This window comes from Epinephelus moara, chromosome 21 (assembly GCF_006386435.1).
Source record: "Epinephelus moara isolate mb chromosome 21, YSFRI_EMoa_1.0, whole genome shotgun sequence".
Lineage (NCBI taxonomy): Eukaryota > Metazoa > Chordata > Actinopteri > Perciformes > Serranidae > Epinephelus > Epinephelus moara.
This window is the reverse complement of record NC_065526.1, coordinates 24,216,740-24,467,050: the sequence shown is the minus strand read 5'-3', so window position 1 is coordinate 24,467,050 and position 250,311 is coordinate 24,216,740. Positions and strand designations below refer to the sequence as shown.

Below are 250,311 nucleotides of genomic sequence, written 5' to 3'. Positions count from 1 at the left end.
AATAAAAGTCATAGTATTGTATGTCGTCCAAAATTATGAAAAAAAGTCATAGTATAGTATGTCATCAAAATTCATGAAAAAACATCATAGTATAGTATGTTGTCAAAAATACAGAAAGTAAGTCATAGTATAGTATGTCTTCCAAAATAATGAAAATAAGTCATAGTATATTATGTCATAAAAAAATCATAGTGTAGAAAGTCATGAGGAAAGTGATGAAAGATATCATAGTATAGTATGTCATAACAAATCATAGCATACTATACTATGATATTTTTATGACATTTTCTGGGCATAATATAGTATGACATTTTTATGACATCAATACTTTTATATTTTAATGGTCTACTACACTATGATATATGTCAGAAAAATATCATACTATGATATGCCCTAAAAAACATCATCAAAGCATCAAAGTATAGTATGCCCTAAAAATGTCACAAAAAATTCTTTAGTACGATATGCCCCAAATAAGTCATCTAAATATCATAATGTAGTATGCCATTCTATACTTTGATATTTACTATATCATGACAATTTTTGGGACATTTTTTCTGGCATACTGTACAGTGAAATTTAATGACATTTTTCTGACTTTTTTTTTTAATGTATGACATTTAACATTTGTATGGCATTACATACTGCAACACTTTTTAAAATTATAGCATAAGGGCCACTCAGTGGAATTGCACATAAAACAAAATATCTTTTCCATATCACCTCCACGTTAAACCGCAGAGTTGTCTACTGAAATCAATAACTTTTGTGATCACGATACTCGTGAGATGCCACTATTGTCGTGCAAACAGTAGCTTTCTTCAAGTTATTAGTCCTACCTGACTGAGGCTTGTTGCAGAGTAGTGTATTAGATGTAGGCTATTGAAAGTATAGTAGAGGGACTGCAGATGAATCAAATATAATGCATGCATTTTATGTGACATTCAGGAGATGCATAAAATGTTTCTGAGGGCCTCTATGGGCCCATGGGACACACTTTGAGAATCTATGATTTTGAAAAACATTTTAAGTTGCACATTGTTGACATCTGGGTTTGCCTGCTAGCAGTACTCTTCTTCTCTACCTTTGTTGGTGCATTACTGCAACTAATGGTCTTGCAACGTACCAAGGTCCTTATTTGTGTGCACGATTCAAACAAAATGGGGACCATCTGACAAATGCATTGGTTCCATACCAACACCATATTAAAGTATGCTATGAAAAGAAAAAGAAAATAATATGGTTTTGATCATGGACTGGTAAAATTGTTCTGTATCTGCACAGAATTAATTTACATACAAATTGTGTTTCTTCCAGTAAATGCAATGACACACAGTAGACATGCATTACCTCAGACCAGGTGGAAGTTGTTGTAAAGTGATCCCTCAGTTACAGCAGCTCCTGAACTTCTGTAGACTTGAACAACTTTCAAGCCTATACATGTCATGATGTCAGAATGAGAAGCACCTAATATGCATTGTTAAAAAAAGTAAAAGCCCAGGAATTAACCTCTTATGTCATTACTCACGCAGCTCCTTTTAAGAATTCCTTTCGCAGAACAAATTACACCTGCTAGCACTAAATCCATGCCACTTTTTCACACAGCCTGCTCTGGTGTCATAACTCAGTGAGCATTAAAAGGGAGTGCAAAATTCGAATTACTGCTTCAGATGCCACATATTTAAGACCTGTTATCACCTGTGAGCTGAAGCATGTTTACAAACGGCAGGTCTGTAAATGAGTCATGCAGCCCTAGTTGATGTGTGAAGTTTTGGCAGCGCTTTAAGGACAATCATGTCAGAGTGGATTAAGTTCAGAGGGGGAAGTTGATAAAAGAACTTGTGGAATGCTCTGATGGAGATGGGGGAGTTGTGTTTTTATATCACTGAACAGAGATATATCTATCAAAGTCACACTATATTCTTCCTTCTGACCAGCTAGGATAAACATCAGGCGTCACATAAAAAAGAATCATCAAAACTAGAGTAACATTTCTATGATCTCCCATAAATACAATTCTTTATTTGTGTCATTTATCTCCTTACAAGGAGTCAAAACTTTTAAAAGAGGGCAGGGGAAATGAGAATCACTGCAACGTGACTATTTCTTCTTTTATACGAAGCATCCTCATCCAGGATGGGGATGTTATATAAATAAAGTAAAGATTACTAACAGGAATGAATGAGTAAGCATGACGTGGATTTTTGTGAAAAGTCCAAACCTCACCCTGTGTATAAATAAATACATTACTCAATAATTGGATAAGGTTTCACACTGTCATTGGAGTCAGGGGACGCTGACTAGAAACAAACGTTTTGTCTTTTTTCCACACTGATGGCCTGGGAAGATTTGTCTGATGGCCAAGACCTCCTAAACCGAGACCAAGTCATAATCCAGACCAAGACTGTGAGGGGTTGAGACCGTCAAGACTAAGACCAGACCAGGGTGAGTCCCACTCTGCGTGACACAATAAAATGTGCAACATGCAAACCACCAGGCACTCCTTAAATTGATCCACAATCCCATAAAAACACCCACAGAGAACAAATGATTCATCTTCATTCGCCTGTTTTGTCGCCATATATATATATATATATATATACATTAAAAAATGTCTACATGAAATAATCACAAGGCATTACAGAGGTTGATTTTATGTGTGGGAATTTCCCTTTGTTTTCAAACACAAACACTACAAAGCTGAAATCAATTTAATATTTTTATTAAACACTTTTGTTGTACAAAACCAAGACCAGTCCCCAACATTGCAACACTGCTGATGACAACACCAAAATACAATGCTAAGACAAACAAAATTGTGAGAAAAGTCTGAAGACATTTAAGTATTTCTTACCATTCTCATTGATCTCAGAATGAACTATAGCTACAGTACTTTCATTCTGTGGCATTACAAATATTCCCTGGCAACTGCCCAGGGCCCCACGCTTTCAGGGGATGCAAAATGGCCCATATTCATTGTGTATAAGCAGTTTTTTTATTTGATTAACTGCAAATTTACTGGAAATATGCACCAATACAGCAGAGTATCATCTAAAACCATCAGGACCTTACTTATGCATCTATTTCACCACATTTAAAAGGCAAATATTGTTTATTTTTCTTTGCCTGAAAGCTATAGTTTAAGTTAATTTAATAATTTACATAAAAACCATATTGTACACTCATAAATTATGAAACACACAACAACCCAACAATATGAAGTAGCACCTGGTTGAGCACATTATTGCATCAGGGAGAATAAACTAATATCCTAATACATTATAACGTGGACACAGCCACTCTGCCAGCACAAGTACAATTAGCTATAGTACAATATATCTGTATTTTTACTTAAGCAACATTTCAAATGTAGGCATTTTACTTGTTTTGGAGTTCTTTTCACATTGTTTTACAACCACTGTAATACAACTTCAGGATCTGGATATAATCATTTCACAGCTCCCAGTCAGTCTGTGATAAAGATATGAAAGATGCTTTTGATTGCATTATTCCTCTACAGTTATTTGTTTGTTGTTTGTTAGTTGTTGTTTTATTCATCTGTTTATTCAGTGTTATGTCATTCAGTTAAATGTATAGTATTTCAAAGAGATTCATTCATCCATCACATTTAAATATGGCCTGCAGTAACCCCAGATATGCTGCAATGTTCTTTCCTTAATCGTCATTCTTCTGTTATTCCACAAGGGGGCGCTGTCATGTGAACAAAATGCAAAGGCTATGTGGATAACTGATATTTCCTAATACTGCAGAGTTAATTTATGAATATCAGAATAATTAAAGGTGTAAATCACAGCTCAGCAGCAGGTCCAACCCTGTTGGTGCGTTATGAACAGGACTGTGGAGCCCTGCAGATAACAGGCAGATAAAGGGAAGTCTGGCTGCAGAGGGTCCAAGTTGATTCTGTTAATTATAATGAGAGTATAAAACTGCAGGTGATATCCCCTGTTCTGGAAATGTGTTACTATGTGAGGACTGTAGAATCAGTATTCTAGCTAAAATATGATAACAGCCTTTAGTGTCCCAACAGGTCCCTGCACAAACCTTCTGTCAGACAGGAGGGGACAATTATATCATCAGTCATCTCTTCTGTTCTTCATATCTCTCTCTGTGATTCCAAAGCTATAATTAAAGCATATTTTTGAGTATTTTGTGTTGAAATCCTGATGTAAAATGTTTTGCTTGTGAGAAAGTATTCTTGTTGTACAGCTGATGGAGTTTAAACACTGGATGCAAGCAAAATAAACAGGGTGTATGCGAATCCTGGATCCAGGTCAACAGCATTAAATATGGAGACAGGAAGGCTCCTGTGCAAGTGTTCAACAATAAAGTGCATGCGGTGGAGAAGGGGCCAGAGGCTGCAGACTGCAGCCAGTGAATTGATCTGCAGGATCATCACTTCCTCCCAGCTCTACACCTTGCCCCACTTCTCCCTCTGCTCGCTCTAATCCTCCTATTCCATCAAATCCTGCCACTCCCAATCATCGCCCCACCCCAAAGCCCCTATAAAACACTCATGTATACTACAAACACTCATACACCCACCCAAAAGGAAAAATAAACATCCTGGCACGCACAGACTTTTTTTTAAAATATCTGACTCAAATCAAAAGCATTTCACCCGAAACTTAAATCGCACCCTTGTGCCTGTACAGTGTTTTCGGACTGTGGAGCCCTAATATAATGACACAAGAAAGCCAATGAGAAGGGAATAAATTAAAAGGTTTTACACTGGAACTAATGACAAATAGACAGTGGCAAGAAACAATGGCAAACAACAGCAGCAGAGCGAGTAGCACGCAGAAAGAAAGGAGTATCCTAAGGCAAAGATAACTGTGTCAACTTTATTACAAAGGCCTGACATATCTCTGCGTACCATCAATAACATTAATGTTGATTGTTGAACAGTGTACCCATCTGCAAAATGTCCAAACAGCTCTCCACAGAGACAGCTATCAGAGGCATCTCCACCACCACATTCACCTCAACAAGAGCCAAGGGAGACTGTTTGCAAAGAGGCAGACTGCAGGACGTCAAAAACCCAGCGAACAGAAGAATCTCTGTTCAGCCAAACTCACGCCAGCCTGCTCGCAGAATGGCCGTCATTCTTTTCAACAGCAGAGATGGTGCCATCCATGATCTATTTAGAGACACTCTGCCAAAATTAAGCAGCCTTTGCTCCTCCAGTACCACCCCTTCAGATTCAAACCAACCAATCAGACAGCTACAGCACTGTGGAAATTGCACCACCAGCAGCCCCTCTGGACCACCTACTCCAGACTATGTGTTTACACTGCTCACATGTCATAGTCATTTATCATGAGTGGAATCAGCCATTGAATAGTTCTTTTGAAGCACAAACTGTAGTCATGCGGTGTCATCCTTTTCAATCAGCAGTTATATAAATTCAGTGAATTATTAATGGTTATTTAGGTTTAAAGCTTTTAAATATTTATGGATTTGAATAGCGAAATGCACATGAATTATGAATGAATAAAAGGAGTCAACAAGCACATCTGTCTCTATTATGAAATGATGCATCCATGACCTCCCACCCCCCCCCCCCCCCCCCCTCGAACCGACCTTGTGTAAATCTTAAAATGCAATTAAAAATGTAACGCCCAATGTCTTTATGTAATCACTTCATTATTTAAGGACAAAAAAAAACAGCCAAAATGGATTGTGTTAATACATCTTTGGAGAGTTTCATAGTTGCTCAGGAAGAGGAGAAACACCTGCTTGCAGCAGTTGTTCAGGCCGTCCGGGTCCTCCAGAGTCACCGCTGCATCTTCCGTCCTGCTATCTTCCTCTAAAGATGTCTGAACTCACCAACACACTGCAGCTGGAGATGGGAGGGGGTTGTAAAACTTTGGCATGTTTATTGTAGATCTTGTCAGCGCTGTTACCAACAACAGATGTCTTGTATACACCAATACTATTATCCTGCAACACACTCCAATGTTGACACGAATATTGAAGGGCTTTTCCTTTAAATCTGCAAACATAACTGTTAATTTGAGCTTTTCACCAACACCCACATGAAGACAGCGTGGTGGCAAATTATACAAGAAACCTTCAGAAAAAACACATAAAGGAGAGTTTAACAGGAGAAGTGAGTTCCTTTAGTCCTGCTAACTACCTCCTCTGTTCAGTATAAATCCCCTGTTGGCAAAGAGTTTCACTTCTTTCAATTTGGAGTTCATTAACTTCCACTGGCCCAAGGTCTAACCCGCCATTATCACCCCATGAAAAATATGTCAGGAAAAACAAATAGCTGTAACGATTAAGTCTTTGAAAATGTCAAACCACAGTCCAAGTGTGGTATGAATTCCTCTCGATTAATCATACTTTGTGATCAAAATGGATGCCATGTGTTATTATGCAGTTTGATTTTCTCTGAGTGTTGCTTTCATTAACTGTCTTTTCTTTCCTTCAGGTCCTGCAGTTCTTTAACGTGGGTGTGCAGACGTTTTGGTTGAAGGCCATTTATTGCAGTGGCAAGTAGCGGAAATATGTGTTTATAAAGGAGGTAAAGTGGTTCCACTTTTATTGCTGCTGTAAACATTTTAAGCATATTCTGGGTGCTAAAAAAAATACCAAGAAATGACGTTAATAAACTAAACAACATGCTTTCCGAATCTTCCTCTTTGCTCCTGTAACTTGAGTCAAAGTTGACACTATTTGGGGAAATTCTTCTCTATATTGGATTTCAGTGTTTGAGGGCTGAACCGTTTGATGTTCAAGTCACGTACATCTCTGCTATTCCCGTAGTTGGCTTTAAAATATGAAATTGCTCAAAATACAAACTGTTGAAGTCATTTCTCCCCCACAGCTGTAGTAAATACAGTAAGTCACAGTCAAACTGAAACATGTGGTCCGCTTGGCCAAATAAAACCCAAGGGGGAAAGATTATTTTTTCACTCACAAAAATACAACAGCCACCCCAGATCATCCGTCAGCCCCATCACTCCGTGTGACCTGCCTCTGATCGACTATAAACTCTGATAACTCAAGCTGACTTCTGTTACCTCTCAGTGCCTGCAGACATGGTGTAAACTCCAAGAGGTGGTGTTGCATCACTGAAACTGTGCAGGAAGTTGTGTAAGTTTTGGACTTTTCTGGGATTTTTTCTTCTGGGGAAAACAAGTCTTCATGCAAACATAATTCAGGAGGACCTTCTCTTGCTGAGTATGACCAACACTCAGGGGGCCAAATATGGTGATAACATAATTTAAGTTGGGATGACTTATATCCAGTGTCCAGGTTTGTAGCACGGGTGAGCTTGGAAAACAGACCCTGCCTCCAACAAACAGCACTGTATCATTATTACTGTTCACTGGACCTGCTGTATATACTCTACTTCATAAAGACTCCAAGTCAGAGCTGGCATCTGCAGGACCGGCATCTACTTCAAACAAATATTGTTCTTGAATTACCTCCACATGAAAAGGTTATTTCCAAAACAACACAGTATGTACTGTATATATCACTGCCATCACGTGAGAACCCTCTGGCCCCACTTTGTTGTGCTGACTTGGATTTGAAGCAAAGCTCCTGCTCAGATACTTAAACACTGTTGTATATTATCAAATGTGATTTTCAATCTACTAAAACGGTTGTCATGAGGTGCTGTTTTTAACTTTTCTGGTTAAACCACATCCTCTAAACCCGCTTCCTCCCAGTTAGTGAAATCCGAGAGTGCATTTTAACCGTAACCGTAACAGTAACAGCAAAGACATTTGGACTTTTCCCAGCAGGAAAATCGAAGGAATGCTTCTCCCACAAAATTAGCATTTGTATATCAATTCCTCACCCTGTGTTGCGTTGAATTTGTGACGAAACCTTTTTCTCACATGCCTCCATGGTGAACAAAGAAGCCAAAATAGAGGAAATTCTTGATGAACTGAAGTCATAGGGGCCTACATTTAACAACAGAAAAACTATATCAAAACATCCACTTACAAACTCACACAACTTGTGCAGCGTAAGTCTCCTTTATCCAGTCGTATGCTCGGCACTTTCCAAACACATGCATGTTCACTAGACTGTAATATTTAAAACACTACAGAGTAAGAGTACCACACATGGGAGAGTACATGTGTTTGAACTGTGCTCCTGCTTTCCAGCGAGCAGGGTTCAAACACACTTGCAAAGACACTCTACTCCGTGTGTGAGACTTGTTTATGTGTAAGTGTTTCAAATAGTCAGGTTTTAGTGAAGATGGCCTGTGTTTTGGGAAGCACCACTAAATGAGACTTTGATTATACTGCACAAGTTGTGTGTAAACAGATGTTTTGATATAGTTTTGCTGTTGTTAAACACAGCCCCCCCCCCTTCTTAAATTCATCAAGAATGGTCTCTGTGTTCTGATTCTTCATTGATGCATGCAGGGAAAACATTTCCCCAGAAATTCAAGGTGACACAGGGTGAGTAACTGATAAACAAACGCTCATCCTGCGGGTGAAGGGTTCCTTTAACTACTTAAATCATTATGGCTGTGCTCAATGTCGGTATCCCACTAAGTCATGTCAGTGAGTCAGCATGAACAATACCACGGCCCTGGATCAGACACATGTGAGAGGAATGCAGTTACAATTAATGATATCAATTACACCTGTGCTTTACCTGCAATGACATGTCCGGAGTTTTCCCTTGAATTGCAAACAAGCTCCCGCACACAGTCTGACTCAACTTAATTCATCTGTCATCTGTATGATGTTTGAACGTCAACACTGAACTATGCATCCTGACAGAACTTTCTTTCTCGGGGTTTATCCATAATTTTTACCTCTAATCCGAGTGAGGTCCTGGAGTTTTTTCAGTGATTCACATCACTGTGTTATTGTGCTCACTGCCGACAGTTTCCTACGTTTGAAAATGCACCGAGCCAATCACGGCTTTTTAGGACTTAGAATGAAGACATCCCCTTCTTGTACCGCAGCCCTGAAAATGGTGACAAAAATTGATGCAAAAATTGAGACACGTGGATGAGATCAACACAGCTGTATGTAGTTTAAGTACGTTCAGAAAAAAACAACTATTAAATCTGCATATTTCTGTCATGGTCATGAAAATATCAACCGCAGCACAGCTTCTATGTGGAGTGAAAATTACTTTGGCAGGACAAATAAGTAAATTGTCACTGAATTGTTATGACAAAACAAACCGAAAACAGCTAACATGGACAGATATCAGACTGAATAATAAAGTGAGAATGAAACAGCTGCTCAGTCTGACATTGTTAACAGACCTCACCATGAACAGTTTTAATCAGAACCTCTTTCTACCAAGGTCTTTATGAAAACAGTTCACAGCTGAAAGCTGAATCTAAAAACCTGTGCAAATCTAACCCAAAACCTTCTGCATAGCTCGATACACTGAGGTTATTATTGTCATCAGTCTGAATATGGATGAAACTACCCCTTAAGATGGAGATTATTTATTTGAGACACAACGTTCTGCTCCAAAAGGGGATTCATTGTACAAAACACATTCCCTGAAGGTCATCTTCTTAATATCTACAAACCACACAATGTGCACACTGCTGAATTATGTAATTTCACTGAAAGGATAAGGTTGGTGTTATTTAATTCTTTTCTTATTCTCAGCAAATCCCAAACCAAATTACTCTCCCTCATTTACCTCCTGACTACCCTGTCTGTGCTACTCACCCCAAGCCCGGCTTCAGTAATTTCCCAAAACAGCTGGGCACTCTTGTTTTCAGTGAAAGTTTCTCAAATAAGAATAAATAGCGTATCTGTTGGGTACTATTTTCAGCTGAGGATTAATACATATTTGAAATAAGTAGGTGTCACAGTTACATCCCTGCTGATTTTTCCTGCCTGCTGGAGGGATCAAACTGCCTGGTCACAAGCCCTGTTGTATAAGCTTATGTCATCACTGCTGCTCAGCACATGGGCTGCGGAGCTGCTGTATAATAGATGGGAACCTCGCTGAGTGAACCAGCATTATCGAGAAACGTTTAGATATTAGCATGACAAAGCTGTTGTGTTTTTATCTGCCATATGGTTTATTCAGTGTCATCTGATCGTTAACTTTCCCCACAGGGATCCCCTTCCTACTGTATTTCATTATCAACAGCATCTCCACTGATAAGAGTTTTATTATTTTATTTATTTATGTATTTATTTTAAATACAATCTGAGTACAGAATATTTGACACCCACAGAGTGACAGTTTGGGCAAAATAATGAACATCCATACCTCTGAAATTATGTTTATTCAGCAGTCAATATAGAATGTTAGATAAAACATTTTTTGGCACAGTTGCTTAATGATAATAAGCTGTCCCGTTTCTGTGTGGTAATCTAAATAAATATGCAAAACCATAATTTACTTCCCAAATAAATACAATATAAACTACAATAAAGATGCACCGCATCCGCACCCCACAACTGCACCTCCTCAGGAAAAAAAACAAAACAAAAACATAATTTACTGTACTTCAGGCAAACAGTTGCAATGGGTTCAAACCAAATAAAGTTTTTAAAAGGTGAAAAAAGATGCTTCATAATTCATTTCAACAGCTTATTTTTCCTCTAAGAGTCTAACAGGCAATACAACAAGGAGGCATTCGACGGGCCAATAGAAGGCTGCACTGTGGGCTTTGGATCATAGCAAGGTACAGGGTCTTATGGATGGGAGCAAACACATTTCCAGATCCTCACTCTACGTCATAGTTTTCCATCAGCAAGAAAAAAAAAGTCATGCCACTACTGATCACTAAAACCATTCTTCTTCTCTTTCACACCTGAGCCTCAGATTAGCTAAAAGTGTAAACATTCACAAATTACATCCAGAGACGATATTAAAGAGGTTATATCACCTGGAACTTGAGACGTGAGATATTTGCGAATCTACGTTTGTGAATTCGTCATGCGTGTTGAATTGACTTGGTGTGTTTTGGCAATTCTTTGTGGAACATAATTCCAGAGGATTATGGGTAATTACAATAATGGGTTATTTGGGGAAAGTATAAAAAGACAGACTCGAAATGACAATTTCTTGTGATGAGTGTGTGTGATGAGTTATTCTACGGAGAGCAGATGGGATCAATTTTCACGTTGTTCCAGTGAGAGAGTATTTATGTGTTTTGAAACCAGTCCTCGTTGTTAATCTACACATCAAAATACACAATAATTAAAGGTGGGTTTCAAACCTGGAGCTATAGGAAAGGAATTTTCTTTCATCGTCAAATTTGTATCAACAAAACTTGTTTCTTTCACCTGTGTAATAACACTGCGATGAATAACAGCAATGCATACAAGCAGGGAAATAGGTCGCAGTCATGATCCCTGATAACAATAACTCAACACACCTTTAGGTCAATACACTTCCTGGAAACAGCTGATCACTAGATTACATTTTAGGTCAATTGTCCAATTGTCTGTGCAGAGTTTAAAGTAAACATTGGTGTCTTATATATTATTTTATTTTATATATGGCTTTGGAATTGATTTTTGAGCACTTTCCTGTCTGAAGGTGATTTTCTGTCACCATTTATCATGTAAACTACAAGATGTGGATTTACTGAAGGGAGTGCCCATGGATATGAAGTGTAGTAACAGCAATAATATAGTCCCTTGTGACTCATAGCTCATCTATCGCATGTACTACGACTCAAATGTAATATCACAGATATAACGTTGCTACATTGTTGTTACACCACAGTTTACAGTGTTACTACACAGATAGAAAAGATATTAAAAACATATTTGGTGTGAGCAGTCATTTTCTGTCTCTTTACATGGAATCCACACAAACACAGCACTTGCTGTAAATGTGACTCGGTTCCAATTTGTGTTGACAGACGCCCAAAAAAGAGTCAAGCCTGCCTGTCATAAAAAGGCTGCCCTCGAGCAGCCATAAACACATTCCCGCCCTTTTGTCTTTTGCTTGAGATTATATTCCATGTTTTGTCTTTTAACAGCATTCACGTGCAACTCTTCCACTGGAGGACGAGAGCAGCATGAAGAGGTCCCATGTCTCTGGGTCATACACACCCACAGTTCTTCGCTGACACGTTCTGTATTGTGTGATAGCGGCTCTTGTTGTCCAGAAAGGAAAAGTCCTTCTCAAAAGCAATGGGCCGGCAGCAGGGCCCGTTGCTGACCTTGTCCTTGCGGCCCTTCTTCCTGAAGCCCGTCCGCATCATGTGCTCCATAGTGATGTCATAGTTGTGCCGGTGGGTCGTGCATTTGCCGCTGCAGTAGCGCAGCAGCACCGTCTCGTCGCTCTCATAGCCGAGACCCAGTTCACTCACGGTGAGCTCCAGCTCCCTCACAGAGCAAGGTTTAGGCCTCCGGGCTCTTTTAGTCCTTCGGGCCTGGTTCTCACCCAGGCGTCTGCTCTTCCTTCGTTTCCTGTCGAGCAAGGTCCCGACCACATGCTGAAGCTCGCCCTCTGTGAAGCTCTGGAACATCATGGAAACTGGCAGAGAGGAGATAAATCACACGTCTGTAAACAGGTTGTAGAAGGATTATCTGATTTCTGTGTACTTTAGTCAAAAGATCTGATTCACAGAGATAGCATACTGTACTTGAAAGGATCATGAAAAGTTGTGTGGAAAAAGAAGAACAGAAGTTTGTTTTAAGTGACAGGATGACAGCTACAAATAAGTCTTATCATTATCAGCATCACAGAAAGAGTCAGACATCCCTGAGGCCTATTTAAAGGAATACTTCACCCACAAAATTACCTTTGGTATGTTAGTGATACCATGTTACCTGAGATTGTGAAGAATACTTTGTTTTTCTTGCAGTCCTCCCATAGACTGTAAAAATAATGAAGGTAGCTACCGTGACATCAGCCATGGTTTGTGGACTCCCATTCTGAAGCCTCAAGTTTGGCATTTTAGCCGCTGCCGTCTCGTTTTTTTGGAGCCATATTTGTACAAGAGGCTGGAGATGTGGAGGAGTGATGCGTGGATCCATGAATGTATAAAGAGACCTGGATTTAGCATTGCAGACAAGGCCCCGTTCATTCCTTTGAGAGTTGCTCAGTCGCGTACGAAGCCAAAATGGTTCAGCTGCCACGTATAAAATTACCCAGATGATCGGCACTGCTTCTGCTATTGCTTCTGCACTGTGCGGCCCATCGAGCCGTCACACAAGAGATCAGCTCAGCCAGCTACTTTTGGTTTGGCGCTTCGTTAACTTGAATGGAGATAAAATGCGGCTCTTCTGGACTCTCCAAATGTTATCGGACTGAAAGGATTGAATCCCGACAGTGTAGCAAGTCATTTCACTGGGGTTGTGATGCTCAAAAGACTTTATCCACTGATTTACAGGTGTCTCTTTTATAATGTAAATCTATGGGAAAAAGTCTTATTGGGCTGCAGGGCATCATGTGACGAGCTCAGAAGGTGTAATTCCACAAAAATTGGATTCAAGCCCGGAGCACTGGGGGCTATGATGGATCTGTCTCACAGACTGTAGCAATGTGTCACAGACTTATCATTTAAGCAGCCCTGTCTTTGAATATGTGTAACTTTAAGCCTAAATAAAATAGAAATAGGTGAGTTATAAAAAAAAAAACAGCCCGTGTACAGTTGTTATGAATGTTGAAATTAGCTATAGAGACCAAAACGTTTCTTTGTACCAGGCTGTAAACATGTTTATTTCTACTGTAAAGTTGGGCATTTTGACATGGTGGTCTTTGGGAATTTGCCCCGTTTTGGAGCCAGTCTCAAATGGCTATTTGATGATCTGCAGTTTTTGGCTTCATTTGTCACACTTGGAGGTTGCTGCTAGATTCCTCCATTTCTAATGACAGCAAAACTATATCAAAACATCCTCACACAACTCGTGCAGTGTAATCCAAGTCTCATTTATCCAGTTGTATGCTCAGTGCTTCCAAATCACATGCATTTTCTCTAAAATACCTTTTGGATTGGAGTCTGGCTAACATATTTGTATGACTGATATACAAATGGTCATTTTGCGGGTGAAGAATTCCTTTAAGTTGATGAATGCCATTCAGTGAGGCTGTGTGAAACCAAAGGAAAGTGTCGTCCTCTCCTGAAGGTTAGAATAGTTCTATGGAGAGCCAGTGAACTATGAGGTGCTAATTGACTGCAGCTTATTAAAACCTGCTCCATAAACAACAGAGTCAGGTACTAAAGTGTCTTGTCTGAACTACAGCCGCCCTTTCACACGACACCTCATCCCAGACCAGACAAGGAGGGAAGACAATAACAGTTTATCTTACACTCTGAGAGGAGAGAGTTCATGTCGTCTGTTGAGCGAGGTCTCCGATGAGGACCACCCGTCTGCCGGGACAACACTGCTGATTCTGCTGCTGCTGCTGCTGATGATGATGATGATGAGGGTGATGGCGGTGAGGTCTTGGTGGTTGATTCTGATGATGAAGACTGTCTTGATGAGGATGAATATTTGTACAGGTATTTTGTCTTAGGTTTGAACTGTCCGATAGTGGCCATGTTTCTAACGAGGAGGATGGACAGGGCTGCGCCACAGAGAATGAAGGCAAAAGTAGCACCTTTCCATAACTTCATCTTAGAACGTGGAGGAGCATTGAAACTCTGTTGAGAGAAGCGAAACGGACAAACGTCAGACATGTTCAAGCAGTTACACCTTCAGTGGTGTAAACAGTCTCCTCAACTTGTCACATTAAAGCACAGAGAACAATGCAAAAATTGTTATCTCCTGTGCCATCACATTTAGTTGACCTTGCCATAAATCCACTTCTCTCACCGGGGCTTTTATTTTACCGTCAGTTTACTTTTTCTGATTCGGCTGTCAGCTCATTTTCACTCTAAGTGGGTTCATGATCTGCGAGCTTGACATCTCTTGCTGACACATGAGAATGCAGTGTGTGTTTAATCGCGGCTGCCTGAAAAAAAAAAAACAACTGCAATTTCTTATTTGAACTGATACAGGCGGGATTAGTTTTGCAACCCCTTGCCCCTTGAAACCTCTTAAAAGTTTGTGTATCATATCAAAAATACCTGATGTGAATGACAATGTGAGCTCTTCATTTCTGGAGAAAAAACACCTTTCTTTGCAGAAGTAAATGTTCCTGAACCATCCTTTTAGAGGGGGGGAAATCCATTCCTTCCTTCCAGGAACCACACCTATTTACAATGCTATGTATGATGAAGCCACAGTGAACATGTGTGTTTGTACATCCCTTTATCTTATACCGCCCCTCCCTTTCAATAGACACTGCACCACAGCAGCCACAAAAACTCCATTTGCAGGAGTTATATGTTGTGTTTTCTCCCTCCTTATTGTCATGGCTCAGGTATTTGAGAAGTTTTACAACCTTACTTCTTTGTATTTTTCATATCATGTCACCAGTGAGCAAAACATTTCCCAAGAGCCGGAAATGGTATACTGGCAGTGACTAACAGCAAATCCAGACCGGCCTCACAAAGTGTTTTGCCAGACTGGATTCTGTAGTGTACATATACAGCCTGCTGGAGTGTTTACAATGGGACAAAATGACACATATCTTTGTCTAGCTTGGTATCGAAACAAAAATCCAAAGTGAATAACTACTGGGAGTTTGAATTTTTCAGCATGTGTCCTGCAGATCACATTAGCCACAAAAAGTTTACATTTTCTGGTGGAATTAACTTTTTGCAGGGAAGTAAAACAAAAGAGAAGTACTATATGCAAATTGAAGTTAGCACTCGACAGTGTCTGACTGTTTTGGGACACCGCAGTGGGGAAAATACAAAGAAGCTGTGCGCATGAGCTGCAGTGGTATAAACAGCGTATAAACAGGTATAACCAGTCCTATCAGTCAAAGCTTGACTCATCACTCATAATTCCATATGGGTTTGACGTGGTAAGCAGCCTTTGCACAATGGAGGGGTAGAATGGTATTCATTTGAAAGTCAAACATTTCAGCTAACAACCTCATTTGACACAGTCTATGTAAATCAAATGTGGAGCTGCGGCTGCTGCAAAATGCTACTCGGTGCCCGGCTATATGTCTGATGTTCGTCTCTCACTGTTGTATTTAATTAGCAGACATGATAAATAGAAGCCTCTGTGGAAAGTCTCATTTTGTTTCTGTTGGTTCAACACCAACTCCTAACACCAGAAATCTTCCTGCCCCTGCTCTAAATATGATAAATCTCTAATTTAAAATGAGCAGGTTTGTTATGATATACGGCAAAGGATGAGATCATTGTTTTGTTATGCTTTTAATAGATCAGTTCAGGAGAATTATTCAGTCTCAGAGTTGGCTGTTTCACACGGCCGTGATACATCAGTGTCTGTGGCCTGTTGGCTCCGTGGCTCATCTTGATAAAACAATTAGCTCGTAAAGAACAGATGAGCCCTCCAATGCCTCAGTCGCTGACACTGGACGAAGCCTGGTCATCAAACACCGATCTCATGTCCCTGAAGACACTTTGATTGTCATAATTACTCCACTCAGAAAGACATTAGTCCCATCTGCAGTCGATTGGCGCCAATAAAAGTGCCAAGGAGCATTGTGTAGCTTGTTCAGATGGTCGTGGATGATTAATCCACGCAGACATTTAATATGTACCACTGGCCTCCCGCTGTCATGGACATAAATATACAGATACTGATAGGGGGAAGGGGCACCGGTGTTTTCTTAGGAGAGCAATGGAAAGCTATGAATGAGCAGTCCACTTCCTGAAAGGACAAATGCTGCTGTTTTCCAGCAAACAGAAAGGAGCAACAACACAGAGGATATAGTGGAACCCCTGAGGACTCTCCAGCAGAAGGAAAAGCCATCCTCAAACTGAGACATAAAAGTGCAGATGAGTTGCAAAGACAACTAAAACAGCTCCCACACGTTTGGCCCTCACAATGCATCAGTGACACACCGATGTGCCCATGCACGCTCCTGTTTGTGCAGATAAGGCCGGTCCAACGTGTGAGGCCCAAAACAAACGCTGGAAAATCATCCATTCACAAGGAGACAAGACAAAGTTTACACGCATGAAAGTTCTCATTAGGGTTTTGTGTTGTTAGTGAGAGTGGGAGTGAGTATGAGGTATGTAAGAAGAGCACACCTGATGTTTGCTGCCAGCCATATGTCACCTGAAGAGCTACCAGCTGAGTGAAAACAGTCCTAGAGGATCATTAAGATGTTTGAGGCAAACCATGAAAGTGAACTGCTTGGCTGCGAATTCCTCCATCTGTCAAAGCCATTCCTGAGACATTATGTATCCTCCAACGCATGCATCGCGCAGTTGGAGCCCCATCCTCAACCCTCAACCGAGCTCTTGTTGTGCCTCAAAGATCGCCATTATTTCAAATGACACAATAAAATTGATGTTTTCAAGGAATAATTGGGTCAGTGGCGATGGCGCTGCTAAGCCGGCGGTAATGTAATTACAGCAGCATGGCACTCGCGTCCTCCCCTCCCTCCCGTGCCAGAAGGAGACACTCAACAGAATGCCACAGCCTATGGAAGATGAACTAGAGATCTGTCAAAATGGGGATAAGGGGCGTCTGTGGTTAACACTTCTGAATGAAGCCGTCAGACAGGGGGTGCCTTCTTGTCAGCTTGCTTGGATCTTGACCAGTGTGACATGATTACAGCGGGAGAAGATCACAGAGAAAGGAAATGAATGAAGAGCGTCTTTGTGCTGGAAAAAAAGCAGATACCAACTTTTATGCCTCACCACTGTGTAGAATCCGCTCCTATATATTCCCTAAATACAGCCTGTTCTGTCTCACTCACCCTCCCTCTGACTCACACATACCATAAACACACACACACACACAAGCAGCACTTGCGTGGTTTCACTTTTCCCAAATCATATGGCACGGGCTTGTGTAGAAATCAAGACAAAGTCTAACCTTCCATTGTTGTCCAGACACCTACTTCACCTCCTGGGCGCACACACACTCCCAACAGCACCATCACACAACACTAGATAATCCATCTTACATAACACTGCTGCTTCTTGATATCTAGAAATGTCCACAGGTCTAAGCATTGTGTATTTGCCACTGCACAACCCGAGGCCTCTACCTACAGAACATTATTACCACGCTGTGTTCCTGCTCAGCTCCACCCATGTGACCGCCTGTCTCTGCGCTACTGTGAACACACCCCATAAATACCTGCACTGAAAAGATAACAGAGGAGCATAACAAACAGCGGGAAAGGCACCTACTGTGTTGTTCCAAGGAAACAACGTGCTTTACTGAGTCCTAGAGAGGCCTTGTCTTGTCTTTTCCCTCTTAAGTGAGCATCAGGAGGCCTGGGGACAGCTAGAGAGTGCTTGGAGAGGTAATAGGGACATATTCCAAAGATCAGGGCGGGATTAGCACTAATGCCTGCCGGCTTTATCTGCAGTCACGTGGGTTAACACCTGGCTGCAGTACTGGATGCGGAGCTCGAGCCTTACTGTATGTGTGTGTGCGTCTGTGTTAATCCATCAGACACCTCTAACTCGAGTTAGACCAGCATGCAGGGCCTAACGAGAGAGAGCACCAGCAGACGCTTCTTCTTCTCCTTCCAAAACCTGTCCTGCTTTCAGTCAGAATAATAGAGAGGAAAAGTGACGAGTTCAGTTAGTTAGATCTGTTGTGTTGGCACCAGGGTGGGCGAAAAGGCTGTAAAATAAAGTGGATGTTCTAACCGAGGATTGGCTGTTCTAAATCCAGCCTTGGTTCTAATGCAACTGAAAAAGGCTTAGGTTAGACTGCGCTGTAATTTTGCTGGGCAACTGCTTCGGTTGGCTCGCGTTCTGTCACTCAGTAACCAAAGCATAATTAAAACAAGCCTGTTCCTTGTTAAAAAGGAAAGCTGCCGTTCATTATTGAGACCGAAGAAAAGGTTGAAAACATCTGTTGGTGATGCCAAAATACAGCGATCATTTTTACACACATTCTGTAAATACTAAACAAGATTCCTGCAACCTTTGTGACGTACTAGATGGAGATGAGTGGTTAAAAAGATTTGATTTTACCGTGGAAGCTTCACTATCACATCTCACGGATTTATACAGATTAATCCAGTGACCCAACAGCCTAGCACGAAATCTCACAACTCAAACCTGTTGCTGTTAAGAGTGGCGTTAATGAGGTGTGAGGGGGAAGATACACTTATAGATGCACATTTGACACCTGTCCCAATATGTCTGCCCTTTGCTATTCTGGGAAGCGTTGAGTCAAGGTGTAGCTCTGACATGCATTTAAATAGCCTTTCTAACAGACAAAGAGCTTACATGAGGCTTTGCAGGAAAACGTCGTCTTGCCTCATCATTTCTGTGCGAGCTGGCTGTAAGATTGATGATTGTTGTCTTGGCTACTTTCTAAAGAAGAGTCCATAAGCTGCTATTCTGGCTGCTAATCTGTCTATGCCAGATCCTCTATTAACACAACAGCATCACCTCTAAACCCATGTTAAACACGCTGATGTTGCTGTTACAAAAGGTTGACTGCCATCTGGCACACGCTGAATACCACTTTCAAATATGACCCAATGCGAGCATGCACATGCAAGTACAAACATCTCAAATATGATGACATTTTACGTGTTTATAAGCCCGTGCTCACCTCAAACTACTAACATACTAATTATTTGCATTCACAATGTATATTTTGCCAAGGATCTGACAAAAAGTGCTGATGATACATTGACAAGCGGTGCAGGAGTTCAGCCTTCCCCTTCAGTTTCCTCCAGTTATGACCAGCTTTGACAGGTTATGACAGTTGAACGGCTCATTTGACTTCAGGCTTAACCTCTATCCGGCCTCTTGGGGCTCCGCTGGATACAGTATAATCTCTAAGTATGATATGGGCTTAGTGAGAAGGGGATCATCACTTCAGAAAAATGCCCACAGAGAGTATCATCAAGTTTGCTTCTCTCAGAGTACCTTCATTATATTTTCAGATGACAAGTTCAGCAATTTGATCCAGCTCCCTTTAATTATTTAAACTATTAAAGGTGCAGCTCTGCAAAAAAAAAAAAAAAAAAAAAAGTCGATCTCTAAAGGGATGACCGCAGAGAATAATAATTATCTGAAATCACTATTTCGTAAGTGTTCAAATAAGTGCTCCAACTTTTGGGAAAGGAAAGCCAGAGAGCATTTGAGGAGCAATTACGCATGATAATGAGGTAAACCACCATGCTGGATAAGTGACAGGAAAAGAAAATATTCCTCCCTGACAAAACAAACTTGTCTCTGCGGTGAGAGGTTCTTCAAATTCTGCAAGAAAATTATAATAATAATTTATTGTTCTTGTTGCTTGTCCAACATAGTGGCATGCCCCTTGTAATCAAATGGTAACCGCTCTGCAAACATTTCGTGACAGGCCGCTCTGCGCTATTGACATGCGGTTCCAGCAAGGGCCGCTTGTTGATACAGATAATCCAACGTGTGTTTTCTGCCACTCAAGCACTTGGTGAGGCTTCCCTGTCAGTGGCACCTAACACCTTCCACATAAGCTGCTGGCTTAAACTAACAAAAGAAGATGTGGTGTCCTTACCGTTCGGCCGGCTAATCCAGACTTAGCTGCGTGGCGTCGTCTTCAGCTGACCTCCACAGGCAAGTGCTGGCTGGGTAAGTCCATCATCATCACAGGCGAGGAGCGAAGGCAGGATTCCTGCTTATTCCTCAGAAAATCATCACAACTCCCTGTGCCTACAAGTAGGGGAGGTGTCCTGACTTGATTCTGGTCCAGACTGTTATTATTCTTTTATCATATTTGCATTTCCATTGAAAGATTTTAGGTTGCAAAGATCAAGATGAGCATTCCTCTGAATGTAAGCGTGCGCTTCATGGCACTCAGGTTGATCCATTCAAAAAGAGGAGAGCTGGGTGTTTAGAGAAGCCACTGAGTTGGCATCTGGTTCACTTCAGAAAACTTCTGTCATCACGGATCTCCATGCAAAACTTCTGGTCCTCCTTTTTGCACAAATCCAAACCTGAAACAGAGGAACAGAGCAAAACATTGCCATGTAGCAAACAGATCTTACAGATGCCTCAACTTTTATTCCATCTGTTGTCAAACTCCACTTTGGATCATTCTATCTGCACACAGCAGCACAATTGGAAAGATAATGCACATCTCCTTACCTCCTTTCCAGCAGCAGGTCTTCTCTTCAGCTCCAGGGAGGGGAACTCTGCGGGTTGAGAAGATGGGTTAGGGTGAGGAGGGAGAGCGTGGTTACCGTAAGTGGAGCAGAGAGCTTCTCTGATGCCTCTGCCTCCTGCCTCCCCCCCTCAACTGTTGCTCCTCCTCCTCCATAGTTGTGCTTGTGGGCCGAGTCGGATTACTCCTGACATGATAATCTCCCTGGCTCTAGCTCCAGGAGCACTAAAGGATGCTTTGGCCTGAGCAAGGGCTTACATTTACCTTCTGCCGCTAGAGAGTCTGCCATCTTAAGTGGGCGATTGGTAATAGCCTCAATTGGGCAGATCAGAAGGGGTCTGCCGAAGCAAGTGTTTTCCAATCTTTTAGGGAGAATTAGGAAAGTTCACAATTGGTTTAAATGGTGCTAAGACAACACTAACCCCAGTTAAATGGAATTATCACAGCGGAGGTATTTCATGATGATTCAATCTACAGTTGGCTTGAGATAAAACCAGGGATGTTGTTGTTGAGAATCTCACGTTCACGTCCCCTCCAATACAAACCAGTATTATAGCCCTTGAGCCTCGAGCGGCAAATGAGGAGCAGATGGTTGTGCTTTTGGAAGGTATCAGGCACTCCAGACTGCAATCTAAATAAATACCCCATCCACGGGGGAAATGCGTCAGGTGTGCGGGGTCAGTCATGTATAAACAAAGGCCAACCAGTTTGGAGACAAGTGAAGCGGTGCGTGAGGGAGGGAGAGACGAGGGAGATACACAAAGTCTTGCATGTGCTGTTTGGGGAGCGTAAACCAGTCAAATAAATCTACAGGTACAATGTTGATCTAAGCAGAAGCGATGGTTTTAGAAATGTGTCCACAGCCAACGATGTTGAAATAAAGCAGCGATCTCTGCTATGAAGTCAGCGCCACAACAGGAAACAAATTATTTGCGAACAAACATCTCATTCTACCGCCATGAGTCATTCTGATATCCTCGGGCCAAATTATACACAAATCACGCTTTGCAAAGTTCCACTAGTGAGGCGGAGATGTGGCCTCGCGTTAACTTTCTAGGACTTAAAATTCCTTCAGTGTTGACTGTGAGAAAGGGGGAAAAACCAAAGGAATCTTTACCTAAGCTTTGTCTCACACCAGAAATGTGTATTGATGGATATTCTAAGGGTGTTATCTCAGTGACCCAGAGTGTAGATTTCATGTTAAGTTTGAAGCGCAGCCAACACAAACTCTCCTTTTCACTGATGGAACACTTCAGCGCTGACCTGAAATGTAACTCTTTGCCACAAATCAGGACATTTGTGCTCAATTTTCACGCTGCAAATACTTCAGTCAGCAGGTGCAAAATTATCCAGATCCCTTCCCCAAAAAACTGAGAAAACATGAGAATTATTACAACTAACTTGTTTGACATACCCCTCAATTACTGGCTAGGGAAACCTATGTAAAAGCATAATGACTTCCAGTTAGCAGGGTATATCGTGCTTTTCTAGCCTTGAAAAGGAACTATCAGCACAGAAACATTTCCTGACATCAGGGAGGAACGATTTCTACTCTATACATATTGTCCGCAGATGTGTAAAGTTTTTGCAGACCAGCCTCTGCTGCAATAAAACTCCAACAGCTGTTAATTGCTACAGCAAGTCAGAGACAATAAGAGTGACACACTTGATCCGTATACAATGTAAAGTCTCACTCAACAGCTAAGATTACATTAGCCATAAAGACAGTCTGACGTTTGGCATATACAAGAGACAAAAAAAACAACAACAGCAGGGTATGTTTCCAATTTGAATATGATAGAATCCCATACACATCGGATTGAATCTTTTCCACTGGGCGTGGATGAGTGAAGAAACACATTTTGTTTAGGTTTGGGCAAGATTTTAAGGAAGCCCTCAATCAGTAACACTATAAACACACCATTCCAGTTGAGGTGTCATTAGAAAGGCTGGAAATAAGGCACAAACCTTACTACTACGCTTGTCTTGCACAAGATGTGGTTTGATGATTGGACAAGTAGCCTTCAGCCAAATGTCATCTCGGAGAATGGAAAACTACTTTTTAGAGAACCAAAATCTAAACAGGCATTCGTGAAAAGATGCAGTGGGACAATGAGGGCTCTTTTTCTGAGCGTTTCATGTTGAAAGACGACACCTCTTTCATGGAGAACGTGGTAACAAGGTAAATCAATCCTGGCCCAAGAACAAATATACATTGCAATTTGCAGTTGTGACCAAACGAGCTGAGGTGGGGCGCAGAGGCCAGTGGTGTTTCATAACAGGGCCTGTGTGGATTCAGAGACATTTTACTTTAGTACTCTAACACCTCAGTTTGTGTAACAATTTGTACCTCTGGCTAATATGTATTGTAGTCTATTTACATGCTTTGCAGAGTATTTACCTCCTACGCAATTACAGCTTGACAAGGACAAAGTGAGTGTTTAAAATCACACAGTAATGAACACAGCTAAATGCTGCCCCCATCTGTCAGTGATTTACAACTACATGTACCCCAGAATAAACACATCTCCCACTAACAGAGATACCAAGACCTGGATAGCGTTTTTTTTTTTGTTTAATGCAAAAAATATTTTATTTCCTAAACAGCTTTTTAATTTGTGTAGTTGCTCCATAAATCTGCGTTATTCAGTTATTCTGCGCAGGTGGTGTTACTACTTCCAAGAGAGAGTTTGAGCTCTTCCTGCTACAGCAGCTTCAGTCTGGCCTGAAAGCCCCTGGTGCCATCAGGGCCGAAGGGCTGACGCAGCACTCTCTGCATCAAGACAGGCGCGTGCATGTGCCCAGCACCGGCTGCATTTCTGCGCCTCAGCACCCATGGGCTCTGAGAATTCTCTTTATCACAGTCTCCAGAGCACCAGCTCTTCTTACTGTACCTCTGATTCAAACTGGAGAAGGGCTGGTTATTACAGCTGGTGGAGATCTGCTCAGAGGTTCTTCGCATGGAATTATCCGAGGGCTTTTGGGGCTGAGATGTGTCTGGAGTCTCGTCAGAAAGTTTAACTGGCGAAGAGGGTTCCTCCTGGAATGAATCCTCTGAGGTTTCCAGTGGATTTTTCTGGGAAGGTGTGTCCCCAGATTGGTCCTCATTGTTTTCCTCTGCTGGTTCGTCTTTGGTGACATGGTGCATTGACTGGAATCCCAAACATACCACACGCATGCCCTCACTGTTAGACTCCTCCTCTTCTGCTTTTAGGGCATTGTAGGCTTTACGAACTTCCTCCAAATGATCAAACTTCACCACTGCACACAAGTGTTGGCTGAGCTCTTTGTGACGCTTGGTGTAGCACTGCAGCTCCATGGGGAGCTCTTTGCCAGGACGCAGGATCCAGAGTGAAGTAACGCTGCCATGAGCACTGAACTTTTGGAGAGCCCTCTCTGCGAGAGAAGGGTGCTCCAGGCCTTGGGCAGCTGCGTCTTCTCCAGCTTCCTCCACAATAAAGTTCCAGGCGAGGAGAAGCTTGCTGGTGGGGGAACACAGCAGCCACTTGGGAAGCGGCTCTCTCCGCCTCACTTTGGTGCATTCATCATTCACCTCCAGAGTTTCTGAGCACAATGCTGCTGCTAGAGTTACGTGCCAGTCTGTGGTCAGGACCTTTATCTGCAACAAACAAAGGCAACCTCAGCTTTATTTGCATTTTACTGTATTCATTTTATTCAAACTGGTGGAATGTAAACACCACAGAAAGTACATCAAATCTTGCTATTGTTAGAGAGTGATATTACCTTACCTTTCTCAAGCAAGTGAGGAGCTTGAGACTGACGTAGCCCTGCTTGTTCTTCAGCACATGCTTCAGCAGGAAGCCGTCCTCTGCCAGGTGGCTGTCGGAGAGCAAATCCTCCAAGTGGGCTTTAATCTTCAAGCAGAGCAACTCACCTTCACGGTCCTTTTCATCTTGAGCAGATTGTGCATCATCTCTACAAGGACACACAACTCAGCATCATGATATACTGCAATGTAGATTAGTCAACCATATGTTTTCTAATTTCCTTACCCAATCGGATTACTCATGGTATCGGTATCTCCAAACGGTAGTGATAACAGGTCACTGAGCTGTTTCTTAGAAAAGTAAAGACGGGTATTAAGGAAAAGTAGCAGGCTAGATACAGTTAATACTCCTGAATGAGGAAAAATGCACCTGGACACAGTTCATACAACCACAATGTCAACTGATTCAGTGGGATACAAAACAAAAATTTGGAAAATGCTACAAGCAAAATTCCAAACTAAATTATAACACCAACAGAAATAGAATTTGTGTGTCATTCTGTTTCTAAGATACCATCTAATCACATAGGTGATTATGCTAATCATGCTAATTATGCTAATTGTGTATATTTCTTGACATATGCTTATTTCTTAGTATCCACCAGTTTCTAAATGCTGGGGACCCATTCTGTACATTTCTTACATAAAACTTTGGGGAACTCAACACTTGCAGGTTCACATTGCTGGCAAGTAGATTCCCTGAATGCTTAAAGACTGAAAATTCCATTTTCTCTGATTTTATAGTGACAAATTTAGGCCAAAACAAGTGTAATTTTCAAGATAGAAATCGACTTGGGCTCAAATTGAAGCTTATCAACTTGGGAAATTTTCTATTTACAAGTGAAGCAGTGATATTAAACACAAAGTGATGAAAGAAAAAATCATTTTCGGTGAGTCATTTTTTTTGTTTATTAGGGATATTGTGTGTGATATTTTGAAATAGAATGGCAGCAAGCCCACAAATCTTTTTTTGCTACTTACCAATTTGAGTCAGGATACTCCTTGCCAAATTTCATACTTGTATAACTATTTATGCTATCGTAGTGCCCTAATAATTGCATTTACATAATTTCACCATAGAAACATGTCCCCAAAAAGGGGTCTGGTGCCCCCTGAGACCAAACGGCCCCAAGTTGGGGGTGCTAGTTATCAAGTTATGATGGCCCAGGGTACATACAGGCTAACAGGAAATAATCATGAAAAAAAGGAAGCAGAAAACATCATGAGGGCTGGACCTGTCTCCCGGCCTAACCTCTACTGCTAATAATGACTCAGACTTATATGTGTGAGATAAAGTTAATTAATTATTTGATGGGTAGCAGAGAAGTTGTGGGAAATAATAAGTGTATACTTCCTCCTACTCTTTTTCAAACATATGAGATGTAATTTGTGTTATGGGTAATAATTTTATATATATACGTGAGTAAATGTTTGATACATGTTAAAAAAAGGGAAACTGTCAACAAACTATTAGCTGTCATAAGCATAAGGATATTATAACTGCTAAAATTAAGGCACACTCTGCACAACAGAAACAACAGCAATGCATCAGTATTAATATTAAAACACAAAAGAGCAACATCATCAAAGGCATGGATTTCTGCAACGTGGCTCAGAGCTAAGTGCACAATCAAATCAAAAGACACTTATGAAATTGTGCATTTCTGAATTCCCAGATGCACAACACACAGCAGCACTTCAGTATAAACCAGCGACTGTATAGTATTTCTTAAATCCAGTTTTATATCCTGTTTGTGTGCTTTTGTCTTGAAATAATTCCTCTTCAGCATATTACTGTGACAACAAATCCATCTGCTGCCCATTTATTTCTGTGTTTTAATTAATATATCCTCCATATGTTATCAGACCTTTGCAGGTTTTCCCAGATACAGTAATCCAACCTTTCCTTTTGCGTGACTGTTATGTGACACGGCAGTGATTTCACTGGTTGTGTGGGCCGCTGTTGAGAAGCAGACTGAGCAAGTTACTGAGGGGACTGGAGATGATGAAGTCTTGCTATGCGCACACACACATCTGCATAAATACACACAGATAGAAAGAGCACAGATGCTGTTGCAGTTTTAAAGGCCCTCCAAAATAACAAGAAATAAAAAAGTCAAGTAAAGCAATAAAATCTAGCTAAAATCATCTTTAGATATTATATGATAAGAGCTTAAAGGGACAGTTCACCTCAATCAAAATACAGATTTTTCCTCTTACCTGTAGCGCTATTTAAAGGGATAGTGCACCCAAAAATAAAAATTCAGCCGTTATCTACTCACCCATATGCCGATGGAGGCTCGGGTGAAGTTTTAGAGTCCTCACAACACTTGCGGAGATCCAAGGGGAGAGGGGGTAGCAACACAACTCCACCTAGGCTTACAGCACCCCACATTCAAACGTCCAAAAACACATAATTGAAACCACAAAATATCTCCATACTGCTCGTCCAAAGTGATCTAAGTGTCCTGAAGCCTGGTTTCAATTATGTGTTTTGGATGTTTGAATCTGGGGCGCTGTCAGCCTGCATTAGGTGGAGTTTTGCTGCTACCCCCTCTCCCCTTGGATCTCCACAAGTGATGTGAGGACTCTAAAACTTCACCTGAGCCTCCCTCGGCATATGGGTGAGTAGATAATGGCTGAATTTTCATTTTTGGGTGCACTATCCCTTTAAGTTCATGACAGCGTGAGATGTAAACATTAAAGGCGTCCTCCATGGCTGACCTGAAACAATAGCTAGCTCAGAGGTGCTAGGTAACCTAGCAGTAGAAGCACACAGTGATACGGTTAGGCATAGCTCATTAGAAAGAAAATAGTTCCTACATGAAACTGCTCACAACAAGGTCTGTGGATTATCTTGCGTAACCAGGTCGTGGTTTCTGGAAAGACACATTGCTGTCGAGTTTTTTCAGATGTATTTTTTGGCGCTTTGAGCACCCTAAGCCAAGTTCCATCTAGTTCCATTATATTAGAGAAAGGGCAGACATCTCTACGGCCGATATCTCCAATACATGGCAACTCACACGAAAAAAATCTAGACTGACAAATAGCACCACAGTTAAGAAGTGATATTTGTATTTTTGATTTGGGGGGTGAACTGTCCCTTTAAGACTCAAAAACCAGACACGTCTGCTTCATCAGGTTTGTGTGGGTGTGGTTTGATCTGATGTGATTGACAATGGCATCTCTGTGGAAACATAAGTAAACAACCCAACAACTGTCTCTGCGCTGTGGGATTGTTAGTAGAACATAATGTACATGCGATAGATGATACTGGTTTTGAGGGCACTGTATAGCAGATACATTTTACACCAAGAATTGGGACATTTGCATAAAATGGCGTCCATTAAATACAGTGCTCTACATAGTAAATAAGAACGGTTTTTGACATAGGCTGAGCTAATCTGCTACATCAAGACTGTATAGGTGTCTTCATGGTAACATTAGCAACATAATTATGATTATTTCAACATCCTAATTATTTTACTGTTAGATTATGATTGGTCCAAGGAAATAAGTGACATCATCTTTCTCCTACAGGGCCTCACCCACATTAAACCTGTCAGAAGCGCACAAACACAAAACAAAATCCTAGCTGAAATTACCTTGATAACTTGATGACAACTAAGCCATCTCCATGACAACCAGGCCAACTCCTTTGAAGTTTGTGAGATGTGGAAGAAAGCCTTCAGAATTCCTAACTACACCCCTGCAAACACACACAAGCACACACACATACACACGTTAAACTTTGTGAACATTAAGTTGCATCGTTGGAACAAGAAAGCTTGTAACAAAGGACATGGTGGTCATACATCAGGAAATATTTTTTGGGCAGTTCAACAGGCAACATTCCTGGAAACAGGAGATAAACTCTTGGCCCTTGGGGATGCCGAGGGGTGAAGGATAGAAGCAAAAGCATACACTATGAAGGATTTATCGGTTAAGAATTTGACCGTTCACATTTTCCAAACAACAGGATAAAGGAACAAAGTGTCACAAGCCAAGATTTGTACAAAAACCCAATTATTTAACTTTATTAACATCAATGTTTTTTTCATCAACAGTTTCTTTTTAAATTCCAGTTCTTTATCAACAAATAGAAAACAGACTGTGTGTACAACAGATCGAACCCCTACAGCACTAAGCATTCACAAGGTAAAAATGAACATTTTTAGTTTTTCGCCAGCGTATTCAAGTCCCCCCTCCCTCCCACCGCCGCCTCCACCACCACCGCCACCACAACGTGTCGCCCTCAGACGCTCCCCTCCTGCGGCTCGTGTGGGAGAAGATGTGTGCTTGAGTGGTGCGATTGAGTGAGGAGTCGTCCATTGTTGATGGGTGGGGTGGGGGGTTGTGCTGTTTTTCCTCATTCAGACGGACAACCAGCTGTCGAAGTTACTATGGTAGTACAGTAGATACAACGGTGTTTCCATTAATACACACTCTAGGACAGCAGGCTCTCTGCAGTGTCTCTAGGGTTGGTAGATCAGCAGAATTAATCCTTTTTAACAATATACCTTTGAAGCTGTGTATATATCTATGTGTAATTGTACATATATATAATCAATCATAATTATATATATATTTATAGTTCTATTTCTGTATAAAATAATATCAGGTTTCAGTCCAAAGGGCCGAGTCTCTTTCCCTCTGGTAGGAATGGTTGATTCTGTACAGGTGCCAGCGTTGATGGCTCTACTCCTCAGCCCATGTGAACCACTTCCGCTCCTTTCGGTCTGTGTGGCTCAACTCCAGCAAACTGACCAGGCTAATGGGCAGCAAGGAGATGGGAGGGACTTGAAGAGCAACTTTATTCAGAGATCAGGGAGTTTATTTTCTGTCAACTACCCTTTGGGTACAAAAGTCTGTTTTCCTCAGGTAAGTTCTCCGCTGTGGAGTATGAAGGCCTCAATGCCATAGGCTTCTGATGAAAAACAAAACAAACAAAATAACACGTAGAAATCATGTGCTTTCCATTTCTGTACACCTCTGATTTAGTCTCTTGTAAGCTAATTCACTTCTTGTTTTATAAGTAGCTACCACTTTCACAGGCCAGACTTTAGCAAGTGTGTGCTCTGAAATCAATTTCCTCAAAGTAGATTTTTTTTTTCTTTAACCAAAACAGCGAGTCAAAAGGCAATTTTTTGAGCTATTGAACTGAATAAGACCAAACAAAATGTTTATGACACATATAGTGAATAAAACAATTATATCATGTGACGAAAAGAAATCTGACAGCAGCTCAGAGAACAGTGGTCCTCCTGTATTAGTATCTAGGAACGTGTTAAAAATACATGTCCCTTGTGCTAAAGTACCCTAAAATAAAAAGTAAAAATAAAAAAAAGTACCGATTATGACAATAATGCACGCCCCAGGCTGGGCAGTTTAAGACAGAAGAAATGTCTGATGTTAAAATGATTATTAAAAACAACAAATATACTAAACAATAACATTTGACATAATGAATCATAATATTGACAATATAATTAAAAAAAAATAAAAACAAAAAAACAGAGAGAGTGCTCTCTTAGTGCTACCAGTAGCCTTTGACAATCAGGGAGGTTTGGCTTCGACAGAGCAGAGAGGCGAGCTGCCAGTCTGCGCTGTCGCATCTGTACAAGAGTTGTCATTTTTGTCATAGTCACTGTAATGTTTCTCTTATTATTTTTAAAGCAAAATCTCATGTGGTTGGTTAAGTCGGCGTGGATCTCTGTGATTGGTTAAACCCGTCGCCGGGTCTGCAAGCGTGTCCCTTTCTTCCCCTCCCCTCCGGTAGCTGCGAGGGGTTGGGTTTTAGGGGGTCAAGTGAGTGGATGGTGGCTGAGATGGGACACTTGGCACACTCCTGAGAGGTTTGACCAGGGAGGCTGCTCGGTGGGAGTGGTTATGTTGCATAGTGGTCAAAGCTCCCCAGGTACTCCAATGCTGCCCTGTAGCACAACTGGTACTGGTCCTGGAGAGAAGGAGAAGAAGAAGAAGCCTCAGTAAGACAGTCTGCATGCATGTCTGGAATATCACATATCAAACCCACAGTTTTATTTTTCTGGTCTGCTCTGTTGACACTACTTATATTGCACATCTGTCTGTCCTGGGAGAGATATTCTTGTCCTTGTGCTTTTCCTAAGGTTTCTTCCAGTTTTTCCGTGTTGAATAGTTTTTTTGGGGGGCATTTTTCCTCATCTGTCTTAGGGGGCCGCATTTTTTGCACCCTCAAATTCATTGTCTTCAATGTGGCCGCGTGGCAGGTACTCTTAAATGCCACAGCAATGCCGTCTCGGCGCGCATGCATTCCTGAGCAGCTATTTTTCAGGGCCCAACGGCTGTGCCCCGAGATAAACCAAGTTCAACTTTTCGGATCGCAGCAGCGTGCACTGCATGTCATGTGACGAGGAACAACCAATCACAGCCGACAGATATCATTCCCTTCTTCCGTAAATATGGAAAAGTTTTTCATTTTGGTGCAGAGCTATAAAAGCTATTCAACTGTCCCACAGACGATATGCCCACACACATACACGGTGCCTCGAAGAAGATCAGCTCTACACTAAGGATTTGAGGTAAACAGGCTATGATACGGTGACTGTTAAGGTTGCTTAGCAACCTCAGACGCAACCTGCTGCTGCGCTTATGAAAGCTGGCTCAAAAAAAAAGGCTCAAAAGTAGCGCCCAGTGTCCGACCTTGCATTTTCCAGGCAGTTAAAGACAAGGCATATGTACAGCCCCTAACAGGGTTCCTACAGGTTATGGCAAGTTAGATTAAAAATTTCTTGAGACTTTTTTAATGCCTTTCATAATAAATTTAAGACCAATTCTACAATAACAAAATTTTTGGAAAAAAAAAAAAAAAAAAAGGACTGACATCAATTATGTAGGGTTAAGGACAACTGTGCCCCAATGGTTATCTTATCACAAAAATGAGTTCATGTTGGCATTTGTTGACAAGTTTTCTTGGTGATTTTGTATTTCTCACTCTGTATTCCACTTCGTTGAGGCTGAGTTAAAAACCTTTTGCGTGAATACACTAAGCCTCCGAGCATAGCCTTGTACCGGTTTTAGCCATGCCACAAAATCTTGGTTAAATGGAATGGAAATGGAAAATATCAGTGTTGTTGGTTCCACTATCCTGATCTGGGGGGTGTTAATATGAGGGGCATTTGGTAAAAAAAAAAAAAAAAAAAAAAAAGACTTACTTTTTGCAACGTCAGAAAAAAGAAATTCATAAAATACTTCTTCCCATGTCTTAGCTTTTTTCAGACATTTTAATACCAATTAAGGCCTTATTTTTAGATTAATGCCCTTTAAGACTTCTTCAGGATCTGTGGGAAGCATGACCAAAGAGAGGAAGATGTTATAGGCTGCACCGATATCATATTGACCTGTATAAATAAAATCTACTTGATGTGACTTCTTGTGATTGTGGCTACATTTTGGATAGCTCGCCAGTACTGTACATACGTTTTTATACTGTGCTGAAAGTTTTTCAGCAAACAGCTGGTCTTGTTCTTTTGTGACTGCAGTCTCAGCAGTGAAGAGATGAATTTAATCTCACTGCTGTTACTTACTTACTGATCTTTTTTTTGGCCATAGATACATATTAAATTTTGCATTTTGGTAATTTAAAAATACGGAATGTAATAATGTGTGGTGAGCTTAACCATCATAATGTTATATTAAGTTTAGAAGTAATAAAGTGACTCTTCTCTGTAACTATAGCTGTAGTATTTGGAGTGTTTGCACTAGGGGCACAAATGAAATGACAATTTTCTGTCTTCTAAACTTGAGAAAATCTAACTTATTTTTACCTTAAAATGTTTATGAACTCATTTAAATTCACACCATGACTGCCTTCATCGATATCCTTATGAAATGTATTTATCAATTCTTGATTTAAGGGAAATTCGACACTGTCCCCCTCTGATAGCACCAGATGAGTTTGCTACGGGACGTCTGAAGCACCTCTAAAACCTGTATCAAGTCAACAAAGGACACTTAACGAGATAACATCAAGTTTGCACCGTAAAAATATTCAGTAGTGACTTTGGAATACCGTCCTGTCAGTGTGGGAGTCTGGACAATCTCTGTTCTTACCTCCGTCTGCACCATGGCAGGCCGCTGGGTGCGAAGTGTCTTGACTGTCTGGAAGAGGTCGACCACTCCCTCGTACCTCATCCTCTCCAGCACGATGCTGAGGGTGATGAAGACTCCAGTCCTGCCCACCCCGGCACTGAGAAACACACACGCACACAAGAGTCTTTATTACAGGCTCCTAAACTCTTTATGTATTTCATGTTAAACATTTAAGAACTAAAGCTCATTTGTACTTTGCCAACTAATTTTTGGTTTCTCGGAATGTGAATACAGACTAATATTTGGTTTCATTAAAAATGTACAGGGAAGAGAATCTGAGCTGTAAACGTGACATGAATTATAATACACATTTTTGTTATGTTAGACCTCATTATGCACTGGATGTGTACAGAACATCTTAATTTATAGGATTCCTGGGTCAACATGCATATGAATATTTTGTCAACCATGACTACATTCTGAAAACCATCAAGGAAAATGTAATACAGTTAACAGCACTACAAACCACAGCCTCCTAAATGACTACAGAGCTCAATAAACTCCTATTCAAAAGAGTTTCGAGAAAATTAAGTCTTGTCACAGACCCTGTTTTTAAAGTTTGAAACATTTAAATGTGATTTTCCACCCAGGATGATCAAAGTGCAGGCAATCATAGGTAATCTGAACTTTGGTATAAACCTCTGTCATTATCTAACGTGTACTTTGTGCATGTTGAACACAGGTTAGATGCTATTTAAAACTGCAGAGACAATTATATCAACCCTGGTGCTACATAATCATTCAAGCATGTACGAAGCTCAGAAGCAGCAGCCGGCCTTTATTACTGCAGATTTGTCCTAATACTATGCAGGATTTTCCAAAACAACAATGTACAGGCTCATACAGAGGTAATCCCTCTCAATCATCACTTAGGAGCCACTTTAAGTTTGTGGTGGTGTATTTTTCTGTTATTTTCTGTGCTTGGGATATTTATGGGCGTGTACCCCCACAGCGCTAAGGTGAGGTCGGGGCTTTATAAAAAGGTAGTCCTAATGTAAGCAGCACTGCAAAAACCCCAAATGTAAGAGGCAAAATGCCAACTGAGATTGAGTCTGGGATTTGTCTTTACTTACTCTGTTTACACACATTAACCGAAGATTCCTGTAGAGTATACCTTTAATTTTCATGATTAATTTGTCTTACCTGCAGTGTACAGTGATTGGTCCGTCCTGTCCAAACTGTTCCTTGGTTTTGTGCACTTGTCCAATGAAATCAATGAAGCCTTCTCCAGTTTTTGGCACTCCTTGCTCGGGCCAGTCAGTGAACTGGAATTGGCGGATTGTTCTGGACTGGCCATCCTGAGGGGCAGCAAATAAGGAGTTTAAGTGTATTTAAGAGGCACAGTGCCTGGTAGAAAACCTGGCATGTACTGTAGGTATACTGTGTGCATAATCCAGCTGACCTTTATGTGTTGCTTTTATCTATCTTTATGAGCAAATAACACTGTGCTGTACTTTTCACTTTGTGCTCCACACATCTCTCTCTGCAGCCTTCACTCTAATATGCACTCAACAGAAAAAAACCCACCACAGCACAGCTTCTCAGTCGATGTCCGCTACAACCATAACCCTGCTGGTTTTCACTGCTGCCATCTAATCATCCAATTTACACCTGGGATGCAATATGAATAAAGCTGACGACCTGGCAGGAGAGGAAACCAGCAGGGCTGTGGCACTTGCAGACCAGGACCGACAGACTTAACTGCAACATGGAGTCCCACACTTGACAGCACTGTGATGCCAGCATGTGTGAATTAAATGTTTTTCTTGCATATTAGGACTATATTTCTGAATCTATTGCTCTTTCAATGCACACACTGGAGGAAGGCGTGGATGTAGGATTAGAGTGCTGTGCTGTGGGCCTTCTGATGACAGTAAAGTATATTTATAGCCCATTGAAACTACTGCATCACAGGGAGTTGCAGTACTGGCCCTCAGGGATTGGAGGCTATGCTTTTCATGTATTTTCACACAGTGCAACACACACACATGCACACACACACACACACACACACACACACACACACACACACACACACAATCCATAGAGCAAGCATACTGTTACTAAATCCGGGTAAACATGTTTGATGGTGCATTCACTTGATGTCAGCCTGTCAGGAGAAATAACACGGGATGCGTTCTGATCATCTCTACCTTGAAATCACAGTCGTTATAATTCTTAACACTTAGCGCGACTGTCGGCATTTGTATGAAAACCTAAAATTAAGATGGATTTGGGTTGGCTGGTTGTATTTGTGTAAAATGCCAATCAATCCTCATTCCCTCCACCACCACTAAGACATGCACACATAGACACATACCAAAACACACACACACACACACGCGGGTAAACCCACAAATATTCACACACAGAGTGAATCCAACATACCCTGGCATCTGTGACTTTGAACTCTCTGAGGATGTACTGGGGCATGTTGTACTCAGCCATTGGATCCACCACAAAGTACTGGTACCTGGCTGAACGCTCTGCTGGCCAGTACTGATGGCACTTCTCCTGCAAAAGAAAAGGGAGGCAAAATTTTTAAGTACCTATATTTAAAGAATCTTTCAGGGAAAAAAAAGGACTTTTACATAATGACTGCCTGGTGCACAAGTGCAGGATATTATTAGCACGGGTTTCTGTAAGTTATTAGTCATTTTGAGTCGTGAGGAGGGCTCTGCTTACAAAGGAAAATCAAGGGGAGACGGATCTGTTTTGAAATATTGTTTGATTCATTTCAGGAGGCAAAATATTTACATCATTTGTTTGTGTTGTTAACCACGGTGATAATGTGCATGAGGGCTTTTGTTCATAAACTGTGATTATGGATAAGAGGGTGATAAAAGCTATGAAACACAGTTCAGTGCTGTTGGAATCACTTGCATCATCACCAAAAATAACTCAGTCAAAGATATTATGGATTTAATCAAACTGGTACCAAGACAAAAACACAATTTTTTTTCCTTAAAGGTCCAGTGTGTAAAATTTAGTAAGATATATTGGCAGAAATTGAATATAATACAATAAGTATAGGTTTTTTTGTGTGTAAATCACCTGGAACAAAGGATCATTGTGATTTTGCCACCTTAAAATGAGCCGTTTATATCTACATACGAAGTGGGTCCTCGTCTTTAGAGTCCACTATGTTGTTCCTACAGTAGCCCAGAAGTAACACTGGTTCTAGATAGGGCCATTGCCACCATAGTTCTCCAGCACACTTGGCAAATAGAGGAGGTTTCTGTTGGTTGCAATCTGCAACCTTAGCTGCTAGATGCCATTAAATCCTTTCAAGTGTTGGATTGGTTAGCTTAGCTTAGCATAAAGGCTGGAAACAGGAGAAAATAGCTACCCTGGCTCTGTCCAAAGGTTAAAAAACCTGCCTATTAGCAACTCTTTGGCATTTTTGTCTTTATTAAATGACATGCAACAATGGTTTTAAGGTGGAAGGCACACAAGAATCCAAAAAATCTCTTTCCAGTCTTTGTGCTAGGCTAAGCTATCCATCTACTTGCTTTGGCCATATATTTATCAGTCAGATGTGAAAGCAGTATTGATTTTCTTATCTAACTCTGGGCAAGAAAGCATATATCTCAAAATGTCAAACCACTATATTTAAGACTAACTTGATTTTGTTGTGCTGCCTTATAACGTCTCCCCAGAATCCCTGAATTCTCTTCAGGGTCAGGTAGGGGTGTTATTACAAAATTAGGAGTGTATATCTATACAAGAACCACGATTCAGTTCCCTTGTTACCAAAATAGATCCCATTTTACACAAAGTGTGATGCAGTCATGCAGTCTGAGAATTATCAGTATGCTTGGAATGCAACTTATTATTGACAAGTCTGACACAGTAGCATGCTAGTTTCAACCCAGTGTCTTTATTCCAGCCATGGCGATAAAGAAGTGAACTTTCAACCAGAGTTACTGTAATGAATTAATATTTGAGCAGTGTGACGCAGTAGCTTAGCTGAACTGACCCAGCATATAGATATTGTATCAATCCCTCACATGGGTGCTGCGTGCAATGATGTACAGTATGTGTTCGTGTATTACCCGTCCCATCTCTCGTAGCTTGGTGAGCATGACGACGATGGTGGAGTTGTGCTCCCACAGCATCCTCCAGAAGTCCTCAGTGGTCTCTGCCAGTGGTCCCTGTGTAGCCAGGTAGGCCTTCTGCTGTCTAAAAACATAACACCACATAGAGGAGGCAGATATTAAACATTACACATGATAATTATGAACTTTATGGTGCTTTTACAGCTGGTATTATAAAGCACATGACAAAGCAATAACCAGAAACGGATTTAACGATAAAGGAGTGCTGTTGTTGTAGAGGCTGTTAATCCAACTCACACCCCAAAATTTAATAACAGACAAGATATAAGACATGCAGCAAAACTGGTGTCTTATAAAGTGCTCAGATACACTCAGGCACAAATTTATTCAAATAAAATGCAAAGGCTCGGGAAGGGCTTTTCGTGTTGATCCATTTTTGTTCTATGAAAGCATCACAAACCATTTAGTGGACGTTTATATACGAAGCACCTGTAGTGGTATGATTTGTAGGAAAGGGAATCAAAACCCATGCGGCCATGCTGCTTAAAAGCATTCAGCTGCAAACAGTAGAGTAAGTAAAGTCCTGTTGTCCTTGTGCTGTTTGTCAAAAATTTCTCTACCCTAGTGCCAACAAGACAAATTCCTACACATTTAATGAACATAGCAAATAATCCTTGGCAACTATCATCATCACTGAGCTGTTTAAGCCTGTATAGATCCTCTACATCTTCCTCCTAACGCTCTGTAAGGCACCACAGAATGAGAGAGAGAGAGAGCACTTGATATGCTCACAAAACCAGAGATGAGCTCATCCACTGAGCCAGAGCTGTGCTGGTGTCCTACGTGACTTTGGCTCAGCTGAGCAGTTTTTCTGTCAAACAGCAGGTGGCAGCAGCGCACTGATCAACAGTGAGAGAGCCAGCTGAGTAATCCAGCACAAAACACACGCATGATCGTGCACACGCACTCTCACATGTTTGCAGCACATTTAAGTTTGCATTCAGGTGTACGCATACATGCGTGCAGTAGTTTCACATGTATTTTCAGATACACTACTACACACACGCACACAGTCACACACTGAGCCATGGCTGAGCAACTAATGAAGGTGCTGCAGGCAAAGCACTAATGTGGAACCGGGAGATTAGAATATGCTCAGGGCCTCGCTCGCACAAATAAAGAAACAACAGATTGGTTGAGAGGAGAGGAGATGGCATACGAGGAGGGGAAGGCAACAGAGTGAGGAGTCAAATTAAAAAGATGAAAACGAGGAAAAGAGAAATGCAAAGTAAAGAGAGGAGATGCACAAAGTGGAAGGAGAAGATGTAGAGGGGAAAATGTGAGATGAAAAGAGTGAGCACTGCTCTCTCCAGCTGGTCATCAGAGTGCAAAGTAAAACTGACTGCTGAGGAGGAGAGCAGAGGAGAGAGAAGGAGAGGAGAGGAGAGGACAGGAGAAAATGTGGTTGTAGGAAAAGGGACTGTGAGAGCAGAGGAGGAAGAAACGGAAGCAAAGCAACGCTAAGCAGGGGATGAATGCTAAATTTCAAATTGATAGGGTGGACCCCTCTAACCTCCCCATAATACAGCCCCTAGCCAAAACAAAAACAATTCTAACCGTATCACACAATACTGACTTCTCTGCACACAGTGTCCTGATGAGCGCGCTGCCAAACAGCACAAAGCACTCTCTGCATCATCCCACATGACTGCAGTGCTTGAGGACATAGTGTTTCATTTCAACCTCATTACAATGCTAAAACTCCAGCCTGCATCGGAGCATATCCAGGGCTCCCGCCCCTGATAGCATAGCTGGAATCAATGGTTCGCCTCTCATTAGCTTAGCATATTATTGGCTTTTCTTGAAGACGCTGGGGTGAAGGGCACTGGAGGCCCCTGTTTAGTTTTTATTTATGCCCAGGCTTTAAAAGTGGCTTAATCACACAGTGCCGCCGGTGCACACAACAGGTCCCCACCCGGATATGTCTGTGTCTGCCATGATGTTTGGATGGAAAATTAAGATGGCGAGTGGGAGAGGAGGGTGGGAGGAGACAGAGAGAAAGAGAGAGGGGAAAGAGGTGCGAAGGAGATTAAGGAGAAGAGAGAGAGACAGAGATAGAAAGGGGTAAAAATGAAGAAAGGAAAATGAAGGAAAAAGAGAGAAAAGCAGAGAACATGGAGGACAGAAAAAATGGAGGGAGGAGTTTGGAAAACACACTTCATTACACTACTCTCTTGCTGCAATTATACTATTTACACAGCGACAATAGAGGGTCTGCCTCTGCGGAGCACCTTCTCATTAACAACAGGGCTGGAGGAAGAGGAGGGAGTTGAGGGGGTGGGGGTGGGGAGGTGTTGTCTCTGTCACGGCCCGGTATGAAGCAGAACCCCATATGGACTGAATGGCATTTCACACTCGCTAAATCCATCCCCTCGCTGTACACTTCAACCACAGACGAGCCAGCTCTGTCTGTCACTTCTGTGGTACTTATATAGATATAAAACAGAGAGCTGCCTTTTCATCTTCCTCCCTCTAGGAAGCAATTTGGACTCACAGAGCACACAAGGACATGCAGTAGCTTCGATATGAAAGCGGTAGTGGCTCAGCAGACGAGAGCCACATTGACAGAGCCGGGAGTAATTCTTGCAACTGGATACTGCCCACTGCGGACTCATCTTCAGTCCCCTCCCATACATTTTCATCTAGTCCACTGTGGATACCTATGGTGTTTTTCACACCTGTAACAATCTCTGATGCCAGAAAACAACTGCAGACACATTCAGTGCAGTCCGGAAGGTATTAGGACAGCGATGCAATTTCAGTTGTGCTGGCTCTGTACTCCAGGACATTGAAAATTGAAGAAAACAATGACTGTGAGGTTAAAGTTCAGACTCTCAGATTGAATATAAGGATGTTTACATCCACATCAGAGGATCCATAATGGATTATAGCCCTATTTTAGGAAGCAGAAAGTAATTGAAAAAGTTGACATAAACCTTTGTATTTGGTTGCGAATCCTGCTCAAAAAAATATCTGCCTTGAGGTCTGTTACTCATTAACATCACCAGGCACTTGGTATTTTCCCCAGGACGGATTGGATTGACCCTCAGTTGGGTTGACAGGTGACTTACTATTTCACTGCGGGGCTTTAAAAAAGATTGCTGGTTGCCTTGTATGCACATTGAGATCACTGTCCTGTGTCCTTGTCTTAAAATTTGGGACAATGTATAAAAAAAGGGCTATTCACGGTTTTGATTAAAAGGATGTGTGCCCTCAAACACCCTGAAAGGATAAGGCTGGTGTTCCATATTTTCTTATTGTGAATGAATACCATAAATTGATGCATAAATTTAAGGACTGCCTGTGCTTTCAAAGCCTGATGCAGCTTATTCCTCTGTGCCATGGACCTCTATTGTTATCCAAAAAGTATTAAAAGCACATCAATGAGCCACACTGTTACACTGGGTCCTGCGGCATTATTTACTCACTAGAGCACCAAATGTGTATTAATCCGTTACTGAAAATAGTCCCCAACAAATGCTCTCCTTAATCCTGTTTGAGTAACATTTGCTAAAATCGACAGTGCCCAGCTCTTTCAGAAAATAACCAAGCTTAAAAAAAACACCTAAACATTTGTGACCTGTTTAAGATTTCCATCTTCAGTGAGAACAAATGAGCTCGGGATGAGAGCCAAGATAGCGTAGTGTGGGTAGTAAAGCTAATGCATGGTTGGTTTCAGTTCTTTTCATGGAATCTGTTGACAATAAGATAAATATAGACCCTTTCAAAACTGACAGCATAAACAAAAAGAAGGAACGGTCACGACTACACTGAGAGCATTCGTCTTCCTTGTTATTGGTCTCCAAACTGATTATAGCTCTGTCCAACAGAGGCTGGACAGCTGCTGGACAGAGACATGATCTGTTTAGAGACCACTAACAAGGAAAACAAACACACACATTAAGATAAAAAAAACACCAGTCAACGTCACACAATGTGTGTTTTTTTTAATCTGGTAGAAGAAATTTTCAGTCAAGGCTGGAACAACAAAGAAATAATGGGTTAAAGCTTTCCATTGACTCCAATAGAGCTTACACCAAGGTCAAGCTCCTTGAACGCTGTCACTGTAGTCATGCCCGTTCCTTCTTTTATATTTTTCTTGGTTGCTCACAGGAAGTAAACAGGTACCAAAGCTGTTCCCTGGCAACAGAATAGCAATAAAACGGCTACAGAATAATGCAGCCTGTCCTTTAAAGCTCAAAGTCAGCACTTTAATCTCAGTAATCGTCATCGTATTCAGCTATTGAAGTTGAGGTCCTTTTGCTAACCTGTAGCCATCAATGCAGCTAGCGTTGATGTAGTCGGAGCCCTCGACGCCACGGATGGGCTGCAGGCAGACGCGGGTGGACTCAAAAGGCATGATGTTGACCAGGCGGTTCTTGAACTTGTTGCAGGGCAAGTTGGCGCTGATGAAGCGTGACGTGTGGGCTTTGGAGTTGGCCAGTCTCTGTTTAATAAAAGGTTGGGAGAAATCAGACAAGGAGAGAGATGGAGAGAAAAAAATTAGTGACCTGTGACCTGCAGTAAACAAACACGCAAGTCTTAAACGCTCGCCTGTCAAGTCTCTATTTAGACTCAGACTTAAGGTTTCCTGTCGAGAGAAATAAAAAGTGCTGCTGGTAGGTGCAGTGGACTTGTCTTCCATAGAGTCCAAGAGCTTGGAGGACTGTGGGCGTGACAAGCTCAGTTCTGGCAGTGGACAGAGCACAGATGGACAGCACAGGAGTGTGTATGGACAGTCATGGTACTCCGGGAGAATGTGTGTGTGTGTGTTGTGGCCAGACTGTGTGGGCATGGAGGCTGTGGCCCCCACATACGCCGCAATCATTCTCTCACTCTTTCATTCTCCGTTGTTGGCAGGAGTGTAGATGCTATTATCACTTCAAACAGAATGGATCATGGTCATAAGAGGGCTAATGGCAGAGCCGCGCTGGGAGGAAAGTGTGTAATAACATCACAGTCGATGGCTATTGACAGAAGGTGTGTGTGTGTGCGTGTGATTGCGAGTCACCTTGAACACCAGCTGTGTGTATGTGCGGGTGTCAGTCATTTTGTAATTCTCCACATGTAGGTGTGTTGATGTGTTTGTGTCTCTATGTGTGTTTGCGCTGGTCCATTTGTCTCTGAAACGTGTGTTCGTGTGTACTGATGCCATCGTGCTACTGTAGCTGCTGGGATGTCTCAGCACCAGTATCACAGACATGCCTGTGCACTGGCTTATTTGCTGAATTAATATTTCAAACTTGCTTAAACCTCTATGTGATCACACTGGCACAATAGCGACACCCTGGATAGAAGATCAGAATTTGCAACTGCAGTCTGATGCCCTTTTCATAACGTCAGACAGTAGAAGAGTGAGCGCAGCCTGGTGCTTCCAGACAGAGTGGATTGAAAATCTTTCTAATTTCTGATGATTATTATTATTATGAAAATCTCACTTCCTGTACGGGGTTACAAACCACCCCTGCAAACTATCCAGAGCACTATAAATCAGAAAAAGCTATTCTGAAATGTCTTTAAGTTAAATGTTTCATGACACCTTGTAGGAGCCAATTACAGCACTGGTAAAAATTAAAAGTACATTTTTTACACAAAAAATTAAATAGAGCCTTAAGTAATACTTGTATGAGGTGTGTGCTTATCAGTCACCTTGAACTCCAACTCCATGGCAGTGACCGTCTCGCCGGGTGGAGGCTGGGTGAGTTTCTGGATGTGGGCATACAGATTGCGTGCCGGCACCTCAGTGTTGCCGCAGGTGGCGGCCTCCAGCAGGGCTTCGTGTATGAAGATGTACTGGTCCTCAGTCTGGACCATGTAGTTCCTCTGGGCGCGCATGCACGTCACATGGCCGTAGATGTCTACAGATTTCTCATGCTTCATGCGTTCCAGCATGGCATCGATCACGATGAAGCAGCCAGTCCTGCCCACGCCCGCACTGATGAAGAGAGACGGAGAGAGAGAGGAGGGGTAAATAACTTTATGCTTCATTGTATAACACATAATTGTCTCAAGTGTGTTTACACTGTATAACAAGATCCACTCATAGTACAAACACATTGGTAAACACCTAAAGACACAAAAACGAGCACTAAAGCACAAGGTTATCAGTGTTCAGATGAAAATCCAAAGCACGCAGAGCAAGAAGAGTTTAAGGCTAACTTTGGTATTTTTCAACCTGCTCCCTATTTTCCCCATGTTTTTGTGTCTAAGTGACTAATGGGAAAAACAATTTTTGAAATTGGTCCGGTATTGAGCGAGACTGCTGCAGCCGGCCGCCACGAAACAGGCGGCAATGTAACCACTCTAGGAATTTGGGCACCATCAATTTACGCCCGCTTAAAGTGCTTGTTTTTGCAGCTGACAGCTCAGATTATTATTGTAAGTGTCTGAAAACATTAGGGAAAGGATCACTGCAGAGATAACCCTTTTTGTTAAAGAGTAAGATCCTTTTTTGTTTAACCAGAAACAGTCTTGAATTTGCAAAACCTACCAGACTCAACAGTAATTTTAGCGTGTATAGAGCCAGCATATTTTGAGATATAACTGGGTGAACTGAGGGTTTCTTTCACATAACCAGAAATGATGATTGTTGGAACAGTAAAAAGGCAAACCAAGACATCATTTGTGCATTTTATTTTGTTTCTCTACACTTTGAATTTACTGTGTTTTACAATGAGAAAAACATTGTTTATTTAACCGGAGTCTGGCAGGTTTGACAATAGCGATTTCAGAGCTGTTTCTGCTTGCACAAAAAGTATCGTACTCTTTAATAAAAACGTCTATCTTTCCTTTTCATAATGTTGTCAAAGACTTAAAATAAGCCTGTCAGTGGCAAAACAAGCACTTTTAGTGGATGTAAATTGACGGTGAATGATTGGCCATTAACGTTACATTGCAGCCTTTTTCACTCAGTGCTTGGCCAATTTCAAAATTGTTGTTTCCATGAGTCACTTAGACACAAACATGTGAGAAAATGGGGCCCAGAGTGAAAATAACAGAAGTTACCCTTTAATACATCATCCAAAAGTATTGATCATCCAAGATACAAATGAGTTCTGTGTTATAAAAGTGTCAGTTTTCACACGAAAATTTAATCTCTCTAATCTTCAGTTTCTTTCGCTGTGTAAACCCTTATTGTAAAATATAGGCACTATATGTTCATCTACATTCAACTTCATGTGTGTACGAATTTTCAAGATCTGTCAAGATCCATTGAGAATATTTAATATATAGGATACGTTTTCCAGTCCTGTTATGTTCTCTCTGCTTCCCAGCTGAAAACTGGACATTTTGCTTCCCAGATAAGTTGATTTACTCCTTCCAGCACAAGAGCTGGACCATAATGAAATTGATGCTGCAGATCGTGCACACCATTTACGATTGTAGGGGCATCCTGAGAGGCTGTTCAACTGGCTGGAACATACAGAAATATTGAGCCAAATTCACAGTGATAAAAAAAGGTATTGACCCCGAAAACAGGATGTGAACATCTCTGCTGTATGTGGTTTCCTTTACAGTGTATTTGCACTAATCTTTGATTAGGGAGCACAACCCTGTCTCTACTTTTCATCAATGAAGAGAACAAGCAGTGCAAAATAAATACATGTGACAGTATCAGATACTGAGCTTGTTCCAGTATAGACCCACCTGCAGTGGACCACCATGGGCCCTGCATCTGGAGGATTGCAGGCCTTTACCCGCCGTAGGAAGGCCAGGATGGGGGTAGGGTACTCTGGCACGCCGTGGTCTGGCCAGGCCATGAACTGGAACTGTCTCACCTCTCTCTTCTCACTGGAGCCATTCTGCAGGAGAGTCAGAGGAGTCAGCAAAGTAGAAAGGTGTATATTTGTGCTTTGCGGGATACCCTGGCTTGGCAGACTGTAATTGGCTGCTTTTTAAAGATAAACTTGTCAGCCGGGAAATCAACATTTTGAACAGGTAAGGGTCATGCTGTTTTGATGAAAGGGTGCTGAATTTCTAAAGTTGAAATCTGAAAAGCACGAGTGATTGAATCAGAAATGTAGCTATTTTAAGCAAAGGTCTGAAATTGACTCATAACTTTGATAGCAGCACATAATGTGTTCTACTTCATGGCTGTGATCATTCGGCAAGTGTTGGTGTAGATAAAGTGTATAATTTTGGAATTGAACTCAGCAGTTTCTCAGAAACGATTTCTTGGCATTGTCACCATTCCTGATGGAAGCCGCTCCAGCTGGAGACTTGCATTTAATTAGGAATTGTAATAATGTTAGAAATTATAAGTAAGAAATGGAAAAAGAATGAGAAGCGGTGAAATAAAGGACACATCAGTCACATCGTCATTGCACTGAAGTATGAATCAAAGTGTAAAACTGAAATATTTTATTGCCTTTCAGAGAACAAGAGACCAATCTTGGATGTTAAAAACCAATTACAGCGGCGAAAAAACGATTCCAGTGGTAATAGCCTTTATCTGTCTTCAAAAAAAACAAGAAATTACATTTTAAAATGTGACCCCTGGTAATGGTGTATGGCAATTACCTGCTGGGAGCATGTCCCTCATGAGCATGCCTCGCTATATGGTTAAGTGCAAATGACAACGGCAGTACTGTACCTTGTAGAGGGCGAAAGTACGGACGCTGTAAGTGGCTAGCTCCACGGTGTCCAGCATGGTGACCTGGATCATTCCATAGGTCTCCGTTCCTCGCGACGGCCAGTACTGGTCACACTTCACCTGGCAGAGCAAGACAGAGGGCACACTGTCAGGAGTGAACTGCTACTAGCATCCACCACGAAGCTGGTGAGAGGCTTGTAGGATCACACTGATTAACAAGGAGAGAACATCAGAGAGGTCAGATCAAAGGCTTTGTCCACTGTCTAATTAAAAACGGAAGACTCAGAGTCAGCTCCTGTATCTGCTAAAAAATGAGCGCGAGTGAATCGAACATGTGCATGTGCACCCATGTGTGTCTACATTTGAAGCGGGCTTCAAAAGGGCATTAAAAAACCCACTTTGTCTTTTACCGACCTGTGATCACTTTCAATTAGCTAATTGTTGGGTAGTTCGCGACCCTTTGTCATGTACGCTTTTGGCACATTTGCGATGATTGGACACTGCATTGTGGAGGGAGATGTGTCTAAAAGCCTGTTCTCGCCTGTCAGAAGGGGACAGCAGGTTCGGCCACCTGGCTCCATATGTGCACACAACTAACTTCACTGTAAATGAGGCTAGAATTCCTCCAAATACTGGCACTGAGTGGCTTTGCAACACTCTGTGTATCTTTGAAAATGACAGACTGGCCTTTGCCATATTTTTTTTTTTACTTTACTCCTTTGGTAAGGATCATTTGGCATTAGACTGGAACAAAAAATGACTTTAAATAGGATTTAGTTCTTCACTCAAACATTTACACGAACCCTTTCTCATCAGACTAATGAAAGTCTGGCTGTCACTGGAGTTTGGCTCTGGTTTTAAAACAGCAATAATAATGTGTCTGTTCAGAAAACATTGGGCAAATATGTCCTAAACTGCTTCAGAATAATTTGGAGTCAAAAAATAGGCCATGCAGTTGCACAATCATGCTTCACTTGATTTTTCTAACACCTAATTTAATAGTTGTTCACGGGGTCTGCAAGTATCTAGAGGCGTTGAGTCACATCATTATCTAAACACTCCGGCATAGTCCACTGATTGGTCTTGCTTCTAGCTTCTCAGCTCAGCCGATTCTCTGTGGATGTTTTCAAGACTAAAATCTTGTTTGGAAAAACAGTTCTTAACAATTTCCTCCACCTACTATATGTCTTAAATGAGACGCTGAACCCATTTTCAATCAGTCACAGGCACTCTGAATAATAGCATGAGCTATAAAACTAAAAAAAACTACAAGTGTGGGGGTAAAGTTTTTCATTTCACAGAATCTCTACAAGTCTGCTCAACTCCCTTTTTACATACAGGAACGGAGCAAATGCAAACTGTCAGGACTGCAGGGACAAGGACTCGCTGCTATTGATTTGGATAACATGCAGAGGAAGAGATGTGGCGCGAGTAAGCTAATCATATTGATACTGCAGTACCGAGATGACATTTGGAAGCACCTCGGCTGTCTTAGCGAGCTGGTACAAATCGACAAAAACGAAATGCGCTAAAATTCACCCCCTCACATTTCACCTCCCCTGGTGACAGCTCCCATTCAGACGCAGAGGTAGACCTTGCAGGAGAAACTCAATTGAGTGATGGGGAACCGCTTGCAGTACAAACATATGGATTAGCAGTCACCACAGTAATGAATATCTTTGTGCTGGCTGAGGTTGGGTGGCATATTCTCCCTCACAAACACACACAGGTAAACAGATGCACACCCACCCACCCACCCCCCCCCCCACACACACACACACACACACACACACACAGGTTTCACTATCATCTGCTTCTGCTTTGAACCTTGCTTCTCACATGTCGTCGCCTGGCCTTTTGCAGAGGACACAGACCTCTTATCTCGACACATACACACACAACCACATGCACACTACTGAGTAATACCTCTGGTCTCACTTCAAGTCCTGACCTTTTAGGGTTCCACTAACTGGTAATGATAGTGCTAGAGGAAGCTGAAATTTTCCTGCTGCTGGAGCCCATCATATTTGTCGAGCTCCTGTTCTGTTTGGCATGAGACATCAGTCCGGGTGGGTAGTGGGAGGTTAACTCACTCACCATATGTGTGTGTGTCTGTATGTGTATGTATGTGAGAAAGAGATAGCGGATGTGTAGTCATGCAAAGGGTATAAGAGAAATTTAAAAAAGAACAAAAATCAAAGTCAGAGGAGCATTTATCTGCTCATCAGGAAAACACTTCTGCACCTGCATCTCTCTTGGCCCACCGTCTCATTCCTCTCATTTGGAAATCAACAAAGCCCCCTTCATTTATACAATAGGTCAGAGAGATGATGACCTCTCTGAAATTAGTCAGGGATTCAGTACGTGAGCCTTGGAAAAAGTTTTATACAACTTAGCCCCCTTTTGTCGAAGACATAGAAACTTTGTCTTTTGCTCAAAATAAGCCTTTTCATACACTAGCACATTGACGCAGTGCCTTTTTTCTACCATAACTTCGCACTAAGACACTAAAGAAGAGGACTTTTATAGTCTGACTCAATCTTTATGCACACATCTTGCACACAGGTTTAAATATATACATATATATATATATATAATCTTCACTATGCATGTCTAGTTTACTCTCACTTCAAAGTGAGTATCACTGTTTTTGCCTCGTGCTTGCTAAATTTATTTGTATCCATGTGTGTTGAACTTAGAGGGGAAAAGCTTGGTAATGGGGGACAGGGTTTCAGAATGCGAGATGTAGGGCTGCAACTGTGTGAGAATTTCACAGTATGATAACCGTCTTATTATTATCAGTCAGAATGACCCTTAAAGGGATGATAATTGTCAACTTTCATATCACAGTATACCTTGAGACCAGTATATTGCTGCATCCATAGCGAGATGTCACCTGTAGCTTTGTACCTATCCCTCTGAATATAAAAATCCAAATAAAGTTTATAAAAAAATAACAGAAATTCCTCAAAATGCAGCATACAATGTGTCTAATAAGGACAAGGAGTACAGCCAGCTTTTTAATGTTTTGCCTTATTAAACGTGTATTCATTATCAACTTGGAAACATTGTTTGTGTGATGCAGTCTGCAGTCTGATAGGATTTTTCAGGACAGTTCCACATATTGGATAATTTTAATTTTCGGGACTGATGCAGAAACAGTTTAATCAATTCAATTCACAGTCAGATGCTTCATATTGAATTGGGGGAAAAGTCATTTAAAAACTGGGATAGACATTAATATCACTGAAATACTGCTAATTGCCATTTGACTAGAAATGTACTTTTCTGTATAGCAGAGGTTGTAATTGTGAATTATAAACACCAGTGTTCAAAGAGTAATTAAACACAAAAAAAAGTTTTTTGAGATGGTGAAACATTAATATTTACTGTGTATGGAAAATTATTTTATTAGTGTAAATGTCAGCAATGCAGATAAAAACTCTTCATGTTCTTTTTGTAGATAACAGTATAATTAAACACCCTCTGCTGGTTTGGAAGTTCCAGCTCCAAAACTATTTGATGAAGCTACACTGAAATTTTCAATGTACCCTGACGTGTTGGCCAAAAACGTTTCCAGCCCCATTGGTGGAAGGCAAGTTTAGTTCTCCACGTCTCTCTCCATAGTGCTGGCAAGCCAATTGATTCTCAACTGTGTGTAGGAGGTGGGGACAGACTGAGAGGCTGTTTGATTTCTCTTTAAGTTCCTTATGTTGTGGTGTGGTGATTTTGTCCCTGAGTACGTATGTGTGGCTGTGAGTCTGAGATCAAAGCAGGGGAGCATGTTCATCTGTCACAGAGCTCTGAAAATTGCCACTCAGACACACTAAATATATATGGAAGGGTATTTACGAGGATGTGCATATCCCCGCTGAGATCGACTGAACGTGTAATAAAAATCATCTTATCAAGCATATCCGCGCTACAGATATTCTCCAAGGTACAAATAAAGGAGCTCAGTTCCAAAAAGACATAGTGTGCCCACAATTTGCCTAAATGATTGATTGCATCGATGGCTTAAAATTAAAACTGATGATAGTACATTTTGAAGGATGGAAAGTAATTTAAGTCTTTACTTGACAAAACGATTGCTTTTTTACAGACTCAATATAGATACTGAATAATGAACTGAGCGCCATGTAATGATTCCCTCCCACCCCACCAACCTCCCCAAAAAAATCAATGTCTAGGATTTTTGGAAATGAACTCTTTCATTTACAATCCCTGTTACTTCCAGTTCTCAGTCTGGGGACTCTCTTTCATTAGGGCACCCAGTGCACACACTAATAAAGCACTACATACTGGCAGGGCTCCACACTGATTTATTTCCTCCAGGGAATTCATGAGTATGATTTTGTGATGGTAATTAAATAACCCCATCCTGAATTTTGAATCTCAAGTTGCCCATGTGCTCCTTTTTTTTCGCTTTTATTAGCCTGAATGTATTTTAAGGAGCACACGGGTGTTGTTGGGTGACAATCCTCTTAACTCCAACTTCAGAGTTTTCATTATAGTGCAGAGGCTTTGGAGAGCCAAATTCAGAGAGTGCAAACAGAAATTAGATACTAGATGAAATCCTGGCATGGTGTTGCAAAAATAAATATGTAGCAATCAAGTATTAAACTCTGAGAAGTTTCTAAGTAACAAATGAAATAGAATTTGCATGATTATGAAAATCTAAATTTGTCTACACTGTACATGTTCAGAATTTTACTGACTTTTTTTTTTGTGCTTATTTTCAGCAGAGGGTATGCAAGTGTTGTCATCATGCGCAAAGTTGCCATGTCCACCATAAATGGCAAGCAAACAGCAGGAGGAGAAATAGGAAATGGTAAAAAACGCTGTTGTACAATTTTACTTCATAAACAGATTTAAAAAGAATTCATGGAGAAGTTTTTAGAGATTGCTGAGGACTCAGGAGAAGAGAAGCAACATGAAGCGATGCTGTCCACAGACAACCAAAATATCCTTTGAAGTGCTTGTGACTTTGATCAGGCAGACAAATCCTACTTTAAAGTAAGACCGGGCGTCTATATGCCTTCAAGCTTTGTTGGGTGTACTTCCCCGGTGCTGAACTAAATAAATATATACATATACTTATGTCAGGAAACTCCATTTATGGCCACATACCAGAATGTCTGGTACGTCATATTACTATTGACTTCAATGGCCTTAAGTTTTACAAGACAGACATTTGGTTTCCTCGTAGAGCAACTCCTAATTCATAGAGGCCACCTGTTGTGACATCATTCATACCTTTTATTCTTCCATAACTTGCTGTATGCAATTGCATTTTGAAAATGTATTTCTGGCTTCTTTATTTACCAGTTTATCACTAATATATCACACTGTAGTCATAATTTACGGCTTATTATTCCCAATTAAATTATTCATAGTAATTGAGCTTATATCTTGTTTATAATTAATAAGAATTTAAGTAAGCTCATGTCAATAAATTAATACATAATAAAGAATTATCTGTTGTAGAATGCAGTCAGTGATTGTCAGCGTTTTCTAGTAAATGACACCATCTGTCCATACCCGTGACTTCTCCTCCAGTCTGGTCATCATCACGATGGTGTTGGATCTTTGCTCCCACACCATCCTCCAGAAGTCGCTCAGCGTCTCTGGCAGTGGCCCCTGTGTGGCGATGTAGGCATTCTGCTTCCTGTAGCCGTCGATGTAGTTGGCATTGATGTAGTCACTGCCTGGAACGGCTGTAACAAAGACAAGTCGTATTGTAAGGATACAGCTGATAGATTACAAACAATGGGTTATTTGATCTAATAAGGTTTCTCAGAAAGAGATCAGATTAAGATTTGAATCATTTTAATGAAAATGCATGATGAATCACTTGAGATGCTTGGTACTGTATTGGAGCAAAAAGGGTACATGTGCTCTGTGGTTAAACTGGGGATTTCTAAAGTAGGAGCAGGTGTACAAAATGTCTGTGGCACTTGTGAACAAAGTCTCAATCGATGGCAGCCTCTCTCAATGGCTATCTGAGGGGTTGAGTGGTTACATGAGGTCTTACCGTCAACAGAGGTGAGCACCACTCTGGAGTGGTCATAGGCAATGACGTTTGCATAGCGATTCTTTGGCTTGTTGACTTCCATGTTGGAGTTCTCCCAGGTAAACTGCTGGCCTGGATCAATGGACTGTGAGAGAGGGCAGGAGAGAAATGACACAGAAAGATGGCGAGAGAGAGAGAGTGAGCAGACAGAGAGACACAGACAAAAAGAAAAGAAAATAGAAGCACAAAAAGAGGCTCTTAAGCGTTACATGGATAAACTGTTACCCATTCATCCGCAGCACACTATGGACAACAAAGCCTTTAAATGGAATGTATACCAACATAATGTCTCTTGAAAAGCCACAGCTGAACGCTGCAGGTAAGTGGTTTGTTTTATACAATGTGGGAGATTGTTAGCAGATAACTTGAGTCTGAACAAAGTGCTGTGTTGTTGACTCTTTTGCAACCACTGCTGCTGCACTAACAGGTTGATTTTTTGCATGACATTTGGTGCCTTGAATGCTAATGAAGCAGAAAAAAAAGGGAACTGTTTTGGTGATTTAAATCAACATAAACCAAACATCATCCTTGGATTGAGCCAACAGAGCCAACATAACCAAATGTTCTTTTTAGCCGGATGGAAAATGAGTAAAGGTTTTGCTGAAGCTTGCAGCCAACGACAAACACTCATCCTCTCCCTTTAGGATAAACCTATTAAATTACCTTATTCTGAGAAGTCACATGCATGACTTCGTGCGGTGACCATGATTATTCTCATCCTCCTTCTTTCTTTCTTTTCTCATCTTCTATTTCTGTTGCCCTTTCCAATCTTGTATTTTTGTTTCACCCTCTCCCTTTCATCCTCTCCATGTTTCGAACCCTCTCCTTCTTACGTCATTTGTCTCTCGGGCTAAGACGACAGTAGACTGCATACATATTGATCCGGGGAGATATGTGACGGCCTCCCATCCCTCGGCTCGATAATGTCACAGAGTCTCTTGTTATTCTGAATCGATCCCCCCTCAGCTCACACCGGAACCATGTCCACTAATTCCCCAGACCTTTCGCCTCGCAAATCCAGCAGCAGTGTCAAAACGACACCTTCAAAATTCCTTCACTTACTTAACGCGGCTGTAGGACTATGTAATTTAATTATTAGAGATTATCTCTTGTCGAATCTTGACAGCTCAAACATTATAATAATTATTGGATAATGGATAAAATATAGGGCACAGGGTTAGGCTTGGAGAGAGTAAGGATTAAAAACAAAGCGATGGGCAAAATAGCATTTTTAAAAGTGTTTTCCTGAGGTCTGGTATCCTGAGCTACACATGAGGCAGGGGTGGTTTGCCTTGGTGTTAAATTGCTCTCCTATGACAAGAGTAATTTTCTTGCTCTCACAATTTTGTCCTATAAAGTGGCACCTACACACAAAAGAACACACATAAAATGTATATATAAGCTATTTTAGACTCTACTATATTCCAGAGAAATCCATGTACATGCTATTTGTTTCTGAGCAAGATATGAAAAATGTGGAGTGCTCATATGCAAGAAATCTTCCACTACAGCTCCAAATTGCTCAGCACTAAGAGTCATGTGGGTATAGGCCTATTGGTGCTGATGAGCTCAGCACTGCCAATTTCTCTGTCCGTGCCCGCCAGTACGAAGAGAAAGATTTCATTTGCAGTCAAAACATGTCATATCCATTTGAGAGCTCAGTGAACACAGCAGGCACACCAGACTGATGACAACTAGCAAACAAGTACGGCCTAGGTAGAGATGGTAGAAAGAGGTGAGAAGCAAACGCCCAAGGTATTCTCGCTGACACACTGGAAATGCTTTCAAATGAACATAATGATGCTATATGACGACTGCAGCGTGATATTGCTTCCTGCGATAAAAAGACTGTCAGGGGGAGCTGCGGCATGTCAAATTCTGCTCATTACCCATAGTGCTCATTGCTCAGTGTGATGTGGACTGGCGTTGGTGGTAGAGGAAGTGTCAGGCCGCCTAAAACATCAGGGAGAGGAAGTGGTGAAGCCTCTACAAATTCTGTGCCTTGGGGTAAGGCGCAACGGGAGCAGCCGGCGAACGTGACTGTGACAAAGCGCCGTGAGCTCTGCCACAGCGGCTTGGCTGGCACAGAGATGGTCTGCCATCTGCCGGGCCATGGAGGGGGTCTTCCCTGGCTTGGAATGACTGGTGTGGAAAGGGAATGGGGCTGGGCTGGTTGCCTGCAGTCATACAAACCACTTCCCTGGCTTGATTCGTTTACACTAACTCAACAGGCCGAAAGGGTGATGTGCTGGAGGGGCACTGAGCAACACAAGAAAGCACTTAATTGAGTGCAGATTTTACCAATGCCTAATTATCTCCCCAGTTAGCTGTTAAGTTTGTGGTGAATCACATAAAAAATCCATTAGAATTATATATTATGTTATAAAATGTGCAACTTGGCGTACATTCATAAATGTATATTCTGTCATACATTAAAATGGCTCCTTCTTACAGACTAAACTTTAGTCTTCCCTCGCTGATATGAGGGAGGTGGACAAAATATTAGAAACACCTCTACGTGTAAAACAAGACAGCTTAGCTTGGGTAGAATAATTATACACACATCACATAGGTCCAACGCTATCAAAAAAACACCTACACACTTATTCTATGCTACAAAAGTTTAATTGAGACAAGTTTGATCGTCCTTGGACCTTCGTCAAGTCAAAATCTGATTAAACTTTCGTAGCAGGAAGTAAGTGTGCAGGCATTACACGTATACAGTTCAGCTACAACACAAACTAGAGCCTCCATATGACCATGAAGTTGAATTAACACCACTATAAAACAGTTTAGACGAAAACTTGGCACTATAACCTTGCTGTAGGTAGGATTTATTGCATAGCCGCTGTATTAGAATGCATTACTTTCAGCTCGGAGTACTAAAACTCATAAAAAGTCATGTATGAAATCTGAATTAATTCAAGGATTCAACTTACTCATGCATGACAAAATACACAAACACTGGATGTTAATGTAAGCACCGTATATGGTTCTAAATTACTTTTTTCATGTGGGCGATGACGATGGGTAGATGGTAGTGCCGAGCAGTTATGTAAGTTTATCAAATAGATGTTATTTTCACAGTAAACACTGGACAGGGCAGATAACAGAACAGTTATAAAAGTTTGGGCTTGCGGTGATGCTCGGGGAAAGGTCACAAGGTCATCAAAATAAATGAGCTGTTTCTCTCGGGAGTGTGAAATTGCACAACAAATTTCAAGCTGTAGCAACACATGCTGGTCACAGACAAACAGACAGAGGCAATCACAACTTTTTAGGTGAAGGTAGAAATAAGTCCCCCCAAAAAAGATCTACAATCACTCCAACAGCCTTGTTGAATCCATCAATGTGAGGAATAGAGCTGATTAGACAAAACAGATCGAACATTCAGAACAAATAAATAAAAGACAGCTCTTGTTTTTCTGTATTCAAGGATGCCTCTCCTCTTGATCTGGCCTCGCTTTGTCCCCAAACCAACTATGTGCCACTTTAAATGCAAATTCGCCCCCCCCCCTCTTCTTTTTTTTTTTTTGAGGAAGAACACTGACAAGAGATAATCCCTCACTGAGTTGCATTGGGGAGACCGCCTGCAAAATAACATTCTTCAGGGAAACATCAAGACGCACACAGATTGCTTAAGCAACTCGCCACCTGCTAGTTTTGTGAAAAAGCATCTCGCAGCATTAAATGTAAGTGTTGGTTTCCTGGTGGGATTGGTAATAGAGTTGTAAAAATGACTGAGGAATGTCTGTGAAAGAAGTCTTCCATAATCCATTAGAATACATGCATATGGGATCAAAGAGGCATAAACACAAAACTTCCTCCCAGACACGATAACAAAGAAATGCATTTACACGCTTTAAAGTGAGTGGGGAACACTGATATGGCATTAGCGCATGGCTCTTACCTCATACTCCTGGGAAAAGCGGAGGCCGTCGTTGGCCTTTAGTCGCTCGATGTGGTCAGCCAGGTCAACGACAGGAATGGGTGGGTGCTCCCTCATTCCTGAGAGAGGAAGAGGAGGAGGAGGGGAGAAAGAAACAAAGAATAGAGTGAGATCTAGCTGTTCATACATTAGACTTACACATCGACTTACACAAACACTGGTTGGACCACAGGGTGAGTGAGGCTGCCAGTGGGACCATGAGGTGGCTGTGTAACGGTGAGGAGAGTGCACTTTGTTCAACAATGCATGAAGAGCGGGAGAGAAGAGAGAAAGGAGAGAGAGCGCACAAGTTGAAACAGGCTGGTGACATTTGGTGACATTTGGTGACATCGTCATGCTAAGTGAGGAGGACAGAGGTGGGGCTGGCACGGCGATGCACATGAGTGACTGGGTGAGCATGCTCCTGGAGGGAAGCAGGAGGCAGACATCGCTCTGACTCCACAACGCTCAATTGGTGGCAGAGGTGGGATCAGAGCAAGAACCCACAAGTCTCTACAAATCAGTCACACTGTCACTTCCCAGAGAAGAAAAAAACTGACTGGTCACCAGCCAAAACTCATTTCTTTGAAAATCTCTTTCCCTACAATAGACTATCTTTCGGCCCAGCCTGGAGCGCTTGGGCTGGATTAATTTCAAACAACCCCCCTGCTGCTCTCTAGATTTCTCATCGCCGAGTTATTGGATGATTTATTGCTAATCTACCGACACAAATTCCCCCTGTGCCTCTGAACTTGGCAAGGCTCTGCGCTTAAACGGATTGCTGGGAACTTGCCTTATGTGTTAAAAGTTAACTGTATGCGACGCATGAAGAGGCTCTAAAGTTATACATGAAGCATCATTAACCTTACAGCCTTTGAGTCACACAGAGATCAGAAAGACACTTTAAAAAGGTATGTATATTAACATTAGTGCCTTTGCCTCTGAGCGCATCTGTAAGGTCATGGGTCACGCTTTCAGATGAGCGACTGCTGCAAGCTCATTATTGCCGTAATGCTAATGGCTAATGGCTGGTAACTATGGCCACTGCACAAGATGAGACCTAACCAATTACACTAATTTAATAGTATCACACTGAGGGACCTATGAGCACATTAACATCAGTGTGTATGTGTTTGTGCATGTTCACCGAGGTCTTTTACAACCATGTTGTTGGGTAAATGGAGAGTGAAGCCATAGATAACAAGGCTAATGCATGGCAAGAGTAACTGTCCGCACTGCTCAACTATCCATGAAACCACCTAGTCCCCTGCTTCCGCACCAAAAAGGTGTTGTGGGAGGTTCACAGCCAAGAGAGGACGTTCCTGCATCCTTGGAGCGCCAGAGGCTACAAGCTTGTGGGCTTGTGATGTCTGTCGGGATTGCGAAGGGGGAATGGGATCACGAGCGAGTGAGAGAGGAGGAGAGACTTCATGTGTGGGAAATACACAGTAGGTGAGAGAGCAGACTAACTTGGAGTGTTGGGGCAGCGATGAGAGCTGGGACCTGTGGAGAGAGGAGAGTGAAGGAGGGAGGAAGAAGAACACTCAATCAATGGGGATGGCTCAGGATCAGACCGGGGCCAAACAGTATCTGCAAATAACCTTTCAAGCTAGTTGGAGTGCGCAGCGGGTGGTGTTTGCCCTCTCAGGACAATTCAAGTAGTGTAGTTCGGGCTGTTAAACAGAAGTGCATACAAAGCCTGACTTTAAAACACTCTGCTGTGACTGCTCAGTGTGAACTGCACTACTGAGTACATGTTCAGTGTTAAATCTTCACTTCACTTTGGTTATGATGACATTATAATCATTAAAGTGTTAACTGTGATCTGGGAACATGACATGTGAGTGGTCAGATGATCAGACAGGTTGTAAACAAGTCACTTTTACCAGATGATCTAAACCACTTTAGGCAGATAAAATAAAACTGAGCTCATCTGAATGTTGGTAATATCTCCTCATTGCACATTAAAATACTCCTCTGTGACTACTTAACTGTAAATTGCGCTACTCCGTAAATGGCACTACATACTTCATCTGAAGTGTCAAACACAAGTGATCTCACTTAAGTATTTGCAAATACTATCTGAACCAGGTCTGCCAAGGATAAACCCGGTCAGTTACTCATAGAACCACACGCCTGCTCCTGAAGTGCCACAAGGTGCAGCTGATGTCTGTTTAACAAACCAACATGCTGGAGACATGAGCTGCAATCGGCTGAACCACTTAACAGCAATCAGAATCAGGGCAGGAATGATCACCTGCTGTGGGTGAATCAAAGAGAAAGAGAGCTGGGGGACAGAGGAACGAACTGTTCAATATTCGCACCGCTCAACCTTGGAATCTCACACGTTTTCGCGAGCTTGACGCAGCCTTGGTGATTTTTGATAATCACAAGTCTTGAAGGAAAACAGCGAGGTGGAAAGGGAGAGAAAGAAGGAGAAAAATGTTGACGTAGAAAGAGAGAGGGGGGGCAGAGTGTGAGCGAAAGAGAGAGAGAGATTACCCTACAGGGGGAAATGGAAGACAAAAGAGGAAAGAGGTGGAGTGGGAGGACGGGAGGACAGGGCTCTTTTAGAGCGGCAGCACTGCTTAATTCCTCTGCAGGGGTTCAAAGGGGCTGTGTGTGTTTCTGCGTGTGTGCCTCTGTGTGTACGGCAAACGGGATCTTTAATAACCCGTGAGAAGGGATGCACACATACACACACGCACAGAAAACACACAGAAACGCACACAAGCGCGCGTGCACCGGGGTTGACATTTTCTCTCAGCTCCATTGTTCCCATCCGCCTGGCTCACCTTGACATCAGAGGTAGCAGGACTCATTACCAGCTAGGGGGAATGAAAGGAGCTCATGGAGGGAGGAGGAGCGAGGAATGGGGGAGGAGGTAGGAGATCAGGAGGGAAAAAGGAAGAAGGCTGATGCTGAGGCGGGCACCCTGACACAACACCCCCCCACCCCCATCCCCACTTCACCACCGTGCGTGGATGGAATCTGAATTCACTCGGCCTGACTCCATTGATACCGTCCAAAGCTGGGCATTATGGCGAGCATGATTTGTTTGTTTTCTCTTATTGACCAATTAGTCTTTTTTTGAGAACTGGTCAGATTTACAGCCTGAGGATAAATAACAAAATAAGCAGGACACATGAATTTCATACAGCAACACCTGCTACAAAGCACTAATAAACAAGAGATCCATCAAAAGAACAGGAAGGCAGGCGTTCGCTGCAGAAGTAGATTGCTTTTGGAAAGGCTGTTTAGAGTTTAGTTGAAGAAAAAAAAAAGAAAAAAAAAAGAAGAAAGAAAAATCATTCCAAAATGCAATATCTACTATTTGAGGAAAAAATAAAAGCTTGAAAATACAAGATGTTACGAAACACTATTAAAGGTATGAGCCACCTTTAGATATTTTCTTTCAGCGTAGAAGATAGGATCATCTGATAAATTTCTGGGGGGATTTTCATTTTGGAATGAAGCCCTTTCAAATCCTCAGTCACAGAGGCAGAATACACTTTTTATTCATTGTTTATGGAAGCAATATTCACTGAATCTGCACACCTGATTAAAATGCACACAATTAGAATATAGTATAGATACTCACACAATATATAACACACTTATGACACAGAAAACTTTCTTTAGTTTACCACTAAGCAGGACTGTGAGGGCAAGTGGAGATGATCACTTGTTGATGTCAATCAGAATTAGGGCTGGGTGATATGGATAATACCTCAAAATCAATACTGCGGCGATATTGTGGGCTTGACTATTGATGCTTTCACAAAATATTTACACAAGGATATTTTTTATAAATAATTATCAGTAATGTGGATGTAAAGTGGATATATAAAGTCTGTAAAAGCAAATAATAGAACAGCTAGGAGAGTCTGGTTCGTAAAGTTCAGAAAATCATTGAACTGTAATGAAACCAACAAAAGAGACTTGCGATATTATGATATCTAAAATCTAAGACGATATCTAGTCTCATATTGCAATATTGATATGATATCCATATATTGCCCTGCCCTCATCAGAGTTATCATGTATCTAAGTTTCCAACTTGTAAACGGTATTCATGTCAACATCCAAATTGCGATTATGACATATTGTGAAGTTATATTGTTCAGTATTTTAATCCTCACAAAACCAGCTCTGCTGTAATGCAATCATCAAGTTGTCAACATGGCAACCTCTCCATCTCTACCACCTGTTCCATATGACATGGACACATTAGTTCATTTAAGGGCAGTTGCTGAGGGAAAGCAGAGCAAATATTACCATATGTTGCTACATGAATGGTAATCGTTTATTACCTGGGGTCTGGTAGTTGAGTCTTCTCATCTCCACAGGGTCGGAGGAGTTGGCCAGCAGGGAGTCTTTCACCCCACCTGAGTGCTCATCCTTTGGTAGGGGTGACGCCCGCTTCCTGAGGTGGCAGAAACAGACAGTAAGGCGTTAACCACATCGTACCAAGACCACCTATGTGCTCAATACAAGAGCACCAACTCAGCCATCAATTCCTTAAGCTAACTGCAAGTGGGAATGACAGGATGATTGAGAGTGACATCAATGTTTCCTCTATAAGTTTGGGAAAAAGCACTGAAGGGAACACACATTTTCACTGTGGCGCACTCTTGATGAGGTTAATGGCATAGTTAAGGGTTCTTGAAACTAGTTCTGAGGACCAGCAATTCAAGAGACACTAGGTACCAGGGCATTACCCCCATTAGTTTGCCAACTGGAGTTTAATGTGTTTGAAGAAACGCCATCATTTTCCTGGAGTGGGCTAGGTTGGGTTTGTTTGCTGCTGGATAGGTGACAGCTGCTGTGTGGGTATGTGTACAAGAGCGTGTGTGTTTGAGTGTAGCAAAGATTTAAATGTGTGATTTTTGCTGCTGTGTGTGTGTGCTAACAACACATTGTGTTTACTGGCTTTCCAGATTGAGAGGAAAACAGGCGGATGCTGTAATTAGCTCATCAGCTGGGTGGCACAACACTGGGTAATTAGACCAGTTCTGCAGCACCTGCGCTGCCAGGCCCGGGCTAGCTGAATCTAGCATAGCACTAAACAGCACAGCACAGCTCGGCCTGGTTCGGCTCAGTCGACCGTAGCTTTGTCCATCAGGCGGAGAGAGGGAACAGAAAACGCAGCCTGCCTGTATTCTAACGTTCAGACAGCCAGCATCTGTTGACATACGCACACAAACAGGCACACAGATGTACGCTTTCCCACCTCACTTTCACAACTACACACACTCACACAGATACAGCTGCAGACTCACAAGCCTTCTGACTGCAAATGGAAATGGGCGGAAGGAAGCATCAGGGCGCCCTGTGGAAATTTCACATCTCATTGCACTCCATTTGCAAGTGGCGAGCGTGGGTTTTAGGCAGGAGCAGGGCCTTCTGTTGAAGCCAGGCGTGGTGAGAATACATAAAGCTGGTGGTGCACACACAGCCTTAACCCGGTCCACCTCGGCCGTTGGGGCTTGGGCCTCACCGCCACCTGTTATCTTATGCTGCAGGGGCTTAAGCTAATGCTAGCAGCGTGACGGCTAATCTATGACAAGCATCTTTTCCTCTCCAGCAGAGAGAGCTGAGCCAGACCGTATCCGGTTTTCCCAGAGATCACTGCTGGTGCTGGGCTGGGCTGGGGGAGGGGGTGGAAGACTCGGGCATCTGCGATCTGTTCTCCACACCCCTCATCTCTCCCTCTGACCCAATCAGATGCCAATCTACATCACACTTTAGTGCCGGGCTAAAGTAAACATGGCAGCAATCTCAATGGGGTTATTCATCTCAGGCTAAAAGTGAGGGTTAAGACGTGTGAGAATGTAAGTACACACACTTACACACATGCACGGTGTGAGTGTACGAGTGTGTGTGCAGTACGGGGCGCACTTAATGAGGGTAGAACAGGGCCCTTTGTTGAGACTCCTGCCACGAGGAAGCAGGGAGAAGGGAAAAAAGGCTAAAAGTGGAGGAATGGGTCTCGGTGGAAAATGTCAGCTTAAAAGATGGGAACATTTCTTTTTCAGCAGTTTCCCCGTCTGGCATTTACTTCACAATGGCCCATTCAGCAGCAGGTGATGCCTTGGCATATTCAGATGGGGCCAATCCTGGAGGGGCGCGCTGACACTGGCTGGATAATGAAACACAGCACGGAGACAAACCATGGCAGACAGGACGATCTGAGGAGGAGCACTGGCACTAGATGTGGAACATGCACTGGTACACGGACGTGACCTGGGGGTTCCTTTGACCCCAGTTATCAAAGGCTGCAGAGTCAGCTGCTTCTCATGTCTTGTAAAATGGAACAAATCAGATTAAAGAGGTTTCCTTTCATTTCTGTCTGAGTGGACTGTTTTTGTATAATGCCAATTGGAGCTGAGAGGAAGCTGACCCTGCAACCCTGAAGAGCTGATGAATACCACCACATTTCACAACACAGATGATAGGGACTTGGGTGGTGGAAGATGAAGTTGTGACTGATGTAACAGTGACAGTACCCACCTTTCCTGTTTGCTGCTTTCACAAGGGGCAAAAAGAGGGGGAGGGGTGTTAATAGGTAATTGTCATCCATGTGGATCTATAACGTCTTTGTTTAAAGTTTGTTCTAACTCTAAAATTTTCAGAAAGCTAGATCCATTTCTTCCAAAAATGTAAGCCACATCTTAATGGCACAGTGTAAAAAGTTATCTTATGAATTACTGGAGACTTTTGAGGATAACCTCATCATTGTTCACTGCTCGTATTGGGCTTGATGAATATGCGGGTAGAAATAACAACCATAGCTGGAGTGTTATTATTCCCTTGCACATTTACTGCTGTCCAAGGTGTAAAGGGCACACAGCCACCTCCCCACTGCCCCTCCTGTCTATGTGCTGCTCAGCAGTGAGCTGTCTCAAGGCCTATTATTAACCAGTCTCATTCTAGGTCTGCTGGAGACGGTAGCATTACAGCAATCTGGTAGGCTGTGGGTGGTTGGAGAGTGAGTATGATGGGAATTGTAAAATTTGTAATGGAGCCATCAGGAGAGGATAGGGAGGCAGAACTTTATCAGTCAATCAATCGATTCCCATCTAAATGGTACCTTTATGGAGTCCAAACCAAATTATTATTATTGTCTTCTTTGTGAACATAAAATAATTGTTTAATGCAAACATGCCTCACAAAAGGCCACGAGTTGCAACTGATGGTTATTAAATATAAAGAACTGCACCATTAAGCTAAGTAACTGAATGAATTAATGAATAAATCAATCAATTTCTTCACTTTTATTCATCAATGCGAAAAAAAATGTATAGTTCCAGGCTCTCAAATGTGAGAGTTTGCTGCTTGTCATTTATTATAGTAAAATTAGTGCTTTTTTGTCAAAATGAGACATTTAATGAAATCACCCTGGGCTCTAGGATATTGTAATGGGCATTTTTTTTTAACAGTTTTCGAATGTTGTTATGAAACAAAACATCATCTGGGAAAGGATTTGTCAGATTAATATAAAACAAAAATAACCATAGGTTGCAGCCTTATTATTTTTGTCATGAACTAATCTGTTAATTATTTGATTGACTGATTAATAGTGAAAAATAGCATCACTGTTTCTAAACCCAAAGATATTCAATTTACTAAGATATATCTAAAAAGAAAAGGAACGTTTAGTCACAGTTTAGTTGTAGTAGCAGCCAGGAAATGTTTGGCTGTTTGTTTTTACTTAATATATAAAACTAATGGACTTGTTGCTGCAGCACTAGCTATCATTATCTATTTGTACGTGCCTCCCCAGCACCTTGTTGGCCTGCTTGTATCCACGGTGTGCTGCACAGTGGCAGCTAAAGTGCTTTTAAGAGATATTGACTGAGCTTTTAGTTAAGCCCTCTGTTGCAGCCTTCTGTTTCTTATTTGAAATGACCAATGGTGTTGGCCAAAACACATTTCTCACTCCTAACTAACGGTTTTTGACAGCCAAGCTGTACTTTTCATTAGGGAGGCGATGTCAGCTGCCGTTTCAACTGACACGTCACATAGTACTGTTAAAAACGACCAACCAGGCCAAAATCTTCTGGGGCGAAATGAGGATTTTCTAAAAGACAAATCAATCCACCGTTGGTTCCTTTCCCGTCACACTGTATATTATGGTAAGGAAATTGGATGTTACAGTTTGGTGTGTGAGCAGCCTGGTGCAAGTGGCAGAGGGGAACATGTCTCATTAACATTCCTGATGCAACCAAAAGAAACCTACAATCACAAGTGTCGATGCAGTTCAACCTCATACAGACATGGAGGAAAATGACTGAGAACAGCCTCTTACTTCTTAAAGAGCAGGATGGCGATGACGATGATGATGATGAGGACCACAGCCAGCACTGGGCCCATAACCCACAACATTTCAGGTTGTTCCATCCCCTGAGCCATACTTGTTGTGACCTGGATTGGGTCTGAGTAGGGACTGGCAGAAAATGTCATCTGGAAGACAAAAGAAAAGTGCAGGTACATGAGAGCAGAGTCACGTCAGATCTACAAGATGTATGCAAGGTTTTCCCTTCTTATCTAAACATACAGTGGCCTTCCTAAGGGGTTTTTTAAAAGCCAAGTTAAAAATAGTCCACACATCCCAGAGAAAAAGAGCTGAAAGTTAAGAGAACAAGCACGTTAGCCTGCTGTTAAAGTAAAGTAAACCTTTTTTGTTAATAACTTTTTGGTTGGTTTTCTCAAAGCATGCTGGCAAGGTGAAAAACTGTGGGTGCATATTACCACATCAGCAACCTCCAACACACAGACTCAAGGCAAGAACAGCCTTTTTATGATGATGCTAGGATTACAAAAGGATATGGGTCATAGATTTGTTTTCATACATTTGAGAAGTGGCAGACAATGGGAGACAATGGCTGACAAGCTAACAACAACAGGCAGCATCCTCTATTCTCAAAGTGGAAATCGACCAGTTTTTTGCTGTAACTTATCATTATGAAGTAAGTGTTGATTGCACATGTCATGGCTACAGAATAATGGCATCAACAGTGGTTATGTTGGTTCCCTACAATTCCTGCTTTCACTATGCAGCTCTGTTAGCTACCAGGTATGATCTCCTAGAAAAATGAAGGCTCAATTTACGGCACAAATGAAGTGAGCTTTTTGAAGAGAGTAGCGCTTTTCCCAAAAACAAAAGAGTTTGGGTGGTTGCGAGACAGTGTAGTAAAGACACAAGTCATTTACTCTAGTACTTGTCTTATTCTCCTGGGTCTGGTGAAGACCCTGCTTGAGGCAGCTTCTGCCAACTGCTCAATCGGCTGCGCGCTTTACCTTCAGTACCAATTTGTGTCCGGTACTAAACGTTTGCAAGTGCTGCGTTGATTAAAAGTTGTCTGTCTAGACTTTGAATTAAGAGAAAAACAACAAAGAAAAAACTATTTAAGAAAGGGAATAACAGACAGGTATTATACATTATTTTCTGTGGCTCATGTAACAATGTTGGAAATAATGAAATATATAAAAATAAATATAGTATTAGTTGCGTCTACCTTGAAAAGGAAAGGGAATCAAAATATGTGACTGTAGATTTTTTTGTTTCTGGCACCCTGAGAACTAAGTTATTTCATGCTAATAATAGGTTCACGGTTCAAGGATGCAGCAGAACAAGCCATAAAGCTATCGACCTAACTCAAAAGACACTTTCCCAAAAACAATAACCATCTCTGCTAATGAAGTTATTATTATGTTTCTATTAAAGCACTGCATCAAGTTGGAGATGATGGCAGAGCAAGTGTGAGAAAGGGGAGTGAGAGAGGCAGAGACAGAGAGGCAGGGATGAGTGTGCGTGTCCCTTGGCCGCTGAGATAAATGGGGGCACAGGAGAGGACTCATCTCTTCTTCATTAGTGTTCACACCGTGACGGGAGAGGAGGAGGAGGAGGAGAAGGAGGAGGAGGAGGTGGCGGTGAGGGTGTGTTTCTACCTTGGTTGTAAATGAGACATCTCCATGCTCCTCCGTCTTCAAATGACGGAGGGGAGGAGGGAAGGGAAGGATGGAGGTGTGTGAGTGTATGTCTGAGGGGTGGGTGCATGAGGCGACGCAGTATGGCGTTTAAAAAAGTGTCTGAAAGAGGAGGGAGACCAACTGCAGGAGAGCAAGTTGACAGATGAGAAGGAAAAAGAGGGAGGTGCGAGGCATCTGTCATTAGAGCTCAGCGTGCTTCCTATTGAACGACGATGGGAGATGCAGGTCCTGAAGGGGAGGGGTGTGTGGGGAGGCATGGGTGACAGATCGCAGCCCTCGAAGGGAATTGGGCTCCCAGCATGCAGCAGGAGTGGCGGGGCGGCAGGCAGCAGTAATCCGGATCATTAGCTGCACAGCAGCCTGCTCTTCGGCACACAGGCAGATATTAATTGGAAAGATAAGCTGAGATGAGCTCAAAGAGTCCTGCGTTCTGTCATATAGTTCTGTTATCTCTCGTACTCTTGGGCAACTGCCGGAAAAATGTACAGTATGGGTGTGTGAGTGCTACAGCATGTCTCACTCGTGTACGTGCGAACCAGCGTGCTCTGATATTAAGGCACAGGCGTGAGATAGCTCAAGTTGGAAAGTAAAAAGATTCACATTTTCATATTACAGCAGTAGTTTACAGCAGCAGTGCTTCTCATTTGTCTTTGTCTTCACACACATAGAAACACACACTAGGCACATGAGACCAGTACTTTCCCGTTCTGTGCGCCTTTGGGAGGAACCTATTATCTAAGAACAAAGACAACCGGCACAGCAGTGGGACACTGCTGATGTGACGACACCACAAGGCTTCCTGTTCCTTCGGGAGGGCCCAAAAAAGGCTGTAGGATGTGGCCCTGCAGGGAATCCTGGGAAAAAACTTTTTTTTTTTCTTTTTGCGGTGTAACAAATGACTGCAGCTGTGCTTTCAGAGAAGGATAAGGGAGGAAGAGGGAGAGGAGAGGAGAGGGACGAACAAAAAGAGAGGGCTTTTTGTCTGTTGGTCACGGCAAAGTACTGGGATCATCCATTTGAACGGCCCTAATATCTGATAAAAGCTCAGTCACGCAGCTCCTAATGCCTCGCAGAGTGGTATCACAATAGAGTGATGGTGCAGTGAAGGAATGTGTGAGGCTGAGAGTGAGTGAGTCATACACAGTGAGAGACATAAAAGTAAGTACATGTGTAACTCTGACCATGCTGAAACAGTGTGAAAGTATGTGTACAGTATGGACATGGGTGTGTCTACATGTGAGAGGTAGATGATAAATCCCTGGATTTGCTAACCTCAAAGGCTAATCAATCTCAAATCTTTGACTTACTCGTTTTCATTACGGATATACTTTATGATCAATGCATATAACATTCAGGTTGCAGGCTCTGCATATTTAACCTCTGCTGACCTGACACTTTGGTCGATTGAAATGCCTCAACTGTAGCTAATTAACCTTGATTACAGCGATTTCATAGCACAGATCTCATTTTCAGGTTGTGCTGACAATTTGTGAGAGGTAATCAAGCTGCCACTCAAAACTGAAGTACTTTTCCGTCAAAAAAAAAAGTGATTACAGACCTCAGTTAAACTTTATAATTGTATTTAACTTAAGTTGATTTAAAAAGTTACTTCCTCCCACTCTTTTTGAAATGCGTAAATCAAAGTAACTATACGCTGACAACTGCTTTTCATTATATCAATATCAAAGTTGAGAGCCAAACCTGAATAGATTTCATGAGGGAGTCAAATTCAGAAAGTGGATTAAATATTAGATAAGACAAAATCTTATTAAACCCCATCTCTACTGAGAAAAGACAAAGGAGAGCATATGATTGTGTGTGTGTGTGTTAACACTGCAGATAAGTATTATTACTGTACTATAGATACTGTATATACAACTGTAACTATTACGAGTGAATGAATGCATTTGCTTATGTCAGTACCTGTGTGCATCTGTCAGTGACAGAAATATAAAAAAAGTGTTTGATTGTGCGCAAAGACTATAAACAAATGTGTGTAAAAGCGTGTGTGTGAGAGCATACATGAGTTTTTCTGAGCCTTTTCTCAAGCTCCTCTGAGCCTCCACAAATGTGTGTGTTTGTCTAGGTAGCAACCGCTGAGTGTGTGTGTGTGAGTGTGTGTGTGTGTATGATTGTAAGTGTTTGTCTGAGCCGCAGTAAGAGAACAAGAGACAAAGAGAGAGTGGGTGATGAGAGATGGCAGAAAGCGAGGAGACAGAGAGAGATAGACTGAGGCAGAGGTGTTATGGTAGTAGCAGTATATCGAGTCTGCTATCTGGCCCGTGGGCTACACAGCTTCCCCAGTCGACCGCTGCTCCGCCATCCCCTGAGCGCAGAATCTGCTACGCACGACACAGGCACATTTGTTTCAACTCGCCATTGACCCCGCTAGCTCAATGTCTCTCCAAAAGTGGCTTAAATAAGCCGCAGGGGTGCGCACCAGACAAACAAACAAACATGCAAAGACGGCCATTATGTATCTGCCGTTCCCTCCGCCTCCCTGGGGAGCCTGAAGAGCCCACACTCCTCATTGTTGCGTGACAGAGGGAAAGACAGCGAGAGGGTGGAAGAAGGAAGGCAAGAGAAAGGAACAAAAAAAGTGGAGGTACAAGAAGTGAGAGGGAAAGATGATAGCTTGAGTGAGTATGCCTTTATCTATGAGGAACAGATATGTGGCTGCAGGGTCTAGCCTACCCTGTACGATGACCCTTCTCCATCGTACTGTAGCTCTCTCTTCATACTTCTTTTTCCCTTCACTCAAATTTTTCGTTCCCATTCAGCACCAGAAACTGCACTTTTTCCTCTCTAGCTGTCTGAATACCAAGCATCCAGATATCTAGAGGGACCGCTAAAGGGAGATGCCTCTAGGAGTGGAAGTGACATCAGTGTTGCCTATATTCCTGCCACCCTTGGTGTAAAGTTGGGCGTGAATATGCTTACACTCTCTGCTTGAAAAAAACATCTTGTTTTCATAATTCTTTCTTGATATTGTTTGTCAAAGCCTTTTAAATTTTGAAAGCAGCCAGTCTTCCATGCTAAGGGTGTTTGGAGCCCAGAGCACCAACAGAATTAGTGCTACAAAGCCAATTCTTGTTGAGAGTGAGTGGAATATAAATGCCTGGATAACATTGCAAACAGAAAAAAAAACAACAAAAAACGTGGTAAACACATTTGAGCACTCCGTTTCTCTCTACGCCATAAGCTCACCTCTCCCTTATCAAAAGAAAAGCACACATTAGCAAAATCTCGTCCTCTTCCACCAGTTCAGTTTTCTCTCATTCGTGCTTCACAGGCTGGACGGGACACAAGACAAAAATGTTGCTCTCCTCTTTTCCTCTCTCCAACACCACCCCTCCTCTCTGTCTCACATCACACAATATTTCATGCTACCTCCCTCCCTCACTCTCTTCTCGCATTAAATGATACTGTTTATACACACCCAGCATCTATCATCCCATTTCACACTTCCCCCGGCTTGTTTATCTGCCTTGGGTGCTGGGGAGACATGAAGGCACACTCTCTTCTTTCTCTCTCTCATCCCCCTTTGCCTTCCTTCCTTCTCTTCTTCCCTCCAACCACTGCTGGCTGCTCGTGGCCATTGATATACGAGGGCTTATTAAGCCCTGGCGGTCCTGTTTGATCTACGCTGAGGGAGTTTGGGTGGTGGCGAGAAAGTGTAGTAAAGACACAAGTCATTTACTCCAGTACTTGTTGTCTTATTCTCCTGGGTCTGGTGAAGATCCTGCTCGAGGCAGCTTCTGCCAACTGCTCCATCTCGCTGCACGCCTTACCTTCTGTACTCGTTTGTGTTTGGTAATAAACGTTTGCAAGTGCCGCGTTGGGGGTGACAAAAACAAACACTGCTGTGGTATCTGAGTTTCCCAAAGAGTGCGGTTAGGGGATTTGTGTGGCGATCAATGACAGCACTGCCTGTACTCACCACCGCAGACTGCAGTATGTTTTCATGCACACAAGAAACCAGGTTACTGGGAGAAATGAGGAAATCAAGGTGTTCACATGCACCGCGGTAATCTTGTTACTGTAAATCCTGTGTTTACTATATGCAGCAGGTCAGTAATTGGATTACTTCCCTAACCCTTACTGTATATTTGAACCAAGGATGGCGTATTTTGAGTAAATTTGTGACACAATGTGACGCTGCAGCCTGAAGAGAATTTAAAAAAAGATGAAGCTGCCAGTTTTTCCTTTCTATGTGCGCACGTCTGAGAAGTCTTGTTCAGCTGTGGATGTCAACTTACTCAGACTTATTTTTCAGTCTTAGCATTGGTCTAACTTTAGATATAATTATTTTGGGTACAAGGATGCACTGAAACAAGTAATGATCTTTTCTATAATCCCTGTCAGAGTGACACCATCTCTGTCTAAAGTCTTTGTGACACACATGTGCACATGTAAAAACTCTGTTATAAAACAGATGGAGCTCATACATAGCCAATAAAAAGTTCCTGCGGCAATCTAGCCCTGGTGATGTAAACCTTTATCCCAGTTAAGTAAATCAGGCGTCTCATTTGCATGAAGTTTATGAAATAAGATTACCACAGAGAGGCGTCAATAACCAGGTTACTGAAGTGAAGGTAAGCACACTGATTGACTCACCCTATGAGTGAAGCCTGATTAATCCGAGCGATTTAGTTTAAAGGTGGGAGGGTGCTACACAGTTTAAGGAGGAGGAGTACACAGAAAAAGACAAATCTTGAGCGCCACTGATCCAACCTGGTGCGTCTGGCAGGTGCAGTGAGAGTGTTGTGCAGCGATGGGGGTTTAAGCATCTCCTTTGAAGTCAAGTGTATCATGGCTGCCCACTATAGCCTCCTTCGCACATCCCTCCCCTTCTCAGAGCGAAGGAGTGGGGGATTACTGGGGAGTGGGGGGGCTTTAGGGACATTTAAAGCAGCATTTCAAGGGAATCAGGCCTGCTTTACGGACTCCCTAGGCCCTGTGACCAGGCCCTCGTCTCCCTCTTAACTCCAGCCACACTAATCAATCTCCTCTGCTCTCTTCACGGTTGAGAAAGATGTGGAGAGGGAGAGAGACACAGAGAAGCAGAGAGCGCGCGGAGGAAAAAGAGCTGAGAGGGGAGAGAGAAGAGAAAGAAATAGGTGAAAAGTCTGGGATTTGGTTTCGGACATGGAGCGCTCGCTCCCTCTCCTTCTGTGGTTGCCCAGGGCCCAGCTATTGAATATGCATGTCCCGGGTAGTGGAGGGGCCCAGAGCAATCGCAGACTCTCATACTTCCTGCAGTGAAGTTTACTCCAGACCATCCCATGGAGAGCTGGGCCTCCGTGTTAGTGCTGTTTGACGAGTGCATGGGGCCTTCACTTAAAAAGCCAAGAGTCTTGTTGAGCATTGTAAAGAGATCTGCGCCGGGCCCTGCTGGCTGCCGAAATGGCAAAGCTGGATCTCTGATGTCATTGTCGACTGATAAGGGAGTTATCTGGACAAGCTGCAATGACTTTTAGAGGCAGCCGTATTAAAGGGTAAGTGGCAATAAAAACAACAACAATTTGGCTTGCCGCTGCCATTTTGGAAACGCTTGAGGGGCAGCGTGGTTTGAGTCTGAGGCTGGGTGATAAACTTAAATAGTTTGTCCAAAAAAAGAAAAAGTGACACGTACAAATATTTAGAACTCAGCTCAGGTAAACAAATCTGGGAGGGGCCTTTACTCAGACACAGAAAAAATACTTATGTTGTCAATAATGATTGTCTGTGCTTAATCAGTGTTTGGAAATTTTAATTAACGGGTGAGTGTGTGTGTCTCTTACATAATTAGCAGTGCTGTCTGTCCCTTCGTATCGGAGCACGGCCAGGACAAAGCAGAGGTACTCTTGCGGACTGGTCAGGGGCTTGTTGTAGAAACCGTTGTACCTCTTCTCATCACCCACGGTGAAGGAAGTCGGCAGTGAGGCCAGCTTGGCAGCAATGTAAGGCTTGGAGGAATCAAGGTGACGTCGGCGCCTCAGGACAGGGCCTTCACTTGACCTGAGCAGCTGTGGAAAACATAGAGAGCAAAGGTTAGGTCAAGTCTGGTAACTAAGATTCAAAGTTGGTAGGACCCTGACCTCTGATCTAATTTCATTGGATGAGAAAGAAAAAACAAATTTCTCATTGGTAAAGAGACTGAATTTACTGCATCATATTGTAACATGGAGATCAAAGGCTCAATCTTGAAAACAATCAATGGGACTTTGGGCAACAAAATCTTTGTGGGTTTTCTGTGGAAAAAAACCCCTAACTAATTTATGTGCTTCCATCAACTCTTCTCAAATCTCCAAATCTCAAAACAAACCTTTTGCATTCCCACTTCATGTCCAGGTCTGGTTCTCACTATGCCTCCAAAGAAGAGATAATGATTGCACACAGCTAACATGCCCTTTGCTCAGTGATATAACTTTGCAAACAATGCAGCCAAGTTACGAAGTGAGCAATTAGCGCTTGCTCCAGCACACAATCTCAGCATGACTGCCAGCCTGCTTAATAAATGAGCAGTAGCATACAGCACTGCGGCATTGTGTTTTCGGCAGCATTTTGTTTTCTGTCAGTGATGTCTCGTGTGCTGCTCCAGATGTAGCTTTATTAAATCATTATGTCAGAGGGAGGAGACAATGGCCTGCTCAATGCTTAATGACTCAGGGAGTCCCATCTCTCTCCCTCTCTCTGTCTCTTCTGCTGTTTCTTCAGGGAACTGGAACAATAGCGATCCAAACCAACGAGCCTCGCAGTTTACTTAAAAATGATGCTATTAATATTCAGGCATGTCATTTAGCTTCAATTCTCTTGTGGACAAGGAGGACCTTTATTCAATAGAATAATAAAGCAGTCATAAATCTTTATCCTCATTTGAATACCTTATGTAAAACTTTGTTTGGGGTTGTCAAAGCCTGACTATAGAGACTATAAAGGAAAATATGGGGGTAGAGCAGTGATTTGTAATTACCGTTTAGAAAAGAGCTACTTCCACAAAATTCACATCAATAATTTTAAAACATTAAGATTATGTTGTGTGCAAACTGTTTTCTTGATTCAGCAGATGGGTACTGTCTGCAGACCTGGCGTTCGATCAGGACATTCCCCACCTGCCCGAGTGAGTCATTGTTTAAAATCTCTGCCCTGCCATCCCCCCCTCCCTGAGCCCAGGAGGGTAGAGCTAATTAGCTACAACCAGTGACTTCCTACCCAGTTGGAACAGGAGATGCAGTTGGGGACCCCTGACCTGGCACATTAGCCAATCAGCCACCGGCTGGCACTCACCTCATCCAGGTCCATCTCGTCTGGATTCTTCCACCGCCGCGTTGCCTGGGACACCGGCACCACCACGATGTAGTACCACCTGCCAAGAAAAATAAAGCCTGTGTTAAGACAGACTGACTGAAGCACATACACGCTGAGATCAAAGTGGGCCAAGCGCATTAATAACACAGTCAAAACATTTAGTAAGACATACTTTAACTGCGAGGCTTGCTGTGCTGAATTCAAAACTTGAGTGGTATACAAGAGGGTCCAACCAAGGTCGAACACCAGCAGATTGGCACTGCATTCTCCAATTAATGGCTAATCACTAAGAACATCTGCCATGTAGACTGGAACAAACACTATCCCAGTGAGAGGAGCCTTCAGCTAATAGAGATCCCCATAGGAATCCTTAGGTTAATAGGACCAGCTATGTGACTGCTCGTTTGTGTTCTTTTACTGCTATCATTATAAAGACCAAAAATAGAAGGAGAAGAAAGGCATCAGAAAGACATTTAAGAGCTTAGGGTCAAACTAAGGAGTAAGGTAATGAATGACAGAATGCGCTTGTGGGTACACAATGTACAAACATCTGTGTCTGCGATCATTTATGTGCTCTCACTCTCTCTTGCTGCCTCTCCCGGGCTCTCCCCCAGTCTGTCTTCTCTCAGCTCAAAGTTTTTCCCCCACTGCGGCATTCAACCACTTGTAAAATCAGCTGCTACTGACAGTGAAAGCAGCTGCTTCTCTCCCCCTCTCTCCAGCCCTCGACTCTGTGATTCAACAGTCAGTCAAGTCTGGGAGTGGGAGAAGACATGTCTAACAAGACTCCTCTACCCCCCCTCTCTCACCTCCACATACACACACACACACACACACACACACACACACACACACACACGCACACACAGGCACACACACCTCCACTCTCCCCATCCCCAATCACGTGCGCGCTTTGCCTGTCAATCTGAGCTGGAGCTTGGCCAGCCCTGACAGCCCTGTAATCTTTTTACCAATCCACCCTGTGCACTCCACTACTTCGATGTGTCTGTAAGTGTGTGTCTGAAGGAAAAGCTTTACTCGTCGGGGTCAGGCACAATTCTGCTCTTAACAATTTCAGTCGAAAGATAATACGGCTCGACCTGATGTTAAAAGTCTCGATTATCATCAACCGCTGTGTCATAAAGTTGGCCGGGATTAAAAGTTGAAGTTTTAAGTTTCAAAACAGGTTTAGTATTGATCATATTAATGTGCCACTTGTACTGTTGTTGCTGTAAGAGAGGTTGCTCCGAGTTGCAGCTGAATTAGCCCCTGAATGTTTTTGGACAACTAAGTGGCCATTTAGGGGACCAGGGCCACTAACAAGCCCCGAAAGGGACACATTTCAAATACAAATTTCCTTTGTTCATTTCTTGTCTTATAATTTGATGGAGTTTTATGGTGTTTATACACTTGAACATAAAATTAAATTGTAAATGCTTCTTTTATCAACAGTCAATAAATGATTCAGTGATTTTTTTTATCTGCTGGATGACTGATGTTCAGCACATTTACACAAATGTATGTAAAAACAATGCCCGATGAAAATGTCACCATGTTGTTAGTGCCACAAAGATGTTTTTGAGAGATAATACTTTCAAAACAAACTGTCAGGAATATACTATACCATAATATACTATGCTATGCTATGCTATGCTATGCTATATATGCTAAATAATAAAAGACAAATGAAGCAACATTATCCTCTATGCCAGTTCAAGAAAATTGAGTCTACTGGCTAACAACAACCATCATTATTGCCCTAAGTCAAAGCTGGCCTGTGGTCGCTCTCATGTGTCTCATTACTGACCTAACACGTGTGGTGGTCTGGACCTTAGGCAGGGTGATGGTCATCTTGCCACCCTGAGCCTGAAGTGTGCTTGGTTTGGTCTTGATCAGGTCAGGGGCAGTGCGGATGGACACCTGCTGCTGCAGACCCCCGGCAATGTTGCCTCTGCTTGTCAGCACAAAAGAGTAGTCTGTGTCTGGCTGCAGCTGCGATATCAGCTTCCTCTTCAGGTTTCCTTGCACTTCCACGCTTTGCTGGTTGTACAAGATCTGCGAGCACACAAGGGAATACCCCGGAGTTATGGTTTAAGTTAACATACATACAAAAAATGTATATCATGCGGACAAACGCAACACTGTCTCCTCTCACTCCCTCCTACACACACTGTCGCACACATAGACAAAAGCGGTATGGTCCTAAGGGAGAAGCCCATCTCATCTGACACTTCATCTCATGTGTTTCGGTGTCACACCTGCCCATTGGTGCATATCCAATAGTTTTTTTTTACACTTCAAATTGTCTTTGCTCCATTACCATGGGGTGGGAATTGATATAATATCGTTTTGTCAGATTATTACACCTCATAAATGAGCATGGATCTGGCTTTTCAGATTTTTTTTTACTGCAAACGGGCAAAGTCAATGCATCACACCCTGGCGAATGTGTTAACGGCTGATAGTGTGGAGCTGCAATGCTATTGTATTATAAATATATGTACACTACACATTATGCATTGTGTTGTAGTAACACTGACAGTAATGGCTTTCCCAATGGAAAAAAAACTGTTTCCATTCTTGTATTTCTGTGATTGGAAATTTTAGATTTTACAATATAACACCAAGTATTATAGTATATGAAACCACTGAAAAGTGACCATTAGAGTCCCAGACACATTTTAAATAATATTATGTTCAACATGGTCTTCTCACATAATAGTTAAGAAAAAAATCTAAAAAGGGGCTGGAGGCAGATTTACTCTTTCTCCTTTATTGAGAAATTTGCTTGTGTTAAGTTTCACTTTCGCTTTCCACTTCCTCCAGCGCTGCCCAAGCTTGGTTGACCAGTGAAAGAACAGCACGTATCAATATGGCTAACGTTAGCGTAAGAGGAAACATCAGAACACCGTACATGTTGAGTCACGTCAGACCCAGACTGAGATGAGGGGTCTGTTGTGCACTAAAATCAGCAACTAGCAGATCTATCAAAAGGATGAGTATAGTTAACATCTATTGTTGTTTGTTTGCTTGTTAGCTTGTTGGCTAACGAGCAGTGGCTGACCAAGGAGCCTTGTGGCTGACACAGCATTGGTGGTTGTGAAACATGCAATATCTGAAAGTGAAAGAAAGCTCCAGTGTCCAGTTTACATCCAAAAAAATGCACATTCTACCATGTTTCCTATCAAAACTTTTACTATGCTAAAGCAAACTCTTGCTTACTGACCAGTCCGCTATGAGATTGGGATCTCAGGTTTCTGTGCAGGTGTTGTGTCTAAGTCAGTTCCCCCATTGATCTGTGTTTCCTGTATTTCACACCAGTTGGCTGATTGCGTGATCTAGCTCACCCCGCCTACATTTGAATCTCAGATTTTAGGGAAATGCACAAACATTGCCTCCTTAAGTAGACAAATGTGAAAACACCGCTATCAGATAAAAGACAGTTTAGTCAAGGTCATTCATCCTGGGGACATAAACCTGACAAAAACACATTTCTGAGCAGAGTGGGGCTGCAAGGTAAGGGCTGTGTATATACAAATTGTGTTCGTGGCATTTTTTTTGTATCCTTGCGTAAATGGGTGGGGATGTTTTTATTTCAGGATTGCTGAAGTCTTGGCACTCACCTTGAAAGGCACTTGAGATTTGTAGTTTGGTGGCAAATCCCAGGTGAGGAGGACAGATGTTTTCATGACAGCTTTGACACCAAAGTTCAGGGTGGGAAAATCTGGGGTGGGAAAATCCTTCGATTAATATCTCAAGTAAGGCATTTTGTACACCACAAAATGTAATCTGTGTGTGTAATTAAATTTCACACCACCGTACAGCGAGTAAACAACGTGAACACACTGCACGGCAATACCTTATGACCAAACTTGACAAGCCACAGGGGGGTACAAAGAACATCAACAATCTCATTCACGCTTGGTTATAGATCACATAAAAATAGCCTTCATCTCCCTAAGCCTGTTCCATTTATTACTCCCTGAGACATACGCAACAGGCAGAGATCTCTGTGATTACCAAGAAATGTATATGGCAGTGGGAGTGGCAACATGTGTCTTAAAATAGGCATCACACACAACTGGTTATAAATAAGAAATCTTACATTTATAAGATTATAAAATGCATGAGGAGGTACATGCTGGGTATGCTTCAGATTTGTGTCTAATGGGAGGGAGGATGAGGAGGCATGGTAATGTGACTGTAGCGTGTAATGAGATTAGTACTCTATAAATCAATAAACACAGTGCTGTACTGTACTGAGTGGTAGATGAGAAAGACATGGCACTGATAAAGAAACAAAAAGAGCCAACTATAGTGTTGAAGACATAAACAGGTGTTGACGTATATGTAAACAGGTGTTGACGTATATGCTCACACATGTCGTGGGCTAAGCTGCATGAGCAAATGTACATAATAGTAGAATGATTATGTGAGCATGTATTAAACCCTGATTCTCTGTTTTCAAATCAAACACCTCTGGCATGTTTATATATAAATGTCAGGCATTTCTTACCATTGGACATGGTCCTGCTTTGAATGCTGGGGCTGAGGGGTCCTCCGCCCTTACTTGTGAACGCCTGCACCCGGATGTCGTAGGTAGTGTCAGGATTAAGGCCCTGGATAGTCATGTGCGTGTCGGCTGTGCGGTTGGTGCTGTTCTGCTGACTGTTGATGTCCCTGTACACAACCACGTAGTGCACAATCTTGCCGTTCCTTTCGGCCACCAGCGGGGGCTCCCAGGTCAGCTGGGTGCTGGACTGGGTCAGTCCTGTGACTTGAAGGTTGAATGGGAAGCCTGACGGCACGTCTTCTGGTGTGCTGATCTCCTTTACGTAAGCCTCACCGATGCCTGCACGGTTGCGTGCGCTGAGGCGGAAGACGTAGGTGGCGCCTTTGTGTAGCCCAGTGACAGTGTAATGGTCGTCAGTCTTTCTCAGCTCGCGTGACGTGAAGGTTTCTTCATCAGTGCGCTTGTATTGCAGCTGGTAGCCCATCAGCTCACCCACCATTTCCTTGGGCGGCTGCCACTGGATCAGTGCTGTGTTGCCCATGGTGGTGCTGATCATCATAGTGGGCTTGCCAGGCACTGAAATAAACATTACAGTAAAAAGAAAAGAATAAGTTGTGTTGCAGTTCTTCTAGATTAGTGTTTCTCGTGTGAGGGTACTTTAGAGTACTGCAGGGGTTACATGAGATTTTTTTAAATGTTAATTTCAAAAATATCAGTCATGCATTATTCCAAAAGTAATTATTTCACTAAATTGTTTGCCATGAACTAAACATCTGGAACATAGCATTACAGAGTTTTTCAGTTAATGACTGTATTGTGTTTGCTTGTTGTTGTTTTTGTTTGTTTTTTTCCTACCAAAAATAATTTGTGCTGGTCAAGGGGTACTTAGCTGAAAAAATATTTCAAAGGGGGTACAATATTGAAGATGAAACCCTTAAATCAAATTTGAATAGTTAAACATTTTGGAAAATATACTTATTTGCTCCCTGGCGAAGAGTTAGATGAGAAACTATTCTCACATCTGTCTGTTAAATATGAGGCTAGAGCCAGCAGCCAGCTAGCTTAGCTTAGTGCTAATACTGGAAATCAAAAGGTAACAAAGTCCACCAACCAGCACCTCTAAAGCACACTAATTAGCTGGATATGAAGATATGAAGGTTACATGCCTTGCTAACGGCACTTCAACAGCAGTTAGTGATCTTAACTAGTGTAGGTGTCGAAGCTAACACACATGTAGCATGCCATAAACACTAACATGACATTCCAGTTACGCACACAGTCTTCTAATCATACTACAAGATCACAGAGGTTATCAGTTTTAAGCCTTGAAGATAGTACCACAGTATTCACCGTAAACAGATAGCACATGTTGTGTTTTACATGATAATCCTGATAAAACCTGCTCTGACCTGCTCCAGTCGTGGTGATGACTTTAGCTTTGCTGCGAGCTCCGTCTCCCTTGGTGGTGTACGCTGCTACGGTGACAGAGTAGGTGGTTTCAGAGTGCAGTCCACCAATGATGGCCTCCTGCAAAATGACAAAAATCACAAGGTCGGAGTTAAAAAGGAATCAGTGAATCTGTGCGGGACCGCCTCAATCGCAAAAAATAAAAAAATAAACCCCCTGTCACACAAGCGCCAATCCCCTCACACAACACACAGCACCAAAAGAAAAAAATAATGAGATTAAACCCCCTCCTCCATCCACTTGTAGTTTCTTGATCAATTTGCCTATAACAGGAAAAAAGACATTTGAAGCATTTTAAAGGCACACAAACAGGACCAGGAACTTTTCTTAATCAAGAAAAACTCCTGGGCCTTATCGTAAGGCACACTCTGAACCCATGAACCAACAAACCATCCAAACGACCAAAAACATCACCAGTGTATCAGTGTTCATGCCTGCTGCATGGGTGAGCATGAGATTATACCCAGAGGATCTTAGGATCATCACTACACTGCGGTCTATTTAAGCCCACAAATAGCACACTTCTGACTGTGGGATGATTGTAAAAAAGCTTATAAATCTTAAAGATAGAAAATAGCAAACTAATATTATACGTTCAGACTAATGTTACATAGTTCATGTATAGTTTTTTACAGTTAAGATAGATTTTTGGTATTCATTCTGCTCTGGGTTCCCATGTAAGTTGGCTTGAACAGTCTCAAAAACACAGACACACTGAGGTGGTTGAACAATTCAGTAACTCAACAGTAAAGAACAAACAGACAGCAGAAAAACAACAAACGACTGAGGTAACACACTGTTATTGGTAACCTGCTGCAGTGCTGGCACTCACTTCACCAGACTGCATCAGTCTGAACAAAAAAACACACCCACACACGCTGGAATTAAACATTCTCTGAGCTTGAACAAAGCCCATATGTAAACAGACACACACACACACACACACACACACAGGTGAATGCGCATACTCACCGATGTACTGTATATAGTCTAATGTATGCATGCACGTACAATCAAACCATTAATGTTCACACAATGATACACGCAGACATGAGCACACACTCCATACCAAGAACAAATTAATGCCTGCGGCTTGAGCACACATGCTGGAGTTGTCTGTTCTGACTGGGGCCACTGAGAGGATGAATACGCCAATGCCTACAAGCCTTCCTGCCGGAACTCCTTGCAAACTTCTCATACTCTTGGAATATTATACGGCTTTGCCCTAATGCTGTTTCTCTAACTAATGAAGTTTTAATTTCCCAACCATAGAAGAACATTTAATAGTCTATATAAGCCAGCTCTGTTTGACAATGCTTTTTACTGCTCCTCTCTTTAAGGGACATTTGGTGCTCCCGTACTAGCCTTTAAGAGAGACGGGGGAGAAAATGCTAAATTACTGTATCATAAAACCATTTTAACTTTATGGAGGAAGTCTCATTACTTTAATCATACAAAATGGCTTTAACAGTCTCAGCAGTGGCAGCCGCAGAGATCTCTTTTCCCCTATTCTGGCAAGGTCAAATTGGGTCTAGTAACACTTTTGAAACTCTGCAGAAATAGAAAAAGCGAGGCTTCAAAGTTTCCTTCAGAGCAAATGCTTAGAGCAGCACCAAAGGGCATTACAGAGATTATCAAGTCGACTAGTTATAGAAATGGATTCTTCTCTGCAAGCCTCTCTTCAACACTATCCTCACTCGGGTAGAGAATGTCACAGGAAAAGGGGCAGCATTGTTAAAACAAATATATACGCTTCAAACATTTTATTGCTCAAGTAAAACATAAGCGTTGTGCTCTATTTGTGTTAACTTGCATTAAAGGTATACGCTTCAGGAATCATCGCTTATGACCAACTCTCAGTGTGTGGTGCTATGTTTTTCTGCAGAGACTCTGCCCTCTGCCTGGATTTTCTTATTTTCTGTGTTGCGGACGTTTATGGGTGTGTACACCCAAGGTGCTCAGGTGAGGTCGGGCTTTATAAAAAGGTAGTGACCAAATGCCAGACTGTAAGCAGCAGGCGACCAAGATACATAGCACCAAAATTACGCAACTATAATAGGATGAAACACCAAATGAGAGAGAATCTAAGGTTGGTTTTTACTCTCACTTTCACTGGCAAGCATGTCGACAAACACTAACCAACAATCCTGCATAGTATACCTCTAAAAAAAGCCACAGTTATCTGGAAAAAATAAACTTGGTTCAAATTCCTACTCCCTGTGAACGCGCCATGGGTCAACAAGAAATGCTAATGTTTTTGCTGTTGACATCTGTCTGTGGCTAGTCACACTACATTAGTTATCTGGCACACAGACCGCTATCGCCAAAACATGGCTGCTAAAGAAATAATAAAGATGTGTGAACAGATGTCTTCCTCTGACAGCGTCTAGCTCTGTGTCTGTCAGGTGTTAATCAACACATTAATAGGAGAGGGAGAGGAGGCAAGCCTGACTCATGCCATGTGGGTGTAGCTAAAGGAATCCGTCCATGTGTGCCGTGCAAACAGATTTCTGTTTAACTGGCTGGTATAAAATAAATAAAATGATCTGCTCACATCCCGCTGGCTCTTTTGTAAAGAAAGAAAACATCCATTGTTGATGTATAAACAGATGAACAAAAAAAAAACCCCTCAGCATCCATCAACCTTTGCAGCTAGTCACCGGATTGATTAACCACTTTTCTCTTGTTTTCTGCGAGAGAGGAAACTAGCACCTGGAATTGCTCAAATTAATTTCTTAAACGCGATAAACCTTTCTTTAAACAACTTCTTTGCCCTCGTTTGAATGCTGACAACAGTATTTGTTATTCTGGCAGGTTTCTATTGAATTTCTGACTCGGAACAGTAAGTGGCTCTGCATTTATGCTAGTGCGATATGACGTCTAGGAGGTAATAAGCCATAACAAAGGGCTGTGTGACAGCTATGGAACAGTGAGCTGCCATCCACGCAAATGAAAAGAACATGAAAGGCTAGTGGCAATCTTGGAGATGTGTGGAGCTGATAAAACACACAGCTCCTCCCCTCAGATAGATATGTCATCTGGAACAGTAGGGGAGACAGCAGGTTAGGCGAGCCTGATTAATGTCAGCATCACACTGGGATAGTGACACACAGCCTTTGACTGCACTGTACGCTCAATGGCGGGGGGAAGCGCTGCATGCTCGCTGCAGTAAGTGCTTCAGATCCAAGTGAATGCCCAGCTGTTAATACGAGTTTGTCTCATGGTAAAATGTTGAAATATTAGACTTGTACGCAATCATCAGTGGAAATAATCCTCATGCTTTGTCGCAGCTCTTAGAGAACATCACACACACACATAAATATAAAAACCAGGAATCATCAGGACACATGTCTTGCTGTGGTTATGATGGGGTTATGATCTTTCATGAGAATTCACACCGAGTGGATTACAAGCACGACTTACACACAAATAAACACACGCATACACACAGACACGCTCGACTCATAATCCAAACACATGAGCACACAGCACCCCCAAATTGCAGAGGGGAGAAGAGCCTGCCCTGCAAGACAACCCAGCAGCACACATGAGGGTTACTCACATGCTCGGTGGACTCCTCAATATTCCACTGATGGGAGAGAAGACACAGGACACAGGATGGGGAGAGAAATGAGTCAGAGACAACACAACAGGGAAAAAAAGAGCTTGTCTTTTTTTCACTCGGAGACAGATGAATGTAGGTGTCAACAGAGTCATGTGGCAGGAAAAAAAAACACACAGAGGGAGAGAGTGTGATGGAAGTGAAGGGAGTAAAAAAAAAAAAGAAAGAAAGAAATGAAGACACCTTGAGTGGCACAAGACAAATGTGCAGCCAAGTTGAGCAACGGTTGTGAAATGTATTGTTGTTTATGATGCACTGCCTTGTTTCTCATTTGCCTACGAATCCAATAAAAACCTCTCTCTTCCTTAATCACAGAACACCTCTATTCAGTATGATAACTATCTCACTGTGGACATAAAGCATAAAATATGCAGACTCTCTGAAGCATTTCCTCTTTCTTCTTTTCAGAAATGGAGGGAGGGCCTTTTATTCATTATATTTCAATATGTTTTCAAAATGTTCTCCTTGCTCGCTGTGCTTGGCCAAGTGATTCCCGGGGGAAGTGAAAGCCCATTTCGTGCCGCGGGGCTCCGTCGGTGCCGAGCGTGAAATCCTATTACCAGTGCTGCTATGCTAGCCCTGTGACATCAAACCCCATCGATGCAGAACGCAACTGCTGGTGTTTACCAGCAACTCGCTCCACAGTTCAGCAACTGCAGAGGAGTTCACTGATGGGTGGCCTGGCTGACAAGGGGCAGGAGAGATGACACTAGTGACAATGATGTGGGACAAAATGGAGAACATGGACAGGGAGGCTGAGGTTACAGGGTGATTGAGGGTGGTGAGCGATTACGTTTGAACATTAGGGTGTGTAACTACAGCAATTGCTGCTGGTGGATTGGGGAACACTAGGAGAGATGGAAGAGAGTGGCAACCAATGATGCTAGGACACGAGAGCATTGGGGATGGAGGCGAAGGAACCATCGAGAATTCTAGTTAATGGTTCAGTTTACCTACATTATAAAAAATATTATATTTTCTCCTTTACCTCTACTAGTATTAATCTGTGCAGACAGTTTAGATTCTATTTGTCCAGATTTGAGGAATCCATATTTGAGATTTTCATCAGTCCCATGCATTGTTTGCATGCAGTATAAATGTTTTGTTTTCGCCTACTGTATTTGAATATTTCTGCATACTGGGATCTCTAAACAGTCTTAGAATTGCATAAATTGGTTATGACTGCAAAGCTGAGACTCTTGTGGATTCAATGAGCCCAGTTTTATTCATATGTGATGATGTTAACCCCCAAAGTAGCCATTTTATTGTAGTGACACCATTTCTTTGAAACAGACATCACTGTATAAAATGACCTCCAGTGACATATAGGATAACCAAAGCCTCATGAGACTTAAAGGAGCTATATGTAAGAAATCTAAAGCAAATAGTCGTAAAATCATCCTAATATGTCACAGAGACTAAGGAATAATGTTCATATAACATACTGATCTCACCGACAACAATAGTACAGCCAGAATATTCGCATTTAAAAAAAATTTTTACGGTCCGCAAATCATGTTTATGTTTTGAATTTGTGTTTTGGCCTGTTGCGCCACCCACCGCCGTCTACCAGTCACGCAGTCAGTAGAGTCTCAGCATCAGTTACAGTTACGACTGAGCTACAGCAGCACGGCAAGCAGCATTAGCAGTGTCCCGGTACATAGCATTAGCAGCCGGCTCCTCCTCAGCTGTATCCCGGCAGCATCGTTAGCAGCAGAGAAGCCGGACTTGCTCAAACCATCCGCTGGAAAACCGAAGATCAAGGACGCGGCGACGCAGCCCTGCCACAGCAGCCACCTGTGGGCAAACAAATCAGTCTCCAGCGTGCCGCTGTCCAGCAACCTTGAATCTGTAGGGGAGGGGGGGCGGACACGACTTGCGGCAGTATTTTGAATTTGAGTGCAATAACCGTTTTGGCCACGTTCTTACATATAGCGCCCAACCACAAACTAGAGACTCCGGGCATTCAGACGATTGATAACTTTCATAGGTAAATTAACAATACGGAGGTTTCTGAGCAGTTTCCAGGGAAGAGGTGCTTGCCATCCAATCGTGGAAACATGCAATTCTCACAGAAATCTCCAAATGTCAGAAGTTTTAGATACCAAATCACAGCATGGAATTTTCTGTGTCAATTCACAAGGTCTTGGTGTTTTAATTTGATATTTGAGAGGGATTTTTGACCATTTTTTATTGATTCTTGAGAGGTAAAATAATTCTTAAATTTAGCACCACATCTGTGTAACGAATGGTACTAACACAAAAATTGTTGCAAGAACTTCTGAGACATAATTGAGCAAGAGAATGGCCATCATATACTTTCACCATAATGTTCTACGCCCCTATACACTCTAAACCTTTAAAAAAATTAAATCAAATTAATCTTTCAGATGATGTAGACCACATTTTTGTGACACATATTGCTGACCTGCTGTCTCTCTCTAAAGATCCACTGTCCCCCCTCCCAAAAAAAAGACAAAACTACGTCTATGTGGGTCTCAGAGGGTTAATGCGAGACAACATTAAGAGTCCTAACTGCAATATCAAAACATTGTCAGATCAGAGTGTCAGACCTTTGTCATTATTACCATGCTTGTACAATTTTGCAGCTGTGGTAAAAAAAAATACAAAGCTGCCTTTAAATGTCATGATATATATATATTTTTATAAAATAATTGAGTAATGTTGTTAATGTCAACAAAGTAGAATCCCTTAAAATGCTAAATTAGCTTAATTTTTCCATGGAATATTGGTTACCTTAATTTGTAAGTTGACTTTTCTGCAGCTGAAAGGTTTAAAAAGAAGAGGACCCTCAGAGGCCCTAAACAACAAGCTGCAACTAAAATGTATTTTCATTTTTGATTAATCTTCCTATTATTTGCACTTAAGTAAAAATCCTCTGTGTAAGATACCAGAGCCCGAGGTGACGTATTCAAATGGTTTGCCAAAAATTCAAAGCATAAAGTCAGGATATGTTACTTTAAAAAAAAAGAGAGAGAGAGAGACTAAAATGATTATTTGATGATCAAAATAATTGCAAATTAATTTTCTGTTTATTGCTTAATTGAATAACTAATCGTTGCAGCTTCACAGGCAACTGCATCAATATATCAGAATTTTTCATGTACAAATAAGCTTGTGAGTGATTATGCCTGTGCTTTGATTAATGCAGACCACCATTTCAGGCCTGGGATTGCAATATCCGTAAGCAGAAATTTGATTTTTTTCATCAAAGTGATCAGCCCTGAAGGCAGAGTAATATCTCAAAATCTGAGCAAATAAAACCCAATTTATTGTTTTTAACTACCATTTAGATAACATCAGAGGTAACTGAGATGTATTTTTGTAATTTAGGTGTACTAGCCCTTTAAGAAGAAGACCATAAATTTTATACACCAGACACATGCCTTCTTAGACAAAATCCTGCAGTGTCGCCTTACTGCTTGCCCATCTTCTGTTCCGGCCACTCCAGACTTTAACAAAGGGAGTGAGCCTCACACACTGCTGATATATTGTGCAATGGAGAGACGTGTTCATCATCCCCCATTGGCTGTTGGCATATGAAAAGACAAAAGACCCAAGTTCTCCGCCCTCCTCCCTGTGGATGGGTGTTCATCAACAACCCGCTAACTGAAGCATAAGCAAGGCCTCTTTATGGTCCCAGTTGCAACTGGTCGAGACGTTTCCATCAAAAACTGCTGCCTCATGCTCCCCTGACATAGCGGGGCACTAAAGAGTGCCATTTAAGAACAGCTGCTACTTAACTCCATGAATAACAGTTTGCGACGTGCCTAATTGCTTAATTTGTTTACCGTTGACTACACTCAGTATGTCAATAGAGCAGCGAACACATTAAGGTTCGCAAGAGTTCCTATCTCATCTTGGGCTTAATCCCTTTCTATCGCAACTGCTTTTGCTTTCTGCTTAAATCCATGGGAGAATTATAAATTATCCCCCATTTATATTTCGAATGCCAACGCAAGCTGAAAACACATCATTGCTGATAAGCGTCGTTTGTGGAAACGGAGCGGTATAATTTGCAGGCGGGTGAATGCAAATGTGATGACATGGGCTGAGATGTGTGGCTATAAAAATGGGAACGAGGGGGGAACGACTGATGTGGAAGAGAAGGAGCTGTCATGATTGATGGAGTGAAACGGGCTGAGGTGCTTCTTTTCTCTTTTTTTTCCGATTCACATTCAACTCCAATCTGAGGCAGTGAAGGCCGCAGACGCAGTGAAGCATTGCCACTCGCTTGCTCCCACACACAATCACACAGACACAGACACAGACACAGACACAGACACACACACAGACACACACACACACACCACAAAAACGCATGAGTGGTCAAACAAAATGAACCTGGAAAAGTAGTGCTGAATAAAGGCAAACTTGTGCAGAAAGGAAGACTTGTGCAGAAAATGTATAGAAGCACAGACAGTGGCTAATGGCTTCAAAGTCTATCAAGCTATTTTTTTGACAACTTTTATAGATGGCTTTACGAAACATACGAGCCTAGAGGTTGCTGTGAGTGCACAGAGATGGAGCAGGCTACGTGGTGTGGAGTTGCCCACTCAGGTTCAGGCCACTTTACCAATAGATGCATGGTTGGAAAGGGGTCGATAACATCACACTGTTAACATGGCCTCTGGTTTAAATTTAGCAGGGAAATGAGGGCGCTGTGTGGGCTCCTGCTTGAAAAGAAAAGAGGCGCTTAAACCGCCCCCGCACAGGCAAGCTCTCCTAGCTCTCCTCCCAGCGTTTCAGCTAACCCTGAGAGAGGGTGAAGAGGAGCGAAGGAACCAGAAACAGAGAGACAAAGACAAGGGGAGAGGTTATAGCAATTCTGACAGAATCTGCAATCCAATCAGTCTGCTAAGATTTGTGATTGAAGCCTAAGGTGAGGTGCTATGGTGTGAGGGTTTTTTTCTGCTCCTGGCAGGCTCACTGTGCATTCAATGCAGGTGAAAGGGTGGTTATGGAACCGATTTCACAACACATTAGGCAAATTCTTGAGAGAAACACTATAGGATGTGCCAAGATAGAACAAAATTGTTTTTTCCTGTTATTCATCATCAATTACAGGTGTGCGTTTGTGGGATTTGCATGAGTCTAGGATGAGTCATGAACTCTTCTCAGCCAGCTGGAACGCCTACTGCAAGGTTGATCTCACAGTGAGCATGTCTGCTCATGTTATCTCTGTTGTTTTTTTCCACTTGTTGTTGGGGTGCGTGAATGGAAGATGTGTAAGAAAAGGAGGGATTGTTCTAAAACCAGTTGGGTGAACATGGACAAGGGAGCGTCGGCTGACTGTGTGGTCTTTAATGACGTCTGGGCAGGTCCTTGCAGGTTGGCTACTCGGCGCCATCTCATAGAAAACAATCTGTTGAGATGACTCAATCAAGGGTAACCAACCTGCACGCAAGCCTCTGGTAATTACTCAATGGGCTTCTCAGGCAGGAAGGGTGCAAAAGGAGGACACGAGGGAAAGGGAGGGGAGTTGGAGGGAAGGAGAAGAAAAAAAACATACTGTAGGAGGAGGGAGGAGAAATTCAGGTTTCTGCCAGGACGGGGACGGTGAGTTTCAGAGGTGTCCTGGACACTGAACTGGAACATGAGAGCTATCCTGAGCGCCAAATTGCAGTGAGTCTTAGTGTTTATTGTGTGAACCTGGCACAAATGAGACATGGCGGGGAGTATTGTTTGCACAACAAGTAGGGTCATGTTCAGTTCAGTTTTCATAAAGCAGAACAAAGTCACGCTAAACCTGTCCAAAACACTTCCAGGAAGACAAGCAGCCACCATGTTTTTGTTTCTTTCAGACCAAATGATGCTGTCCTGGCTGTCAGGCACCTTTAGTACACAGTCAGATAACAATGAACTGTGAGCAGCAGCTGCCAGAAAATACTGCAGTAAAACAAAGGTGTTAGACTGTGTTTGGGAGTTGAGGCTAGACCATTTTGCCAGGTGTAGAGACACGGGTGATGTAAGCAAGAGCCTCACTCACACAGTAATTCTCAGCTCTATCCGGCCAAAATTCCCTTAATGTTAATTTCATGCTACATAGTCCCATGTGAGATGGGCCACTTGAGTAGCTTCACAACCACACAAAAAAAATACTCATTATGTATTTATCACTGAATGCCCGGTTACACAACTGGGATCCACAAGCTTCTACTTAGCGTCACTTGGGATGTAGCACATCTGACACGTCATTCGAAGGTGACATTGACAGTGCTTCGTCTCCGTGATGATAAGACTTAAGACAGCGGGGTGTTTGCCAAAGCAAATGAGGGTTAATAGCTCTACTCAAGGGCACAGCAGTGTGCACTCTCTGGGAACTGAACCAGCAACCTGTTGGTCTCCCTAAATGCCTCTGCAAAGCATTTATCGGCAAACACTGCTCAGAGACACATGCAAGGCTGTTCAGATTTTTTTTTTTGCAGTGTCCCTGCGGCCAGGGAGCGCTTACTTGTTCAAATTAGATGTTTTTGTGTGAGGCCATCGGGGGTGCGAGTGAATGCGTGTTCGCGCAAATGTTACTCCCGGCAAACAATCAGAAGGAGGCTCTTAAGCTGGTCTCCCCTCTCCCAAAGAGAGGGAAAAAGTGAGAGTGGGGTTTTTGGTTTTAAGATATTCATGAATCTCTGAATCCCTCTTAAGGATTACAATCTCTCATCCATCTCATGGTGTCACATAGCTTTGGGCGATTCAGAGCAGCCTGCATTAATGTGTAAAGGGCGGCGTCAGGAAAATAACTCTAATTTATAAACATGGTAACAAGGCAGTGCATATGTATTGCTGCTAAAACCCGCAAAGAGAGGTGCATTGATTCCACTAAGCCCCATCCTGATGTAACACATATAAAATATTTAATAGCTATTACTGTAGAATTAGAATGGATCTTGTTACGACTGCTAATCCAAAGCTGTGGGAGCAGGGTACCAATTTAGAGTCAAATGTCACATGTGAAGAACGATGAGAAAAAAGGGAGGGCTGCAGCCGATAGAATGAAAATCCCATGTGTGTCACATGTTGTGGGGAAGAAGTGTGAACTCAGAGAATGGAAGGGTATATGGGAGCAGTGGAGAATGAAAAGATTGGAAAATTAACATAAAGCTGTTACAGACAGTGAAAGAAAAGACAGAGAAAGACTGGACAAGAGTAAGAGATCATCCAGTACCTGTGCCTCTGGCAAAGCAACGTCCATGATGTTAGGTTGGCCTCGAGGTTCGCCGTTCTCAAGCCGAGAAAAGATGACTTGGTAGCCTCGGATTTGGCCGTGCTGCTTCCCCTGCAGGGGCGGCTTCCAGGTTACCCGGATTGCTGTCGAGTTTATGGCCTCAACCTCCAGCTTCCTGGGGGGTGCTCCTGGCACTGGTGAGCAGAAAAAAAAGGGGGAAGGAGAGAGGGAAGGTAAGATAGAAAGAAGGCGACAGTGAGATAGAGAGGGAGAGAACAGGGGCCATCCCAGGGTTTTTAAAGGAGGTGGCACAGGGAGGGGGGGGGGGGACCACGAACCCATCAGGGGGGTGGGGCCCATGGGAAATCAGAAAATTCATTGAAAATTGGCTTATAAAACATTGGGTGTGATTTTCAGGCCCGGTGCTCTGATACAGGTGGTATCACATGAAAAGTGATGCTGTACAAGAGCCTGAAAATCATTTTGTTCTACTAAATAAAAAACATCACATGAGCATCAATTACTCTTTTAACTTGCTTTATTTGCAGTACAGACATAGCAGAGCAGTGCATGAGTATATATGTGTGCGCACGCATGTGTGTTTGTGTAGGTTAATGTGTATGTGTATGTGTAGTCGTATATGTGTGTACGTGTACATATATGTGTACGTGTACATGTACATATAGGTATAGGTATATGTGTACGTGTAAGTGTGTGTGTGTGTGTGTGTGTGTGTGTGTGTGTGTGTGTGCGTGCGCGCGCGCGCGCGCGTGTGTGTTCTCTGGCAGCAGATTAGGCAGCAATTGAAAGCACTCTGATCCAATGGTGTTGGGCATTTCCAGACTGGCTGTAATCTAGCCCAGTGGTGTTAGGGGGAAGAATCATATTTCAGGGTGGGTGGGGTGCCACCCTGTGCCACCTATTTGGACACACCCATGGGAGGGAGGAAAGAGACAAAATAGGCTGAGTCGGTGATTTTCCTCGCTTCGCTGTCTTTTGCAACGAGGAGCCAAAAACTATCAAAATAATGACTCCTGAGGGTTTTTTTTTTTTTATAGTCTTGGGTGCTCTGTAGAAGGAAGCGATATTAGATTCGGCCATGAATCAAAATCATCTCAACTTTAGACCTTCTATGTCTAGCGTGTCCCCAAAACACCCTATGCGGGACACCCTGTGGTCTAGCGATGTCTGTAATGCCCTTAATTTCAGGATGAAATTAGCTGTGTTGCGGCAAACTTCAAACACATTAATTATAGACGACTCTCTCTTAGGAGCAGCCGCTCTCTATCACACTGCAAACAAAACGAGGAATGAGTGAGAAAAAGAGGCAAGTGCGATAGAACGAAGAGGGGGAGTTCTGCTCCAATTCTATTCCACAGAACAGAAGAAAGAAAACAAGAAGGCATTTAAACAGTGAAGCAGAGGAAAGTGGTGCAGAGCCGAAGCCCGGGGGTGATGAGCCTTAACCTGCCAAAGATGTAAAGTGTCAAAGCTATAGGAAGGAAGCTCCAGAGAGGGGAAAAGAGAGAAGGTGACCCCCCTCTGCTACCACTATCGCCTCATTAACTCAAAATTGATCAACAGGACTTAGAGAAATGTGCAGTAGAAGTTGAAGAGAGTGGAGGGAACAGTGACAGGCAGCCCCAAGCAAAAGAGCACTCTGCTTTAAGGGGAAGTGTCAACCTACCATCCTCTTTGGTTCTCATCCTCACTGGGGCACTCTCAGGGCCCGGGCCCACATCAGTGTGTGCCCTCACCCACACCTGATACTCAGTCCATTTCTCCAGGCCTTCCAGCACATAGCTGGTGGCGTCTGCGCCGATGCCCGTCACCTCATGCCGCTCCGTGTCCTCTCCAGCCAGGGCCTGGTAGCTGACTGTGTAGAGCACAATGGCGCCGTGGCGGCTAGCGGCGGGCGGTGCCACCCAACTCACCTTGAGGCTGGTGGAGCTCAGGCTGACCAGATGTACATCCTGAGGGGGGGCGGATGGGGCTGCAAGGGGAGGGGAGCACAACCACATGGACGGGGGCACGGATCAAGCAAACAAAAAAAAAACTAAAACACAAGCAAACATAAGGCAAAACGCTGGAAGCTTTCTGTATGGCCGTTAATGTGAAAATTTAAATGTAATATTCAAAATGTCAATGTTTTATTTATGAGTCTCCCCACCCACAGTATGTATATAAAATTAAGCTACATATGAAACTGTATAATTCTCCTGCTCATCTGACACTTTTCTCTGTTGAGCAGATTTTTGTTTTTTCTATTGCACTGGATATGCATTTTTAAATAAAAGCCTAAATAGAGCCGGGTATGACACATTAAGCTTGGAAAATGAAAACTGGAAAGTGGCATTAGTCTTTTCAGTGAAAAGTAATGTTTATGTATGATCCTAATGTTTATGTCTATGTATTGCCCATATACGGAGACAAAGCTGGGTTTTAATGTAATATGGTACATGCAAAAAGTGGACAAAGCTGTGTCTAAGTAATTATTTTTTCAGATACTGATTCTATCTTAAGTGCATAATATCAAGGTCCATGTTTTGTATATGTCCTTCCTTGCAATGACTCTGTTTTGAGTCACTTTCTGAGCTGGTAAGATTCACTATTCATTTGCACTCATACTGTAGGTGATACATTTATTACACTCCACTTTAGAATATCACATTTTCACTTTCTATACTGAATACAAAAAGCTTCCATACTAAACAGGATGCTGCCTCCAGACTGAGAGATTGGCTGCGAAAACACATTACCAGGCTACTGCTGAAGCTGTGTTTGGCACCGCACTTATGCGAGAGGCCATGAAACTACAGGGTAGGCTGAACCGAATGTAAAATGTGCCAAAATTTTACAAGGCTATGTTTTTATAAAGACGTAATTTGTCCCTAACTGCCCTCTGCCGCTGTCTCCCGCAGTATGCAGAGGGAGCAATAAACTGGCCGTGGATGTGCCAGCGTGTGAACAAGTGCTTGACAGTGTTGACTGGTGTTCACACATTGATGCAGAAGCTCTGGGCTTCACAACGGTGTTTGTCAGACCCTGCTCAGTGCTGCAGCTGAGATACACTGGGCTGTCTCTGAAGTCATACATGAAGCAACCATTTTATAATCAATAATAGTCATGAACGTTCCAGCTATTGTCAACATCTGGTTTGTAGACACCGCAGTGGAAAACAATACTGTTAGGATTATCAGATGGGACAAATTCCTAAATGTTTAAGATTTACTACAACAACATGCTGCTCTGTCATTAACACTTCGGATTAGTATGACTGTAATTGAACCAGCAATGTTGTATGGTTTTGGTCCTAAAACTACGACAGGGCAGGTGATTTTCTTAATTAATGTCTATCGAAATGCCAGATTCAATTATAGTCTGTCCACCTCACCCTGCAATGTTTGATAATTACAAACTCTGGCATGTCCCAGTGTGTGCAGAAACACAAAAAGCAGCAGTAGCAGTAGTAGCATAACGTGTCTATATAGAGTTGGTCTGGAATAATAAGATTACTGCAATGAATAAGATTGTTTACAGCAGCCACAGTATAAAATACATTTAAACTCTCAAGTCCAGAGGTAAAAACACAGAAAACCAATAAACTATTTTAAAACAGGGGGGAAAAAAACACAGAAAACAAACACAATAGCATTCATATATTTCATGCATCTAACTCAATCACAAACTTATTGAACTCTACCAAAAAAAGACCTCTTCAAAAGAGAATAAAATGAACCAAGTAAAAGAAAATTCAAACAAAGGTGTTCTCACAAAGCATGCCTATGAAATTCCTTTTTTAATAATCAGAGCAATGAACAGTTAGCTCAAATATGAATCAAATAAACTAATGCCAGAACATGAAATTCCACCTTTCCAAAAAAACACTGGAGCTTAACAGAAAAGAACTGAGTCTACGCAGGTGGTCCCTTATCCACGAGAGAGTGGACAGGAAACTACAAAGACCTGACGACACCATGTGTGTTACAAAAAGGTGACAGACAGAATCAAAAATAATGTTTTATGATTTGCAGAATAGATTGTGATATTGAGGTCCTGATGAAAAATCTGATAGATCAAAGTCAAGTCTGGATCAGGGGAGGACAGCACCACGGGAAATACACAGACCTCAGAGGCAAAACTGAGACAAAAGACAAAGAGATGGCCTAAAATAGAGATAAAATTATTGAATAAGAAGATAAAATACTTCTATCAACCTCTCCCAGAATATAATACAAATAATAACCTGCTCTACTGCTGTCTTTAGTCTGGCTTTGTTTAAAATCTGATTATGAATTGCACCTTGACCTAATGAGTTTCACTTATCTTAACCGCTTTTACTTAAATAATTTTCTGTTCCCTTTAAGGCAACAACTTTTACAGACTGTCAACTACTTGACTGAGTAGCAGAGTTGTAGTGTTTCATCATATACAAACAGCAAAAAGGTGAATACAGCTCAGTTATGTTCATTGCTCTGAATCTTAAAAAAATGATACTAACCATTTAAATGCAGCACTAGAAAATGTCACACTTCCCCACTGCCTGTTTGCCTCAAAACCATCCCAAGGCTGCTGCTTATTTCATGCACACCATCCGCATGAAATCCAAATTCTGCTCTCCAAATTCTGTGTCCTTGTGACTCCTGCTGTTAGGCGGCCCAAGGACAGAGAGTCATCCCCACTCGCGATCTCAAGTGACAGTTACATAACTCGGTGGTTGTCAGAGGTGTTACCTTTTCAGTGATTTTGTCTGGCCTAATGGGTAAAGATTTCAAAAAGAGATATCGGTACCTTTTGCCTGGTCTATTGTATTCTTTTCTATTCCAAGGTAGCAGCCACAGTGATTATGTTTACATGTACACAAATATTCTGAATTTAATACGGGTCATGTCAGCATATTCCGTTTGGATATTCTGAATTAGCCCTTTAGCTGAATGTAACATTTTCAGATTAAGACATTAGGGATATGCTGGTATTATTCAGATTTTGGGAGCATTCTTTCGCAATGTGTACACACATTCTGACTAAGCATCTTGACTGGGGTTATCGCAGTTGGCGACTCACAGCCTCTTTCCTATTACCATGGATGTGTTGTAAACAACCAACATTTTGCAAGGCTGGAGTAGAGATGCTCCACCCTAAAAAAAAACAAACCCACATTTCTGGGCTGAAGGAGAAACACACCTACTTTTAAATGATTAGAAAGACTTGGCTTTAAACAGGTCTTTTTGATATGCTCAAAGATTGCGAAGGCAAGATTTCCAAGAAGGTGGCTGAACAAATGAAAGATGGAGGCTGTGTTTACACAAGCCAACATGTCCGCCACCAAAGCTTTGAAAAAATCCTTTTTTGATTCAGAAAGAAGCAAAACGGCACAAGTGACTGACGGCGTTCCAATTTTCTATAGTTCAATGTTATAAACTACATGTTTGGACACGTTAACCAGCATATGCACAGCTGCATGTAAACAGGAATAGTAGTGGAATATTCATTTTTCTTAGCCATGTAAAGACTAAGGTCAAAATTAGGAATATTTTGTGCATGTACTACTGACTGGACGGAAATTTCAATGTGGAGCATTACTGTTTATCTGATGTTATTTGGAATTTCCTTGAAGCATTTAAAAGTCATCTACTTTAAATGTACCAATATAATTTCAGTATTCAAAAACCTTCTACAGACTACAAGATTAGGGTTTGAAGTTGCGATTGTTAAGTAATGTACTAAAAGGACAGGCATTTGCAAAAATAAAGCAGCTAAAATCAGATCCTTCCTGTTTCTGTTCTTCTGTGTTTTGTCAATCACAGCCTGTTAGTGTTGCAGGGCCCTACAGTGCAGCATTTTGCAACATATGCCAGTGAAAATTAGAGTGTGTGAATGTGCGCACCGGTGCGAGTGCGCACAAATCAGCTGTTACTAATTAACGTTAATTCCATGAGCAACTTGATGGCAGGCCAAAATTAAACATGTCTGTTTTCAGGTTCATATGCTCTCTGCAAGCTGGTGTTTGTACTTAAAGATGGTCTGTGAGGGAAGAAGCGTCACTCTGTAACACCTCTGAACAACTGCGAGTGAATGAGTAGTTCCAACAGTTTTCTCTTGAGTGGATCACGTCACGTCAGTTTCAGGAGTTGCATTTTTCCAGTTAAATTTTTATTCATAACATAGACACAGTATAACGAAGGTAAATATTAAAAGAAGTTACAATATTCATGTGAAACTTTTGTTTTTAATAAGACGAAGCTCTGTACTGAATTTGTGCAAAGCACACAAACCTCCTGGGTGAGGTGGCACAATTATTTTGCCACCACAGCAAAAACAACAGCAGTCAGCTGGCAGAGAGTGACATTTTGAGTGCTCGCACTGTAAAAGCACATAGTGATATAAGACGAAAAAACACAGCACAGCTCGCAAATGTGGGAACAAGACACATTAAACGTACCTTTGACACTGAACACAGGGCCTGCCCTCACACAGACGGACAGGAGGGTTAGTGTTGGTGACAGAGGGGAGGTGGTGGAAGCGTGAGGCTGGCCGGGTTGGCTGCACTGTCAGCATTTTATGTTGTGCTCAAATTGACTTGACATTCAAGTTGCCAACGCTGTCTGATATAAGCTTTGGGAAAATGCCCTGCCTAAACTTAAACCTGCTTCAGCCGGCTGTGGGTGACTGTTGCTCTACAAAATCACTGGTTAGTGGACAACAAGGAGAAGAGACAAGAGAGGAAAATTGTGGACTTACTGGACTGGGCGGTGCGAGCCTCGATGGGCTGAGTGTAGACACCCAAACCCATCTCAGAGCGGGCTGCCAGCGAGAAACGGTACAACGTGTCAGGTTTGAGACCGTCCACAGCGTAGGAGCCAGCTGGGTTGAAGGACACATGTATCTGAAAGGGTTTCATATAAGACAGAAAGATGCCACTGGATTAAGACAGCCACACACCTCTTTCATGAGCTGAGCTATAGGGGTAGTACTTGTTGTATTGTTTTGACATGGAGAAATTAATCCCCCAATGAAATCCTAAAGCCTGGACTGCTGTCTCTCCTTCCTACATGAATACAAAGTAGAGAATGCAGCCAAATGTGAGAGCAGCTTGTTCCAAAAACAAATCGCCCTCTAGTTTACAACTAGTGCAATGGTCCAGCACAGTTGAACGAAGGGTCACAGCTCCGAGAGACAGAACATAACAACTTTGCTGTCTGTTACTACAGTAAATCTTTCTCATCAGCTGGGGAGCTGACTGCATCACTACAATAACACTGCTGAAGCCGAGGCTTCCCATTCAGAGAAATTGCATCATAAAGAGCAAGATTCATTCTGCACACTTCTGCAATCTCACAGCAGAATAAGAGAAAAGTGTAAATGAGAAAAGTGTAAATGAGATAGATAGATAGATAGATAGATAGATAGATAGATGGATGGAGATGGTATGTAGCAGAGGAAACTAGGTCATACATCAGTTATAACTTCACGTTGTTATTCTAACCTTGTTCTCTGAACCGTCCTCCCAGTACTGCAGCTCATACTTAGTGATGGGGTCCTGTACGGGCCACAGCCATGTTAGCATGATGCGGCTGTCTAGCTCGGCTTCAGCCTCAAAGCTGGACGGCTGGGCAGGGACTGGGCACAGAGGGGCGAGGGGACAGAGGTTGAAGAATTAAAAAGAACAAAAAGAGCACATTGCTGAAGCTAAATGTTCTCCACTGTGTCAGCAGCAATAACCACCTCCGCAAAACTGACTGTATGAGAAGGCATTTGCATGGCAGAGACAAAATGATACAAAAATAGCCTTGAGGGCTCTTTCACACACGCTGTAGGTGCATATAATACACACAATATTGGCAAAATAAAATACTTCAGCTATGCCTATGCTAAGCTGTTACCTTGTCTGACACTGTGCTGTGGGTAAGAATAATTAGAGGCACTTGAAACTGTACATGCACACATCAATTAACACACAGAGCCACACACAGTAGCTTGCTGCTCACCTCCCTGCTGGGTTTTGACTTGCAGGATGTCAGAAGGTGGCCCATCACCTACAGAGGTGAAGCCCAGCACCCTGAGGCTGTAGGTGATATCAGGAGTCAGGCCTGAGATGGTAGTCAGACTGCTGTCATCTGTGTTGTGTTTCTGCCAGGCGCTGAGCGGAGCCGTCAGGTCGGAGCTGTAGTAGACCCGGTAGCCCCTGATTTGCCCATTGGGTTCCTCTGGTGGTTCCCACTGTACAAGCATCGTGCTGGCACTCAGCATGCGTGCTTGCACGTGCAGGGGTGGCGAGGAGGGGGCCTGTTCACCAGTGCGTGTTTCCACGGGGTCGCTGGGCGGCCCGCGGCCAATGTTGTTGACAGCCATGACACGAAACTCATACTCAGAGTAGGGGCTGAGTCCACCAATGCTGTATCGGGTTGTTGCCACACCTTCCACTTCCTGGAAGCCGTTGTCTGAGGACTTGGCTCTGTACTGGATCATGTAGTAGGAGACGGGTTCAGGGTTTCCAGAGTCCCAGGTAAGAGTTACACTGGTGGCTGTGGTCTCGGTCACAATGAGAGAGGTGGGGGGCTTTGGCAAGGCTGAGGAGAGAGAAGGAGGTATTAGATTTGATGTCAAGAATGGGCTTTTAGGACTTGTGGGTAATTTGTGAGAAATTGGATGTCTGACACATTTGAAACCATGATTCTCAAAATGTAGGCACAATACAGCAAAAACCAGCTCTTGTGGAGAAAAGGCATGACTGGTCATGTAATTCTCCATTCTGTAACTCATAGCACTGAAATGATTGTTTCATAAGCTAATCCTTATAGTGCTGTCAGCAGCCATTATTCCCAAATGAATAGAAAAGCAAGACTGAAATCCCAATTTTGTGTTTTATAAGCGGGCTGGTCATTACTGACAATACAAGAAAATTGCAGGAGTTGTTCCCCTTTTGAGTGTGCAACAAATACAAAACAAAACAGAGGGTCTTCATTACAGCATCCTCGTAGAAGGGGGTCTGTACTGCTGTGGTCCGTCTAAATGACTGTGTATCGATCAGCTGAGTAGAGAGTGGGATCAATACAGACAACAACTGATAAAAGAGGCTGCGATGGGTAGACAACAAACACAGGTGGGTGGAGCCACATTCACACAAACGCTATGATACCAGAAAAAAGGACTCAACAAACATGAAGAAAGGATCACATACCGGCCCTGACCACGGCACTCATTGACAAAGAGTGTGCAAACAGCCTTTAATTTTAACCTCTCAGTATCAACAAAAACCACAGGCCGCCGCACAACAGCAGTGATGATTATGTGCAAGAAGTTTCAGAGGCCTTTTGTATCATAACATTTCATTATCAGATCTGTGGGTGACACAGCGAAGTTCGCATCATCACAACAACAACCTCCCACACAGATAGATGGAGCAAGTCTGAACAACAGTCCTCACCTTTGACAGTGACCTGAGCGGTGGCTTCAATCATGCCCAGAGAGGAGATGGCCACGCAGGTGTAGTTGGCTGACTCACGAATGTTGGTAACCTCTAGCACGTTGCGTCCCATTGGCATCTCTTCCTCCTTGGTCAGCTCCACCGTGCCCATCGTCCACTTGACATAGGGCATCGGCGAGCCCACTGCCACGCATGTCAGGTTGACGCTGCCACCTGGCATCACCTCTTGGTTGGTGGGTGGAATGGAGAATCTGGGTGGGACTCTTCGCACTAAGGGGGTGAAAAGAGGCAGGAGAAGGTAGTGAATAGGTAGGATGTGTCAGGTGGATATGATAACTTTTACGGGATTTCATGAATGGTCATACCCCACACGACACCATAAGGCTAAAAGCTAACTCAGAAAAGCTAACCAAATGGAGGGCTGATCGCTTTTGTCCTAATGTGCAGGCAAGCACAAAGGGAACAATAGGACTGTCACAAAATGGCTCTGGAAATTCACAAGAAAACTTTGAGGGGGTGTTTTATCCTCTTGCCTACAAAAGGGGATATAATCAAAAAATAGCCCAGTTTTGCTGGAGACTCTGTCTGGCCCTCTTTTGTCAGTGTGTCAAATGGTAGCGAGAGTTGCATCATTGAGGGACCCTGTGGAGATGGCATTGTTTGATTTTTCCTCCCGCTCCCTCTCTCTGGCTCCTTCTGCTCAGCCTGTCTTTCTCCCTCTCTCTCTCTCCCTCTCTTTGTGCAGTACTGATATGCAGATAGGCTGACATTAAAAAGGGTTCCCATGGAGACAAGAAGGGCCCGTTGACGTCGCCAGGGACAAGGCAAACACCGATGCAGAGGCTTCATGCAATACTGAAAAGCTGGCCCAGAATAAACAGGCAGCCAGCATTTACATATGACTTGTTTTCTGTCTAAATAAAGATACACAAGAAATGCCTGCCATATTTACACACTTTAGATCTTTTCCTGGTAACTTTTGGCAACCATAGCAAACTTATCCGCTTGACATGGCAAAGAAAATCCAACTTGACAGTGCTATGTGAGCATCCATCAGTGTCAGACCTGATAAATTTATGATATGCTGAACCTTTCCATAGTCAGCGCTCAATGTAGGAAGGAGGAGCTCTGACTTTTTTAACCTTGGTCATGGAGAGAGTGAAGCCAAGCCAAACATTTAGCTCCCCTGCGAGGACCCATTATTGCTACAGTATCCCACTACTGCTGGTCGTATGTATTCAAAACACAACGGCATGAAACTATCCCTGCAGAATTTATACTGCTTGTTTTCCCTAATGCACTACAACATCTCTGTGTCTCACTGGAAAAAAAGCCCTTGACTGTAATTGCTCTTTTGCACCGGTCTCCATGAAAATGGATTTTCAAATGTGAGTCTCCCTCCACCTTCCCTTTCCCCCCACCCTTCACCCCTCCCTCCCCGATCTAATTTGAACCAGAACGTTGTTATAGCCATGCTTGTTATTCCCCTCATTATGTGGCGAAATGGAAAAAACACAAAAGCACCTTTTGAGATTCCAGTCAGGAGAAGGCTGCTTCTCTGGACCGCACCATAATAAGGGGGACCTGGTTCACACTCATCTGAATTTTCCCAAAATAATTGAGGTTCCGCATATAGACCTGCTGCTGTGTGTGTATGGTTTTTTTTGTTTTTTTTTTTAATATCAATACCATCACGTGGACTTAAACTACTTGGCTCGATATCTCATAAAAGTATTAATATCGCAAGTCTGAGCCACAAAGTACGCTGATTCATGTATGTCTTGGAATTTGGGCTTTTGAGTTTGTTTTTCACACAATTACCCAGATAAATCAAAACTTTGCAGTTTGCTTTATAAGAACTAACCTTTTCAGAGGGTGTGTGGCAAACAAAAAAAATCAATTTAATGATGGGAACAGTCAAGAGGTCAGCAAAGGTTTAGGACGAAGTAATGATGACCGTTTAATGATGTAAAAGTTGCAAAATGACTCAATGAACAAGTGGGGACAAATCTGGTGAGTCACTGGATTATACAGGAAGGTTTCATGCAGGGAAAAGGTGACACATATTAACAGTCTAGAAAGATTAACATCAGCCATGACATCTGCTTTCTGAGGTTCACAGGCATACGGCTGATTTTTAAATTAAAACACTTGACAGGCAGAGTAGTGCCTGGGAACAGGACAGGGACGACATTCTCAAGCAAAGCATGCACGGGAGCTGAGGAAAGATATGGGATGGGATCACAAGCCTGAGTACGCTGGGAGACAAAGATAAAGGAGGAACTTGGTCCGAGTTTCTCATATAAATGACTGAACATCTGATTTCCAGTATGACTAATGCACAACAGACTTTCCTTTGAGTATTTCCAGAAAAAAAAAGAAAGGCGTTAGTATTCCACTTATGTTGGTGGCCACCTGTGTCTTCTCACACAACTGTAACATTCTCCAAGAGCTGCTATTTTTCACAACATATGCTTATGAAAAAGCGAAACCTGAGAGGAGCGGCCCTAATGTAAGACCATTAAGCTCAAAGTGTCTGTTATTCTTTCATGATTCCATAGACTAAACAGTGCTAAGAGCAGTCAGTCAATGGGCCCTGTGTATATTGAACACTTAATGTTGTGAATAATTCATGCAGTGCGGTTAAGTTTGGAGAGGTGCTGTGGAACAAAATGACTAGAGGGCAGGTAATTGTTATCGATTCCCCCGAAGCCTCTCTCCTGTTGAGAGCGGCGTTGAGAGACGGGCTCCGGGACTCTATCAAAACCACAAAATAAGCCCTGTCTCCACTCTGCAAGCCTGCTTGCTGGATACCTATAAATTTAACTGCCTTGACAAAGTGCCCAAGGATAGCAGAACCTGTCCAGTCAATCAATATCTGAGCAAACTGGCACAGAGTCAGCGGGCTCCCAGGCTTCCTGGCAGCAGCGCTGGGCTATGGCTGCTGCCATGATGGCTGATCATCCCCCCTGTCAGCACGCTGCCAGCTCATTCTTAAATATTCTATAGGTCAGCTCTTTGAGCAGCAGTGTATTGCAGATGGTACAAGTGAAGAGATAATTTACAAAACATTAGCTGTCTCTTAGACAATGTCAGTGTCATTATCCATTAATTCTGAGGTAGAGATTCGGTCTGTAAATGTGTCGATCACGGATCAAATCTCCCGATATAAAGTACGTCCTTTAAGTTTTTAATAGTGCTGACTCAGGTGCTTTGAAGCTTCAATCATGGTCGTGGTAATCAACGTCCAAATCAGTATTCGAATGGTTCGTCAACATGATGGTATTTAAAAATTAGCGATCATTTTGTGACTCCAACTCGCTTTCATCCAATTTCAGTCATCAGCAGTCATGCACCACTGACACGGGGGGCAGTTTAACCACATATGATACGCTAGCAAAATGTAATAAAAGTCAGGTGGAGCAGTTTCAAAGTGTGCCAGATATGATAAAGGAAACTGGCATATATCACAAATTTACAACAAGCTTGGTAAATCACTTCAAAACAGCAAAGTATGTTGTTTTTTTATGTATTATGGCCAAGATTGCTGCGCCTGCATGCTAACAAAGTGGCTATTTGTTACATTATTTCAGGTAAATCAACTGAAAACTCATGTTTACAAAAAGTCCCATTTATCTACCCATTATATGTAACCCTCGACCCCCAGCCCCAGTTTTTAATGATTAGATGTTACACAGTAAATTAAGTGAAAGTAGAAGCATTTTTTTCAAAACTCTTGAAATATAACATAACAAATTATGTGAGGTTCCATTGTGCAGAGCATATTGTGCTCAGACAGCTTTCCCTGTGAAAGGGACAAATTGCTGGGACTCACTACCTGATCACTTGAAATTTGCTGCAAATTTCACCACTTTAAAGAGAGCTACCAAATCCTGGGTAATTCATCCTCAGCAAACCTGTACTCGTGTAGTTTTTAAATGTAATATTAAATGTGTGTTTTAGTCTGCCGCGCTGTATTAGGTTTACCTTCTTTTTACCTCACTGTTCTAATCTTAGTTTCATAAAAGCCCCTCTAGGGACGGGTGTTGCAAACAAACATCTGCTGAAAACAGTGTGATACTTGCATCAGAAACCTGTTCTCAGTTTGTCTATGTACATTGTAACTGCCCCTATCAAATAAACCATAAATAAATAAATAATTTAAAAATATGTATTTCCTGTGGGGCCGCCTGCTGCAACATCACATGACGACGGGGTGGATGTCTGTCTTCTTGTTAGGGTAACATGTGCCTATCACATCCTTCAGTCTCTGCGTAGAGAATGCCCATGGCGGTAAAACAGACATAATCCCCTGAGAACGGCTTTGTCAGTTCTGATACCCATGTCCCTCAGTGGGAGAGCAGGGGTGTTGCTGCCTAAATACCTGACAAATCCGGTTGCCACCTGAATACCGGAGTAATCCATCACACACCTCTGATGGGCCTTCACAGGCAGATGGAAAGTCTGAGGGTGAAAGGAGCTATAGTTTTTGTTGGATGTAGTTGACATTGGTAATATGGGTGTGGTTGAGAAGAATGCACAGCTACATAGCACGACAGAGACCTAGTAATCACTTAAGCAAACTTCACGGGGACTCCTTGTGTGTCTTGGCAAGGCTCATCGAAACACAGTTTGGGGGAGTGGCGTTGGAAGGCATGCACGAACTATTCAGGGATTCATGCGAGTAGACAAAACAACACATCTACACTATCAGGGATTAGGGACAGCTATTGGTAATGTTTTTGTTTTTCAGGGAGGGGAGATCAGTGTCTTCATCAGAGGATCTGGAGAGGATGGTTGACCTCACCTAAAATCTGCATCAAATTGAAGGAAGGGGATTAAAAGTGAAAATGACCAACCTTCACGCTGATCTGTTTGCGGATGAAGGGATGTGATGGAGGTGAGCAATGGGATGAAAAGACACAAAGTGGAGAGGAAGACAACACAGTGAAACAGAACAGTGTTTCTGTAGACAGTGGAGGTTAGTGACATGGCACAGATAGGCAGAGTAATGCATACATACAGTACCAGGGAGGGGAAACTCACTTAAATAAATAATTTAGTGTTGTTCTTCGATATATTTCATTGCCATCTTTATCATTTTGGCACTGCAGTTAACACATTACATTGTCAGTATCTGTAATATCAAATAAAACACATGACACAAATGACATTTTTTAAAAAAAAATTGATAATAACTTGCTGTAACATACTTGTGCAGTTAAATCTATTTGATTTTGTTATCATTATGGATTGACTGAAAGGGCATTTCTCATATCAGGAGCACTTATTGATGTAAAGGTTCTACATGTACTCCTGTAATTCATCTTTTTCTTCATTAAACTGAAATGAATTGGTCATTTTGTAAGTTTCCCTCCCTGACACTCAGGCACACACACACACACACATAACAGCATGAAGATATTTTGGTAAGAGAAAAGCCCGACTGCAGCACTTTATCCTCTGTGACATATTGACATGTCACATGGATATATGAAGGAGTGCCAGCAGACAGAAGCTGACATCCCTCCTCTGTTGCGGGATAAGCATTTGACAAATGAGCGCTCATGCAAAATCACAGGACGCTTGTGATTCTGCCCACGTTTATGGAGTCCTCCTTTAGAGGAGGGTCACCAAAAGCGCCCACAGCAAACAAGGTGCGCACACACCTGCACACCTACAAACATGCGCACACACTTAATGGATGTGAAGTGGAGGGACATAAATAGATGCGCAGACAGGAAGGCAAAAACAATCCATGAGCAGACCCTTCCCCCTCCCACACAGAAATATGAGGACATCATTCTCTGGTGGCTCTCAAATGTCAAGACAAGGGTGGTGATGGCGGCGCTGACAGTATGTTTGTGTACCTGCAGACAGGAATTAGATCAGGTAGCTATGGTGAGTGGAAGAAAACAGAAACACATTCGCAGACAAAACGCCAACCCATAACAAGCCATTTAATGGAAGCCTGACAAGGGTGTATGTGTGTGTGTGTATGTGGGCGGGTGTTAGTAGGCAGTTGATAGAGAATATTACCACAATTCATTCTCCCATGGTAATATTTCCATATGTCACCTTCAAGTAGTGCTAACTTTATTGACACTACAAGGCGACAAATTACTGTTCTACCCAGGGAGGATGGAATTCTGAAAAGGCACTGGATTTAATCAAGTGATAGATTCTTATAATTAACTCAAAAGTAAAAAAAACTGGATACAGTTAATCTCAGCAGTGAATTGCAATATTTTTTACATCACAATGCATTAAGAATTGTAATGTTACTGTATTTATTTGTTCAGCCAAAGCATCTTTTTAATTTTGTGCTGGAAGTTTGGAATCAAGTTTTTACAGCCTGCTGCTACACATCAGCACTGTAAAAATTTAACAGATGCCAAATGACATGTTTGCTTCCAATGCTTGCTCTGTTTACAATTTTGAAAGCAGATGTTGTAAACCCCTAAATCTCTCCTCTGGTGTCACAGAATAAAAAAAAAAAAACATATAACAACAGGAAAAGGAGAGAGGCATGTCAAAGGCCACTTGTCTTGAGTCCCTTATGTTTTAAACCCAATCAGGCAGCCCTGTGATAGCACAGCCCCGGGTCTTGTCTCCTCATTCTTGCAGCAGTAACAAAGACGGAGTGAAAACATGGCTAGAGCCTTTGTTCTTCATTGCAGACAAGCACACTTTTAAAAGGTTACGGTTGGTTTGATTTCTATCTCTCCACTGGTGTGGTGAGGCTGGCGGAAAAGTTGGTGTCGGGGCCAGCGGGTTGACAGCTACCTGGGTGGTGTTACAGACGAGCTGGATCTCGGGCCCCTGCTGGCGCCACGCCACACAACTACTGTAATTACCTCTGAGGGGGGAAAAAAAAGCTGCGTTTGCACCTGTGACAGACATGCCCTGATTAATAGACGAGACTTACATCCCTTCCTCGCCTTTGCTGTTTGGCTGACTACCTCCCCCTGTCAAGATTTAAGATCTAAACCTTCTGGAGCCCACAGTGTTTAATCTGTAAATTTGATGCCGCTGTGGTCCTTGAGGATGATTTTACCTCTGATTCCTCTGATCCAGGAGGAGGTACTGTCTGTTGGAAAAACATTTTTCTTGGATATGTTCCTATGAGAAAAACATCTCATCTCAGAGAAAGAAATGTTTGTTGAAAAAAATAGTACTCTTAATTCAGTTTAACATTTCCTAAGCTGTTTTTTGTCTGGGTTCTGCTACAAGGGAAACATTTTACTCATTTTATTTTGATGGATTGAAAGAGACAATGGCATCACTCATCCATAAAATAGCCTCTGTGATACACTATATGCTTTTAACAAAATTATGAAGTGATAGCCGAGTGTGTCTCTTTCTTACCCTGACACTTTCACTCCCTTCTCCACCCACACTAACAACTGGAGCAGCTATTCTGTTTCATGTACATCAGACATGGTGGTGTTATCTGCAGGGGCTGACCTAGACTACTCTCTCTCCCATACCAGCTTTTTCCAGGATGGGTACAATGCTGCCCTTGCCCTGCATTAGTCTGCTCACAGAGACACCACAACAAAAACAAACCCTGAAACTCCAGACCCCTCCATCCCTTCAGGTGCTCTGGCTTGTGCGGGGGGAATAATGGAGTCTTTCGATACAGTCAAAATAAAAAAGAAATGAGGCCTGGCACGGCTTTCAATGCCAGCGGAGGAAACCGTTTCAATGCAGCTGTTTTCACAGAGGCCGCACCTGGTCGAATTCGCAGCCAAACAGGAGGTTGAGGTTAGTTCAGCTCATTGGTATGGGAGGAATGGCAAGGCAAGGATAATAGTTAGAAGACTGGTGGAAGGAGAGAAAAGGAGTGAAATAGTGATATAAACATGGTCAAATGTAGAAATTACGCAACAGTCAAAGGCTCTGGTGGTTTCCCACAGGTGTTTTCACTTATTCCAGCTAATTAGAACTTTGCTCAGGTTGAAGGTGGGCAGAGCTACGCAGAGAATTGCAACATGCACCAATAAGGATTACAAAGGTGTAATTTGTCCCACCCTGACAGGTGCAACAAAGCTCACGGGAGAGTGAGAAAGATGTCTATCACGCACAGCCTGCACTCTCCTACACACTCCTCCTGAGAAGCGTTCCAACCCTGCATTCTGGTGGTGTGGCAATAACTGGAGAAAAGAGTTCCCTACTGGGAAAATTTGCGTGGACGACGCCTCAAGTTGCAACAAGAACTCGGAAAGTCGTCAAAGATGTTGGTACATAAGTTGCTGAGCTGAAATTACATATGCAGAAAGAAAGCGGATAATAAACTTTTCATTTATTCACATATTGCATGCCAATTTCTGTCCACATGTAATTTGCAATATGGAATTAGGTTGTAACTGTTAGCTGCTGTCCATGTAGGGTGACCTGGAATAGTTAGAAAAGCTATTTATTAGCATTAGTCGGGTAAAGCAATATTCTAGTAATACAATCTGGAAAAAAATCACTTGTGATATAAAGCTTCAAACTGTTATCAACAAGCTGTTTAAATGCTCTGAGCAATACAAGATACCACATCTTCTTTGTAGCGTCCATGTAGTTTCCACATTACAACTTAAAGCTCGTTAATACACCAAATTTAGAGGAACAACTTCTAAACTCTGAAAATGGGACCATCCGAGCAGCACATGAATGCAGCAAAATGCTCCAGAATAACTGAAGTCACCTGTGTAGTTGTACCACAGAATGTCTAAAGGCAGAAAGAGGTATTTAGATGCATAGTCACTGGTGAATGAACAGCATTCAGAATGAAAGAGACAAGACATGTTCAAGGGTTGCATGGCTGTTTGTGGTTTGCAAATGCTTGAGACAACAGAAACGATTGATTCAAAAATTGAGAAAGACATTTGACTTTACCTCGTACGTAGAGATTGGCAGGAGCGGAGTAACGGGTCCCAGCACTGTTCATGGCAACGCATTCATATTTCCCTTGGTCGGACTCCTCGCTGTTCTCAATTTGCAGAGCTCCTGTGTAGAGGATTAACAAATTTAGCCGCCTTGACAGTTGCGGAACATGAGATGTAATTTGGCATGAAACCACAGCAGATATCTGTATTGTGACTTGCTAGAGAGCCTGTAGTCAACTAGTGTAACACAGTTCATGCGTAATTAAGTGTCTCAGAACATGGATGCAGTTTTGTCAAGAAAATGCTTACAGCAACATAAGCATTTAGCTGATTTGGCAAGTTTAGTGAAACTGCTAACAGAATATTTGTCTGACCGTGTTAAGAAGAAAAAAAAGACCATGACTGAGGGTCAATTAATCATCTGAATAACATGTCACAACTATCATAGTCTGATTAGACCATCTGACAAACCAAAGTGTTCATATCATAGAGGGTTATCTATCTCAGCATGACACTAGGACGAGGCTGCAGAATAACCACAACAAAGGCAGATGAATGGATAATGTCTAAAGAACTATCCAACCTGCTGCTTTAAAATAACAACTGTGCAATCAGTGTTTTACAGTTTTATCAAAGGACATTATTTACAGATATGGGCTTCATGAGGAACACTACTCTGATTAGGTATTGTGATGTTTTCAGATATCCTTATTGTTTAAATAAAATTAAAATGCAAGCATATCTAACCACAATGAGTAAAAAGATAAATGTAACTGATGACTGCACTGTTCATCTAAGTTTTTTTTTGCTTGATAGCCTAAGATTTTGCTGCAAAGCAACTGCCAATGCAGGTGTCTTTTCTTTAATCTTTGTTGAGTCCGCATTTAGCAGTGAGGTCATAATTGCGTTCCTTCATTACCAAGTGTTTCACCATGTCTCACCGAAGCCCTCAAGGGAAACGCTGCTGTGCCAGATGGCTTAGATTAGTATTCACAATCCCAAGAAACTGTAGTCATCAGACAGAAGGCTAACATGTTGTTTCTAACAAAGCATGAAAGCCCTGGAGACCTGTCTTTGTGTGGTCATTTTTGACACTCCATATCCATAACCGTCATATAATCATTGCTACTGAATTGCAAATGGCTGACAGATAAGAGGAGTTGTAATTTCATAAATTAAAAATAAGCAACCTAAAACAGCAAAACTTACCTGGATCCCACAATCTAAAAAAAATACATGTTTAAAAACAAAACTACGTCTCTCAGTAGTACATATGTATGTCAAAAGCGAGTGGTTAACACTTATTACGTGTCCAAAACAGCATGGTACTAGCATGAAAGGCAGCCAGCCACCATGCAGTTTGAAAATGACATTAATACTCAGCATTAGATGATGTCAGGATACTTATTTTTTCACATCATGCAGTATGAGATGAATGTAACAAACAGGTTCACCACCAACCAAAGGGGACTCGAATCAAGACGAGACCAAAAAAAACAAAAAAAACATAAGCGAAACAGGGCGGGGCAGTAACGTGATGATACCACCTCAGATCTCGTGACAACATATCTCTCCAAGGTGTTTGCACTGCACGCTGAGCTCACTGCTGTCTGATTCAGCACTGACATGCACCTGCATACTAATGCTGGTGTCACCAATCTGTCAATCTGCCCATTGTCCCATGGGAAAAAACAGTGCGAGTACTACAGGCGTGTAGAAGGTTACTGCTATGGCACTTGTCAGACCTGCAACACTGAGCCTCTTCAATTACTTCCAATGTCTCGAACACTGCTGGATCTTCTACAACCTCGTTTCACTACTTAAAGGTGCAGAAGGGGCACAGAGGGTGCCGTAACAAGTCTAAGAGTTAAACATTTAATTCATTACGGGCTGTATTAAGAGCCAAGGATGTGAGACAGACAGCTGGTAGCTCCAAATATATTCAGCTTACCCCAGACATCTACTATTTACCTCACTGTTGTTGAGCGGAAATCATGCTTGCACTCAGGGGAGAAGCACATGATTACCACAAAAAGAGGTTGAAGATTCCACCTTAACATCTCAACCAGGCATCTTGTTCCCATGCTGGGGGGAGGGTTGACGGTGCTGCATAGGCTGTATGCAAATGCAGCCATTACAGTTTACATTGAGGCTGCAAAGAGGAGGCAGGTAGATTCTCCTGTGGCCACCATGGCCTTTAGTTTAAAATGCAGCTCCTCGCCCCTCTTCACTGAAAAAGCCAGAAGAGAGGCTACAGGGGAATGATTTTTTTTCCATGTGAATGTGTGTATGTTGTGTGTTCATAATCATAGTTCATAGGAGGAACCTTGACAAAGCATATTTACAAAACAACACCTTGGACTTGCTTTTTGCATTTTCATTCTCCTGACATGAGGGTTGGTGATCATTTGTTTGTTAGGGAGCAGACAGCGGACAGGACATGTTGGGGGAAAGACGAAGAGGGGAAGTGGAAGAGGGTGGGTTGGCGCTCACAGCGTGGATGAACCCAGTGACGTGGCGTTTGGGCGGGGGGGTGCAGGGGTGTGATGTGGATGTGAGGGAATGGTGTGGACGTGATATTTTCCAACACACTTTATCATCCTTACCTCTAATTGGTGTACCACCTAGGTGGGAGTAATTTCGATGCAAACAGGGTTGAGAGATTAGTTAGTAATCCACTTATATCAGTGGGAGAGAAAAACATGGCTTCTGACAGGCCACAGATAAAACGGGAAAAAAACTGATACAGAGTAGAAGCCACTTAAATGCAATGTGACAAAGTTCAGTGCACTTAATTAATGCTATGAAGCAAGTATACATTTTGGACTGTACATGTCTATAAATGACAAAAAAAACAGCTTTTAAGAATAATCCCCTCTGTCAGGCAAACATATAAATATAATGCTGCTATTTTTATATTTGCAGACAGCAGCTACACCCTCTTTTCTGCTTGCTTCATAGTGGCATTAAAATAGTATGCAATATAAGCAGATTTTTTTATTAAGCTTTCTAATTTAAGATGACCTTACTCTTTGTACAGACTGCATTTGTGCAGAAAGCAGTTAGTAAAATGGGCAAGAGAAATGAATGAAAGTCATACACAGTAAATAGAATGATGCACAGCACAAAGTACTCAGTGGTCAGAGGTATTAAATAGAAAAGAAGTTAGTATGATTGGGATGGTGTGAAAAGATAGACCAAATGTGTCTGCGTGCTCACTAAAAAGAATCGAGCGAGCGTGATGCAGTAGGGAGGAACTGGATTTGCCTTTTCTTTTTAAACTATGGCAGTAAATGAATGCTCTCTTTCACTGCCATTGCAAAATTGGCCTCATTTCAGGTCATATGCAGTAATGTAAATCCTGATACAGTGGTAGATGTCAAGAAAAGGGTGGTGGATGAAAAGAATTGTTCGTTGGAGCATATTTTCAGGCATTCTCACTATTTGTGAGAAAGAAAACTAATTAAAAGTTTGTTCCTAGAGGTAAAAAAAACAGTTTAAGGCACAGTTTTATCGTCTTATTATCTAATTTGTGATAAATTTGTTTTTTTATTTGGTTTTTGCTTGTGGGAGGGCCGAATTTTAATATTGCAAAACATGGACAGTTCAAGTGAACATGCTCCAGTGACCTGTATTCAGCTACTGCTGGGCAGCTCCAGCGCCAGGCTTATTCTGGAGGAGCTCTCATCTTTAATCTTTGGGGCCTCAGACCTGCAGCTTGGCCTGACACTCTAAGTGAGGTGGATTTAGTAAGGAGACACAAGACTGAATCTGGTCAAAAGCCACTAATCTTTCCACCTTGCACCTTTTCAATCTGATCCAGGTCAGGCCTGCACTGTTTATTTATCAGGCAGACTGCTACTGTGGACAAAGAGCACCTCATTTTTTATTTTTTGCAAGGTTGAATCCTAGCCAACGCATCATCGGCTGGCCTCATTGTCACCCCGCTGCATGTTTAAGAGGGGATTAAGGATTATTTAATATGGCGAAAAATTTTTCCTTCTGTACTTGGGGTGGCTACAAGCTCAGGCATCACTGTCAAAGACTGCAGGGATGCAGAAACAACTTTATTCCAACTTCTGTGTAACTTTATAAGTGGCTGTGGCTGTGAGAAATGAAATTCTGTAAGAATTCAGAGGTGACAAACTTTGAGTAAAACTTTCATGTCCTTTTGTGATGAAAGAGAATACATGAAGTCATACATGACAACAAAGGCCTTTTGTGTTTTCACATCATCCTCAAGTCTAGCATGTCTCACGTCTGTTGGTATTTGGTGGCAGCTTGTACTCTGCAACTTGCCTTTGTAATATTTACATTATCAGAATGTCAGGTAGCACCTTGAAGAAAATTAGATCAAATCAAATTGTACCTGAACGAAGCTGTTTAATGCGCCCATTGCTGCTGCTGATGTCCACAGGAAGCATGTCCTTGAACCAGGATATCTCTGGGTCCGGGTTTCCGCTGGCGGCACACAGCATGGTGGCAGTTCTGGTTCTTTCAACCACCTTCAGCTGGGGACCCATATCAATGGTGGGGAAGCCATGGGGGATCTGGTTCTCTGAAAAATTTGCAAAGGCATTTTTTTAAGTATATGCAGACCTACACAGAGCAAGAAATTAGGGGGGGGGGGGGAGAGGGAAAACGTGTTTACAAAAAGATTCTGACAGAATAGGCTCTCAATTGCTGTGAGAGGCGTTGAGTGCATCAAAGCTTTTGAGCTGGCAAGGACAGAGAAGAGGATGAAAGAGAGCAAATACATTTCAGGTGCTACAGGCCGAACAGTAATCAGAAAACACACAAGCAAGAAAAAAAAAAAAAAAAAAGAGTCCAAGAGCAGGGTATACTACAGGGGAATAGGAGATCTGGTATGATTTGGATTTCAAATTTGGTTGGGAAAAAAAAAATCTGATTGATTATCATAGCAGGCTTATTACCCGGCACGGGGAGTCTCAGGTTTAGACAGAGGAAGGATTGCAATCTGCCTCTGGGCACCCATGCATAAATGAGCCGCCTTAGGCTTAGCAAGCTAAACAAACCTATTTGAATAATCCAACTCATCATAATGAATGTAACAGCATATCCATGACAACACACAAAGTATAATCCTTAAAGCAAAAATTTGGTATTCTAAGGTGAAAGGTTGTTTTTAAAATATGTACTGACATCATATCATAAGATTAGCAAAATATGAACAATATATAGTCCTGGGCTATTTCAGGCTCAACCTCCCACCAGCATACCAGATTCAGCAGGAAGAGAAACATCCCAGTATACAGTATCGACCGCTGACATTTAACACTTACAGTATGTGTTTTTATTGTGGAAAAACCAACAGTCTAGGCATGACAGTAAACAGCTACTTAGCTGTGTTTTTTTCTAGGTTGAAAATGACTGTCACCACTCAACACCCACTTCCTTTGCTGTCTCACTCTGTAAAGACAAGTTGTGTCACTGTGTACCATCACTCAGATGTTTTCAAACTAGGAACACTTAGGCAATTGTTTACCTCTGAGTTCTCTCTGATATTCAGATTAAACAATGTATTATCCCACTATGTTGAGTTTTATAAACATTTGTTGGAAAAACAGCAACAGAATTCTTATCTCTAAAAGTTGTCACAGGAAACTGTCACTGACATTGTCTGACTGTGCTGCAAATCCTAACCCAGACCCTCCTTCCACCTGCGCTCGTAATAAACCCTAATTTAACCTCTGGACAGTGTTAATAAAGAGGAAACAGGATGGCCCTTGAGAGGTCTTATTATCAGCTTGGTCTTAAACTTGTAATCTCTTTTATCTTTTTCCTCATATGTAGATGTGTCCCTGGGGCCAAAGTACTAAAATGAAATCCTTAGAACAGGGATAATGATTGTAACTCCCGCCTTTAGTTCACCATGAGAAGATACCTAACTGCAGGTTAACAATAAGCAAATGATAGTGGCTCTACAGGGATGAACAAAATTAATACAAGACAGAGATTTGGCTAATGATGAAAGTTGAAGAAACAGTTTAATTACAGTGTCACAGAAGTAAAACTAAATGGTCAACAAAAAATGAACTAACGATTACAGTGTACGCAAGAGAATTTGTGTCAGGGTAGGCGAGGACATCAAAGACAAGGTGTCTCATCTACAGCTACCCCCCCTGGACTGGTCAACCATGTAAGACTGTGATTGCAACAGTGGGAATGCTCGACTGAGAGGGAGAGAGCCGGCATTCTCTGCAAACTTCCCTAATTAATTAAGACATGAAAGTTGTTGTTCGCTCTGGACTGATCAGACACAAAACAAATATCTCCTGTGACAGACTGTCGATTGTGAGCTGTGTTACAAGTAATACAAGGCTGTCTCCCATCAGTCATCAGCCATGCAAAGAACCATGTACATTAGTCTACCTAAACTATACGGGCGAATGCAGACGAGTGACTATCACCAGCCGAGGCGATATTCTTGTCGACTGTAGGCAGTGTTGGTTATGACAGATGCAGAGACTTGCTTGCTAGCTAATATTAGCTGGCTTGCTAATAAATACAGCCAAATACGATATCATTGGCATATTTTCCAGTTTCTTATGTGTCATGCCTTTCTCCCAGCTCACTGCCAGCCAGGCAGCATCTCTCATGTAGGGCGGCTTGTGTTTTTCATGGCCAATATTATTCATGATTGTCTGGTAATTCTCACATACTTCTGGTTGAGGCTGCGACGTTGCAGGTCAAAGATCACCAAAGTTGAACTCCACTTGATACGGAGACGCAAATTTGCAAATTTGCTTTGCCAAATGGAAGCAAATGTTTTATTTGTCCTTCTGCTCGTAATAAATGGAAGTGAACAGGAGGAGAATATTTACCAGTGTTACCTTGACTTGTGTGACAGTACCTTAAGCATTAATTGGCAAAATAATAAATCACAGACAGTGATTCACTAAGACACAATAAATCCACCTTTAAAAATCAACTCAATCACCAGAATAAATGTTGGCATTGTCAATCCAGCAAACCACACGTATGAATTTGTACAGTTTTTTCACTTTCATTTTTTTCAATCCAGTTTCAAAATGATCAGGTTAATGTGTGACGACACTGTGGTTAATGTATGGTTAGGTTTAGGCACAACAACCACTTGGTTTGGCTGAGAAAACATTATGATTTGGCCTACAATACCCACTTTGATTGCTACAAATACAGCTGGACATATCTCAAACTGTCGTTAGAACACCAGCTGCTTGGCAGTCGTCTCGCCAAGGTATCACGTCATCCACTATCTGTTCCTCAACCTGATGAGAAATTTAGCTTATACACATGTAATCTGAACTATGTCATACGTATGAAAAGAAATGTAACATATCTACTGTTTAGGAAAACATACAATATATACATTTTTTCTGACGACTGTTAAACATCTACTTCTGACTTATTTGTTGCTGACTACATTTGCTCCACTCAAAGTGTTATTGGTGCACTTTTTCATTTTTTCTACTTGATCAAGCAGACATTTATAATATGGGCCAGTGTTTGGATTTGATTGTCTCCAAGATAACATCAGCAAGAAGGCTGTCTCATTTCAGACGAAGCCTGAGGGATGCACTGAATAGGACTTTTTTTCCTCTCCACTTGGCTTGTCTGAGTCAAAAATCCATATGTAAACGTATATGGCCGGAGCATGAATAGGTGCATGGGTGTTGTACTTTGTTCTGATCCCCAGCAGAGCAGTTGTTCCTGCTTTCACCCCTGTGTTTGGCCTGTAGCCCGGATCGTCTCATATTCAGATGTAGTTGACAGATCTCTGCATGGCCTCTTATCTTTGTGGCGAGGCTTACTTCCTGTCTAACGATATAGGGTTCATTTTCAGACATCCCAACTGAAATCAGGATACCTCTACAAAACAGACAACTACAGCACAATGAAATAATACCGTACAATTTGTCATTGTATGAAGAATGGTAACAGTAGCGCCCTGTGCTCCTCTGTGGTTTGCTCTCTCTAACCTTCAAAGAAAAGAGAAGGGAGAAGGTAGAGAGAGATGGAGACTCGTAGATACACACCCAATGTAATGTTAGAGCTACAGTAATTTTCTGAGTGAACATTTATTTAGAAGAATCATTTTGAAAAAAATGTCAGTTTGGTGGCCAAATATGAGCAAAATAATAGGTTCCTCTGTTTTTCTCCTTCAAAGCTGCAATCTGGGGAAACCTTTAATTGTACCAAACCTAGAGAGAGCTGAACTCCAGTCTCAGCTACTTACAGTTCACTTACAACATATTCGTAATGGCCACACACCACCTGAGAGGAGGCCCCTTTGTGGCTGCTGACATGGATCCCATTTTCTCATGTATGCATTCACTGGGATGGGAGGCACAGTTGGACAGTACAGTAGGAGTTCAGATGGCGTTTGGCAGCCAAAAATGCCTTTAACAGCTTTTTTTGTATACATATAAATAATCAAAGAATTTTAGTAAAATATTTACACAAAACTAAAATGTTCAACACCCTTATATCAGGGCTAAACAATTAATCAAAATTTTATCTGAATTGCATAATGGCCTACTGCACTTTTCAAATCACAAGCGGCGCAACATTTGTTAATTAAATATTGCACTGCAGAGATGTGCCGGCCTACATATCATACTTGTTTATATATATGTGTTTGGTACAGATACTCGCAGAAATCCTACCATATCAATTTTAGTATGTTTTTTAAAAGGAAATTGAGAATGATGACATACTAATAAAATTTCCTCTGATATTGCGAATCCTATTGCAACTGTAATATCGGTCAAAATAATTGCAATTCAATTTTTTTTTTCCTCAAAATCGCTCAGCCCTATCTTGTAATTGCATAACCTGTCCAGTCTGTAGGTCTCAAGTGGCCGTTCAATGAACTGCAGTTTTGAGCACTTCCGCATATGCTTTATTTTTCAGCCTTGGAGGCTACATCTTGGTTGTTTCCATACATATAAAAAATCTCTATAGATTTCAGTGTTGTAGCCCAGAGCAGGAGGATGATCTCCAATCAAGCATAGATATAAAAAAAAGGGTCTGTACATTATCTACCAGTCATCTGCTGATTTCCAATGTTCATATTGTACATGTAACACATGGTTGGGCCCCCCCAGATCACTCCATCTCTCAGCCAGAAAATGGTGTAGCTTCCCTCTAGGTCTAGTATAAAGGTGGAAACCAATTGATTCAATGAGGCATGACACTGATCCTGTCAATCACACCTAGCCGGTTGCCCCAGGGACTGTACTGAGGAGGATTGAGAAGTCTGTCATACCATATTTTGGGAGGGGGGAGCTACTTATGCTATAGCGCGTGGTGCAGTTATGCCTTTGACTGAAGAAACTGGAATATCAGCACAGGATATTTTCACCCAGACCCTCTTGTATAGTTGCCTATAGAATATTTATGATTAAGATTATTGGCGAGGGTTCCTGAGCTGTGAAAAATGCAAACCATTGGTAAAACAGGGTGAAAGACCCCAAAGGAGTTATTACACGAGTCAGCGGCTCTGTCATATCAGGAAGCACAAACAGGGAATACTTTAAAAGGCAAACTGCTGCTGCAAAACTAATATATGAATCTATCCCCTACTTTTTAATGTTTAATATTTGCATTGAAGGTTAACTTTTATTACAACTGGCAGACATTGTTTTTACAGGGCTATACAGTATGTCTGATAAGTGCACAGTGTACCATGGCTACACTTGGTGTCAATTTCAACATGGGAAATTGCTGAATGAGACTGGCTGGGCTGCATGTACAGTACATGTTATACATATTGTATGTAGGAGGCAAAACATTGCTCAGCTTCAGTGTTCTTTCCATAGTTGGATTTACTGTTAAGGGAGCATGAAATTTCCAATAGTTAGTGACTCTTGGGGTAGCATAACCAGACAGAACACAGAAAAACAGTTCGATTTCTAAAGCAAACAAAATGGATTTCGTTGGTATAGAATTGAAAAACCACAATCCTCGACTAATTTAAACAGTTCTCGTAGAAGCACAAAGGAAAACAAAACCTCCCACAGCCTGTTTAAACCATGTTGAAAGAAGACATAATAAATGTCTGCAGTGTTAATATTTGAGCTGGACCTAAAATGTTTTCACATTTTGGGTTTTGCCCCTGGGAAGAAGGGGGTAAAACTTCACTTCACTTCCCAGCTATGTGTACCAATATGCCATTGTGCTCTGGAAGGCCAGGTCACCGAATGAAGATGATTGAGTCTTTAACATGCAGGCCTTTCACATTTTTAACACCCTGTCTCTAGGCGAGAGTCTAGGCTTGCACAATCACTGTGACTCAACTCTTAGAAATCACATTCTTTTATGTTATCATACAATGTCAAATTGTATTTTTTTATGCCATGAAAGACTCAGTTAAGCTGATTAAATTTAAAAAGGACTTGTAACATTTGAAAATCTTTCGTAAGAGGTTTGACAGTTTAAGAAATAATATGTAACTTTTCCATTTTAAAATGTAGATGTAACAACGATGTTGTAACAACGTTATATATTATTTGAGTTGTGTACTTACATTATCTATGAGCTATCGTTCCAACAATGTGGGAAATCTGTAACTTCTAGTTTTTGGTCATTTTCAACTGTATGTTTTAAGGATGAAGGATTTTATTTATCGGACGTCTGGATCTTAAGTTGTCAGAGAAACAAGCTGAGCAAACATCATCAGCAGCTCAACTCCAGCTCCGGCTGTGTCGAACAGCATTGGAAAAACAGTCATTTGTAACGTGACTTTGCTTTATTAAGTATTTTTATCAGTTTAAATCACCAGGTCCGTTTGTTTTGGAGAGGAGTAGACCTCTGCGGATAATTCAGCTCCTGGTAAAAACCTCCCGAACATCTGGATCTTAAGTTACCAGAGAAAATATGTGAGAAACACTGATTTTTAACGTGAAACTGCTTTATTCAGTGGCAGTTTTTTTCATTGTGAACAAGAAACACTGACAGCAGAAAATTACATATTGTGTACTTGATTATTTTAATTTGGCTTCAATCTTGACATAATGTTCGGGATGAAAAGGTAATATTTCTCTAATAGTGGTGAAACCATGCAGCCCACATCTAATAGGGCTTTCTAAAGTTGCCTGTGTCTTTTGCATTTGGTAGATACAACAACAACAAAAAGCAGTAATTGAAGGTTCTTTCTACACACACTTATCATGTCTTGATGAGCTGATAGGTAAGATTTGAGCCCTGTCTGCCTATTCCTTCTACCGCAACTCCTGCGGTTGGCCTCGTCTGCCAACATGTCATCCCAAGAAGACAAAGACATGCCTTTGTTCAGTCCTCTTTAATGTAAAGGGAAGAGAAAAGGAGTGGGGAAATTTGGAGAGGATCCAATGAAATAGTGCAGGCAATGCAGGTTGATGTTCGTCAAGATAGAGGGCATTATTAATAAAAAGGCCCTCTTGTGTTGGAGTGTAATTCATCAAAAAAAAAAAGCTCCACTTCTCTGTCTAGTCCGGGCAGGAAAATACGAGTAAGGTGAAAATCTTGCGATAATGTCACACGGGCGATCCATTACTAAGATGAACAATGCTGCAACAAAAAACAAAACAAAAAATTCCAATGTCATGTGTGATACCTGTTACTGTCACACTGTTAATTTATGCTGCATATATGCAGACTTGAGTGTCTGAAATTATGCACGCTGCATGCAAACTGTTGTACTGATACAATATTATGTTGTAGATGTCTCATTCTGTGGAGTCCAAGTACTTCTGCGATAGACTTGTAACAACAAAAAGCAGCAGAAACGCCCTGGTTTTGCAAATGAGTAAAGCCAGAAGGCAGAAAGGTGTCAGACGCAAAGCTAGGTACGCATGAACTGGTTCCTCCATGATGTGAAAAATAAGGACCATTGTTCTCTCAACAGCCGTTTAGCACGCACACATACTGAAATACGAGCAGCTTAGCAGATGAACTTGTTTACTGTGGTTATAACAGTAAGGTAGAAAAGAGAGGGCAGGAGGGGAAGGCTTTATGTGGTCTTGTGGTTGTACTACTCAATTAGGATAGCAGTGGGGGCCTTGACTATACACAAAAGGCATGGGGAAACATTGGCAACGTCGTTTGTAAAGAAAAAATTACAAATAGGGTAATTAGTGAAATTAAGAAAACATGATACAGTAATCACAAACTACTATGTCAAGGAGGTGTGCCTCTACTGTAACAGCCACAGGCAGGTGAAGTAAGATTTACATGAGAGAAGAGAGAGGGAAAAGAGTAAAAAGGAGAGGGGAAGGGAGGAGAAGAGGAGGGGGCAGGGGAGGGGTGCATGCCAACCTCCTGCCAGCTCCAATTACCAGTGTGAGTGGAGCGTGGCAGCTAGGGCGATGGGTCTAATCAGAGCCCTGCTGAAAGAGACCCGTCCCTGTCCTCCTGTCCCACTGGGAGGCTGCTGGAGCTCAATCCCACACTCACGTCAGCCAGCGTTTTTGCCTCAACCCAAACACACTCATCTCAATGGGGGAAAACACTCCAGACACCCCAGTTCCCTCATAACAGGGGTGCCCCTGACACCGTGGCACAAGATACAGTCGCTCTGCATAAAAAAAAAAACATGCCTGCCTCATTTCCATTTCAGTGCGTCCTAGTACCTACTTCCTTCTTATACTCTCATGTGCAAAAAGTGGTGAATGGCATGTGCTGGTATGAATGTTTTAAGTGAGTTACCCCAGAGAATAGTCCCTTCAGAGAGAACATGCAGTCGTGAAACATATGTGTGGGAATATTGATGTAAACACTGCCACAGCATGAACAGGAGTTGTGTGCATGCTTGCAGGCTGCCCACACCTTCTTGCTTCACTCTGTATCAATAGTTAATCTAATTCAGCGTCAACGTGTGCCATCAAAAATTAAGGCGCTACAGTGAGCCTTTCTCAAGTTTCCTAGCTTATACATCTGAGCCGATCTCATTTCGAGCAAGAAATAAAAGGCCTTATGATCTCCACGTGAGCCTGTTGCCAAGTGATGGATGACAACAATTAAAGGTGATGTCTCCTTTGATAGTGCGAACCAAAGGACCATAGTGACAGCAACACAGCCACTTGCCTCATGAAATATTACTGCTCTAAAATCTACCCTTTTAAACATACATCAGTGCACTGTCTTTATAGGTAAAAAAAGAAGGGTTATGTTCTCCTGGAGAATATGTAGGCCGTTTGGGTTTTTCACTGTCCTGTGTGTGGGGATGTGCAGCATTTAACCCTAAACTAATGTCTAAATGTTTGTAAGAGGAATCTATGTTGTTAAATATGTTGGAAAAATACAAAGATTGCGGTCTCAGTGTTTCCTGTGTTTACCCGACAAAGCCTTTTAATTATTCACCTTTCTGCTGGCCCAACCTGTGAGGGAAACTAAATATAGTGCAATCAGTGTTGTCTCTGTACTTCTGAACTGGTCTTGAGTCAATCAGGCAGTGAAAAGCAGACGAGTCGTCTGCAGAAACAAAGCGCATGGCCTGCAGCTGTTTCTAGCCAAGAACATCGTCGAGACAGGCATTTGCATCTGTCTGAGACATGGAAGTATGTGAGACGTGTCAGCGGCAGCACGAGGTGCAAACAGAAAGCCAAAGCTAACTTGAGTTCAGGTGAAAGAGCTCTATGAATAGCTGGATCGCTGATGGTGTGTAAAACATACAGCAAGCAAAGGATTTATGAGGAGCGGCACAGTGGTGCACTGTTGCCTCACAGCAAGGTTCTGGGTTCGAACGTGCTGGCTGACTTTCTCTGCGTAGATAACATGTCTTCTCCGTGCCTGTGTGGGTTTCCCCTGGTTTTCCCCACAAAGACATGCAGGTTGGGTGAACACATCTACAGGCTGTAAATTACCCGTAGGTGTTTCTGTCTCAATGTGTTAGCCCTGTGATTAACTGGTGACCTGTCCAGTGTGCACTCCGCCTCTTAGCCCCAGTGACAGCTTGGATTGGCTCCAGCCCCCTGCGACCCTCAAGGATAAGCAAGTATAGCTAATGAATGGATGGATTTATGAGGAACACAAAGGTAATGGTGGTATTACACTCTGTTATACATTGGTAATGGATAGAAATCTGGAGATAACATGTACAGTTACGGTAACATTACATGGTTAAGGTTAGGGCTCAAATTAATATTGTGACAGTGTTGTAGGGTTGACTACTGGTGCTTTTAAAGTATTTAAAAAATAATCATAGTAATGTGGAGGCAGTCTGGCAAGTTCAGAAAATTACATCACTTTACTGTAATGCAGCCTTTAAAACCAGAAAAAGACAACACTTACAATATTACGACATCTAAAATCTAAAACAATATCTAGACTCATATTACGGTATCGATAAAATGTTGATGTATTATTCAGCCTTTACAGCGTTTTGACAAATAGAGCTACTGCTCAGAATGACCTACCAACACAATGTGTGCGTTTGCAGTACATTTAAGAGGCAAAAAAATATATTCTGGAGGACACGCCCATAATTTTAGCCACACTTCTAGAGGTAGTAGCACATACTGATTAATATTTCCTCACAGAATGAGCTACTCTACTTTAAACTTAATTTACAGATTTAGTCATCCATCCCATAGATCTCTTTCCCCTTAGTTTCCCATAGTTCAGTCAACTTTGACCTTGTGCGAGTTTCTTAGATATGCTGTAGAAGTAGTTGCAGTAGCTTCTTTCTGAAACCGTGTGACATTCAGGCAGTGACTAATAAGCCCCACAGACAGGAGGAGACTCGACTGGTATTCATGTAACTGCCCTGGTGCTTTGACTTGCAAAACATTGCAGGGCAAGAAGTTTTCTCACATGTTCTGCCATGAAGGGCATGTGAGCAGGACCCTCTTGCTCTTCAGAGAAATACTAGCTGGCAGAGCTCCCACTGCAGAGGTCTCCTCAGCAGGGATGACACGGCACACCCCGACATCAAAGACATGGCAAGGAGGCCATTGATGTAATACTGTTGTAATGGCATGAAAATTGTGAAAATCTCCATGGAAATGGAGGCAAATGTACAATGTGCATTGAAATGTGCATTGAAATACGTCTTAACATCTTGTCAAGCCTGTTGTCTCTGGCACGCTATCTCTTAGGCCAGGTGTTATGGCAGTTGCTATGGAGATAGCAGAGTGCATCAAACAAACAGTGCTCAGGGTAGATGAACTGCACGCTCAGACACACCTGCACGCAACGGACCGTGGCAAAAAACACACAGTCATAACAAAAACACTTTTAATGCCGTTGTTAGTACACTCAGCGCTACATGCTAGTGGTCGTCTCTCTGTGCTGTTATTCTGCTGTTTATCCGAGTGTACTCGGAGTAAAAAGACTGTAATGCATGCTATGACCTTTGAAATAATACACTTTTTTGTCTGGCAGAGCAGAACATTTGGCCTTACTTCCTTGCCTACAGGCAGATAATCAATAACAGTCATCTAATTCCCCCCCAACTCCTTCCTTTCCTTCCTTCCCTCCCTCTTTTTTTATCATCTCTCTCTCTCCACTTTCCTATTCATCTCTACTTCTCCCTTTTTCTCCTATCTGATATCATACTTCCACTGTCGTCAGTATGATCTACGGCCCTGCCAGATGCCTCGCGCCTGTTATTTATGCTGCGGCGCACCAGTTAGTACATAACCGTGGCCTCCGACCATTACTGCAACCCAAGGGTGGTCTTCTGAATTCACATGGTTATGCTGACCGAGTCACCTTGTGGGACAAGCACTGCTGCACAGAATCACATCCTCCATTAACTACGCTATATGAGTAGCACAGCTGTAGGCTTTCATTTCGAGATTACAGCTCTACTTCTTGCCTTGTGGTCCTACCAACAGGAGTTTGATTGAAGACCCTTGAGATTATAGTATTACGGAGTACACGGTTTGTGGTTTACTACTCATTTTAATGTAACTGCCTCTAAGATGGAAAAACCTGAGGGCTCAGGGTAAATTTCTGTGGTAATACGATGTGGCTAATAAGACAGGCTATTCCTCCAGGTGTCTCGGAAAAAAGAACAAGGACAGGACCAAAAATCAGGAAGCGTGACGGTTAATGAAATCGGTCTACAAAAGGAAGCAGAGCGGTGGTTTGCAAATAAATGAATTAATTGATCCTCTCCACAACTCAAATTAATCATCGGCAGAGCTTTATTGTGACATGTTTAGTGTAATTACAGCAGATAGGGATGGCTTTTATGAGTTCTGAGAAAGGCAGTGGATGTAGTGGAATGTGGCAGGTTCTGTTAATTAAATCCTCACTGACTGGGCTCCTGTGACAGCCTTTACTTATTCTCTCAGTCAGAGATAATGAATAATACACAGAGTCTGTGAGTCAATGTCGACAGCCTCAACTTTGTAGTGGTTTGCAGAAGTGATGGCCGTTCAAAAAATATCAAACCGTGGCATGACCTATTAACTGCTCACCTCAAAATGCAATAATTTCATCAGTGCTGGTCAACGGTAGCAAAGAGGCAGGAGAGTACATGACTGTGATAGAAAGGTCGAAACATGACCTTCGACAAGAAATTGCTCGGTGGCTGGAACTGTTCTGAGGTTAGTGAACTAGCCTACAGCGATGAATGTTTTTAGGAGTGATCAGATCTGTATATTATGACCATCATGTTAGAATTAAATCTGATTCTACTGCCCATTTTATTACTGTTTCCTGTAGTTGGTACAATCTGAATCTTGATTCTAACCTCACCGCAATTTCATCAGGAAAGGACAAACACCTGCTTACCCCAACAGTCACAGTCAATAATTGGGTGAGGTATTGTTCTCACCTTACAAATAAAAAAAGACCAAGTTAAGTGCTCCAAACTACTTGGTGAACATGCCCTGACACTGGGAAAGTTAAGCGGGGGCGGACCTGAATCTGAACATGCTTGCTCAGTCAACCTACCCTTGCAAAACAGGTTGAAAAATATTGATGCTCATGTAATGCATGCAAAATCAACAGCGCCTTTGACAGCTGTAAGCAGACCGATCAACTACAACCTTGAAAAACACAGCTTAGCAGCTTAGAGAAAATGGGACTATGCCTCTTAAACATGAGAAAAATGTCAAGCTTAAGGCCAAGCTATAAGGCTGATAGTGAGTCAAGCCGTTCTCCCCTGCCTTCTATGGCCCAGTGGGTAAGCCAAGAGGGCTTGGTGTGTAAATGTGTGAGGAAAAGGGGTCAGGGTGAAAGGACTCCCATTAGCCAGCTCATTGAGTGTAGGTATTAGAACCCCCCTGACATGCAGCAGGCCCATCCATCCATAGCCAGTCAGGGCCTGGGGAGCCGTTGACTCACTGGCCTGCAGAGCTTTAAGGTGGACCTTGCTCTTTACCTGCAGGGGTACAAGCCCAGGGTGTCATTATTAACGAATAAAGGAATGTCAGGTGGAGTTTTTCTTTTGTTGCACTGAGCGTTGTTTTTGCAGATGCTCTGGGCTTAAAATGAGACCAAACTTTTTTGTAGGTGCCAGGTTGTTGTTTTTTCACAAAGTCCAAAATGTGGCCTACAACAGACGCTAAGGCTTTTTGTTTTTAACCGAGAAGATTTCTGAAAATGCCTTCCACTCTGGGCTATTGCTACGTAATTTTGTTGATCACTTTTGGCCCTTGACGGCTGGTTAAAAGGAGTGAGGGATCAGCCGTCAATAACGCATAAAACAGTCAATAAAACAGGTTTTTCGACAATTGTGAGTCACCGCAACCATTAGAGGTCCTTCAGCATACAGCCATAAATATGCAGACAAAATATTAGGCTGATTGACCTAGTAATTTGCCAGATTAGCTGCTGAAGGAAGAAGAAGAAGAAGTAAGAAGGAAGAAGGAAGTTTTATTGTCATTGTGCTTCCACAACGAAATTTAGTTGGTACACTCTCAGCGGCAAGGCACATATTAAAAACTGAAAAAAAATAAATAAATTACAATACAAAAACATGGACACAAACTGTATAGGAGAGTACCGAGCCGCTACGTACATGCGCGCCGCCATCATCCCTATCACCACAAAGTCAAAGAGAAGTCTGACTGACAGATACACACATGCACACACACGACCAAACACATGATCCCTTCTAGGCTCACGCCTGGCGGAGATAACAATAATGAACATGCTTCAACACAACAACAACACCACAACAACTGTGGCCTAAAAATGATCGTAAAGGTAAATCAATTAGCAGGGCTTTCATATATGATTGTTAATTGTCTTCCATTGTACAGGGATCTCTATTTCTCTAGTTAGATGTCTGTGTTTGAGTGTTGTCTAATCATTGGTTCTGCATGACTCAGACAGACAGAGGCAGACATTTATATTAACAAAATAATTCAATGTGCAATATATTATAAACTAGGGCTAATAATATGAAGCAATTGTTAGATTGTTAAATCTATGAAATTAAAAGCTATTTAACTGTTCGGTCAACACAATGCCAACCAACCACAAAAGTAATTTCTTGTATTTAAGTTCTGTGAATTTGAGAATACAACTTCTGTTTTACCAACTGTTCAGCTAATTCTGTTCGTCATTTCAGCCCACTTCTGATTTATATTGTTGTGGTTTTGCTGTGTCATGGAGAGCGAATTAAATTTAATGGACCTCTCCATTAACAACTGTTGAATTAGTAAAATGCAGAATTCTAACAAGGGCAGAGGACAGGCTGAACTATGGCTGAGCATAAAACACTTCTACCCAAAGTAAGAAAAACAGCATGAAGCAATGAACAAATTGATTTCATACAAAATTACACCGTAACTGTCTGCGGGGCTCAGACTGCTCAGGTGTAAGTAAGCGTTTGACTTGCATTTGACCCTTCAAATATCAATTTGATTCAGGAGCACGTTTGTGAGTGACAGTTTCCATCACCCCTCCGCGTTCATATTCAGTGCAGCTGCTTATATTTCTGGGAAAAATAATATTGGATCTTCACATTTAGATGCCTGACTATCTCTCCCTGCTGGCCTCTTGTCTGCTTTAGAGAGAAACACTCCAATGAAATGTCTGGGCTCAGATAATCACGAGCAAGTGCTTACAAACATAGGGACTAACAAAAAAATGAATTAATCCCAGGCAAAAAACGATGACCCGTTACCTCGCTTAACACTCTAATGGAGGAAGCAGTGCACTGTGAATATGCGCATGGTGAAACACTATTGATAATCACATCGGTCATGCTCTCACAGACAAGTCTTCAGTAAAATCTGTAATTGAATAATGAAAGCCTGTTGCAGCTGTTTGTGGCAGATATTTAATAGCAGATGTCAATTCGCGGATATCCTTGTCTGTTCCGGACAATGCGCAGATATCAGCGGATGTGCATGTCTTGTCACATCTCCAATATCTTCTGAAGCCCAGAGACAACATCCAGATAAGGAGTTCAATATGTCTTGACAATCAAGTTTAAAAAAAAGTGACAGGCTACAGCCCTGCTCTCAATAAATGTATGACAGCAGCCAGAAGCTACAATGTTTTAAAGTGGACACATCAACAGGAACAGCCATGTAATACCTGGTGAGGTGTTCCTGTTTTTCCCCACTGTAATCTTCACATAAAAAGCAGTATTTACTGCAGGACAATTACTATACTGGTGTTACTATTATGGTGTCCACCCTGTGTGTGTGACTGCACAAAACAGACACAAAGATAACTTTAACTATGCATAATCAGTGTATGTGTAGCAAGAGGAATGGTTTTTAAGCCTTCCCACAAAAGACTGGAGTTAACATTAACATCAATGCATCAGACGACACTAAAGGGATGAATTTCATCTACGTTCATTTTAAAATTTTCTTTTTCCTGCACCCTGCACTCAGAGTTTGAGTGTATGTGTTTTTGGGAGAAAGTGAAAAGCTCTGATGTGTTAAAACACTCTTTGAGAACCACTGGCTCACTTTAAAGTGAATAAATACATCCTGAAAATACTCTTAAATGTTACAGTAATCCCTGTACAATTAAAGGTCTGGCTCTCTTTGTTCTCCTATATTCCATCAACCACTTTTTAAATGTTATTTTTATTCATTGACCTCTCTCTCCCTTTTTTCTCTCTCTCTGTTTCCTCAGGCCATAGACACGATCTGCATTGATGGCGCAGACAAACCAGACATCACAGTCTTTACAGATACAGCTTGCCAAAAGCGTGGAGCAATTGATGGACAAGTACAGACGATAAAATGTTGCCTCAAAGCAAGATTGACTCCATCCAGATGTCTGCATATAACATAAAAAATTAAGTCTGGTGTCAAACGAATCTCACGGGACGATCAATTAATCAGGGCTGGTCTAACTAGTAACTGAAAGTCCCCCTGTCTATTGATCAAACCATACATTATTTAGCAAAAAACAGACGATAATAGCTAATACTAATAATAAATGATTATAAAACTATAAATAATGGACATCTGCTTTGTGGGTTATTTTAATTTTTTTATGATGATTGACCACCGAAGATGGATTAGAGCAGAGGGTCAGATATGCAACAAGCTGGCAGGGATCCTTAGTGTCATGCTCAAGGACACTCCAGCAAGGTGGCGGCTGCTAATTAAAGCCACTCATTACTGTGCCTAAAATCGCAACAAAATGCTCATCTGTATTCCTCTGCGAACAGCAAATGCTGGATCAGCCAGCATCACTGTCGGGCCAGCTCAGAAACAATACAAAAAGCCAACCAGCATAACCAGAATTACAATTTTTATTTTCACTCTAATATTTTTTGACAGATTTTCCAAGGCTGAAAACAAGTTTTTGTTTGTGCTCTTTTTAAATCCCTGTGTGTTTTGGGTTGGTAAATGGGGAGTACAATATAGGCCCTACAACCCTGACTGAACCTAAAAAGCTACCTCCTCCCCTCACAATGCCTAAGTCCTTGGAAGTTAGGATGTGAGGATGCAGATTGGGTGGCCAGGAGGGTGATTCCAGCCTGCCATATTGTGTGAGTCCTTGGGAGAAGCATGCATAGACAGATGCAGTTTGTATCTGTCAGGCTGGATATGATCTACGACGCTGGGCCTCCAGCCAGCAGGTGGTGGGAGAAATTAAATCTGTGACACAGACCGACACAATGGAGCTCAGAAACACTGTAGGGGGGGTACACCTGTATTTGGGTGTTTGGGTTTGTGTGTGTGTGTCAGGATGCATGTCCCTGAATGGTTTTGTTTGCGTGCAAGATTGTGCTTCTGTATTCCAACTGCGTGTTGTGACAAATAACAGCCCTGCCCTGAAGACGGAAGCCAAACCTGCTCTACTTAAAGCAAACTTTCACACCCTGCATCAATTTCATAAACAGCCCACAGTATGTAACGTTAAACATAAACTGACCACTTACTTCCTTCAACAACATGAGGGAGCAGCTATTAAAACTGCTGCAAGAACATTACAGAAACCCACTAGCATTCAAGAAGAGAATCAGAGAGAGTGAAAAAGTAATGTGCGGGGAATAGCAGTTACACAACAGACCTTATTTTGGTCATTGTGGATGATTTGAATAGCGCGAAGGAAAGGAGAGGATTAAGTTGTCGGAGGAGCAGGGCTCGGTATTAAATCATTGCGATATAGCTTCTGTATGTATTTATCTTGCCTAGGAAGAGGCGCAATGCGATTTCTATGCTGTTTATCCAGTCAGGTTTGTTGTCCACACTTGCCTGGCTCCTGAGATATTTATTACTGGCATTGTGTCGCAGTCATTTTTTGCCTCTACACCAGGGAATATAATGCATGCCAAGCAAATAAAGGCCTTTTCTAACCGGTGAGGCCATAATTTGTTTACTGCCACCAAACACAGGGCCACTAAATACAGTCAACACGGTAAAGCTGGGACACTTTACTGAATTCCATTTTGAAAATTTCTGAACTGTGTGCAAAAGCTGATGAGTTTCTAACACTTGTGTATAATTATGGCCTCTTTTCCAATCTTAAAATTAGAGAGGCATAACATGGGCTCGTAGGGCAGAACTCTATTAATATTACAAGGAGCTGTATCACTCCAGAGTTTGATGTTTGACATGTTTTCACCAAGCAAGGGGCTATTTTTTTCCTCCACTGCAGAAGCTTTGAATCCTTGCATATTTCTCATTTGACCTTTCCAAAAAAATTACATTTTTTTCTCGACATTACATGTTCAGAAACGAGTTGCCGGGGAACTTCAAAAAAGGTGTGCAGCTGGTCTGAAGGAGAACCTTTCTAATTCACGCTCTGACAGCGGAGGATTCCGGTAATGATGGGGCTTTTGATCTGGTACCATTAGATAACATTCCTTTTTTCTAGAGACAGGTCCGCTGTCTCCCAAAGGACGAGGGAATGTTCTCTAGCACAGCAGAAAAGTCACAGAATATACCTGAGTTTCTGCTCTTACTTAAGGACTAATCTCAAGTTACAGGGAGCTCTGCAGATATCACTTTGACAATTTTATGTTTCCTTAAACTTCTTATTTGAGGGGAATTTAGCTAAAACTATTCAAAGTTACAGCGGGTAAGCAGATTGAGGTCATGATTTTCACTTTCCTGGGGTTTAATACAACAGCACTGCAAGCCTTTTCATTCTCACGCCATAAAAGGAAGCATAAGCATCATTAATGTTTTCACAGCGTTTTATCACTGCGATATGTGTTTTTGTTGAATCGCCTTACCAAGTATCTTGCTGATTTGTTCTCACTTGGAAAATATGCATTATCATTTATAAGTTATATGACTTGGTTGCTGTAGGCCTTTCCCAGCACTTGTCAATGTTGCAATTCCCCAGTTGTTGATAGAAGCCAATTTAAACCATGAACCTTTAATGATTTCGCTCAAGGCAGTTTCAACAGAAATCTGGCTCTGGTTTTGGTTTCAATTGTGAGAGCAGTCACTGTATTCACTGCACCCACTGCACCACAGAGCCTCATCAGTTTTATCATCACCATTAGTGTCATCACAGGACATGCTTCTGACACCACCTTAGTCATTTCTTGATCTGAGTCATTGCGTTTTACATTTTACATGCTCATCAAATGTTAACGGCGGCGAAAATGTGAAATATCGCCTTGACATGGAGAAGTGGCAGCACACTGCATTTAAGACTGATGTTGTGAGCCGAGATGTCTTTTCTGGCCGGCAGTAGTTTATTTCATACATCACCGAGACAAGCACCATTTACCTGAACATTTACTGAGGCAGTTCAATTCAAGAGGGGCGCTCAAGGTCACAACATCGGCATCGTTACCCAAGTAATGAGTCATTGTTCCCTCTGGTCATCTCTTTATACTATCCTAAAACGTCAAAGCCACACTGTCCACTATATTTAACACGGAGAGAGATACAGAGATAAAACAGAGAAAGGGGCAGATACAAAAAGTTATAGAGACGAGAAGGCAGAAACCGAAATGAAAGGGAGGAAGAGAAAGGGAAATGAAAGACTGACAGCAACAATATTTCTAAATCACGCCTCCCCCTCTGGTCTCTGCATCGTCTGCATCATTATTTATCCATACAGGTCAGACCTGCACACAGCTGACTGGCTCTCTCTCTCCCTAACATAGACACAGTTGAAGAAGGATTGTACATTTGAAAAGTAATTTTGCATGTAGACCATTATTCAAAACCTCACAGTGAAAAAGGATGATTATAGCCACAGATCCTCAGATGTGACTGATGACAGTGTGACAACAATAAAGAAACACGACTCTGCTCCTACCATTCTACTGCTGTATGTGTGTGTGTGTGTGGCTCTCTCTCTCTTTCCTCTCTCTCTCACACACACACACACACACACACACACATACAGACGAACACACAATGAGAGATGGCTGAGCTGACTTTGGGCCCGCATGTAAGTCTCAGCGGTGTGACCTCTTGGGCGGGGGCGTGAGAACCGCCACGAACAAAGAGCAGGGCTGTTACAGCGTGACAGAATTACAGAATGACTTGAGACTCATGACTGCAAAAGTGCAAAAGCCCGACTTGACTCTAGTGTGAACACACGCCTTTGCAACTACCCCACAGGTGAGCGGCACGCTAAACTGTACAGTCACAAATCCAACTCCGATCATCTGCCCACGTTAAGAAAGAGACAGGGACCATTGGTCAGCTCCAGACATAAAATCCTCTACACAACTTTTTCTAGTCAAGACTTCTTCAATTTCTATACAGCCTGAAATCTTTATACAACGTTGCTTAACATTCATCTTAGTCATACTCTGACAGCCTTTGACCCAGCCACTGACTCAGAAAGCGAACTGCCAGTGAAGTCAACAAATTTTGACACACTTGTGTTTCTATGCAAAAGAAATCCTTAAAGTCAACTCAAGAGGTCTGCTGGTATTACGTACAGTAAGAAGCCAACAGGACTGAAAAAAAAATTAACTTGGACTCATTGAATTAGGCTGAAAATTGCAAGCAAGTGATCCAGACACTATAATGCACTTCTGAACCTTGGCATTTTCCTTTATACACTCCAGCTCTACCTTCAGGCACAGTGAAAGCACGTGTAGAGCTGCACCAATATGACTGTCGTAATCCATATTTTGCAGGATTGGCATAACAAAATAAAGAGCCAGTATATGGAATAATCATAATTAACGCTCGACCTTCCTTTGCTCTGCTAAAACCTATAATCCAGATCGACTTAGTGCTTTAATGACTTCACCATTCTCACTGCCTCTCTGGATGCTAGTGCTCAATGTATTATGACAACTTCATGTGGATGCAAAGTCACATGTACTTTAAGTCATGCGGAGAGCGTGGGGCTTTTCTTTTGGAATGCAAAAACAGGAAGTTTATGCTCACTAAGTCATTTTTCCACCTTTATTCAGGGAAGGTTGAGTCAAATGTGACAGCTACACTTCTTATATTGGTCACTGAGAAGTTTACTAGTTCTGTGCCTTGCTGAAGGGTACTGCACTGACTTAAGTTTGCAAAAGCTCAGCAGGCTTTTTAGTCACTTTCTCTGGATTTCTTTCATTTGATTCGAAGCGGCAACATTCTGACGTGACACCGACTTCTCACACCCTTCAGGCTACCACCGCCCCATTAAGGAAGAGGATCGTTAGTCTCCGTCTGTTTGGTGCTGCCCCAGTGTTTTCTCATGTAGTGCCGCTGATATGAACTTGATGTATCGCTAGGCTACAAACAATAGTCTAAAAATAGAGCCGAGCTGACAACATTGCTCCACGAGCGTGTGTGAGTTTGCGCTGAGTGTGTTTAGGCAAGTGAATATGCATGAATGTGTGTGGGTTTGTGCGCATGTATGAACTAAGTTGTCCAGCACTTCCTCAGGGTTGTGGACCAGAGAGGAGTTACTCTGATTAAAAACGACATGGGGTTCTGTTCTCTACCAGCCTCTGTGACTGCCTCAACACTTGTGAGTCTCCCTCTGATAACACAAAAAGACAACAGATTACTTGAATACATTTTACAAAAGCTGAACTACTTATTTAAGAAATATATTTCTTTGTCACGTCCAAAGATTTTCCTCAGTTTGTAACTGTCTGTTTAGTCAGTCACTTCCAGATATTTACATTTATAGTATGAAGTCTGTATGAAGATTTCTTTTTAGCAATAATAGGTGGAAAACCTAAAAACATTATCACAGCAACAAGCCTTCATAGCCTATCAGCTCATGAGGTTACTGTTCTTAGTTTTGGCAGAGCTTTCTTACTTCCAGCAGATATAAAATCTCTTGGCAACATCCTACTAAAGTCCTAGTTTGGAAATAAATATCTGTCTCTCCTTGCCGTGCTAAATGTTCATCTAAGACTTCAACCTCACCAGGTATTTCGTTTACTTTGGCCGTCTGCCAGTTCATTCTGAACAGGTAGTGTACAACCAGCTTGCTTGAACTTGTAGGCTAAGAGCAGCTGTCCACAGTTTTTTTTAAAATATGAACCTACGTTGTTTTGGTTTGTCAGACCAAAACAATGAGCTTAAAGAGGTTCAGAGGCGCAGACGTGCAGATTCAGGTGTTGATCATATGTGGGATCGTCAACACTAGCTACTCTTTCGGATTTTTTTTAACATTATTATAAAGAGTATTTCTTAATGCAGCTTTAAATAGGTGCATATTATGGAAAAGACACAGTACGCACTCCAAAAACTTCAAATTTTATCTCACATTTAAAGATTTTATAGTAATTGTGCTTTCAGATGTAGTTCAAGCCAAAACACAGACAGTGCTGGTAACACTGTTGTGGTTAAAGGTCTGGCTCTCGTGCTGGAGATGTATGCAGTGTCTGTGTTCTACTAAAGCCCTATAGATAAAAGCATCCATCATATGGCATGTGTCTGCATGGCACTTGACTCCGAGGTTAGCAGCTACAGCACTGAGCACAGGATCACAGAGAGAAGTCGGCTGGATGCAAAGCACGTCTGCTGGTGAGAACAGTTGCTCACTGTTGAGTAAGAGTGTTGTCCGTCTCTCTATTCCACTTACCGAACGGGATCCGAACTGAGTGTCCTATATTGCCCCCCCCCCGGCCCCAAAAAAAGACTAACACTGCGATTAATCTCATCTCATTTATGTGCGCTTCATGTCATGTTAGTGCTGTTTGTTTGTGCAGCGTTCCTCACGATACAGTGCAAAGGAGGGGTAGAAGAAAAGCCTTCTTTGCACAGGAGAAAAGTCCCTTCGGGAAAGATTACGCAAGCCCAGCCGATGATATCATCAAATCAGCGTGGACGGAGAAAAAAGGACGGTTGGGTGTAAGAAAGATGGGATTCAAACGGGGGATAGAAAAGGCTGTATTTGAATGAGAGGGGATCTGCTTTAATGCCAGTGTAATGGCTATGGACGGCCTTAATCCTCCTGCTGGCGAGCTCTGGAGCTTTTTTTTTTTCTTGAAAGTTTCTAATGAAATCAACTCCTGCTGTGACTAGCAACCACATGACAAAATTACAATCAATTAAGGGAGAAATTCACGCTCACGGCTCAGTGATAAGGAAGGCTGAGCAGGGAGAGGTGCTGAACGTCTGTCCACATAAATCACATACATTAACTCTATAAACAGGAAGAAGAAGGAGGGCCATGGAGGTCAAGCTGGCCTGTAGGCACGCAGGGGTAGCCCTTCTAGTAGTCTACATTCATCTGAAGCATTTTTATTACAGTTCTCTGGGTAAAGAAAGCATCACTGACATGATTTAAGGGTTTTGATGAGGTAATTTATTATTATTTTTAACTGATTATGGGATTAATTTGCTGTTTTGGGCAAGCCTGACTGACTTATTGAGATACAAGACAAATTAAATATAGTATCATAGCAAATAAAGGGCGAATAATTCCTACAATATATCTGGGTTCCAGGTCAGACATTTGCTGAATTGCTGAACTGTATGCTATCTTATTTAAAAACGCATTCCCTGCACTTTTTTTCCCACCTTGTGGAGTTTACATTAAGATATATCTGCTCCTGCGTGACACTGCCAATACAAGGAATCCTCAGAGTTTGCAAATGTTTATGGATGAATTATTAAGGTAAACACTCATATTTGCTTTTGGATATATTGGAATAAAAGCTTCAAAAAACTAGCAGAAGCAGCAGGAAAAGGAGGAGGGGAAGAGAACAGAGTGAGGGTGAAAGCGAGATGGAGAAAGAAACCAAGAAAAAAAAAAGAGACTTATCTTACCTTCAAGCACTGTAAGCTTGGCACTAGTGTTGATCTCGCCTGCACTGTTGGCGGCCGTGCACTCATAAATGGCTTCGTCTCTGTGTGTGCGCAGTGGCTGGATCCGCAGTACGGAGCCCGCGCCATCATCAAACTCAATCACCTAGGAGAGCCGGAGCAGAGCAAAAGGGCAGGAATGTTATTTTTAGGGGCCAAGGATATCACTTCATTGCAACATAGAAACGACATTGGTTTAGATGGTTTTCTTGTTTGGTTTTTCTGATCTGAGAGAGGAAACAATTGAACATTTGCCAGTTGTGCAGCTTTTCCAGTTCCTCAAAGGCTATTTTTATGCCCTGATGCGAAATTGAGACTTTTCAGGAGTAGAATATAAGTCTGTTGTTTCTCACTGCATTTGCCAAAATTTCCTCTTGTGAATGATAGTGTGAAATGATATCCAAAAACACTGTGATGCGCAGCAGAACCACAACAAGTATCATATAAAGGAATACCAACCAGGGGCCAGATGTATAAATGTGACATAGGCACAAAAACCATGTGTAAACCTCTTTCCACACATTAACTGGTGTTTATAAAGGAAGAATGTGCAGTGATAATGCGCTCATCTCATGCATGCTTCAGACCAGGTGTACACACGGGCTGAACTGAGATAGCTGTGGGTGGTATTAAAGTAAATATTAAATGTAAGGTGAGAGATGTAACCTTATAGTAAAACACTGTTATCAGATTGTTTGCCAGTTTCACTGATCGTCTCATTATTTCTTTGGGCGGCACTGTGTTCTGTTAAAGCAACACTTACCTTTCTGGAAATTTAACACTTTTCTTTGTTTAGGTTAAAATGCTATTAATAAGCTGATGGCACACTGAAATGTAAGTGAATTCCACCAGAGATGAAAACTCATAATTATACCATTCTCATATGGTTCTTAGAAAACACCGCCCAATCACTAAATTCAGACCGAATGCAATGATTGGTCGGAGTTTTCTCCTGCCCTGTCTGTCTTCCCCACATGGAGGCCTCCGACAGTTGTAATCGCTCGCGTAACATCCCCGCACACCCTCCACCCTGTGAGTCTGTGAGACAACAAATATGCTACTAACAGGGACGGTTGTGGATATAAACTAGTAACAGGGACGCTTGTGGATATAAACTAGTAACCTGAGATGACCACGGTTTCACCTGGAGCTGCCCCGAAGGGAAGACGCCCGGCAGCGCTGTGACAGAACGCGGAAGCGGGGGAAGCGCGGAGGGGTTAGCTCTATGCTAAGAGCTAACCCCATCAAACCAGCTGTTCCCACTGGCGAACGTCCGCTTGCTGGACACGAAAACATTAACGTTATCTTCCTTGTGCTTTTCCACTTACTAGTAACGTTAATGCTACTATCTAACGTTAGCACTGTAACCTTCTATTCTAAAACTCATCAGTCATCACTGACTCTGGTTGAGTTTTAAAACTCCGGGGTTGCATTTGTAACGTTACACTCGCCCTCCTCTTCCATGAATCTAACGTTACCATGCCAACGCCTACGTCCATCATAGACGTAATGAGGACGTAATGGAGGAGGGGGGAGTAGGCCTTTGGAGGGAGGTGGAGTTGCAGGAGGAGGAGGATGGGACTTTGGAGGGAGGCGGGAGTTGTGGATGTTCAAATTTTTTGTAAGTGCTGTGTGAAATGCAAGAAAGGTAAGGGTTGCTTTAAATATCAAATCAAAGGTACATTTATAAACTTCATTTAACCAATATCTCCCTGCTGATGATCGTTTAATTGGATTTTTGAATTGTGGCGCACTTAACTGTAAAGTCAGTTTCAACATGAGCATTGTGGATGAATCACGGTTCATCCTTCTGGTGTTAAATAAACATAATGACTGAGACTTTACAGCGTTTAGGGTTTGCAGAAATGTCATGACATCGTGGAATGGATGCTACAAATATGCACAGCTGTACGTAAAGGCAGCTGGCACCGTTAGAGAACCTTGTCAATGTGACAAGATCGTGTGAAAAGGAGTGGGCACCAGTATCGCTATGCAAATTAATAGGCATTTCTACATCTGTAAGTGGGAAATGAGGCTCGTGCACCCAGCTCCACAATTGAGATTTATAAAACAGAAACATGCAGCTTTATAAATCTGACAAAAAGAATGTGCATGCACATTTCCATCTTTGTGCATGTACGCATTTTTTAGTTGTGAATCCATACACGGTTCTATGCATCTGCCCCGGGAGTACAACCAAATAGTACCCCAGCAATCACGACCGTATTATGTTACAGAGGTAAGGCTGGTCAGAAACAGCACGAGTTCCCACCTTGGGCACTTCCTTCTGTTCACATGGGTTCAAAAGAGGGAGGGGAAATACATCAAGTAATACATCAAGGCGATGTATGGCTTGCGATGGTGGAGCTGAGGAACAGAAGGGGAAGGATGAGGGTGTGAAAAGACTGAAAGAGATGAAGAGGACTATATAAATCAAGATGGAAGGAGATTAAAGAGAAGGGAGGCCTGTCTGGTCTCGCTTGGAGAAGAGAAGAGTTGGTGTGATGCTCAATAACAGGGCGATTGATTATGTGCGCTGGGTGAGTGTGTGTTTTGTGTAAACGCTGTGTGCATGCACGCATGAGTGGGTGTGTCTGTGTTAATGAGAGAGGGTTATAAAGGCAGTCTCATGCCTGTAATGTTTTGTCACGTGTTTTGTGTTTGTTCCTGCTTGTGTTTGTGCGTCTATGTGTGAGTGTGTGTGCGTGTATGTAAGTGTTCAGAGATCTGAGAGTCACGCATGAGTGCTCACCTCAAAGCGCTGGGAGCTGACTTTCTTGCCTTTCTTCATCCAGGTGATTCTGGGTCTGGGCACCCCGGTGGCCTGGCACACAAACGACGCAACTCCGCCCGAGATGCCCGTCTGGTCCTCTGGGGATTTGACGAAACTTGGCAAGCCTGATAGAGCCGGAGCGAAGGGGGCAAAGGGAGATGGAGAGTGGTAAAAAGAGGGAGGGAAAGAAGTCGGGGAGAGAGGCGAAGGAGAGCAGAAGGGAGGGGGGAGAGATGAAGGTGATGTTATTGCCTACTGCCAGTCACGTCGGCATGTGAAACTTGGTTATCTATGGGTATCACTTTCTCCACACAAAGGCAACAGTGGCAAAACCCACACTGGCATTGTTGCTGTGCACACCTGCAGCTCAGTCATGGGAGAAACATCCAGTCTTTGTGTGCCTGCCTGTCACTGTATCATGTTGAATTTCTCACCCTTTGCTTTGACACACCATTTGAAACGGCAAAGTCTGTCGCCCACAGACAATGAAGTTGCAGTTCTATCTCTTGAACATGAGGGATTGCATTAAACCCAATAGATAAAAAGAGATAAGCAGACAAACTCCTACTCTTCCACAAAAAAATGTCTGCAAAAATCACAAAGAAAGAAAAGCAGCATGCAGGTAAATTAGACACATTGGGAGTTAATCAGGTTACTTAGCATTCAAACCATTTTTGTTTTTATAGGGCATTAAAACTGGTTGGCACATCCCAAAATCCAAACAAGGCTACTACTATGTAGTGATCTGTAACCTCTGTGTGACTTCCTAGGTAATGTGTGTTTACAACAACACAGTGGACTACCTTGGAGAACACCTCTTGACGTGGATCCCCTGTTTGCCTTCCGGGTGTTTTTACCGAGCACCACACCCTACATCATTGTGCTCAGGACAATGGAGTGTGTGTTTCAGTGACAGCCCGTCTAACTTGACATGGTGCTACTATGAGCGCACCTTAGCTCCATGCTATAGCTCCCATGCTTTATGCTTTATTTGCAGCCTCAGACGTGCATAATACGAGTCTGGCTTCAACAACATGACACAATGTCCTTATTACCAGCTCCGTCAGCTCGTGTTTCATCTCCAGAGTCATTAAAGAGGGAGGTGGGGAACACCTAAACCGCGGTGGTGACGAGCAGACCGCCCCACGGAGACATGCACAAAGGGGTGAATCATTATGCTGTATACACAGAGGAGATGCCAGCCTTCCCTTTCTGAGCACACACTGGGGAAAATCCCACAGTGGCTGCCACCATTCTTTACTCTTATGTGTTCTAATATAACGTCGGAGGGGGGGGGGTCAATATCTAGTTAGAATAACACTGTACTTCTTCCTGATACGGGGAGGGCCTTCAGTGAGCATATTCTCCAGGTCTACCTGCTATATCGTCAACCTCTGCCCTCACTTGGCTAGAGAGGTGGTGCTGTCTGTCCTTGCTCGGGGACATCTCTGCAGAGGAGCTTTCTTCGAGCAATACAGCGGTATACAATAAAAGAGATACTGAGAGCATGCAGGCAGAGAGGTGTGCGTGCATATATAACGCTTTGATGTGAGGTGATTATACACATTCATATGCAACTAGGTGCAGGGACAGAGGTACTAGCAGAAATATGAGATGTTTAATTCTGAAGAAACGCTTAAGGACAGTCAATGACAGAGTGAAACATACATATATAAGGAGTGGGCATTGTAAGTTATTTCCATATTCAAGTACTTGCATGAAATAATTATTGACTACTTGAGTATCCACAATAACACTAAATGTAAAAATAGGGTCTGAAATTAACACCCAAGTGAAAATGCAGATAGGGGTTAGGGTTAGCCCACATTTCTGCCGTGCACAGACTGTAGAGTTCAGCTAGGAAACGTTTAACGAAGTTAGACGATAGCTTGCCTTGCATGGCACATTAACTTTGTTTATTGTTGAAATACTAACATACACTCACTTAACTCTTATGCCTGGTCATAATTCTACCTGTAAAGTGCGATTGAGTGATGTCTGACTGAAGATACTGAACATAATCTGCAGCTGGTCAGATCCACAACTGTGTCCATGTGGATCTGTGCATATATTCACAGATAGCAGTTACATCATCGAGTCCTGTCCATACATCTATATCTACATGTATATCTATATATTTTTTCTTCTTTTATCAAGCAAAAAGAGTTTGATAACTCTATACGTGTAACGAATACTGACATTGAAATCAAGTTTTCTACAAACTCAACTGTCTGACAAAGTTGGATGTCTCAAGTGATGTAAGATTACCAGTGCGCTTGCACTGATAAACATTTAAATATCAGTCAAACAGAGGTTAATACCCTTAAAACGGCACCATACACTTAACATCAAAAACGCACTGAGAGATATCATCTCTTCACAGCTTTAAAAACTCAATTGCAGGAATTTATCTGCTATTATTTACTCTAGAAACGACTCATTTCATGACCTTTTTTTTGGAGGAAGTCACTGTCAAATCCCTGTCACTTTAGCAAAAGAGATTAAAGCTAACACAGTCCTTTGTTTAAAAAACAATCATGATAAGCTAACAAGGACAAACACAATCAAATCCGCAGCATTTTACATAACACTGATAGGCTGAAGTGTGCTGTAGTGCAGTGTGAGTAGTGTGTGAGTAGGCAGTTATGCGTGCTTGGCGATACACTGTAATCCAACACATCCATCCATCCATCTGTGACCTGTGACCCCTGCACAGTACCTAAACCCACCTGACATTTGAATGATATTTTCGTCCTCCCAGGGACAAGATTTAGACTGCAACAGCACAGCACTAAATCGTTTTCTATAGTGTCAGAGTGACTGTGACACACACAATCACACACACTAACACTCACACACACACGCATGCAGGCAGGCAGCAGCGGAGGGCTGTGCTAATGATTCAAACCTGATAAGCCCTTAAGAGTGTATGCCTGAGCATGCGTCTCTGCTTGCTTGGGTGCTGAGTTGAAATCCCCGAGACCTGATTATCACCATTCTGACTTCCAAGAGTTCCTGCTAACATCTGTCCACAGCAGTTCCATTTAACACGCTGTGATGGCTTTTCACGTTGTTGCTAAGATGGAGGATCGGGCAGCATTAAACAGTTCTCGGCACATACCTCAAATTAAATGATGTAAGCCCATGTATTGCCACAAACATTTAAGTGAGGAAGCGCTGGATCTTAGAAATCATAAGGATTTTTCAGGATAAGCGGAAGAAAAGGGTAAACTGGCCCTCGCTGAGCCTTTCCCGTATTAATCCTCTTAAAAAAAGCTTCCCCTGAATTCCGACAGTTAACCTTTGACTCAGCGGCGAAACTATGGCAGATTCTGAGCTGTCCATCGTTAATCCAGATCTCCCCAAGCATTCAATCACAAAATCTCAAAAAGGTCTGTGGCGACCTTCAACCCCTGACTTACGGACGGGGTTAATAGTGGTCCTAATACACTCCAACGAAAAGGCAGAAGCATTTATATTTGGACTGAGACTCTGCTGAGTCCCTCCGTCACTGTGCCACCACTGGCGGGTGAGGATATCAAACTGTTGGGTTTGTCAGTTCTTTTCTTAGAGAGACAAAATCCAGACTCGACCCTCTTTTCTCTGCCTGTGTCCCATTTTCCTGGCTGTCAGGCAGTTGTCACATGAAAACAATGGCAGGGACGAGGTGGAAAACACATAAGCCTACCTATGCAAATCCTTCTCTCAGCCAGTGACTGCAAGCTTTGAGTGCACTTTTTCTAAGCTTTGATATATCACATTCAAAACTCCTATCTTGACACGCAAGACTGTAACGCCTGCTCTTTTCTCGCTGGGAATGTGTAGGAAGTGCTGCCACAACTGTCAGGCCCAGTGCTGGTTGCGAGGTGCCAGAATTTCAAGGTTGAGGTTATCGACTCACGAGAATTTCAAATTTACCACATTTCGTTTACTCGCACTAACAAGATTAAGGCACTGCTCTAATTACTGACGCTATCGTGTAAACACCCAAACTGGGTTATAAGAATCAAAGCAGATAAACATATCTGGATTACAAGTCAATCACTCAATCTTTTGGTTTTAATTACCAAATTAATGTATCAGAAAGATGAAAAAGTGATCCACATGCAAAGCAGTGCTGCTGTTCACAAACAGCAGCAGCATGGTTGGTGGTGGTGGGAAAAAAAAACACTTTTGTTGTTAGCAGAGCAAAAAGGCTTTCATGTTACAACTAATGACTGGAATAAGTTAATCAAAGCAAAAAACAATAAGCACATTTTTGTTTTTCTTATTTTGTGGGACTAATAAGGTGTTTCTTGTACGCTACCACACTTCCTGACAAACATTAGCCTGATTAAACAAATCACAGGGTCATTAGAGAAATGAATGCAAACCTTTTGGCGCCTAATGCTCAAAAACGTCATACAAAGTGCTATCTTAATCAAGCAGGAGTTATTAGTGGTAAGTCATAATATTTAGCACACAAACCAGGTGTATTCTCACCTAAAACCACAACCATGCATATTTGTGCCTCGTTGGTTTTAAATTTAAATTTGAGGGCAGGCTATTGAAAAATCTGCATAGATCCCTGGTTCAGACAGCACAGAGGGAGCCTAGAGGCTGCTGATTGCTCTGTGTGTGTGGGATTAAACAGCTTCTCTCAGTAAACCTAATGCCTGCAGCAGTATTTGTGGGGTCTGAGGTCGTTAGAGAGATGAAAGGTATGGGAGTTTCCAAACTCCAGTGTGGCTACAGGTGTTTTATTTTTCACTGGATAGATCTGAAGCTGTTGGGACGTGTAATCAGGAACACCTGTCAATGTACAACAAACAGTAAACGACTTTGTCAAGGACAGCACAAGAAAATGGGTCTGATGAATAAATGAATGAATGTGGGTCATACAGAAGTGAGCCTTCAAAAGACTGGATAAAATGGAAAGTGGTTTAGTAAAAATATTTATTCACAAGTAGTTTTTGCTGTTCTGACCCACTCTGAGCAGTGTTACTGTATGATATGTTTCCTAAGCAGCTTTACAGTTTTCTCTTTTATCCTTGTCGGGGGCCTCAGAGCAAGGCTTGTAATAAATGCAGACAGCAGGGAGAGTCGCGTAAATGACACTTGTGTGGCTAACAATTAGTGTATTCCCAAGCCTGCCAGAGTGCCCAATGAGAGCTACTCTGTGGTGTAGAATATCAGGGATCGATACACACGCGGCAGAGAGAAAAACCATTAATTCTTATTAATAATGGATTAGCAAGTTATCATTTTCATGAGGCAACACTTAGTGGAAATTTGTCTGATGGCATCAGCAATGGTTGTTTTAATGGAACACTTCCATTAAGGCCTTTTCGGGCCATTAGCAGGCAACTTGTTCGCAATTAATTCCGTATAAAGCCGCCTCCCCTGCAAGTTATTTACCCCGATAAAGTCAACTGCACTTCAGGCTGTTTGTTTAAACCAATAAACATCATGTTTGCTGTCGCACTTCTGTTTTACAGCTCATCGGCACTGTGTTATTCCTTCCTCCAAACGACACATGTACATAGCACAGTTATGAGGAGGGACCCTAGGACAAAATAATAAAAAGCGGACAGAGCGCCTTTTAGCAGCCTGGGGCCGCTTTTGTAATTGTTTTTGATGAGAGTGAAGTGTTTTGCTTGCTGCTTTTGCGTTGCTTTTCTGCTCTATGCAGCTCACATTTTAGCCAAGCAGCAACCTCTGGGGCCAAGAAATGAAGCCAAAGCTGAAGTGCCAAAAACTGCAGTTCTTTTAACGGCCACTTGAGGCTGGCTCCAAAAGCGAGACAATCCCCATAGGCACCCATGTTAAAATGCCCAACTTTACAGCAGAAATAAACATGTTTACAGCCTGGTAAGAAAAACACTTTTGGTCTCTATAGTTAATTTTAACATTCATGACACTAACTAAACATTAAGAGTAAGAGGAGTGAGACACAGTATGAATGCTTTTAGCTCAGGTAGTTTGACCTAAATATCTTAAGCCCCAACCTTTTATGACACAAAGGTTCAGTGTCTAGTTTCACTTCACACCGAGAGGATCCTGGTTTCAAACCCAACTAGGACCTATAGAATATGGATGGAGTTCGCTCATTTCTCCACCTGCTTAAACTGTTTTTTGCTGAACGGTCTGGTTGTGTTTCACTCATTGACAGTCAGTTCACACAGCATTTACTAGTGATAACACAGAAAGCGAAGAATCTCTTTGGTGAATGATAGTGTAGTGGCCAAAGATTGATGGAGCTTTTTAAGCTTTATCAGAACGGCGGTGAAATCGCAAGAGCGACGTCGTTCATCATCTCTGAGATACTGTACTTAAGACAAAATGTCTAAACCTATAGAAGAGAAAAGGAGAAAGAAAAACATCAAACTTTCAAAACCCTTGTGGACCATGAAGACGGGCTTTCTATCAGGCCTTCCAGCCTTCAGTGAATTATTCAAGACAGCGAAGAAGAACAAGAACTCTAAGTGCAATTACCCTTCACTCCTCTCTTCCCAGTGTGAGCAACATTAATGTAATGGCTTTCATCTTCTCAAGCCGATTATGAACGAGGGAAGCATCTCTCAAGTCTGCTCTCTCTCTCTCTTCTTGTCCGTCAGTCAATTTATGACATTTGAAAAAAAAGAACACACACACACACATTGTGCTTTGGTGACCAATGCCTGAAGTGGGCATTTAAAAAACAACTGTTTAAAAAACATGCAAGGATAAATGCTTCATTGTGTACTTTTTGATTGCAAGGATGTGGGTGTTTCTGGTATCACACGATAGGGAATCTGAGGTTTTATATTACCTGTGGTATTTAAACTGGCGCCCAACCTAAATCTAGTCAAAGATGATTCACTACCTGTCGCTTTTTTCAACCCACCTGATTCCTTAAGGGAAAGTTTTTAACAGACATTAAACAAAGGCAGACACTATGATTTCTTTGTTATGCTTTCTTGAGATAACACTACTTTTATTGTGCTGTTATACAAGAAAAATATGCTGTTTCAATAAAAATTATGGCTATACAAACTAAACTATATGTTTGCCAGTCCCTTTCTCAATGCTATAATTTCTTGCTGGTTGGAAACTCGCCATATCATTAGCTGGAAACAACTGATGTATAGTCTGCCACACAATGTGGACAATGCAAATGTAAAATGCAAAATCAGTCCCTGTCTCCTTATGCAGCATGTGGCCCTAACCTACAAGACAAGCCTGCTAATGTGTCAGCTGCACTACACAGTTCATCTGCATAACCCTGGGGCTGCATCACCTCTGATGTTCATTTAGTTCACTTGATGAAATGATCTCATTTGCCCTGTCATGAAACTAAACGTGTTTTTTTTTCCATTCTGAAACTGTGAAGGACGACTGACTGCTGCATTTGGAGGCGTGTGTGGGTGGGTAACAGAGTGTCAACCTGGGGACACTCGCATGCAAAACAAAATACAAAGAAGGCAAAGCTTATTTTGAATGCAGCTTGAATATGTAATAAAGAATATAGCGTGACTTCTTTGTAATGGAAATCCAAACTGCTCTGTAAAGTTGCTGAGGGAGTATGAAAGGCGACTGGGTAACTGATTGGGGGGGCTAGCTTTGTTAATGTTGCTGTGTAAAGTCCAATGGTCACCTTGGTTCGGACCCTGACATTAATAGACCGGTGTGGGGAAAATGTTAAGTGTGTTAAGTGATCCCGGGAGGGGGGTGGGTTGGGGGGTTCATCACTGAGATTGCTTCTAGCTTCTTCAGAGATCCCAATTTGGGGTTAGCTCATCATCCATCACCACGCACCCCCCTGTGACCCCACTAACCTCATTAATTTGCCTCCCCTAGATTAGCCCTCCCTCGGAGATCACAAAGAGCCCCTACCATTGTTCTCATCTTCTCACCCACACAGCCCGGAGGTCTTAAGTAATTCAACTCCCCACTAGTCAAAATTGAGGTTGAAATTAAATCATGCTACTGTAGGGACAGGGGACAACAAAGACATTCTGGCTTTACGCCAACAGGCTCTTTGTTGCTTCCCTTATGATTTAGCATCTTTGAAAATCTAAGATGACCATTTACCCATGAAATAGTTCCCACTTGAGAACCAACCATGCTTTATGCTGTGCCATATCCAGGGGCTGTTTGGAGCTGAGTTAGTTGCCTTTAAGTACGCCTGGGAGGATGCTCCAACAGTAAACAATACATGGGTGTGGCAATGTGCTCTTCATTACCTGATTAAGACCTATTTAATGCTAGCTATCTTGAATTTCTGATCAGAGTGTGACAAAATTAAGAATGTTCCTGATGACCAACTTCCCTGACACTTAAACATTAGTTTAAACTAAGACTAGTCGACTGGTCTTAAAGTAAGAAAACGCTCAGAAAACAATCAAAATTGAGCACAATTTAATCAGTAACATTGACGAAAAAGACATTGTGTATATTATAATAGCCGCTTGAAATCATGAATCACATTTTTCAATGACCAAATCGTATTTTAAATGCAGCTAAAATGTGTGGCACTTTGCACTGTGCATTATGAAGATTGTAAATTATACTACAAAACAACTCACTAAATAAAAGTTAACAAATAACATTCATTTGTTACGTAATTAATGCCCCCAAATCATCTCCATTTAGAAACACACACAACGCAGTAATGTTCTTATGCATGGGTGTGCATGCAAATACACACACACAAACACACGTCCAGGCTTGACTGAATCTCCTAAGCACCCAAAAGCACCTCTAGCCTAACAAGAAGACATGGGCAAGTGTGTATGGGGCTTGGACACACTTCCCTAAGACAGCTGCAGACTTGTACTGATAGCATGCGCATGGTTCCATCCATTGAGTCTGAGAGACATGTGTGTGTGTGTGTGTGTGTGTTTGTGTGTTTGTTTGTGTGAGTGAATGAAAGGGAGAAGGAGGGAGAGCCATTGATGATCAGAGCCGCTGGTTAGTCCCACATGCTAATGCTTGAACTCCTCCCACTTTCCTCTGGGTATCTCAAAAATAAGTTTAACTGACTAGTAATTCTGGTACCGTCTAGCGAGAGTAGCAACATTTACACATCTTGTTGACTAATTGCGAGCATCCCTTGACAAAACAGCTCTACGGGTGCAAATTAAATTCACATAAACCCTTTAAAATCTCTGGTAACACTGGATTATTTCAATTCAGAGTAACCAAAGATAAAGTGAGAATGTAATGAGTTTTAAGTAACAGTGAGGTATTGAAGTGTCTAATGTCAATAAAGCAATCACCGTGAACACAGAATTTAAATGTCTTTCTCCATTTGCCCTTTTCTGGAAGGACATTGGCGGTTCTTGTTGTCCTGTGGCATTGCCGAATCCGGGACACAGCAGAGGGTTTGGGTGACTGCCTCTGGACCTGCTATTGAGCTCCCTAATTAAACTATTAATCTCACATAATTAACCTCCGATGACCCTTTCCTCCCTCCATCCTGACATTGCTGCACTGGCTTATGAAAACAACTTCCCATTGGATCTCCCCAACCTCTAAATTGCATTCCTCCAGCACTTTATCTTGCAGATGTTTTTCCTCACGTATACTGCTGTTTCCCCACCGCCCTCTCCAAATGTATTTTCTGTTGTCTGGCTCTCCCTCCACCTCGGCCTTTCTCTCAGTGTGCCTGTCCGTATGATGTGTGTGGACCACAGCTGTGTGCTAACTGCATTACTCTCCAAGTGGCTCTCCAAGGTGGATATGGTTACTTTTAATTAAAAAAGAATCAATTTCTATCCCTGTCAGTTTTTGAACTGGGCGACCATATGGACACTTAAAAATACAATCCAATTTCCAGTCACCCAGCCCCCCCCCCCCGGCCACCCCTCTCAAAACCACTTTGGCACTTCCATCACATCAGTCCACTGTAGGAGCTTTAGAAATTGCCACATCAATCTATGAAGATTGTCTTTTAGGTTATTTTTTAGAGATATTCTATATAACTGGCTATTTTGGGATATTTCTGTCTAAAACGAGAGTATTATGTGGCATAGTGGACCCATGGGAAACCTCTTAGTAGTCTAGCCATTGGACAATAAAGAAACACAACAGCTACAAAATCATCTATAGAACTAAAACTACAATGGATCTGACACAAACACAGCACTAAAAGGTTGCGGCATTACAGTGGTTTGATGCAAAAAGTCACTTTAAACTTATTAAGTTAATTATGTTCCCATTGTAATCCTCCTGCCACCGGGAGAGGAAAAGAGCAGGCGCGGATACAAAGGCCTCGCTGGTCCTGCTGCACCTCACATGAAAAGCCACCCAAGACTATAACATGAGAGGCACGACAAGAGACACATACATCAAAAGCTTATTAAAGCCAATGAAATAACTCACACTGACAGCACTACAAAAAGATAACCATTACATCTAAGTGCTGGGTATGTATGACTTTGAGGCTGACCTTGTGGGCCAGGGGCCTATTGTGTACCAGGAGGCTGTATAGAGAGCTGGTTGATTAGGCCAAGCTCCCCGGGGATCGATGAGACGTCTGCGATCAGCACTCAGAGTAATCACACTGTATTGTTTGCCTAGTCAATGACGATATAAGATGAATGATGTCACAGGGCTATAATGCTGATAGAGGTGGTGGCGGATTTCTTGTTCTTATTTGTGCTTCTAAATCATGATTAATTGCATCATCTTAAGTTTACAAACAAACAATATGACAACAACCTTTAAAATGTAGCCACATACGCTGCACTGAGAATAGAAAATACTGTAGTTTGTATTGAAGGAGAAGGCCTGACACTGCTCACACGTTTGCTACCTGTGGTTGCCTTGCCTGCTCAACTTTTTTAAGGGGGAGACAAGGACACCAGACTGAACCCATGTAATCAGAAACTTGCCAGGCACCCCGCCCATAATATCTGTCTGGTGTCTGCCCTGTAATACAGGAAGTCCAAACCAGAACTATCAAGTTCACATAACTAAGTTGCATACAAATTACAGGCATCACATGCACGCAACCCTGCCATTAGTGGTAGGTGTTATTTTTGCCCCCCAACTGTCTTATTTTAATTCTATGTCTGTTTGCTTTACAGTCTGCGTAATAGCAGGTCTGGGCCTTTTCCCATGTGTGCTTACATTAAACTACAACCATAGCTTAACCTCGGACCAGAGCCAGGCTTTTCTGAGAGTCTCTGTAAGTTTGTTTAATCTTCCTTTAAGCTGAAAATTCCATCGTCTCTCAAGTTCATCATTGATGTAACAGTGCTTGAGTGTATCTTCAATAAAAACGCTTGTGCCAGCTTGTCACAGTAGAGTATCTTTGTCTGTTAATTAAAATGCTTGGCTCTGGGTTTTTATCCGTAAATGATATGATTACCGAAATTAGAGACCAGGGAAATCTTGCTCTCATTGAGACAGAGAGGCAGGGAGCAAAGAGACCAGATTAACTAAAGTAAAGACACTGTAGAACATTGTCCAAATTAACCCTTTGTTAACAGAACTGAACACAGTAAGACACAAGCTAGCAAGCTGTGTGTTTTCTTAAAGGTCCAGTGTGTAGGATTTAGTGGCATCTAGCGGCTGAGGTTGCAGATTGCAATCCAATGAAACTTCTCCCGTCTGCGAAGTGTACGTAAACTACGGTGGGCAACGCTAAAACGTAAATCGCCCTATCCAATACCAGTGTTTGGTTGGTGCATTCTGGGCTACTGTAGAACAACACAGCAGACACAATGGAAGAGGATCTGCTCCATTTGTAGATATAAATGCTCATTCTGTGGTATAAAAACGTATTATTTTTTCATTTTCAGGTGATTATAAGCTTAAGTAAACTGAGTTTTTATATAATATTCCATTTCTGCCAATATATGCCCCCTATACTCCCCAATATATCTTACAGGCAAACCTTTAAATAATTGTTTGGAAAAATGGCAACTGAAGATGGCCAACATGTCCTAAATGCATAAAATACTGCAGAGACAACCATAACAAACCATAACAGAATATGTTCTTAATATTCACCTTAGTATGTAGCTATCTGCACAATACAGATTAAAAACAGCACAATAGCGGCACAGCTTAATAATCGGGGTGGCATCCAAGTTCTGTGCTGCACTGGGCATCTGACAGACTCAGCACATTTGAATAATATCTTGGCACCTCTAATGCCCTAGACATTACCTTTTTTTTCTTGATGATCTCTAATAAAAAAGCGTATGGAGTTGAGTCACTTCCATGCATCCCCTTGGTGGCAATTAAAAGGCAGGCATAGAACAGCACAGGTACATGACATGACATGACAATAAACATGGTGTACATCCAATAAAAAAATTACTGACATTGCAGATCTTGCTTTGTCAAGGGACCAAAATTTGTCTTATAGTTTTTTTAATTTATTTCCTCCAGCCATTCATGCTTCATTTGAATTCTTAAGTAATTATTATTATTCCAAGTGTTTATTTCATATCAGGATGCAACAGAGGGACAAGACATATTGTAACATATTGCAGTAGTTTTGGTTGCATGGGAAAACCAGCAGGAATGGACTTGAGTCAAATACATCACTCTCTGTTTAAGTCTGGGGATGGATCCAGTGCAGTGGGCCACATCTTTTAAGCCTTACTTAAGCACTACTGCTCCAGTCTAGGTTTGATTTGGTCCGATCACATTACAGGCAGAGCAAAGACAGTCGTGCCAGACCACAAGAAAAAAGACAGGAGTGCAAAACTTTTCTGCAAGGTCAAGTTGACACTGATACTGTGCAAAACTCGAGACACACCGCAAGAGACGAAGATGATAACACAGGACTGAGTGATACAAGGCAAAGGGTACAGAAAAACAAATCCTGCTGGACCCTTGTATGAAAGCACAGAGCAGTTGGCGTGGTCGGGTGGGGGAATGGGAGGGGTTAGGGTATAATTGAATTACAGTGACCCCATGACAGTACTGTAGGTGAGGTCATGTGCTGAATTAATTCTGTCCCTGACCCCGTCTTCGGCAGGGCAGTGCTTCTTGGCTGCCCCCGAGACCCAAAGGCGCAGCGATGGTGACACATCTCTCTGAGCGCCTTCTCCTAGCCAAAACCGTCATTCAGATTGACAGCCGGGCACAGAGGCCGATGGAGCATCACTTTGTGCAGTGTGCGCTTATTTTTAGTGCAAATGCTAAAGCTCCCTATACTTTGGGACATGCATTTGATGAGCTGCTATTTCTGTTTGTTGGAATCCACTAAAGACAGCAAATGTAAATTGAATCTATATTCTATTTTAAATGAAGCTCTGCACTGCACAGCATGAAAGCGTGTTAACCGCGAATACATTTGAGCAATGTGCGTCAATGTGGTGGGTTAAATTCAACTTTACATTTTACAGTCAGTCCCTTTAAATGAGGAGAACGTTCACAAAAGGGCTGTATTTGTTCAACTGATCGCTAGGTTAGGTACAGTAGTAGACCAGAAATCACTCTAAGAAAACTTGCTTTTAACCTCCCATTGTGTGTATATTTCACTATATGTGGAGCAAATGAGGGGCTTAAATGCTCTTACTGTCAAAATACTAATGAAGCTTAAGGTATTATCAGATTGTACAGGAACCAAGGTAGGACTTCACAGGTGAAAGAGGTTACTTACTGTCTGCCTGAGAGGAGCACACTATGCAGCTGAGTAGAAGCAGGAACAGCAACGCCCCTCTGGGCAGGAGGGGCACTGCCAGGTGAATATTAGGCACCATGTTCCAAGTTGGCACTGCTCCCTCCTCAGTCCCCTGCTAGACACGTCCCACTCTGACAGGATCAAAGACTAACACCTGGGAGAGAAAAACACATGCAGAACAGGAGTACAGAAACATTAGTATTCAAACCCACTATATATTTGCATATATTTGAATGAGCATAATAACAGTGTAAAGCAGAAATATCAAAAGCAAGTCGCACAGCAGAACCAAAGGAGACATAAATTGTGTATACTTGTAAGAAACCCTAACCCTAACACTTGTAAGAAAACAACAGCACGCAACATTGCAGATCTTTGGTCTCGATCAACAAGGCGCCCAATACCCACAACAAAATCCTGCTCTGGGCAGGGGAAAACACAAGTGAAGTGAGCATCTGTAGCACGCAAACTACATCAGCAGAAGAGTCAGGAAGCGAATGCAGTACAGTGCAACACAGAGAAATCATGGGAAGAAATAACGAGAACAAAGGGGAGGTCAGGACGCAGGATTAAGCTTCTCAGCTCTCCTCTCACAATGGGGATCAGTTAAAAACCCAGAGGACCTCCTAAACAGTACTCCCAAAGGAACGCCGCCCACTTAATGTTCCCCATTAAGAAATTGAAACTGTGTCTTCCAGATGGGCTCAAATCACACAAAGTGCCATGATCTCATATTATGAGAACATGCATACATATATAAACATTTAGCATACGACACACACCCCCAAGGGGGACATGGTTGGTCAACAAAGCAGCAGCAGGTGTACCACAAATTAACCATAATTAACCGAACAATAAAACAGAAAGCGTTGCTTCATCGTCTTAAGTAGTGGGTGGAGACACGGAAACAGAGGCTGTCACGGAAAAATTAAACCACCCAAGCATTGATTCTTTGTCTTTTCAGGAATTAGATTTAGTGTAGGAAATGACTAAGCCAGCTGATAAGATTCTGATATATGACCTTAAGTTTGTTATAGCCTGCAGTTTTGCTGTCTAATGCTATTATAAACAAAGTAACTGTGTATCCCCATAAATTGAGCTAACTAAATTTCTTATCCCTACACTCTTGCCCATGGCCATCTGTGATGAGTAATCATAACGCTGTAAAGCAGACCACAATATGGTAAGGATAGATATCTCTCTTTTGATGGAATTAAAGCAGTATCTCCAGAGGACTTCAGAAAAGATGAACCAAAATGAGAAAAGTTTTAAAAGTTTTAAAGTAAGCCTACTTTTGTCTTCAAGGGCTCCCTGACAATGATTCTGTATAAAGCTTTTACAAGAGGGCTATTGGAATTGAATTGAAAACTTTCTCAGCTCGTCTGTTCAGTCTCAATGCTGAGTTTATAGTGGCAGCTAAACAATACTGATTGCTGATATTTGTGAAAAGAGAAAGAGAGCTGCTCACAATGTGGAATATCTTGAGGCTTGCTGGGTGGCCGGTCAGCTTTAGTCTATTCAGTTCAGCTAAATAAGTTAGAGTGTCAGGAACACAATGCCTCCAGTATCTTGTGGAAAAAAAAACCTTTCCATTCTTAAGCCTGTGGAGGTGTTGAGCAGCCCATTACTCATGTGGCTATTTCAATGTGTGTGGAAACACTGAAAAAAAACCGCACACACCGGGCACCTCTTTGACCACCCTCTTTGTGAAACAAGACCAAGGAAAACACTCCGCTAGGCAGAGATCTTAGGAAAGCAAAATTTCAAGAGTTTCCTTTTCTTCAACCGAGCTCTGCTTTAACCTCTTCCGACAAGTCACTTGGCGAAGGAAAAGACAAGCATGGCTGAGTAAAATGATGTGAAGGAATGCTATGTATGAGTCACGGCACTGGTGCCTCACCTGGGCACGGTTGCAGACAGGTATCATTGACGGCTGAGCTCTTCCTCACCGTTTGTCACTTACAGGAATGTGCCTCTAGGCTTTCATGTCTACTAAACTAATTTCCAATGCAACACACCTTGCATCTAAGGTATTTCCAAACACTATGTGCAGCCAAGACCATCTATCGTCAGTGAAAGTTCAAGCTGTGATCATATCAGGCTGTATCATACTCCTTCCTGCGTGTGGATTTTTGAGAAATGGTGCAGCTAAAATAGATTTACACCTCTGGTAAGGGAGATTCCCCTTATGTCTTCACCTTCACTGCTAATGAGAAAGCAGCTCATTGTTGGTGTGTTAAGCTGTAGCAGTCTGGAGAAGAAAAGATACACAAATAAACTGCTCGGGGTGCCAAAGAACTGGATCACACCCCCACTCAGCAGCTAGAATTAAAGACATTTAGGCCCCAACTTAATACCCCAAGTTAGCTTTGCAAAATGAGTCTAACTCACATCAAGTTTGTTGGCTGACAAATTTGTTTTGACACTCATTTTTATGTACGCCAGCGTTGCGTTAGTTCATGTCGGTGGGTAGAGAGAGTGAGAGAGGCTGATAGAGTTGGCTAGTCGCCGTGCTCCAAACCCTTGGCGGTGGAGGGATATCTTTTACAGCAGATGCCAGGGAGAGGCAGATGCTTTTCATCTTCAATGAGACAAATTCCTAGAGCGAGGTTTATTCTTTATTTATATAGCTGCTTATTTATCCCAGTGCAGCTTGGTGCCTCCCAGCTGCACAGAAATACTACGGGACAACATTTGCCACTATGTACATTTGTGCCATGGCGGTAGTGCTCCTTACAGAAGGACAGGGCATCAACATGGAAATGGTGCAGTGTGATCCAAAATCTGAGCAAGTGGCTCAGCACACAGGAAGACATTGTTTGCTACTATGTGGGAGAGCGAGAGAAAAACAATAAGAACATGTAGGGGTGGATGTCTGCCCTTGTGAGATTGCATGTGAATCCATCTGTCTTGGTAATGATTTAATTCTGAAGCCTGGTTAGTAGTGCAAGAGTGAGACGGGAAAGTGTGTGTGAGAGAGAAGGAGTTAACACTGCATAATCGCAGCTAAAATGATGATCAAGATTATTTCACAAGAAATTGAGATCCTAATTAATAATCACAATAATTAGTCAGGATGAATTCAGGAGCTAAATTGTTTTACAGCTGAGTAGATTTTCTAAATTATTACAGTTTGAAACTGCAGTGCACAAACTCATGTTTCATAAAGCAGTATGTCACAACATATACCAAAGTTCTAAAGCGAATGGTAAGTGTATTAAATTATGGCTTTCTAGCAACAAAATGTTAACTGAATTTAATTACCAGACAATTCTGAGAATAGAGATTTCGGGTACAACTCCACTTATTTCCAAGTTGCATGAAGAAGGAAAAAAGTCTGAAGAGGACAAAACTCTATCAACATTTGTAGTATAAAGAACTATCTCTGTTTACCTTCTTATTAGCAATTTTCTAGGATTTCATTTTGTCCTAAACAATCAGTCAGAATAACTAAACTAGTTTATGAAGACTAGAATTTAATGTCCTGATTAGGGGTGTCAGTTTCATATTTTGCTTTTGATAGCATGACACACATAAATCTGTGATTAACTGGTAAAGTTTCAAGAAAACAAAACAAAACAAAACAAGAAATGACGTCAAATATAAGAGGCCTTCCTTTTTAGACCACTGCTCCACTAACTCGTTGAATTTTAGCACTTGAATTTTAAGCACTATCCATATAAAGGTGGTGAAATTTTAATATTTTGTGATGTTAATGTCTTATTTTACCTCAGTTGGCTTTGCTGACAGCTAGCTAGCCACCTTAACATGCCTAAACATACTGCCCACTGCCTGCCCTCCGGTCTCCACTGGTTAGCCTTGGCTGCACTGCGCACCACCCGGGTCAAGTTGGAGCTAGCTAGTGGCGCAGCTCATTCACGATTACCGCCATTTGCTGCCATTGCTACAAAAACATGGTGGCTAGCCTCCTGTCTCCCTCCAGGTCCAGATGAATACACTGCTTTCCTTTGATTGTCAACTATGTTAGCATCACTAGCTGTGCTAACACTGCTAACTGTGCTAACAGTGATGGTTATCAATGCTAAAATGGTTGACAACCGTAACCTCAAGAGCAGCAAAGTTAACCCATAGACTGACTTATTTTATACAGTCTATGAGACTGACATGCACAGCAGCTCAAAAATATTTTCGGTGGTGAACTGATCGACGGTTAACCGTTGATATCCCTAGTCCTGAAATAGGAAAACAACAGACAAGACAAAGTCAAAGTTACCTCCACCTCATTATCACTTATAACCTGAAGACACAAAGCAAAGGCTGTGTTTAATAAATTAAAGCTCCAAGCTCCCTTGGCTGATCAGCTAATGTTTAGGAAGAGCTATTCATTATGGTGCAGCATTGGGTCTTGTGTCCAATTTGTCAAGATGTCAAGATCATGTCTCCTATATATGGGGAGTATGCTCTATGATGGCAACATTTTATCTTAAGACACAGATACTATGAAGAGAGAACAGAGGGTAATTAAATTGATAATGAAGTTGCAATAACCCTAACCAACAAGCCACTCGTCACGGTATCCACTCTTTTAAGTCCTTTAAGAGAAGGCTTTGGAGTTTTGAGAGTCTGGGGTGTTCTCAGTAATGCAGAGCGTGTATAGTATATATATGCACTGTATTATAGGCAGACAACAAAGAGGTTTAGTGGAGTAATTAAGTGAACAGTGGGTTGGGAACATCTCAAACGGTAAACTGCGGAGAACAAAAGAGGTTTTGAGCGAGTACAATGGGGAGAGGAACACAACAAATAATACACACCTATCCTGTTTGCCTGTTTGCCACCCACATCAGGTGCCTGTCATTCAAGTCATTACCCCCAGTGTGTGTTTGTGCGTGTGTGTGGTAAGGGAGTGGCCACCCATACAGAATTGGTAGTCTGCAAACAGACAATGACGAGATGAAACGAGGCACAGCTGTGCAGAGAGAGTGCAGAGGCTGAGTAAACACTACTATTACACTAACTACAGGTAGCATCTCTGCTCTCCATCGTTTCCATCCCTCCTACTCATGTTCTCTCTTTTTCTCCATCTCTGTTTAATGGGTCATCCTGAGAGTGGGGTGGGGTGGGGGGGGGGGGCTGGGTGGGACAGCTGAGATATATGGCTAGCAGTGTGGGGAGCTAATCATGGCCGTCTCTGGAGGTGATAAACCCAGACCAGAGAGGTTTGTGTTGGCGCAGCCTGCAACGGCTCCATAAACACAGTTACAAGCTGAATTTCGACAGCAGTGTTTTGGCCCCTGATTAGTTTTCCATGCCCTAGAAGGCTAACCCTCACAAGATCTGTGCTCCTTTTATACCTCTGCGGTGAACACGCACCACACGACCCCAGGAGAATTACTGCAAGCCGACGAGCCCTGTATTGTAAAATGAAAGTGTAAAGTAACAAAATTAGGTTTTCCCTCCAACACTGAAAGCTTTTCTGTATACACAGACTTGATGGTGCATGTCTATTTTACAGGGCTGCGACAAGGCCCTGCATTCAAATTCACCTAACAAAGGGTAATGTCCTGTGACCTATCAGGTTTTACAGCACTTTTGTTTACAAGCTGATTCCACAGAGTTAATTGTTAACGCCTTTCTGCTGAGACTGAAAGACACCTATCACGGATAAATGCACTTCCTTAAGTTGCGCAATAGAAAGTAAGGAGCACTGATAATGCTGACCTACAATGAAGGCACTCATGTAATAAAACATGAGTCAAGTGTCTGCTTGTGAGGATGACTCAAAGAAATCCATCAGGCAGTTCATTTTAGACACTTCAATAATGACGTATTAAAATACTACATCCGGTGAAATATATGCAGACATTTACAACATATGACATAGTCTCCATGACACACTGCGATGTAATCGGTGACGCACGAGGGCTGGACTTCATGCACCAGACCCCTGATGACGTCCCGAGGGACTAACTTGCCTCTCAACAGAATGCAAAGACCATCGCATATTTGCTTCGCCCATATGATACAATGTCGATTGGCATTTAGTCTGGGTGAGTGAACATTTAACAAAACTCAAGCACCTCCATAAATTGCCACTGAAGTGGGGATTTACAATCACCTCTGGGGGGCTACCAATCTTTTCGGCTGCAAATCAATCTTGGAATGAAAGGTGATATGTATTACACTGATATGTATTACGCAGAGTAGAAGAGACATACCAGAGTGCCACTTCCATTTGAATTTATTGGAGAGTGATTATTGGCGTTGTCGAGCTGCAGAGCAAGGAGAAAATGGCTTGCACTACAAAGTGCTGGGCAAAGGGCCTGCAATAAATCAAAAAGCAGCCTCAATGTAAAACAGACATTCATCAAATAAAAGCAATGCTGTGCATACCTGAAACAATTGAGTGGATGAAACAGCTTTCTCTGAAGTAGCACCAACTGTCCAAGCCATATTTACAGAATACAAACCAGTTAAGGTAGAAAATTTAAATGGAATATTCATAAAATCATATAGTCTCAACAATACAAAGCAGGACACATCTTTCATTTCTTAAACCATACTTTTATGTTCATGACTTCTTTTGTTCATTCATTTCATCTCCTTTGTTAACATCCTAGCACTTTGATCTTGATTTTGACAGTGATATTAATTATCATGGGTATTAAAGGTCCAGTGTGTTGGATTTAGGGGGAATTATCGGCAGAAATTGAATAAAATGTAATTTTTTCTTGAGTGTGTAATCCCCTGAAAATAAGAATCGACATATTTTCATTAACTTTAGAATGACCCGTGTTGCACTGCCATGTTTCTACACTAGCCCAGAACAAACAAGCCAAACACTGGTTCTAGATAGGGCCACTCGTGTTTTTGCGTTAGTCACCATGGCTAGCAACCCCTCCATGACAAGCCGCGCAACATTGGAAAAACATCTATTTTTTATGTGGAATTGCTGTAATCAGTGTTTTTACTGGTTTACATGTACAAGTCTGTTTGTTTTGGTGAGGGATAGATCCCTGCAGATATTTCAGCTCCTGGTAAAAAAAAACTCTGAACAACTAGATCTTAAGTTATCCAAGAAAAAAGGTGCGCACCAATTAGCAGGAGCTGAGCAAGTGGCCTTTCTGCGATGAGCCTTAAAGCGCCAGTGAAACACTGATTCGGAACATTTTAATCATCTGGTCAGTTTGTATTGGTGAGGAGGAGACCTCTGTGGACATTCTGGTTCTTGGTAAAAACCTCCTGAACAATGAACACTAAAGGAATCCAGACTGGGAGTTTATGCTTGGCACATGGGAGGAATTTCAGCTGGTGGCAATCTGCAATTGTTACTGCTAAATGCCACTAAATGCAACACAATGCTCCTTTAAATTTATGACTAACATAATTTTGTGTATAAATTACTGCTGTTTCCCTTTCTCCTACTAAAATGTTCTTTGCTTTTATCTCTGTTGATTGTGTGACATCACTGTTTTAAATGGTATATAAATAAAACATCTTATTGTTGTTGTTCTGGACAACCTCAAAGGTAGAGCCTAAATAAAAACTAATGGAGAATGATAAAATAACAAACCTTCGTATTCAATTCAGGGTCTCTAAAAATTTACTCAGCCAACAGCCTTGCCCTAGTTACCCTTGTAAGAATGAAAAAAAGTTTTAATATTTGTGCTTGTTTACATTTGAGAGAGTTCTACAAATGAATTACTGCATAATTAAGAATGATTCTGTGCTATGGCCAAACATTAAATTAGCAATATAAACTGAGACACATTCTCAACAGCAGATGTGCATATATATCAAAAGGAAATTCACACTGTCAAGCAAGAAAGATGGGAAAGACGTCACCACTTGACGGTTTGCTTGTGGACAGATGGTGCCATAAAATGACTAGGCAGGCAGCACAGAAGGCATGGACTCCCCCCTCCCACTCCCCTAACACCACGACTTCAGCTCCCCCACCCCCACCACCCCCTGGGCAGAAAGCCTTGTCTCCGCCAGTAAAAGACAAACAGAGTGAAGGCATGTGAGCAGAAAGTCTGGCAAATACAGAGCTCCGTAGATCAATAGATGGCCGAACAGGGCCAGTTGTTTGAGCTCAGCTCAATCCACAAATACACCATGGCTGGATCTTTAGCAACCGGAAAAGGCTGAAATATTTGAAAAATTAAACACTGTAGAGCTACAATAGAGCATGGAAAAATATGGAATGCAATACAAACTGAAAACAGGCTGTATACACAGGGTTTCTCATTAGTATTGCTCAACAAGGAAAGAAACCTTCCCTTTGTCTCTGGGTTTGAGTGTATTTATTCTCTACAGGTGGAGCTGAGGTGAGGATATTGGGCCTTACTTTGTAAAAGAGGGCAGGAGGGGGGTTTTGAGGGCTTCATACTATTCAGCAGGTGTCTACACTGTTCTAAATCAATTACCTCTAGTGAGTCAGTGCTTAGGGTAGGGGGGTATTGTAAATCAGCTTGGTGTCAGGCCAGATTAGTGACTGTAACGGGCTGGGAGTGACGCTCTTTGGCCAACAGGGACCCTCCATGAGGGTCTACATGGGACCCAAGCTGTGGCCCCAGTACTCAATGACAGAGCAGCAACTCTGGTGATTTTTTTGTCACAGCACTTTATACTAAGGTTGGGATATATATGGAAGTATACTGTTAGACTGGCAGAGAATTCACTATACACTTTCCATCCATTTAATATGCCTGGTAATTAGAGACAATGATGCAAATCAATGAGCAGAACTGCTTTAAGGCAATATTGGATTTTAATGATTTCTTTCATCAATGTAATCAAATGCCTTGATTTGTCAGGTATTTAATTCACCAAATTAGCAAAAACAGAGTCCTGGTACCTATTGGCTGTTTTATCAACAAGTTTATCCATATTGCACACCCAGACATCGCACGCACATGTACAATTTTACAGTAATTAGGATTTGCCTACTCATACTAGGAACATTCAAATTGGCAGCGGAAGGATTAGCCAGACTGCTATGCACTGCCTTGGCTACTGGTCAAAATAGTGGTCATTCAGTGGCTGATGGGTACTGGGTGGATGATTTGTGCCTGTCAAACTGCAAGTATGAAAGCAGCCCTTTATCTCACTACATCCTTTTATGCAAATCTAACTCTGAAGAACTTGTGTCAGCAACAATATTCCCTTATCGCCCACCGCCACTAAACACAGAGGTGAGGACATGCAGTTGTAGCCTACGTTCACTTTATGACACAAAAAAATTCCAAAATATTCATATTGCACTGGATGGTTTTGCGCCTGTTTGGCTTCAGTCAGAGCTGAACGCGCGGATGAAACTGTATATTGACACAGTGGTTTTATTATTTCACCCTACAACAGAGCATGTAAAAGACGCAGGGAAAACAACCCTCTGTGGTCCAAGGAACAGAGGAATAAAACCCAGTGTTGACACAAGGAAGGGTTAGACTAACTCGGCAAAGGCTGAGAAAAGCACTTCCTATATAACCAAGCATTTGTGGTGGGAAACAGAAACACTGGACCTGCTGGCGTCTGGGCCGAAGCATAAGGTCCTATTTAGAAAGGAGGACCCCTCGATTAAAAACGTGTTTGGAGGAATCTAAAAAGCACACACAACATATGCTTTCATGAAACAAAAAACCTACGTGTTACACAAAGGGAATTCAAGACTCCTGGTCTACCTGAAGCAGTTAAGACCGAACAGATTTAACATGGGTTAGTTGCCACTGCAAATGTGGAAAAAAGAGGATCCCCAAGTCCTAATCCAACTTCTCTCCTGCCTTTTATTCCAGACGGCTATCCTCTCAGCCCTTGTCTAACTAGTGAAAAGAGGCAGATTCTAATAAGCCATTCTGTCTTTCTGTCAGTCTGTGTTTCTCTCCATCCCCCTGTTTCCTCATCCCCTCTCTCTCTCTCTCTCTCTCTCTCTCTCTCTCTCTCTCTCTGTCCCTGGCCATGTCTCCTTCTCTGTCTCTTTCTCTCTGTCTGAGCCACGAGCCAGTCTGTTGGAGCAGATGGAACCATATATCCCCATTGCTCTCCGGAGGCCTGGGGATTTAAAATGTAAAAGAGATGAGTGGGGAATATGCAGGGCCGAGTCGATAAAGGGCAAGAGAAGCAGGGACTTTCAGCTTAGACCATGTTCATCAAACAAGTACAGTACTTCTAAAAACTATGTTTGTGCTATAGAGTAATGAACTACAAAGATGTAGCCTCTGAACTCACCACGAACCTGGCATGACTGTTCTTACTGAGCGCCTAATCCAATATTTTGTCCTACATGATATGAGCAGAGCAAGCAAATGTATTTCTGCAGTAACAGAGGCAGATGCCCCCAAATGTTCCTGTTCTGTTGACAGAAAATAAATCAACATCATACTGAATCTAGTACGTCCTTTATCAAACAAAAAACAAAAACATCTGCTTTGCTGATTTAAAAATAAAACCCCATAGAAAATCAATCTGAAATCATTTTTGATCATTGACTTATCGTTTTAGTAAATCATTGAGAAAATATACCATATGTTTCAAGCTTCTTAAATGTGTGAACTTTTTTAAACATAACAAGAAATTTTAAAGCAACCCCTTGGCTCTGAAAGATTTTTGATAGGCTCTTTCACCTACTTTCTTACATTTTAGCCAAACACAAAAATCTTGATCAATTCATCAATAACAAACATGTATAATTAGCAACAATAAAATAACACAAGTCAACCCAGTTGGTTACCAACATCATTAGATGCTGATTTATTGTTGGTTTGAAGTTGTGTTGATAACTACTATCCAGCATTCTCCAAACATCTCATGCTAACGTCATCTTGATGTAGAATGACGACATTTAGTCGTAAGTTATAGAGAACAAAACTAAAGGGAACCATCCTGATGTTAACATCCACACAACTGTAAATTCTAACATTGTAAAGCATTTCAAATACTGTTCAGTCTAACCAAAATTTGACATCTGTTCAACGTCTTTCTGACATCATCCTGACATCTGGTGCCAGCTAATAAACCAACTGAGGACTGACAGATACCAGCCAAAAACAAACAGGCATTAATTTGGATGTTACTCCTGAGGCATTTTCTTTAAGTTGCATTAGCCGGAAATGTGGAGTCAGACCTGCCTCCCTCTACTCCTCACCTCATGCAACCTTTCAGGTAATGAGAAAGTATCTGGACACTGTATCTGTCGTCTGGGAGAGGATTCTGCTTCGTCCTCCATCTCTGGGTGGCAGGTTGACAGACAGGAAGAGTGAAGAACAACAGGCACACGAGGTTGTGAGCAGTACAATCGATTGCCAGCTGACTAGCGAGGTCCATTATACTGACAGGCCAGAGCCACAACACGACGACTTGCACTCCACCAACGCTCTCATTACTACCTATGAATCTCTCACTGGGACCAATCTCTCTCGCGCTCTACCCGTTCTTGCTCTCTCTCTACAGTACATCTCCCTGGGCAAAGCATAGGACTGAATTTCACTCTGTCAATCTGATGGAAGCGTTTTAAAAGAGGCGAAAGCCACTCTTAAGCCTCGGCACTTGGCTTCATGTACTGGGCAAGCAATGGATACAGAACAAAGATGACATGGGGTAATACACTGTTCTTCAGAGCAATGTTCTTGAGAAAAATGCAGCCTAAATGTACATTTAAGCCAGTGCAATCTTGGAGAAATTTCAACTATCTGCGAGGGGAAACCTTTGCCATATTAAACATTTCTCCCACTATCACCCTGTCTTTCAGCCCTGCTATCTGCTCTCCTCGTCCTCTTTCCCTCCAACATCCCCTCTAGTTATTCTGAAATCCTTAGTCCTTGGAAGACTTATTTATACTCTCTCCTCTACCCCACCCCTCTCCCTCACAGTACAGCTGCAGATAGGATTTACCTGCAGCTGAGACAGCCTCCAGACTATCAATTACCACCAGTGTAGAGTCACTGTTCTGCAGCTCGGCTAACAAGACATACACACACAGCACATACACACAGATCTCTTGGACACATCCAGTTAGAGAAATTCTAAATTGACTGGGAGTCATTGGATTTTACTGACTACTCATATAGTTTGGTGAGAATCCACTTCACGAAAAACAAATAAATAATAAAATCTTGACAAGGGCCCGGATACATCCAATCAAGCCAACTGGAATTTAGATCAAGTGTTCTGTGAAAGAAGAGCAAAAATAGAAGATGCCAGAGATGCTATCTTTAGAAAATAAACTGGAACAATTAATGGAAAAATCTGTAACAGTTAAAAAATTTTTTTAATGAAATGTTGAAAAACAAATTAAAGAAGTATTTTACTGCTGTAAAGATGGTCTTTTCATAGTCTATGCATGAAAAAGACACAGATAGATTTAAATTTAAATTGGTGCTTTACAACCAGAGAAAACAGAGGAAAAGGGCTGTGGCTTTTGCTCAGGAGGTAGAAAACCTAAAACTACCAGAATGCATTGCACTACAGCGGACCACAAAACACTCCCGCTGGTGGGTGATGTAATGCGAGCTTGCCCGTTTTGTCACAGGAAACAATATGGCAGCCGGGTGGTGACAAATGATCTCGATTTACAGTTAAAAGTGAGCTGAAATATTTCTGAAAAACCTTTAGGCGAGAAACAGGCAATGCATTATTACAATCTTGGTTCTTATTTGATTGGTACTGCTTAGTTTTACCATTTGATCTCAGTATTTCTAGCCTATGTTTTTATAATACAGGAAACAGTGTGGCACCCACTTCCTGTTGACAAATTCTTGCACTAGAATATGTTTCTGAAGACATTATACGCGAGAATAGGCAATACAGCAGCAGATTATCTGTTTGTATTTGGTTTGTATGCGAAAGTGCGAAAGTGCAATCTGTTGTTCAAGCAACAGCCCTGGAGCCAGCAAAAGTCTGCAAAGTATCCCTTTAAGAGCCCTAAGTAACAGCAGAGCTAGTGCTAAGACTGAATAATATATACTACATATGTTGTTCACAGAAGTGTGGGTAAAAGTGTCGTGCTTGCATTTTCAAATGATGACAAAGTCAAACAAAAAAAAGAGCACAAACACGCAAAACTAGGAGCCCTCACTACAGTCCATTTGTATAGTTGTGATGTTCGACCAGTCCGTGATGTGCTGAAAACAGAAATCTCACCAAATTCTTCCTGACGTGTCATCTCAGTCTCTGACAACGATTAGACTGAACACCAGGCCGTTACACATATACAGAGACATGCAGGGACAGGACCTGTCACTCACACCACCTGATCCACCCTGACACCTAAAGTGCCTCTGTCAGGTCAGCAAATGAAAAGCCATCACAGCCAATGTTGCAGTCATCAAGCTGAAGTTATTCCATAGACTGGTTAAATGCTATCTTGCCAGCTCCTGTTAAACTTTGTTGAGCATGTTTGGGCTCAGGGCGTCAGTTTTGATTCCCTGGCTTAGTGGTTTGTTTATGCACCATCACAGGAGCTGGACAACCCTCCAGGAAACAGAACTCATGTAGGGGGCATAGGCTAACACGCCCCAATAAAACTCTTATGAGGATTACAGCCTGCAATCTAGCAATGCTCTGTCACGTAGTCAGTCCATACAGCCCAGTGTAAGCCTGTGAAGAAAGATCAGAGGAAGTGAATTCCTTTTAAGTGAGCCATCATGTCTAGCCGTGGCAGTACTGCAGTGATCATTAGGATAACATATTCGGGTCAAAAAGGTAATGAATGTGCATTAACAATGGACTGTACGGTAACACTCCAGAAAGTACAACACATTCACAACTCGCCATCAACCCATTAAAACCATTAACCTCATAAAATACTGACCAAGGGTTATTTTTTTCATGCATTGGCCAACATGTGGAAAAATGTACAATGCATTATCTACCTCATACATAAAATCCACCTTACAAGCTTAAAGGCATTTCCATGGTTTAACTGTCTATCTTAAACAGAGTTTCCAAGCATGAGATGCAAAGGGGCTTTCCTATGAGCTATAAAGAGGAAACTGGTTATCCCTTGACTTCCCCTCTCCTCAACCAGTCCTCTTGTCTGACTGTCAGCCTAGGCAGCCAAGTCTCCCATGTTTACTAATGTAGAAGCAACCCCTTTATCAGGGAAGAGATTTGTAGGGAAGAGGCAGGGGATTAGCCATCAAATTACCAGGCAGACAGCATCCCTGCTCCAGGGTTGTGAAGCAGTAATCTCTGAGGCTGAAGGGGGAGATCCAGATAAAGGTTTGGGATTGGTGCAGTGGAACTACAAACTCCAAACTGTGCATAAGTAAAATATGAAAGTGTGTTTCAGGGAGCTATTTTTTCCAAGCAAGCTCCCCCTTTCTTTTTTTTTGTGGTACCTACTATTATAGGACCATACCAAATTATATAGTATTCCCCATGTTGTTAGGCTATGTGGTATTATTACATAGCCCGACACCCCCACAGTGCAAGACTTTTGATCGGTGAAAGTTCTCAAACAGGAATGCTGTAGCTAGGCAGAGCTTGTGGAATTAGATTTCAGTGGCCTTGCCCGTGGTTCTTGCATTGTCACCCCGCTGCCCTCCCTTAAACAAGCAGCGCTCTCCTCAGAGAATACCCCCTGGACACAGGAATGTTTCATCAACGCCTCAGCCCCCAGCATCCTTACAGGGCCACAGTGGGCCAACAGGCGCTGCACAGGCAGGCTATAAATAAGTCAGGCATTATAATGAAACCAAATGAATCTCCATCCATCTTCCCAAAACAAGCCAGGGACCAAAGAGTTCTGCAGGAAGAAGAGTCATTGCCTGCATTTGAGGATGAACCACAAGATGAACAAAAGCCAAATTGATGCTAAAGGCACCAAAATATGAAACATGCAGGCTATACTCTCAGATGCTAGTAGCATGAGAATGTCCGAGTCTGTGCATGGGTAGCCAAGGCTGCGAAGACTTATAATTCAGTTATATGACATCTTATTGATAGTGAGAGGCCAGTACTACTTGCGGCTATGTGCGATCAGCAGCAGTGGACTGTTGAAAAACAAGTCATAACTTTGGAGGAAGTGACAGGAAGGCTGATAAAGTAATCAAGTAGAATGTCGAGTCTAAGCCAGGCATTTGTAGAAATTGGGAGGCTGAGTAAACAAGGGCGGTGGTGGAGGCAGAGGGATAAATCAGCCACATGACTATACTCCCAGAACCAAGCACCAAATAAATCAAACCTACATTCAATTTTATTTGCTTTACTGCAGTTTAGCATCAGTTATCCCCTCGCACTCAGGAGCAAGGTAAAGCCGCGACCTTTAATTCCCTTTAATGACAGTCCACAGGCAACCGCTCTGACCTTATCTCTCCGCAGAAAAAAAACTATAGAATTTTTTTTAGCTGGGTATCATACAGTAATTCAGTGATATAACATCAAGGTATCATGCAACACAGCAACATCAGTGATCCCCAGGGGCCTATTTTTCATAAATAGCCTGATGCATGGCAGAATTTATATTTGCCATGGTCACTGTATGTCTCCAACCTGCATCGCTGCACATTTCACATACAAAAGCATAAGCTTTGGCCTTGTCATACATACAGAGTACAAAAAAATGCAGCTGCCCCTGAAAATGGAGGCTGTTTCAATCAATGTGGAGGCGTAATGGGATGATGTGGAATTGAAATGAGTTTTGTGCAAGGGGGGAAATGTCCTCTCCGACAAAGCGGATTTGTGTTCCCATTGAGAAACCCATGGCTGTAATGCATAGAGCTAAGGTTTAAATGATGGCTAGCTATAACTGGGCATAAAATGTAGATAGATACATTTAAAATGCAGAGTAGAATATATAATGTACAAAAGAGTACATAAGAGGACAGAAGGTAAGAAAAGTGCTGAATATCATCTAAGCCTGGGCACTATGATCCACTTTAATTCACTTTGAAGAGAGCTAAAGCTACGCTGAGCTACAATGCACAGACACTGTGGGTTTTCACAGGACAATTTCTATTTACCACTAATTGGCAACAAAAATAACATCACCTTCTCTAAAATAAAACTGTCTGCTTATTTGAATATGATCTTGCGTCAAACCCTTAACATGTACTTAGCAAGCCTGTGTGGATGTCAAAGCTTAGACAGAGACCCAGTTCAATCAAATAAGTTCTCTGCTTGGGGCAACTGAGGAAAAGCGGTCTTGTCAAAACACTGCTGATTTTAGTGGTAAAGAAGCCCTTTTTTCTCAACTTTCTCCTCAGCACCTGTCACAATGAATGAGCGACTGTCTACAAGAAAGAAGTGTCACAACTGAGACAAAAAAGTGACTATCAGCACAGCTAAGACATCACACAGGCGGTGGCCTCTGATTGACATTGCACATTATGCAGGACATATCTGGCACACTCCCCTCCTAGCTGCATAAACATGTTATTTAGTACAGAACAGAGGATTGACAATTAGGCCTTGTCATCATAAAACAACAGCTCACGACCTTGTCACCATCAGGCAACAAATCCTGACACAAAAAACAAATGAGAAACTTCCCTCTGCATGCATTTTAAAGTCTGACACCTAAGTCAAGTCATGTCAGTTTTATTTATACAGCGCCAAATCAAAACTAAAGTTATCTTCTGACACTTTTTATATAGAGCAGGTGTAGACCATTCACTTCAATTTTCCCATCAGCAAGCACTTGGCGATGACGGCAAAGAAAGACTTCCTTTTAAAGGTCCAGTGTGTATGGATTTTGTTGGATGTATTGGCAGAACTAGAGTATATTAATAACTATGGTTTAATTAGTGTATAATCCCCTAAAACTAAAAATAAGTACCTTCGTTTTCATGACCTTAGAATGCCATTTATATCTACATACAGAGTGGGTCCTTTACCATGGAGTTCGCCATGTTGTTTCTCCAGTAGCCCAGAATGGACAAACCAAACACTGGCTCTAAATAGGGCCATTCATGTTTTTGCAACCTCACTGCTAGATGCCACTAAATCCTACACACTAGACTTTTAACTAGTGTTGAAAATAAAAATATGATGGACACATATCAATTCAGAATATCTGAAATGGTTTCAATAGTCGTTTTCCACAATATCGATACACCCTTTCCTGCTGTACTTTCTTGCTCTTATTGGTAGTGTTTACTACAGTCATTCTGCTGTTCTCTGCAACTAACCGAGAAAAGTTGTTGTCATTTTATAACCTTCATATATTTATCTTTTGATTTAAAAATAACCCTAAATTTTAGGCCCTCAAAGTCCATTTTTCCCAGTGGAATTGAAAATGGTACTGAATCTCGATACTTTTTAAGCATCTGTATGAAAGTTAGAAATTCCAGTATGGTGACAACACTACTTTTAAAGGGCAAAAATCTCAAACAGAATCAGGCTCTAAGTGGGAAGCCATCTGCTTTAAGTGTTTGGGTTAAGAGAGAGACACACAGAGAGAAAGATGCACAGCAAAAGCAACAATAACAACTATTATAATAAAAGAAATATGAATAAAAAAGACAGTATATGATAGTATGCATGATAGTATGTATGTATATAGTAATATATACTATAATATATATAGTATATAACCATAAATAAGTCTTCACTTAGGGTACAGCATGGGAGCCCTGAACTTTAACGACCCAACAAATGCCAGCAGGTTTTCTGTCGACTTACAGTATGCGTCATAGACAAATGTCTGGCTCCGCTGACACAATCGCCTTCACAGACATTGATCTGTGATTGTAAGCAACCTTTCATGTCCCAACTGGGACTAGAGTGATTAAGCAGATCCATCATGCGTTAACAGGCCATTACACATCACCCAATTCAACGATGATTAGAAATCAAGTTCTATGGAAAAATCCATATGCTCAGCCCATAATTACTTTTGAGGAATCCGATGGGGAGAGAGATTGAATGATTGACTGTTCTGCTCCGAGTCATTTATTGAAAAAGAACGACTTCAGCCATGGTACTCATTTAAGTGAAGGACATATTTGTGTATTTAGTCAGGGAATCTAATAAGGAGCAGTGGTATACAAATGGCTGTGGTTATTTCCTAAGGTCACTTAATGTTTCTGTGGAACGTTGCCGGTGACAAAGTGACTGAGGTTAAGTCGTAAAAGAGGAATGAAAGGTCAGTGACCTGCACGGTGGAGGTGAAGGAGGACGACCTACAGGTCATCCTGTGTCGACAGGAGTTGGCTTTGTTTGAACAAATGAGCACGTCCATGACAGTTTTGTGTCTTGTTTGTTTATGCTACTGAGCAGCTGAACAGGCATTTTAACAAACTGTCTGTCTTGAGTTTCGCCTCAAGGTCATTTTTTAATCAAGTCTAAGTTACCACTCCAAGACAAGCATAACAGGGGTTGCAGTCCTGAATCATTAACTAAAAATGAAAAAGATAAGCAATAAATAAATAAGAAGCAAGCTCAGCTTTGGAGCAACTACGAAAGAAAACACGTTCAGTTCCAGATGCAGTGAGACAGACCTGAGGGGAAGTCTAGCCGTTTCAAAGGCCAAACAAAACGAGACAGACATGTTGTCTACACTGTGTTCTTTGAAAGCTTAAGACAGCTTTGATGGAAAAGAGCAAGTTGCAAAAAGGATATCTTTCCCACTGACACCAGGCTCCTTATATTGAGCAACACATTTATTGTGCAACAACTGTCACATTTATTGTGACCAAGAACAAGATGAACTCAGTCCAAAAGTTTCTCATACAAGCGTATAAAAGTTTTATGTTGTAATAAAAAAAGAAACAAAAGATTTAAGACATAATTACAGCTGAGGGGGGTATTTAAAGTGGGGTATTCTGTGATGACATAAAAGTACCAAAAGTTTTCAAGTGTCTTTAGTTGAGTGTTTCCCAGAAATTTGGCCCAACAAAAGGTATATCTGACAATCACAGTGAGAAAAAAGCGACTTTAAACCTTCAAATTACACTTTAAGACACATGTATTACAGGTTACACTTTGTTAAAAGCCAGGCCAAAAACACTTATGAAAAATCATAGTTTGTGACTTCCAAAAGTTCTCCTCTACAATTATCTTGGATTTCAAAGCCTTTCAGTGTCTCCTTCTAACTGGAATTCTTGTCGCTGAAACTTTACCCTCCAGATTGCCCAGGGAGATAAAGACAACTGGAAAAACAGGTTGTTTGGCCTCAGTGTAGGCCTAATGCAGTAGAACGGCAGGGTGCCTCACCTTAGCAGCGGTAGCTAGGGGACATTCTATGGCCCTTCTATTCAAAGTCCTCTGAATACGTAGGGGAGGGCTTGCACCAGACAGGGCAATTTGCCAAAGAGCCAGCCAATAGAGCTAAGCCAAGACGAGGTTAAACTATTGTTTTGGCTTAACAAGCAAGAGTGAGCAAGGACAAAAGAAGAAGGGACAAAAGAATAGTAAGAAAATACCTGACCATTGAAGTGTAACACATCAACTTATTTTGTTACTTTTATTATGAAGATGCAAGATTTAAAAGGGTATATCCCGAGATGAAGCGTAACACATACTTGAACAGGGGTACGAAGACAAATAAAGCTGAGAGTCTCGGACAGCCCAGCCAGTTAGAAAAAAATGCACCTGTGCTTCATCTGTTTTTCTAACTCCTGCTTCCTTCACTGACAACTTATAACAACTCTGTAGCACAAAACTCACACTTACCAATGCATCTCAATTGGGTCCACTTATGAATAATTTCTTTTTTTATTCCTTATTCCAGAGAGTGAGTGTGTATCCAAATCCTAGAGAAGAAAATCCAGCAGTATCCACAAAAGATTATCCCTGAACGATGTCTTGTGAAAAACTCTGCCAGCGAAGTAGTCTCCCAGTTCCTGCTCAGTTATTCCATATACCCCGTTTGCATTAAACCAGAGGAACTGTCTTTTGGATCTCCGGCAATACGTTTCCAGCTGTGGCTATAGAGCAATGTGGTTTTGGGGGAAGAGAGATCCTTCTGAGGCAGAGCTTGTTCACACACTGAGCGGGTGTTCAGGGACTGCCTGGGAGAAGCCAAGCCCACAATGTGATGTCACTGGTGTCAAATTTCAGTGGGAAGAGGGAGGAGGCTGCAGGGCCTTACCTTTTTAACCTTGACCAATGAGAAACAATTTTGTAGTGCACCTGCATGTAGAAAAAAAGGTCTGAGGTATGAGTACACGTGATGTTATGTATTCCTGCAGCTGAGAGACTCCATTATGTCTTATCTATTGACCAGCTTCCAGGGGGAGAATGTGACCTAATATACAGGCTTATCCTTAAAGGCAGGCTATCTGGCATGTCCAACATCTCCTGCTCTACTTCTGAATGGAACCCCTGCATATATTTCAAAATCAATTTGCAATGTCATCATCGCTGAAACTAAGGGGTTAACAATGTGTGACACTAAAAAACTATTCCCACAGGACTGAGCCAATATATCATGTCCAGTAACATGATTTGTGGATAATGAACTTGTTTGAAAAGTAATTTGTCCCTCTCTCTCTCTTGCTAAAAAAAAAGGAGGGAGGAAATAAATATGTAAAATGCCCATTCTTAAATCAGCAAGGCGTTGAGTATACACACACAGACACACAAGTCCCAAACACACTGGTTCTCACTCCCTCCGGTCAAACTCTGCTAGCCGTGGAGCTAATCATCCACAACAGATGTTCAGAAATGTTCAGTTGGATTTATGACAGAGCTCAGAGGAACAGCCAAGTCAGCCTCTGGTGCTGTTTTTCTCTTCCGTCCTACAAGGACAAGGGATTGCACTGAGAGAGGATGTCAGCACAACCATTCTCTTCCCCCAAAATTCCCTCGCTCTCCGAGATTCACCATCCGAGACGACAGCGCCTTAATAGATCACAGAGCCTCGGGACCTTGGGGAGAGGTTTGCTCATTTATCCCAATAATACTGTGTGGACTGTAACTTGACTCATCCAGCAATGCTTCAACAATGTTTCGCCCTCGACGTAATGATGGGTTTTTCTATATATCACGGGCATTGCTGACGCTGCAAGCCGTGACCTAGCCCAAGACAAATGCTTTCAGATGAAGCCATATATAATATCATGTCGCATTAATATTTAAACTGTGCATTATAACTATATCATAATATGTTAATACTTTCTGAAAGGGGAAATAAACATGAAGAATTGCCACACTGTTAGCCAGGGTAATTCCAAATAACACAGACAGGGCAGTGCTGTTGTTGATACAGTACAGCACCTTAAAGAAACTAACATAACAAAAGATATTTAGAGTGAGATTCTAAAAAGCACTTATGAGGGTTTGCACAAAGAGCAGCAATGGTGAATGTCTTCTAGGCCTAAACTCTGCTGAAGGAAATGGCGAATTGCAATGTGTTCTACATTTCTCTTTGTTGTTAACAATGGGAGACAGTCTTATTTCACTGGAGGCTGCAGATCTGTGCATACAACTGACTTTTCAGCAAGAGAAAGAATTGTTTTATCTTTAACTTTCCTTCTAGTTGAGAACAAATGGGATGTGGGTCATCTGAGTCCAAAGTAATTCAATTTGTACAGCCCAACATACAGCATTAATATAGTCTAGCTGTATGTGTATTAATCTCACTAATAACAAATGGGATGTAGCACCAGCATGCACCATTTAGAAAAGCCGCCTGAAAAGTTAAATCACAACTGTGAGCGAAAAAGGAGAACAAACAAATCTGGATATTTTGGAAACCTCACATTCCCTGCAAACTCCTGAGAGTTTGAGAGAACCTTCTGGAGAATAATTATTACACCCACACACCCCTGAGGAGAGGGGAAAAAGTATTTTTGTGGGTGGAAAGAGTCTGTGCCAACTCAAGTGTCACATTCACCTGACATCAAATCGCTGAACAAATCACAGTGGTAAAAGGTAGATGTAAAGATTATTGGCTAGTGGTCTTAACAGCAGAGTGGGAGAGAAAATTAATTGTGAGCAACAGTAATGTAGTGTAGTGTGTCAGTTGCACAACACGAGCCATTTCATCCCTGGTGTAATTGCATTTTAGCACAATGTAAAACTCAAAACGCAGATGGACTTGAGCTGTAACCCTCTATGCAAGATTAGCACTGCGGCCTCGAGTGAGTTTTGGTAGCTCCGGCAGTTTTAAGACTTATCTTTTGCCCCACCCCCCAAGAGCTTGAATGGAGTTGGAAACACCCCCTACCAAGTCTGAGAATTTATAACATTGTGACAACCACCCATCCCCCACCTATTTCATTAGCCTGAAAAAAAGAAAGAAAAAAAGGTTGACAACCTCTTCAATCTAAAGGAGCCGGCCTCTCCCTGACTTAAGCCAGTCTGCTAACACTTAATAGATTCTAGTGAGAAATTGCTTTTGTTGGATCAATGTTTTTTTTTCAGGATTTCAGGCTTTACTTAGTGAGTTATTGTATGTGCAAAATCTGTTGTGCCGCTCCAGGCTTATCTGCAGGTGAAGAACACCTGGATCAAGCCAGACACCTCAGCTCCTCTGCGGTAGCTATACAGTCATCATCTGATGGGAAACTGTGCTGGCTGCTGTACTGTAGGATGAGATGAATCACATTGGCCCTGGGCTTTATCAATATAACCGTCTGCTCCATCTAACAAGTCTGCCAAAACATTTTTAACAAGGTTCAGCTTCAAGGTGAGAAAATAAGTTTCTTGGTCTGGGGTCAGAGGAGAGCACATTGACTGAATAAATGATATGTATTATGAAAAGATCGTACTGCATTTTGAAACACTGCAAAACCACATCTCCACATATTATTATCTGTTATCTGTATTAACAACTTTTCAAAAAAACACCCTTTGAATGGCATCCAAATAAATGTGCTTAATCTCCCCATTCAGCGGGGTCACTGATGAACACAATTCTGGCTGCCTGCCAGCAAAAAAATGCTGACCTGTGTCATAAACACTGAGCTGTGAAAGTCAGTGTGCTGCTGCTGATGGGCTCTTAAGACTAGCACTATGTCATCACATCCAAAAGCACAGCTGGGCAACACCTGTTAGCTTCGAATTCCCAGCCCAATTCACAATTTACCGAGGCTTGGCTACTGTCGTCGTCTGTTTGTTAGGTAATTTGCCTCCAGATTGCAATCGGCTGGTATCTATATACCATACATGATCATATTATAACGTACAAACATGGGTAAAGGCTACCTGCAAATTATCCATGTCTCAGCCTGTGATCCACGACAAAACGAGTTAAAGGGATAGCTAGAGCTACACAGGAAGCATTTCAAGGCTATACGTCTAATCAAACTGTGTCATTTTCTTATGCAAGCCACCGCTTTATGTTTATCATTCAGTTAGGAACATCATGGTTATCTTTACCATACAAGTAATGTATCTCTGAGCCACACAACAATAAATGAAAAATTCAAACATTGCGTGAGCTTCATACTTCTGCTCAACAGTCCAAACACCAAGGGCACACTTTTGGCCCTGAATTTTTCTCAGGACTGTCTGCAGATAACACTGGCTCCAGTGCTGAGAGGGAGGGTGATGGCACATGGCGACAGGAGGTGTTAAAAAGACAAGGACAGTGGGAAACAGAGCACATAAAAACACAGATAAGATTGGCTTCGCTGTGCTGACCTTCATTGAGTGCTTGTGTGTGTGTGTGTACGTGCCCGATCAGATGTGTGTGGAGCATGTGAATTTGTGCATGTGTCCGTGTGCCTCTGCGTCTGCATATGTGTCCATAGAGGTTGGTGCATGTGGCTGCATGCCTGTATGACTTGTTAGTTGCAGGCAGAATGGGAGTATGGGAAAAAAGAAATAAGACTAAGACAAAAGGAGAAGAACTGAGAGAGGAAGGCACATACTTTCCTGCTACTCGTTGAAAATCAAAAACAACGAGCCTTCTCCATTACACTCTGCTGCTGACAACTGGCGGGGCACGCTCTCTAAGGGGAACAGCGGAGCATGCCGCCGAATGCATGAGACAAATCATTTTTATCTGGGACCCTGGCGGGTATTGACAAACCGGGGGTGCATTTAGATAGCCCAATTAAAATGGGGAAATGAAGCGACATTGAGGCACTTTACAGCACTGTGCCCCCTCTCCACCCTCTGGCCCCCTACGCTCCCTGAACCTCTCCAGAGACTGACTTCTTGCATACTGCACTCAGTGAGGGGTACGGGGGTGGCAATGACAGCAAAGAAGCGGGTGGCTCAGAAAAGTCGCTTTGAGGTGAAATCTGCGCTACGGGAGGTGGTAATGTTTGTGAGAGGCGAAAACAAGCCCAACTGACGTAGCGTTGTTTTTATTGTTTCATGTTGCATGCCTAATTTTTGCACAGTAGCTGCTCTAGCACCGAGGGGATCTCCAATGGGTGGCAAGGCATACTGTATAGCAGGGTCAAGAACAGCGTGCAAGACAAGGGACTCAATGCAACTCTGTGCAACTTCAAAGGGTAAGTTGGCAATCAATGATATGGATGTTGGCTCCATTTGTCCAAACGTGTCTTAGCGGGTGACCTTCAATGTCATCCACTCCCTACTCTAAAGCCTGCGTGGTTCAATTCACTTCTTTTCTCACCTGAATATGTCTCCCCCTGGTCTAATTTTCAGACCTCTATTTGTCTTTTTGATCAATGATAATTCCACTGAGATAACTGTCAGGGCGCATTTTTTAACAGATAGCCACCTCAGCACTGCAGTTCCCTTCAAGTTTACTAAAAGGTTATGAGACGAGAATATCGTAAGATGTCTCTCCTTTTGTGTAGGTGGAGAGAGGGACAGCAAAAGCAGCTTAGTTAGATCTCCAATCAAGGGAAAAGTCAGCGTGGAGAAAGAGCAATGCTGTGGTGTGCTGTGACCAGCTGTTCAGCAGTGTTACATTTCACAGGCTACCGTCAACAGATCCGCGAAGATGCAAGCTGTTTCTACAATGCATCCTCCAAAAGCCTCCATTTTGTGATGTTATTGCTGGTGGAGAAACTGATATCTCCGCTCCTTTCATGGTGCATTTCTCCCTGAATGTTTTCAAACCTCGCCTCTCTCTCATGTTTAAAATTGTCTGCTACAAATTACTCTCATTTTTGCATGGCAGTTTGTTAAATGAAGTCTATCATGTACATTTGGCCAGTCATCTTAAGAAAATAAGGAAAACCACTACCAAACACGAATATGTGCACAGAGATTAACAGCACAATGCTGAAATTCTGTCTTTTATTTAAGTGTTTACGGGTGCATTTTTCCTCTGAAACAGGTATTTCCTTTCAGAAAATCAAGGGAAATGAAGCTTACAAACTAGCATGAAAACGCGTACAAACCTTGCACACAAACATGCATTGTACAAAAGAATAGGGCAAGGAAACAACCAAACAGGGGCCACTACCATCTGCAGTACCTCGAATGGAGTAAGCCTGCTGTGTGGTAAGGAGACTTTGATAAATCTGAAAAACTTTCAGCGAGAGGTTCCTAATAAAAGCCCCACAGAGTAGTCTCTCCCAACCTGAGGAGGCTACACTTTGTCTCTGACAAGACAGCCTTCCAGATGCTTTCCCACAATAAATTTCTGCCTCACACAGAGGATAAGGTGCTAGCACTCAAGATGATAAGTAGCCTGACTGGCTACAGTGAAAAGTGTCAACTGCTTTTCAAATACACTCAGAGCTTCATGGATGTTCACTGTCAATATGCTCAACCACACAAGAACAACCACACGATTCTGTGTAGTGCTTCTAATGTTTTTCTGGAATCGCCCGCCACAGAACAAACCAGTGGCGTCCTAATAAAGCATTTTATTATTCTAATAATTTCCCATTGGTATGCAGGAAAAACAACTCGGACACATAGGGATACATTCAAAAACACAAATCAACTTCAGCATTGTTAATAGCTCTCATTAGAAAATCTCCCCAAGCTTTGCACCAGAGTGCATCACTTTGCTGGAATCAAAAGGAGGGGGATATGAAATGACTCCCTCTGCTGCAGGAGGCTGCCTTCACTACTAAAAGGAAATAAACCACAAATTATGAGCCAGCTTCTTGCAGAAGTAACTGATAATGGTCTAAGTACCAATGGCTGAGGCTATGTAAAGAAATAGTTTAATAGCTTGAAAATGCATCTAAATAGTTGCATGATTATACCAACATGTTGGAAGTCAGAAATATATATCTATATGAAAATTATGATGCAGTGAGACTGATGATCATAACAACATAACTTTAACGTGTGGGCACTGTGCATCTTTTGCTCCCCCCATTTACTGACTTAAGTTTTAAAGTTTATACATAACCAATAGACACTGATATTTCAGAAGTTGAACTGCTGTCAAATTGTTTTTTAATGCCTCACATTCATAAATGACTGTCTGTGTGTACGACAAGAAAAAGATTTTGTATTTCTATTTGTGGAGTGAGACTATGGGACCATTTGAATGTGGAGCTCGAGGAAATGTCCAATCATAAACCAGTTTAAAAAAAAAAAAAATTATTTATCACCATCGGTCTTGTGTATGTATGTGTATGTATAAGTATGTATATATGCATAGTTTGTGTCTATATGCATAGTTTGTGTGTATATACATAGCTTGTGTATGTGTGCATAGTTTGGGTGTATGTACATAGTGTACACATATATATATATATATATACATAGTTTGACAAAACAAAACACATCTGTCATGTTTGGATAAGGATATAAAGATTAGATAATTTCTTGAATAAGGTATATAAATATGATTTTTTATTTTCTAAGTATATTTGTAATTATTTCTTATCTTGCTGGAGGACAAATATTATTAGTAATTAATTTAATGTATGAGAATAGGTCTAGAAGAATTAATTATTGTACAGCTTTATACTGATGGGGAGCTACATAATTGACTATTATTAATTTATGGAGAAGGGGTGGGAATAAATAAATTCCTCCTACTCCTTTTTGGACATGCAAATCAAATCGCTGTTTTCAGTTTTCATGCTTCCTTTAGTGACCTGTTTTTTATGTCAGTCTACTACTGTGTGATTATTTTGTTTATTTGCTACCTACATGTTCAAAAGATATTGCTAGTAACTAACTAACTAAATGAGGACAATTTTTGCAGAGTCAGCTCCAGTTATGTTCTTCCACATGTCTAGAACTAACCCAAAAACACGCTGCACTTAAACATTCCCACATATGTCCCAAACACAGAAGTGAACATGCATGGGTGCGCACACACACACACACACACACACACACACACACACACACACACACACACCATTTCAAGTGATGAAAAGCCTGCCAAATAAAAGAGTAATCCATCACTTGTGCCATTTTGCATTCGCAGGGTCTCTCTCTTCAACAATGGCTTGACTGACAGGCAAAGATAAGGGCCCTCTGTTGACCAAAACAGTGAACACATTAAAGTAGAAAGAAACTTTAATGGTATGAAGTTTTGTGGAAAAGCGTACTACGTATCCAAGGTTATAAGGACTAGAAAATGACTGATTGAAACATCAACTTATGATTCTCAGAGTGCTCTTTTATTGCGATCTTATATGCTTAAATCCAAAGTCTAAACTTTGACTCAGACTTACGGTGAGACTTGATCCTCTTTACTTAAGAGTTAGCATTAGCTGATGATTGTACTACGAATGGAACACATCCTGACTTGAATTCACTTAATAAATAACTAAATAACTGACCAAAGCTAAACAGTAATGTGAGCCTACCACACTTTTAAAGGAAATCTCAGTGCTTTTCTCTTCATTAACCATTCATAGTGGGGAGTAACAAATGGACTCCAAGCGACTGACTAGAAAGCTAGCCTAAAATAATTAAGGATATGAAATATTCAACATAAAACTTCTTATTATAGCATCAGTGCCTCATAAATTTATAGCGAAGAAATGAGTGGATTAATTTAAGTGCTAATGGGGAAGAAAGACAGTCATCTCCCTTTCCTCCCATTCAACTTCATTTAGCCTTTTAAGAGTTACACCTTCTATTACTTATCGCTGGGATTTCTGGCGCGTGGCAGATCAGCGAAACTGGGTCCAGGGTATTGGTCTCTATCGTTATAAAAGAGGAATCTGAGGCTAAGGGAGCAAGCTAATAATGACAAAGATCTGACTTTAAGTGCTCCAGGGGGAAAGTACTATTTTTCAAACAGTCCAGAGCTCTGTGCCGTTTTTACCTCTTGATGGGGGAGTTTTTGCTGAATGTAGAAGTGTTAAAGTGCAGTGCTCTTTGAGGCGGGAACAAAACACACACACACAAGCACACACAAGCACACACAAGCGCACACACACACACACACACACACACACACACACTCTTCACCTCAGGGACAGATATGCCTGTGGAAACCTAGGCTGGGGAAAAAACCCACACATCTCAACCCTACTTCAGACACCACTAAAAACTCCAACCACCCATCTTAGGTATTTCCATGCACTAATATTTCATTTGTTGGTAAATTTGTAACAAAAAGCCAGAAAAATATTTCCACTGAATGGCTTCCTTATATTTTTTCCTTCTCTTGCCTGGAGCACAGTGTCTCAGCTTAAGACCTCCGGGACTTTGACAGTCAAGTCAGGCCAACTGTCAGGTCACTCTCAGACACCAGCGGATTGTGTGAGTGAAAAACCAAGTAGTGACTTCTTGTTTCCAGAGACAGCAGCATAGCCGTTACACAGGCACCTTCTGACTCTGACGGGTGAATTTACAGAAGGATTGCGAAGCTTTTGCGGCCGCTAGACCTGTACAAATAAGACAAAAAGAGACCGTGTAATTCTTAATGCACCTGCAAAAAGGGTGAAATGTACCCCCAGCTGCATTGCCAAGGTGGTGGCAACCAAAGTGCTCTGGCAGACTGGGATATTATACCTTCAACATAGTTTCTCTCTGCCAGGTTTAAATTCCTTGCCTGAAGTTCTGAGGAATGTCTCTGCACCCCATTGGTCAGGACCTGTAGTTGTTGCCCACTGTCTGAAAATTTCAGCTTTCTCTTTCTCTCTGCCATTGTTCTGCCTACTGCATTCTTGGCGCAGAGGCACCATTTATACTTTGCCACATGGATAATTGCAATCAGATGCAAAAACAGCAAATTGTACTCAGCTGCAAAACTGCACTGTAATATAATTTGCGCAATATTTTTGTGAATTGGACCTTGAGATGGGGCCGATAGCGGTTGCAAGTGAAGCACAATTCATGGTGCTATAAGCAGATGAATCAATTCTTTGTAAATTTGCCTGAGTGTTGATAATAGAAAAAAGTAGATGCAATTCAATTTGAAGTGAATCCACCCAGACTCAAGAGCTCATTTAATGCTTTAACTAAAATGTCATTCAAATTCACCAGAAAAATTTCATGGGTTGTTCTTGATGATCTTCAGCACAAGCTGAAATACTAACTCTGAAGTTAAATTAGATTTGTTCTTGTCATTGGTTTTGTATAACCGAGTGTTTGCACTGGGAGTGGCAAAGGGATAAGCATTCCTTGAGTTACTAAATTCCATTTAGGCTCCCTACTGTCTGACCCACCAGCATGGCGTTAACAGGGCCACCATGTGGGTGACACTGAAGCACCCTGGAACAATCCCCACTTCCTGCAGTAGTCAAATATTTCAGGCTGAGGTCAAAGCCATACTGAAGGTCACACTGTGGGCATTGCTACCCAGTAAACACAGCATGCCATCATGATCGCAGATCAGAATTTAAGAGGTGCTGCGTGGTTTAAAGTTAGACTGTGAAAAAAAGGTATGGCCCCTACTCGTTCCACAAGTCGATCTCTCCGCTCAGAGCTGTGCAGCTGATCCCATCGGACAGCCCCAAACTGAAATGGTAGGTGAACCGTGATGTAATTTCCTCCAGCATCTCCTAATGCATTTCGCCTGGTGTTCGCCTATGAAGAGGCTTCCCGCTAGGAAAATGTTCAGATCACTTCTGATCTCTGTAATGAGTTTTGCCACTCTGGTTATATCTCTGACAATATTAAGGAAAGCACTGCACTGGACAAATGCCACCTCTCTGTCACTGTGTGTCAATGGCTGGGGTTACACTTGTCTCTTCAATGTGACCTTTGTGTTTGAATGTGGCAAAGGTGAAAACATGTCTGACCACACTGATGCTTCCACATGTGACACTTGAGTGTGAACTCTGTGTATGGATCAATGATCAGATCTGTCTTTTTACATGATATTCTTATAACAAATACCTGCAACAACTGGACCGTAGCCAAAATTATGTCAACCCGTCAATGAGATCTGATGGGAATGCAAGCCGGGCCACTGCAGAATGTTGCTTTTAGCCTAGATTGAAGATTTCAATTGTATCAAACTAACATTTATGCAACTTTGTTTGACTGTTTGCATTGAAAGTACAGGTGCAACCACAACACACAGGTGCTGTTTCTTATAACACAGTATCTTATCTCCACAGCGCTGTGTTGGCACTAGAGAAAGGTCTGGAAGTGCACATTATCATTCTGCTAAATGGGAAAAAATGATGTTGGTTGTTTGTATTTCTTTAAACTAATCATAATTGGTGATTAGGGTTAGGATTAATTGGGCGGTACTGAGCCCAGGATGCAGCGACAATGCCCACGCAAAAAAGTGTCAAGGGGTAACTTGTTTTGGTGGAACAATTGCACAAGGAGAAGTGAGCACTGGTATTGAAATGTCTAATAGAAAATGCCACAAAAACCAGTAACAGACGTATGAGAACTGTGTGATTTCACTTTTACTAATAAAAACATAACATAACCAAAACATAATCTAGTAATCGGTGCTCTAGAGGTGAACCCTGACTATACTTAAGCTCCGAAGAAGCTCAAGCAACCCGTTAAAACCACATATGATTTGTTAGCAGCATGTGGCTCTTGCAGACTATTATCATGACAATATTACAGAAGCTTGTGTGAGATGGAACTGATTGGTACACTGGTGAAGCCAAAGTCATTGGCGTGTGCCACTGCCAGGATGAAAAGATGTGGCAAATCAACTTCGACTGCCTGTGTCGGAAAACAGATCAACACTGGACATGAGAATCCTGTGAGACGGAGTATGGGCTTATCGGAGGTGTGTTCGTTGTAGAATTTTACAACAATTCAAACTTAAGAACAAAGCACACGTGCCTTATTGCACAATCCAAATCTCTGCTAAAACCTGCCATTTCAAGTGTGTAGGTTGTTAGCTTGGAGGTTGTTGTTGTTTCCCGTAGCGAAGGTTTTTTTTAAAACAATAACACGCTTTTGCTGTATAGCCACAGTCTACATCTGGTGAGTCAGACTACTTCTTATAACATTCATAGTTGAAGATCCAAATCAAACCCAATTTACGACCCACTTTTGAAGACTTGGGAACAAAAAGTCAATTGGCTAACAAGGTTACAACTACAGGACAGCCCCAAACAGCCTGATTTATGCTATTAAATAATTAAATTATATGGACATCTAGGTTAGGTTTATGCTTAAGGGCTTAGCGGTTAAAACAATGCTATACTCAGGAGGGGCAGGGCTCACTTCTATGGTGAATAAATAGTTAGAAAAAAAAAATCCTCATTTTTCTGGGCACTCCCTGAAACTCCCTCAAGGACCCCTGGGGGTCCCCAGACCTGGGGTTGAGAACCACTGGTATAATGCAATAAAATACAACATTCTTGCAATAAATGCTACAATGCTACTGCTTTGTCCTTCCCCCATAAATATACCAGAAGGATAAAACAACATGAATAACCTTCAGTAGTGTAAAAAACACCTCAGATATATAGAGCCTTGAAAACCCAAACTAAAATGGACCATTATAACCTTCACACAGACAGTATTTATTGCAGAGCTATTGTATTAGATTCCATTACACTGTACAGGTGTTTATGTTATTGTGTCTACCCCTGGTACATTAATATGGTGATAACAATGTATTCCTGGGGAAGATAACTCTTCTGGAAACCCTATGCCTAATTTTCCTGGGGAGAGGTTTAGAAATTGTGTCACCAGATGGCCAATACTTGTGGGCGGACAAGCCACCGTGGCAGCAAAATATGTTCACTGCTGAATTAAAGTAACCCGGTGTCCCTTAAGTGACTATGCAAATTAGTCTACATGTCAAATGCCCTAAACTAAATTGGCAATTTAAATCAAGCAGCTAAACAGTAACTAAATAATACAAGTGGGGGAATGAGAATAGTCTCTGGGGCTAAATATGACTAAAATTTTAAGTAGCAAGTTGGTGAGGCACATCAAATCTTAACAATTAAAAGTGTCTGGGGTGTCACGTTAGCTTAATACACTTATTTAAAAGGTAAACTTATTTCTTTTACCCTTCGAGTCTGGCATTTGATAGCACATAGTATTATCCATTGTTCACAAGGTTGAGTTAAGGGTGCTTATAGCCTAGATTTGTGGATTTTCCTATGTGCACATTTTTTTATTATTCTTACACAGCTTAGAGACTTTACAAAATCCACGGTCTCCTTTCTTAATATGCTGACAGGCACAAAATCCTGTAGCTTTTTAGGGATAAAATAACACACAGGCTTCCATTTGCAAGTGCAAACAGGCCAGTAAAATCCAATCAATACACATTATTGGCTCAGTGAGGGCCAGGATTTGTAAGAAAACAGAGATCCAGTCTATGGGGAAATCCTTTGAACTCCTTCACTTGAAATCTGAACGAACATTTCCTGCTAACTCGACTGCAAACCTTTTCTTCATCATTTATGTCAAAGGGAGACCACAGTATAATTTGTGAATATAAAGCCTAAATGACATCAGCTTTCCACAGGCACAGCACCGCAGTTAAGATGAAAATAATCAGAGCAGACAAGAAACTACAGAAACATGCTGTGACCTTTCAAGTCTGAGGAGGAAAGGCTGTGTATACATTTACAAAATGTGAGGGGACAGTAAAAAAAATTCCCATCGCAGAAATTGGAGTGTGACTAATGGGTAGTGAAAGAGCTGGTCTGTAACCTGAACTCCAAAATAATCTTGCCCAAGTCTCCATGGCCACTTTGGGGGAGCAGTGGGGGGTTTGACAAGGGGAATGGGGGACCACCTGCACACCCAGCGGAGCCAGCTCTGTACTGGCACCACCATTTGTTACGCTCCAGATTCCCATTACTTCAGAACTAGGTTGGCTGGGAAATCCATCTCCTGGTGTCAGGTTTATCAAACCTCTATGCAAACTGCAAAGGTGGAGAATGATCACAGTCATGCGAGGAGCCTACGGAGGATAGAGATGTCTTCACTTAAGGTGCGGGAAATCCAGTGTATCAAAGTATGCGGGCTCACCTGGCTCTGATCTTGTTTCCTATTTTCACTTGAAATATTAACATAATTTCGGGACAGTGTGAAGCCTAAGATACAAGCCTCCACATTAAAATTATAAGTAGCAGCATTATATGCATGCAAACCAGTCTCAGCAAGCTTAGTGTCAGTCCTAAATTTAATAGGCACTTGACACGCAGTGAAAGCTGCTAACAGAGGTAATATATGCTGTATATAAGAGGGCAGCATTAGCCAAACCTAGTTTGAATGCCAGCTGGAAAGGTCTGCGACAAGGAGAAAGGCCTTTAATCTCTATAGTTCTATTTTAAGTGATCACTGGTCAACAGTGGCAAACTACAATTTTAGGTCCTAATGCTTCTGGATTGGTATCAACACCTACCTAACTATAGGTATCCAGCAGCAGTCACAATAATCCTGATAAGCCAGTTATAACTTAATTCATTTTTATTAAGAAGAAATACAGAAAATTTGCTGGTTCAAGCTGCTCAAATGCAAACACCACGATCCATCAGTCTTATGTGCAATTGCACATTCAATATCTTTAGGTTTTGGATAAAAAAAAAGACTAATTGATTACTAAACTGTGAAAATAGTTGCAACTAAGGCTGGCATGAAATCAGATCGTCACTGCATGATTATCGTGACCACGATATCTATAGAAAGTTAGAAAAAAATGTTATTGTTATTAGTTATTAGTCAAATTCATTTTTGACTTGGTGGGTAGGGAATCTGTGACCATAATAAAATGGTACAAGAGTAACTACACTTAATGGATAATGAAAAGGCAACCAGATGGCAGTGGGGGAGGGAGACAAATGGAGAACAGAGAGAGACGGAAATGATTTAAGAGGCACTGGATCATTTACACAATATTTTCATATGTGTATTACTAACATATCAATATTTCATTTTAAAATATCATGGTTATCATCAATACCAGTATATTGCAACATCCCCAGTTGCAGCCTTACAATATGCGCAAACCTATAGACATTTCAGGTGTGCGATCGTCTTCACGAGTATTTGAAGCCTCATGTTCAAAGAGTGGTTCCCAAGCAGTTCCAAAACAAGTGATACTGAAACTGAAAAAGAAAGAAGTACTAGTAGAGTAATAGTATCAGATTAAAACTTGGAGCCTGATTTTAGGTGTCAGAACTGGCGTTAAGATCCTCATTTCTAGATGTAAATGTTTGTAACACTTGATTCATATGGGACGTTGCTGTGTACAAGTCTGGTAAATCTTTGATGGGTGCAGAAAGGTTAGAAAAATAGGAGCAAAAGAGGTATTCCTACTTACAGACCCAGACTTCCTTGAGGCCTATCCCTTCTACATGGTTCTCTGCATCAATAATACAGACTGACATGCACAAGATACTCTCAAGGAGAGCCAGTCAGTTTGCGTCACCAGAGTGCTTGCCGTGAAATAAACAAATAAGAACTGACAATCCTTGTGATAGTCCATACATCCTCATGAAGAGGATATAGCCTTATCTACTTTGTCCACCCCTATGAGGTTTCGACAGAATCCACGTTGCTTTGTTTTCCAGCTACGAAAGACATTGACGAGACAAAAGGAGCACCACCCAAAAGATATAAATAGTTTGGAGTTAACTGAAGGTTCTTTGCAAATTTTGAAGAGAAGAACATCAAGTGACAGTGAGTGTGCTGCGTAAACGACTATGAAATACAAATCAGATGTACTGAGCATCTGGGAACTGCAGCGCCGAGAACGTGAACCAGTAAAATGTCTGTCAGGAGTTGAAACAGACCTGGAAGAGCGTAGAAATTGTGTTAGTTGCAACAATATATGGCTCCCAGTGGGATTTTACAACAGAAGCGTGGGAAAGAACAAGGATGTGCTACAAATGCATCAAACTGTTTCAATAATCAAATGTGCATGAGATTTTTCAAAACAACGTTTAAGAGTGTTGCAAAACATCCTGAAAAATTTAGAGGCATAACCAAATCACCACAAGAGGAAGACACTGTTGACATCATTACATTCAACAGCTAATTAAGTAACCTCAGCAAGCCATCGACGTGATGTTAATTTAAAACTTAACATTAAAATTAAGATGATTAAGTCTGTGGGATTAGTAACAGGTTTTTAAGGGGGATGAGCCAGGGTCAAATGTCTGGAAAACATACATTTGTGCAATCAAAAGAGCTGACAATTTTAAGTACACAAAATTATATAATTGCAGAAATCTGAGCAAATTGCAATTTCTAGGCAAACCTGGCATATTGCCCCCCCTGAGTTCAAATACATTAATTCAAGATTCGTCTTCTCCTGCTGATATTCCAACATATTTCCTTGTAAGACCCAGCAGCATATCAGATGAAAGCCTTGTTCTAAATTGCTGCCAATCATTCAAACATCCACACTCGTTTCAAATTATGGTTAATCCGAGTACAGTATGGATCAACATGGATCATCCAATTTAAGAAGTTTCTCATATAACATAAAAATCCTACGGAAAGCTTTAGGATTGTAGTTAAAATTAGGGTGCAAGAATTCAAGAATTGAAGGCTTAACTTCGATCAGCTGTCAGTCAGTCTGAGTTTTAATTGCCATGGGTTTTATGAGATAAAGCCACCAATGTAAAGCAAAAAAGACCAAAACCAGCAGGTTTGAAAAAAAGAAAGGAAAAGAAGAAAGAAGAAGTTAGTCATATGATGCATTTCTACAGCTTTGCTCCAAAGCTCCTAATTAGTTGAGACATTTTGCTTAGTGGCTTGGCATTTTAGCCACAGGGGGGCTGATACAGTAGATTGTATTGGACATGCTAGCAGAAGGACACAACCTAAAAGGCTGATTCAGGAGTCTAAATCCTGTGCTCTACTAAAATTGTGTAAAACACTGCCAAACAACCAAGAGCAGAGAACACAGTATTAAACTTCCGTGCTAAATGTGATGGGTGGAATTTGCCACCCTTCATGCAAAGTCATGGTATTTTAGCGGAGGTGTGAAAAATAGGCGTCAAACTTAACAATACAAGGACACTAGCAATTTGCAGAAACAAGCAATTACCCTTTTAAAATTTCACGCAAGTCTATCCTACATAAACTTTTTTATCACAGGAGTTATTCAGCAGCGGCAGGGCCTAGATAGAGATGTTCATTAGTCTATTGCTGAGACAAACACATTTGATGGATTAAACAGTCAAATATAACAAGATGCTTGAACTGCTGTCCTGGTTGTTAAGGGAGATCAAAGTGGGGCCTGAGGGCCTGGTAAGTACGAGGAGCAGGATTGGTTCAGCAGAGCTCCAAAAGAACAAGTGCTGGACCAAGGAGATACGACGACATCAGACGTGTGCACTGCATTCCCTTAGGCCTGTTCTTTCAAAACTGTCAGCCTGCCCTACACCAAATGAGCTGCAAAGAAGGAGGGCACAAACATTCTTTCAGAGAGCACTTCTAATCTAACAATGCGCATAAGCCTCATTTGGTAATGTGCTATCTTCGTGAAGCTGGATGAATATGGAAAAAAAAATCAATTCAGTGTTTTTTTTTTAGATGCCACCCCTGTAAATTTTCATCCTACTGTGAAAAATGTGACACTTTCCAGAGACAAACAGAATCCTAGAAGCAATTAGCAATTATGGTCTCATGTATAATAATAGGTATGCTTAGGTTTTATTCCCATAAAACATTTCTAAAAAAAATAAAATAAAAAAAAAATTAAAAATGCATGCAGTAACAGTGAAATGCTTTGTAGCGTACAAAGCTTTCACCAAATGACATGTTATGCTTGGGAGGAGACCCAGGGTTTTGAATTTCAAGCCAGGCAGTCCAGACATCACATATGGACATTAAAAATATGGATGTGTGTGGCACTGACTCTGCTGCTGGAGTACTTTTCTCAGTGACACATACTATATTTGCTTGCTGATGGATTGCCTGTCTGCCTGTACTAGTGCACAAACAGTAAGGAGACAGAAGTGCTGATTAAATGTTTTTTGCTTAGCTTTCAGGCACATCATAACAGACAGGCCTAGGTTGTCGGTTTCCATGACATTTCAGCAACTCAACAGAATCAATTTTGTATTTTTTTCCTACTGCAGATTCAAACTTTCTAAATGAATTAGGCCCGGCTGTGTTTATTTCTTCTTCTTGTCTGTTAAAGTTCAGAATATACTCAAAACAAAGCTTTGGTCTGACAGTCTGAAAGCTGTGGAAAACCCTTTTCTACTGATAGAACCTCACAGTTTTATCGTGCTCTCCAAGAGTAAATACCATATTGGGTTAGTGCTGAAACAGCTGGTTGATTAACTGATTAATAGACCAACACAATATCAACAAAGAATGACTTTGATGATCAATGACAAATTATTTGTAAAGGAAAACTGCCACACTTTTATTAGTTTCAGCTTTATAGATGTGAGCATTTGCTTATTTTGACAATTTACTCGTGTCCAATTGCAATAAACGCACTCACTGGCATAATCCAGCATTTCTTGACATTCTATATAATGAAACATCAATTAATTAACAAGACATTTACTACAATAATTATTTATAGATGAATTAACAATGAAATTACTTATTGGTTGCAGCCCTACTATGGATTCTTATGCAACCCATCACCAATGGGAATAAGGAAATACGCTGCCAGCTACTCCCAGTTTATAACCCTCTCTTTATTCTCACTCTACCTCTCAGGGAAACTTTGGTATTTTTCAACCTGGACCCTATTTTCCCATGTTTTTGTTTCTAAGAATCTAATGGAGGCAACCATTTCTGAAAGTGGTCCAGTACAGAGAGAGAGTGCTGCAGATGGCAGCCATGAAACAGGCTGCAATGTAACCACTGGGGACACTGACAGCTATGATTGTTACTGTAAGTGTCTGACAAAAAATAAAACATTTTCTTTCCCTTTTGCTTGACCCAATTCAGTTTGTTATTGTGTAAACCCAAGTCACACTCAAGGAGTGTTCTGAAATCTCGCTGACTTTTCCACATTGTTAAAATCAGCTAAATAGTCAGCCATGACACTGAAAATCTTTCAGATAACATCAAGCACTCCTCTCTCCACCTCTCACTATCATTTGCACTGTTATTTTTTCTGCAAAAAGTCATCAATACGAGATCAGAGCCGAGCAGAGACTTGGTCACACACAGACTGGATCAAGCAAAAGATAAAAAGGTTTAATTTCTCTCAAGGGTCCTTAACATAATGTTGGTGGACACTTTAAATAACAATATGATCCTGCCTGTGGCAAAAACGAGCACTCTTAATGGATGTGCATGACGATGCACTCTTGCCCCGAGTAGTTACATTACAGCAGGTTTCATAGTTGCTGTGCTCTCACTTTATACTGGACCACTTTCAAAAATTGTTGTCTCCATTAGTCACTTAGACACAAAACGGGAAAACAGAAGCCAGGTTGAAAAATACTGAAGTTCCCCTTTAAGTGCAGCCATTAGGAAAAGGCATAAACAACTTCCAGCTTCCCAACATGGTGGATGATGCAACATACAGCTAGATCCTTTTAAGTTCTTCCCAGCCTACAAATTAATCATCCTCTCATTTAGCAGTTGCACTATCAGTAATACTTGAAACAACATTGAAGAGAAGGAATACAGCAAATAAGTTTATAGGATGATGTGAGAACATCAGCTGAGGAGCTGGCATTGATGCATTGACTTAACATGCCAAATAATTCCCTTAATGTGCCTAAATCCACTAAGGAATGCATGAAGATGCATCTGAGAAAAATGGCATCCAGTACTGCATTGTTGCCATAGGAGGACTTATTACCACAGTCCTTGTGCAAAGTGTGACCAATCAATTTAACTTCCTTGTGAAAAACAACACGGCAAGTGGGGAGAATCAGCATCTGCTATGTCCCACCCTCTGTTATATCTGCGGACCATTCAAAGACACATGATATTATACAATGCTCAGTTTTTAAGAGACGTAAACAAGGGAGAAGGAAAAGGGAAGGAAACTGTGAGAAAGGGAAGGAGAGAGAGGCTTTTGTTTCCACATTTCTCACGGTGGGTATCGGAAACAGCCAGATGCTGTCCATCACAAGTGAAGGCCAGAGAATAGACTGCCCTATTTATCTAATGAAGAGGTCAAGGGGTGGGGGCTGGGAGGTAAGTGGGGCATAGCCATGACTGTCACAATGTCATACCCGAAGAACTCATTCTATAGGAGCCACATTACCCACAGTATGGCATGGTAATAAATAAGTGGAATACACGTGCATGTCCCTATGGGTATACATTAAATGGAGGCTCATTGGTCATAACATTGACCAAAAATGTGGCTGTTATGATAAGTGTATTGTATTTATCATTAATGTAAATTAGACCAAGCAGTACAATTTTACTCTAAGTCCCAGCTGAACATAAGTTAGAGCGTCTTTAGCTTCTGTTTTGTTACGCATTTCCCAGTGAAACAGAATTTATGCAGTGTACGGTCAAAACGGGGATTTATATCAAATCCTTCACATTTGATTGGACAGCTAAAAAGTGGGTGTGCTTCTTGTTTAGAGTGATAACGGAGCTACAGCGAGTCTGCTGCTGGGCGGACTGTTGGCTCCACACACCCCTCTCTGATAGATCAGGAAGAGGACGAGGGAGAGATGAATGAATTAGACCTCTGCCATACTGTTTGGGAACTGAAAACCCAGGTTGTGCCCTCTGATATCCAAACACATATTTCTTCCTATCTCTCTCCACACTGCTCTGTTAGCTAGCTACAACCCACAAACGGTGAAGTATGACAGGATGAGTCATCAAGCATTTGAAACCACCAAGAGAAAAGACAATGATTTCAATGCAAAAATACTCTGATACTGTTTTGTTGACATATATTTGGCATGTAACAAGAGATAATTGATCAGTTAGCACAGGGACACAGGCTTAACACTGGGAAAATGTGTTACCTTTAAGCTTTTACCATTCAGTTCAACCATTTTGAATAATGCCAGCACACTGTTTTAGACCTGAAGACATAAAACCATCACAACCATATTCTAAAGCTGAGATGGTTGCATTATAATAACATTTCACAAAGGCTTTCTGCTACCAAGGTGGAGAAACAGGGTAGTAGCATGTTGGACTGGCACTCGTACCTCCTCAAGCTCGAGGCTACATCTCTGAGTGACAACATCTTGAACAACCTCTTTTTTAGCAGAAGCAGTAAAACAATCCTTTGTCATCTCTGTTATCACCCCAGGGTAAATACTTCACAGTACTTTAACCATGGACAGGCATAAATATCCAACTCATCTGCAACACCCATTAGTCAGCCCTAAGGACAGATACACTATGTCCTCAGCATGTTCTGTTTTATATGCAGCAGCTTCAAGGCCAAAATAGCCAACTCAGGTTAGGATGGAAAAACTGAAGTATAAAACTATCAAACAACTTGAGTGGAACAAAAAGAAGGCGATGAGGGTTTAAGCAGCTCTGATTGTAATAACTTGGCTCTTCTACACAAAAACACATGATTGAATTTCTGCTGATTGCTCCGCAGGCCGTGAAAATTTTCATAAAGCGCAGCTCAAGCATGGAGGGGAAAAAACAATAAAAATAATAATTGGCCGACAATTTTAAGGCCTCATTTCAATTAAACTATAAATAGCATCCATACAAAGGAGGGCATTCACAGAATTTGTATAGCCTCTTTTTTTTTCTTCATAAAACTCATAAAGCTTGACTTCCTCAGGTACTTGGAGTTGAATGCGCTGCTTGTGCTACCTCACTAGGTGTGACATACATCTGATTACAAAATCTGCATAATGGCTAATGCTGTAACCATAGTAACACCTGTGATTGATGGCTTTGTTAAGAGGAATAGTTACACACCATTAAACTGGTGTAATAGTGCATGGCAGTCATCTCAATAACCAGGGACAAAGCAATTACCAAGTCATTAGAAAAAGGAATAGACTAATACAACATGGTGCACACAAGTATGAGTGACATGCTTCGAGATCAGCCTGTGTGGATGTTTCCGATATGAAAATATTATTTGCGTGTACAAGCTGTGGAACTATGGGGATTACATTTTTGAGCAATCTAGCATTGATTTAGTTTAGATGAATTCTGATTATTTCTACAGACAAACATTTGCAGTGAAATCGCTCTTTGTTCCATGAATGTGAAACAAAGTTTGCCTGCTATTTTACATCTTGTACACTTCCTCATTTTACACTACAGACGCTCTTAAAGTGTCATCTTGAATGCTCATTTCCACTTGGATTACATTCAGCTGTGTCTTGATAATAACTTGATGGCTAAGTCAAGAATACTCGTTCAAAGGAATACCGTCCCACTCTGCAGCCCACAAGCCAGGGACGGAGCACAGCAGTGCTGAAGATGATTAAGAGAACTCAAAATTCAAATGAGAGAGAGGAGATGGAGTGACACAGATGCGCTGTTGTTCGAAAAGAGCAGCAGGCATACAGGGCAAGCACGCACAACCACACACCACTACACACAAAGCTATACACGTGCATACACAGCAGCACCACTCAATCATCCTGGTCGAGGGCCAATCCATCTATTGCTGGTTGACTGGGATCCAATCACCATTCCCAACAGGGCCAGCATGAAAGAATGGCAGACAGCCTGTGAAGAAGCCCACTCTCTCATAGTAGATTGATGAGACAAATCTTAGGGCGGTTCATGAGGCATCCCATATCGAGGCGAACACACCATAAAAAATCTCTGATGTCATACAGCACTGGAAAACAGGCCTTTAACCTAACTCTGTGTATACAGTGTGCATTCACTGCTCTGCATTTTTGTTTTGTCAAAATCACATGTTTTGCTAAGAAGGTATTTCTGCCATTCAACCATAAGAAGCCCATTAGGATGTGTCATGAGTTTCGGTTTTATTTGTCCCCAGCGGATAACACTCATTTTCTTGTGTTTAATGCTGCAAAACATTCTCATTCTCTTGTATGAGTGGAAAAGAGAGAAACAGACAAGACAAGAAGCTTTATAACGGCTCAAAGTTCCAAAAAAAGGAAAACTTTTTTGATTATCAACTGGGGGATTGAACAATGTGTTTTCTGTGTGTTAGCTAGATATCAGTTATTAACATCATTGCTCAATCCCTCCAGGATGTTATGATGTTGCGATGATCACCAACAATTAATCAGTTCAGACAATCCCAATGAATTCTGCACGGCCTTACGACCAATCACTGCAACTTTACTGCAGATTTTACTATCTAAATTACGTGTATTTCACTGTAGAGCTGCATGAAGCGTATTGATTTGCTCAGCCCCTCCTTGACCCTTTATTATAACACTGTCCTCAGCATGTTCCGTTTTATATGCAGCAGCTTCGAGGCCAAAATAGCCAACTCAGGTTAGGATGGAAAAACTGAAGTATAAAACTATCAAACAACTTGAGTGGAACAAAAAGAAGGCGTTGAGGGTTTAAGCAGCTCTGATTGTAATAACTTGGCTCTTCTACACAAAAACACATGATTGAATTTCTGCTGATTGCTCCGCAGGCCGTGAAAATTTTCATAAAGCGCAGCTCAAGCATGGAGGGGAAAAAAAATAAAAATAATAATTGGCCGACAATTTTAAGGCCTCATTTCAATTAAACTATAAATACCATCCTTGACCCTTTATTATAAGACTACTGCTGCAGGAGTGTGAGCTCTGTGCTTGAGACACACTCACACAGTGACAAGGCTAACTGTTAGCATCACACGGCTAACGTTACCCAATGGTTATTAACATCTTCAACAACAGAGTCAAGTTGTTTCAGTGTTGGCCTGAGTTTGTTAGGGCCCTTTAAGGGCTGGGTGTCAGATGTAAGCTGCTGCTGCTGCTGCTGCTGCTGCTGTGTTAGCTCATGCTAACTGGGCAGAGAGAGCACTTGTGGAGAATTCTGTGTCTGTCTTGAATTCTGTGGTAAACACTAAAGGCTCATAATAATAGGCTCCAAATCCAGGACAGCATCGCAACAATATTTGCAGTTTTCATTTGCCCCTGAAAGTTCATTGCAAAAACATTGCAACATGGAATGCAATTTCTCAGAAAAGCTGCTGTGAAATCAGGCATTTCAGGCCACAACAATCCTCAAAACAGCGGGTGAAATCCTGGAGGGACTGATTGCTATATCTTACCGGTTATCAGAAAATGTAAATCTGAGAAAGACAGGCCTAAAAGGAAGACAAGGAATGAAAGGAAAAACCTTTGGACTAGGAAAAAATGTCAAACTAGGAAAACATTTGTGTTATTTTCAAGACGGACAGCTCTGAGATGGACAAAAGAAGTTTTTTGTTTTTAGTTGGACAGACAAACTGAATTAAGCATGTTTTCTTTTACAAACCAGATTAATCTCTTCATGAATTATTATGCTGTGTTACACTCACTGTTTTACAGGGCAAGTCAGAGCCTTTAGGGAAAATCCTTGGGAAAATCCCTTAGTGTTCCTTTAACCGACTCAGAATATTTTAAAATATATTATTTTTAACAGCTCCATAATATTAATTGGCCCTTGCTGCACATTTTGCATTCATGAGTAAGCCCTCTTACCTAACAGATAGAAGCCATTCTGTAAATGCAATCAGCACTAACATGAAAAATCACAGAGAATGGCTATTCATGAGGCGAGTTAATCTCCACATCCGTTTTGCCACTACATTAATGGGACCTGATGTGGGAGTGTGAGAACGATGCAATGCCAACATACAGACTAGGTGCTGCTGGCTCCGGTTACAGTACGACCATTTAGTCTGTGTTTGCAGTAATTTTCCTAAAAAGTCAGCCAGATACATCTGCCATACACAGTAATCGCCTACGCACGGTATGATGTTCATCATTTTCAACCTTGCTCGCGGTTACACAATGAAGCAAACAACATGCAGTATTTCTTTCTTTGTCGAAGTTGCTAAATGACATGATGTCATATTTGCTCTAAGTGCCGCTCTGACTAACTCTGAGGTGGCATCCAGTAAAGCTGTCAGAACAAATTTTAATATTCAAATTTGAGTCTAATATGAAAAAACAAACCAAATTGAACCAGCTGACAAAATACATTAGAACACTTGTTTGGTTTTTTTTTATGCACACCCAGCTCTAATTCTCTCTCTTGCAATCTTGCAGCCTGTTCCTACAACTAATAAGATATTTTGATTCCCCTGTGTAGAAGGCAAAATGTAGCAAAATACCAACTCAAATCTTTCAAGAAAATGAACACTGAAAGGCAGAGTGTACCGGATCAACTCTATTAAAACAAGTTAAACATTTATTCTCAAAGTCTTGCTGTAATGCATCACTAGTTAAGGGGCACAAAGTCCAAAGCAGCTCTCATGGGTTCATCTACAAAATGAAAAACATCTTCAATTTCATTCCATCAAAACACCAACTTTGTGCCTTGTTTTATCATCATTCCATTGATGAATTACGTCAGCAAGCCTACAAACCTTTGTGATTATGCAACAACTCAGAACTCAAACAGTACATGGAATTCATAACCATTCATATGAGTAATTATTTATTTAACTAAGGGAATAATTTGCAGTTGATTTTCTTTATACGTGTAAAAGTAGGTCGGTACAGAAATGCTTTGATTGCAGAACTATAATTAAAATGTAGTCAATAATTAATATGCACAATTAAGAACCAAAAGGAACACAACATTAATTCAGAGTGACCATGGACAGATGGGATAATACTAGCATCACCTCATTTTCAAATTTGTGAGAAAGCTAGGGGGTTAGAACTGACATCTGCTTTCACGGCAAATAAAAGCTCTTTTTTTAAATTTGTTTTTTAACAAAATCATTTTAGATAGATAAATATAAAGTAATAGTAAGTCCCTAGTTTTTCCAGTTTCCATCTTTTGCATCTCTACGTTTGCCTTCCCTTAAGCCATAGTGTTTAGTAATTAACTGTAGACATTTGTTTCCATGTATATTTTATGCCGGGTAGCAGCGTTCTTAGTGCCTTATGAAACTTGACAAAAAGTTACAACCATTGAGCGACTCCATCTGTTAGTAGCTCATCAGTGCTGCTGCTACTTTCCCCTAGCTATCTGTCTGTTTGCACTTGCTTAGTTTTCTAGCTAGGAAAAAATGGACATGAGGCGGGTGAGAAGATTTGCAGCAGGAATCTAGCTAAGTGCCTCTTTTAATTCAGATACGCAAAAACATTGACTTTGGCAATAAACTAAATTAAGCTACAAAATAAGCTTATATTTTCATTTAAAAGTACAAATCACAAATAAAATTTTGTGTATAAAATGTAGCATTTTTCCTGCATTTTTGTCTGTAAATATAAACTAGATGTTAATGGGATTTTGCTTTTCATGAGCACTTGATGCGCTCATGCATCTTTGAGAAATTCATTTCAGTCAGTTCACAGTAAAATTAGATTTCCAGACAGTATACTATAGATGGCTCCAGTGTTCAATCTCACTGGTAAAGAGACAAGACAAGTGAGTGGGCAGAGCAGAGAGGCAAAGATAACAGACTTATCTCTGGGCAAATATTAGACCAAAAACTTTTTAGAGCAACTGGCCCCGAGCGACAGGACAATTGTTATTGTCAAACCCTGCTAGTGGGTCTAATCCTTATTATGAAGATTAATGGCATATACAGCAGCCAAGAAACTGCATTATTTGGAGTTGTCCTCAGGCAAAACTGCCATTTACTTCTCCTGACTGTCTAGATTGACAAGAACAATATAATCCACATCTTTCTGGCTGTTTATTGACATGTGCTAGAGGATCCAGTCCCCGGCAAAGGCTCTCACTGCTCCTTTTGTGTCAGCATCACACACAAACATTGCGTCGGCCTGTTAAACAGCTCAGTCAAATGGCAGCTGCACTGTTGCTCCTGCTAATGTGAAGAAGCACATGCTCACATTAGAGCGGTGCACCAAAGGGGAGAAGAGCCTCAGGACAGACACCTACTGAGCTCTGGTCCTGTGGCTGCCACAGCGCTCTTTAAGATCCTGCATAAACCCCGAAGTGTCAGTCTCTCCCGTCGCTTAATGATGGCGATAACCTTGGAATGTATCACACAGAAGAGGAACTGTTTAATTTCACAGCTTTTCGTCTCTAATTTGGATATGGGCAATTTGTCTGGCACTCATCAGGCTTTACAAGATTTGTATTCAGTTCATATTTGGATATATTAAGATGAATTTCAGACTGCACTAACTTCTGAATTACACCTCACACTGATACCACCATTGTACAGGACGTTCTGATTTGTACATAGCTTATTGTAACTGTAGTCTATGATTGAATAAATATACACTGATTATGGTATACTGCTGAAAAATTATAGTCTATAGGTAATTTTACTTTTTTGCTATTGTGTGGAATAATGCACTACAACTGAGAGCAAAGCTTTGTGTGGTGAGGTTTTTTAAATTCAAAACTAGCAATGGACCAATATACTATAGCTGATACAAATCAATAGCTATGCATTTTAACACTAGTTATAAGAATAATCCACATTTAATGTGCAATGTGGCCCTCAAAGATTGTGAAGATGGATAATTTCACAGATGAAACATATTCTGTATATAGACTGACATGAAAATTACTGTAATTATCAGCTGCCCATAAGACAAAAACAGTTATTTTCCTGACTGTCCACTTCATGTTAATCATTCTTCTTTGAAATGTATTTAATAGAAAGCCAATGCCTAGAGCGGTAAGATAACCTAATATTAAATGCTTTGCTTGATAATGTGATTTTGGTTGCTCTTGACAGCAACAAAAGTTTTACAAAGTGTCAGGTGTTGGAGTTTCCTAATAGTACATGAACGCATACCACATACCATACCATTAGTGCATACCACATACCATACCATTAGTGTCATCTCCCAAACTGCAGAATAAAACTAGGTCCAGCTGCTATAGAGCTGCTACATGGCACAGCTTGAGCACATTTTAGAATGGGCTAAAACATGCAAAAACACCAGTGTGGTCTTTGAACATCGTTATAAAAGATGCACCATTGAAGAAGAAGCAACAATGAATTCATCATTCTGTAGCCTAGGGTGCTCAGCAGCTCCAAAGAGGGATGCTCTCACAGAAATACCATATTCGCTTCTGCACATTCCAATGAGAAATACAATAAAGAGTTTCTCCAGTCTTGGAAATAGCTCAACATATGTTGAAAAAAAAAAAGAGCCCACAACATTGTACTGAACAGTCCGATATCTAATATTGGTTGTAATTACCTACTGAAATTCCATTATTGGAAAAATAATAAGCTGATAATTACATTTTCCAATTTAGCAGTGGATAATTTATCAGTCTTGTGCCCCCACTGTCAAAACATATGGATGTTCAACACATCTCTAACAGGGCAGTTCATCTGTAGCCCTGAGAATACGACTCTCTGGAGGTACTAGGATTTTTGCAATCTAAACAATTTGTCCTTGGCTCAGAATCAAGGATGGTATGATTTCCTCTCACAGCCCATCATTAAGACCTGTCACAATTTATGACAGTCACACTTGTTGCTGCTATTTAGATTGTCACACATCCAAAGCAACACATGTCATATTACAACCCAGACGGAACGACATATTATTGACAAATATTTACTTGAACTTTACATCTGTGACAAAAAAATCCTGCAGATGAAAGCCTGAGGGAGCAAGATAATTGGCAAGACATCATGGCAAATCGGAAGTTGAAAGGCCTGCCTTTCCTAAAAAAAACTTCACAGTAGAATAAATCCATTGATCTGACAAACCCAATTAAGTTATTAATGCATATTAAATGATGACTACAAAATAAACGCCAACGTTTTTGTTGTCTTAATTTAGTTTGAACAAGGTCAATCAGTGCCGCCTGCCCCTTTGAAGCTTCAGAACTGAGTGACTGCTCGCCTGCCACCACCACAGGTCAGGCTGTCTCCAATCAATAGCCTCATCTCTTCCCTCAAAGAGTAAACTCATTGGAATGCTCCAGAGGCTCATGGGAGGAAGTACACACAGTCCTTGACCATGATATGCTGCTTAAAATGTAAATGAGCCTCTGAATAATGGGACAAGTCAGCAATGAATATGCAGACGACCACAAATTATTTTTGCTCATCTTATAAATCATTTTTTGTTTGTTGGCATTTTGGAGGACTCGGGATTGTTGATTATCAACCAAAACTAGGGACCTTAATTCAGTTAACCCAGAGGCATGGAAAGTCCCTGCGTCTGTAACCTTGTTCCCTATTTTGCAAGTGAACAGCTACAAATGTAGTTACAACACCATTAGGTTCAGACCACCCCTGCTAAATTCTGATGTGGTCAGAGTTCCTTGTGTGTTTCAATGAATGTCGTGAACCAGGATCCGGGCCAGTCCAGCCATTGATGAATTGATAGCAACTATAGTAATTATCCATTTCCAATCCATAGCTTGATGCTGGTACACTAGCTGTCAAGAACATCCGAATGCTCTCCATTAAAGATTCTATATGCAATAATCCGATATCGCAACAAACAACTACTTGCTATGTTATAGTGGCCTAATGGTGTCCAGAGCAGAGAATGAAGTCACGCTATGTCTGTATGTGTTGTAATCTAATCTTTTCTGTGGTTTGTTGTGGTAAGCCAGTCCAGCCACTCATGCATGTGTGCATGACACTGGCTAGCTCATCGCCGCCACTTTGCACGGCACTCATACAGCGGTTACCACTGATATCTGGACAGCATCACCATAGAAGTGCAGCACCCACCATCCACTTCCTCCCTGGTTAACACATCGAGCTCTATCAGCAATGTCGGGGTTGTTTTTGTGCCGTTTATGGAGTTAGTACTGTTGGCTGCTAGCAACTGTCTCAGCCACCTCCATGTTGAGAACTGTGTCCTTTTAAACACTGCAAACATTACCTAATGCACGCACAAGGACTAAAGTGAGAAGCCTGAAGTTGCAATCAAGTACTGGTAATTTTTAGCCCTCATTGGTAGGCAAGTTGTTTCACTTTGCTATTTTAACTTCAATATTTTGTTCATGCTGGTGATGAAGAGGAGGAAAGGTTGACTGATTGACCCTTTTTACTTCTTGAACTTTATATAAAACCATATACTATTCAAAATATAACACTGAACTCAGAAGAAAAGCAGTAATGGTGGTTATTGTGTGTTACTGCAGAGCTCTGCAGCTGTCAAAGATATTTAAAATGCTTTACTGATCTTAAATTGGACCCACTTTAGGTTATGTGTACGCTCTGGGGCTGCATCATCTAGGAATTTCTTTATATCAGACTGGATTCAACCCAACATCAAAGGCCTATTGGACTAATAAAAATTAAAGGTAGCATAGCCTCCTGTCATCTGCCATCAACTCTTTCAACCTCACACATCAACTGCTTTTCCGTAGACAAACTGTGACCACCAGTAGTTCTGCAGGTTGTTGTTGTATGTCCTATTCAAAATCAGCCCCTAATTAACACAACATGTACCCTTTAGACAGTTCGCATGACTGTTTAGTGTCTTGTAGTGTTCCATACTTTCTAAGAGATACCATCCAAAGGTTTGCCTCAGAAAGAGCCAATTAGAACTCCAATTAATTTTTCAATTAAAATAATCTCACTTATTTCCCAACTTGCTGGACTTTACTTTGATGGTTGTTTGTTTGGTTGCGGTGCTTCCTTTGGCAGATAAAGTATGCCTGCACATTACTCTCAGATCAGATCAAAGTGCCGGGGCTGCTTTGTGCAGGTACAAAAGCATAGATAAGACTGGTTGCAAGCAAAAGTGAGAAATACCTTATTTGGCCATGCTGCTGCATATTATTGGCGAGTCTCGTTATCAAGCCATTGTACTTGCATTAGAATTTTTTTTTATCAGTTTTTAGTACAAAGAACTGAAAATAAAACAAGACGCGGTGTCATGACAGTCACTACACATTGTGAAAAAACAGGAATAAAATGCCAGAAAAGATGCATGAGCGGCTGAAATATTATATTGGTCTTCTCTTAAATCAACATCTCATAGGCTTTGTTTGGTTGGGCATGTCTTGACTTCTCCCTCTGTCACTTCAGTTTCATATATGAAAAGCAATCATGGATACCACTATCAATGCACTTTTCCATTTACTTTGAAAATGAAAGCACAGCGCAATGTAGCACGAGGGTGCCTGTTAAATTTTAATAGCTGAATATTGCTGAATAAATGTGCTTTCAAATATTACCTTGCTTTGCCTTATCTCCAAAGCACCATAATCAAGGATGAAGTTGCCAACAATGTTTTGCCAAGCAACAGTAAGCTGATCAAAAGGTTAATGGTGATCAAAATCCTTGACTGAAATAGAAGATGAGCACCTGAGAAAACGCAGCAGTATCTGAAATGAAAATGATCATCACAACCTCTATTATGTGTGCAAAACACGGCTAGTCTTTACTACTTTCCAGTCACTTCCATAAAAGACAAGAAGAGGGCAAGAAAAGGATTAACTGTGCTCTTGGAGTTCTCTAAATTGGACCACATCACATGAGGTGGGTTTGCACAGAAGACTACACAGCAAAGCAAGGAAAGGGGAGCAAAACAAGCTAATCAACATGCAGAGACAGGAAGCTGAGTGAGTCCGAGTCAAGCTGCCAGGCCGCCAGATAAAGATCTGTCTGACACATAGCCTTTTAAATAATCCACTTGTAAGTACACCATTTAGAAACATTAGCATCTAGCTTGGAAAAGGTGATTTCCTGACGGGGGGGTTGGGGCGCAGGAGGTTTAGAAGATGGATGATAGCATGGACAGACACCATGTGGAGACTTCTGAGACATACAGAGTTTAGCTGCCACTCATTAAAACCCAAAGCAACTGCTGCTGATCCTCTAGAGAGTTTCAGTGACTCCTTGGTGAGATGAGACGTGAGCTCCCTTTCTGCCTCTATGTAGATCTTACGTAACAATGGTGAGACAGGACTGGGAATTTTCTAATGGGGCGGACTGCAACACTAGAAGCAGGTGATGTTGGCTAAAACATTCCCTGTCAGTTTGCATTTTAAACGCTTCACAAAGTCAGTCAAATCCGGTTTGTGCAACCCTTGTTTGCGGTCTGACTTTCCCGCCCCCTGGTCCTGCGAGGCCCTGCCATTCTGATGAGAAAAGGCTAAACACAATCACAGGAAAGAACATGCTTAATGTGAAAACATACTGGTTGTTCCGTCATGACTATCACTTGCACTCAGTCAGATCGTAATCCTTGTTGACTTAATAATGAGACTGATGCCTGCTTGCGTGTGAAGCCATCTCTGTGTAATGCCAAGGAACTGGCGTGGGAATCAGACAGGAGTTTGTCTGACTTATAAAAGGACTAGAAAATTCATAGCCCTTCTGAGGGGCTCAGTGAAGTTGTTTGCCACGCTAATTGCTTTGTGACAATTGAAGGCTTTAATAAATCTGCAGCATTTCAAGCGACTCGAGCTTTTTCAAACATTTTCGGTTTACTCTGTCAATTAATTATCTCCAACATTGTAGGCAACATTACCTGGCTGAAAGTAGAAATTCCGAACTGCTGGGAGGCTCCAAAGCTTAGACATGGATATAAAGCTTATTAGGGTGGAAGACACACAAAGCAATCAGCAGCCTTTCTTAAGACTCAACTATCCAGAAGGGCTTAACCACACTATTTCACACTATTTCAGAGAGAAGAGTTTTATCTTCAGATTCAAGATTAAAAGCAACAATTTTCAGGAGGCAATTTCTATTTCTTTGACAGTGGTTCCTACTTCATGTCAGGGATAAGGTTCATATCTATATATAGGCCCTGACAAAGAAAGATATAGGTGGAAAAACTGCTTATCCTTGTGCTTGACGTATTAAGAACAATAGGCTACTTCTTTCACTCCACAACTTTGGCGTCATAAATTTAGTTCCCTCTTTCTTTTTCTCTTATAAATACATGACCAGAGAAAACTGGAAGTGAAGATGTGCAGATTGTGAACACTGAAGGGAGGGGGTGTGAGCATACATGTGAGTTTATGTGCGTGTCCATGCATGCAGTGGTGGTGAGTGCTCATACCTATGCTGGAAAAGAGAGCCTAACCGCTCAGCGCATCTTGAGCTATAAATCAGTGCCCTGGTCAACCTGGCCAAGAGCATTTTCAAACCCATTTGCAGAAGATAATGCCAGCTATTCCTCCCAGCCCCAGGGACAGGAGAGCCAGCCTCATGAATCATTGCCCTTTTAGAGGAGCTGCAGCGTGGATCTCACCTTGCTATGTCCATAGGGTTCTCTTGACTCTTCCTGGTAGGCAGAAACAAAGGGTGGCAGTGAAGGAAAATGTTTGAACTGTGACCAAGGAGTTCCAAAAACCACGTTATGAGGCATAATGACTCAGTGCTGACAATAACTGGGTTAAGTCTACTGTGTAGTCTACTGTTAGTCTGCTAGGTAGGAATACAACATTGCCAAAAACCTAAAAGATAAGTACTTCATTTCAAAGCTCAAAGCAGCAAGCTCCATATTAAATAGGGATTTTAAATTCGTTCACTAAATAACAAATGTAGTTACTTATGTCTGTGTAGTAGTGCCTGGAAATCAAGCAGTTTAACTGAGTGAGTACAATGAGAGTTGAATTGATGAATGAATGACACTACCAAATCAAACACTGTTTTTGCAGACAGAAAAAATGGCTCGTTGATGAATCGACTCACACAGACAGGACAAAAATTGGAAGTTATAAAACTAAAAGAAGAATACAATTTTGCTGTATATATCAGCCAAACTTAGCTTAATGAAGATATATGGGTTTTGTTGTATGTTTTGATCAGTAACTAAGTAATTACAGAGCAGCAATGCCAAAGTTTTGTATTTTGTTTCCAAGAGAAAAAAATATAGTGCTTTCTATATATTCTTGTCATAATTTACAAATGTAAAAGATCCACATAAAAATAGTTTATTTAGTGTTTTATATAAATAATAGTGATAATACAATAAGATGGTACATCTTTATTAGATTTTTTGAACTCTCAAATGTTGGTTTTGGGTAGGGATGCAGTCATCTAATATACGTTTTTGGGCCGATACAAACCCAGACAGCTGGACCAGGTGTCGTGACAATAGGGCCAATCTATTCACTATTAACTGTTGTATTTGTTAGCGCAGTAAAATGGAACACCAGAAATACAACAACAAAAGAAGCAAGGTATGCAGATGAGATAAGAAAAAAACCCTCGAGGCTTACAGAAGGAATCTCATCTCAATATGCATTATGAGCAAATACAAAAGTTACGTAATCAACAAAAGTAAACAAACGAGCAAACATAGAATCATAAACAAACATATAATAATAAGCAGAATTCTAAGCTTATGGCTGATTACACGTGCGCGTACTACATTATCATGCTCCAGCAGTGTGACCACATAGCTGAAGGAGCTAACAACAAACACTGCTTGAAATACTGTTTGGAGGTATTTCAAACTTACATCTACGTATTTAGTTAGGAAAGCAATCTTTAAGTCAAGCCAAATGTTGCCTTACACATAAAAGAATCATCCCAATTACTTTCACACACTAAGGTAAACAGCTCATTAATTAAACACTGGTACCAGATAGGTACTCGGTATTGGCCAATAATCAAAGGCTATCAGGACTGAGGAAGACGAATCACTGCATCCCTAGTATGGCTTAAAATTCAAGTTCTGTTTAGGCTATAGAGCTGTTTTATCCACAAAAAAGCTATATACGTATGTACCATCGTATTTTGGGTTGGGAGTTGGTAATATCGCACTATTGCAATGGTCTAAAGAAACTATTCAAGTTAGGTTTCAGTAACATCATGAAATGTTTAAATGCAAACTTACATGACCAGGGTTTCCTAAGGTATTCAGCCACACGGTTATACATTTCTGACTCACATATTCTGGGTTGATCTACGGGGAATTGTAAGATTTTCTTTCATAAAACCTCCTGGACGGACCGCTTTCTACTTTCTCCTTATCCGTAAATATAACCTGCAAAGGATCCGAACTAGGATAAACTTTAAATCCAAGTTTCTGAATCTGATCAGGCCTGTAGTTATGAATGATCAGGTGTCATCCCTCAGGATTTTATATTCTTTTTATGGCACTTTTATTTTAATGTGTATTTAATATTTATGTTTGTGTCTGTGTAATGGCATATGTATTTTGTATGGCACTGTTTTTCTTTAATAAAACTCCATCTAGCAATAAACACTGCAAATTAGCTCAAGCTGTAAATGCTATGATATGTAGTATTTGAGGTTTTAGTGAATGGTCTTTGCTTGTATATCTGTCCCTATAAATATATGTATTTATATATAAAGGATCTGCCACGCCCATGGATGTGCTGCAGTGGAAAATAACCCGTAGACCTTGTTGAAATGAAAAGCAGCCTTTTATCTAGTGTTCATAAACATTAAATATACAATAAATTCAATTTATTACCGATAGAGCCAAATGAGATCCCCCCCCCCCCCCCCCCCCNGAGATCCCCCCCCCCCCACCCACCACCTAAACCATTCTGTAACCTCATGCTGTGATATTCCATTACTTTCTGACTACAGTTAGGGAAAATCTGACAGCTCTGCACTACAGTGTGTAACCTTGAAACGTACTTATGTGAGTCTGATGAATGTTGGTAATGTGCAACTACGTATTGGGTCATTTATATTATCATAGCCCATATTTATATATAAACAGGACACAGGAAACAACTTATCATTTCGGTCACTTCGCGGACATTCCATTAAAAGCAAGTTCAAAAGTCCCAGCAGTGATTCTTTATTCCATGTTGCTTCATTTAGTTGTGCAGAGATATGAGAGTGGAACAGTAAAACCATGTCTGTGATGTAAAGTATTATGAGTTTCAGCCTTATCTCTGGGCAATTTTCTCAACTTCAAATAGCATGTGATCCATTTAAGTACTATCACTTACATAACAAGTACTGGAGTACAGAAATGTGTCTTATATTGGGAAAAAAAATCAAGTATGCAAGTGTTTACTGATCGCAACATTATTTCAGTATCAGTATTTACTGTAAAGTGTTTAAAATCTCAAAATGACAAAATGTTTACGTGTGCATTCCTCTGGGTGTAATGCGTAACAATCATAATAATACCCAACCCTAGCCCTATTTGCACGGGACTAGTATTACCTGGGGACCTTGCCTAGTTGCGAAGTTCGTCTATGTGATTTTGCCATGTCTGTAATTTGTCAAGTAAAAATTCCACTGCAAATTACCTACAATATTTCACCAATCACAGGTTGTGTGATAATATTAATCCCGTGCAAATTGGCATTATGGTAATTTTGGGTCGTATTTAGGTTTTCTTTGCTCTGTGTCTCTTTTCTGCCTCTTTCCTGGTAAAGTATTACAGAGGCAGCCTTCGCAATTATTAATGAAAGTTTTGACAGCATTTTGGGTGCAGGAGGCTCATTTCACAACACAGCATGGATACCCATTCACAGAAAAAGCGAGCTCAAATCAATAAAAGGAACGAAGTCTCTAAAGATGAGATGGATAGTGTGACAATGTGTGGCAGTCAGTTCTTTTTGTTTAACCTACATTCAAAAGTAAAAAAGGAGTCTAACAGTGTACATCACCACCAGTGCAGTGGAGTTACAAATGACTGTGTGCATCATATCCGGGGGATAATGTTAGTAAATTGGAGTAAAATACAGAGTTCTCTCCTGCGCAAATGCTCGCACGAAAACGGGTGGTGATTTAAAATCACCTGAGGTCCCCAGGTATTACTAGTCCCTTGCAAATGGGGCTTAAGTTTATGAATTTATTCATATACTATTCTATCAAGAAGAAGAGAATAAACACTCACATGCATAGCAAATTTGAAACTGTATCACTTGTTAGCAGCTCAGACCTTAAAGATATATGATGGCTACTTACAGTGTGACCATATGAAAAGTTACTCCCATATTTCTCCATTGACAAGCACAAGCTAGAGCCCAGAGAGTATATTATTTACAGTAAGCAGCAAGACTTTACTTTTTTTTTCTAGTTGTGGGAACAGCGCTCTTTTTAAGCCTTGCTCCGCCTTTAATTCAGTCACTGAATTATTGCATTACATGGCTTTATTAGAGTCACCACTCTTCACTTGTGTCATACATTCAAATTAAATCAAATCACGTCATCTGGAAAAACAACTCCAACACTAGCTGTGAAGGCTCTCTAGACAGTCGACGCTCAAAGCAGAAGCCACAGGCTAAGACAATGTTTGGACAGCGGGGGAAATATTGCAAATGAAGAATAATCTGTGCAGCTTATATATATGAACTCAGGAGAGACTTCATGTTAAAGCAATGTAGAGAAGAGGGAAGAAAGCTTCAGAGTGGCATTAGCAAAGCCATGTTTATTTAAGTGTGCCATCTTTATTTCCTGCTCTTACTTATTCATTGCTCGACCATGAGCTTCAGTGTGACATGATGACATGCTGTCAACGCTAATGGTCTATGATGGCATCAAGGCTCTGTCAGGAGGACACACTAGGTGCTCAGAGCCAAGGCCCTTGGTAGCTCTCCATGGACGAAGAGCTGTCATCTCTGTCCCTCACTGCCAAAGTGCCCCGCCCCCACTCCCTAAAATCCTATCCATCTGCCATATCAGCGGGGCAGACGGAGTGCAAGGCATGCACTTTTCCGCCATTCACTGTTGTGCTTTAGCACGCCCAGCTACTGGCAATGAGGGTTCCTGTGTCAGAGTCTTTAATGCTACAATCAACATATGGTCAGCTACTGAATTTTTGCTTATGTAAGCAAAAAAATCCTCCTGGCTTGTCTTGCTACAATTGCCATAAAGTTAGCTTTCTAAAAGTGTTACGGTTCCAACTGTCAGTCACAAACTACTATCTTTGCCCCTTCCATGAGCTAAAAGCAACCTGGTGGAGTGGCCTGACAAAGTGTCTTGATGCTGAGTCAGTCAGCATGATTTTTGCACCTGAAAGTGCACACTAAATCTCTGACTGTCCATATGCTTGTATAACCGTATTCACGCCAAAACTGGCAATGACTTGGACAGAGACTCCCTTGAGGGAAGAAGCTTTTAAAGAAAAACACAGGGAAAAGCTATGATGTGCTGACATCCTCCCAGTGAAAGAAAGAGTGCAAGCTAAACACGGCAAGTCACAACTGGTCCTCTAGAAAGAATAGCTTCACGACTGTCAAATGTCAAATATTTCTATCCAATCATCACTTATGCCATATCAACAGTGCTACGGTATGTTAAGTGTCAATGGTGAATAATACAGTAATAGCAAGAGCAGAAGGACGTGTTTTCCATCTCTCAAAGGAAAGGTCTGCTTGACTGCACTGCTAATATTAAGTACTGCTGATGAACACTGAGAATCCAAGCCAAGCTCAGCGTGAAAACTGGCTCATTGTTCATTTCATTCAACATTTAATCTAAATAAACTACGTGAATTTGTCACATTTGTTCCATTTTTGAAGGATGGAATTATTTGCCATTTAAGTCCAGCCTGATAAGACGGCTGACAATTTGACCTTCATGTAATGTTCGCATCAATTCTGCTACAGCCTGTGTGTGTGTGTGTGTGTGTGTGTGTGTGTGTGTGTGTGTGTGTGTGTGTCTTTTAATTAGATGAGAACCTGAAAAGAATAGGTTGACAATGACAAGCAAAATGAATGACACCAGCCGGTGAGCCGTTGCTCCATTTGTCCACATCGAGCATTTGTCTGAAATGAAAGAGTGCGTCATCTGTGCACTTCTGCTGACTGGGCAAAGCCAAGGCACTGAGGTCTTACATGCGTGCCACATGTTCCTGTCAACTCCCTGGTACTTTAACCAATACATAGTGATAAAACTGTCTACTGCGCCGTAAGCCAGGATGAGCATCCATACATAATCTATATTAGGATCTCAAATGAAAGCTGTAATAAGCCACAAGTGGCAACCGTAGGACATGAAGCTATTTGGGCTCTAATGATTCATAAAATTCGCAGTTGGATTTTATGCATTACAATGGCATCACCATTTTATATGTTTTCAACACTGCAACAATAAGGACTGCCTGAGAATGAGTCTCATATTTCAATTTTCAATTTACGATGACACTCAACTTTATGAAAGTATAATATTCGAGAGCGCAAAATGAAACAACAGAGTTTTGTCCCTTTTCGAGTGGTTTCTCAGCAGGATGACACAAAACAAAAGCAGCGCTTTACAATGCAACAAAAACAACCACATGTGGTGTCAAAACAGGATCACTTCAGCTGAACAACCACACCACTGCATTGTTTGACAGATATTGAGTAAATTGAGTCAATTGTTTGATTCATCCCCTGTATCAGATCAAGCTCAGTGCATTGAGTGATACTAAATGGTGCAATGTGCTGTTATCCCCCAGGGACGCATGTTATTATCAGTCTACACAGAGCATCAGTACCATTTATTAATGTCCCCATGTAAATTACTGTAGGACCACACCAATTTATTAATGTATGAGGCCAACACTTAACCTGACGTGCCAGATGGTTTGTTAGACAGAACCATCTGAGAAGATGTAATTGGAAACTGTTTGGAAAAGGGCAGGCACTTTTAAAAAAAATACTTGGCAGGTAATTGGATGAACCATCTGTCTATCACAGTCTATCACGGACTCGTCGGGAGCAGAGCAAAAACATTTTTCCACGGAGAAAAGCCTTCAGCGCTGTTCTTTGCTCTTTTTCCAGTGAGGAAATACTCTTAAGTTCTGATGTAACTGATGCTATTGCAGCATCTACGCTAACCTCCGTAGGAGCTGCCACTGTTGAAAAGAGAAGTTGTGGCGTCATATCACGTCATATAATTGGGGTACAACACATGCACAGTGAAACCTGGTCTGCACTTGCCGAAAGGCTCAATAGCTGGTGCGCTATCATAGAACATGGGGATGATGGATTTGTTTCATTGAAACGTCCGCAGTCAGCCTTGAGTCAGAATATATTTTACACGAAAAATTGCAGTTACTGAAAGATCTCTAATAAACAAATGCTTTCTATATGAAAATAGTCAGTTGTTTATCAGCCACCATCCATTTGAGTATAACTGAAAAGTTCTGTCAGGCCGAGAACATCCAAGGAGGCAAAAAAGAGCGCTTCCAAAAAGCACCTGAGTGGACACCATGCCCTTATTTTCTAGCGGCGTCTGCTGTAACCCTCCAACATCACAGCTCTAGTTACACTGCCTATGTGTCTACCCAATAATTCCCATGAGGTCAAAAACCATGTCCCAGTCTTTATTTAATAGCCTTGATTAACAGTCGCCTCTCCGTGTCACCACACAAACCCTTCAGGTGTACATGATGCTGATTGGTCCGTACTATCCCATGATTCTCGTGTAATCTCATGATGTCGTGAGAATCCGGCTGTCATGCATATCAGGCTGATATTGCCCTTTGTTTAACAAGCTCTGAGAACCCAAGGTAAAATCTTCAAATTGCTTGTTTTGTCTGAACAGTCCAAAACACAGAAATATTCAACATGAAAAATAACTCACAAAGCTGCAAATCCTCACATCTAAGATGCTAGAACCAGCAAATATTGTTATTTCTGTTTAATGATTAATCAATTTATGAAAAGGCTAATTATTTCAGGTTTCTTTTAATCATAAAAACAGCAAGGCCTTGCACTGCAGATACACACGCTGCACTGTGTTGCATTGATGAAAAACGTTTTTCCCACACTACCAGCAAATATGTCATGGGTAAGCACTAAAGTCATTAAGCACACACAAACCTGTAAATACTATGCTTAGACAAAAACAGTAATTTATCTCACGTGGTTGGACTAGTAGTAATGCCATTGACGTTCAGACAAGTTTCGTAAACACACGTTCAGTATCTTATCAACATCTCAACCATTTACAGCTGCAGTGAGCAGTCTACACAAAAAGAAATGCTTCACATAATTACTCTTAAATGTCAGCGGAGAGAGGTAAAACAAGCATCTAGATACACACGTCTCCTTCTACGGGAAGCAAGGATAAATACTAAAACAATTACAACACCTGTACACAATCCACTTTTATGTGTTTGGTGGTTAAAAGTTTTAATTAGATGACCTGTGTGGTGAGAATGCAAAGCCATCTGGGACCATCTGAGATCACAGGGACAGCAGATGAATAGCAACAGTTTCTACATCTCACTACAGACTTTGTTATGCATACCAATGGGTGGCTAACTGCACATTGTGATTATGATACTTCACAGTTAAAAGTTCCATTTCTCACATCAGAAAATCTCTCAATGGCAAAAAAAAAAGAGCAGTGATATTTTTGAGCTGTCAGCAAGTAGTAAACTGAGGACTTCAAACCTTGACCTACTTTTTATCTTCAATTTCTAAACTGTGAATTTGCATGAAAAATTAAAGTTAATTAAGCAAATACGAAATGATCATGCAGCTCTAATGCTGATTGTGGTATCTTAACTTAATCACTTGTATCATAGTAATCAGTTAACAAAAACAAAAAGTTAAAACATCCAAATGCAGCTTTGGACCACTTTTGACCTTTGTGCGAAAACTAATAAAATTCAAGTGTTGCACCATTAATGACTGTAACTGAACACACACTGTAGTTGCCTCACAATAAAGCCATAGTCAATTATCTTAGCTGGAAAGCTTTTACTGTGAATGGGCTGCAGCTAATGTTGAGCTTTAGTCATTAACAGTGGCATTAACAGAATACCAGCATCCTAAAGGTTCAGCAATCAAGTTTCAACGTCCTTCACTCGTTAGTCTTTGCACTTTCTCTCCTCTTGCTCCTCAGCAGCACTTTGACTCTGTAATGAGTTGTGTGTTTTTTAAGGCTTAGGTGGTAAAAATGTAATTAAGTCTGCTTGGTCCATTTAAGTAATGGCTACCTTCTAACATATGTTGATACAGAACAAGTGCAAAGAAGTCATAAGGTCTTGACACAGCAAATTGCCTGAGCCAGTCTTCACAGAATTTGGACTGCTGTTCTGATTCACACATAATGGCTGGAGGAAAAAGCTCTACCGCTTACAGAACATGCTGCATAATCCAAAGCAGGCGGACCCCCTATATATCGGAGGTCCCTCCGCTTAAATGAAAAACAGCACTGATTAACATTTGACCTTTCAATGTCATCCATATTCACTACTTCACTCCGCTGCGCTAACATACTTTGAAGTAAAGACAACAAATCACACAAGGAATGGATAAAAATAGGCCTCTCGTGGTAGTGCAGGCCATTTTTAGGCCGTGCGTCTGTTTCCACTTTCCCCATTGCAGGGGTGCCCTGTAAAACATCGGTGTAAATGGTTTATAATGCCACCAGTGGACTCTGAAATGGGAGACCTGGTTTCAATCAGCAGTCAAATTGCTCCTACATTACCCTTGCAGACAGAGTAGTAAATCACTCTTTGCCTTTATGCGGCTGACGTTAAAGAACAAGCATTGTTAAAAATCCACCATGCGTACTACTAAGAGCAGCCGGTCTTTATGTGGGGATGGGATGCTAAACTGGACAATGGTGGTTGCCTGCGGTGTGCCTATAGAGGCAGGAGTAAAACATCTTGATGTCTAAGCAGAAAATCAGCACACTCATATCTGTAGTTAAATCTCTGCAGTAACTAGCTTAATTTGCAGCCTTAAACTGCAGGTTATAGTCTGGCTCCTGTAACCCCCCCCCCCCCCCCCCATGCCAAAGAGCCCTATCACAACCAGTTTGAACCAGTTTGCCTAGTTAAAAAAAGTTCTTGGTTTTTCTGTGCCAACGCCCTGACAGTGGGCCAGTGAGGCATCTCAGAGCAGTTATAATCCCCCATAAACCCGCTGAAACGCTGATCCCGCCCACCACAGACCAACACACTGAGGGCAAAACCTCTCATTATAACTCCAGGGCCCTGAAATTACCAAGATTTTGCCCATATGGAAAGCATGAGAAAGCGTCAGTAGGGAGAGGGTTGTGCCGAGTGGTTTTTCAGTGTGTGGCCACAGAGGAGCTGGATTTTCTTTAACAGTGCCATTCAGCCCAGCCTCTGCCAGGGAGCACCAGCATACAAGGAAGCTGAGGCAGATGCTCTGGCTGCTAGCCCCAGACCAGGCCTGCTAGAAAATACCCGACACAGCTACATACAAATGCTCACACAGGCCAGGGATTCACCCAGGACAACAAACACAACCGATACTACACTGTAAATGCAAGTAAATCCATGTGAAAGCAGAATTTGTCATTGGAAAGATTAAAAAGAGGGTAGCCCTGCCACCCATGTTGAAAATGCTGGTTACTGACAGATCGGGAATAATTCCTAACAACTGAAACAAAGATGTTAAGGTTTTTTGCTATAATTTACATGGCGAATAAATAAGGAAGAGTAAAGGTCTGAAATGTCACTGAAATGAGTCAAACTGCAATACAAACATTACAGCTGAAGTGGCTGTAATGCCAGCTAGCTGATGTTTGCTAATTGTTTCTAAGAAGCCTAGCTTTATGCCTAGCAGATGACGTCATCGACTTAAGGCCAAGACTATTTCCTTTCAGAGGCACTCTTCCAAAAACCCCAAACAGACACCAAATGAACTGTTGACTCTTCTGGCAAGAAACAAAAGAAGAAAGCAATGTGGTGATCCATTGTGGGCCACCCTGTAATCCCTCCGGAGTCATGAGGATTAGGTCAAATAAGTCATGTCTTCTCTTGAATAATTTTTGGTTTGAAGTGGCTGGAGTATAAAGTAGACCTAATAGCTTGTGGGAATGTGTCAGTATTCGGCAAATAAACACCAGTGCTCGAATCATGGTAAAACATATTAACGTATTTTACAGAAAATGCCAAAATGTTCACTGGCTGTGTAACAGCTTTCACGGCCCACAAAGTGAGAAAATACACAGGAAAATAAATCTGGAAAAACACAGTAAAGAAACCCTGCAGCTTCCCTACAACATGATTGAAGAAAACCCTAATGCTTCAGCAGCATGGCACCTAACAACACTGTCAACATAGCTTAAATGATGAAATATCTATCCAGATAACAACAGGTAACTGTGAATCCTTGAGCCAAACAGTACCAGAAAGAGTCACTTGCATTATGAAAGAAATTACAGTGAGACTCGACTGCCAAATCGGCATGTATCCTCCAGTGCTGATGGAGCAGCCCACATGCAGAAGCCATAATATTTTACAGTAGGCTGTCCCACTGAGGACCCTGCTGTGTAGGCTAGCCTACAGGACAGTTTACTATTAAATTACCTTGAATAGAGTAGAAATACACCATGTCAGTTTCTTTTCAGTGGGCATGAGCTGAAGGTTAGAAACCCAAACATGCAGCGGGGCCTAGGATTCAGTTGCAGAAAGCCTCTGATGCAATTCCAAGAAACTAACCCACCCTGTATCATCCTGTTACAGTTTGGCTCATGGTTAGGTCTCTTCATTGTGTCTGTGACAGCCATAATCGGATTCATGTATTGATAAAGGATGGCCATGAGGCTACTTCAGCATGTCACTCTTGCTTCCAATCCTTTCTTTAAATAAACCAAAAAGGGCTGCGGGCTTGATGCAATGCTGAGAATCTCTCCGTATATCCACCCAGTGAAAAACACCCCCCCACTTCAGATCTGTTCAAGACCTGAGGAGGGCTTTGGGCTATCGGATGAAGTGGCGCACCTGCAAAAGCTGTCACAAGAAATGGTTTTACAATTAAATTACCTAACGGATGATTGCTGAAATGTATGCTCATGCCTCAGCTGAGGGGAGAAAATCCATGACATCAAACCTGTCTCCACAACCAGTGCTGCAGCAGCACTGATTTCTAAGGGCAGATGAATGACACACACATCACAGGAGCTTCTGACACTGATTGGCACACAAGAACTCAAATACCTGTCTCTGGTAACATTAAATAAAGGAAGAGCAAAAGATTGCATCTGCCCGAGGCGCTCGCTGACATGATCACGCACTCGTGCACGCGCACACATGAAGGGAGCAGGCAGGTTTGGAGAGATGGCACCTTATGGCAAAGCATTTTTTAATATAAGGTAAAAAAAAAAATGGGTGCAAATCCGCACAGTGCAATTACACAAAAACAGGGTGACGACAGGCTCGCGCCCCACAGACCACCACAGCTCCCTATTTATTATTTCATTAGTGATTCTCGACAGATTTTCTGCTTGATTGGAGCTTTCATCCCTTCAAAGACCACAGCTACGTCAATTTGCTCACTGAAAAGTGCTCGCGCTCAGTTTATGGCCAACTCCTCGCGGGGCTGTGTGTCGAAAATCACTTGAGAAATAAGTAATTAAGACGAAAAGTGTGCCTCTTCTTCCCCCATGCACCTCCATGTCTGTGGGTATCATGTGAAGACCGAGTATTTCTGTGAGCAGACCAGTAATTATTCGCTTTCAATAGGTGTTGAAATAAAAGTTGTTGATACATTGAGGGTTAGCATAAATAAAAACAGCAACAAACTGTGTGCGTGGCTGTCTGGCATTAGCCGGAGACCTGCTTTTGCCAGACGGAGCCGACTTACAATATTTCACCGTGGCCGGTACACCTTTAAAAAAGCATTTCCAAAGTAATTCCAGTTTATAAAAGACGCCAAACAAACAGACAAATGAATTCAGTTACCGTAATGTCACCAAGTTCGCTGACGGTGAAGCTTAAAGCTGCGTCTCAAGTTCAATGGGGGACATTGAGAAAAAAAAGATAACGGTGCACTTACTGAATCTCCTCTTTGTCACCGCCGTTGGCATTTCTCTCCTTCTCTGAACCACTACGTTTAGTCCCGTCTTCACTTCGCAGCAAGCACAAAAATCCACTTCATGTAATTAACAGCCACAAAACACAAGAGTTAGAGCCAACCCGGAGAGTAGAAGAAGAGGGGGGGAAAGATACGAGTCCACTGCCAGAGGAACACGAGGTCCTATCCCGGTCGGCCGACCGGGGTCGTGGATACTGGATCTATTCGTGGCAGCTCCCGTGTCTCGCTGCTAACGGGTTAACGTCAGCTCCGCTCAAGTGTTGAGTGTCGCTGCCTCGCGCGCGTGAAGCCGAGGACAAATGTTATTTCTTCTCCTGCGACTAAAATGTCTTCTTTCTGCAAGTTAATTCGCAAAGCACAAGTCTGGACACAGTTCCCCCCACCACAGAAGGAGCTGTGGAAGGTAGGGAGTTGTTACGTCTCTCCCTTCACAGTCACGCTTCTTTCTGCCTCTGTGGTGAAAACACATACAGGTCGGTCAGCAGGATTTTCGGATTCACTCGGCTACACTCGCTGCTGTGTCCATTCATTCCTGCCCCTCAAGTCCTGCAGCCTCTGAGAACATGCACCAGACACGAGGGGATCTCCAGCCTGTCATTTTTATTTCTCTGTTTACACTGAGCACCTACTAAAAAGAGACAATGAAGCAACCAGGAAACTCTGCCTGAGGTGATTTTGCAAGTCTGATTTAGGAGATATGACAGGAGGTTGGAGAGACGGAGTAAATACAGACTTCTTAACACACATACTCATTATAACAGCGGAATTAAACTATTCCTCATTTTCCTGGGGAGCCCCTCCAGCTAATCCAGGTGGTCCCCAGGCCCCACTCTGGGAGCCTGTGCAATAAGCAAAGTCATGAATCATCACTGAGAATAGAAAATGTATAAATACTGCCCTATTATCCCCATTTTCTAAAGCAAATAAAATGCATCCATGGCCCCACTCCCCATCCTTGCACTCACCTTGTGATGGCTCAGGACAAGACTGTAATTCATAATTTATACGCACAGGCCAACTTTCTGGCTTTTTCACCAGTACTTGAAATTGTTTTTTTTTTCTAAACACAGCCTTGGGAGAGGGTTGCAGCAAATATTCCCCACAGTTCAGTGACATGCAAGCATGTTAACAAGCTGTCTTGGACAGGAATATAAATGCTGTAATGATTTTGCAACTTGTTCACATTTGAATATTAAGAAAGATGTTAAGCTCTGCAATCCCTCCAGTTACAGTGTAATTTCTGTATTCGAAGATGGCATCAAAAATACTTAAAATCCAGATCTGCCATTTTCCATTTCAGTGCAACCACCTGGCAATCAAGGACAGATTTGGGTAACTACAGAATTCATAAGTGAAGCAATGTAATGGGCACAGAGAGAGGGCTCTGCTTACAGTGCAGCTTGGCTGTTAGTGCATGAGCACTCAAGCGACTCGGTTGAACGTGCAGGGCATGGATGCTGTGACCCCCAGTAATGAGGACCTGAATATCTTTAGGATTTTGACATCCCATCTACTCCGCCTTCTAACCTTACCATGATCAATCGTTAGCTTGGCAAAACTCCCGCTGAACTGCAGCCCGGCTGTCCGCCACACCTTCCTAATGACTGGCGCAAATGACGTTTACACAAGTTTTACCTTGCTGTAAATGTCTCTTGCAATTGGGCAATCAGGTGGGCGCTCCGTCTGTCATATACAAAGGCAACTGCACACACTCCTAGAGGCGCATGAACGCATACACATCGACTCCATGTAACAAAGTGAGTTGCTATGCGACCTCAAAGTGACTGAAAGGGAATTCTGTTCCTTTTAGGTTACAAATGATAACCTTGGACAGTGCACAATGTTCCAGGAATAGGATCCTGTCAGACAAATAAGGGACCCAGCCAGCACTATTAGACTCAGAGGAAGGCCATTGTTTTGATACAACAACCATCAATATGTAGGTGCCAGACAGAGAAATTGGTGCATGCGCTCAATAATGCTGTTACGTATCTCTGGTGGCCAACACCAGGCCTGTTTTTCAGCCTCAGACATCTCATGTGGACAGTGGAGCAGACCTATAAACAACCTTTGCCTGTGAAGGTCAAAGATGTCTTGTGCTGTTTTTTTTTTTTGCAGCTATGGTGCTAAAGAGTCCGTCGAGGGGCCACCAAGCTTTGCCCTTGCCAGATATTGAATAAAAGCATCCATCAAATGAAACTTTTTCCTACCCTCAGCACCAAACATTTGCTGAGCAACACACTTTTTAATACTGTGAATCATACATAATAAACCTATTTCCATCCAATCAGGCCTCACAAAGCTATAATTTTACTGAACTTAACATAGAAAATCTGCAACTTTTGCACATGATTGTTGTATTAATTATTTAATTAAATTAAAGGAATGACATTTAGGATCTTAAACCCATTTTTTCAGTCAATTAAACAACTTATATCCATCAGAGCAGTGGAACAAAACTCCCGCTCTAAACTACTTCCTGCTATTAATTATTGCCGCAATTTGAAATAAATGGTTGGCTAAATTACTGCAAATCAAAAAGGATCTGAGGTACCAAATCAGCCCCCAACCATAACACTCCTGAAATGAAGCTTCATACATGGATCCCTTTATCAGCTGTTCCTCCTTATTAATTTTTTTTATTGAACTCTATGGGGAAATTAGTTGGGAAATATTACTTGTAAAGAGATTCGTTTCTATCAGGAAGCCCCTCAGTTAGCACTTGATGGTTTGAAAGCTGATTTAATACTGCTGCAGTTACTTTTCTCTCCGTGATCCATATTACAAAGAATCATTAAAAACAGCATATAGACCGTGAGCACATTTTAAAAGAGGAACTGCACTGTATATTTAAAAAGAAACTTGTGTTGCAAAGGAATGAGACCAACACATCGATTTTCATGGTGACGAAGGATATTTTGATGATGTTTTAAAAATAAATGTGGCCATTTGCTGTGTGGGACCAGATTTCACTTCCCCCTGGTGGGTCATAACAAATGGTATATACACTATAATACCCTCTGAGCAAAAATACAAATTCCCACAACACTGATACGTATACACAGACAGCAGTAGTCACGGCAAATTGCATGCTTGAATATCCGTCCTCGAGAAGTATTACCTCTGGTGTTTAGTGCACTGATGATGTTGTATGGCCCTAACTATCCAAAAGATGTATTACATGTACACAGGTACTGTATGTTGGATGAGTGTAGAGGTGGGACCAACGAGGTGTTTTGCAAGTCACAAGTAAAGCTCAAGTCTTTGCACTCAAGTCCCAAGTCCTAAATTTTGATTATCGAGTCATAATGTTGTTGTGTTTAACTCATTTCATGTTTGAAAAAAGCCTTTAACTTTCTCTTCCCAAATTGGCTTCAGAGAAGGTATTGTGTATTTTCAAGTCAAACACCCCAAGTCCAAGTGAAGTCATGAGTCACTGCTGCTTAAGTTCAAGTCGACTTGCAAGTCTTCCTTGATTGTGTCAGGACGAGCCTAAGTCATCAAATTTGTGACTCAAGTCTGACTCAAGTTCGAGTAATGTGACTCGAGTCCACTCCACTGGATGAGTGTTTTTCAAAGGTATCAATTAATCTGTAGGTGTTAGTTCCCTGTTTCAATAAACATGGCTGATCTAAACAAATTATCAACAGCACTGCAAAATGGCGGTAATATGGATTCATCTCTGTCTTCTGTTCATGTTCAAATAGTTTTGAGTAAAAACCTTTTGTGTACATGTGGATCATGTGTCGCCTTGTTGATTTTGTATTCAAGTAATTAAATGATAATTTAGTCATCATTCATTCACTCATTTTCCGTAACCACTTATCCTGTTTGGGGTCATGGGGCGGAGTCTATCCCAGCTGACATTGGGCGAGAGGCGGGGTACACCCTGGACAGGTCGCCAGACTATTGCAGTCTAACATATAAAGACAGACAACCATTCACGCACACATTCACACCTACAGGCAAATTAGAGTCACCATTTAACCTGCATGTGTTTGGACTGTGGGAGGAAGCCGGAGTACCAGGAGAAAACCCACGCTGACACGAGGAGAACATGCAGACTCTGCACAGAGGGGCTAACCCACCCCGGGGTTCTTACCCCCCACCCTGAGTTTGAACCAGGAACCCTCTTGCTGTGAGGCGATAATGCTAACCACAGCACCACCGTACCACCTCATAATTTAGTAGTTGGACAAAAGTTTCAACGGGTCAATCCCAAGTTGGAGCACATGAATATCTTAGTTACATATTCGAAGACTCAGCTCTTACATTGCCGAAAATTAGCCACATTAACCCAGATATTTTTGTCATTTTTGTGTTTAAAGCTGAAGAGGAGTCCACAGTGATGTTAGTGATCACACTGTCAACCTTTTGCCCTCAAAATAAGTTTAAGGCTATGTGTAAATTCCATACTAACATCCTATTCAGTAGTCTAAAACAGTATGTGAGGCAACTGTGCAATGAAAGCAATAGTACTGTATGTGAGATGCATACTGTTTCTGCTGGAATGTTGCAGTATACAAACACTGGACACTACACCGTCATGAATGTCCCAAAATGCAATGCCATAGAGGAGTACGTTCATAACGGAGCGCGACCAAGATAACTCTGTAACGTTAATAACGCTTCAATTTAAGTGGAGTGGAAGTATGTAAGAAGTGTAAGATTTCACTTTGCTAGGCGTACTATATACCCAAGGGTGGAGGGAGCCCTTCTGTGTGCAGTTCGCATGTTCTCCCTATGTCCCTGTGGTTTTCTCCGGGTACTCCAGCTTCCTCCCACAGTCCAAACACATGCAGGTTAACTGGTGACTCTAAATTGCCCGTGGGTGTGAATGTGCGTGTGAATGGTTGTCTGTCTCTATGTGTCAGCCCATGCAAACCCCTAACAGGGTAAGCAGTTAGATAAAATGAGAAATGAATGAATAGGCGTAATATAGTGTCACAGTTCTTTAAGTTACAGGTAGAGCTAAGGCTGGCATGTGTTATCATGGTTACGCGTCACTACCTGGCAAGGAGGCTCTCGTCTGAAATGATACTACTATTTATGTACACAAAAGATTATTGACTGATAGTACACATATTGGGGATGTAGTGCACAGCATGCGATGTCAGATGCAGCTTAAGTGTGATGTGTTTTTAGAGGAACAAGGTCCCACTGTGTTTGCTAATTAACAGATTTAGCATATATGCATGATGTCATCAGCATACATTTATTATTCCACTTTGTGACAGTGTTGCGGGAGATAAAATAAAATCCCTCAGTGCTTATGCCTGTGGCACATTGTAAACATCAAGCTGCTCGAGATTATGGTCTAATGGTTTACACATATCTCAGACCTACATCTCAAACAACAGCACTTTGAATTTAGTTAAATTAATAACAAGTGGCAGTCGCGGTGGTTTGCTCTGAAGTCAATTGCATATAATTTAGAGCTAAACGACTAGTATTAAGATGTTCTGTCAGTTATCAGTGACAATTCTATTAGCACAGTACATCATTACTGGCTTATGGCTCTGTAAATACTGACTCCAGTGTGGTCTCTACATTTAATAACAGGAATGACAACCACTTGTTTCCATGTAACAGGAAATGCGTCCTGATCTACAAAGGAAGGGACTGCAGTGTATTTTCCATCAACCTGGCATGCATCATTGGTTTTGAGCCTTTCAGGGAATTAATTTTGTCGCATGTCCTTCATCAGTTAGAAGAAAAATGACTGATATTAGAATTTGATGTTATTTTTAGATGGCTTGTAATTTTTTCCTGCATGGACTCCAGAAAGAAACAAAAGCTGCCCTCGGTTATTCTTCCATTTGTCCAGATTTGTAGTGAGATGTTTGATATTTTTTCCAGAATAGTTTACAATTCCCCTTTGCCTCATATAATTTTGAGATATGTGGATTTTAGCTAATTCCAGCCCATAGATAAGACTTTCTCTCAACTCTTTTAACATCGTGTCATCTGTGTTTGGTCTTGTTTTCGCTAGTGGTGCATCTCCACTTTTCATCAGTGTTATTAAATCAAGTTAAATTCTAGTAATGTCTAGATTTATTTTTCTGGATTTATTTTTAACCAGAAAACTGTTTGCTCTTGAGACTGATTGGGGGTTGTTATTGTGTTACATCCCATCATATCATCAGAAAACATGAGCTGTTCCCATTTTATTCTAATCAATTAATTCTCAGTCACAGCATGCATACACTTATGCTGCAAAAGTCTTAACCTATTTTTGTCAGCCCGTTTGCAGTAAGAATAAAAATGATTTTTTTCATGATAAAATGTACTAATTGATTAAATTCACAGAGAAAATGGTTTAACAACATGAAACTGTCACTTACTGTAACACCATTATCAAGCTTTCTTCCAAAAATAAAATGTGTAATATGACTCACGTTGATATTTAAGTATTCTTTACAGTGTTGCCAAACATAATTTCTTTATTATAAATTACATCTTACAGAAAGGTGTGATAAAACCACAGATGAAAAAAAGGAGCTGATACATAATGATCAGGGGACCTTACACCGACTCCAGCGCAGGATGCTTTCATCTTATAACTGTTGCACAATTAACGCAGGATTCAATGAGGCAGGAAAACAGTTAATGGAAGTTAATGATGAGAACACACAGAGCTCTTTGTATCATTAACCAACATGCAGTCAAACATGTTGATGATTGCGGTTTCTATCTCAGTGGTTGGCCAGAATCAAGACACGATTTTTCAGTAGGTCCTTGTGGAGGTACTGCTGCTGCACCTTGCTGCATTTCTTGAGAGGGAAATGTTTATGAGAATAAAGTCACACTCGGCACTGAGCGGTGTGGTAAGTGGTCATTATAATGTTTTTCCTGACTCGATTTCAGGCATAAAATGCATGTGTGAGATGCAGCAGTGATGACACATACATGAGCAGAGAGAGGTGAGACTAAAACATATAACACAGAAATCTACCAGGGATATTCTGCTGTTTAATTATAATGTTGCTTAATGGATAACTCAGTGTTGTCACTAATTTGATTTATCCTTGATTACCTCAAGCTATGAATAGTCATGTCTCTTTCAGTGTTAGCTAGATACAAACTGTTGAAAACCCCACTGCCCATAAACCAGAGAGACAGTGACATGTTGGAGTTATGTACATTTATATTCTTCCAAGCAGTTGGCAATAATATAGATATTAGTATCAACAATAAGACTTTTGAATGTGAAAGCTATAACAATCGCTAAGTAAAAAATCTGTTCTTCATTATCAGTGGAGATTAGGTTTTGTCTCTCAGAGACAAGGCAGATTAGAGTTTGTCTTCCCTCTATCTGAACAAGCTCTTCACGTCTGATATCTATACCAGTGATTTATCATGCAAAGATTTAAGAAAATTCCCCTTTAAGGGTCTAATTGTAGATAATAGGACGTGATCAACAAAACAGCATTTCACCGCATCACAAGCACACCTCTTAAGCCACGAGAGAGAGACATGAATTATCTGAAATACTCGGCTCCTTCAAAGACTGGAGCAACAAGAAACACACAGCAGCATTTTCACAGAAGCTATATTTGAAAGGGGGAATGCAGAGAAACGAAGAGGAAGAGACAGCAGCGGCAAGAGGGAGAGAGAGGAAGAGAGTGGTGGGTTGGAATTGGATGAAGGACACATAAGCTCTCATTGAGTTGGCAACAGTGAAAAGAGCCCTTGGTTATTGAAAAAAGAAGAAATCAAAGGCAGAAAATTCCTGCAGAGGGATGGGGGCAGAGAAACAAGCCTGTCCTCCTCTTCTTTGTTTTTTTTTTTTTTTCACAGTGTGGTTAGAGTAGTTAGCCACTCAGCAATAGAGGAGAGATGCATGGTAGCCAGCAGGTTGGCGAAGCCCTTGAGCACAAGGATCTAAGAAGGAATAGGAGGCGACACAGCACAAATTGTTTTATATTCTGCAATGTGGAGGGTTTTGCTGAGTGTCGAATGCTGCTTTTGCAGGAAAGGAAAACAGTGACACTATATACAGTATTCCCCTTTTGCAGTGCGGCACTTCCGAGCACAACAAACATGCCATCCTGTGTGATGACGCACTAATTATTCATGAAATGTTAATGCACCGTGGGACATGACTGAACATGCAAGGCGTTGCATGGTGTGTGTCATGCATGGCTCCCACTCCACCTTACTGATAAAACTGCACATGTAAGGACAATAACAGCAAGGTCACGACGTGGTGGTGCACAGGATACAGCACAGAGTAATGTGCGCTACATGACAGCTAAGGAATAGACTCTAGTTTTATGGAGGGGGTCATCTCGCGGTAGCCAGCTGTTACAGACGCGAGTCAGTCGTGATGGATGTGATGGACAGGCATTATCCCTCTGTTTCTTCCTGCCATCTCTGTCAGCGTTTTCCCTCCAGCAGATTGGGTTCCACAAGTCATCCCTCACAGACCATCGCTGGGGGAATCTGCTGTTTCAACCGCGCAGAGCATCCCATCAGACAAATGGATATTAGCTGGTTAATTTTTAATTCCTGAGATGCAAGGGAGCCGCGCTCTTTCATGGCTGGAAGGAGAGCTAATGGGCCCGGATTAGGTATCACGGGCGGATATCTGGGAACGGCCCCCTGGGAATGTTGTGTGGGTCTCTCCATTGAACACCATTAAGAGTCTTAGAGTAAGGCAGAAAGCCTCTCAAAGACACACTGTCCAGCTATTGACCTTTCGAAGGCACAATGGAGGTCCTCACTGAAGAGATATTGAGTGGATGCTGAGAGCGGTTCATTAAGCCATGGTGGGAGTAAAAACATGGTTGTTGATAAAGTCGGTATCCAATCCAACACAGCCAGACATAGATTTCTGTTTCCCACCAAACAAACGCCCAAACCCACCAACAGAGATCAAAATGCAGTATCTGCATGTTCAAACAATGGCCAGTTCATTTCCAGGCTGCGATCGCCTTTGCACCGCTGAAGAAAACCCTGCTGCGATCATCAATGTATTCACACAAGACAAAGACAGAAGACTGTAATCAGTTGACTGGCTAAGTGCACATCAAGCCACTCACTGGACAGATAGATTCAAACACCTCAGCCATGTTTTCCGTGACCACCTAAAATAATTTCCTTGCTTTCAGTAGGATTGGCAGTGATGATTGTTTTTATTGACTCAGATGTTCCATTAGGCGAGGAGCTGCTTGGGGTAAATGGCTCCTGACAGCAGCACAGAGCCGGCTGATGATGCCCCGTCACTAGACCTCACACCAGGGTTATTAACTGGCCGCCACTGCTGCAGAGCTCCAGCGCTCCCCTGACAGTGACACGTACATGGACAAAATATAACGCTGTCTTCCAGTCCTTTCCTTCTCCTAACAGAGTGTGGGTGAAAGCAGAGGACTGAGGATGGGGATGACGGTGTTTTAGATTCAAGGGAGGTTTAAAGAAGGAAATTAACTGAGATCTGGGGAAGATTCATTCATTCATTGTCTTGCAGTGAGTGCAGACACAAAGACAAGAGGCTTAATTCGACAGCACATTCGCACTGAATAGCATTTGGTTTGCATAGTATAAAACACAGCTTTTGTTTTTATCTGCTGTGTTTTAAAAGGACCTCAAATTTGCTACATCATTTTATTTAGTGATCCAAAAAGCTTGAAAACATTTAATTAGGTGCACATATCACCTGAGGAAAGATTGTTATGCTCTTTCTGTGTTGTTGGAAAGAGATTGAAAATTTACATCAACATAAAACAACCTAAAAAATCATCTTTGTTTCATCTGTTGATTCATTGTTTGGTCTATACATTGTAAGAAAACTGTGAAAAATGCCTGTCCCAGAGCCCAAGGTGAAAATTGCTTGTTTTGTTTAAAACCCAAAGCTATTCAAGAGTGTTACAAAACAGAGGAAGCAGCATCTGAATTTGAGAAGCTGGAACCACTAAATGTTCTGCATTTTGCTTGATAAATAACAGCATATGTGTGAGTGTGAGTTCCTCTGCAAATTATATACACTATCTGCTCCGTTCTTTTTCACAGTGTCTATAAATCCATAAATCCATATTCAATGACCTAAAACACCACTGCCGTCTACAACTCTAGCTTTGTTAAAAGGTTTATTATCACGACCTCCTCCACTGTTGCCATGTTTGTTGTTATCAGAAACGTTTGACTCTGCCCTGTAGTGTCATCTATTGGATGTATCTATGCCACCATAATGAACGCATAGAGGTATGTGGGCAGTGATGGTCACAGCATTTGAAATGAATGCGTCTATTTTCATACGTAAAGGGACTATAGATGAGCCCAAGTCTGACATTATTACAGACTTGATGTTCAAACAGTTTGATGCTAGTGCTAATTCATTCACTTATCCTGTTGGGGGTCGCAGGGGGGCTGGAGCCTAACCCAGCTGACACTGGGTGAGGGGCGGGCATACACCCTGGACAGGTTGCCAGACTATTGTAGGGCTGATACATAGAGACAGACTACCATTCACACTCAGCCAATTTAGAGTCACCAGTTAGTCTAACCTGCATGTCTGGACTGTGGGAGGAAGCCGGAGTACCCGGCGATAACCCACACTTACACGGGGAGATAATGCAAACTCCGCACATTGGGTTTGGACCCAGGGTGGGGGGTTCGAACCAGGAGCCCTCTTGCTGCGAGGCAACAATGCTAACCACTGCACCATCATGCTGCCAATGCTAATTCATTTCCATGCTCTACCTAAATGAATGGAAGTCACTGACAGTCAACAGCGGTAGGAAAAATACATTGCAATTTTTAAATCACACTAATATGATTTGCAAAAAGCTGCAATGTGAAGTGAATGTGATGAGTCAGAAATGGGCTAAAACATGAAAAAACATCAGTACAGTCCTTTAAGAAATCACTCCAATAATCCAGCATTAATATTTTATCCTCATCTGATGCTGCTGGGATGTCTTGTCCAACAACAGGTAAGATAGAGAATGCAGTATAGAGGAAAGGCTGTGATCTGCAGTGAGACTGCAGATGGGTGACTCTCATTCCGTTCAGACTCATCCAGGAAACTAAAAAAAAAAAAAAATAGAAACTTAAGTGACAACTGCAGTGGAAACCTGTGGTTATGTCCACTGCCATTTCACGTCAGGGTGTCAGCTATAAATCGAAATGCTGACTAGTGTGTTTACGAGGATGTCACCTCATCCTGTCAGCTGAGCTCCACTTGGGAAAAAAGACATGCAGGTGTAATGCAGTGAGTGACAAGGTGCACAGTTGTTCAAATTGGCAAAACACACATGCATACGCGCTCATGCCTTGTCAGCATTTCTTAATTCTCACACACACACACACACACACACACACACACCTAGGAACACACCTAGGAAGCCCTGTCACTTCATGAGCATTCCACCTGTGTGAGGCGGCGTTACCGCCTGTGGTAACCTGATAGAGCCATGCTGTCACGCAGGAGTGATTAGAGCCTCCTTTTATAATCTCCCTCCTCTGTCCTTTCTCCACACATCATTACGGTAATACAGCAGGCTCTATTACCCCTCAGCACCCTGTCAATACCCCACCGCCACCGCCTCCCTCCAGCCTCCTAGCAGGCCTCAGAGGGGTGATGATGATGGTGGGTTAAGGCAGCGCCCAGGGTCCCTGCAGCATGGCAGCTTTAATTTCACGCTTTGTTAATGTCCCCATTGCAAGTGCTCGTCCTGCCCGATGCCCTCCACAGCTCCAACCAGGGTCGCATCCGTCCTGGCTGCCCTGTGGTTGGCTCAAGGACCGCATCCAGGAGGATCGTCGGGAACTCTCCTCTTCTTTTTTTTTTTTCCCGACAACTGTCGCCCATTTGTTGGAAATCTCTCCCTCACAACCTCCGCCCCCCGCTTACCTTTATCTTATTCTCTACCCGTTGTGCACTCTGTCACTGTCTGTTTCACTCTCGACCGCCCCCTCTCTCATTCCCTCTCACCCACGTCGATTATCTCTCTTCTATTGCAGTCTCTTTCTCGTTCGCTGCCTTCCTCTCTCTGGTAAACAGCTCTTTCTCTCAGCTCAGCCCACTCTCAGCCCATTCACTGTATCTTCCCCGTGTTCTCTCACTCCACCTCGATTGCTGCTCTTCATCTCTTTCCCTCTTTCGGTCCCATTATCTTCCCCTTTAATTCCGACACACTCTGTTTTCATTCGGCTCTGCTCACTGTCTCAATTTGGATGAACACGTCTCATTGCATCTCTCCCCCTCTCTTTTCCTCTGTGTCTCCATCCTTAAGCCTCCATTTACACACTGTACCATCTGTATTTGCTAAGCACTGAGAGGCTGAGAATCATCATTCTGTCAACCTGCTCCTTCTGCATGAGTCGGCAGCCACTTTGAGGCGTCCCTAAAAATGCCACCGTAAGCACAAACTTGTTGAACCGTAGTTTTTGGAGTCAGCTTGAATACTTTTCCCTGAAGGGGTGAAACAAAGGCCTGCAACCTGCAACTCCATTCTGTCTCAAAAACAGTATCCATAACTATCCTGTTCTTCCACTCTGTTGTTTTCATTTTTTATTTGCTTTTGCATACTGATTGGCACTAGTGTTACATATACTGTACTGTATACTGTACTGTACTTTCCCAAAATGGCTATAAGTTCACCTTTATTGTCAGTGGTTATATTGTGTATAAGGAAGCTGCTCCCATTCTACAGGGTGCTGAATACAACAAGGTGTTAACACGGTTAAATTCACAGTAGCAGGTCGACTCCCACTATCCAAATTGGCTATTAAGCTTTAAAGATAATTTCGAGGCTGGAGTATAGACTCACACAGATACTTAACATGTGATCCCACTTTTAAAGGATGATTCCGTCTTATTCTCCAGTCCAACGAGGGATTATCATCGACATTTTGATGGCACTGACTATCAGTTTAACCTCCAAATAAAGTGGTTTAGTTTAATAATAATCTAGTTTATCTGTCGGTTTGTTAACAACTTGTCTAATCGTCTTTGTGTTTCTTGTTCAATTACTTTGGTGAGTACAGCATCCCATAACTGATAGAAATGATGGCAAAAACTACACAAACAAAGCCAATGTCTCAATATACTGTAATTATCTCTTAATGCTGCCTGGAACTGTGAAGACATATTTCTTTTCCTATTTCACGGTGTGCTGATGATGGAAAGTGCCAAATATTCCCATAGCTAACATAATAACAGGCTGATATGCAATTAAAAGAAAGTTATACAGATTGTATTTTGAAATGTTTTGCATTGCGTTATATTAAAGCTACAGTTGGCAGGTCTTATGAAAATAATTCAATTCAATTGACAAATTTTATTCACAAAAAACAGATAAAGAAAAGTGCATGTACAATTCATAAGAAATAATGGAGTTGTGAAATGTAACACCCTGGTAAGCTATCGGATGCTTGAGAATAGGGCCCCAGACATGAAGCAAATTGTATTTTAAAATGCGTTCATGAACATTGTCTGGATTAAAGAAAAGAAAGTGCATACAATATACAGTGACATCTATAACCTACAGATCTCCTAAGACTAACCAAAAACCGAGAGACTAAACTAACCTGACGCTAACTGCTAAATATAAATCTCATTCCATACCTGCAGACCTCTGCAAACCACACTAAAGCTCACACATTTAAGTTCACCTTTTTTGCCCTTTATAAGATGCTTTTTATAGTCTTATATGTGTGAAAGGAAGACTCAATTGGAATAAGGTCACAGAGTCTGCTGTTGAGCTTAAATACAACATTATACAGTATAATATGTGAGAATATGAAAAAAAAAAAGTCACTAGGAGCATTTACCTCGGACCAGGATATAGCACATCTAACTTTTTTTCTGTAGAATCTGTAATGTCATCAGATAACTTGGACAGGTATTGCACCATATGACATTACAGTAATTCATATGAGGCTCAAATAAAGACTTGTAGAAGGTTAAAAGTGCCTCACCAAGACAAGACATCGAGAACACATTTAAAGGCTCTTCACTGGCTTCCCATTCATTTTAAAATTTTGCTTTTAGTTTTTAAATCTCTTATTTGACTTGCTCCCGACTATCTATGTTGGTCACATACATTCCCTCCAGATCCCAAAGATCCTCCACCTCTGCTCTACTAAATGTCCCCCAGAGTAGAACTAAAAGGTACGGTGATGCTGCGTTCTGATTCAGTAGACAGCTTCAAACGAAATCTTAAAACCTTTCTTATTAAACTTTTTCTTATGTGTGTGTGTGTAAGTGTGTGACTGAATCTTATTTACTCTATCTTATCCTGTCTTTTATGTGTATGTTCTCATTTCATTAGGTAAAGCACTTTGAGTTGCACTTGCTGTATGAACTGTGCTACACAAATAAAGTGATCATTATTACAATTATTATAAGTGGAAGGAAAAGCATCAGCTTAAAAAATACGCCAACATATTTCTTTGTCAATTCATCAATAGAATAACAAATAACTTTGCATCGTATTTGCTAAAACTGGGGATGCGCATGATTAGCTGTCTATACAAGTAAACGTCCACCCCCTCGCTAGTTGGCAACAGAAATGTTAGTCGGTAAAACCTATTAGTGTTTTATTCATGTACAAGATTATATACGTATATGAATAATAAGTACAAACAAACATCATGGCCCGCCTCCTCTTCCGACTGCTTCTAATGTCATTTGCTAGAATCTACTGTCGTGCACTGACAACAACCAAGCAGAAACACCTACCCGGCCGCCATACTGGCGATAGTCAACCGAAGTACCAAGCACCACCCACCAGTCAGACCAGCTTTCTCATCTTACAGCTTGAATATAAAATATGTTTGTGTAAACATCTAAAGGGAGAAACAGACAATTCAGCAACAGAGTCTTGATTCATATTTGATTTATATTCAGTGCTGCCTGGTTTGACAGTTTGACCGCAGTTCACAACAGTGATTGACATGTTTAACAGCTGTGTTAGAGACCGGTTGTGTTTCTTCATGTGCTTTCAGTTACCAACTACAGCTTTAACTGTATTGTTTATGTACATGCTTTGGGAGTCCAGAGATGGACAGAGGTTTTACACCATATCAGAAAATACTATTAATAATCGTGTCTGAGCTGCTGTTGAGCTATTTTCAGCGGTCACAAAATTCACACTGCTGCCCTCGACGACAGCAGCATTTGATGGAGCGTCACATCTGTGAAGCTATTTCACTTTGTTGCTGTTGGTATGCAGTGAAGGGTAATGTTAATGCAAATATGTCATTTACTGAAGTGATGAAATTGGACGGCAATTCGACTGCAACTCGACAAAGCCGATCAACATTTCTCAATAGCACACGGCGAGCATCTCCAGTCGGCATACGATTAAAACAAAACATCACATAATTCAGAATTAATTTAAGGTTTGCCCACAATCTAACAGCAGACAGTTTGGCTGGGAATCAATTAGACGGAGACAAATGCACCTTTCATCATTCATTATTTCCTGTGTTTTTTTATTTATTTTTTCGTCTCCTGTGTGTGTGTGTGCATATTAGTAGGAGCTTCCAGCCAGATAAGCAACACAAAAGACTAGATAATGACATGGAGGCTCTCCAAAAGGAAAATGGCTGAAAAGAAAGCTCTTTGGTGTGAGGAGGGTCTTGTTTCCTAGACGAGGGGGGAAAAGGTAACAGAATCTCTTTGTGAGTGAAGTCATGAGGTCTCCTGTGGGAGGGCATTGATCGGAGGTGAAACACTGAGGAGAGAGGGAGCACCTATCAGATTCTACCCACACACACATACACACACACACCAAAGTTTACTCATAAAAACTGTTTACGCTCACACTCTTATTGGCATTCAAGTCCACAAACTTTTCCTCCTACTCAACACCACACTCACACTCACACACACAGCAGCACTAGAGCTAGACACCGATATTCATCAGTGTTAAACTAATCAGACAAAATATCTATTCATTAGATCCGCACTCTGGAACTGACATCTTCTGCCACAGGCTACGTTTTTACAAACACACCTAGCACCACAACCTGTTACCATTTGTAACAATTTTTGATTATTGTCTATCTGGAAACGCTCCCAAAAAACAATAGCTCATAGTTTTTGCTTCCACTGATGGTTTGGCAGAAACAGCCGAGCCATTAACACCGCCATGATTGTTTGTCTCTGAATTTGACTTGCCTCCCTTTGCTTAATCATGACAAATGATATGACACTTGCCCGCAGAACACGGGTTATAGCTATTGTTTGAGTTCTCTCTGAGCTGCTTGTTGCTAGGTAACCAGCATTTATCAACCCCCTCTACTATTTTTTATTGTACTTTTTACTTTTATTGCACGTCTTAAGTTGCTGCATCCTACAATTGCTACAAGGCCTGTTCCACATTTGGAATACTGTCTTTTGTAGTTACTGTAACGCACGACAGATCCAGTTCCATACCCCGGGCTATGGTGCTGTGACACATCAATACTTAATCTGTCATTATACTTGTCTTAGATGATACTCTGCATGACTGTTTTGATGTCTGTTTGTACGCCTGGCTCCATGCATTTGTGTGTGCCTGCATGTGTGTGTGGCGTGGCCGGAGTCCAATCTTTCATGTGACACAGAGAGCAGGCAGTTTTTATCTCTGGACCGCTGCAGAAAATATTATTGTTTTTGCAGAACACTGCAAGGATCCGCACGGAGTTTATCAGTTTCCTACTATTTATACTGATACACCCAGAGATGCTCCAGCAGGTAAGATATATGGCAGCATGAAGTATGGCCTTGTCCACAGTGAGAAGGTACTGAACGCTATTTTGTGATGAGATGGGGACCGGGCCAAGGTGACCCTTCAGTAATATATGGGCTGCGGCTGCCAAGGCCTCCCAGGAAGTTATTTGTCATCAGTGTCCCCCAAGTGTAAGGTTACCGACAAATCAGGTTATCAGTCTACTGTTTTTGGCAGGAATGGCACAAAAACACAGATTATCTTTTCAATATAGCTCAGCGTTGCAGAAACAGACACAGATGCACACATACAAAAACAAAAACCAAAGTACATACACACACACACACACACACAGCCACTCTGTGTAAAGTGTACTGCAAGGTGTTCCTGTCTACCAGTCTTTTTTCACTCCTTAACCCCGAACCGTCAATATTACACACCTTACCTTAACCCTTACCATGACCCCTGAGCTAATTCTATTTCCAGCCACAGCACTGAGCAGTACGTAATCCTCTACAAGCAATTATAGTGGCAATGATCTGTTTATGTTGAAGGCTATTACATTTGAAAATGTTCAGCTTTCCTGGTTTAATGTGGTGCAAAAAAAACAGCAAAGACCACACAAAACAAAAGGTCAGAACAGGTTAAATCAGCATTAGTGTAAATAAATTATATGCACATCAGTCTAACATTGATTTTCAAGCTGCCAAAACTTTTGGACTTTTGAAGAATTGACAGAATATGTAAAACCTCTTTCTATAAAATCCCGTTTAATACATCGTTATTGCCCTTACCGGGAGCCATTGATCATCAGCATGCCCGGTTTATCTCCCCTGATAGCCCGCAGCGCGCAGCCACAACAGATAATCACACCAAGACAGAGTTGTGCTTTCATAACCGGGAATATGTAAAATGTTTATTGAATAATGAATACGTCCGCCGGTGAGCGCGTCTGTCCCGCACCACCTTGTTGCTATAAAAGTGAGGCTGCCACTCCAAAGAGCGTGAACTCCCCTGCACATCAGCGGCAGAGCGTGTAGGCGGGAGCGGGGGTGACAAATGTGCAGCATTATGTGAGAGGAGGCAGGAAGCTGCACAACATGTCAGGATACAGATGCTTGCATCTCCCTCACATCGCCTCTGGTGATGTATTTCAACCCACAGGTTTAATTGTGTTTGCCTTGAAAATATCTGCTCGGCTTGCATCAGTGGCGGCAGAGCAGGGGTTAATGCAGGGGTCAGGCACTTCTACACTACACTTAGTGCTATATGGAGCTACTCAGGATTGTGCAACTATTATGTTACATATCTGTTTATAGGTATCCCATACGTCCATCCCGGGTTCATTACTGCATGCCAAAGCTATTGTCTTAGAGAGTAGTACAGAGTTGTGTTAAGCTAAGATGACTATCTGTCACCATGTGAAGTTTGAGGAATTCTTAAAAAATTCAAATCCAGGAAAACAGATGAAGGTTTGGGAATTTTGAGAAACATGTTTCACTTTCTGCCACCAAAATTGTTTTTTTAGAGGCTCGCTACCGCTCTCCTGTCTGTGCTTGAATGGATCTTATCTTTTATCTTTATTTAATTACTTTTGAGGATTTTATCATTTGTATTTTGCTGGACAGAAAAAGTAAGTAATTTGTAACCAAACCCCTTTAATAGCTTTGTGTATTTAAATATAAATTAAATTGTAATTTAATTCTAAAAAAAGAAGCAAATTGTGCTGTTGCTTTTCTTTCTCTTCTACTATTTTGCACTGTATTATACACTCTGCTGTGTTGGTATTGTTGTGTGTCTTTTGCGTTCATTCAAGAGGTTTTTTGTAAAGCTGGAAATCTTAGAAGTTTACACACTCCTCTGCACTCATATTTAATGCTCTTGAAAAAGGCATCTGATGAATGTGCAGTCTTATTGACATCTTTGTTTGATGGGTTGTTCGCTCAGTTCACAGTGGCACAGTGGCAGTCAATGGTGGCCCCAGCATGCACCCCTGAATTCGCAGCCTCCCACCTCAAAGATATTCTGAGTGGCCACATTCAATCTGTGATGTGGGAAAATTAGCAGAGCTCAGCTTTTCAATGGAGGGGGGTTAAAGGTTACGTCTATACTGAGGTTACTAAATGCATAAAATGTGATCATATCAGTTTGAATGTATTTTCAAATTATAAATCACTTGTGTTTTATTGAATACGTTTTTAATACATATGAGGAGAATTTGCAATTTGTAACAAGATACTTTTTCGTGTATTTATGCCAAATCTCTGACTACAACTTGTCATTTTTATGTTCCTGTTGGTGTACAGATCAAACAAAAGCTACGATCAGTCCCGCCCCAAACACACACTAGCCGATCACAATGTAGCATCAGGCAAGCTCAGGGTCAGACAACAACACAGCTGTGCTCTATTGACTCTAATGCAATCATATCAGATTTCCTTCATTTTCAGGCTGGTTTTGTGGATTTGGAGCTAAATGTTGTGCCTGGGGCATGTCGTGTATTAATGACACTCGTTACCTGGAGAGGTTGGAGAAAGATCCCTGTTCCAAAACCAAAATCAGACCCTGAAAAGTGTAGGGTTAGCTAGCTAGCTACTGAAGATATAGCCTACTGAATGTATACACATGCTGCTTTTGCTTTTTAATGATTATAACAGTGAAACAAAGACCGACCCTGCTGTACAGGAACCAGTGGAGGGAAGCATGGAAACTTTGCTGATATTCAACCAGCTGTGTGTCATTGCATTGTGTGCAGATGAATGTTATCTGACTTCACCTGGAGTTCCCTGCCCGTCCGGCAGCGGAGGTCTGGGTGCTGGCAGCAGCACAGGGGCGAAGCCAAATGCTGTTGATCTGCAGACACTGAGACGCCACACAGCTGGTTGAATATCAGCAGTCGGGGAAGTTTCTCTTTATATTCACTGTATTCTGTGACGATCAGCAGTGATGTGGTGGTTCACTTGTACACTGTGATCTGTAGCCTATAGTTCGGCTTTAGCTTCTAACTATCTTTGTCTTTTTAACCTGTTGTTGCTGCTGAGTCAGTTTGACATCCTGGATATATCCTTCAAACACAGACTGTAGACCCCTCTGTCTGCTTCTCTCTGGAATCACTCTTTCATTTTCCCAAAAATATGATAATATTTCTTCACTGTTAGTTACAGTGTGGGCTCCATGCTTACTCTGACAGCTTGTTGGACCATCACACTCCATGCTTACTCTGACAGCTTGTTGGACCATCACAAAGGGGCGGGGCTTAGCGAAAGGTCAATTACTGAACTTCCAGATGTAGGTAGGCCTATTCTTTACCTTTGGACAGGCTAGCTGTTTCCGCCTTCTTGCATTTTTTTATGCTAAAGTAACCTAATCATCTCTGGGCTCCAGCTCCATAGATATAAGAGTGGTATAAATGTTCTCATTTAACATTTGTCAATAAAGCCAATGAGCGCATACCCTAATGTGTCAAACTATTCCATTAAAATCTCTCAAAAACCTGTTTCAGACAGAATAGTGCTGAACTAGATCACAGCCCCTGCTGGTGGATTCTGAAGATATTTTATTGCTTTGTAGTGTCCACTCTGGCCTTGTGAAGTGCTTTAAAAAATGCACAGTCCTTTTTTCAATCTAAATTTAACCACAGCCAAACCTTGATCTTCGTGTCACCACCACAACCACAAACAAGGCAGCCAAAGCTCCCAGACACAGCGGGGCAGCCTGGTGAGTGATGAAGACAGAGAGTCTACGACGGCCTTTGTCTCTCCAGGGATGTAAGCTTCGCCAAGCTAAGTAAGGAAATAAGCCCTTTTGCAAGCCAGAGCTGACCCACAGCCAGCTAGGTGACAGAACTAAATAAAGACAAAAGCTGTCAAGAGGCTTTGTAATGAGCAGCTGACCATACAATCGACAGACGTTTCGGTGTGCCAGGCTGTCTGAGCGGGTCATGAGCTGGGCAGGCATATGTGTCTTTGTGTATGTTTGTGTGTCTCTTAAGGTCCTGCCCTGGGAATGGCATGTCCATCTTTTGTTGTTGTTGTTTTATGTATGGCAGTCAGGTACAGTCTCTCTCCCCGCTTGTATTTTAAAATGAAGGATGAAAAGCAGGTCAGCAGGCGCGAGTGGGAGGTGTTTGCCTCGGAAAGTGTTAGACCTTTAATTAAAGATATTTAAAACATAAAGCAGTTACTGAATAAATTCCTGTTAAACAGTGCAAAATAAGTGTATAAAAATGCTGTTGTTTTATTGCTGCAGACACCTGACCTCTCTGCTTTCAATGCATAACATTACAGTGAAATATTTCTCAACATGCTTATTAAAAGCATTACCCGGCGGTAATGAAAATCGCAGTGCAATTAAGAGTAAATAAGAAGTAGTAGATATGACAGTTTACTGCAACTGACTAGCTGGTTCATCACATACAGTAGCAACAAACCCAGCAGGCCAAAGATATGAAGGGTAATAACATCCAGAAATTGGGACACAGCTCTGGAGTCATGGAATATGTCTAAGAGGCTTGGGGAGATCCTATTAAACACGGCTTCGTGACACCTGCTCCTCTCGGCTCTGACCAGGAAACGACTGGCTCCGCTGACCCGTATCTTCGTCACACGAGCCTGAATCATTCCTGCTCGCGCTGTCGTCACCTCAGATGAAGAGCAGCTTCAGGAACGTACCGGACGAGCACAGAAGAGCTACAGCCAGTATTTCAGACAGCAAGGAGCACTAGCCTGCACTTTTGTGATCCTACATCAGAGCCTTTCTGTCTCTGCTTGTGGATGATGAAACTGAAAAAAGCAGTGGGGTAATGTAAAGCCCTTTTGAAATGGTGCTTTATGGAACTGGGATGAAGTGGCCCTACTGTACACTGAAAAAAAAAAAAGCAGAAAAAAAAAAATTAAATACACAAAACAGCTTTGAGTGTGACCTTTAACTGTTATTTCTTTTGGTGTATTTTCTAAAGGGTTTTTTTTTTCTTTGAGTTCTTAGAGTTCTATCAAGACCAACTTTCCTGAATTCAAAAACCTTGAACCTTTTTTCTGTGTCTACATTGTAAATTGCTTCCATAACAAAGCAAGGCTTTTTAGGCTCCGAATTAGCATGACATCAAGGCGCCAGCAGAGGCATTTTTTGGACCGAGGAAACATTAACTGCACCGATTTATCAGCACAGTCAAAGATACAGTTGGTAACTTTTACAAAAATAACTTTTAGAATTAAAACACTTTTAAAAATTAGGCAAAGCTCATCTTTCCAGCTGTAGCAGTGCTGGCTCGCACAGCAGCCGTTCATCTCTTGGATATTTTGGTATTCCTTTAGCCATACTTTAATCTCCATTAGCCAACCCTTCTCCCAGGGGGCATATGCATGAGCTTTGCACACACAATCACAACAAGCTCTGTTTACTCCACAAACATTATTATGAAAATTGTCTTGCAAGAGGCAATGGAGGAGATGGTGGTAGATGCAGAGGGTGGGGTACAGTATGCCAATAGCCTATCATGGGGTTAAGGGTGGGATGAAGTGACTCGGAACAAATAGAATGACGGGCTCAATGTCATCAATGTCTGCCGTAATTGAGCCAATGACATATTGATCTTTGGGTTAATGAAGACAAAGCACACATGAGATAGGGTGTTTAAATCCACCATGGTTAATTCCTCAGGATCCTAGCATGAATCTTAATATATATTCACAGTGCTTAGGATGAGTGGGTATTGTAAAAGATAGACATTTTGGTCTGTGGGGGAATACAACAGAGGAGAACAGGCTGTCACACACTGATTATGATTTCTACTCTATGCTGCATTTCAAGTAAAATCAAAGCATGAAATCCACTTTGTTACAACTTGGGTCTTTTGCGATACTTTTGGCCTTCTGTTTTGTCATCATTTTGTGATCATTTCAAAGTTATATTAGCACTGTACTCATGAACAAAGTAATGGCTAAGCTCTGGGAACATGGTGACATTGCAACAAGCCAGATGGGGCAAGGAATGCAAGCCAATGGGACAATCAGAGAGGATGTAGAATAAGCCAAAAACAGTTTGGCCAGATTATCTAAACCGCTTTATTTGGAGGTAAAACCTAAAGTGACTGCACCTGAAATGTTGGTAATAACGCCTCACTGCATAGGTAAACTGTGTGCACACACAACTACACTAAGTAGGTCAACATTTTATCAGGATATCGACATTTTACTGTTAAGATTGGCTAACCTGAGTTTGTTACAAAGCTCACTGCCTGTGTGCCTTGTAGGGGAACATAGGGGACAGGTCCCCCTCAATATTTAGAGCCTGTGCTTTTGTCAATTGAGGACTTTTAATGTGACAAAATAATACATTTACACCATAAATTGCTGCAAAAAAGGCACAAACTGGTGCATAAACATTCACCAGAAGAAATCAAGTGTTTAATGCTAAAGATTTTCTGGCAGAGGACCCCCCCAAATGTTAAACTGACACCCACACCCTTGACTTTAGCAAACTAGCAGACAAAACTCAAACAGAAGTAAATAATACAATCGATTGGACAGCAATGGAGGTCTATGGCACAGATGATACACCCAGCTTTTGGCTACATAAGCAATACTACTTACATTATTTCAGTGTATTTGATGTTTTCATGGGATTTGTTGAGAGTTAGAAAAATATAAGCTTTCACCAGCTGTATCATTTCAGGACTGCTTAGTACAATGTTGTTATTATAAATAAGAATTAAGGCCAAAACTACAAAAATAAGCCCCAAGTTGTAAGAAACAGAAATGGTAAAAGTCGCTTTTATGGCTTACCCTTTACTAGAAAACACTTGTCTGAGCTCTACAGAGAAAGACAGAGTGCTTCAATTTCTACCACACTTGCCTACATTTTAGCACACGGCTGCTGTCACTGGCTGAGAGCTGGCCAGTGAAGAAAGTGTCACAGAGAGCGGCCGTCCATGGAAGCTCCCAGCAGCAGGGGCGATGAGACAGAGATGAATCACGACGATGTCCATTCCTGCAGCTTTCAGCAGGGATCAGCCCACGACTTATTCCCCTCCTTGTGTGACTTCAGCAGGGGCACGACCTTCAAAGATCACAAATCTTGCAAGTGTCACCAGTCATTAACCAAAGCAATATGTCCCGAGTCCTCTCTCTGTGGCCAAGTCCACACAGCAGTTCACAGACAGAGCCCTGATAGCCGCTGTCGAGATCTCTCATTGTGCATCTATCTTTTCCAAGTGGTGTGGGGGCTGTAAAATGGAGTGTAAACTACGACCTTCAGCCAGTCATCACCATAAGGCAATATAGACCGGAAAAGTATTCATTTATGTTGTATAACTTGTATGCCTGCGATATTCTTTTCTCTCATTTTATGCATCTTATAAAGATTTACGCTAGCCTGAATTGGTTAGTTCTGCAGCCACCAGAGTCAATTTCCCCTGCATACTGCAATAGAATTTAAGAGTCATATTTAAATTTGTCATGTGATTATCTGTCAAATCAGTCCTTGAGCTTTATGACCTCAGATATGAACAGTCCTCGAAATACGTCTCATTAATAATTCATGGTAGATATTCCTAATCAATTCATCAAGTAGCAGAGCAGACGTCTAGCAGATGTAAGCCGGTACATACAGCACAGGCATTAAAATAAAAAGTGGGATTTCTACAGTGTCAGTACCCCCTGGTTTAGTTGAAGAAATTGCTGTCTTCCTCTTCTGTACTTTTATAATGAACTGTTTTGGGAAAAGAGTAAACTATAACAGAGAGCTGGGGTGAGGAAGAGAAAGTGTTATGCAGTTCTATCATCAATATTTGTCTCTTTGAAAGATGCTAACATGGAAAAGGAAGCTGGCTTATGCATTCTCCTGCTCTCACTGTTTTTCAGGAAGAGGAATTTCACAACGGAGGGCACCTGACCCCCACACACACGCACACACACACAACTCACGAGAGAATTTATTTCTAAAATCCAGAGACAGTTTTTGCGAGACTATTGATTTGCCTCCTCCCACCATGTGAGAGCAAAGACACGTATGTTGAGAGCCATGTCTAATCAGGGGAACGTTCACTGAGGGTTAGATTAAGACGAAAGGGGAGTGAGGTCGACATGTTGGATGCGCTTCAGTGAGCTGAGCTGTGGGTAGACTCAGTTAGCCGCAGATAAACAGCCTACAGACACTGCACAATAAGTAGCAGATGGAAAGAGGTGTTCGTATCACGACAAGCATTCTTTAGTGTTTAAACGGCTGCCTACTGCTGTGATGAAGCCAGGAAATACAGCAACCTGAACCTAATCAACATTCTGTACCTGCACAATACAACTCTCTGGAAACCAAACTACTGCTGCTTCATTCAATGCGCCATTATTACATTTAATACATTTACCAAGTGTTTTAACAGCCCTGTCTGCATCATTTTGTGCACATGAACGCCTAGGACACACTGCCTGCGTGAGCAGCAGGTGATGGCCCCCTTGCTGAGCTGCTGGGACTTGAATGCTTGTGGTGTTCTCACATACAGTGTTGCTGTTGCAATGCTGCCTGCTGCTGTAACTACTGTGTTTCCACAACTAAAAGCAGTGCAAGCAACTGCATTTTGCACTGCAATGTACTGTTGTGCATTGCACAACAACGCAAATATTTCACAATAAAAAGCCCTCTACTAACAAATGAAGGGAATCTGTACAAAGGAAAGTTGTCAGAAAGCTTTTACTTTCAAATGGTAAGAGGAAACATTGAGTTAAGCTGTGACTGTGAGTGATCTAGACATTGAAACTGTATTGAAAGTTGGTACAATGTCAATATGCTTATGAAAAAGAAAAAACATTTTCACGATGTATTTTTGTAAAAGCTGCCTACATCACACGGGAAAAACTGGCGAGCTTCCTATGTTTAGCAGCTGAGCAGCAGCCGTGATGTGCCTGTTAACACTGAAAAAACAAAACAAAACAAAACAAGATCTTCCACGACGCACATGCGCTGCTTATGCAGGCAGTGTGGCCTGTGCCCCTTACAACCCCATGAAAATGACTTGCTCCACTATATCAAGATTTAATCCATTTGGTCCAATAACATTTTGACAGTCTAAAAAAGCCACAAGATTACATTATTTTATCCCCATTCAAGTTAGCAGAGCGCTAAACCGGAAGTTAGCCACTCTGCCACACTTGGTCTTGCTTAGCCAATCTTGGTGGCTGTAAGTCTCTAGTGCGCCTGCTCTATGGGCTCAAGGATGCCGAAATAGTGCTGATAATCCCTGGATCATCCAGGTCAATTTATATGCGGCAGTTGAATCATTTTGGCTTCATGCGCCACCGAGCAACTCTCACAGTAATGAATGGGGCCCTGCCGCCAATGCTGTATCCAGGTCTTATCATACATCCATGGTGTTTTTCCTCAAGTGCCACGGTTTTTCCATGTAATATGTCACTGTGGAGGGGCAGATCACTCACCATACAGTGTCGGAGCGATCTGTTGAAAATACAAAAAGCTGCCATTGTCGCATTGCTGCTGTTGACGTATGCCCCAGCCAACAGAGCCCGACTGCCAGATGCTTTCTGACAGAGACAGCCTGGCTACATGCCATGACAGCGTTGCAGTGAGGCACCAAGAGCGGTCCTGTAATGTAGCCCTGGACATCCTAAGGTTTGGAAGAACTATTCCTCTGTGAAATCCTCCACATCGCTGCCCCACCACTTCTGACTCACCAACACATCTTTCTACACAGAACTGCCCGCAATAGCTGATGTTAGAGGAATTGTGCCTCCAGTGTACAAATGTCATTTTGGTAAATCTTTTAAATACATATCCAAATAATTTATCAAACATAAACCTGCATCTACTTTTTTTTTTTTGGCCACTAGGGGGCAGCGCAACAAGCTGTAAACACACCATGGACACATTACTACTTCATAAAGTTGATATGGCAAACCTTAGCAGACAACTGCTTCTTTAGCTAAACTCTTTTGACATTTTTATGTAGAACCTTTCATACAACATGCAGCCCAAAATGCTTTACAATGAAAAATTAAAACAGCACAGAGAGAAAAGAAAAAACAAAAACATTGAAAACTATGAATTTAACACTGAAAGACAAAAAAATCACAACAATAAATATTTAAATGTTGAAAATAATTAAAAGTCAAGAGAGTGAATAAACACACAAGGAAAAAATTGTACAAAAACATTGACTGCAACTTAAGACCAAGGTGAAGAAACTGTTAGGTACCTTAAGCGAAAGCCAGGATATAAGATACACCCTAAGGTTTCTTTTAAAAATGTACACAGTGGGGGAGTCTCTCAGATCCTACAGCAGACTGTTCCAGGGATGAAGGCCACAGTGGCAAAACACTGACTCCCCATGCATTTGTTTAATTTAGCTTTACACATCCAGCAGACACTAAGCAACAATACAAGCTATTCTAATGCACTGCTCATATGTATACCTACGAAAATAATGCACCAGAATTCGTATACAACCTCTGTAATCATGAGCCAGTAATTAGTATGTAATCCACATAATCGTGAAGGCTGCAATGACGTGACGAATAGATTGACGGAAGTAAAGAAGGAAGTAGTATAAAGAGTGAAAGCCTGCATAAGAAGGCAGGCTGGAGTTGTGGATGGGTCAAACGAACACACAACTTTCTTCCATGACAGCTTTCACGTCCAATGCAAAATTAAGTCAACTTTGAGTTATTCTAAGGTACATCATCACATGACGTTAAGTGTATAACTTTACGTTAAATATATAACCTGGCATGTTACTGTTCACAAACCTTATCTATGTAACTTTACTTTTCTAAACATAGTATGCATAACTTAAATACGTAACTTTATGTTAAGTACAGTATGTAACCTGACAACACCCAATCATGTTTCTTCTCCTAAACCCAACCTATGTAACTGCGCTTTTCTAACCCTAACCTACGTAACTTTAGATTAAGTACATAAGATGACAACACCCAACCATGATTCTTGTCCTAAACCTAACCTCAGTGGTAGGGGCGCTATTTCGTTGGTGGCTGATTCATTAGATATCATACAAACTGTTGTTGGAGGATACGCTGAACAATAACACTTACGTCCAATATTAAGTCTCCTTCTAGCTCTTTATTGGTCTCCACCAACTCTGTGAAAAATACATGCAGCTTGGGGCATTGGTAGCGTAGTGGATAGTGCCGGCGCCCCATGTACAGAGGCACTGCCTCGCTGCAGCGGCCGCGGGTTCGAATCTGGCTCGTGGCCCTTTGCTGCATGTCAGTCCCCACTCTCTCTCTGTCTCCCCATTTCACCTTCTGTCCTGTCAATAAAGACAAAAAAGCCAATAAAAAATAATCTTTATAAAATACATGCAGCTTTACAGCTGCTAAATGCTCCACTGTGTTCACCAGGTTTCACTGAAAACAGCTGCCTGCTGCTGCTGGAAGCAAAGTTAACAGGAGCTATGAGTACCAAATAAACTAAAGCAATGTGCTGAAGAAAAAGGTGTGAATTACAGCACCTACTTTTGTGAATTACACCTACTCTATAATTAATACCTGTAGCTGCCACAGTGACTCACTTGTAAGAGAATTACTTTTTTTCCCCAGCAGGGTCAGACAATTCCAGCAAAGTGAAAGATTTATCTGTGTGTCATAACCTTGCTCCACTCCTTTCTGATCATTGGGAACTTTCTGAGCTTTGTGAGCAACGTGAGCAAAGTAATTTCCTGACCGAATAGGATAGAAAAACTTTTTTTCTCCCCTTAAGGCAGCTGTATTTCAACTGGTCGGTGTCATCAAACTGAGATGTGCTGAGCCTTTGTAGAAGACAAACCATAGGAGGAAGAGGAAAAGAGAGATGTATGATGAGAGATAGACAGAGACAAAGCTGGAAAAGGGAGGCTGAGAGACAAAGGGACCAAAAGAAACTGTGGCGTGCATGTGTCTAACAATGACAGCGAGAGCTCATACGCAGTTTAAAAGCAACTTGGTTGTCAAAAGTCACACTGTTGTACTGACGTGAGATCAGTCAGGTCACCAGCTGGTTCCTCTCTGGCAGAGCTGGGTTTCATTTGACAGGCCAGCGGTGACAATGGCATGACAGGTCTGTTTCCATGGGAACACATTTGTCACTTCTGTGGAGCGCGGCCAAAGTGTTGGAGGGGAATCACCAATGAGGATTGTAGGACTGGAGGGAAAATTAATCACACTAATGATGATTCAAAGCGTGAGCTGCGGCAGAATGCGAAAATCGCTTCTGCTCCTCTAGTTTTTCTCTGTTTCCCCTGAAACTGAAATCTGGCGGGCTGCAACAGGGTTTTCTTTGGGCAGCTTTCTGCAGACATAATATTCCAAATAATGTGGAAGTTGGAAGTGGAATAAAGCAGACAGGAGAGGAACTGCCAGTGCTGTTGAGAGATGTGAGGGTATTGCGGTGGTAGTTTGGCTTTGAATTAGAGGAGGACCAGTAAGCAGAAAGATGTTAAGATGTTAAGTCCCTGGCATGGACTGATGCGTGTTTTCCATCTGCAAGACGGCAAGGAAGACTGACGTGCTGTGGCAAGCCCTGTTTTCTGTCTTAGAATTAGATGCAACATGTGCTGAGTGTCGTACAAGTAAATCTCTGAAAAGGGGTCATTACGGTTATTTTATTTTTCAAACGCTGGTCCAGGATTTTTTTTAATTTATTTTTTTGGTGCAGATAGTATATTGAGGAGCAGTTAATAATCAGTAATTTCAACTGAAAAACATCAGCTTCAAAATCCTGGTGAAAATCAGATTTTATGTAGACCATTTGCAGCACAGCCACTCTGTTATTTAACCATTTCTTTCTTTTACTCACTCTGAAGGACTCAAGCTGCTAATTGACCCTTCTTGCAGCCCCGCCCCCTCAGTTACTGCTGCTATGCCTGAAGCTTTTCACTCAAACACTGCACATACAGTATGTAGTCTACACTGATAATAGTGGCAGCTTTACTGCTGTAAAGTAAGGGTAGTTTTTTTAAACAATGGGACCGTGACTCGAGTCTTGTGCAGCTTGTCTTTTCTAGCAGGTGACCGTCGACTTTGCTGGCTTAAATGACAACTGTAGCTAGCAGATAGCTGGCAGCTAATTAACATGAACTCGCTGAGTTGGTTGAAATCTCTCTTTCCAGCTGGCTTTCCACTGTTACCAGCTGGCTGGTATGAAAATGAGAAACCTGAAGGTCTTTATAAGAATTTAATGGCTACATATCATGGCAACTCAACACAGTGTAATGAAAACTGAGGCTGAAGCTTCACGTCTCATGCAAAAAGTCAGCCTCCTCCCCAGCTGATGAGCCGTGTTGTATTACAGGGCAGAGTCAGTTAGCCCCAGAAATATAGTACAGTATTATCTAAAGTTTCTGCAGCTTAAGGCAAGTTAGGTTTAAGTCTTTTAATGACTTTTTCTCAGTGTAGTCGGAATGATATGTAAGACCAATTTTACAATAACCAAAAATGAAGGACAAAAAAAACATGAATCCGCATTAATTACTTGGGGTTGGGGACAATTTTGCCCAAATGTTTTTTGTAACATGAAAGAACTTTTTTGTCTTGTGGTGCAAACTAGAGTACCCAGCATTTGTCAGCAAGCTATCTTGGCAATTCTGTGTCTTACTCTGCATATGGAATTCCTCTGCTTTGATTTGATTGAGTTTGGAAACGTTCTTCATAAAGTACGGCAAGCCTCAAATGCATTGCCTTCTACCGGTCTCCATTCTCAGTTGTTAAATCTTGGTTTAATAACCAGTTTTTGTTGAATTTGCACTTCCCCATATTGTCTATGGTACAGTGACAGCAAACTAGCAGACAGTGGACTGTCTACTTTGAACATTAACAAAGTATTAGTGTTGTTGGTTCCGCTTTCCTCATCTGCCATTGACATCTGACGCTAATATGAGAGGCATTCTTCACTTATTTTTAAAAAAGAGATGTTACCACTTATTTTGAGATTTGACAATATATCAGAAAACAAAGATTCATAAAATTCTACTTTCCATTTCTTAGCATTTATAAGTCTTTCGAAAGACAGGTTTAATTCATTTTAACACCAATTAAGACCAACTGATGGATTTAGAAGACTTAGATTAATGAATTCAATGCCTTTTAACACTTTCTGAGGATCCACGTGAAGACAAAAACTACCTGTTATTTCTGTCTACTAGAACTCCGTTTTGATGCCTACTATCAACAGGGTTTCCCACACATTCATTTATTTGTGGTGACTGCCCCGGTTACATCTGCCACCATGTGTTGATTTTTTATTTTTGGAGCAGGACCATTCATTAGGAGCACTATTGGAAAAAATATATCTTGGTTATATCTGGTTATTTATTGCATCACACTTGCAGAGCGCCAGGCACAGTAAAAGTGAAACTTAATCGTTCATTGCACTAGGTCTGAAAGTTTGCATTCACTTGCCTCTGCAGCAGCTGCTCCTCTTATCCATTAATCAGCTCTGATCGGATTGACAGATCAATTATCCACCCTGCAACTCAAACTTCACAAACTGCCGCTAAGGAAAAAATAACTCCTCAAGAGTTCTGCCTGTGCTGCATTAAGGGATCCACAAAAACCTCAGAATTTACAGAAGGGATACAGAATGGTCAAACGAAGGTGAGCTGCAAAAAAGAAAAAAAAATAAACAAATAAGGGGGAAAGTTTGCTGAACCCCAATCCTCCAATCCCCATCGTCAGCTACCACCACACATAGATTCTAAGTCTGTGGGTAAAATTGATAAGTCAATAATAGGTTTTGTTCAGACAAAAAACAGAAAGGTTACATTCATGATTTATCATAACTAAACAACATGTTTCAATTCTGCATGAGAAAAGTATCTAAGGATAAAGACAAATTTGAAATCTTATCTTAACCTAAGTTACCCTAATCTCTGATTGGCAGCCATGTGCCAGTCCTGAACGGGGCCTTTTCTATAACGTACCAAAGTAATGTATTAACTTTTTGCCATGAACATAACGCAAGTGTGCTACTGTTGGTTAAAATGCTTACATTAGCATGTAAGAGCTGACAAACACAGTGTTTATTCTACTTTAACATCTTAGATACTGAGTATGTTTCTCACTACAGCTTCACACATACCACTTCAACATGTGGAGAAAACCAAAGCTTTAATTTTGCTACGGTCAATTAGCAGCTCATAAAGTTTTTCTTCCTGGTTTTATCTTCCCTTTTAATTACGGTACATTTCCAGAGTTGTCTTATCAAAATATTGTTCACTGTAAAATACACTTGGTAGTGACTCGTAGATGCATGAAACACAATAAAATCCTGAAGTTTTAACAGCTCTCCTTTTGAAAAATTCTGGGTATTTTTTCACGAAAACCTACAAAACCCCCAAACTGACAATCCTATGAAGAGTAGATATATAAAGACAAATAGCTATAACCTACTGTACATGAGAGGTTCCCCTGCAGAGAGCTAAACCTGGCAGCTTCTTGGTTTTATAATTTATCATGACAAGCCTTGCAATATCAGAGCCCTTACAGGCCATTTCATCTTAATGTGTGTCTGTCAGAAAATGGTCCTTTCGACATCTTTCTGATAGCACTCCAACCTGCTTAGTGCAATCAGCTTGGAAAACTCCACTGCCATTGTCCGTCTGTATTGTATTACCCCTTAAAGGCACTTCACTGCTTGGAGAGCCTATGCACATTCATTATGTAGTTGTGTGTAATTTATGCCTCCTCTCTGTATTAATGTGACGCAATTGCCACAAATAAGTGTTCATAAGAGTACTCGTTCTTCATGTTTGATCCATGAATACTAAGTAAAGATAAAGTTTTAGGCTCCGGGCGTCATAAAACGAAGGAAGTCGATAAATTATTTATTGAAAGCCACTGAGCTGACCATCTGGATGGTGTCTATCCTCCACAGCAGTGCTCTCACTGAATCATTTCCGTCGTCTTACCATTTGTATCATCTCCCTCTCTCTGTTCCTAAGCTGGCTTCACTCAATTTGGCTTGGCACTCCACACTTTGGCGCTCCTGGTTCTGCTGGTGAAGAAAATCCTGGCATCACTTCCAGGGACTGCGATTCCTCCGCCTCATTCTGAGTCCTCGCATCCTTCGATTTTCCCAGACATGTTCCCAGAAGCCTGTTCTTTCATGGCACAGCCGAGCTCTCCAGATTCCTCCATTTGGTCTTGGTGAGAACTGATTTGGAGCTGCGCTGAGAGGGTGGTGCCGTGGCCCTTCTCCAGTTGCAAGGCCTGCCAGGATCCACAAGTCTTTCCAGTTGAAACGCTGGTGCCAGGGCGGATGGGGGGGGAGCAGAAGAGGAGGAGGGCAGGAAGAGAGGGTGGAAAGCAGGCAGTTGGATTGTGGGATCACTTCGCTCTGACCCATATCCCTCCGTTCTGCTCTGAATGCCTCAATATAAAAACAACCCAATTACTGTTGACCCCTGCACCGCCTCCAAAACACAGCAGCAACGACTAATTAAAACTGAAAGGGTTCCCATTCCCTTCTTTGTTTTTGCTCAATGTGTGAGTTTGAGTGTGTGTGTGTGTGTGTGTGTGCGTGTGCATAAACTTGTATTTAACTGAAAGCCTCCATTTGTGTCTGAGATTGTGAGGAAAAGCATTGCTCACGGGTGTTTGTGCTGAATAAAAATATGATTGTCCGTGTGTAGTTATAACCCACTTGCTCAGAGCAGGACAGTTGAAAGGCAAAAGCAAAGCGCAGAGCCATCCAAACAGGCTGTTTCTTTCTCACCAGTCAGACCCTGGGGGCCCGAGGCGACGAGTCATCAACCTGCCGATATGTCTGGCAGTGACAGGAGCTTCCAATCCAATCTCTATTTCATTCAATTATCATC

At 41.7% G+C, this 250,311-nt stretch overlaps 3 protein-coding genes across 5 annotated transcripts; all 3 read right to left on the bottom strand.

The window, feature by feature from the left end:
* Positions 1 to 10,173: 10,173 nt before the first annotated feature.
* LOC126382758 (neurturin) lies at positions 10,174 to 21,198 on the bottom strand. The gene is made up of 4 exons (XM_050032812.1): positions 21,080 to 21,198; positions 20,490 to 20,928; positions 14,248 to 14,581; positions 10,174 to 12,468 (listed from the first exon to the last, which is right to left on the bottom strand). The coding sequence occupies exons 3-4, from the start codon at positions 14,552 to 14,554 to the stop codon at positions 12,032 to 12,034; spliced, it is 744 nt and encodes a 247-aa protein (XP_049888769.1). The 5' UTR covers positions 14,555 to 14,581; positions 20,490 to 20,928; positions 21,080 to 21,198; the 3' UTR covers positions 10,174 to 12,031.
* A 2,601-nt stretch (positions 21,199 to 23,799) lies between these two features.
* Positions 23,800 to 25,125, bottom strand: larp6b (La ribonucleoprotein 6, translational regulator b). The gene is made up of 3 exons (XM_050033509.1): positions 25,109 to 25,125; positions 24,845 to 25,031; positions 23,800 to 24,714 (listed from the first exon to the last, which is right to left on the bottom strand). Exons 1-3 carry the CDS (start codon positions 25,123 to 25,125, stop codon positions 23,800 to 23,802), a joined length of 1,119 nt encoding a protein of 372 aa, XP_049889466.1.
* Positions 25,126 to 28,897: 3,772 nt separating this feature from the next.
* On the bottom strand, positions 28,898 to 217,299 carry LOC126408757 (receptor-type tyrosine-protein phosphatase F). Of its 3 annotated transcripts, none has more exons than XM_050074419.1 (33): positions 216,796 to 217,299; positions 152,059 to 152,233; positions 138,453 to 138,598; positions 135,665 to 135,806; positions 112,471 to 112,659; positions 108,112 to 108,222; positions 99,226 to 99,495; positions 97,787 to 98,368; positions 97,285 to 97,418; positions 96,540 to 96,684; positions 91,486 to 91,791; positions 89,799 to 89,992; positions 82,553 to 82,579; positions 78,933 to 79,050; positions 77,527 to 78,099; positions 76,634 to 76,734; positions 74,818 to 75,065; positions 72,990 to 73,068; positions 71,504 to 71,728; positions 64,036 to 64,190; positions 60,038 to 60,150; positions 55,707 to 55,804; positions 51,758 to 51,881; positions 51,265 to 51,440; positions 45,724 to 45,843; positions 44,778 to 44,932; positions 42,780 to 43,065; positions 41,399 to 41,577; positions 37,068 to 37,194; positions 35,401 to 35,526; positions 34,156 to 34,310; positions 32,974 to 33,109; positions 28,898 to 30,838 (listed from the first exon to the last, which is right to left on the bottom strand). In XM_050074419.1, the coding sequence occupies exons 2-33, from the start codon at positions 152,156 to 152,158 to the stop codon at positions 30,770 to 30,772; spliced, it is 5,709 nt and encodes a 1,902-aa protein (XP_049930376.1). In that variant the 5' UTR covers positions 152,159 to 152,233; positions 216,796 to 217,299; the 3' UTR covers positions 28,898 to 30,769. The 3 variants fall into 3 exon arrangements, with proteins under 3 accessions (XP_049930376.1, XP_049930375.1, XP_049930377.1); XM_050074418.1 differs by lacking the exon at positions 216,796 to 217,299 and adding an exon at positions 171,652 to 171,988; XM_050074420.1 differs by lacking the exons at positions 82,553 to 82,579; positions 216,796 to 217,299 and adding an exon at positions 171,652 to 171,988.
* Between the last annotated feature and the right edge of the window lie 33,012 nt (positions 217,300 to 250,311).

Coding starts and splice junctions, on each gene's coding strand:
- LOC126382758 (XM_050032812.1), bottom strand. CDS start 14,554: ATGAAGTTATGGAAAGGTGCTACTTTTGCCTTCATTCTCTGTGGCGCA. Junction 12,469..14,247: donor GAACTCTCTCCTCTCAGAGT/GTAAGATAAACT, acceptor CCTCTCTGCCAG/TTTCCATGATGTTCCAGAGC.
- larp6b (XM_050033509.1), bottom strand. Junction 24,715..24,844: donor TCCTCACTTGCTTGAGAAAG/GTAAGGTAATAT, acceptor TGTTTGTTGCAG/ATAAAGGTCCTGACCACAGA.
- LOC126408757 (XM_050074419.1), bottom strand. CDS start 152,158: ATGGTGCCTAATATTCACCTGGCAGTGCCCCTCCTGCCCAGAGGGGCG. Junction 79,051..82,552: donor TTGAGGAGTCCACCGAGCAT/GTGAGTAACCCT, acceptor GTCATTTTGCAG/GAGGCCATCATTGGTGGACT. Junction 76,735..77,526: donor AAGCAGGACCATGTCCAATG/GTAAGAAATGCC, acceptor TTCCCACCCCAG/ATTTTCCCACCCTGAACTTT.